The sequence below is a fragment of the Stomoxys calcitrans genome, chromosome 4 (genome assembly GCF_963082655.1).
Source record: "Stomoxys calcitrans chromosome 4, idStoCalc2.1, whole genome shotgun sequence".
NCBI lineage: Eukaryota > Metazoa > Arthropoda > Insecta > Diptera > Muscidae > Stomoxys > Stomoxys calcitrans.
Genome location: NC_081555.1, coordinates 20,765,118 through 20,970,429, shown reverse-complemented (window position 1 = coordinate 20,970,429; position 205,312 = coordinate 20,765,118). Strand labels below are relative to the sequence as shown.

Below are 205,312 nucleotides of genomic sequence, written 5' to 3'. Positions count from 1 at the left end.
TTTCTATAGAAAATATTTTCAAAATTTTATTTTTATAGAAAATATTTTCAAAATTTTATTTTTATACAAAATTTTATTTGACATTCTGATCCAAGCAGAGTATATCTCCCTAAGCCGAGGAACCAGTCTATCAGACACAGCTTGTAATTCAACCGGTGATAGTACCAAATTTCATCTATATTGGATATTGAAGCATTTAGAGACTCAAGAACTTAAACCCCGGGCTGTATCTTCTTATGCAACTGTCTAGACGAGATTGGGTTTGAGTGTTTTGAGGGCACCTTGGCGCATTGGTTAGCATGTTCGTCTATGACACCGAAGATTGAAATAAGTTTGTTGTTGTTGTTATAACCACATTTTCATGTCGAGGTAGCGATCCTTGTCAAGCTCCTGTAGGTGAGCAAACTCGTTCCGGTCCAAAGGATCCATCGCCGCGGGAACATGGTGGCCATTGGTTATTTAAAGGCGCCAATAACTCGCCTTGTCATATCGAGCATCATAGGTATTTGTGCAAGAGCCGGTGCCACCCCACCTCTCACTGAGACTCTCCACTATCCACAACCTGTGGACGCGCCCGGTAGCTCGCAGCTAAGCTTCTCGTGACAGCAATGAACACACAGATCGGAGCTCAATGTTCCAGCTTACATGGTGCCCACAGCTATCCCGTGCCGTGAACCAAGGTGTTATTCGTTTCAAAAAAAAATTTCAAGTGGATATCTTTATTCGTTCGACCGCTATTGTGATATCGAAAGATGGACGGGCAAACGTGGCTGGAACGACTAGGAATGTCAAGTGGCTCAAAAATAATATAAGGCCACATATTTGGATTTGGGGCAAGCTTATTTTTAGGGAGCAAGATCCTTCCCGTACATAGACCCTACCACTGGGGGAACCCGTAGCTTAGTATATGTGAATGATTACATTTTATGGCGCTTCTTGCAGATTGATGTTTGTTGTCTCACACGTCTGGTCCACTTCGTTTCATTAGATGCTGGGTCATAAAGCCTGCTCTTAGATTTTGTTTGTCACGTGCGTGGTGCGACTTTGATTAACGGCAATCCTCCCTTCCTTTACCACGATGCTAGACCGTCGCATGACCAAAGAGAAATCTTTCTTAGCCTCCCCTTTTTTTCTAACCACAATGCCCAGAGGCCCAGAGGTGCAGCATTAAATTAAGTGCATGCCACCATAGAGCAATATTGCATTGTTTCTACAAAAAAAAAAAGAAAGCCCAATGCGTGTAGAAGCTTGGGAAATTATAGACTTGGCAACGTTTATAAAAGCATTTGAGTAAAAATGACCCTCATTACATGCACTTGTCATGTATAACACTTAGTTATAGTGCAATACTCATTTGATTCTATATTCTCGGACCTTTAGCGATCCTAGTGAACATTTTGGCGGGACATGCATTTCTTTGCACATGCCAACGACAATTTTCGCCCAAATCCCGATTTTTACAAAATATTGTTATAACACTTATGACAACGCCTTCTATGCCCATAGTAAATATCCCAACTCTACAATGAAAAAAAAAAACACTAAAAATAATACATGTATAAAACAAGTTTTAAACTAACGAAATACTGCTTTTTATAATCGTTATATACATTGTAACAAATCGAATTATTCAGTGTTTTACAAAAACCATTATTATTATGAGTTTAATCTTATTAGATTGGATTTAAAACTTAATTGGAAACTATGACTTTCGAATGCGAATGCAAATGCAAAAAACAAACAGAAATTTAGTGCAAAAACAAAAAAACCAAGTATTTGCTTCATTATTTTTAATGTGAAAACTTGAAAATAAATGTGGATATACATTCTCTATAAACAAAAAATAAAATGTAATTCGTTTAATTTAATGTTGTATATTTATGTCGGAGAAAACATAAAACACTACCTATATAAAAAAAATATATAAATAAAAAAATTGAAAGGATGCAAACCTATAGAGAGTACAATAGTGAAAATAAATGACTTATGAGAATTGAGATAGACACGTTGCATTAGTTTTTTATTAAAAAAAAAATATAAACAGGTTTGTAGAGTATCGAAGGTAAGATTAAATGTAAATAAATACTAAAAAAAAGAAAATTCGTACTTACTTTTGGGTGGCCCAGATCGAAGATCGAATAACTGCTTGGTTTCAATGATGAAAGCTGCTTCAAGCTCTTCTTACGGCTTCTAAAAACACCAAAATTCTTCCGAATTCTCACACAAAATTTTGGGAGGTCCATGACAGAAACTGTTATTTCGAAGACTTATGTAGAAATATATCCTACATTTAATTTTTGTGCACCACTTTAATTTCTTCTTCTACTTGTCAAACTTCCAATTGCGGACGTGACCTTTAATAACTTTTAACGTATGAGGAACGTAAATTTTGTAATCGTTAAACGGAGATAGTTATGGGTTTGTTTTTCTTCAGTATTTTCAGGGATCTTGCGTAGTGTGAATTTATAATGGTTCAAAGTCCCGGGCAGTTCTAACTTTAGATTGATCTCAATCTATTGCAAAATTCGCACGATATTATTCATTTACTTATTGCACTCATACTGTGTACACTCTGGTACTTCCGCAGTTCCTTTCTTTTGTTAACATTTTTCCACACAATTTTACCACTTTTTACTTATCTTTCTTTTTCTAATAGACAATAATTATACATTTACTATTTTTATCACAGTTTCTTTCAAGAAATCAAATGGCAAAAGAAAGAACTACTAAATTGCTAACGGTAAAAACTATGCAAGCGTCTATTGGACGATTCGATAGAAATTTATCGATAACCGAGGAATAATTCACGATTGTGGCAAGTCGATTATGCATGCAGGAATTATGCGGAGTTTACACAGCACAGCAGGATGCGTTATCATTATAAATGTGACAGTGGTAATATATATGGATGTATAAAAGAGGCCACCGAAGCGCACATGGCGAAACAATTAAAGTTGGTCTCATTTGTAAAACAACCACAAATCACATGGTGCAATCCGCCATGTTGTCATCATGCTGATCGACGTTTTACCAACACACACAAAGAAATTTGTGTAAAAATTGCCTAAAATAACTATTTCACGTATGGCAACACAGAATGAAGCTCGATTTCAGACGCTAAAGTTGAAAATTCTAAAAACTTGAATCTGACAGCACTCATGGATATGCGAGAAGTTTGTCCCTGTATCTTAGTGGAACGTTCATGTACAAATTTGCATTGCATTTGCAATTAATTGAAGCGAATGGGGTGATCCGGATCGTGAAAATACGAGTCTATAACTGAATTAAGAAGGAGTCAGTATAGCTTTCGGTGTCATAACGGGACACATAGGACTACCAGCTCACTTATGTAAAATCGGTGCGCCATGTTACTTTCTAGTTTTAAGAACGCACAACAAGCCGATTACTGACTTATGGCTGGTACTATGTTCATTTTTCGCAACATTTTTTCGTGATTACTTATTTTAAGATAATAGATTTTGAAAAGTATTATGTTTCAAAAAAGTAACCGTGAAAAATATGTGTTTTCAACTGTGAAAAACAAATATAGTACCAGACTTTAGGTGTATGTCTATAATGGCATGGGCGGATTAATATCTGCACCCTCTTTTCAACCTAACCTAATTGAAGCGATTTGTATTGGCGCAGCGACATGTAGCTTCTATTTTGCTCATAGAACTCCATACTACTTCTACGAAAAGTGTTAGCATTTTCTTCGTCACTATTTTTTTAAATACGATTTGACTGTTGTTTGGGCGAAAAGTCGAAGTCAGTTCAGGCTTCAGCGTATATAAGAGTTCTTTTTTCAAAAAATTTTCATTTTAATTTTTTTATATGGATTTTGACAGTTGTTCACGTGAAAAGACAAATTGAGTACCAACCTTTTAGCCGCCGATGCCGAACAAGATATTTGCCAAGCTGCCATCGCCGACGAAAAGGCTTCGGCTTTGTTCACTAACTTTGACAATAGAATATTTAACATCGGTGCAGAGTAAGAACCACGAATTTAATTTGTTAATTAATTTGTCAATGATCTGGCAAGAAACGACAACAAATCATCTGCAGAAAACATAAAACGTAAACATAACGTGCGGCGGGTTCACACACAAGAAAAACAAACCGCAAGAAAATATTAAGATCTTACGCTAAAGTCGTAATAAAAGTATCGGAAATGGTGTTGTGTGGCAAATAAGCAGAAAAATAAGATAATAAATAAATACCAATCGTGTAAAAGCATAGATATATAGCAATCTTTGCTTCAAAAAAACCCAAAAAATTCCAACTTCCTGAAAGAGTTATAAAAACACAATAGTCATCATATCAGTTGTTGGTCGGTTAGTTCGGGGCGAAAAAAAAAAAAGAATAACGAAAAGAAGCAACCAAGATATAATCGTTGTAAGTGTCTGTGTTAAAAAAATAAGTGATTTCTTTTGAAACGTAATTAAGGGTGAAAATTTTCTATAGATCTTCAGTGTTTCAAAGATAACCAACAAAATGGTAAGTTTTTCTTCGTAAGAAACTTGAATTTTTGCAAAACATTTTTACGTAAATAAATACACTAGATTCTTCCTCCACCATGTCGGAGAGGTCTACATCAATTACGCACACAGCCTCAACCTATAGTTTCTTTTTTTTCATTTGTTTGTTCAGGCATTTTGTCATTGTTTAGCTCATTATGAAAGCTCTTTACACTGTAGGTTTGGTGTAATTAATTTATTGTTAAGTTTAAAATTTCATCAAGTTATTAAATGTTTTTATAATTTGCAATAATTTTTTTTGTTCTGTCCATGCTGCTGCTGTCAAACTTAACGATGTTCAATTGTCAAAAAATTGTTGCTGTATATTGTTTTTGTTTTTATTGTAGTTGTGTGTGTTGCTATAGCCATCTCTTTCTGGCAAGTGGAGGTTGTATTTAGCGCAAATAGTGCGTAAAATTCACAGCTGGTTTTTGTGATGGCACAGTGGGTTAGCGACGACTAACGCCAATGACCATGTGAAACCGCAGCAAAAACATGTGTTTTTGATTACAACGTGCTTTTATTAAAAATTGCTTGATTATGCTTTCGTTTGTTTTCGTTGTTGTTATTATTGTTTATATTAAACCAATAGTTTTGTTTAAATGTTGGTTTTTCATTGGAGGCATATACATATTAATGAGAGAATTAGTGGGTGTCTCTTCAATGTTTTTTGGCTTTTGGTGGGCAAACATTGTTCGTCTAGTTGCGTGGAGGTCAAATGATGTTTTATTTCTTTGCAGTTGGAACTATTACAGAATTATATTTTATCTTTGAAATAGGTTAATAGTAAAAACTGTGTTTTGGAATTTTATTTGGCCACTTGACTTGTGTACACTTTAAATTGAAAAATTGACTAAATTTCCCGTCCCTTTTTAGTACAGGAGACAATAAGAGCTCTTAGGTGGTTTTTTGTTTGTTATTTCTTTAGGCATCACTTTGCGACACGTTGTTTGAACTTGGATATAAAAAGGGGGTGGCTTTTCAGTGTGCTACAATCGGACAGCACTTTTGCCCTAACACAAACATGTAGTCTTTTTGGTATGATGTAAGAACACAATTCAGAACAAACATTACAATCATCATGTTAAGTTTGTCACCTACCATTTGGCTATGACCGGAAGTCTATTTAACTATGATGTTGAACCAGAGGTTTTATTTTTGTTCTTCGGTAGCGGACTTATTACCTGTAAGCAGATCAGTGAAATCAGCGATCCATAGATTTTATGCTTCAAATGGAGTTTGCTAATTGGGCAATATGGATCCTCCCATCTATTGTCCAATTGCCTGGTTGCAGTTGTTGTTGTAGCAGTTTGTTGTGTTCTATCTTTCATTTGCTTGATTCTGTTAAGTGTCAAGACCCAGAACTCTGCGACTAAGATGGGGTGCGTCCAGAGGGATCTTGGGAGTCGAGTGGCTCTGGCTGGGCAGTTAAAAAGGTGACGTTTATCGGGTGGTTCCTGGTCACATATGGGACATAAATCTTGCAGGTCGGCATCAATTCTTGCTCTGTGGGAGTTGAGGCGGCTGCATCTGACGGAACGTTAATGAGCCAGAACTACTCTGGTTTGCCGGGGGAGGTCAATTTATTCAGGTGCAACGGGAGGCGGTCGTTCTCCAAGGACTGCTACCGTGTCTGCATGAAAGCTGTCTAGACCCGCTTGGTATACAGGTTCTCTCTTGTAGCGCTGAGCCTCATGCTCTAGATCATGTAGATCTACCTTAAGGCTTCTGGATGATGGATACCTATTCACATGATGGTGATTTGGATGGTCTCTGCGACAACCGCCCAAAAGGTATTGCTTAGACACCATGTAGTTATGTCTTCGCACTGGTAGGATCTTTGTCTCCTGATGAAGGTGGTCCACATGAGAACTGAAGAGATGGCCCGCCGCAGTTCGAAGGGCGGCATTCTGACAGATCTGAATATTGTTTCAGAGTTGACGAGACCACACCAGACCGTCCAATTGCTTTGTACGCGATCAACAAGGTTTCTTTGTCAGCATCCCAAGTGCTATCGGCAAGTGACTTGAGGACCTTGTTTCTACTTTTGACTTAATTGCAAATAGCTGTGGCATATGGGGAGAAAGTGTAAGCGCTGTGAGTGAGGTGGAATGGAGGATAGGTAGAAGTTAATAGTGCCGAAGATATAACCCCGCCTTGGGGACCTCCCTGTTTCATTCTACGGTGAACCTGAATTCTACAAATGACTGGCGACCACACATATAATTCGCGACCTAGCGTTTCAGTCCTGACTGGAGGGAGGTTTTGGCGGTGTTCTCAAATAGTTTGGCATGGCTGACCGTGTCGAATGCCTTCGACAGGTCCAGTGCCACGAGAACCATCTTATCGTATGGCCTGGGCTGATTGAAGCCACGGCCAAAGTGTGCGATGGCATGCAAACTAATTTTTGTGCTATGTAGCCTTCGAAATCCATGCTGATGCTCGGCGTATGGAAATTCTCCTACGAGGCTGGGGAGGAGTAATGCCTCAAGCATCTTGGCTACTGGTGAGGGAAGGGAGAACGGTCTGTACGACTCCCACTTACTGATGCTGTTACCGTTGTTGTTGTAGCCACATTTGCATGTGGAGGTGGGGATCCTCGTCAAGCTCTTATAGGCGAGCAAGCTTGTTCCGGTCTATACGACCGATCGCCCTGGGAACATGATGGCCAATGGTTATTTAAAGGCGCCAATGGTTATTTAAAAGTATCATAGGCACTCAGTATTTAAGCAACAGCCGGTGCCACCCATCCTCTTACTAAGACTCTCCACTTGATACCGCTGATTGTCTGCGACAGCAGTTGCAACCACTCCATATGGAGCATTCCACTATCTGCAACCTGAGGACCCGGTAGCTCTCAGCTAAGCTTCTCATGACAAAAAAAGAACACCACACAGATTGGAGCTCAAACTTCCAGCCTTTGTGATGCTCGTTGTTGTTGTTGTAGCAGTGTGTTGTATACTGAGGTGACAGCCCTTGCCGATGAAGCACTTCATCGGGTCAATCCGGTACGTACAACCGGCTGCCTTGGGATTGTGTGATGCTCGTAGTTATTCCGTGCCGCGATATCGTCTTTAGATCTAGCTCTAAGAATCTGGTCGCTTCATTTAGAGTGGTGTCTTAAGTGTTTTGGCTCTGGTGAGAGAGGGGAAATCGGTGTGTACGAATCTCCTTATTTGAGTTCTTCCCTAACTTCAGCAGTGGGATCACTCTACCCATTTTCCTGGCGTCGGAAACTATGAGATTGCTGAGAGACAGGTTGAGGACTTGGACCAGATACAAGATCCCCGGTATATTCAGTTGCTTCATCATCAGAGACTTGGCGCTGCCGATGACATTCGAAATTTCGTCCGCGTTAATTTGTGATTCTCGTCTGCTCGAAGACCACAGATGTGACGAATGATACCCTCCTCGACCTCTTTGTCTTATGGGGTCTTGTGTAGCAGTGCAGAGATTAGGGTGCCATTCAATTAAATCCATATAAGTTAAGTCTACTACACCATTCAGCTCTCATTTATGCTAAATATAATATTTGTTTGTTGTAGTTGTAGCAGTGATTTGTACACTGAAGCGACATCGGGTCTATCCGGTAAGTAAAACCGGCTGCCATTGGATTGATATGAGGTAGTGGATTTAGTAACACCATTCTTTTGGATATTCTGCAGGTCTGTGCTGTGTGACCTGTTTATATGTGAATCGGTTAGGTATTGTTGTACTCAAAATACACAAAATTCTTCTTTATCATGTCTAGGGAGGTGCCAGCTCAATGAGTTAAGAGAGAAGCCAACAATATTCCTTATTCTTCCAGGTAGTGAAAAGAGTGACTCAGTGCATATTTTCGGATATTAGGTCCAGAAAATTCCGCCAATAAATAAATAAATAAATAAATGCCTATCTTCTCATCTCATCAATTCTCTAGTTCTTTGTCAATTAGACATTCTCATGCTATCTCCAAACCATTAGAAGGTTTTTTTTGTAATAAAAGGTTAATTTTCATTTTAAATAATATAGTTTTCATCAAACTCAAAGCCAATGTCCAATTGTCCATTTCACAATCCTCCAGTCAGCTCAGAGTTCATACCATTGGTAATAAATTTATGTGACTTTATTTTAATAACTTTAATGGTCGTCGAAAACTTACTTCGAAACTTTTTCATATTATAAACATCTGTGCCCCTTTTTGCAAGCATTGTATTACTATTTCCACGTTCAAGCAACCTTGCCTCCACACTGCTATGAGTTGTATGGGGCTGTTTCATATTATCAAAGCTCATCCTTTTATTTTTGTTCCTTGACATGCTCTTGCGTATATTAAAGCAACAGTGTATCCTCTTATTATGGCTTCAGATTCCATAAAATGGTTTTGGAAATCATGCCACAACTTAAATAATTAATTGTGTACAAATTTCTCTAAGAGTTGGTATACAAATGCAAGTTTGTGGATTTAACAGGGAAGTATCCTTATATACATTGGTCAAATGAGAAATCAAGTTGCCATATTCGAGAAAGCTTTTTTTTGCCTAACAAAATTTTATATATAAAAGATTTGTGCATATTTCCAATTAAAATGTTGTCAACAAAAGTTTTCTAAAAAAAATTGCCTTGTTAAAAAATTTTTTCTTATTATATTTTTTTAATTGTTATATTTTTGGTTTTTTATTTTTTTTTAATGTAATTTAAAATTTTTTTTTTATAATTTATTACCATAATTTTTTTTTAATTTTTAAATTTTTTTTTTTTTTAATTTTATTGACATTTTATTTTTCATACAATTGGATTTTGTCCCGCTGCAGCGCATAGGGTAATCTATTTCTATTACAAATTGAAAACAAAACAAGTAAGAGCGTGCTAAGTTCGGCCGGGCCGAATCTTATATACCCTCCACCATGGATCGCAATTGTCCAGTTCTTTGCGCGATATCTCTTTTTAGGCAAACAGGGAATAAAAGATAATGATTGTTATGCTGTTGGACATATATCAAGTAATAATTCGATTCGGACCATAAGTGAATTTAATGTTCAAGAACATAGAAGTAGTCATTGGGTAATATTTCAGTCCATTCGGATAAGAAATGCACCTTGTAGGGGCTCAAGAAGCATAATCGGAAGATCGGTTTATATGGGAGCTGTATCACGCTATAGACCGATTAAGGCCATATTGGACATGTATGTTGAAGGTCATAGGAGAAGCAGTTGTACAAAATTTCAGCAAAATCGCATAAGAATTGCGGCCGCTAGAGGCTTAAGAAGTCAAGATCCCAGATCGGTTAATATGGCAGCTATATCAGGCTATGAAATGTTTTAATCCATACTAGGCACAGTGATATGAAAGTGATACCAAAACACAAAGTGCATATTTTCAACCAAATCGGATAAGAATGGCGCTTTCTAGATGCTCAAGATGTCAAGACCCCAGATCGGTTTATATGGCAGCTCTATCAGGTTATGAACCGCTTTAAACCATACTTAGCACAGTTATTTGAAATGATACCAAAACACAACGTGCAAATTTTCTGCCAAATCGTATAAGAATTGCGCCTTCTAGATGCTCAAGAAATCAAGACTCCAGATCGGTTTATATGGCAGCTATATCAAAACATGGACCGATTTGGCCCATTTACAATGCCAACTTACCTACATTAATAAGATATATTTGTGCAAAATTTCAATCGTCTAGCTTTACTCCTTTGAAAGTTAGCGTTCTTTGGACAGACGGACGGACATGGCGAGCGACTTAGAATGTTATAACGATCAAGAATATATATACTTAATGGGGTCTTAGACGCATATTTCGGGGTATTGCAAACGGAATGACGAAATTTGTATAACCCTCTTCCTATGGTGGAGGGTATGAAAAAACTTTTTTAATAAATAGGCAGAAAAATGTGTTTTTTTTTGCTTTGCAAAAGCATTTGGGTGGTTTCCTAGATTGCGATTTCTTTTGGCACCACCCAAACTCGTAAGTAAAAATTTAAAAATTTTATTTCTGCAGGAAATTTTTTAAAATTTTTTATTCCTATAGGAAATTATTTCAAAAATTTAATTCTATGGAAAATTCTGTTAAATTATTGTATTAAATCTTCAATATGGCATCACTTTTATTCTGTAACCCGTCTCAATCCCTGCTCTCTTCAACTGATTCTTTAAATTAAATATGACTTTGATTAAAGTGTTCAACAACTCTCTTTTTCTATTTCATCACGCTTCTTCTCCCGCCAATTCGTTTGAAACCCCCCAACTTTTGGTATATAAACAATGCGCAGTTGCAGTGTGGTGGGCAGGTGGGTGGGATTTTTCGTTGTCATTTGCCAAAAACCAAACTTTGCAGATATTCTAACTCATATACCAACCCTCACTGCTACTAAAAATGCAGAACATAATCAAATAACGGTACATGCTGTACTGCACTCAGGATTCCATGAGTAGGACAAGGATAAAAGAGAGAGTGTTTTTTCTAAACACGTTGTTGGGTTTTCAATGAAATGCACATTGAAAAAAGCATGCATTTTGCGTTTGCTCTTTCTCTGTCGCTCTTGCTCTCTGGAGATTGTTGGCGTTGGCAGCAGAATTAGAGAGCATATAAAATAATGTAGTTGAGCAATGGGTGGATGGGTGGCTTGGTAGTGTTTGTTTGAATGTATGAGGAAGCAAAGTCTTGTGGTGTTTTAAAAGTGGGGAGGGGTGGTGGGGGGTTTAAATGTCTGTGCCTGTTAACAACAATTGTGCGATGCAAAGTTTGGGGTTCCGAAGAAAACTTTTCCCATTTGATTTTGTTTTTGTTGAGGACATGTTCCTTGGCTCTCTTTTGGTTTTGATATTATTTTGTTTTTATTTGTAATTCCAAATTCTGCAAAAAAGAATGTGTAAGGAATTAGAAACCGAAGCATATGAGAAATTCTAAGCAACTTGCTTAGCTTAAAGAAAGTACTGGTATTTCTTAACTTTTTCTCTGGTTCTCTCACATTTTCTCTTTACTAACTTCCTAACCAGGGGGAAGTTTCTGCTGTTTTTCTATTATTTTGCGGTTATTTGCCTTAAAGTTTATAGCTTTGACTTGGAAAACCATACATACACATGTTTCCTCTTTTGAATTTGGTTTACCAGGACATAATGTAACAACAACAAATATGTTTGTATAAGATATGTGTATGCAAGTATTTATGTAAATACATATGAGCGCTTTTGGATGTCTTCCATTCTCTTTCGTCATTGGAATGTATTTATTTTGTGTGTAAAATATGCGTGTGTGTGTGTGTACGATTGTTGCCATTTTTTTCCTCTTTCTTGCTCTTTGGCAAGGACTCTGCATTTTTTTCTCAACATATATTTTGTATTACAAGGTCATTTGTATTGCTTTTATTACTATTCCATGTCAATGGCACTATGGCAGCTTTCACATAGGTATTTTTTTTTCTCTCAACGTCTTTGCAGTCATCGTCTCATTCTTCTTCTTTTCAATTGTCTGGGAAATAAACTAAGAAAACAGCTGAGACATGGTTTTTGTTTTGTAGTAGGAGGAAGTAATGAAGATAAGACTTTAATGTTTTGATACAATTTTTTTAAAGTATTTAAAAAGGTTGAAATTTATGAAAGCTTTAAAAACTTCTTTTGGATTTTAAATTTATTTAGAAATGGTTTCTACCATTTTAGTTTCCTTTCGAATTTAGTCTTGCGAAATGGGTGTGGCTTTTTAGTAAAACTTTGTTTGGTCCTCTTGCCTATCCTACTGCTTCCTGTCCATACAAAATCTCCTCAGGAATTTTTAATTCCCCAAAGTGTTGTTGCTTTTGTTGTTAAGTAGTAGTAGTAGTAGTTGTTTGTACTTTTGTTGAAAAATTTCGTTTACAAAATATGTAAGACTTTGATATGTCCTTAATATTGCTGCTCCTTCTGGGCCACATCGCCATCGGTTCTGTTCTATTATGTGCGTAGAGTACAATGAATGGTATTAGGTTTGCACTATGCCATGGTATTTGTAGTGCATTTGTATAAGTTCTATAGGTTGTGTTAAAAAATGAAGCAGAGTCGTAGCTTAGTGGGTAGGGGAAAATTCAAATGAAATAAATTAAAACCAAAAAAAAAAAAAAATACTAAAAAGAGGGAATTAGATTTAGAAAAATTATGTTTTTTCTAAGCAAATTTTTATAAATTTGTTATACAATAAATTATTGAAAAAATTTTCTATAGAAAAAATCGATGACAAAATTTTCTATAGAAAATAATGCTTATATCTACTTTCTTTTGGAAGAAAGTTTCTAAAGAAAAAAATTTTTGTAGACATACATAAATTTTTCAGTTGAAATAAAATTTAGACCCACTTTTCTATAGAAATAAAATTTTGACCAAATTTTCTTAAATATCAAATTTTAACAAAATTTTCTATAAAAATAAAATGTTGACAAAATTTTCTTTAAAAGCAAAATGTTGATAAATTCTTCTCAAAAAATAAAATGTTGACAATTTTTTTTCTAAAACAAATTTTGAAAAAATATTTCTATAGAAATAAAATTTTGGCAAATTTTTCTATAAAAGCAGGATTCGAAACTGGGCACACGGAGCAACAGCGAAAGCCATTGCCGTTGTCTTAGCTTTCGAAGCGATCAATACAACTTCCAACAGATGAACAAAATCATGTGTAGTACGGAAGAAGTGTAATTTGTTACAAATAGAATGTCTGTCATTACACAAAAATACATGCATTGGGAAAAGTACAGCTAATAAGCAAGGTTGTCGAGCTTGGTTAATGTGGTAATTTTATCAAATATGCTTTTTCGCTTTTAATATGATTCAAATACAACATACTTACGCACGGCCCTTGAAGCCTTTACACCTAATATGGTTGAAAAGTCTTCTAATCGAAGACAAAACGCTACCAATAGTGGTTGGTGTGTGTTGCTATCTTTGGCTTTTCTTTTCCATTTGCATCTCCGATCATTGAGCTCTTCTCAAAAGAGAAACAAAAAAAATTGTAAAATTTAATGATCTTGTCCTAACACGCAAAAAATTTGAAAAATTAAAAGCAAAATGTTTAAACATTTTTCTTTAAATATAAAATTTTGACAACATTTTTTCCTAATTAAAATTTTGACAAAATTTTCCATAAAAATAAACTTTTGACAAATTTTTCTATAAAAATAAAATGTTCACCAAATTTTCTCTAAAAATAAAATTGTGACAAAATTTCTTATAAAAATAAAATATTGACAAAATTTTCTATAAAAATAAAATATAGACGAAACTTCTGTCAAAACAGCAAAAAATAAAGCTTCTACGAACAGAATAAGGATGGTCGAGAGATCGGTTTACATGGGAGCTATATAAGGTTATAGACTGATTTTGGCCATATTTGACAAAGATGTTGAAAGTCGTAACAAAACATCGCATGCAAATTTTCAGCCTAATCGGACAAAAATTGCGGCTTGTAAGGACTCAAGAAGACAAATCGGGAGACCGGTTTATATGGGAGCTATACTAGGTTATAGGCCTATTTTGACCGTATTTGACATAAAACAATAATGTGCCAAATATAGTTCAAATCAGTGTATAACCTGGTATAGCTTCCATGTAAACCAGTCTCTCGATCATCCCAAAAGCTTTAATTTTTGCTGGTTTTGCAGAAATTTGGTATGTGGAATAAAATTATGCCCTTAAACTAAATTTATTTTGTATAAATTTTTAACAGAATCCATTGTGGTGGGTTCCCAAGATTCGGCGCGGCCGAACTTAGTACACTGTTACTTGTTAAAAGTTAAGGCTAAAGTGGTTTGCTATGAATGTTTTGGGCAGACTACGGAGATTGCGATTTCGAAGCTGACCAAAGCTTCATCATCAGTCCGATAAGCTCCAAAAAATATTACATGCTTTCATCTACTCACTCATAATTTGGCACCACACCAATCTTATCGGTAGGATCTGTCAAACTGGACATATGCCTTGTTCTTATCTGTGAATCGCAGAATAAGGCATGTACTCTTAAGAATTTTCCTTTTTAGCATAGCAAGAAAGGAAAACAAGCTCTACCTTATGTATTAAAGATTGTTTTTTGTTTTGTTTTTCTATTGTATGAAATTTACCATAAAACGAATAAAAATTTTGCCAAAAAAAAATCTATTGAAATAGAATTTTACAAAATTTGTCTGCCTCTTTAACTCCTTCATTTAATACCGCCACTGGCGATTTCCATACCACAACCTTTTTAGTATGGCTAAAAAATTTTCACACCACCCCTAACGCTAAACAATCTATTTTCAAACCCACACCGCCTTTTGTTGTTGGTGTTGGCTTAGCTGGTATGGGAAAACTCAGCAGAAACCAGACACATTCATTAGATTCTAAATTACTTTGGAAATTTTCAAAGTAAAAATGTCCTGCAAATTCTAAAGTAAAGATTTATATTAATTTTATTGGTGTGAGTATGATGGGGCAAGTTTTGCTTTGACGCAGACCATTCGCCACTGTACGTGCGCCGAAGATAATGCCGATGAGATGTTGGTAGGTTTGTGGTACTGGTGGAGGGCACTCCAAATATGAATGTAACAACTGGGAAATATCCTCTTAGAAGGATGAAATTCTTGAAAATTGTTTTAGGATAAAATTGTGGTTAGTTCTAGGACAAATGGAATTTCAATATGCAACTATGATTGAAACGTTAATCGCGAGAATGGGCGGGGAGGAGTAGAGTGGATGCTGATCAAAGAAAATGATTGGCTTATGGCTATGTAAGAAGTTTGTGTTTAGTTTTTTTTGTAATGCCACATGAAACAAATTTTTCTTTAATTGAAAAAATAAGTTTTCTTAGAAATAAAATGATGGCTAACTTTTTGGAGGAGTTGATTTTATAACATCGAAATCAAATGGAGAAGATAGCTTCTTTCTTAATTTGAAGGAATCTGGTGTAAACAGCTCAGAAAAATAGTAACAATATTTCAATTTTCAAAAATCGTTTAATATTTTGAAAAAAAAAAACGAAGTATTTATATTTCCCACCAGACAAGCTCTCGGCTTCAAGTCTGTAGTATTTCCGTGGCAGTATTTCTTATTTCTAGACACAAAGTTGTTTTAGTTGTTGCGCGTAGTTCAACTAAATTTCAATGCATTTGTACGCTGTTTGGATGACGATAATGTCCCTGTTTTGTAGTAAAATTGCTATTGGTTTTGTCATTCAAATGCTATGTGGTCGAGAAGATGATATTACCTTCAATGTTTATGCCTCAAATGACGACAAATCATCATAAATTGTTTATGGCAGAAAGATTAAAGTAACTTTGCAGTGGTTACCAGAAGTTTGAAATTTAAAATTCCCCTAAATGTTTGTATTTGTTGAGTGGATGGAGCGGGAGAAGCAACATAAAGGATGATTTTTTAAGAGCTATAGGAAAGTTAAAAAAGCAAATAAAATTTATTAAAATGCATGAAATCTTAATTTGAATCGATAGTACGGGCCATATAATCTAATGCTTGAAGATTGTTTCATGCAAATGTTGACCGTGACTGCGCCTCAAATGGTGCATCCGCTTAGTCAAATTTTGGCATACTCTTTCCAACATTTCGGTCGGTATCTCACAAATAAATGCTTCAATGTTGTCTTCCAATGCTTCAATTGAAGCGGGCATATCGTTATAGACATGAGCTTTAATAGAGCCCCACAAAAATAGTCTAAAGGCGTTAGATCGCACGATCTAGGGGGCTAATTGACCGGTCCCAAACGTGAAATAAAATGTTCACCGAACTCGCCTCTCAATAAGTCCATTTTTACGCGTACTGTGTGGCATGTGGCATCGTCTTGAAATGTCATGCAAGCCAAGCTCTTGCATTTTGGGCAAAAAAAGGTAGCGCTCACCTTTCAGAGTTACGTTACGATTCACATCATCTTTGAAGAAGTACGGTCCAATGATGCCACCAGCCCATAAACCGCACGAAACTGTGACTTGTTCTGGATACATTGGTAGCTCTTGCAATGCTTCTGGTTGATCCTCACTCCAAAATCGACAATTCTCCTTACTTACGTACCCATTGGGTCAAAAATGAGCTTCGTCCATAAAATGGAAGAAGCGCGCGATGAACTTTTTTTACAGAGCACGCATTTCGATAGTAAAATTCAATGATTTGCAAGCGTTGTCCATTTGTAAGACGATTCATGGTTAAATTATAAACCAAACTGAAGATGTTTGACAGTGAAACATAACACGAAACGTGCGTGTTGCCGAAAAGATAAAGCTAAACAAGTAATAGCGTGCTAAGTTCTGCGCGTTATCTTTTTTGAGGATCTCTTTTGAGGAAAACAGGTAATAAGGAATAAATTGTTATGCTATTGGAGATATATCAAAAATTAGTCTGATTCGGACCATAAACGAATTGAATGTTGAAGACCATAATAGCAGTCATTTGCTAATATTTCAGTCCATTTGGATAAGAAATGCACCTTGTAGGGGCTCAATAAGCTTAATCGGGAGATCGGTTCATATGGGAGCTGTATCAGGCTATAGATCAATTGAGACCATATTGGACATATATGTTGAAGGTCACGGAAGAAGCTGTTGTACAAAATTTCAGCAAAATCGCATTAGAATTGCGCTCTCTAGTGGCTCAAGAAGTCAAGATCCTAGATCGGTATATATGGCAGCTATATCAGGTTATGAACCAATTTAGACCATACTTAAAACAGTTATTGGAAGTGACGTGCAAATTCGATATTCTGATCAAGGAAGGTGCAGGTTGCATTTGTTGTTCGATTATCGTAAAATTTTGCGTAAGTCACTTTTTTGGTCCAAGGATTGATTTTGAATAAAATCGGTTCAGATTTAGATATAGTTCCCATATATATCATTCATTCGATATGGCCTCGATATGTAGTACACATAATTTTGGTCCGATCTTTACAAAATTTTGAACAAGACGTTCTATTTATTGTTTCAACATGTGTGCATAATTTTATCAAAATTGGACAAATATTGCGGCTTCCAAGAAGTCAAATCGTGAGATCGTTTTATGTAGGGGCCTTCATCATTAAGAATTATCTGTGCACGTTCGACCGCGTGATTTCGACAGATTGACGGACGAACGGACTTGGCTAGATCGACTTAGAATGTCGAGACGATCACGAATTTATAAACTTTATACGGTCTTATGTCAATATTTCAATATTTCGAAATGTCTAAATTAGTATATCCCCATTCTATGGTGGTGGGTATAAACAAATTTAAGTCGAGTCGACAGCTGATAACTGACAGAAGAAAGAATGGAATTACAGATTCACAAGCTGTGAAAAAATTTGTCAACGCCGACTATATGAAAAATCCGCAATTACTTTTTGGGCAACCATAGTTTACGTTTCTGCTATACGATTTTTCTGTTTTTTTTTTCATCCATACAAATCAACCCGGCCTACTTTGCACATTATCAATGACCAGTACAGCTCATGAAAATTTGTTAGTATATTTAAGTATTATATTGAAAATGCTGTGGACGCCAGGCAAACGATTTAAGAGTCATGAATCTGCACCTGGAAAACCCTATATCTATGTCGGAAATCTGGAAACGCAACAGACCTCCACTTTAGAATTCATGTTACGATCAGAAGTTCTGAAATGCTACTGAAACAATAAATGTGGCATACATAGCAATATTGGAGTGAGTACAAAGCGCCAGGAGAAGAGAAGGGAGAAACTTTTTTTCCGCAAGAAATGATAAATATAAAGAAGTGAATGTGAGCAAATCGAAATGTTTGGGAGTCAGAATAAGCAGGAACTACGAACAAAAAGACTTGTCGAAAAAAATACTGCTTAATTGTATGCACAAAGTTATAATGCAATTATAAAAATGTTTTACAACAATGAAAAATGCCAAATATGTTTATCCAGCTGACCCTGAACATCTGATGATTATCATTCACAATAGTGTTTGAGCTATGTTTTTTACACATATCACATATGGTTTGATGTAAGTTCTTCTCTTCTTTATTTTTTTGTACATAGCAGGATAAGTTCAAAGACGGGCTATATCAGACTATATCTTGACTATATCTTTGTACAGATTCTTTTTTTTTGTACATACTCAGGTTAAGTTCGAAAACGGGCTATATCAGACTATATCTTGATATAGCCCCCATATAACCACATTTATTATCCGATTTTGCTGAAGTTTGGGATAGTGAGTTGTGTTAGGCCACTCGGCATCCTTCTTCAAATTGGCCCCGATCGGTCTAGATTTGAATATAGCTGCCATATAGACCGAATTTCTCAATTTAAGGCCTTGGGCCCATTATTGACACAGTGACTTATGTTAGGCTATTCGACATCCGTGTTGTATCGGTCTATATTCGGATATAGCTACCAAAAAAACCAATATTTTGTTTTACAAAACTGAACAGTCACTTGCATTTATTAGACCACTGAATGTCCGTGCCGAATTTGGCCCAAATTCGAACCATATTTCGACATAGTTGCTATGGGTGCATAAATTATTCATTTTACATCGAATTATGACGAAAGGTGGTTTACATATATATCCGAGGCGATGGGTATCCGTGCATTTTTACTTTTACATCCTTTGATCAACCTCATTATTCCAAGGTTTTGAGTAAAAAGGACGTAAGGCTTATAGGTCTGTAGGACTTTGGTGTCGCAAAAATTGCTTCACCGGGCTTGGGTATAAATACCCATACCCTTGCCACCTGCCAGGCTTTCGGAGTCTGTGTAAGTCCTAAGCACGCTTTGAAACTAGTGACCAACTCCTTCGATAGTAACGCCTGAAATATTCCATCAGATCCGGGTGACTTAAATGGTTGGAATGCCTCAATGCTTCCGTAACCATAAATTCTATAATGATAAGCCTTCGATCAACCATATTATCAACCTTCCACGGAGCCACCGGTATTGGTGAGTCCCGTTGTATCCTGTGGATACAACCAAAAACCTCAACATGTTCTCCGCCATCTCTGCTCTCACTCACATGTCGTCTACTAACTTTTCATTTTGGACATGGGTTTTTTGGAGAAAATTTTTCGTTTGGCGACTTGATCGCAGAATAGCTTCCAAGAGTCAAGTTTTGCCGCTCTGATCATATTATTGTATTCCTTATGCCATGTGTAACACACAAACCAATAAATTGCCGCTTTTTACGACGTCCTCTGTTATAAAGTCAGCGAATCTCTTTCTTGCGAGTCTCCCCGTTTATCCAGGGTTTCTCTTGGGCTGTTTTCTTTTCTCGAAGAGGATTACATTCTTCGAAATACCGTAATATAGCAGTTGTAATCCTGTTGACATTGTCGTCAATGTCTTCTATTCTTGGACAATCTAAACTATCTTGCTCAAGTTTACTTCTGAGTAGTCTTCCGAATATTGTCCAGTAGGTTGTCCACTTATTAAGGAACCTTAACGTATTCGGCGCAATCCGTGCAATTCTATACCTAATGTAGCGATGATTAGAGAATAAATGCTCCATGGAGACCCTACAATCCTGAACATCATCGATTAGATTTTTCGAACAAATTATCAAATTTTAAATCTCCTCCCTTAACAAAGGCATTACTAGTTTGCATTGCACGTTTGCTTTGAGCATGCATTCACTTAACTACTTAATTCACTCTCTCCTTCTATGTCACTCGACTATATTTTATTACAAAACTATATGTAATGGGTTAGATAACTAACATGTAAAGATTGTTGTGATTACCAACTTTTGTTGCATATTCGAACCCTACAAACATTTTTCATAATTTTGGAAAAGCGTTCGTCCCTGCGAAAAAAAAACAATCTTCAATATGACGAGTAATACAAACATTGGACAATCCATTGCGTGTGCGGAAGTTGTAGCAAATCTTCGCGAAGATAATCTTTCAGAATAGCGTTATAATCGTCCAGAAGATTTGTTTTTAAATCGCCTCAGTAAACTTTTCGCTATTGCCTGGCGCATTCAGAAATTGTTTGAATTAAGTCATTCGATTTTTTGTTTTGAGAGGACAACTTCCATAACATCAAACAGAATTCTCACTTGACCTATATGACGATTAGTACTTAGTATAGCCAATATGACGAGTAATACAAACATTTTTTTTAGAGATTTTTCGTAGTTGTCACCTTCATGATGAAGAACTAATCTTCATATGCATTTTTACATCTTCCAAACGAAAAACGCGCAACTCTATTAGGAAACTATTTAATAAATATTCCAAAACACTTATTTTATACTCGCCCAGGCGAGTAATGCGCAACTCTTCTAGAAGAGCATTTTATAAATCTTCCAAAAGACTCATTTGTTGCTCTTCCAAACGATTATTAAGCGATTCTAAGATCTTCCAAGACTCCTCTGTCTTACTCTTTAGCAACTCATTTGGAAGATTCAGGGAACACTCTCCCAGAAGATTCGTCTTCAGGAAACAACTCCTCACGATGGGGAAATCGTCTACTACCCTTCGACAAGCTTGTCCGCGATCATAACCTTCATATAGAAGATTCGCGGCCGATTGTTTGGCCATCGAAAATGTTTGCAGGGTATGATCATATAAAAATCATTACTCCAGACAACTGTTTAAGCATCTTACCGTGAAAATGAAACCAGCATTGTTAAAACTTTGGGAGGGCGCTTCTAGGAGCCGCACTATGAACATTTTGTCAATGGGCCCATCTTTAGCAAGTAGTTTGGCAAAGCCCCAGAGGCAGTCTTGCCTAGGCATTCATATTTGTCCATTGCGTTCCATTGGTTTGTGTTAGGCATTCATAATTTTGTTTAAATTTCTGCAATAGGCAAAGTGAAAACTTTTAATAAATGCTTTGCAGCTATCATTGGCATCATAGGCAACATGCGATAAAGTGGATGTCAATGGTGAACTCTAGGGGTAGTGATATTCTTCTGTTGCCGATGTTATTGCTCTTTAAAGCTTTTGTTTGTTCACATTTTCATCCAATATCGTGTATGTGTGTGTGTGTGTTTCTGTAAGAGTATGTGTAAATTTCCAACCTTTCGTCTATATGTCCTGTTGCCCAAAGTAAAGTGAAAGGGTTGCTTGTTTGTTAGACTGTCTACTTGCTGCCCGTTCGTCGTCCTTCTGTTTGTTTATGCCAGTTCAAATGCCCGCCAGTTTTCCCAAGCAGCCCCAAATTTTCTCACACTGCAATTGTTGGGGGAGTGGGGGAGGTAATGTTTGTTGCTCTCCCACATAGACCATTTGTATAAATCCTGTTAGAGTTGATTTTGGTTCCCATACAGCCAAACGCACCACACTCACATAAACGCACACACAGTGCATAACCCCACAATACCCAACATGTATGTATAGCCAGTCACATGTAGTCGTAGTTATCCTAACGCTGGCCCTCTCTGCTTCTAAAAGATGATGCCAAGCAAACAGTGTCTCTTTCCTTTCATCCTTCCTTTTCGTCCTGATTTGTGTTACATCCTTTTTGTTGTTGTCTTTGCTGTTGCCTTCATCACCTATGCCAGCTACTATTGCTCTCTTGGTCGTTGTTCTGCTACTGCCACTGCCTCAACATCGACATCATTCCGTGCAGCTCAGTTCAGTTCAATCCACAGCTTGGAGTTTTCACATCAGTGTTGTTGGCATTCCTGCTGAAATATTTGTAAACTTTATTTGGAAGAGTTTAACAACCAGCCGATTAGTTCAAAAGTACTGTAGGTGTTGCAAAGACATTCCCAAAACCAAGTGTTCCGTGATTTCTATACAGTAAAGTAAAAAAAAAAAAATATTAAAACAAAAATATATATTGTGAAAAACTGAAAATTGGCAGTATATCAAAAGATTAATTCTGGTAATACAATATATCCTTTTTTTTTAATTGACAGACACAAGATTTTTAAGAAAAAATGTTGAAATTATACAAAAAAAAATCAAATTCAAAGCTTTAAAACTTAAAAAAAATTAAAACAATAAACTATTACAGAAATTAAAGGATACATTCTTATAGAGGACTGAAAAAAGCAAACTCTTTACAGATAATTTAAGCAGTTTTTTATGGATGACTGTAATAAGTGTTCTTTTTGATTGAAGAATGTAGTCTTCGTATAGACGACTGAAAGGAAGGCTGGACTGAAAAATGTAATGCGTGTATTAACGACCAAACAGTATTTTATTGATGACTGTAAGAATTAGTTCGATCAAGAGGTGAGATCAAAATCTATAAATAAAAGAAGTAAAAGCGTTCTAAGTTCGGCCGGGCCGAATCTTGCGAACCCACCACCATGGATTCTGCTACAATATGGGAGCTATATTTGATTATAGACCGATTTTGACCGTACTTGGCATAAAAGAACACGACACACAAAATTCAGCCAAATTCAGCGGCTTGTAAGGGCTGAGGAAGTCAAATCGGGAGATCGGTTTATAAAGGAGCTAAATCATGTTCTTGACCGATTTAGACCGTACTTGGCCCAATCAGAAAAAATTGCAGGGGCTCAAGAAGTCAAATTGGGAGTGGACAAAATGGGGGCTTCCTGTTAAACGTGGAGTGGGGGTTGAGAGATCGCTTGTGGTTGTGGAGGTGAGAGGCGATGACGACGTCACGAAGGGAATTCCCTGTGGATGCTGAGTGGACTGTAATTTAGCGGGTGGTTTAACTTATTCTTCCTCGTACCCGAAAGAATAATAAGTCAAATGAGAAAATGAAGTATCCCAAAACGAGAAGAAGAAATAAAAGACGGTTAGTGTCGGTACACGAGTAGGGAGATTTATTGGGAAAAAGAGAAGGGTAGGATGTGTGGGTTGCTCACCTTACTGTGGTTGTAGAAGAAGTGAGGTTTTATACTTTACAGAAAAGGCAAGTGACATGTCGTACTAAAATGCTTGTAACTAACAATTCACAATGGTCTTGCAATCCAGATTAGTACGAATGCAAATGAGAAAATATCTTACACAGTATACAATTCATAGTAATTCACAATATAATCCAATGACTTACAACTTATTCTACGATATATTCTTAATAATTTTCTGTTTTATTTTTCTTAATTTACCTTTATATGGGGCTATATCAGGTTAAAGACCGATTTAAACCGTTCTTGGCACAGTTATTGGAAGTCACAACAAAAGACTTCGTGCAAAATGTCAGCCAAATCGGATAAAAATTGTGGCTTCCAGGAACTAAAGAAGTCAAATCGGGTGATCGGTTTATATGGGAGCAATATCTAAATCTGAACCGATATGGCCCATTTGCAATCCCCAACGACATACATCAATATTAAGTATCTGTGCAAAATTTCAAACTGCTAGCTCTAAGCTTTCCACCGCTATCGAGATTTCTACAGACGGACGGACGGACATGGTTAGATCGACTCAGAATATCGAGACGATCAAGAATATTCGAGGGCGGTTCGTAAACTTCTTAGCCTATCAATGTAAGAGAATAGTTTGTTTTTCAAAAATATTTTTATTTTTCAATATAATCTCCTGAAACTTCAATACACTTAGTCCAACGCTTATCTAGCAATTCTATCCCTTGATTAAAATAGTTTACTTCAAGGTCTTCAAAACAGTGGTTTACAACTGTAATTGCATATTCATTTGAGGCAAAACGCTTGCCAGCAAGGATTTTTTTTAGATTTGGGAACTGGTAAAAGTCACTGGGAGCTAAATCAGGAGAATAAGATGGGTGGTCAAGTAACTCTTACTTCAATTCATTGATTTCAGCCATAGTTAAAACACTCTTGTGCGCTGGTGCGTTGTCTTGATGAAAAATTATTTTTTTGTTTTGTAAGCCAGGACATTTAATTGTTCCAAAAGGTTGCAATAGTACTCTGAATTTATTGTTTTACCCTGTTGCAGATAGTCAACCAATGAAATACCTTTGAAGTCCCAAAAAACCTTTGCCATAACCTAACCAGCCGATTGATTTGTTTTTGCCTTCTTTGGGGCACTTCCTCCAGCTTCAGTCCATTGTTTGGATTGTTCTTTTGTCGCTGGATTATAGTGGTGGATCCATGTCTTATCAACAGTTATGAAACGACGCTTAAAATTCATTTTATTTTTTTGCTTAAAACGATCCAAACAAACTTGAGAAATGTTAAATCTTATGCGTTTTTGGTCGATTGTTAACAAATGCGGCACCCATCTTGCGGAAAGCTTTTTCATCTGAAGTTCTTCATGCAAAATTAAATGGACTCGATCATTTGAGATTTTAAGTCTTAAGTCAAAATTTGCGGCATTTATTACCAGATTTCGATGAAATTGGGAACGGTGAGTTTCACTATGCCTACCGATGTCCGAACCGAATGTGGTACAAATCGGACTATATTTTGATATAGCTGCCATATAGAGACTGCCGATACCTTTTTCAGTTGTTCATAGTAATTTATCAATATTTTCACGAAAAATGTGCACTTTCAGAAGGCCAAAACTGCCTGAAGGAACGTCCCAATGCTTTTGCGATGTAATAGAGATTTCTTAACTATTGTCTAGGCTACAATTTTGTTTTAGTATTGGATCAAAAATCTCAATAATTTGGCTGTTATAGGCCAAAAATACAAAAAGCGTGACAAAAGAGTGACAAAAAAAGAGATATTTAAATTTGGAGTCTCGATTTTCACCGTAGACATGTGGTCTAGTGAACTTTTTGCTCAGTACAATCCCAAAAAACATCAACGCGAAGGGCCCCTTAAGATTTTTTCCTTCCATAGGAGTCGCCCCACCCTAGTATGTATACAAAAAAATAGAAAACTGACAAAATACACAGAGGTCTCTCTAGTATTCTCGATTTTCACCGTAGACATATGGTCTAGTGGACTTTTTGCTCAGTACAATCCCAAAAAACAGCAACGCGAAGGGCCCCTTAAGATGTTTTCCTTCCATACGAGTCGCCCCACCCTAGTATCTATTTAAAAAAATAGAAAACTGACAAAACACACAGAGGTCTCTCTAGTATTTTGGTTTCAACTTGAAAGGTTGCATAAAGCTACAGCTAAAATTTTGCATGTATCATCTAAAGAGCACCAATGACATTGGTGTAAAATATCAATGGGAAGTTCAAGGGGGAACATAACTGAAAACCTTCTCGAAGCTTTACTATAATGGCGAGATAATATTACAAAACATACAACTAAAACACCAATTTTGAATAACCTCTACAACAATTTAACATACACAAAACAGCATAAAACTCAAGTTAAAACCTTTCTTTCCAATATCCATCATAAATTTTCTCAACATAAATTTGATTTTTTTTCTATTACTATACTGTTTTCACTTCACTTTTGCACTTAACTTACGTCTGAAACCATCTAATGACATCTTCTCTCTTTTGGTGCTATTCTTCAAGAGTACCGTTAGAATGAGTCAATCACATCGAAATGCTTAACCTCTAAAGAGTTAATATATGCATATAAGGGACCAAATATTAGACTTTAATTTATTGTAACGCTTCTCCTAATCCATCGTACTTCTTGTAGGGCTATAAAGTTAATTAGTTCCAAATCATGGATCTTTACAAGTTTGGGGGGGTTGCCAACATTAGAGGGGCCAGTTTATCTGTACCTTTGTCTCTTCGATTTCTTGTATCAGCATTTCTATGCATAGAGAGAGAGAGAGAGCATATAATATCAAACTTTATTCTGTTCAACAAAAAACATTTATTCTTATAGAACAAACTAGCATATGATTTTTGTCATTCACAATACAACACAAACACTATTGTGAATTACAAATTCACAACAGTATAGAGTTGCATGCTCATTCGTAAGAAACTGGTAAAAGAAATTAGCGTAAATATGAAAGGCATAAGTGCATGTAAGAGGGAAGAATTAAGCTAATAAAAACGAAAAAATAATAAAAAAAGTCTAAAAGAAGAAATGTAAATAGAAAGTTCATTAAGATGTTGTTGGAGGTGATTAATAAAAAGTGTTTTTTAACGCCTCTCCTAATCAATTGTACTTCCAGTAAGGTCAGTAAGTCCCAAATCATGGATCTTCACAAGTTTGCGGGGGCTGTCAACATAAGAGGGTTCAGTTTTTCTGTTCCTTTGTCTCTTCAATTTCTTCTATCAGCATCTCCAGAGAGATCTCTAGAGAGAGAGAGAGAGAAGGGGGATATAAAATCAAGTTTTATTTTCTCATATCTTATCTCATATCGAACAAACTGGCATATGATTTTTGTCATTCAAAAAACAACACAAACACTATTGTGAATGAACACAAATTCATAACAGTATAGAGTTGCATTGGAGATGATTAATAAAAAGTGCAAAAAAATAGAAACACAGTTTTTTTAAAAAGCCCATTTAGTAGAATTTGTTTTTGTTCCTAAAATTGAAAGAAATAATCGAAAATATGTCTGAAGGAAATAAGACGAGGACGTATGGTATAAATATATTTAAGGCAGGTGAGGAAAGAAGACGAAGACATTAAAGATGTTTTGCAAATTTATTTTTCCAAAATTTTAATATTTTTATTTTTATAATATTAATAGATTTATTTGCAGTCTTGCAACTCACTTAAATTTCGTATATTTGATATAATTTTTTGCAAGATGTTTGATTAATATTTGTTGACATTCAATGGCACTGTGTTCACTAATCAAAATTTTGGCATTTATTTGGGTTCACACGCCTCGAAAATCTTCTTTTTGTAGAAAAAATCAGCCGCAATTTTCAATGCATTGTTATATAGGACAAATGAGTAATTTGTTCCAAACAGTTTCAGTCTGAAGGACATTAAAGTTTAAATTGTTTTTAATTTTTGTTTCGTCTCTTTGTTTATTTTCAGACTTCAACTAAACGTTCATTCGATTTTGATGATGCCATCGATGAGGATTCTGGATCTGATTTTGATGAAGATGAAGATCCAGATAAAATAGAAGTTCCAGGTAAGTCCAATTTCACTTAACGAGTTTACAGATTAACTACTAAAACGTCAAAATACGCAAAGGATTGACCACATCAACCACAACCCAAACAGCCTAACATCAACCCTTTATAAAGCCTTGCTAAAGAAATTTTTCTGATTTATAATAACAACGGCATGGGACAGTAAATTGTACAATGCTCCCCTTTTACCATTCAACTCAATTAGAAAACTCTGGTGTTTGAAGTAAAAAATTTACCCATTCCCTTACCTTTTTTTTTGGGGATATACACAAAAAAGGGTTTAAGGCCCATACAATCAGATTTACACTTATTCTCTGTACATCCTTTCTGCCTGCTGTACAAGCATCTACCCTTCCTTATGTAAGGATTTCAAGCTACCATCACCAAACCAGCTTAACCAATTTTAAACAAATTTGAAAATTTTAAAATATTTGTTAAATGACAGAAGGACAGCAGAAGCTAGCCATAGGTAGAAAGATAGGTAGTTGGTTGGTGGGTAGATATTAGTTATTCTGCTATTCACAGATACTCGTACTACTCTCCAACTTTGCATGGCATTGTCGTCTTTGTGTTAGAGTCTTCTTTAGTTTATGTGAACAGTTAAAATAATTGTGTGGTTGGGGACAGGGCTGAATCTCGAATGGCAAACATAATTTTTACAATGGGGTGCTAGGCTAGAAAATCTACCCCCTCTTCTTTCATACAGTAAAACTTTCTGGCGCCTTTTTTACCCCTTCCCCTCACGGGCAACTCTTAACAATTAAATGAATTGAACATTCAACGTCAGGGTTTTGACCAGATAACATTTGTCCCAAATTTGTATTTATTGAAAAGTTTTACTTACTCCAGGGTTGTACTAAATTTTGCATAAAAGGATACTGTTGTAAGTTTTGGAAGCCGTTTTTTTACCTCGGAAAACCCAGAGAGTAGGGTTCAATTGGCAAAACATGCCAGTTGCTTCATATGTAGAAAATATCTAAGGGGTTTGCATTAAGGTGGGCCATATTTGGTTGTCAAAATGGTTTTCAAAGATGAATTCTAAGAAAATTTTTACGTAACAGTTGAGCGTTGAACATTAGATACATTTTTAATGTACCGTCCGCCAGACTACTATAGGTGGGACAGCTGCAGTATATGGTTTGCATCTTTAACGATTAACAAGGGCTAATAATTTTTGACCATACTTTGATTATAACAAAGCGTTGATCATAAGGTGGATTTTTAATGTGACGTCCCTCAGACTACAATACCATATACAATACCTTTACTTAAACATGGGACAATTGCAGTATACAATTTGCATCCTTAACGATTAACAAGAGTTAATCCATTTTGACCTTTTCAGAATGTTGGATTTGAAGATGCATTTACTTACCAGGAAATCTCTCAGGATTTTAGTACTTTCAGTAGACGTAACTTCCTTTCTATAACATTTTTTGGATTTTCTTTTTTATTTTTTTTTAATTTTTTTCAATTTTTTATATATTTTTATATATAGGTTATATTTTTATTTTTTATATGGAGCACTGGTATGGTGGGCCGCCGTATGAAGACTGTCCTGCGTCGGGATCACAGGGGCGCTGAGATCCGCACTGCAGGAAGGCCTGGAGGCGATGCTAGATATGCAGCCCATTGGGGCCTATATTTGGAACTGCGCGCCAGGGTCGCGCTTAGGCTGAGAGAGCTCGGCATGCTTGAGGAGGATGGTTGCGGCTACAGTTCGATTCTGGGTGTTGTGGATACGTAGGGTAGACTGAGGAGGATCTCCAACTACCTGGCACCAGTGTCGACTGGAGTTAGGGCATTCGCGATTCGTTTTTCTGAAAGGGACGAATGGAGGGCGGATGGTATACTTGAGAAGGATGAGACCTCGATCTACACAGAGGGACTGAATTAAGGACTGAATTGGGGGTCTACTCTGATGCACTCAATATCTGTGTGTCTCTGAGACTGCCGGACGAGTGTATGGTTTGTCAGGCAGAGATCTGTGCCATTGCAGTACCCGCAAGAGAAATTTTGGCAAGGAGCTTACCGACCTCGAAACTCAGAATCTATGTGGACAGTATGGCGGCCCTCAAGGCCTTGGGATCGACGATGGTGAGGTCGAGATATGTTGCGGACTGTTTGAAATCCCTGGATAGGCTCCGGCCCCACGATGTGACGCTGACATGAGTTCCTGAGCATGAGGGGATTCCAGATAATGAGAGGGCGGACGAGTGCGACAGGAGGGGTTCGTCTGAGCCGGGCGGACCAGTAATCGGTCTTGCCTACGTGCCATTTGTCGACCAACGAACACAATAGAGGGGATGGCCAGGGCGGCGTCGGTGGCGAGGTGGGACACGGTAGGTGGTTGCCGGACTGCGAAAGCGCTATGGCCGGTCATCGACCGGAAGAGGACGAGGGAGTAGCTGGCGTTTGATAAGAAGTCGATGAGTACTTTGACAGGGGTCATAACCGGACACTGTGCCATAGGCCGGATGGAGATACCGCCCAATGACTTCTGTAGGAGTTGCCTTGATGAGGATGAGGAGGAGACTATTGGGCACTTGCTTTGTTCCTGTCCGGGTCTGCAGAGACGAAGGCTCTCCTTGCTGGGGAGCCGTTTCTTCTGTGATCTGGGTGAACTTGCGAACGTACCTCTGGTATTTCTCCTGAGGTTTGTTGAGGGAACAGGATGGTTCCGACGATGGGGGTGACACAGGCTCCGGTGTAGGTAGGTCCGTGCTTGCGTAGTGAAGGGCGGTTCTTCACCTCCCGCTGGGGTTTCTCCACTCCTTTCTTTTTCCTTTTTATTCGTGTATAACCTCTCGTACGAGGTCTCACATTTTCCTTTTTCTTCCCTTCTCTCTCAAGGGTACCACAATGGGCCAAACTGGCCTCCGAGTGAACTCACCTTTAGGCGACCCATTCAACCTAACCTAACCCTATTTTTTATATTTGTCGATATTCCATATTGTCCTGCTATAAACCATTTTGCTCAAAGCTTTTTTTTTCTATATTTTTAGTATTTTTTTATACAATTATTTTATTTTTTTTATATATTTATTTATTTTTTTTATATTTTTATATTCACCACCATAGAATGGGAGTATATTGAATGACTTTCAATAGCCGTGTCAAGTATGGTCCAAATCGATAAATAACCTGACATAGCTCCCATATAATCCGATCTCCAGATTTGACTTCTTGAGCTCCTAGAAGCCGCAATTGTCCAATTGAGCTGAAGTGTTCAGTTACGACTTCCAACAATTGTGCTAAGTATGGTCCGAATCGTATACTATAAACTTATATACATAGGTCCCATAAAAACTGATGTTCCGATTTGATAACTTGAGCCTCTAGAAACCGCAGTTGTTATCCGATTGGGTTGAAATTTTGCACGTAGCGTTCTGTTATGACTCCCAACAATCGTGTCACGTATGGTGCGAATCGATCTATAACTCATGTAAACTGATCTAACTATTTGACTTCTTAAGCCCCTATATCGTCTAAATCGGTTTATAATTAAAATTTTTGCAGATTTGGTAAATATTTGGTATGTAGAAATTTTTAGCAGAATGTATGGTGGTGGGTTGTCAAGATACGGCCCGGTCGAACTTAGCAAGTTTTTACTTATTTATATTATTTTTTTTTTATTTTTATTTGTTATATTTAATTTTTTTTTTTACAAATTTCTTCTAAATATGAAGAAATTTTAAGAATATTTTAAAATGTTATTAATATATTATATCTTCGCATAAATTTGTTTGCTTTTCTGCCAAACTTCTGACTGCATCAGCATGACATGACAATAAATTTTGTCTTTCCTCCTTCAAGAGTTTGTATATTAGAATTTCCAATAAAATCATAATTATGCAAATGTAATTACAAAAGACACATGTAGTAGACATGCATGTTAGCATGTGTGTTTTTGTATAAATATTTATCAACATATGTATACTCAAATCTCCTGTTCGTATATACTCGTATGTATGTATGTATGTATTTATATATATGTACAAGTTAGGATAATTAGGATCCCAGGTTGCTCTACTTGTATTTAAAACAAAAGTATCATTTTACAAATGCTCATCATCACATCCTCATACTTGATTGCATTGAAGTCAAAGTTGGCATCCGACAAAGGTTATAAATTGAGGACATCTCAGTGCATTTTAGAACCAAACCTTGAGGTACTCGAAATTAATGATAGGATACGCGTATGCCAAGCTAAGGAATGAGGTAAGAGTAATATTGGGGAGGAACGAATACATACTGGTTTACTAAGCAAAATTTGGTTTGGGAATTTATTGGGGTTCACACCTTAAATATCACGTTATAGGGTTAAACGAATCATTTAGGGCTTTTTAAAGGAAAAACGTGTCGTTTTCTATTTATTGCCTCCAACGCGCTTTGTTTTGAAAGCGTTATTATACAAAGTTTTTAAAATACGCATATACCTAAACATTATTGTGAATGATAATTATGTGAAATGTGGCTTTTGTTTGCATATACAACGCTAAGTGATGACGCCAAGAAACTGTTATCTGATATTTAACTCCTTAACACCATTATGAATATAACATGAACACTATTGTGAATTGTCGGTTTGTTTTTGACAGCAGCTTGAAAGGTTAATTGTGTTTCGGTGTACTCTTCGATTTTTTACTATTCGAAAAAATGGATCAAAGAAACTGTATTAAGTTCTGTGTAACTAAAAAGCTTGTTTCAGAAGTGTTTCGAGGATTGGAAAAAATATCTGAGAAGGATTACTTTGAAGGTGGCAAGATAGTTATTGATGAATAAAAATATACTTTTGAAAAAAATTAAAATAACGTTTATTTTGTGATGAAACCTCTTTGATGTCCTTTATTTATAATTCAATATATTATGTAAAGTACAGGATAAAGTAGTTCTGGATAAATTAACAGTGCAGGCTTATGTAGCACTTCTGCTATCAGGATTGTCATCATGTTTTCCACAAATAAGTTGTGTCCACTTGCTGAAATAATATCTCTATTGTGAATGGTAAAATTAAATTAAATCAAAACCAATAATTTATACAATTGGCTGCAGAAATCTTTTATTTAATTTAATTTATTATATTATTAATACATATTTTGCAAATTTTAGTTATAAATTTTACAAATATTTGCACTTTTCCTCGTACTGTTTTGACAGGTTGGCAAACGGCGTTACCACTTCAAAGCAAACAGACTTGCACTGAAAACTTATTTTCGGTTTTATTTTTTATTTTTTTTTATTTTTTTTATTTTTTGTTTTGTTTTTGCCCTTCACGGCTTGTCTATCCAGTACTAAAATAACACACATCATAAGATTATAAAAATCTGCCTATTGTGAATGATGACATATGTCAGTACAAATTTTTTTCTCTGCCAAAATGCAGCATACTGCACGTTTTTATACACCTTTTATTTCACTTTGAAATATTTATTTATTCAGTTTGAATTTGAATGTGAGCAAAGGCACTTTGCAAAGAAGAAGAAGAAAACATGTGCAAAATTTTTTAAAGATTGGACCAAAATTGTGGCTTATACATCCTTAAAAAGCCATATTAGATGAAAGATATATATGGGAACTGCATCTAAATCTAAACCGATTTTGATAAAACTATGCACACATGTTGGAAAATTAAATAGAACGTCTTGTGCAATATTTTGTAAAGATCGGATAAAAATGTCGGCTACTACATCCTTAAAATGCCATATCGGATGAAAGATATATATATGGGAGCTATATGTTAATCTTAACCGATTTTGTTCAAAATCAATAGCGTTCGTCCTTGGGCCAAAAAAGTGGCTTGTGAAAAATTTTACTATAATCGAATAATAAATGCGACCTGTAACTTGATCACAAGAATATCAAATTTCGAAAGAACAGGAAAAAAGTCGAGGGGTGCGGATTAGGATTTTGTTTAAGATACATGGTTTCTTCGGAGAATCTTTTTAGAATTGTATGTAGATTACGTTTTGCTATACAATTTGAAAAAAATCGACTCGCCATACACTGGTGTATGAAAAATTACGAGTCAGTCCTTTGCCTACAGCAGAACAGGCGGCACAAAGGGGATGTCTTAAAAACTGCTTCAATCGCCCATAATTTTCGTGTGGCATAGTAGCTAACCATGCAAAATGCAAGTTCATCAATCTGCTCTGTCAAGGCTATGCCTCTCGTTTTCCTTTAAGTGAGAATGCTATTAAACAGCATTTACAAGTATTGTGCATACAAAACACTGCTCTGCTATGTTACATATAACATACTATTGTGAATGATCACGATCTCATAGTCAAATGGCAACGACAACCCTGACTTGCATTCTTCATAGTAATGCTCATAAAAAGTGAGATAACAATTTGTAATTGTATTTTTTTTTTCAAGATTCATGGTGATAGGTTTCCCGGCCGAATTAAGTGTGTTTTTAATTATTTTATCTTTCCAATTTTGTAGTTTTTCCTTAACGCATATGGCTTGCTAGAGTCCTTAAACGCAAGTTACATTTAACTCAATTCCAATCACAATCAAAAATAGACAGAACATGTGCGGATTTTGTCAAAATGTCTTGTGGGAATGCAATAATAGCCATAACTTCCTTGGACATGCATAAACCAAATGTCATAATACTCGAATATGAGACTAGGTGACAGCACCAAGATCTAAGACAGGGGGATCCATTCAATTGACAACGCATGGCTTGATAGATGAATACTAAAATGCCAAAGGCAATGAAGGTAGTCAAGATAAAGGATTTTAAAGGCACTAAAGAATACACCTAGTGTTTGACTTTGGCTTAGGGTAGTGTGTGTTAGTCCTGCCTACATGAAGGCAAACAGATTTATTAATAAAATGGACCTTTGGAGCTTCAGCACAACAGCCATCAGGACATTAGTTAAGTAGATGGTAGTAGCTGGTATCTTGTCACTATTCCACAATGGCTACGAGTGTGTGTGTGTTTAGATGGTTGGGGTTAGAAATTTGAATGGGGGAGGGAGGAGGTGGGCAGAAGCGAATTCATTATGTACAAAGTTCGACAATATGTTCTAGGTATAGACAATGGCAAGTGTTGCTACATAATACCTATACATTTATACATATATATATACCACCTTATACATAATAAGCTTGTTTATGTATGTATGTACAAATGTGCGTTTATAAATATCCTTTAACATGACTACTTACATAATTATGATAATTTCGCGTTGTATATGCTGCTGTCGCTGCTGCTGCAGCTTGCGATTTTGCTTTAACTTTAGCTGTAGTTATATTTCGTTAAGGTCCTGTGGTATACCAAGTCAACGAGTATAAAGTAGACGAGATGGGGAGGACGCATTGGTAGCTATTCCCCATAAATTGCTGGTTCTACTTATACTCTACATTTATCTAAAGCAATTCTTATGGGCGTTGTTTTAAAGTTTACTCCTTATGATGGCATTCTTTAGCATAGTAGTTGTGTTGTTGAGTATTAAGTTGTTCAGCTGCTGATGCCAATACCAATGCCTGCTCAGATGTCGTCGTAGTCATCGTCATTTCTCTAAAGATATCCGCATAATTAGTTGAATACAAAACTTAAAAAGTTTGCCTTAAGATTTCTTGCCTTCTCCAAAGGCATCCAAATTGCCAAGCATAGAAAACCAACTCCTCCTCTCCAAGGATGGAAAAGTAAATAATTAAACTATAGCTTAACACACCATCCACCCACTATACTACTGCTTACATAGTCTTCTTCGGCACATAGTGTCCGTTTTTATATAGCAAACTATTTGGCGTTACACAGCACGATAAACTAATTATAGGAATTAAATCGATTTTAAGTGATTTTCGCCATTAATTCATTTAAGACCCAAGATGATATTGATGTGGAAGTATGAGATGGTACTTTAACAACTAATCGAATGTTTTTTAATTATAAACTACTGCAGCAGATAACTTATAAGAAGTTCAGAAAACCCCTGTTTTAAGTAAACGTCTTGTTTTCCCTTTATAAGGCCGTTCAAAATTATAAGCGCAAAACGGCTCGCTCTGCACAAAAACGATCTCATTAAGGCATGAACCCAAATAAATGCCAAAAATGTGATAAATGGATACAGCGTCAATGGCAATGTTTTTCCAGCTAACTTTAATAACATTGGAAAATCTTTCCAGTGGACTGTACTTTTATTTCTATCGTCCATATTATTATATTAAAATTACGCTTCCTGGAAAGGGTAGCGAAAATAGAAAAAACACTTTATGTTATATTTGCTTTTATTGCTTACATGAACTGTATGTTGACATATGATGCTTTGTCCAGCTGTTCATTCACAATAGTTAATGTGCTGCAAAGTAATTGATATCTGGGAGCTGTGTTTTCTATGCATATTCAAAGCAACAGTTGTTTAAGTCAAACACGCATCAACATAACTTATTAGATAAATGAGTTTACTAGTTCAGTTAGTTGTTGTTTTTCGTTCATTTGTCAGTCTTTTAACATTTTATCAAAAGTTGCCTTTTAAATTAAAAGAGAAAGGTGGATTTCTTTCCACATGAAAAAGTGTTTCTTAAGAAATGTGAAACCAAATAAATACCAAAATTGTGATTAATAAGCACATGCTTTAGCCTATTTTGTTGTACTATGTCGTTCATTTGAGTGACAGCTCTCTTCAGCTGACTTAATTTTTTCGATTAGTAGCCCATACAACTGAGTACCAAATCTTTGGAATGTGTTCCCATTATCTTCGGCTCCATATTCTTATAGTGCTTTTGATAGATGTTCGGGCGAAAAGTTGAACTCAGTACTTGCCTCAATGGCGAAACTCCTCGTATAATGGGTGGTTCATATCCTTTGTCTTTTCTATTGCAGGATAATCTTTGATCATTAAGTTCAACTAGAAATTGAGCTAAATAATAATTGCTTTGTTTTATTTTAGTACTGTATACATGCCATGAAGGCCTAAAATAAAACGCAAAAAATGTATCCAGTGCAAGTCTCGTTGTTGGACTTGAGTTTTGTCAACCTATCAAAACTATAAGACAAAAAAGTGAAAATATTAGCAAAATTTATAAAAAAAATTTAATGCGTTAGAGGGTCAAAGTCAAATAAGGTTTGTTAATATTTGTGCTCGTAATTTTAAACATATCTGGTTTACATTTAATACTGCCATTCACAATAGAGGTATTTCTGCAGGTGGCCACACTTAATTGTGACTGGGGATGAATAATGGCATACGTTAATGAGTAAAATCGTTCGAAATCTCTCCATTGTGAATTATGTATCTCTTTATTGAAAGGACCTTTTTTTTAAATTTTAGAACGCGAACGTTTAAATCGATCATTATTTTTAAGACTTTGACATAAACATTTATATACAAGTGGTATAACATCCGTTAAATACGATATGAAATTTCATTCGATACGAATGAGGTATTTCGGTTTCTGCACTTGTACGTGAACATCAGAAAAATTTTCAGCGGTGCTTATCCCCCCACTAATGCTAGCGTGAACATCAGAAACATGTTCAACGGTTCTTATCCCCTTTCTAATGTTGGGTTCATTAGTAAGGTATCCTGCCATGTTAAAACTTCTCTACCAAGTGGGGTCGCTATGCGACACGCATTTCGGGCTCGGCATAAAAAAGGAAGCCCCATATCATTGAGCTGAAACTTTAGTTGGATTGCACTCATTGATATCAGAGAAGTATCCCCTGCTCCTAATTGGAATTTTCATGGGAAATTTAGTAGTTAGTAATACTTGTAGTGAGATGCTTGAGAATTTTCACAAATGGAGCACTTCTGGTATGGATCAAAAGTTCAGTAGAATCAGAAAATCATTTCCTCGGCCCACATTTCTACATTGCATAGATACTTAAAAAAGAGGCTCTTATCATTATTCTCCATTTATTTTGAAAAAAAAAACTTATTTCTAATCATTTCCGTTGAACAGCGAATTGTTTATTTTAATTTGGCAAACAACAATTATTAATTTATATTTTTTTTATATTCTATGAAGCATTATAGATCAATGTTTGCTTTTAATTTCTATTTGTTATTAAGTTTATTTAAATAGTTTTTCTTGCCTACCATAACTGTTATGGGAGAACATTCTTCTCATCTCCTCTATATAAGGCTAAAGAAATCTCATTAAAATTCCCGTTTTTTAAGAAACTTTGCAAATTTCATAATAATTACATTAAGTGTTCGTTTACGTAAAGACAAACATACATACGTACAAGCATATAAATTCCTTAGAAAAGGTTACTTTCCATGAGTGAGGAAAAGAAAAGGGTTATCCGAAAGAAGATTTGTAGACATACCAAGTGCTTTTCCTATAGTAGTTTGAGAGAGATATGGGCAAGATGTTCATTTCTTGTCACTGAATAATGACAATGGCTTGCCCCAAAGTTTGCTTTAAGAAAAGCCAAACAACAAGGTAAGAAGAATATGATGAAAAGGATAAGGGCAAGAATATGTTCTATCCCAAAAGTTATTACCGAAAGGAAATTAATTAATCTTCAAATTTTTTGGGCATGTCAGCAAAATATTCATTAGTGGCCATTATAATGAAAGGTCTTTGAAAAATAATTTGGTTTAAGAATATACGTATCTACATCCCGTTGTCGATAATAGGAAGATGGATGGGGGACATTTTTTACGATTTTAAGATACAAAATTATACATGTAGTAAAAATGCCGATAATCCTTTGGGGAATGATTATGGTTATGTTCATAGAATTTATTTATAAGCTAGTGGAGGTTAAGTCTTCAAGCCGCCAACTTTGCCCTGATCGTATTAAACATACATACAAATATGTGTATTGGTAGGGTAAGGTTAGGTTGGCTTCTTAAGGGCTGTGGGTTTTTTATGTCTTGCCCCTACAAGGGTTGTTCTACCGTATCTCCTTCTAAGTATTGGAACCTTTTAGCTGTAAAATCTTTCTTAATCTGTGTAAAAAATGGTCTAGCGTTACTACGCTTTCTGAGTACGTAAAAAATTGTCCTGCCTTGACGACACATGACGACACAGCTGCCATATAGACCGATCTGTCTAACTAGGGTCTTGATAACATAAAAAGTCCATTTATAACCAGATTTTGTTGAAATTTGATCAAGTGAGTTGCGCTAGGCCACCCGATATACAAACCGAGTGTGGGCCACATTAGACCTTGTTTTTGTTCTAGCAGTGTGTTGTACACTGAGGCGGTAGCCCTTGCCGATGAAAGACTTACGGGCCAATCCGTTACGTACAACCGGTTGTCATGGGATTGACCTTCTTTGGATATAGCTGCCATTTAGTTCGATCTGACGAATAAATTTACTAAGACCAATAAAAGCCTAATTTATTAACCGATGACTATGACATTTTAAACTATAACCAAATTTGATCCATATCGACCCATATTATACCATAACTACTAGTAAATTTCCCAAGAACATTCCATTGTGGAACAGGGGATACTTCTCTCATAGCAATAAACGGCGTGCCGCATAGCGACACTATTTAGTAGAGAAGAATGTAGCCAGCATTAGTAAGGGGATAACAACCGTTGATGATGTTCACGCCGAGATTGGAACTCAGGCGTTCGGCGTCATAGGCGGACATGCTAACCTCTGCTCCCATATTATATCCTCCATACTAATTTTCATGGGCAAAATTTGCATTTTTACTAACTTTTTCATTCCGTTTGTAACACGTCGAATGTTCGCGATGAAATTTTTAGTTGGTCTAGCCATGTCCGTCTGTCTGTCCTCTGTCCATTCGTCTGTCCTCTGTGCATTCGTCTGTTTGTCTGCCAAAAGCACGCAAACTTTCGAAGTAGTAAAGCTAGGCATTAAAAATTTTGCAAATATTCTGCTATAAATTGCAATTAGAATTTTAATTGAAAATAAAATTGTTTTTAATTAAAAAATTAATTGATTCTATATATTTTTTTAATTTTCAAATATTTCGCTAACTAAATTTAACTAAAGGCTATTTTGTCCCCTACAATATAAAGGGAAGGAGATTTCAAATACCCATACGTCCCATATTTCGACAAATCTATAGCAATACCATGACAGCTAGTTCTACTACCGATGAAATCCTTCATTAGCCAAGGTCTGTCACCTCAGTGCACAACACATTGCTACGAAGCTCGAATTTTTTGGGAAATTCACGCGTGGGTGTTTTTTTATACGGATGCCCACGGAACTTTGCCCAAACAACTCACTTCAAGTTCATGTTTCAGCAGGTAAAAATATGTGTACCAAATATAGAAATTATTTGAAATTTTCAGAAAATTTCAATCATTTTTCAAAATGGATCACCTAAAAAATTAATTGAAAATTTCAAAATTTTCAATTGTTTTTTAATTGAATATGTAATTTTTTAAAATGAAAATTTCAAAATTTTCGATTTTTTTAATTGACTGCAGTTTTTTATTTAAAAATGTTTTCAACTTCTTTTTCAAACAGTTGATTGGTATAATTATTTTCGTGTTTGAAGCTGTTTCAGTTAAAAAATTAATTACGATTTTTATTTTTTTCTGTGTATTTTAATTTTTGGGCTCCTAGAAGGTGCAATTCGTATCCGATTTGGCTGAAATTTTGCACAGTGACTTCTGCTGTATGGTCTCCAACATCTAAACCAAGTATGACCCAAACCGATTCATAACAAGATATAACTCCGATATCAATCAATTCTTATCCATTATCCTTTGTTTGCCTATAAAGAGATATAGGGCAAAGAACGTTTTTACTTGGTTTCATATTTTTGGCATTTTTATTTTTTTTTTTAATATTTTTTTCAATGATTATAAATTTTTTTTATTTTATTTTTGTGTTACATATTAGTTGTGTTCTATTTCAGTACTCTATAGTGCAGTGCGATGAAATTTTTATGAAAATGGCTTCTATCCAGGACAACGAAGTTCTGGATAAATTACCAATGCAGGCTTATGTAGAACATCTGTCGTCAGGATTGCCATGATATGTTTTCATAAATAAGTATGGCAACCCGCAGATATTTTCTTTGTGAATGGTAAAATAAAATGAAAACCAATTATTTATAAATTTGCCTTCACAAATCTTAATTCAATTTATTTGACTTCTATGCCCACACGTGTTTTGCAAACTTTATTTATAAATTTTACAAATATTTTCACTTTTTTCCTCATATTGTTTTAACAGATTGGCAAATGCCGTTACCAGCTCATGGCAAAAAAACAAAAAGGGGCCGAATTACCGCATACGTGAACGAGTAAAATCGTTCAAAATCTCTCTATTGTGAATAATGTATCTCTTTATTGAAAGGGAATTTTTGAAATTTAAAAACGTGAATGTTTAAATCTAGTTTTCTTTATAAAAACTTGGACATATAAATTTATATACAAGTGTATAAGACCCATTAAATACGGGATGAAATTTCATTCGATACGAAATCACATTCAATCACGTATGCGGTAATTCGGTCCCAGGCTTGCACTGGAAACTTTTTTTGAGTTTTATTTCTGCCTTTCACCGCTTTTCTATCCAATTCTAAAATAAAACACAGAAATTATGGCAGTCTTCTATAATGGTACAAAATTTTGACATACATATATTGGCCCTTATTATGTATGTCGAATTTGAATATTCGACTAGGACTGCCGAAAATTCGCGGTTTTATTTTGTCGGTATTATAAACAAAATCGAGCTGATTGCTTTCTTGATAGATGAGCTACTTGCAAGCACATTTATTAAATTTTTTGAATCTTCTTTAAAATAGATTTTTTTTTAATTTAAAATTTTTCATTTTAAACATTTATTTTTATACATTTCACTTTCTATATATTTTTTAATTTAACGTTTAATATTGAACTTTAACCTATTTATTTGTTTATTTTGTTTATTATTTTATTTAATAATTCACGCTATTACTTGCCAAAAACGTCTATATTTCTTAAAATTCTATTAAAGAGGGCGTTTTGTCCTCTAGTCATATGTCAGACGGTAAGCATGCCATCAAAACACGTTTTTGAAGCAATCACTTTCAATTATTTTTTTGCCTATCTTAATAAAGCGTGATATATTGTTCATACTACCTACATACATATGTATATATGTACATAAATAGGTATTTGATGATTAGCGTTATCTCAGCACAAGCCTAAGAGGGTTTTTTGTTTGTCTATATACATACATACAGCGGTCAAAAAAAGTATTCATCATTAGCAAAATTGATAATAAATTCACTTATTTTGGGTAATTGAAGAAAATTTAAAGTAAACAAATAATGCAGTTTTATGCAATAGTTTATTTTGCGTAATATGTTTTAAAATAAATTCAAAAAATAAATTTAATTAGCGCAAAAAATGCAATTTTATATAATAACACCAAAAACAGAACAAAAAAAGTATTCATCATTGATGTGCTATCATCAAAGTCAAATTCAAATATTATTTGGGAATCCCCCTTTTCTGTTTTATTTAGTAAAGGAGGCTTTGCCCTTGACAGCAAATATTTAATTTCATTGAAAATATAGTTTTTGTCAAAATGGGTCGTAAGCAAAACGAGGTTTCTGATGAGGTAAAAGTTTTGATAATAAAACACCACAGGAATGGTTTAACTCAAAAAACTATCAGTGAAATATTAAATAGACCACGATCTACTATACAATCCATCATCAGAAAGTGGACAGAAACGAAAACTGTTGACAATAAACCAAGATCTGGTCGACCAAAAGCACTTTCAGTTGGAGATGTGCGTTGGCTAGTGCGGCAAGTTCAGAAAACTCCGAAGACAAATGCGACCATTCTTCGTAAAAACACTATGGAATATTTAGGGAAGGAAGTTACTACACAAACAATTCGAAATACACTCAAAAGGCATAGTTACAGAGGAAGAACTGCACGTAAGAAGCCCTTTATAAATAAAATAAACCGAGTGAAAAGGCTAAACTTCGCAAAAATGTATGTAAAACAGCCCGAATCATTTTGGAAAACAGTCATTTTTGCAGACGAGAGCAAGTTTAATCTTTTTGGGTGCGATGGAAAGGTCATAGTGTACAGAAAACCAAATACAGAGCTTGAAGACCGAAACACAGTTGCTACTGTAAAACATGGTGGAGGTGGTTTAATGGTTTGGGGGTGTATGGCGGCTTCAGGAGCGGGAAATCTTGAAATTATTAATGGAGTAATGGATCATAAGTATTACATTGACATTTTAAAGAGGAGTTTAAAAGATAGTGCTGTAAAACTTGGGCTTGGTAATAACTTTCAATATTATCAAGATAATGACCCCAAACATTCTGCTTTAAATACCAAGATGTGGATGCTGTATAACTGCCCCAAAGTCATTAAAACTCCTCCTCAAAGTCCCGACTTGAACCCAATTGAACATCTTTGGGAACATCTCGAACGCAAATTGAGAACGCGCAATTTTTCGAGCAAGAGTCAAATGCAACAGGTGATAATGGAGGAATGGACTAATATAGACCAAAATATAACCGCTAAATTAGTCCAATCGATGTCAAACCGTTTAAAAGAAGTTATAAGACGCGGTGGTCGAATAACAAAGTATTAATTTTTTTAAATTATGTTATTTATTTTTTTGTTTTTTTGCAATGATGAATACTTTTTTTGTTTAATTTTTTGTGTTCAGCTGTAAAATGGCCCTTTTTGTTCCAATAAATACTATTTTTTTCTTTAAAAACAATGAAATTGTGTACATATATATCACACAAGCACTACTGCATCATTAGTTTAATATGTTTTTATTCCAATTGTCTTTTGTAGACTTATTAAAAAAAAAACATTGAATGATGAATACTTTTTTTGACCGCTGTATATATCTACTCCTATGTTATGCCGGTTACTAGCACAACCACGTGTTTTTCTAAGGGTATAAAAAAACATTTTCTTGCTTATTTGTTTTTTTTTTCTCCTTAAACAGTCTACCAGTTGTGGTTCATTCATAGAAATTTGTTAACTAACCTCTTACTCTTACTCCCCTCGCCCATGGCAAATTTCTTTTTATGTAAATGTATCTATCTCCTCTAACCTAAAACCAAACAATAAATGTAGTACAATTTTTTTTCTCAGCAAAAAAAAAACACAATTTTAGGGTATATATAGAAACACAAACCCAAAGGCAAGAGAAAAAAGTCACTACAGCTGATACTGAATCCTACTTTGGTTGTTAAACGTCATCAGAGCACTATGTCGTCGTCTACTTTCAGAGAGAGAATAAAAAAAATATAAAACCATTAACTACCGCAACAACAACTAACACTCCCCACTTAAAGTGCCTACATAACATAAATAACCCTTCAACAAGAAAGAGAGAGAGAGAGAGAGGTAGAGAGAAAAAAATAAAATGTATTTTAACCACCTTCATCGAACTTCACCAGTGCTGCTGCTGTAATAAAGAAACATTTTATGAATATTAATATATATATATACTTTTAAAAAAAAAATTCACTCGCTTATACTGCATGATAGACTTGTTGGATGACCACGTGCTTTTTATTTATTTTTGTTTGGGTTTTTAATCACGAAAAAAATAAATAAAATGAAAAAAATTACCAGCCGCTATCAAATACACACAGAGCAAAGGGAAATAACAATTGCCTCTCACCTCACATTGAGTCACCACCACCCTATCACCATAAAATCAGATTTTTTTCACTTGACTCTCTTTTGTAAACAAACCATTGGCATTTGATGAGGAAAAAACGCCGACATTTCTGTGCAGAAAAAAAAACACTCATTATAGAGGGAGAAAAATTTGTATTATTTTTCCTTGCTCAGTGAGAGTGCTTTTATTTGTCTTATAATATCTGTGAGATTGATTTTGTTTTTTCTTATTTCGCCAGACATTGTGTGTGTTTTGCAATAGTGAGGTAAACTAACAGACGTAGGAAAGCTGATTTTTTTTGCTTTATTTTTGTGTGTTTTTCTATTCGCATTATGATGATGATGATGATGATGCTTGACAAGTGTGCTCTTGCGGTAGCTTTATGCCGACACGGCTTCTTCTTAACATTATGATTTGTATTGGCATGGTGGTGATGACGATTACAGTTGTCTTTTTTTCTTGACTCTCCGTGTCTCTATGCGTGGCGTTGACTTTGTAGCTATTGCTCTTGTTGGTTTTACTTAATTTACAATGTCAAGGTGGCCTTTAGGTTGATGACTTGCTTACTTTGGCTCTGCGATAATTTCATTGTTTTCCTTAATTACAATTTACATAAACACATACATGCATTTATGTATGCATATGTGTATATTCGGTATTATCTGCAAATACATAACGCATCTTTAGATAGAATCTTATTTAAATAATTTAAATTTCTTGCAGTTCACAACAATTAAATAGGTTATGTGAGATTACGACAGCTAGCGAAAGGAATAGTGTTTTTAGAAGAAAATTAGAACATTTTTTTTAAATCAAATTATTTATTGAAACAAAAGAAAAATTAAACAATTACAAGAATAGAATTATTATGAAAATCTAATGCCGATAGAAATGAAAAAGAAATCATATTTTTGAAGAAGCCCTGGAATAATATAAATAATGCTTTAACGTTTTTTCGAGGTCAACGTATCGTATTGAGAACATCAGAAAAAATTTGTCAGCGGTGATTTCCTCTCTTAATGCTTTTGACATTTGCGAGATACTATGCTATGTGAAAACTTCTCCCAAGAAGCTATCGCACTGCGGCACGCCGTTTTGACTTGGCTATTAAAAGTTGTCCATTATCATTGAGCTAAAACTTGAATCGGACAGCTTTAAAGCGATCTCACGATTTAAGGGTTTGTGCCCAGAAATGCGCTTTTACTAGCCATTTTCGCCTTTACGGTGAGTACGGACCAGATCTGATCATATTTGTTTGCAGCTGCTTTATAGGCCTGATTTTCTATGAAAGCATTGCACGCACAAAGCCGCATTTCTTACCCAGAAATTACTTAATTTGAAGGAGATTCCTTAACGCTCGTACCAGTTTTAGCCAATATAACATCTTATGCGCTTTTTCCTGAAATTTAAAGCAGAGAGACCCCTTGTAACAGTATTTGGGCCCTCGACATCCGTGATTTAATCCTGCACTCTTCACAAAAACACAGAAACGACAAAAGGTGAAGTAAATTTGAGTTATCTCCGGGGATTTTTTTCAGTTATTAATTTGGTATTTACATGTTGGGAAAACCTACCAAAAATTGAGGACAATTTTGGTATGAACCTACCAAAAACGACAACACTGGACGTATGAGTTTAACCGCAATTATAACGCATACACAATGTGTGTAAAGTAGAAGCGCATAACAGATCAGAGTCTAAGAAAAGTTCAAACTATTCCAAGTTTCTAAATGTTAATGCATAGAGAAATTCAAAGCGATCAATAAAAATATTCTCTCATATATATATAAAAAAAAGAACATATTACTGCAGCCAGATCAGCCATGGATCTATAAAAAGTTGGGTTGAGTTAGTAGGGTTAGTAGCCCATCATTTGAAAAGACGACAAATTCCTTTTAAAAAACAAAGAAGAAGGTTTATTCTATTTTTACATATGCCTACATTTTTAAGACACTCTACAACGTAGGTAAGAAAACTTTCATATATTTTCAGCTTTTTACAGACAAAGGAAAGTGTACGACCTTCGTTCAGGTATTATAGGTCCCGCCTGGTGAATGAATTTTATTGACATATGTATTTACATACATGTATTAATAATAATGGCGTATTCGCTACTCTTAATTAGAAACTAACGCAACCTATTTATTCCCTAAAGAAATATGAAACGTTCGCCACCTTTCAATTGTTATTGTAACCCACTTTTGTGTTTGGGGTGAATATGCTATCTGTAATGGCAAACAATTGTGAATTATAGTAAGCACAAGTTATCAGCTGTAATAATTGCGAATTAACTATTACAACAATGCACAGAGCAGAGGTATACTAAGACATCGTTCTCACACAAAATAGGCCTTATGTAATACTTTTTACAATGACTTAAAAATTTTTCGTAGTTTGAGGCTCCCACATTTTATAAAAAAGTTTTTAACGCTTATTGGAAAATTTGTTGTATACAGAGCGAAAACCACAAGTTACTATGCTTTCGAGTCAGAACTTGAATCGTACAGCGAGAAAAGCCCCCCCCCCATTGTTGTGGCAAACATTTTTTGCGAGTAAAGTGTACTACCTAGCTTGTGACTGTTTTTTTTATCCAAGTTTTTGCAATTGATAATTCACAATAACATACATAATTAATGTGAATTATAAGTTGCTGTATTTTATTTTAGTACTGGATACACAAGCCGTAAAGGACAAAATTAAACACAAAAAATATATTCAGTGCAAGTCTGTGGGCTTGAATTACCGCATACGTGAACGAGAGTTCGAAATCTCTCTATTGTGAATTATGGATTTCTTAACTGAAAGAGATATAATTTGTTTATAATAGCATCTTAAAATTGTTTCCTTTTTTATTAACTTCCAGGTGGCGGAAGAGATTTACAAACCGCTGTTACATACGCCAAGAACAGTACAATTAAAAAACAAGGCCACCTCAATAATAATTCCCTATTAATTTCAAATCAAACGGGAGGAGCAACATCTGCATTTAATAGAAACCACACTATGCCGAAAAAGATACAAAGTTCACCCTCGGGTAAGTTTCTTTAAATTTAAAAAAAAAAATACAAATAAGAAACACTGTTAAAACTATAGCTAATTTTTCCTAAAACATTTACTCATTTCTTTAATGCATTCGGACAAAATTGTCAAAAAAATATGTTTTACTGTTCTCTAAAAATTCAATGCAATAAATGGAAACTGGTACACTGCCAACGAAAACTGTTATGCTTTTGTTAATAAATACCGTAAAATATTATACTACCGTTAAATGTTATATATCCGTTAAATGTTATGCTACCATAAAATGCTACATATATATTAAATGATATACTACCGTAAACTGTTGCATTGCCGTTAACTGTAATACTACCGTTAACTCTTATACTACCATTAACTTTTATACTACTGTAAACTGTTACACCATTACCTGTTATACTATCATGAACTGTTATCCTACCGCATACCATCGCTAACTGCTACACTACCATTAACTGTAATACTACCATGAACTTTTATACTACCGCTAACTGATATACAACCGGTGACTGTTATACTACCGGTAACTGTTATGCTACCGTTAACTGTTATACTATCGTTAACTGTTATACTATCGTTAACTGTTATACTATCGTTAACTGTTATACTATCGTTAACTGTTATACTATCGTTAACTGTTATACTACCGCTAACTGTTATACTACCACTAACTATTATACAAACTTTAACTATTATACAACTTTTGAAACCTTTTTTACTCCGTTGGTTTTTAATATGAAATTGCTAAAGTCGGTATGCCCACAAGTAGTTCAAATGCTGGCGGAAATCCCGAATCGGCAGGTGGTATGCCATCATTTAATACCTCACAATTAATGGGCATGGCTGCTTTAGCTGCAGCCATGTTCAATGCAACCAGTGAAACCAAATCCCCTACAAATTCTGGAAACATGAACTTAAATATAGGAGCTATTGGTGGTATGGGAAGCATGAGTGGAGGCCTTCAAGCTTCAACATCAGCCACTGCTGCTTCAAGACAAAACTCTACAGCAACCTCTATTAGTTATCAGGCAAATTCTGGTCTTAATAAAGCCGCCTCTTTGTTGGCGCAGAGTAAGTGGAGTAATGTTGGTAACAAACAGATTTTATTATGCGCCTTTGTTTCGGTTTTTTTCTAATTTTTATTTTCAATAAAATGTGCCGAAAACATGACCAGAATTAAGAAAGATCAATTTATTTATTTTTAGTGGTAGTTTTTAAAATACACATGGATACACACTATGTCCATTTACTCAAATTTAAAATTTTCTAAACGTTCCGAAACCTATTTGTGATTTTTAGAAATATTTTCTGCTTTGTTGTTGTTTTTTTGCGTTTAAACATGTTTCTCACAATAGTGATATAATTTCTTTTTTGGCATTTACGCTCATATACGTTTGAATGTTTTTTGTTGTATTGGTTGATGTTTTTAAGGCTATTTTTGACAACTTGAATTTTGTATGGCAAACTATAAATCTTTGACAATATTTGTCAAATCTAAAACATTATGCGCCAAGGAAAGCTAAAAACAAAACAATATAATAATTTGCATTCATTTGAATAGTAATTCACATCATATGACCATATTTTGTTATAAAATAATGATTACACCGTAGAACAATAAATTTCAAAATTTTCTCAAAACTGGAGTACTACAAAAAATTTTGGCCAAAAACTGTTTTTTGTGTAGAAAGTTTTGTTTTTAGAGAAAATTTTGTCCAAAATTTATTAAAAATGATATTGCTATAAAAAAATGTTATTTTTAGAGAAAATTTTTGCATTTTTTTTAAAATAGAAAATTTCGTAAAAATTTTTTTCCTGTGAATTTTTTTCTCAAATTTCGTTTCTAAAAAAAAATTGTAAACATTTATTTCTATAGAAAGTTTTGTTAAAACTTTATTTTTGGGAAAAAAAATTATTTTTAGAAAAATATGTTTCAAAATTTAATTTCTATAGAAAATTTTTATAAAACCTTATTTTTAGAGAAAATTTTGTAGAATTTTTTCTTTCTATAGAAAAGTTTTTCAATTGTATATCAATCTTTTCGTCGATTACCCATTATTCGTTGATTTTTCTTAGAATTTCAGTTTCTAATTTCTCAACCCAAATATTTGCATTCCAAAGTGCCTTGGGATCCCTTTCTACTAAGTTAATTTCCTTGGTTTCGAGTTTCCTCTTCCAAAGAATTTTTATTTCGTCCCTTTTTTCCTCTTTTTTTTTAATTTAGAAAACATTTTTATTTCATATTCATTATGGGTTTCCTCTGAATATATTCTTCTCTTATTTTTTTTCGTGCCTCCCAAAACTAATCCTTATTTTTATTTTTTTTTCCTCTAATTTTCAAGTGACCATGGGTTTGGGTAACTTTGAACCGGCACCTGCCCCTGTCGCCTCAACAGCAAACAATACCGGCCTTTCATCACAATCCAAAATGAATGCCATAGTTTTGCAAAAGATTCAAGCTTTAGTCGCGGCAAATCCACAATTCCTAACAAGTGGTATACCAAATCAATTATTGCAACAGTTGCTAATGCAGCCCATGAAGGTAAGCTTGAAATGCGTGGAATACACTATGCGAACTGAACAATTACCCCTTTTTAATATTAGACTATTCAAAAGCAGGTTACCAATACCCCAACAACTGTAGTACAACACGAAGAAGATGAGGCGGATTATGAGGAAATGGGGGTGGCAGAAACCTATGCGGAATATTGGCCAGCAAAGTGTATGTCAAATGTTAAGTCTTAATTCCAAGTGAGTTTTGTCTAACTTTGTCACAAATGTATTTTAGTAAAACTGGGCAAGAAACATCCTGATCCCGTGGTGGAGACTGCCTCCCTGTCTTCGGTAGAACCCTGTGATGTTTACTACAAACTTTCCATACCTCTCGATACCATACAAAGTGGCCAATTAAGTGCTTTGCAATTGGAATCCATAACCTATGCTTCTCAGGCGCATGATCATCTTTTACCCGATGGCAGTCGTGCTGGTTTTCTCATTGGTGATGGTGCTGGTGTGGGCAAAGGTCGTACAATTGCTGGTATTATCTATGAAAACTATATGAAGGGGCGTAAAAAGGCTTTATGGATATCAGTATCGAATGATTTGAAATATGATGCCGAAAGGGATTTAAATGATATTGGAGCGGCTAAAATTGAGGTGTATGCTTTGAATAAGGTAAGTTCTTGAAAGGGAATAAAGGCCCTTAAAAATCGGATGTAAAGCCTCCTCAATATTTTATTGTAGTTAAAAAAGTGTTAGAACAAAAGGGTATTTGTTTGTAAGTTTAGGCCGCTCTAATCGATTCTAATCTCTGCATCACAGAGGCTTCGTTTAAGCTATTTATTTTAGTTAGCTTAAAATAATGTAGCAATGCAAATCTACTCTCTTCTTACCAATGAATGTGATATAACGTGATTCACAATGGTGTATATATATATACTATTGTGAATCAAAATTTCTTGTTATCGGCTGTTATAGCATATGCCAACAGCCAGCGTTATGGTTTTTAAAAAGTGGCAATAAGGTGGCATTCTTTAGAAATAGTGGCACTAATATTTGAAAAAGGTGTTACAAATAGTGGCACATTTAATATAGGGGTAAAGTTCCGTTAAGCCGAATTCTATACATCTTTCACCTTGTAAATGCAAAATTTTCTATGTACATCCCATTAAGGAACATTGGGTTTCTGTACGATTCAAGTACAGCTGAACGACGTATTTTCGGAAAGAAGTTTTATATTGTTGAGGGCCTTCCTTCAGCCAGCGTCAAATAGCCAGTAGCCAGCATTAACCAGTGCGGGGATCATGGGTTCGCCTCCCACCAGAGGCATGATTTGTCGCAGCTGTGGTATAACAATGAACTAAAATTGTAAAGTGAGTCCATTAAATAAAAGACTGCCACTCTAACCAAAACTAATGAACGTAGATGTTCAGTGCCATAAGTACACAAATGCGGCCTGGGATAGCTGTGAGCACCACACAAGCTGGAACATTGACGTTCGATCTGTGTGGTGTTCATTGCTGTAAACACCACCTGCGTCTGAAGGTTGCAGATCGTGGAATGCTCCATCCGGAGTAGCTGTAACTGCAGTCGCAGACACTCAGCGGTATCGCGGAGAGTCTCAGTGAAAGTTCGGGTGGCACCGGCTCTTGTACAAATACTGAGTGCCTACGATGCTCAATATGACATGGCGAGTTATTGGTGCCTTTAAATAACCAATGGTCACCCTGCTCCCGCGGCAATCGGTCCTTTGGACCGTAACGAGCTTGCTCACCTACAGGAGCTTGACAAGGATCGCCACCTCCACATGAAAATGTGGTTACAACAACACCAACAACAACGTTCTTGCGGCAATCGGTCCTATGGACTGGAACAAGCTTGCTCACCTAATAGCTTGCGAGGATCACTATCTCCACATACGGAAATCTGGCTACAACAACAACAAAGGTTACTTAAGGGCAAATACATGGTTAATAGTGACTCAATGAAATAGTGAGACACAAGTAGCATCGTCAAAAGTGTCAAATTTAATACTAAAGTGGCACACTACTTCAACCGCATAAGGTTTCGCCTGATGATGCGAAAATTATATTTTCTTAACAAAATTGTAAAAAACACGAAAAATCTATCAATAGATAGTTCAAAGATTCTGAAATCTAGTCTTCATTGATATCAATGCGATAAACCAGGTAAGATTTGAACGAAGTTTATGCACCTCTACTCTCTTGTTAACTATGAAAGTAATTTTACCTTGGTACTACTGTGAATGCCGCACGCCGTTTGGACTCGGCTATAAAAAGGAGGCGCCTCATCATTGAGCTTAAACTTGAATCGGACTGCACTCATTGATATGTGAGAAGTTTGCCCCTGTTCCCTAGTGGAATGTTCATGGGCAAAATTTGCAAATAGGCTAATTTTACTATTGTGAATGATAACAATTTGTTGGCAGCTGTTGTTTGTATACGTTTTTTCTATTTTCTTACTACTTTTTCAAAATACTTTATAATGCACTAAATGAAAGTAATAAATAGTGCTGCAGTGTAAGGTAGGGTCCGATGCGCTAATCCGGTACAGGTATGGGCCACTATTCCAAGTTTATTATACTTAGAGATAAATGTAAAACACTGAATTACCACTCTCTCATGTTGTTGAGGGGTCTAGTCTACACGAAACTTCTTGCGAAATTACACATGTGCACATTATTTCTAAGCCCATGGACTTATTAATGCTCTTGTGTACATGCACAATAGTTTGCAATTAGTTATGTTAGGTTATGTTGAAAAGAGGCTGCAGAAATCAATCTGCTCCATGTCACTATAGTCATACACCTAAGCCAGAAATCGACTTGTAGAGCGCTATAAATACTAAAAAGTAAACTCGAAAAAATAAAATCATTCCGGAATTTCGTGCTGCACACAAAATCGTTTTCCATTCTATGCCCCTAAGTTGGTTCAAATGTGGTATCGCCGCGAATGCCGAGCACTGACATTAGAAATGCTATAGTTGAGGTATTTACCTATAGCTAATATAGATTACCATATTAAACACTCAGGAGTCGTAGCTACAACTATTACAAGTAAAACTATTACTATTCGCGGTGTATAACACGAGAGGTTTTTCACTCAACTATGGGAAAGTCTCGCCTTTTGGCCCGCTTTTTTCCTTTATGATTTATATTTGTTTCTAATGCATATTTTGTGTGTATTCTCTTCTCTTTAGTTTAAATATGCCAAAATCAATTCCGAGGTTAACAACAATGTAAAGAAAGGTGTCATCTTTAGCACCTACTCCGCATTAATCGGTGAATCGAATAACAAGACTGGTAAATATAAATCAAGACTTAAACAATTACTTCAATGGTGCGGCGAGGATTTCGATGGCCTGATAATTTTCGATGAGTGTCACAAGGCCAAAAATTTGTGTCCCGTGGGTTCAGGAAAGCCTACAAAAACCGGTCAAACCGTATTGGAATTGCAGAATAAATTACCCAGAGCTCGTGTAGTATATGCTTCGGCAACTGGTGCTTCAGAACCCAAAAACATGGCGTATATGGTGCGTTTAGGTTTATGGGGTCAGGGTACGGCTTTTCCCACATTTAATGATTTCATAGCGGCTGTTGAGAAAAGGTTTGTATTACAGGCATAACCAAAGAGAAAGTGTGATAAATCTTTTTTTCCCCTAAAACAGAGGTGTTGGAGCCATGGAAATTGTGGCCATGGACATGAAATTGCGAGGCATGTATATAGCTCGCCAGCTAAGTTTTCATGGAGTAACTTTCAAAATCGAAGAAGTAACTTTGTCCAAAGATTTTCGCCGCATCTATGATGAGTCGGTACAATTGGTAATGTTATTTAAAATCTTTAATTTTCTTCTCCCAATTTAACTGTTTTTTTTTTTTTTTTGTTTTCAGTGGGTAGAAGCCATGCACAAATTCATTGAGGCTGCTGATCTAATCGATGCCGAGAGTCGCATGAAAAAAACCATGTGGGGTCAATTTTGGTCGTCACATCAACGTTTTTTCAAATATTTGTGTATAGCTGCCAAAGTTAATCATGTCGTGCACATAGCTCGAGAAGCCATTAAATATGGCAAATGTGTAGTCATAGGTCTACAATCGACGGGTGAAGCACGTACTCTGGAACAACTGGAACGAGAAGATGGAGAACTTACAGATTTTGTATCAACAGCAAAGTAAGTAAAACCTCGATATTATAGGCCAGTCTCCATGAAAAACCAATATTTACATTTGACGATATGTTAAAATCCATTAACTTTGTGGAAGGGAAAACTTGAGTAACTCCAATAAATTTTTGTAGGCTTGGTTGTTGTATTGGTTAAACACCTTTAACTCCCTTTTAATTTAATTGATGATTATTCTCTACTTTTTCATTTTTCTTTTCTTCTTTTCTAGGGGCGTTTTTCAATCTCTAGTCGAAAAGCATTTTCCAGCTCCCGATCGCAACCGCATTAATCGCATATTAGGTCTCTCTGAACCAGAGAATCACAAATCCACCATACAATCAATTATTGCCGAAGTTAAGGCAGCCAATAGATATAAAGATGATCCCTCCTCTTCGTCCACCAATAACAGTAGCAACAAACGAAAATCTTCACGTTCTGAGATGCGCAACAATAAGAAATCGCGCAATGATTCTTGGAATGATTCCGATGATGATGATAAGGATTCCGATAATGAATCCAATAATGATTCAGATTTTAAAAATTCCGAATCAGAAGAATCGGATGCCGGCAATCGTAGTGACAGCTACGAATCATCCGATTTTAATCCATTTGGGGCAAGTGGCTCAGACTCAGATACTGATCCTTGGTTGGCCCGTGCCAAAAAGAAGAAGAAAAAGAAGACGAAAACCAAGGACGCATCCTCCGCAACAGCAGCTACATCATTGGGACAAGGCTCCATGAATAACAACAACAATAGCAGTAATTTCTTAACGCTGAGTAATGTTTCACCACCGAAAAAGAAGGCTCCCGTCTCTACACAAGACAAAATTCAAGATTTACTACAGAAGAAACAAGAACTCAAGGGAACAGTGACACCCATAGGAGTGCACGGGGTCAAAATGAATTATGGTCCACCGCCCAAGGATGCCATTGAGAGAGCCTGCTCCATGAAAGAGGAACTTTTGCGTAAAATCGAATTACTGGGCGAACGTTTGCCACCCAACACTTTGGATCAGCTAATCGATGAACTTGGCGGGCCGGACAATGTAGCCGAAATGACAGGCCGCAAAGGACGTGTGGTCCAATCCGATGATGGTTCTATACAGTACGAATCAAGATCGGAACAAGATGTTCCTCTGGAAACCTTAAACATTACCGAAAAACAGCGCTTTATGGATGGCACCAAAGATGTGGCCATTATCTCGGAGGCCGCCTCAAGTGGTATTTCGCTGCAAAGTGATCGTCGTGTGCGCAATCAGAGACGACGTGTCCATATCACCCTCGAATTGCCGTGGTCTGCAGATCGCGCCATCCAACAGTTCGGTCGTACACATCGTTCCAATCAAGTCAATGCACCCGAATACATATTCCTCATCTCCGATTTGGCGGGTGAACGACGTTTCGCCTCCACCGTGGCCAAGCGTTTAGAATCATTGGGTGCCTTAACGCATGGCGATCGTAGAGCTACTGAGACGCGCGACTTGTCGCAATTCAATATTGACAACAAATATGGCCGTACGGCTTTAGAAACTGTGATGAAAGCTATCATGGGCTATGAACAGCCCTTGGTGCCACCACCCACCGATTATCACGGCGAATTCTTTAAGGATATTGCCAATGCCCTGCTAGGTGTGGGTATTATAGTTAATAGTGAAACCACACCGGGTTTGTTGAGCTTGGACAAAGACTACAATAATATATCGAAATTTTTGAATAGAATTTTGGGTATGCCAGTAGATTTGCAAAATCGTCTATTCAAATATTTCACTGATACCCTGGCGGCCATTATCAATCAGGCTCGCAAGGGAGGACGTTTTGATTTGGGTATTTTAGGTAAGTGTTTTAAAGCAACAATGAAAAACTGAAACTGACTCCTTTATATGTTTGCTTATATTTTACAGATTTGGGAGCGGCTGGCGAGAATGTAACTCGAGTCAAACTGGTGCGATTTATACGTAAACATGCCACTGGCAAAGCTCCCGCCGAATTACATACTGTGCGTGTGGAGCGAGGCATGATATGGCAAGAGGCTATTGAGAAGTGCGTAGTAGTAACGTATTAGAGTACATCTAACTCTTGTTTTTACAGAATAGTTTAACTTTAATTTTTCTACAAATCTCCTAAAGTGAAAAAATAGATAAAAACAATAATTTATACTCTTTACAGATATGCCGACTTAATTTCTGAAAATGAAGGCTTTTATCTTTCACATCAGGTGCGAAATAACAAACGTACTGCTATTTTGGCTGTCGAATTGGAAAATCAACCTCAAAATGCTTTGCAAAGCGGCAAGAAGAAGGATGGTAAGCCCAGTAAAAAAGAGATCATGTTCCAGATTTACCGTCCCAATACCGGTCTTCAAGTACGTCATGAGTCGTTAGCTGAAATCGAAAAGAAATACAAAAAAGTAACCATGTCAGATGCCGAAAAGCATTGGACCGAACAATATGATGCTTCGGTTAATACCTGCTCACATGCTTATTGGAATGGTAATTGCCGTAATGTCAGCGTGGGTGCAGAATGTGAGGTAAGATAGACTTTTATTCGAATATTATCTTTGATGAGTTGTTGATAATTGGTGTAAGCTAAAATGAGTTGAGAAAAAAATTAAACTCAGAATAGCTGACGCGAATTATTACCAATTCAAACTACAACTTTTTTTTATACATTCTTGAGCTTTATATGACGATACCAAGAATACGACCAAAATGTTTGCAGCTTCCAAAATATTTTCCCTATAGTAATATGAAGGCATTTACTTGTAAACACTATAAAGAACTATAAAAAACGAATGTAATATAGCTGTAGTTTGACAGATATACCAGTGTCAAGTTGTTAACAATTCGTATCAGCTGCCCTGTAGTGTAGCAGTCATTTTAGTGGTGGGAATGGTGGAATGGCTAAGATATAACGTCATTACGACGATTGGCATAAAAATCTACTCAGACAGCCAGGAAGATATTAAATCCCTGGGGAACGTATTTCTGAACACAAAAACCGCCCCGGACTGTCACAGTTCTCTCAACGAGATGGCTGAACAGTTCAAAATTCACCTGTTCTGGGTGCCGGGCCGCACAGATATCCCAGGGAATTATAAAGCGAATGAGCTTGCGAGACTAGGAACTACCCTACACATTCCAGGGATACTGGAATCTGTGGGTATGCCTCTAGCGACATGTAAGTAAAGTTTTCAGGACCAGACTCGAGGACAACGAATGATAGATGGTCATAAAGAGGGGGCTGTGAGCATTCCAAAGCTATGTAGCCTAATCTAGACTTGAAGAGGGCTACTGCTTTGCTGTCATTGGCTAGAACAGACCGGTTATGTAAACAAACAACACGCTTTACTCTCTATCGCACGCACTCTGCCACATTATAGCGAAAACATAAAGTGGATAGGCCCTTTAAACATCATTAAGATTGTCAAAATCTGCCTATTGTGAATGTCAACAAAAGTCAGTAAAAATTGTTTTTCTTTGACAAAATGCAGTATATTGTAGAATTTTGTTTTTATTTCACATCTTTTTAAAATACTGGTTGAAATATTTAAATTTTGCATACTTCATTCATACAATTTGATTTGAATGTAAACCACATAGCCAACAAGTAAGAAAAACGAAAATTGAAACAATTTTATGTTGGCTGATTGCTTGACGCAACCTTGTTAAGTGAATCTTGCGTTTTGCTATGAAATGGCAAGTGGTGAATTGTGAATAATTTTGGTGGGTTATATGAGGTGAATGTGAACCACATAGCCAACAAGTAAGAGAAACGAAAATTCAAACAATTTTATGTCGGCTGATTGCTTGACGCAACCTTGTTAAGTGAATCTTGCGTTTTGCTATGAAATGGCAAGTGGTGAATTGTGAATAATTTTGGTGGGTTATATGAAGTCATGTTTTATTCGCATAGGTGAAAGTTGTGTTTATCGTTTGCCACTGCAGAATAAGATCTACTGTATTTGTGTTTATTTCAGGCCAATTTATTTACCATTTGAGAACAATAACTTTGAGTCAATGCCCATAGATACTATGTAAGAGTAGTGTGTTCGTCTAATACTAGCAGTAAGGATCGGAAAAATTGTTAGATGTATCAATTGCTGTAGCAAACACTAAGAATATCACTAACCGTAAAAAAAATGCAAATACTGTGGCTTTGCAGAGGGAAAGGGTTAAACATAACACCTGGACATAAAGGACACTCGAATCTCGAGTGCTGGGATATACTAATATATTTTTAAAAATCGCTGACTTTTTTATTACTATAACTTTGTTCTCTTTTTTTCACTTTAGGTTGGTCTACGACAACGTTTGTATAGCGTTTTGGCTGGCTCTGTTCTATCGGTGTGGTCGCGAGTGGAACAAATCTTGGCCATGCGTAATGCCAATAATAAGATGCAAGTTATACGCATGAAAACCACAGAAGGTGAAAAAATTGTAGGCACTCTCATACCGAAATCATGTCATGATCTATTAGTACAGGATCTTAAGTCTGATGCCGAAAGGGTGGAAGAAGTCAACTTCTAAAAATACAAAAGCAAACTTTTAAGTTACCCTAAACTAACCAAGGTTACTTTTTATAAAAAGTACCATACAACTGGTTAAGAAACACACATATTTTATTTTTCATAATTCTTATTAAGAATATTTTTTGAAAAATATTCTAAAATAACAACAAATAAACACTTGAGTTGTAGTATTAAATAGCTACAACTGTGAAAGAAAAAGAAAACCAACAAACCAAAACGACGCTTAATTTATGGACTTTATTTTTCATTTAAGTTTATTTCCTTTTTTACATAATTGATAAATAAAAACAAAAATATTATTCTTAAATATTACAAAAACAGAAACAAACAATCCAAAATAATAAAAACAAAACACAGAAAAATTTAAATGAAACCATATACGACTTTTATAATTATAAACTAAACTATACAAAAATTAATTATAATTAATATTTAATTATAATAACAATAATGCTTAATGATTATACAAAAAAAAAGAAAACCACATTTGAGAAATTATCATAACTATAGTCAATAACTCTTAAACAAACCGGAACACACACACACACACACAAATTTTAAATTATAAACCTCAAAAAACAAATACAAGACATCTTAAATGGATATAATATGGTTAACCCAAAATAGCATACATGGGCGGAAAGTGATTGTAACGACAAAGAATTCCCTCAAAAAAAAAAAAAAACTCTTGCTGTATAGTTTCCCTTATTAATTTAAACAGGAAATGTTTATTTTTCTTCTACATTTCAGTTTAATTTCTTGTTTCTTGCTTAATCAGCTATAGGACTTTAGTTATTATTTTTGATATTCTAACAACAAATTCAATTACAATTGAAATTAATCCAATTAATTCCAAAAAAAAACTCTTAACATTATCATAATGTTGATATTGAATTAAATTTATAATTTATTGGGAGAAAACAAAAACAAAATTTTATTTCGTTATCGTTTCCATGTTTTTCAAAAACAAAAATATAGAAAACTGAAAATTTGATTTTGACTTTTTTTTTGTACACCAAACAGAGCAAACTCAGTAAAAACACAAATTAAGTTTCGTTATTTTATTTTCTTTACGGAGATCATAGTTTATTTATTATTCTTAATGCTATTCTTACTATTATTTTAAATATTCATTTTACAAAATTATTTTCTAAAACCTAATTTTTAAGAAAATTTCTAGTTTGTATGTAGTTTCGTAGAAATGAAAACCAACAACAAAAACAAAAAAAAATGGAAAAAATCCAAAAAAAAAAATAAATAAAATTCTATTTTATGTTTGATGTATATGTACATTAATGAGAACTACAAACAGCAACAAACAAAAATAAATGAATGAATATTGAAATAAAAATTGAAAAATTCTAAAATACAAATGATTTTTTCCTATATTTTTAGATTTCAGATTTTACCAAGCAGCTATAGCGAATACATTATAATCTAAACTCTGGACGGTTGGGGGTAGAAGTTGGATAAAGAGCTGGAAAAAAAAGAAATTTAAACCAAAAGTTAGTTACAAAGCAAAAACAAGAGTAGTTCATACCACATAGAGATGAAATAAGAGTTCTTCGCTTGAGAAAATTTGAAATCGGCCCTCTCGAACACTGAGCCGTGCAAGTAGCATGCTGTCAGACCTGGGGCCGAATTACCGCATACGTGAACGAGTAAAATCGTTCAAATTCCCTCTATTGTGAATTATGCATTTGCTTATTGAAACACAATTTTTGAAATTTAGGAACGCCAAATGTGTTTAAATGGTTTATAATTTAAAAAAAAATTAAATTGAAATGTGTATAAACGTGGTATTACATCCATTAAATACGAGATAAAATTCCATTCGATACGAAAGCGCACTCGATCACGTATGCGGTAATTCGGCCCCTGTTAAGTCTGCGACATTAATTCAGTTGATATGTCGCCGTGTTAACCTTGAAGAAAAAAAAGACGAAAATAGCCCTAGAATTATCACTCTCAGAACACCAAGGTTATCAATCCCATGGCAGCCGATTGTATGTACCGGATTGACCCGATGGAGTTCTTCATCGGCAAGCGCCTCAGTGTATAACACACTGCTACAACAACAACAACAAAACAACCAAGGTTATCAGTGCAGACCAATGTCTTGCCCCCATGGCTCGCAGCGAGACCCAGAGCAATCGAAACCGCCCCAATCAGGTAGTCTCGATTCCCTTTGAGGCTTAAAATTAAACGACGAATACTTTATTTTTTGTCTATTGTGTTGCCCAAAAAGTAATTGCGGATTTTTTAAAAGAAAGTAAATGCATTTTTAGTAAACCTTAGAATGAACTTTAATCAAATATACTTTTTTTACACTTTTTTTCTAAAGCAAGCTAAAAGTAATAGTTGATAACTGAAAGAAGAATGAATGCAATTACAGAGTCACAAGCTGTGAAAAAATTTGTCAACGCCGACTATATGAAAAATCCGCAATTACTTTTTGGGCAACCCAATATTTTCAAGAAACTAGGCTAGAAATAAGTAAGAGCGTGCTAAGTTCGGCGGTGCCGAATGGATCGCATTTGTTGAGTTCTTTGCGCGGTATCTCTTTTTAGACAAACAAAGAATAATGGAAAACAATTGTTATGCTATTGGAGATATATCAAGTTAAAGTCCGATTCGGACCATAAGTAAATTGAATGTTGAAGACCATAGTAGAAGTCATTGGCTAATATTTCAGTCCATTATGTCCATGTGAAAGCTGTATCAGGCTATAGATCGATTAAGACCATATAAGACACGTATGTTGAAGGTCATGGAAGAATCCGTTGTACAAAATGTCAGCAAAATCCGATAAGAATTGCACTCTCTAGAGGCTCAAGAAGTCAAGATTCCAGATCAGTTTATATGATAGCTATATCAGGTTATGTATCGAATTGAACCATATTTATCGCGGTTGTGGGAAGTCATAACAAAATACTCCATACTGAATTTCAGCCAAATCGGATATGAATTGCGCCCTCTAGTGGTTCAAGAAATCAAGATCGAAGATCGGTTTATATGGCAGCTATATCAGGTTATGGACCGATTTGAACCATACTTAGCACCGTTGTTGGAAGTTGCAATAAAACACGTCATGCTAAATTTCAGCCATATCGGAAGAATTGCGCCCTCTAGTGGCTCAAGAAGTCAAGATGCACGATCGGTTAATATAGCAGCTATACCAGTTTATGGACCGATTTGTACCATACCTAGCACAGTTGTTGGAAGTCATAACAAAACACATCATGCAAAATTTCAGCCAAATCGGATAAAAATTGCGCCCTCTAGAGGCTCAAGACGTCAAGATCGCAGATCGGTTTATATGGCACCTATATCAGTTTTTAGACCGATTTGAGCCATACTAAGCACAGTAATTGGAAGTTATAGCGAAACACGCCCCGTAAAATTTCAGCCAAATCGGATAAAATTTGCGCCCTTTAGAGGCTAAAGACGTCACGATCCCAGATTGGTTTATATGGCAGCTATATCAGTATTTAGACCGATTTGAGCCATACTAAGCACAGTAGTTGGAAGTTATAGCGAAGCACCCCATGCAACATTTCAGCCAAATCGGTTATAGACCGATTTGAACCAAACTTAGCACAGTTGTTGGAAGTCATAACAAAACACATCATGCAAAATTTCAGCCAAATCGGATAAAAATTGCGCCCTCTAGAGGCTCAAGACTCCAAGATCCCAGATCGGTTTATATGGCAGCTTTATCAGTTTTTAGACCGATTTGAGCCATACGAAGCACAGTAATTGGAAGTTACAGCGAAACAAGGCCTGTAAATTTTCAGCCAAATCGGATAAAAATTGCGCCCTTCAGAGGCTCAAGACGTCAAGATCCCTGATCGGTTTATATGGCAGCTATATCAGTTTTTAGACCGATTTGAGCCATACGAAGCACAGTAGTTGGAAGTTATAGCGAAACACGCCTTGTAAAATTTCAACCAAATCGGATAAAAATTGCACCCTTTAGAGGCTCAAGACGTCAAGATCCCAGATCGGTTTATGTGGCAGCTATATCAGTTTTTAGACTAATTTGTGCCACACTAAGCACAGTAGTTGGAAGTTATAGCGAAACACGCCCTGTAAAATTTCAGCCAAATCGGTTATAGACCGATTTGAACCAAATTTAGCACAGTTGTTGGAAGTTATAATAAAACACTTCATGCTAAATTTCAGCCAAATCGGTTAAGAATTGCGCCCTCTGATGGTTCAAGAAGTCAAGATCGAAGATCGGTTTATAGGGCAGCTATATCAGGTTATAGACCGATTTGATCTATATGTGGCGCAGTTGTTGGTAGTCATAACAAAACACGTCATGAAAAATTTCAGCCAAATCGAATAAGAATTGCGGCCTCTAGTGGTTCAAGAAGTCAAGATCGAAGATCGGTTTATTAGCAGCTGTATTAGGTTAAGATCCGATTTAAACCGTAGTTACTTGTTGGAAGTGATACCAAAACACCACGTGCAAAATTTCAGTCAAATCGGACGATAATTGCGCCCTCTAGAGACTCAAGAAGTCAAGATCCCAGATCGGTTTATATGACAGCTATATCAAAACATGGACCGATATAGTCCATTTACAATCCCAACTGACCTACACTAATAAGAAATAATTGTGCAAAATTTCAAGGGGCTAGCTTCACTCCTTCGAAAGTGGCGTGCTTTCGGCAAACCGTCATGACATTTTGAGTCGATCTAGCCATGTCCATGTCCGTCATGACGGTCAAGAATATATGTACTTTATGGGGTCTTAGACGAATATTTCGAGGAGTTACAAACAGAATGACGAAATTAGTATATCCCCAACCTAAATATGATGAAGGGTATAATAAACTATAAATGCCTTCAGTATGTTCATATCGTGCATAAAGCCCACAGTTGCTTTGTTTCGATACTTAGCGGTATCCAAACTTTGCATTGATAAATTTTGGAAGTCCTACTAAGTAAATTTTTGGACGTTGGCAACTCCGCTGAAGTAGCTTCAGTTAACGGCTGTAACACCGTGGTATGGCGGTTATGTATTCTTAACTATCTATGTTACAAACGGTATGACGAAAAAATGGTTGGCTATGTGCAAACAATTGTCATATCACTACTCTCTCTGTCTTTCTCTCTCGTTCTCGTTGAGTTGCTTTAGTTAACGGTTCTTTTTTTAGCATATGCGCTGCAATAACCATAAATTTAAAATAATGTTACATATATGCCCATATTCAAAAAACTTATTGCAGCTTTAACGTAGGTTTATTTGGCAGATTTTGTTTATATTGGGTTGCCCAAAAAGTAAAACTTAGAATGAACTTTAATCAAATATACTTTTTTACACTTTTTTTCTAAAGCAAGCTAAAAGTAACAGCTGATAACTGACAGAAGAAAGAATGCAATTACAGCCAATAGTACTGTCATATAAATCTACCTTAAAGCTGCCATAAGTTTTGTGAATATGTGGAATAGTTTCTATCCTTTTTCTATCCCTATTGTATTCTTAATACATTTAATATCGCCATGGGAAATCTCCAAACTGTACTAATTATACTATTCAAATATTTACCCCTTAGATTTGTTTGAAATCTTGTCACTCTCTGGCAAAAAAACATTTTTGGGTTTTCTTCTTCTTCGTCTTCTGTGTCTGAGTTTTCAGCAGCCGCTGGGTGGTCATCATTTATATTCCTTTTTTTCATTTCGTATGTTTGATGTTGAAATCTCTTCATAATACGACCATATTGTAAATTATTGTTTAATAAATTTAATTGTAAAATTCTGGTGAAATGCATTTTGATGCGTTGTGAACCACTAGACAACCGCTTGTGTTGAAAATCTGCAACTATCTGTGGAAATATATAAGCGAGACTTTAAGTTGTCGGCTAGGAATGTGGCTAGAGGCACTCTACACTAAAAACGGTATTATGCGCTCATGAGATTTAATTTGCAAAAATACACTAGACAAGAAGGATTTGAGTAAATCAGGGTTTGTTTGTGGGCTCGTTTCACTAGGTCCTTAGCTGGCTGAAGGCCCTATTCACAACGTCGTGTCTTAGTGAGTTTGTGTTTTCGCCTGAACTTTACTTTTTCTCTTTTTTGCAGAACTTATTTATGGTTTTCTTCTTAACGATAATGAAGATAGTAATGCGATTTGTTTATCGAAATGCTTAAACTTTCCTTTAAGGAACAATGGGGAGACGGCTCTCATATCATCGACAGCTCTCCTATTCAGATGTCTGCTTATTGATATGGGATTTCCTTTTTATAGCCAATTTCTGATGGCATGCTGCTGAGCGACCACAATCGTATCAAAGCGTTCACTGCCGTTGGGGGACATGCTTAACCATGCGCCTCGGTGTTTTCGAAGAATTCATTTAACAACTTACAAAAATTTAATATTTATTGGGTTGCCCAAAATGTAATTGCGGATTTTTCATATAGTCGGCGTTGACAAATTTTTTCACAGCTTGTGACTCTGTAATTGCATTCTTTCTTCTGTCAGTTATCAGCTGTTACTTTTAGCTTGCTTTAGAAAAAAGTGTAAAAAAAGTATATTTGATTAAAGTTCATTCTAAGTTTTATTAAAAATGCATTTACATTCTTTTAAAAAATCCGCAATTACTTTTTGGGCAACCCAATAATATTTAGTTGTTGTTGTTGTACCCACATTTCCCTGTGGAGGTGACGATCCACGTCAAGCTCCTGTAGGTGAGCAAACTCGTTCCGGTACAAAAGACCGATCACCGCGGGAACAAGATGGCCTTTGGTTAGCCAAAGGCGCCAATAACTAATATTTAGTATTCCCACCCATGTATAAATCACAGGTGTTTTTTATTCGTATAAGACCCTATCTTTTAATAAACAAAGGTAAATAAACAATGCCTTAAGTGTGCACTGATAAGCCGAGAAGAGCCACAAACACCTAATTGACCGGGTTTAGTATTTTTAGTGCGCATTTTTAAAATAGTTTGTCTCTATCGCCCCCCATGGGTTTCACCTGAATACATTCCATTCTCTTGGCACTCATTATCATCAGTATTGGAAGTCGTAATTTAACCTTTAAAGGCCACGCCTTTTCTACACAATACTTGGAAACAAAGGGGTCATTCTGAAATACAAATATGTCTTATCGCCTGCTCACATGAGTATAAATCGACCTATTTATAAAAAAAATAGTTATAATTGGGCTTAGCAACATTTATTGGAGCAAGATGTAAAATGATTGAACAAAAAATTCTTCACATACTGGATACACAAGCCCCGAAGGACAAAAACTAAAGAGCTAAGTTCGGCTGGACCGAATCTTATATACCCTCCACCATGGACCGCATTTGTCGAGTTCTTTGCGCGGTATCTCTCTCTAGGCAAACAACGAATAATGAATAAGAACTGTTATGCTATTGTATCTTGATCAAGTTGTAGTCCGATTCGGATCATAAATGAATTGAATGCTGAACATTGTAGAAGTCATTATATAATATTTCAGTCCATTCGGATAAGAATTTCACCTTGTAGGGGCTCAAGAAGCAAAATCGGGAGATCGGTTTATATGGGAGCCGCATCAAGCTATATATCGATTCAGACCATATTGGACACGTATATTGGAGATCATGGGAGAAGCCGTGGTACAACATTTTTGCCAAGTCGGATGAGAATTGCGCCCTCTAGAGGCTCAAGAAGTCAAGATCCCAGATCGGTTTATATAGCAGCTACATGAGGTTATCTACCGATTTGCGCCATGCGCCCAGTTGTTGAAAGTCACAACAAAACACCTCGAGCAAAATTTCAGCCAAATCGAATAAGAATTGCGCCCTCTAGAGGCTCAAGAAGTCAAGATCCAAGATTGGTTTATATGGCAGCTATACCAAGTTGTAGACCGATTTCGATCATACATAACACAGTTGTTGGAAGTGATACCAAAACACCACGTGCAAAATTACAGCCAAATCGGATAAGAATTGCTCCCTCTAAAAGATCAAGAAGTCAAGACCCAATATCGGTTTATATGGCAGCTATATCAGGTTATGGACCGATTGAACCACACTTAATACAGTTGTTGGAAATCATAACAAAACACCTCATGCAAAATTTCAGCCAAATGGGATGAGAATTGCGCTGTTTAATGACTCAAGAAGTCAAAATCCAAGATCGGTTATATCAAAACATGGACCGACATGGCCCATTTACAATCGCAATTGACCGACACTAATAAGAAGTATGCTTTCGACAGACAGGCGGACGGACGGACATGGCTACATCGACTTAAAATGACATGACGATCAAGAACATATATATTGGGTTGCCCAAAAAGTAATTGCGGATTTTTCATATAGTCGGCGTTGACAAATTTTTTCACAGCTTGTGACTCTGTAATTGCATTCTTTCTTCTGTCAGTTATCAGCTGTTACTTTTAGCTTGCTTTAGAAAAAAAGTGTAAAAAAAATATATTTGATTAAAATTCATTCTAAGTTTTATTAAAAATGCATTTACTTTCCTTTAAAAAATCCGCAATTACTTTTTGGGCAACCCAATACTTTATGGGGTCTCAGAGGAATATTTCAAGAAGTTACAAACTGAATGACGAAATGGAATTGCAAAATGGCTTAGTCTTCGGTGACAAGTAAAAAACCATATATCGCATTTTTGGCTTGTAGAATATTCGGTAGGTTTTGGTCGAGTTTGGTAGGATGTTTTTTGTTTTTTAAATTTTGTTAGGAAATAATTTTCTTGTGTAGCAACACTGCTTAAGATCAATGTTGGCAGCCAAGAAAATTACTTCCTACCAAATTTTAAGAAAAATCCTACCAAAACCTACCAAATGTTCTACAAGCCATAAATGTCATACGAGTAATGTTTTTATACTCACCACCGAAGATTTGGCCATTTTGCCATTCCATTTGAAACACATCAAACTATACATTTTCAACCCTACAAAGTATGCACACTAGATCGTCGTTATATTCATAGACAATGTGAACATGTTCGTCCGTCTGTGTGTGGAAATCATTCTGCAGCTTAAAGTTCAAATATGGCCTATATTTTTATATAGCACCATTTATACCGACCTGCCGATAAAAAATTTTAAGTTCATGAAAGTCGTATTCTCACACCGATTCAATTCAACAAAAGTGCCGATTTAAAAGTATGAGCCAAAAATTAGATTTTTTTACCCATTTAAGCGATGGTAGGGAGTTGCATGGACCCCTGAACGTCTGGGTATTGACCAGATCTGACCATATTTGTATGCAGCTGTCATATAGCCCAGTTTTCCGATTGAAGGCATTGAACGCACAAAAGCCGCATTTGTTACCTAGAATTTACGTAATTTGTACCAGTTAAGTCAATATCAGTGCTTACGCCCTTTTCCTGAAGTTTGGAGCAGTGGGACCTCTTGTAACAATATTTGGCTCCTCGACATCCATGGTTTTATTCTGCACTCTAATGAATACACAGAAACGACAAGAAGTGAAATAATTTTGAGTTATCCCCGGCCAAAAATTGAGGTCAGCCTACCAACCTATTAAGAGCCTACCATAAAAACCTACCAATTTTGGTAGGAACCTACCACAAACGGCAGCACTGCTCATGATTTGGCGAGAACCTCTGACACAGCACCAACCAATTCTGAATTAAATTTATTGGACATGGGCGCGTATGTTTACTTTTCGATTATTGTACCTGAATATGGCATACGTCATACGCCACCTTGTTCAGTCATTTCCTCGGCTATTGTAGAGAAGAAGACAACAGGGATTTTTTTATTTACCCATTAAGTGGATTTTCTCGCTTAGTTTTAATGGCGAAAAATGCTATCCGCGTTTAGGCTGTAATAAACCAATTTGTTTATTACAGTTTGTTTATTATAAGTGTAAATTGGGCGATACATATACATGGGAGCCATAGCCAAATCTGAACCGATTTTGATAAAATCTTGCAAGTATGTTAAAGTCAGTAACAAAACAATTCATGCCAATTTTTGTGCAAATTGGTTGAAAATTGTAGTAACTACGGTCATTTAAGTGCAAATAGGGCGATACATATATATGGGAGCTATATCTAAATCTGAACCGATTTTGATGAAATCTCGCATATATGTTAAGATCAGTAACAGAACAATTCGTGTCAAATTTTGTGCAGATCCATTGAAAATTGTAGTTACTACGGCCATTTAAGTGCAAATCGGGCGATACATATATATGGGAGCTATATCTAAATCTTAACCGATTTTGATGAAATTTTTCAAATATGTTAAAATCAGTGACAAAACAATTCGTGCCAAATTTTGTGCAGGTTGGTTGAAAATTGTAGCTACTACAGCCATTTAAGTGCAAATCGGACGATACATATATATGGGAGCTATATCTAAATTTTAACCGATTTTGATGAAATTTTCCAAATATGTTAAAATCAGTGACAAAACAATTCGTGCCACATTTTGTGCAGATCGGTTGAAAATTGTAGTCACTACGGCCATTTAAGTGCAAATCGGGCGATACATATATATGGAAGATACATCTAAATCTGATCCGATATTTACCAAAATCGATAGCTATCGTTATTGGTCCAAAAAAGTTATATGTGCAAAATTTCGTGATTGCATAGGACCACAAATATGACTCGCACTTTGATTACCTTATTGATCACAGACGGACATGGCTAAATCGAATCAGAACGTGATTCTGAGTCGATCGGTATACTAATCAATGGGTCTAGCTCTTCTCTTTCTTAGCGTTGCACACAAAAATGCACAAACTTATAATACCCTGTTCCACAGTGGTGGTGTAGGGTATACAAATTTTATGTAAAATACAACGATGCGTCGAAGTTGCGACAAAGTTGCTTTCATTGTAAGTGTTCGTATGCCCGCGGGCGTAGGAATTTATGCGCGTCTGTGTGCTATTGCCAATCTCTGTCTTAAAGCTCGTAGTTCTTGTGATTTGGCGAGCAACTCTGGCACAGCACCAATCATTTCTAAAATAAATTTATTGGACATGGTTGCGTATGTTTTATTTTCGATAATAATGTCATGCATCATACGTCACATTGTTCACCTATTCTCCGTGTGAAAATACTTGGCATTTCAACTCAAATCGTCAAATCATGGGTGCTAAGGACTAAAGTGTTTTTTTTTTTCAACTGGAACATAACCTAAGACTTACTTACTTTAATTGGCTATGGCAGAATATTTGTTCTATTAGCCGAACTTAGAATAGCGTTCCAAGCGCCTTGCCTTCAAAAGACTTCTTTGCTGGACCTTTTTCATTCATTCTGACAACATGACCTAGCCAACGCAACCGTTGTATTTTGATCCGTTTAACTATGCTAAAGTCGTCATACAGCTCATACAGTTCATGGTTCATATGACGTTCATATACTCAAAATCTCGCTACAGTCTTTAAAAATAGAGATATGTTTTGCCCATATGCAGGCTCAAAGATGGGCTATTTCGGACAATATCTTGATCGAGCCCCCATATAGACCGATCTGCCCATTCAAACCACATTTATGAACCGATTTCGCTGAAATTTGGCATAGTGAGTGAAATTTCGGCACGAATGTCGGAAATTGGCTGCCATATATACCAATTTCCACATTCAAGGCCTAGTTGCCATAAAAAGGCCATTTACTACTCGATATTTTGATTATTCCACTAAGGAACAAGGGCAAACTTAAACTCACATATCAATGAGTGCAGTCCGATTCAAGTTTAAGCTCAATGATAAGGGGCCTCCTTTTTATAGCCGAGTCCGATCGGCGCGCCGCAGTGCGACACTTCTTTGGAGAGAAGTTTTACAAGACATAGTACCTCACAAATGTTGCCAGCAATAGGAGGGGAAAACCACTGCTGAATATTTTTTCTGATGGTCTCGCCAGGATTCGAACCCAGGCGTTCAGCGTCGTAGACGGACATGCTAACCTCTGCGCCTACGGAGGCCTGTTAGACCCTTTAATTATCGTACCAAGTATGGACTAAAATGGACTTTATTTGGACCCAACTCTTTGGCCGTTAAAAGGCAAATTTTTATACCCAATTTCAATTCAATTTGGAGCAGCGAGATGTGCTAGGCCCTTCGACAACCGTACCGGATATAGTCCTGATTGATCTATATTTTGATATAGCTGCCATATATACCGATGTCCCGATTTAAGGTCTTGGCCCATAAAAAACGCATTTGTTATTAGATTTTGCCAAAAATTGAGCACAGTGAGCTATGTTAAGCCCTTCGCCACCCGCTCGCAATAAGGCACAGATGGGACTACATTTGGATATATTAGCTGTCATATATAGCGATCCCCCAATTTAAGGTCCAGGGACCATTAAAGGCACATTTATTACCTGATTCCCCTGAAATTCGGCACAGAGAGTAGTGTTAGGCTCCTCGACATGCTTGTCGAGTAGGGTTCAGATCGGACTTTATTTTGATTAAACTGCTATGGATTCATAAATTATCCATTCAAACCAAGTTGGTGAATATTCAGAGTACAGCCCAGGCTACCTAAATGCCTTTTTAAAAATCTTTATCTATTTCCCTAGAAGCTCGAAAACAAGATGTATTCGAGAAATTTTTTTGCAGGATTTCGGAATTAATACCCCAATTTTGAGAATACTCAAAGGAAACAGCCAATTTTTTTTTTCATTTTGCTGACCAGTGTAATAGCATTAAGTTTTATTTTTTCTTTCATATAGGCCACCATATCATCTTAGACCCCTTAACTTGAATCCCGTATGGATGCTAACAACACCGAAATTTATGTTCTCATAATGGACCATCTCAAATCCAGCCTCTTGAATCATTAATTTAAAGGTTTCCTGATTGGGGAAGTTGCGTATGCTTGTACTCAAATAGTTGGCCTGTTCCAAACTGCCGGACATCAAAAGGAATAAACCTGGAATCACTTTATCCGTATATTGATTGAATGCAAATTGCATGGGATAATTATTGAGATGACTAAATTCTAAACACAAGAAACGGCCACCTGGCTGCAGCACACGATAGGCTTCTTGCAACACCTGCGGAGAAAATGCATGGTTCACAAAGGTAAACGAGATTAGGTCAAGGTAAAAATGTTGTATATACCCGTTCCATATTGGTGACATTTCTAACACCAAATGATGTAGTATAAGCATTAAAACTATTATCGGTATATGGTAAGTTTTCTGCATCCGCACACTTCCATTCCACGGTCACATGGGGCAAGCTACGGTCCGTTAGACCCAGGTTTCGGGCTCTTTGTTCTCCCACATTCAACATGTTCTGATTGATATCCAATACGGTGAGAGCACTTTTAATGCCCTTGGGATTCGATTGCATGGACAAATGTTTTAAAACTCTAATTGGTATGTCACCTGTGCCACCAGCCATATCCAAGAGGCATATACCAGGTTGAGGTGCCAACTTATTCACTAGCATATCCTTCCACACACGATGCATACCCAAAGACATGACATCGAGAAGGCGATCATAAGAGTCTGCCATATCCGTAAACATTTTATTGACTATGAAAAGTAAGACAAAAGAATAGAAAATTTGCAAACACAGACTCATATGGTCAATACCTACCCTTTTGGTTTCTTTCTCCTGGGGTAACTTGTTCCGAACCAAAGAACTTCGTTCGCTTTTCGGAGGATTTGTGTGTTTCAGAGACCCTGTCATTGTAAGCTTCCATTTTGGCTGTTTGTTGGTATGAGTTACTTTGGTTTCTTTGCAATAAAACTTCATGTTGGCAAAGATTGCTCAATGATTTCCAATGAAAAACTCTCCTAGAATTCATTGTGACCTGATAAAGTTCCTTTAGCAACACTTGTTGAACTAGCTAAACTGAAAATAATGTAATTTTCAACTTTACAATTTCTTAGGTTAGATTAGGTTGAAAAGAGAATGCGGATATTAATCCGCCCCATGCCATTATGGACTAAGCCAGTAACCGGCTTGTTGTTCGCATTAAATACTTAAAAGTAACCTCGAAAAAGAAAATCTAAGTCAGGAATTCCAAACTACTTACAAAATTCCTAACTGTTTTCAATACCACGCTCCACTCTCCAAAGAGATGCCACTCAGTGGGATAGGATCGAAAAAATCTGGTAAAAAATATGCCGTGTAAGAACGGGTATAGATATTTCTGAAGCGTTAGCGAGATCGTGTGCAAAATTCAAGGCTCTGGGTAGTCCAGGCGCCTTTTGGCAGGCTAAAGCTTTGTTCGGTAATTCGAAAATTTGTTGGGGCTGCCAAATCTTTGTTTGTGGTCCGAATTCCATAAAGGGAAAAAAGGGAAAATTTGAAACTTTGATAGCAGTTTTTGTAATTTGTGAAAATTTCAGGCTGAAATTCTCGATCTGAAAATTTAGAAAATTTGATCAAATTTGATTGAAAATCGTCTGCTTGCTAATTATTAGATAAAAAGGTTAATATATTGGGTTGCCCAAAAAGTAATTGCGGATTTTTCATATAGTCGGCGTTGACAAATTTTTTCACAGCTTGTGACTCTTCTTTCTTCTGTCAGTTATCAGCTGTTACTTTTAGCTTGCTATAGAAAAAGAGTGTAAAAAAAGTATATTTGACTAAAGTTCATTCTAAGTTTTATTAAAAATTTACTTTATTTATTTTCTTTTAAAAAATCCGCAATTACTTTTTGGGCAACCCAATACGTTGAAGAATCAAGACGAGTGATTCCATTATGAAAAGAAATTTTCTTCACCAATCCATTGATGTAATCTAATTTGCGAAATTCGAAAAATTGAAGAAGTTGTTAATGACATAAGAAATGCTCCAACGTCTCATCACCTTTCCCACATACCCTACACATGCTATCACTTGCCACACATATTTTGCATAAGTGAGCTCGTAGTTCTATGTCTCTCGTTATGATACCGAAAGCTTAGCTGACCTCCTTCTTATTTCCTTTCAGTAAAAGCCTCGTCTTCTCTTTATCCGAATCTACCTCAAGGATTTTCGTCGTCCTACCGACCGTTTCCTTGTACCACAGCGTTAACTCGGACTGCTTCGAAAAGAAAGGTTTCGAGTTAAACAAGTCCTAGTCCAAGTCCTCTACCATTACAATTTCTTAAAAAAAAAGATAAAATATAGAAAACTGAACAGAAACCGCAGGGTGATTTTCATTCATAAATAGACTGAAGTTTTTTTGCAAAAGAATATAATAAAATAACTTTTCCTATAAAGGCCTGTCATTAAAACAATATACTCGTATGATGACCACTCTTCGTATTAGGTGAGTTACACAAAACGAAATCAATTCACTTTCCCTTACAGAGCGAACAATTGTTCGTTGGTCTGAAGTCAAAAAAAAATCGGTTAAAAACATGCTCTTAAATATTTCTAATTTACAATAAACGAAAAAAAATGTAAGTACGAAAAAAAAAAATCGGGCGATGCCGACCTTTTGATACCCTACGCCACATTGGATATGTATAGAGATGGGCGATGGGTAAATTACCCAAAAGGTATTTACCCTGTAAATTGGGTAAATACCCGGGTATTTACCCATTTATACCCAAAAGCTGGGTATTTATAATTTTGCAGGCATCTTGGGTACAAAAACAGTTTGCAAAAAATTTTTGATGATTTCTGGTAGACCCCTTCTCGTTTCTGTGAAGTATGACTCAGATCGGACTATATATGGATATAGCTGCCTTATAGACCTACCGCCCGATCTCCCGATATAGGGTATGGAGGCCATATAAGATCCATTTATTACCTGAATTCGATGAAATTTGGCACAGTGTGTTATGGTAAACCCCTACCCATTCCTGTCAAATATCGTCGAGATCGGACCATATTTGAATATAGCTGTCATATAGACCGAGCATTTTTCATCCTATTTCGATTAAATTTAGCACATCGAGTTTTGGTACCCCTTTAAATCCATTTGTTGAATATCGTCCAGATCGGACCATATTTGGATATAGCTGCCCTATAGACCGATCTCCCGATATAGAGTATTGAGCCCATAAAAGGAGCATTTTTCATCCGAATTTGATGAAATTTGAAACAGTGCGCTGTGCAGAATAGGATGAAAAATGCTTGTTTTATAGGCTCATTACACTATATCGGGAGATCGGTCTATAGGGCAGCTATATCCAAATATGATCCGATATAAACCACACTTCACAGAAATGAGTAGGGGTCTACCAGAATTCACTGTGCCAAATTTCATCGAAATCGGATGAAAAATTACCAATTTATTGCCTCAAGTCTGGAGATCGGTCTATATAGCGGCTATTTATAACTAAAAACCCATTTTATGAGATCAGAAGATCAGGTTTATATACAAAGAATAGGAAATCATCAAAAATTATTTGCAAAATGTTTTTATACCCAAGATATCTGCAAAATTATAAATAACCAAATAAATACCCAAAAAAGGTATTTATTGGGTATTTACCCAATAAATGGGACCTATATCTAAATCTGAACCGATTTCTATCAAATTCATTCATCATACTGGGAGTCATAAGGGAATCCTTTGTGCCAATTTTAGTGTGAATCGGTTAACAAATGACCAAACTATTGCAATACTAGTCCAAATTGGACAAACATATATATGGAAGCTATATCTAAATCTGAGCCGATTTCTTTGAAATTCGCTAATAATTACGAGACTTATAAGAGAATCAGTCCTTCAAAATTTCGTGGGAATTCGTTTACAAATGACGATATAATTACAATTTTAGTTCAAATTGGACGAACATATATATGGGAGCTATATCCAAATCAGAATCGATTTTTGTCCAATTTCAATAGGCTTCGTCTGTGGGCCCAAGAAAATGCTTGCGCTAAATTTGAAGACGATCGGATGAAAATTGCTACCTATACTTTGTACACAAATTAACATGGACAGACGAACAGACAGACAGACGGACATAGCTAAATCGAATCAGGAAGTGATTCTGTGTCGATCGGTGTACTTATCAATGTATCTATCTCTATATAATACCGTGTTTTTGTTGTTGTTGTAGCCACATTTTCATGTGGAGATGAGCAAGATCGTTCCGGTCCAAAGGACCGATCGCCACGGGAACAGGGTTGCCATTGGTTATTTAAAGGTGCCAATAACCCGCCTTGTCATATCGAGCATCACAGACACTCAGTATTTGTGCAAGGGTCGGTGCCACCCGCCATCTCACTGAGACTCTCCGCTCGATCTTTGTCAATCTCCTGTAGGTGAGCAAGATCGTTCCGGTCCAAAGGACCGATCGCCACGGGAACAAGGTTGCCATTGGTTATTTAAAGGTGCCAATAACCCGCCTTGTCATATCGAGCATCATAGACACTCAGTATTTGTGCAAGAGTCGGTGGCACGCATCTCATGAGACTCTCCGCTCGATACCGCTGATTGTCCTGAAGCATTCCACCATCCGCAACCTGTAGACGCGCCCGGTAGCTCGCAGTTAAGCTTCCTGTGACGGCAATAAACACCACATGGATCGGACCTCAATGTTTCAGCTTGTGTGGTGCTCACAGCTATGCCGTGTCGGGGTTATAAAACCCTGTATTATACCCTACACCACCAATAGTGGTGTAGCGTATAATAATATTTTATTTTTTTTTTTTTTGGTTATGAAACCAGTTTTTTGTTCAAAATGAAAATGTTAATGCACATAATGAATTAATTAACGGCCTTCAAAAATAAATAAATATTTTGAATGAAGTTAATTAAAAAACTGCATGTGAGGCTTGCTAATCAAGTTAACATAAGCTGTTGCTATTGTGTTTTAAAGGGAAACGATTATTCAAGAAAAAAACGGGTTTCATATGAAAATAACCACATCCACCAAAGCAGTGGATACCAAGCCAAAGACAAAGCATTGTTGTTGCAATCAATGCAACTGCAATGCAACAACAGCTGTGTTTTATTTAATACTATACAGTACAATGAAATTTGTATGAAATTTACATCTATCCAGGACAACGAAGTTCTGGGGTCGAATTACCGCATACGTGAACGAGGGCGCTATTGTATCGAATGAAATTAAATCTCGTATTTAATTAATATTATACCAGTTTTATACATATTTCAATGTAATGGTTAGGTTAGGACAAGGAGAGAGTGACAGTCCATTACAGACTCACTTAGACAATTTTAAGTCCATTGTGATACCACAGTAGCGACAGACCAAGGCTTCTGGCGGGAATCGAACCCACGACCCCTGCACTGGTAATCCAAGAACGCCACCAACTCGGCTACCGGGGCGCCCTTTTTCAATGTAATATTTTTTATAAATCATGATCGACTTAAACATTTGAGTCCTTAGATATAAAAAGTTCTCTTTCAATAAAGAAATACATAATTCACAATAGAGAGATTTCGAAAGATTTTACTCGTTCACGTATGCTGTAATTCGGCCCCTGAATCAATTACCAGTGCAGGCATGGCGAAACAATTAAAGGTGGCCTCACTTCTACAACAACTACAAATCATATGATGCAATCCGCCATTTTGCCATCAAGCTGATCGACATTTTGCCAACACACAAATTTGTGTGCGTGTGAAAAAAGAATGCAAACAAAAATCTGATATTTTATTACGGTCAAACAAGGCCGGCTGTTAACAGCTGTTCGCGTGAGCCCACCTTGTTAAGGCCTTGCAGTGCAGGCTTATATAGAACATCTGTTGTCAGGATTGCCATTATATTTTTTTCACATATAAATTTGGCCACTAGCAGGAATCCTCTATTGTGAATGGCGAAATAAAATATAACTCAATTATTCATACAAATGCGTGCACAAATCTTAATAAATTTTATTTGACTGCTGTGTCCACACATGTTTTGCATATTTTTTTGTTGCAAATTTTACAGTTATTTGCATTTTTTCTTCGAGTTGTTTTGACTGGTTGCAAATGGCATAGAAACAGGCTTGCACTGGAAACGTTTTATGCGTTTTATTTTTCACCTTCAGGGCTTATCCATTCAGTACCAAAATAAAACACAGCAAATGTTAAATAAATACCACAAAAATGAGCTACATAGCTGGGATGGCTGTTATGTCTTTCAATTTCTTTTTAATAAATTTTCAATAATCAAATCTTCTTTCTTAACATAATTCTCATGGTCATTAGCTCGACTCTCTTTGGATAAAACTAAAATAACCAAAAACAATAAAGTCTAGTTTTAAATTTTATTCTAATTTTTTTACAACAACAAAGAAATTTTTAAAAATTATTTTTTGGTCACTTTAGAAATTCTTTCGAAAAATCCACCATGTCTTCGTTGATATATGTTAAATAGTTTATAAACAGCTAATATTAAACTTGTCTAGAAACATTTTTAGAGTTTCTCCGAATCATCACTAATTTTATAGCACCATTTTTTTTTTTTTTTGAAAAATTTTTTAATTTTTTTTTTAATTTAAAAACTCTAGTTTTCCATACCCAATGAAAACAGATTTTGTTGTGTGCCAATGAATAAGCGCGTTGAAAGACTAATTGAAGCAAAATATTTTGTATTTTAACATTACTACGGGTTTTTAAAACGAGATTCTAAAGATATTCATGCTTGTGTAGTAGATATGCTTTAAATATGTAAATTATGTAAATCAAAATACTTGTTGGCTTACAAATAACACCAATATTAACATAGCATAGTTTAAAACAACTTACTTGCCTACTTCTTAACTACAATCAACCAAGTTTGCTACCCAGAAAAGCAAAAAAGTCTTTAGAAATAAAAGATGTCGTCTGCTGAAAAAGTAAATATGATAGTGTGTTAGCAAATCATTTATGTCCTAAATTTCAATATAAACATAAATAAATAACTCATTTTAAAGTTTTTTGCCTGTTAAGGCGGACAAACAAAAATTGTAAAATTTTATGATTGAGCTTTCGAGTACTTATACCGAATTCATTGCGAAAACACCTCTATGATATAAATACCACATTAACCACGCTTGGCAACCCTGTCCTTAGCTGTACTTTTCCCAATGCATGTATTTTTGTGTAATGACAGATTTTTTGTCTACACAAATTACACTACTCCCATGGTATACACATGATTCTGCGCATCTGTTGGAAGTTGTATTGATGGCTTTGAACGATAGACACGCTGTCACTCCGTGTGTCCAGGTTCGAATCCCGACCGGGCTCTGCCGAATTTTTCATTTTAAATTTTTTTCCTGTTAGGGCGAAGATCATTAAATTTTCCAATTTCTGTTTGTTTCTCTTTCGAGACGAGCTCAATGATTGGAGATTTTTACTTTACAAATAGAAAAGGAACACACCTCAACCACTATGGAACGCGTTTCGTAATTTGGTTTAGTATTGCTCATCAACCGCCCCGGTGGACGAGTTGGTAGCGTGCATGGGTTACCCGTGCAGGGGTCATGGGTTCGATTCCCTGCCTTGGTCTGTCGCTACTGTGGTATCACAATGGGCTTAAAATTGTCTAAGTCTAAAAATAAGTCTGTAAAGGACTGCCACTCTTATCTAACCTAGCCTAACCTTCTCATCAGCCATATTAGGTGTGAAGGCTTCAGGGGCCGAACGTTGGTATGTTGTACTTATACCGAATTTATTATCACAAGTGTCTACAGCTACCACGGCTAAAAATTTATTCTCATATTCTCGCCAGGATTTGAACCCAGGCATTTAGCGTCGAAAACAAACTGAAGACAGTCAATCGGATATTTTTCGTTTCGTCTTTCTCTATTGTTTTTGGATGTTGATGTTACAGTTCGTTGTGTGTTCATGCTTAATTTGCTTGCTGATCTAGGAACTCTCCCACTTAGATGCGTTACATCCAGCACGATCTGGTAGTTAGTCAAGTAGATTTGGCTGGGTATATGAACAGGTAATGTGTGTCGTATGGTCGCAAGTTAACTAAAAAGTTATCTGCTCTACCAGAGAGCCTAGAGGCGGCATTTTGTAGCCATAAACCTCTTTATAAGAAAAAAATTTTCATCGCTGGTTTCCCTACCCAATGGAGGGGCGACATTTGTAAGGTACTATGCCATGCATATAAGCCATGTAATAACTTCTCCCCAAACTCGTGTCACACTGCTGCACGCCGTTCGGACTCGGCTATAAAAAGGAGGTCGCTTAACATTGAGCTTAAACTTGAATCGGACAGCACTCATTGATATTTGAGAAGTTTGCCCTTGTTCCTTAACGAAATGTTTATGGGTAAATTTGCATTTGCAAGCCTCTGCTTTCCTAACTGGCAGCACTGGGCTATTAGATGGCCATCTAAAAGATGACAGACCGGCCAAATGTTTTAAGTGTAGTCAACAAGGTTTCTTAATCAGTACTCTATTACTATGTGGCGGTAGCAATTCTCGTCAAACTCTAACAAGTAAACAAGCTCGTTCCGGTCCATAGCACCGATTGCCGCGGGAACGTGATGGCAATGGGTTATTTAAAGGCAAGAGCCTTTAAGCAAGAGCCGGTGCCGCCCAGCTCCTCACTCAGACTCTTCACTCGATACGGCTGATTGTCTCTGACTGTGAGTATAGTTTCCGCTACTCCACTTGGAGCATTCCACTACCCGCAACATGTGGATGCGTGCCGTAGCTTCCAGATGAGCTGTTCATGATAACGATGAACACCAGTAAGGTCGGAATTATCCCGGGCCAGGAGTACTCTAAGTACTACCAAGTAACTTGAGAACCCTGTTTCTAAATCTGACTTTGTCACAAATTGCAGTAACATGTGCATATTACCTGTAATGGGGGTCCAATGTAACACCAGGTATTTTGGTGTGCGGAATCTTTAGCCATGAACCCCCAAATTCAGCTACCGATGTCGAAAGTCAGCCCTTTCTGTAAAGCAACTCGTTACCGTATGACTGATGTATGATATACTATACATATATACTGTTTTCCCTTTTCAGATTTTCTGTTGTGGCAATTTTACAGTCTTTAATAACAAAATTACTCTAAGTGTAGCTTTTCATTTAAATATTCTTAGCTATGGCAATGTGTTGCGTATAACTCATACATTTTATGAAGCATATGAATGATTTCTTTCTCGAATATCACAAGCACTGGTTTCAACAAGTTTCGTAAGTACCCATACTGGCGTTCCATTGAAGAGCATAGGTGGGCTTGTGCAGCATAATTTTTCTGTGAGAGAGATTGCATAGTTCTCGTTGTTGTTGTAGCTGCCACATATTTATTGTGTTGTCGTAGCAGTGTTGTACAGCCTTTGGCGGCAGCCTTTGCCGATGAATCACTCCATCGGGTCAATGTGGTACGTACAACCGGCTGCTATGTTTGCAAGTTGAGATAGCGGTCCTCGACCGATCGCCGGAGAAACGTTATAGGCATTGGTTGTTTAAAGGCATCAACAACTCGCCATGTCATAGCGAGTATTATAGGCACTCAGCATGATTGTAGCGCTGGTAAGCTATTGTTATAGTGATTTAATTACACTGACACATCCATATACAAACATGTAATTTTCCATTTCCTTGTTTATTATAATATGATATTTATAACACTTTCTATTTGTTATAACTTAAAACCAGAATGTATGCTAACAACTCCAAAAGTTAGGTTTTCGTAGCGCACCAAATCAAAGCCAGCCTCTTGAATCATCTCCTTAAAATCCTCTTGTTTGGGAAATTTTCGTATACTTTCTACCAAATATTGATAAGGCTGCCACTGACCTGCTAAAATTTGGCCCATAGGGGGAATAACATTAAAGGAATATTGATCGTACAACCATTGCATTGTTTGACTATTTAAATGGCTGAATTCAAGGCACATGAAACGTCCACCAGGTTGCAAAACACGATAAGCCTCACGAAGTACCTTATAAATTCAGAAAAATAATATATCAAATATATCACTTTTAATCACTCGCTTTTACCTGGTCTACATGGGTACAATTCCTAATACCGAAGGCAATGGTGTAGGAATTATATGAATTATCTTCAAAAGGTAGTTTTTCGGCATCAGCAACTTTCCATTCAATTGTCATATTGGATAGTTTTTCCTCGGTCAGTCCAAGTTTTTTGGCCCTTTCTTCACCCACATCTAACATGTGTTGGTTTATATCGGATACTGTCACATGGCTTTTAAGTCCCTTGGGATTTGGTTGTCCTTGTAGATACTTTAAAAATCTAAAAGATATATCCCCGGTGCCACCTGCCATGTCTAAATGTCGAGTACCGTGCTGTGGTCCCAGGCGTTCAATGAAAATATCCTTCCATACACGATGTATTCCCATGGACATGGCATCATTCATTATATCATATGACTTGGCCACATCTTCAAAGACTTTATGGACTGCAAGAGAAATAAGTTTAAGTTATGTTTAGTTTTCCATTTATGTTTCCCAAGTTACCCACCCTTTTGTTCCTTTTCACTCTCCTTCACTGTTTGAAACCCAAAATGGGTGGTGCCCTCTTCGCTAGTTGTGGCATGAGAGGTTTGATTATTTCGTATAAGGAACAAACGATATCCACAAGGGTAGTGACTTTTAATTAGTTTTAAGGAAGCAAGAAGATTCCGTGACACATTCATTTTGCTCCTTAAAGAGTTATTTTTTTTTTTTTTTTTTTGGACTTTAATTGAAATGGCAGAGTACGACTCTATATGCCAGGTTGTACTTCCAAAGTTGGTGTCCCCACCAACTGTATATAAAAACACGTGTAATAAAATTACAAAATTAAAAACAATGTACAGTTATAACTGTACTGAGTATAACGATGACTATGCACCGAATCCCGAAGCGTCCACTTCAGACGAATTCTAAATGCAAAGTGCTTAAAGAGTTATATAAAATCAATTAAAACGAATAGAAAATATCAAACTTCTAAAAACTAAAAACAGATGTTAGACTCATTAACAAAGCAAGAAGAAGAATTTGGTGCCGGTAAATAGAACAGCCTTAGCCTCTTACTTCAGGTTTATGATATAAACGGTATTACTTCATTTAACTAAAATTTGCAATTTTTATTTATAAACCGTATTTTTTAATTCAGAAGTTTATCAATTTATTAATTTAATAATATTGAACAGCTGTTTCTTGTCACACCTTCCTTGGCGATGAATGCTATATATAACAAGAAGAAGCATCTTATATTGTTTGTCGGTAAAACTGTTTTCATTTGTCATTTTTGTTGATTGATACCCACTAAAGAGAAATAGAAAAATTAAATTAAAAATTAAAAAAAATATATGCAAAATAGACAAAAAATGACGTCTTCAAGAAATTAATCGTTTTCCCCGAAAGCCGCTCTCAGCATAATGTTTCTAAATAATATAACTACTAATTGTCGGACTTGCTTGAGAAGGGATGGTGAAATGTTACAACTATCAGACTATGCTGAGGGTGATGAGGATCATACTATTTCCGAAATGTTGGATGGAATTGTGCCACAAATTCAAATAAAAGTGGAAAGCCAATTTTCCCAACTAATTTGCCAGGCTTGTTTAGCTAAGTTGCTTACAGGTTATAAATTTCAACAATTATGCATTGATAGCAATCAAAAGCTACATGCATGGCTACCTGAAGTAGTCACTTCCAAGGAGGAGCAACAAGATGGGGATTTGCATTTGGAAAATATTTTGGATCCTTTGACTGGAGGGGATTGTTTTAAGATGAAAGAAGAGTCGGAAGAACATGAAAAATTTGAGTGTGAAATAAATCCAGAAGAGGTGGAATTAAATATAAAGTCGGACGGCGAATGGGAAGGCGCTAGTCTAGATGGCGAAAGGGATTACGCAGAAAGAGTAGCTAGTGATTCAGATTCAAGGTTTAGTAATATAGCATAAGGAACAATTATATTTTATAAAATTTTACCAATTTTTTGTCTACATTTCAGCAACGAGATGCTATCTGTTTTGAAAGAAAGAAAGCTCAAGAAGTCTTCAAAGATGCAGGCATCTGACAAGTATTTATTTTATTAAACATTTTGAAAAAAATATATTTTAAACTGCTTTTATACAGATCGCCAAGAAAGTCTAGACATAACTCCGCCTGTACTGTGTTTCCTTGCCCAGAGTGTGGCAAAGTGTTTGATCGTTTGTATCGCCTAAAAAGACATAGCACAGTGCACTCGAAGAAAAGAGCTTTTCCTTGTGAGATTTGTAAATATAGTTTTGCTGCTGAGAAAACCTATCTCGCCCACATGCAAATACATGAAATAGATGGAACTGATGGCACTAACAACCGCGAATTCCAATGTTCAGACTGCCCAAAGAGCTTTGAGAAAAAAGCCGCACTCGTACAACACAGTCAGATACACAATAAGAAGAAGCCTAAATCCAAAATTCGAAAATTGAGCAAAGATAAAGAGGATGATTTGGAAAAGAAAGAGACTAAGTGTGAGGGAGAGAACGAATTCATAAAAGACCAGATTGAAGATTGCCCTCAGGTGCAACCTAATGAGGAAAAGGAGAATGCCCATCAAATTATAAGCGATGATATAGTAAAACACGAATTTGAAATAACACCAAACATCTTTGAAGAACCTTTGGATGTATATGACGATGATAATGGTGAATGGTACGATGATGACTACGAAGATTCAGAGTAAGTTCTAGGGATATAATAAGACAGAGGGCAATAATCACAAGTATATATTTTCTTACTACTATTGCAGGAATGAGGATGAGAGCTTGGGAAAAGACCGAACACATAAAACCAGGAATGTGCAGAATACAGATTTTGTTGATACGGGAATAGGAGAAATTGAAAAGTGAGTATATTATTGTAAGCAGGATTTTCAGTGCACAATCTTTTTCAAATTTCGCTACGTTATTTGTTTGAAATGTATTTGGTTTTTAAAGAAACGCGAACGAACCTAATTATGGCTGAATAGTTTTGAAATTAAAAAGTAGGTAGTAATATTCTAAGTTGGTTTAGAATATAATTTATATTTCAGCATGCTGCACTAAATATCTGTATATCTTCTGCAGATTCAAACTGATTGTGCCCTTTGTGGAAATTAATAAACTTAAAAAAGTTTTTTTATCTATTATTTCAAAAACATATATATTGTAAATTTGTTTTTTTTTTTTGTTTTAATTCAGACCTAATACCCGTAACCGCAGGAATGGAACTTTTCCCTGTGAAGTTTGTAAAAAGATATTTGACCGGCCTTATCGTTTAAAGCGTCACACATCGGTACACTCCCTCGAAAGACCTTATGTTTGTGAAGTTTGCAAATATCGTTTTGCTACACCTAATCTCTTAAAGATCCACATGATTCAACATGAAAATGAAGCAGGCAGTAATTTTTCTTCTCGACCCCGACCCGATGGTTTCAAATGCCCCGATTGTCCAAGGCGTTTTGAAAAACAGGCATCACTCTCAGCCCATCGTCAAATACATACGCGGAACGCTTCGGAAACAAACTACCCCTGCACTGTATGTCAACGTAATTTTATGTCCATTAGGTCACTTACGGAGCATATAACCAATAAACATCCCGAAGCGGAGAAACATAAGTGTAATCAATGTGATAAGACTTTTGTTTTACACGCCCATCTGGTGGAACATTTGAACCGACACAAGGGCAATAAAAACTTTGTCTGCCTTATATGTGAAAAAGAATTTGGTTATACTAATACACTGAAGGAACATATGCGAACACATAGCGGAGAAAGTCCATACCTATGCCCTCAGTGTGGAAAAACATTTAGAAGTGCAAGTAATTTAAGACAACATATGGAAAGACACTTTGGTCTTAAGAAATACCAGTGCCCAGAATGCCCCAGCCGCTTTAATTGTCGTTCAGACCTATGCAAACATACATCAACGCACACAAAAGCCAAGCCACATGTATGCGATGTATGTGGATCGCGCTTTACCCGATCGTATTCACTGCAAAAACACAAACTCTTGCATTCTGGTGAACGACCTTACAAATGTGACCAGTGTAGTATGACGTAAGTATATAAATTAACCATACATTTTGGAGATATATTGTTTTATTTAATCATACATTTTTTCTTTCTAAAGTTTTGTTATCGTATATCATTTGAGGCGTCACATGAGAACGCACACAGGAGAAAAACCTTATAAATGCAAATTCTGTGATCGGGCATATGCGGAAAGTGGAGATTTGACCAAGCATTTACGAACCCATGTTGGAGAAAATACTTACATGTGTACTGAATGCCCCATGGCATTTAAATATCAAACGGAGTTGCGTGAACATCTCTCAGAACATTATAAAATGTCACAGCAACTGAAAAAAAACGATGAGACACAACAAGCAGAAGAACCCCAACAACAACAACTACTACAACAACATGAACTATTGGATCCCCAAACACAACAGCATGAACTACTAGAAACCCAAGAACATATGCTTCAACATCAACAACCTCATATTCAAGAAGTACATGAAAATGATTCTCCAACACTCAGCCATGTGGCCATAATAAATTCAAATCAACCACCAGTAATACTTGACATACCCATTTCAAATATAAACAATCCACCACCACCAAACACTTCACTGAATCTAGTAGATGGTTGTTGATTTCTCAATATTGATATAACTATCCATATTTAACGTTAAATATTATAAGCAGCAAACTTTTTGATTGATTATAAGGCCGGACTCTAACTCTTGTTAATTTTAACACGAACTTTTCAAAAGTATTGCTATTGGGTTAATATAATTTTTTGTATAGAATAAACTATATATAAAGGAAATTTCAATTATTTTAACAAATTGAATTGACTAAATTGGCGGTGCGAAGTTTAAAACATAACGCGTCAAAACTAAACTAAATCCAAAACACCCGTATATGTAACTAGTTTTCACCCAATCCAATGGCAGCCGGTTTTACTTACCTTATTGACCCGATGGAGTGCTTCATCGGCAAGGGCTGCCGCCTCAATGTGCAACACACTGCTACTACAATTAGTTTTCACTTAAACTAACGTGTCATTTAATATTGGAGATTAATCTGTGAAATTTATTAAATTTACAATGGAGAACACGCGGAACACAATCGACGGTATCTAGCGGAGTCTCTGTGAGAGGCCCTGCGGCACCGGCTCTGGCATAAATATTGAGTGCTTAAGATGCTCGATATGACAAGGCAAATTTTTGGACCAACGGCCATCATGTTTCAGCAGCGATCCTGTGGACCGGAATGAGCTTGATGAGCACCGATACCACCACCATTTCCTAGCCTTATATATAGATGGTTGAGTTTATACTTTAATGAAAATTAACATAAAGTGCGGAGAACGCAAATGACTCTGTTACCTTAAAACTCTTCGGCTTGCAAAAAAAACAGATGTTCAACTTTACCTTTGCCTAGTTGTGTTTTGTTCTTGTAGCCGCAGATATCCGTCCCATGTTTTATGTGGTGCCGAAGTATACATGGAATCAAATCGTGCTAATATCACCTGATTGCAATCTTGTTTTCACGGCATTCTCCAGTTTGTTTATGGGAAAATCCTTCATTTTACCAAGGAATTTCTCGGTTGTACTTTTTGAACAGTTTTTGGGCACTTGAGGTCTCTTTTTCTTTTTTAACGTTATCATTTTTTAAATACCACTAGAAACTCTCAACTTCTTGTGGAGCATTTTACCCACAATATTTTCGAAAAAGCTTTCGTAATTCGCATTGCAGGGCTCTGGAATAGTCTACCTGCTAATATAAAATATTTTTCCGTATGTTCTAGCACATTTAAAAAATTATTGATTTCGAACTTTCAAATTAACTAACAATTAAATAATTAACCTAATTAAAGAATCTAATTTTATTCATTCATTGATAATTACCACATCACCTTTACGTTTCATAAACTTAAATTTTATTTTTTTAAAAGGTCGTGCGTTAGGATCTTAGGGTTTAAGGTTTAATTTAATTTTGTTGTTTTTATTTCAATTGTTTAGGGTCTTAGATCTTAATTTTTCATTTCTTTTTGTTTCATTAAAATTTTATACTAAATATTAAAATTGTTTAATATATATATATAAGTATCATGTAAAAATGTATTAATCCCTATTTTGCTTAAATTTCTACCAACATATAACCCACTTGGATTCGGATTGATTAAATACAGATATAAATAAAAGTCCCTTGACAGGAATGATCCTAGATCGATAACAGTACGTAAACTTGACGGTAGTGTATATTATAGTTCTGTGTTTTTATTTTTTGTAATTATTAGCTTTGTTTTTTAATTATTATTAATATTAAATATGAAATATCAATATTAAAATAGTATATTTAGTACAAATACAAACAAATTTTCCCCATGAACATTCCACTAAGGAACAGGGGCAAACTACAATATTATATAGTACTCCGTGGAAACGGTCTTTAATAGTAATCAATTGTCGATAACATAGTTCACGTAATGTAGTTGCCGATAATATGGTTTCCATCATATGGCATTAACTTGTTTTGTTTATAAACGAAAACTTTTAAATTATTAAATTTGTGAAAACAAATAAAATGGCCGAGGAAATAACGTCAAAATGTCGGACTTGCATGAACCAACTTTTCAATTTTTATCAAATTTACGACTACGTAGATGAGAGCAATCGAATTGTGGACATGCTGGATGTGGTTGTGCCTCAAATTCGCATTAAAGAGGCTGGAAATTCATTTTCACATTTAATGTGCCAGATGTGTGTTGATAAATTAATCACAGGCTATAAATTTCAAAGATTGTGCATAGAAACGGATAATCATTTGCGTTGTCAGTTAGGTGTGGCCCCACTTGCAGCTTACATGAAGTCGGATGCTTTGATCGATACCATCAATACGTGTGAACTGCGTCCTGCAACAGATAGTGGCAATAATGTAAAGAAGGCAGAGCGTGTAACAGAAATTAGGTAATTATAAGGAGTGAAGGGAAAGATCATAATGTTACCATTTACAAATCTAATAACATCTGTTAGTCTTATAGGACAAGACCAACATATGCTTTTGTCGGCATTATAAGTGATATGCCTACCCACATCATTAAACATGTTGACATTGCTAACAACTTCCTAAAGCCTACTTATATATTTTCAGCAATACCAATACAAAGTTTGAATGCAGCGATTGTGGAAAAGTGTTTGATTGCATGTCACGATTAAAAGGACACAGTACACTTCATCGCAACAAGAAAGAAAAAGAAAAAGCTCTCAAAGATCAACAAAATAAGGAACAAGACGAAGCGAACGGGGAAAAAGATATAAATACGGTGGAAAATATCGTGGTAGCTCCTCAAATATATGAAAAATCAAGCGAGTATGTTTTAAATACCGAAGCGTTGATGGCGAACAAAATTAATACCACAGAAGAAAGGTAAATAAAGATGGGTTTCCAAAGTTATTGTTTGTAATACAATTTTCTTTTATGAAAGCAATGAAAAGAATAAAACGGACGAAGACGTGTCAAGCCCCAGTAAAATTAAGAAACGTAAAAGAAAAGAGGAAACTTGGAAGAAGAATGTGCTAAAAACTGCTCGGAATTCAGGAAAATCATACGTATCACATACACCAGAGAAAAAAGTACGAAGTGAAAGGAAAGTAAAACCACCATGCTTGGACAGTTGTAAACTTAAGTGCACCACAAAATTAAACGAAAATGAAAGGAACACAATTTTTTCAAATTTCTGGAAATTGGCTAATTTGGAAAAACAACGGCAGTACATAGCCAACAACACCGAACCCATTACACCCAAATATCGCTATGTGCGTGGAGATGGAAGTCGAAAACCCAGAATTATGAACAATGCCTTCTATTTTCGTTTGGGTGAAAAGAAAATAAGAGTCTGTAAACTCTTTTTTAAAAATACCTTAGACATAAACGATCGCAACATAACAACTGTGCTATTAAAAAAGCACAAAGTGGCAGATACTATATTGGAAGAGGACAAAAGAGGCAAACATGGTAACCATCCGCGATTAGATGAAAGCATAAGGGATGGAGTTCGAAATTATATATCAAACATGCTAAAGACTGAAAGCATATCATACCGGCCGTATAAAACAAAACATTTCATTGATGGTACCAAATCAATTTCTGGTTTCTATAAAGATTATCTACAAAGTTGTGAACAAAAGAATGTTGCCAGCACCAACTATACATTATTTTACAGAATATTCAAGGAGGAATTCAATATAACATTTTTGCAGAAAGAAACAAAGAAAAAGGCTACATCTCATTCTAAGAGTACTACTAAGGTTGAAGGAGATGACAAAACACATACTACTGAGAAATATGATCAAAATATAATTATGAATTTGCTATATAATAATTAAATAGAAAATAAAATAAATGTTTTTAGAACGCTGGCTCGTTTCGCAGTTTGTTTGTTTCAATTAAAGAACTTTATTATTATTATTTCATATAAACCTTATATAAATTTCCAAAATTTGAAACGAAAAAACAAATATAATTAAAATTCTCATAAATTGCAAAAATAGTATAAACCAGGTACTTCGATGGACGAGGCTGAGTAGTCAATCGGGAGAAGGGTTTATATGGCGTATATTTACAACTCCATTTATTCTAAATTGATTGTACTATTTGGGGTAGGGCGTTCCCCTAAGTACTTGATACCAAATTTAAGAATCTAATTTGAATTTTTGGAGTAATATTAAGGTAAAAAAACCTTTTAAATCGTTCTACCCATTTCTGATATATCGCAAAATAAGAGACCTTTAGGTTTAGGAGGTCCCTAATCATTGAGCTTAAACTTAAATCGGACAGCACTCATTGGTATGTGAGAAGTTTGCCCTTGGTTCTTAATGGAATCCTCAAGGGTAAATTTTACTACAAATACTAACACCGATATTCACAAAACATAAAACAATTTTATAGTAGGTTTGTTTGACTTTAAGAAGCTCGAGACGTTCAATTGGGAAATCGTTCTATATGGGAGTTTATTTTTTTTTGTAGACCTAACCAAATCGTATTTTTTATGGATGTGAAATGTGCGAGACGTAAAAAATTTCAGCCAATTAAAACAACAATGATGGGTATTAAAGATATTCTAGTTCAATATATATCTTTGTTTTAGAATTGTCAGAATGGGAAAATGCTTAACGCATGTGACGAGTACGTCGCCTTATGCCGAACTCCGTTATCAACGATACCGGCTAAAAACCCACCCTATGTCATCCTGGAGATTAATTCCACCTCGGAACCGCTTTCGCATTTCTTCGAGGTGGGCCCCATATCCATATCATCGTCATTGTGTCTGCATTCAGACCTCCGCATTCATACTCTACGTCGCTGCGTTCAGGTCTACCATTTTTCAGTGCAGTACTTGTTCGGCTTATCTCATTACCACCTCCCACTTCCTCTCGTCTTCTAGCATAATCTGTACTATTGTCTCAGGGGAAACTTCACCAATCGATGTTTCCAATTTCCTGCGTCATTCGTCCCAGCGCTAGCAGTAGAAGAATGTGTGTTCCACATCGTCTACAACTTCTAACCCCTCATAAATGCACCTGCTTGAGGAGCGTTTTCTATGCAGGAATTTCCGGAAGTAACCACAGCTGTGTGAGGTAGTAGTTAACGTCGCCGTGCTTCCTATCTATCCACATCCGTATATCGGATACCATTAGTTAGTAGCTCCTTTTAATTTTATTTTGCTCATTTATTAGTCGTTAGACCATTTATGACTAAAACACTACAAAATTAACAATTCATAAAAGTTTTCCTAAAAATAAATACGGAATTAAATACTACTCAAAAATAGTTAATCTAATAAATTTAACTAATATTACTAATAATAATTTATAGTATATATAATAAAAGTTAACATTAAAATGTTTCTTAGAAAATAAATCAGGAATTTAATACAAACATTTCCGGTGTCGGTATGCCGTGCCAGGGCGTAAGAAGAAGAATTGCCGATAATAACGTACTCGGTGTCTATTGATAAATGTCACTGCTATTTTTGTAGTATTTTTGTTGATGTTCTGAAAAGAAATACTTTTGCAAAATAAAATATCGAAATATGTCTTTGAGAACTATAAGCAAATGTCGAACGTGTTTGGAAGCGGTAGGCAAGTATCAGCTATCGGAATACATCGAAGAGGAGAACAACATTTTAGAAATGTTAAATGAAGTTGTACCTCAAATTCACATAAAAGAGGAGAATCAGTTTTCTGCCTACATATGTCAGACATGTCTGGAAAAATTATTAACAGGCTACAAATTTCAAAGGCTTTGTATTGAGACTCATAAACAACTAGAAAAAATGCAATGCGATTTAAGTCCAAATCAATCACAAATTCCTGATCCTCTGATGGAGGAGGAACAATCCCTAGATATTAAGGACGAACTAATAGCAAATGAAAGCTCCAATGATTGTGAAGTGAATACCTGCAATGTGGAAGTGATATATAAGTCGGATGCTGATTCAGAAGTAGCCAGTGGTGGTGATACAGATTCCAGGTAAAACAAATGTCATAGCATTCATAAAATATCCCTTAAAAAACGTTGGTTTTCCTAATTTCGTAAAGAAAAACGAATTTGAATGTTATTGATTTGGTTTATTAATTTTTTTCAATATTACAGCAATGAAAAGCTAAGCGTTTTAAAGGAAAGAAAATTGGGAAAATGTTTGAAAACCAAAAAAGTGACCAGGTAAAGTTGTATTTTAAAGTTTGGTGTGCTTATTCGAAAATTCTTTTGTTTGCAGTAAACAAAACTCAAAAGACATTTACCCATGTCAAATATGTGGCAAACAATATCATTGCTTTAGTCGTCTAAAGGTCCACATCGCTTTACATGAAGCTAAAAAAATTGGCATTGCTCAAGAAAAAGGTAGCAAAAAGCCTCAAAAAACTTCAGAGAATCAAGAGGATCAACAAGTTATACCAAAGATTTTAGAGAACCCAGCAGAGGATAATAATAAAAGCTTGGATATAGGGTATGTAGAATGTAATAAGGAATAAATACATAAATTCGTATATTATCTAGATTTTTAATTTCTTTCCATTCCAGAGAACAAAAAATGTTGTCGCCTGAAACTTTAAAGGTGGCTGATAACAACGAGCCATTAGATAAAGATGAAGACCAAAATAAAATGTAATACAATCGTGTGTGTTCTGGGTTTCACTTTTTACCTTTTCCCTTAAATGAACTGCTTATTATCACGTTTATAAAGTTTAAAAATTTCCCAAATTTTCATCGTAAGATTTCTTAGACCAAAAAAGGATCTTACAACAAAAAGTGAAAGTGAATCACAGAACACACCAGCATAGGTTTCACTTACTCTCGTGCCAATGATTTTTAAAATAATTATTTACTCTCCACTTTTATTGAAGGCCAAATAACAATGACAGTAAATATACCTGTGATAACTGTGACATGGTCTTTGATCGTCCATTTAGGCTAAAACGTCACCAACGCCAGCATTCAAGCGACAAACATCCATACGGATGTACACTTTGTAGACGAGACTTTTTTTCTGCCAAACCCCTTATCAAGCATATAAGAAAGGAACATCCAGAGGCAGAAAAATTCAACTGCGACCAGTGTGAAGAAACATTTATTCTGCACAATCATCTAATAAAGCACCTGAAGAAACGTCACAAGAGTGGCCGAATTCTATTCTGTGATATATGCGATAAAGATTTCAAATATAAAAGTTCTCTCGAAAAACACATGCGTAGCCATAACGGAGAAAGACCCTATTTATGCGCCCAATGTGGCAAAACATTTAGAAGCTCAAGTAATCTAAGCGAACATGTGACTAGGCATTCAGGGCTACCTACGTTTGCATGCCCCGAATGCCCCAGACGTTTTAAGTGCGGATCAGACCTCAGAAAGCATACTGCAACACACACCAATTTGAAGCCACATGTTTGTGATATCTGCGGCTTTCGTTTTACAAGAGCCTATTCTTTGTTGGAACACAAACGTTTGCATACTGGGGAGAGGCCTTTTAAATGTGATCAGTGCGACAAACGATTCGCTATTGTTTATCACCTTAAACGGCACATGCGAACGCATACAGGAGAGAAACCATACAGATGTAAGTATTGCGAGCGAGCTTATGCTGTGGGAGGGGATCTAACCAAACATTTGAGAATTCATTTGGGCGAGAAAACATATCTGTGCACCGAATGTCCCATGGCGTTTAAATATAATTCGGAATTACGCAAACATCTTATAGAACACTATAAAATGAGCCAAAATGAGCTCAATAATGGCAAAGGAAAAGGACATGAACTGAAGGAAGATAATAAGGAAAAACAACAAGATGAAATATAATCGATACAAATCGATAAGAATTTCTGGAGGCTTATAACTGAAAATGAATCATAACTAACGGAAGACATAAGTAAATAAATGTAAAATATTATTAAAATAATATTTAATTTATAAATTTTAATAACAAGTAAAAGCAGTGTTACGTTCGGCAGCGACTATTTAGTTTTTATTTCGGTAGCTACAAATCAGGAAAATGGTATATATGGACTCAAACAAAATTATACCCAACTTAAACAATATTAGAACGGTTGGTTTATGGGGCAACTATATTTCAAACTTCATTGAAATTGGATGAAAAATGCTCCTTCTGTGCCATCCATGAAGAAGTTAAATCGAGGAATCCCTTTTGTATAAAGGCTATATGTGTACCATTATTGGCAATGTATTTATGGCAAGAATGTCATCCATAGAATTATATATAGAATTATATGGAAATCTTTTAAGGAAATTTGTAAATGGGTAAGAGAATGCAAATATATTCTTGCCATATCATACCTTAGCTGTAGGGCCACGCGTTCAAAAAATCTACCATAAGTTCAATTTCTGTCTACCTTACTGGTATTTCCACCAGCTTCGCTGCAGGTTCGAACAGCATTGATGAGGAGACGATAACAGAGGCGGTAAGTAGCTTTGCATTATTGCCATTGGTAAGCGAGGGGTAAATACCCAAAAGGTATTTATCTGTACCACATGTGACAGGAATGGGTAGGTGTCTACCAGAACACACTGTGCCAAATTTCATCGAATTCGGGTAATAAATGGCCTCAATACCCTATATCGGGAGATCGGGTGGTCGGGTGGTCGGTCTAAGGGCAGCTATATCCAAATATAGTCCGATCTGAACCGCATTTCACAGAAATGAATAGGTCTCTACCTGAATTCTCTGTGTCAAATTTCATCGCAATCGAATTAAAAATTACCAATTTATTGCCTCAAGACTTTAAGTCTGGAGATCGGTCTATACATAACTAAAATCCGACCTTATGAGATCAAAAGGTCAGGTTTATATACAAAGAATCCGAAATCATCAAAAATTGTTTGGAAAATTTTTTTTATACCCAACATATCTGCAAAATTATAAATACCCAAAAAAGGTATTTATTGTATATTTACCCCATAAATTCCCAAGCGTTGGGTATTTACCCGGTTGAAACCCATATCTAGCCATTGGCTATTTAAAGTCGCAAAAACTTGCCTTATCACTTGCCTTTCTTCTGTCACTTATCAGCTGTTACTTTTAGTTTGCTTTAGAAAAAAAGTGTAAAAAAGTATATTTGATTAAAGTTCATTCTAAGTTTTATTAAAAATGCATTTACTTTCTTTTAAAAAATCCGCAATTACTTTTTGGGCAACCCAATATAATAACATCAAGGTTGACAATTTATTTTTTTCATAAAAAAGTACAATTGATTTTCATGTTTAGTGATCTTTGCATATTGAAAACCAAGGTATGTTAATATCAAAAATCATGTAGCTAAATTTTTATTTCTAAAAATACATTTGAAATGGCTAACATTTTCATCTTTTTTTGATATAATTTGCTCATTGGTAATTTTTTAGAACTCAACTCATCGTCATCGAAAAGTGTATCTGCACGGAGGGTCATGTACATCTCAATACATTTAAAAACTGGAGCAATCAATCATGCAGCTCATTACATTATGTTGGATTTTTCAAGATGTATAACTGATTGAATTAAGCTTTAGATCTTTATAAGTTTTTTTTAATTCTCCCAAATTCAAACCGTTTTAATTAACTTTATCCATTTTAAGATCACTGACATCAGCCCTGATGGCAATTTATGTACATATCAACTTTCGGTGGCGTCTCAGATGGTATCTTTTGGTAAATCTAATGCCACATTTGCAACATTTGAAAGGCTTGTCGTTAAGATGAAGCTTTTTGTGAGCATTTACATCTTCTCGGCACTTAAATTTACGTTCGCAAAAGGGACATTCAAATATCAGCTGATCGCTATGACGTGCTATATGTTTTCGCAAACTGCTGCTGTATTTAAATCCTTTGCCACACTTTGGACATAGGTATGGATTTTCACCAGTGTGAATATACATGTGTTCTTTCACAGCAAGTTCTGAGGTAAACTCCTTTTCACATATCGAACAATAGAGTTCAACTTTCCTGTGCGAATGCATGTGTCGAGATAGTTGCTCCTTAAGCGGAAATTTTCTGTCACACTGCTTGCAAGGGAAAGTTTTATTTGGATGCGTTCTTTTAATGTGGTCACATAATGTCCTGAGTGTCATATATTTACGTTTACAGATTTTGCAGACGAATTTGCAATTTGAAGCGTGTGTCAAACGGTGAGCGGCCAATTCATTTTTACTGGTAAAACGTTTCGAACAGTATGGGCATTTAAGGCCTTCTCCAGTATCATCATCCTCTTTTTTAAAGTGAACCTTTTGATGCCTTCTCAAGGAGTCTTGGCTGGCACATCCCCTTAGGCAAATGTTACAAATATGTGGCTTATCCGTGGAATGCACCGATGCCTCATGCCGCTGCAAGCGTGTATAACCGTCGAATACTTTTCCACAAATTTCACACGGAAAATGGCGATTACTACCAAAAGATGTTCTGTGAAAAAACAAAAACATTAAGTGGTGTAAATTTTACAACGATTTTAGAAGAAAATACCTTTTAGTTTTGTATGGCGATTCTGTGTAATTTTCAATATTCGTCTCATTCAATTTGCTTTCGACGTACCTAATGTACAATTTGACGTCCTTAAGACTGAATTTGTGTTTTTTGTTCATATGTTGTTCTACTCGTGAAATACGATCGTATATTTTTTCACATTCCGTGCACGTGAATCTTTTATATTCACTAAAAATATCATTAATTTATTTATTAAAATGCATTTAGGTATCACTGTTTAGAAATCTTACTGAATTTTGATGATTTGAAAGGGTATCGACAATTTGCTGGCCTTTTCCTCTAGTATTTCCTGTTCAGTTCTGAAATTGAAAAAGAAAAAATTTTAAATAACAAAGAACTTTTCTTCAACATGGATATTACTTAGTTTCTGGCGGCTTTAATGAATCTTTTGCCTCTTTCTCATCATTAGTCATTTCAGGCAATAGATTCTCCTCCTCCTCCTCCCCATCGGAATCCTTCCAGTCTTCATCTTCTTCCTGTATATAGTTTTCCTCGCCACTACTTAAATAAGATATCAATTAAATCTTATTTATTTTGTTTTCTTTATAAATTAACAGAGCTCGACATGATTGGCACGCATAATCGATAAATACTTGTTCAATTTCGTGTGTATTTTCCAAAACATTATCTGGGTTACTTCTGATTTACATATTTACCTAATGTCATTCCTTTCTTCATCTTCTCCAAATTCTTCACCGTCGATTTCGGCTATTCTATCCTCATCAAAATCGTAATTTTCGTAATCATAGTCATCATCATCTACTTCATCGTCGTCGCATTCATTTTTTATTTCGATTTCGATATGTTCCTGGAGGCTTTCCTCTTCCAACAAAGGCTCATCACAATCGCTTTGTTGTTCAACGACCACCTCTTCAACGGGGTGTAACAGCATTTGGCGCAAACGGGAATCGGTGTCTATGCATAGACGTTGAAACATAAAGCTTGTTACCAATTTGTCCACACATGTTTCACATATCAATGAAGAAAACTCTATTCCAGACTCGTCTTTTATTTTAATTTGGGGTAAGACTTCATGTAGCATTTCCAATATTGTGTGGTGCTCGTCCACATAATCCTCCAGCTGGTAATATCTGCTGTCCTCATCCAAGCAAGTTCGGCACGTTGATGCCAGTTCCAACGACATCTTAACAACTGCAACAACCAAGCAAAACTTAGCAAAAACAAACAATAAACTGAAAATAAACGTTTTTATCGGCATAAGCCCAGCTGCTATTCCATCGGTGTTTCATAACATATGTCGCAAAGATGGCATAATGGCCTAAAAACGCCAATTCTATCGAGTGGGTGGTAGTAGTGTAGGCTTTTGAGAGAGCTATCAGAAGTCGGTGCTCCGGTTGTTTGTTAAATTAGCCCTTACAATGCAGAACAATTAGACATTACCTTGCTGCATTTCAAATCAATGGAAGTTAAAACAAACCGCAACGTATTAACTGATTACATATATTCATTCAGTAGTAATATATATTTTTCAACGAATGCGGCTTCTTTGAGTTTTTCTTATGTTGACACCACTGATATCGATAAGACCGGCTATGAAACGTCAAAAATATTAACATATGATTATTGTTTCGAAAAACTTGGAAATAAACAATTAAAAATACAAAAAAATTTAAAAAAAATAATCGATTGTGCAGGATGTCGGAGGAATTAATGACATCATGTCGTACCTGCATGGACGAGCAGAGCAGATATTACCAAATCTATGATTATGTAGATGAGAACTATACCATTGTAGAAATGTTAGATGCTATTGTGCCACAGATTAATGTCAAAGAGGAGGATGGCGTCGAATTTTCTTCACTTATATGCGAGTCGTGTGTGGACAAATTGGTCACAAGTTTTACTTTCCAACTCTTGGCGATAGACAGCGACAAACGACTTCGCCAAATCATAGAGTCTCCGGTGGAACCAGTTGAAGAGTTTGTTGTACAACAAGTGGATGATTTAAAGGATGGGATCGAGGATGAAGCTAACGAATTGAAAATTGAATTAGAAGAATCTCAGATAAAGGAGGACGAAACATTAACAAACGACAATAGCAATATATATTCCAGGTAATTTAAATTTAGTTAGTGAATAGTAACAAAAAAACTCCCTTAAATTGTTTCTAAGAACTACTTTTTTATTGCAATATATATTTCATTTTGTTTTAGCAATGACGATGTTAGCGAACAGGAGGAGAGACAAGACATAAATAATATACCATTTAAAATAATAAAAATCAAGTAAGTATTAAGTTCATTTTCATTTCAGTAACGACATTAACTAAGGTTGATTTCAGCACAAGGAAAAGGTTTACTTGCACGGACTGTGGAAATATATACGATAGAGTGGGACGTATCGAACAGCATTTATACAAAAGGCATGGATTTAATCCAAGTGATATTAAAGATTTTATCAAACAGGCCGAAAGCTTAGAGGAGGAAGCTCAAAAAAATGATTGGGATGCATACCTTTCGGACAAAATTCAGATAACCGAAACTGCTGATGATTCAATTCAAACTGATGGGTGGGCATTTGTGCAGTCTTTTAATTGCCACATTAGTAGAACACATAAACTAAAAAAAAAAATTTCCTTGCAGAAAGAAACAACCAGTAAATCGTCAGTATTCGTGCAAAGCCTGTGGAAAAACATTCAATTGCCTTTCCCGTTTGAAACGTCATGTGCCAGTACATTCCATGGATAAGCCGTATACCTGTGAAATATGTCTTCGTGGTTGTTCTACAGTGAATGCGTTCAAACGACACCAATTGTTGCATACTATGGACAATGTAGAAAAAGATGGTCAAAAAGAGACAGCAAATAGTTTTCAATGTCCCTACTGTCCCAAAAGTTTCGCCACAAAAAATTCATTATCTGCCCATCGCATATCGCATTCACATATAAATGCCTCATACCCTTGTGATTTTTGCGAACGTAGGTACATGACAATGAGAACTTTGGGAGAGCACATTATAAGAAGCCATCCTGACACCACTTATCGTTGTGATCAATGTGGCAAAAAATTTGCTCAGAAGGAACAATTGCAAAAGCATATGTATTCGCATAGAGAAATACAATTATCTTGTGACATATGTGAAAGATCATTTACTTCGGAGTTTGCTGTAAAAGAACACATGTATATACACACTGGGGAAAATCCTTACCTATGTCCAACTTGCGGTAAATCATTCAAGTATAGCAGCAGCTTACGAAAACATATGGAACGTCATACTGACGAAAAGAAATTCCAATGTCCTCAATGTCCGAGGACCTTTAAGTGTGCTGTAGATGTTAAAAGACACATAAAAACGCACCTTGGGCTTAGACCTTATAAATGCAACATATGTGGTTTCCGTTGCACCCGATCGTCACATTTAAAGCGTCACAAAGAGTTGCATGAAAAAAAGAGTTTTCACAAATGTATTGATTGCAATCATATGTAAGTGTAGTATAAATATCATTTATAACAATTATTTGTATTAATATTGACTTTTTTTAATACAGGTTCCCTTCTTTACAATCATTGCGACGCCATATATGTTCTATCACTACTGATGAGGAAAACACTATGCATATCGAATAAATGTCGTAGGGTTTTGTAACAGCTTTACTTTGGTATAAGACACACATTAAAAAAATGTTTCATTAAAAGATCATTTTATTTTTGCAGTCACATTACAAAAAGTGCACAATTTCAGAATTCATATTTTTCTAGGAAAGATAGCTCGAACTCTGCGTAATGATTTCTTTAAATGCTTAATTTAATCTAATGGTATTAAAGATATGAATAACATTTGATGTATACGTTCTTTAATAATATTATTCCAATCTAAAGCCTGTTACATACTATTATTATGTCGGGTATAATATATGCCAATACAATTACCAAATAATTCCTAAGTATTGTAAATTTATTTTACTAGCAAAATTATATTTGTTTTCTTTCTACGGTAATAAGACGTCTTTATTGAGTATTTCTTAAGGTTACGACATTTTGTATATATAATCTTTCTAAAACATGGAAACTAACTTTCACGTTCTCCTGTCGACATATAATAACCCTATTTGTGTCCAACTTCGTTTGTTATTCATGGTAAGTATTTACTAAACAAAATAAATAATCCTAAGAACTATATATAAAAATTTTCATTGTTCGATTATTGTTCTTGTTGGTAAGGATTTTAATTTTAACATTAAACCTATAGAAAACTTCCCTCCTTTCAAGACATATTAAATGAATATATCTTGCCTCCTTTATACAATATTTTTAAATGCTCAGTTGAATTTAGCAACGGCGACCAAGGTAATGTACAGCGACGGCGGGGCGTCGCATTAGACGCCTCGGCTCTAATGTCTGCTAATATCGATAAAACCGTCTCCCATGTTTTATTTAGTGGTTGAATTAAGAAGTTTGGGTCCTTGCGCAACAACAAGGAAATCAACGACACAACCCTTTGGTTAAGGTTGCGCAAATTCCTGGACACTTCCTATATGACATTCTACTTTTTATTTGCATATCATGTGTAGCAGCCACAAAATCAAAAGATTATGATTATAAACGTATAAACTATAAATTAAAACAATTAAAATGTGAAAAAATGCTAAAATCCAAGCCTAGCATTTGCCGTTCTAGTGGGATTTGGATACAACTCTGGAATTGAACAATTACATCAGCTGGGCAAATGACCTTACCTTCTTTAGTGAACCCTAGTTTTATTTTGTTATTGTAGGGCTGTGTTTACAAACGTTGAAAGGTTTTAAGGAATTACATTTATGGATTTATGAAACTAATAATGGAACTAGCAGCATCCTGTCGCACCTGCATGGAAGAGAATCGCAGATATTATGAAATACATGATTCTGTAGACGAAACTCATACAATTGTAGAAATGTTAAGTGAACTTGTGCCACAGATCAACATCAGGGAAGAGGATGACATTGAATTTTCATCTTTAATATGTGAGACGTGTGTTGATCAATTGATCGCAAGTTTTGCGTTCCATCGGTTATGCATTGAAACAGATACTCGCCTTCGTGAGTTGATTATAAAGCCCGTAGAACAGATGGTGGTTGAACAACAAAATGACGGCGAATCTTCGATGGAAGAGTTCGAGGAAAACTCTGAAGTAAAAATTGAATATGTTGACGAATTTCATATGCGGGACGATGAAGTTAGTGACGCAACAGATAGTGATTTCAGGTAAAAAACCATTTCTTTTCAGGATATGGAGAATATAGGAATGTTAGCTAGCATATATTCTATATGTATGTATATTTTTATAAATTTTGGATGTTTGCCCCTGTTCCTTAGTGGAATGTTCATGGGTAAAATTTGCAATTTGCAGTCCCAATTTAATGTAGATATTGGAATATGTAAACACCTTGCAGATAAAGTGTAGTAAAACACCTTGGCCATATTATTTATGTTGTTGTTATAGCCACATTTTCGTGTGGAGGTGGCGATCCTCGTCAAGCTCCTGCAGGTGAGCAAGCTCTTTCCGGTCTAAAAGAAGGATCGCCGTGGGTACAGGGTGGCCATTGGTTATTTAAAGGCGCCAATACCTCGTCTTGTCATATCGAACATCATATGCACTCAGTATTAGCGCAGGAGCCGGTGCTGCCCGCTCTCACTGAGACTCTCCGGTTGATACCGTTGAGTGTCCGCGACTGCCTTTGCAGCTACTCCCTATGGAGCATTGAGCAAAGAATTGGAAATGCGCTATGGGTAGGTTGCTCCAGGCATGAGTCATTGTATGTATGCTATACAACCATAATAAGACCAAAAGTGACAAATGCGTTATGAGGATTCTCAAAAATCTAACCCAAATGGAAATAAAAGGTTTGCTGAGATTTACAACAATAGCTGGATATGAAATTATGCTGAATATAAGGCCCTTCCTCAAATACATTGAAATGACGCGCTTACAGGAGACACTATAACTTATTCATACTTTCTTCTTTCCCTATGCTCTCTAAATATTCTTCCCTTCAATGCTAATGACATTTTTGTTTCGCTAGTATTTGGACACCATAATTTTTCGCATTCGACGAACGTAACAAATGGTATATTATAAATATTTCACTCCATAATGTGGTAATAAAGTTAAGGTATTTATAATTGGGCTTAACTGCTTATTAAGGAGGCCACCGTTGCGCACAGGTTAGCATGTCCGCCTATGACGCTGAATGCCTGGGTTCGAATCCTGGCGAGAACATCAGAAATAAATTTTCAGCGTTGGTTATCCCCTGGCGATATTTGTAAAATACTTTACCATATAAAAACTTCTCCCCAAAGTGGTGGCGCTCTGCGGCACGCCGTTCAGACTTGTCTATAAAAGGAGGTCTCTTATCATTGAGTTTAAACTTTAAACGGACAGGACTCATTGATATGTAAGAAGTTTACCACTCTTCCTTAATCGAATTTACATGGGCAAATTAACTTATTTCTTTAGTTCTTATTATAATTCATGTTTACCAACCATAAAGCGTCTTTCAATCATTATCAATAGCGAAGAAAGCAATCAAGCGCATTATGAAAGGGAGGAAAACAACCAGCCTGACCCAAATAGTGATGAAAATTTAATTACTAGAGAAACTGACGATGAAGATTTCAAAATAGCTATGCCACTCAAAATCATAAAAATTAAGTAAGAATCATTGTTTTTATTTATAAACTTTAATATTAACAATGAAAATTTAGTGAATTTAAAAGATTCTCCTGCACGGATTGTGGTAAAATATATGATCGTATATCAAGGATTCAACAACACTTGGAAAAAAAACACAAATATAATCTTGATGATATTAAAAAGTTTATACAATTTTGTGAAGATAACATAACTCATGAAACTAAGTTTGGGAGAAAAAATTTAACTTCCATGTCAGCTAAGGAAAGGCAAGTATTTTTTTAAGTTAGCTTAGCTTCTTAAGATGGACTTAACTTAATAGCTTTTTTTTTTTAGAAAAAAATACGTTGGCAGTCGGGAGTTTCCCTGTGAGGTTTGTGGAAAAATATTTGATTGTATATCCCGTCTGAAACGTCATGCACCTGTTCATTCCTCAGATAAACCGTATACTTGTGAAATTTGTATGCGTGGTTGCTCCAATTTGAATTCATTAAAACGGCACAAAATGTTGCACGCGAAAAAGGAAGAAGAGAAAAACACCAACCAAGATCCCCCAGAAGGTTATAAATGCCCGTATTGTCCAAAATGCTACCCAAGTAAAAATGCCCTGTCCTCGCATCGATTGGTTCATGCTGCTGAAAACGCTACATATTCATGCGAAGTGTGTAAACGCAAATATATGACAATGAGAACGTTATGCGAACACATAAAAAAAGCCCATCCTGACAGAACCTTTTCATGCAAAGAGTGCGACAAAAAATTCGTTTTAGAGGAACAACTGTCTAGACACTTGCATTCACACAGAACAATCGATCTTACATGTGCTATATGTGAAAAAGAGTTCACATCCGAACTAGCTGTTAAGGAACACATGTATATCCATACTGGCGAAAATCCCTATCTATGTCCAACATGTGGTAAAACATTCAAATATAGCAGCAGCCTTAGAAAACACATCGAGAGGCATACCGAAGAAAAAAAATATCAATGTTCTGAATGTTCTCGCTGTTTTAAGTGTCGTGTTGACTTATATACGCATAAAAAAGTACATTTGGGCATAAAACCTTTTAAATGCAATATTTGTGGCTATCGATTTACCAGGCCGTCCTATTTAAAACGTCACAAAGAGTTGCATTTTAGAAAAAATCCTCATAAGTGCTATGAATGCAAAATGATGTAAGCAATTCAGATGCAAGTTATTACAATATTATTTTTTAAACTGATGTCTTAACTACAGGTTTGCGTCAATAACAAGTTTGAAACGCCACCTGCGAATTCACAATAATGATGAAGGTGACACTAATTCAATAACTATGGAGCAACTAAATGAGGACAATTATGAAAAGTAACCACAGATTTACACCCGTGCAGTGACTGAATTACTAATAAATAGGCATGAATTAAAATAATGGCAGAATGTGTTATACATTTTTAAAAAGTTATTTAATTAGCTTATTATAATACGACTTCTCGAATATTAAAACACGTAGTGGCAAATATCACATATTTTAATTCCTTAAAGGTATCACTTAGCAAACTCAAAGTTCAGTATATGCAACGTGCAGAAGAAAAATACCAGTTCCAGATTTTTTATGTCTGTATCGTAAAAACTAAGGGAAAAGTATACTCACACAAAATGAGAAAGAAAGCTAAGAACAAACAAGCCTAGATGGTGCTTTAATCCGATTTCGCTATAATTTTGTACAACGGGCTATATTTGAATATGTGAAACGCATTTCCAAAGGGACAATATATGTGTTTATCTTGACATGAGGCTATAGAATGGTCGTTTTAAACCGATTTTGCAGAAATTTGCAAGTTTTTTTTTGCAATAGATCCCACAAAATTTCATGCTAATATAATTTTACTTCAATAATTTTTTGGAAATTGCTATTATACAAATGTTCATTGATTTCGAAACTGGAAAATCGTCAAAATTGAGAGAAAAAAAATCGTCAAATTTTTCTGTAAAAATGTTCACCCAAGAATTGACAAGCAAAATTTTAACCAAAAATTTTCTTACACAAGAATTTAATACAATTTGCTCTTTTTCTCATTTTTTACAATAAAACAAGTAAATGCGTGCTAAGTTCGGCCGGGCCGAATCTTTTATACCCCTCACAATGGATCACATTTGTCAAGTCGTTTGCCCGGTAACTTTTTTTGTAGGTAAACAAAGGATAATGAGTTAAAATTGCCATGCTATTGAAAAACAGTAAATAAATAAATTAAAATAATTATAAATAAATTTTGCATGTGGTGTTCCGTTATGACTTCCAACAACTATGTCAAGTACGGTCCAAACCGGTTTATAACCTAATATAGCTCTCATATAAATCGATCTCCCGATTTGACTTCTTGATCCCTTACAAGCCGCAATTTTTTTTTCTAATTTGGCTGAAATTTTGCATGTGGTGTTCCGTTATGACTTCCAACAACTATGTCAAGTACGGTATAAACCAGTCTATAACCTGATATAGGTCCCATGAAAGTCGGTCTCTCGATCATCTTTGTTCGTTTCCTAGAAGCTTTTATTTTAGTTTAGTTTATTTTGAGTTATCATGTGTTCATTATGGAGTTTTTACAAAATATGGATTGCTTAATAGGCCTAATGGCATTACATTATATTGGGTTGCCCAAAAAGTAATTGCGGATTTTTCATATAGTCGGCGTTGACAAATTTTTTCACAGCTTGTGACTCTGTAATTGCATTCTTTCTTCTGTCAGTTATCAGCTGTTACTTTTAGCTTGCTTTAGAAAAAAAGTGTAAAAAAAGTATATTTGATTAAAGTTCATTCTAAGTTTTATTAAAAATGCATTTACTTTCTTTTAAAAAATCCGCAATTACTTTTTGGGCAACCCAATATGTTTTGAAATAAATGAAAGCTTTCATTGAAAAGTTCTTTAAAAAATTGCATTAAAATTTTGTTTAAAAAAAAAAACGACATTGAAGTTTTGTATTTAGAATCCGAACATATCGTATTTTAGAAGTCATAGAGGAAATAATTGTGCAAAATCGTGCAAAAATCGGGCGATACATATGCATTGAAATTGTTCCAAATCTGAACCGATTTCTTCCAATATCAAAAAAAAAAGACAGGCGGACGGACGGACAGACAGGCGGGAATAGCTAAATCGAGTCAGAAAGTGAATCGGAGTCCATCGGTATGATTGTTAATGAGTGTATCTTACTTCCTTATACGACAGTTATGTTGTAGGGTTTACAAATATTAAATATTAATGTACTCCGAAACGTAGAACGAAACAATTTTTAATTATTTTAAAATTTTTTTGTATTATAATATAAAATCTGGACCAAATGACCCATTTGCAACGGCCAATGACCTGCATCAATAAGAAGTATCTATGGAAAACATCATGCAGATAGCTTTATTCGTTCGAACGACATCGTGATTTCGGCTATCTATTGATCGGATGGACGAATATGAGTAGACTGACTTAACCCATTATCGACGAATGGGTAGAAAAATACCCAAGAATAGAACTGTCTTAGAAAATTCTAGCTCTAGTTAGGAAAGAGAGAAGCTAATGAAACTTGAATTGGTGTAAAGTGGATGAACGGGTTAGGTTTTGGTGTAAATTGGGTTGGTCGAAAATCGACAATTTTTTATAGCTCAAAAAATCAAACAAAAAATTTTCACAAAATTCTTAATAATCAGATATCTGGAAACCGTGTTGTTGCATTTGATGGCTTCTATATTAAAAAAAAAAATAATAAATTAATGGCGATAAGCCTTTTAAATCAAAGTGATTAATCCACTTTAGAGGCTTCGAAAAAAAAATCATATATATTTAATTAAAAAAAATTAATCATTTAATTGATTGGAGTCCACACCGGAACCATCGATATTGCAGGAACTGTTTGCCAGAAATCAACAGGTAGAAGACTACTGCTATTTATCGGAAAAATTGTTACCTGCACTAAAAGATTTCCCAAGTGAAGCCAACAAATTACCAGCGTAACAAAACTTTTAAAGGAGTAAAATCTTGTGTTAGAGAGCACTAACCTCGATTTTGGAAACTTTTACAAATATAATCCCCATATTCCGGTTGGCGACGGCCTAGTCGAATGTTGAAATTTTTGCAAAATGGCATTATGGTTGTCGAAGACGAAAATTCGTTTACTTTTTTGGTATCGCATAAGTCGAATTCGACTGTCAAATTTGACGGAAACTGTCGATATATACGTTAATTGCATTCTAAACAACAACGCATGAAATGTAAAATTCGCCTTCGACAACGGGAATAAGGGTGAATATATACTTTTACATAATTTTAACAAAAAATATTTACGATCGTGTATAATAATTTAAATAGGTTTTGGAGTAGGCCAAAAATACCAAAAAATTAGTAAATAGTTCGACCATTGGGCTAAAACTTTAATAGGACTCCGTTTATTGATATAAGGGAAGTACCTGCGTGAACTAAAAAGCAACAAATGTAGAGCGAAAAGCACTTAGTAGGCATCCCTGCCTTATATCCCAGAAACACCGACAGATCTAAGTCCAGCTTACGTAACTCCCAAGGTCGTCATCCGACTTGTGAAGAAGGCGCACGTAAATGAACAAACCACGAAAAGGAAAACAAAGTAGGCCAGAAGCTAGCAGCCGGTGATCAAGCTGTCCGAGCTGTTGAAAAAAATAGCTTATTACCAAAGCGCTCAAATGATGCCGACAGATGGGAGATCTAGATCACACTATACAGCTACTGGTATGTTGCAAATGTCCGATCGGCCTATACATCTGCCAATTTATTTTCTGTATTTCAATAAAAGCCATCCATTCTAGGGATATTCATTCTCATGATCATACAGCTCGACTCTGCACTTTGGGAGATTAAATAATGTCAAAGAAACTAATTTCAATTACTCGTACTTTGCTTTATTGAAAACTTCCTATAAATAAAACAAATAGCTGCTTATATCTATTTGCGCTAAGCGAATTCAAAACTATTTGTAAAAAATATATTGATAGCTAATCTTTGTAATTATTGTAAATATGTACAAAATATTAGATTTCAAAAATTCTATATAACAAATAAAATGTTTTTTGTTGGTAGTTTTAGCAAAATTAAGTAGTTGATGAGATGCCCTCATCGAGGTGAGTTTTCATGTGACGCTTAAATTGAATAGTCGATATAAACCTATAAAGAAAAAAATGTTTATTGTAGCTAAACAAATGAAACTATTTAAAATCCAATCTTCGCTTACGTCATAGGGCAGTCTTCGCATTTCTGCCGTTTTTTACCCTTATGCAATAGTTTGTGCTGTTCCAAGTTCCAGGATCTGGTAAATCCAGTGCCACATATATCACATATATGCGATTTTATACCCAGATGATTTTTGATATGTTTGTTTAGATCAGTGCGGCATTTAAAACTTCTGGGACATTCCGGACAATGGTGTGGACTTATTCCAGAATGACGCTCCACATGTTTCCTTAAGCTACTGTGATATTTAAATGCCCTGCCGCATAATGAACACAGATAAGGATTTTCTCCTGTATGAATGTTCATGTGTTCTTTCAGTGTGGGCTCGGAAGTGAATGTCTTTTCACAAACATGACACGTTAGATCTTTGTGAGCATTTAAATGCCGTAAAAGTCTTTCACGCAGGATAAACGATTTGCCACATTCTTCACAAGTAAATTTTTTTGCATCGGGATGTTTATTTTTAATGTGATCGGTCAGTGTTTTTACGGTAACAAAAGCTCGTTGGCACATATCGCAAGTGAAATTAGCGACGGCTGAGTTGCGCGTATGTACTTGACGATGGGATGCTAATGCATTGCGATTTTTAAAGCGTTTTGGACAATCCGAACACTGTAGACCTTCTGGAGGTATCGATTCCGTTCGATTCTTTCTGATTTTATGTAAATTCTTATGTATCTTCAGATAATGTGATGTGGAAAAACGACGTTTACATATTTCGCAAGAGTATGGCTTATCCAGAGAATGAACTGGGCTATGACGTTTCAGGCGGGAAGGACAATTAAATATCTTGCCGCAAACCTCACAGGGATATGATGGCCTGAGGGAGAAATTAAAGAATCCCTATTTGTAATGTTTAAATGTAACTTATTATACTTACTTTTTGCCTGTCTGGGGTTTGTCTGTTTCTATCGCTTCGGCAGTAATTTTGTATTCCGGAATCTCAGCACTAAAAAGGAAGTTATGCATTGAGCGAATTTGCCATTATTAAAAGCAATTATAAGATAAAAATAACATGCATTTGTTGGTTTATTGCAAATTTTGCCCATGAACATTCCACTAAGGAACAGGGGCAAACATCTCACATATCAATGAGTGCTGTCCGATTCATGTTAAAGCTCAATGATAAGGGGCCTCCATTTTATAGCCAAGTCCGAACGGCGTGCCGCAGTGCGACAACTCTTTGGAGAGAAGTTTTACATGACATAGGACCTCACAAATGTTGCCAGCATTAGGAGGGGAAAACCACCGCTGAATATTTTTTCTGATGGTCTCGCTAGGATTCGAACCCAGGCGTTCAGCGACGTAGGCGGACATGCTAACCTTTGCGCTACGGTGGCCTCCTTAGTTGGTTTATATAAATCCAAATTTTCAATCGCCTTAAGAAATTGCGTAAAGGCTTCTTTCATAAACACACATTTACATATATATAAAACTTTTAAACTCTGGATTTATGTGAGTTGTTATGTGAGGTAACATAGAAAATTATAGAACCTTACTCTAAATTTAAAAATTGTTCTTCGCTATCGCACGATGCTGTGCTACCTTCCAAATGCTCATATTCCTCCGAGGATGTGGGATTGTTGTCCATCTCCTGTTCGTCTTCTCCTTCCTCTGCATGCTCCCTACCATCATGGTCTTCAATATATTCTTCTTCTTGATTTTCATAAATGTCTTCTGATATTCTTTCTGGATCGCAGCGATGTGATTCCAAATCGGAAAAATTATTAAAATTTCTTTCACATAGTGTACAAAATGGTTCTCTAAAATTTTTCATTTTAATGTTTAAAAAATCAATGTATAATTTTAAATTTATGGATGCTTGAACTTACTTATAAGTTTCCGATTCCATTGATGATCGAATTTTTATTTTATTTTCATCGCTGAAAAAAAAAGTTGCTATATTACTATATTTTTGAAATTTTTTTTTAGTTTTATATATATATACATATATATTAGATCCTTCCCTCAACTATCATAACCACGCACCTTGAGGATGGGAAGGTCAGTTTAAGCGAATTTTTTATGGTATATGTGGTTTCCCTAAGAAAACGCCACTTGCCACAAATCACCAGATATGACAAGCAACTTAAAATCAATCGAATTGACTACCAGACCCAAACCATTTGAGGTGGTTTAAATTGTTGTAGGAGCATACAAATTTCCTAAACATACCTTGTGTTTAAAAGTTGATCATCCCTATCTAGATCTGCACCGTCTTCGTTTTTAAATTCCTCCAGTGAAATTTCGATATCAATATTTTCTTCTATTTTGTTATCATCATTAGCATAATGGTGTTTAAGTGTGTGTTGTTCCAATCGGGATAATCGATCGTAAACTTTTTCACATTTGTTGCATGAAAACTTTTTTCTTGTACTTAAATTGTTTCTATCTGTTATTGTCAGCGACATATAGTCTTTGTTTTGGTTGTTGTTGCTTTCTTGGCTGAGATATAGAAATGAAAAGAAGAACATTTTTTAATTATAGAAATGCAACTTAAATTACATATGTATGGATTCCCATTTGGGTCATGTACATACATCTCGGGTTTGTTTACACCTATTGTCGCTTTAGAATCATTTTGCATTTCTCCATTAGCCTCGAAATCAAATATTTCGATTTTCATCTCTGTACATTCCTCTTCCAGGGAGGTAGCTTCAAACTCCTTTTCAACAGAATCCCGCAACAAGCGACGTAGTTGATTATAGGTCTCAATGCTTAATTTTTGAAACTTATAACTGGTCACCAATTTGTCGACACATTCCTCGCAGATTAAATTAGAGAACTCAATGTCATCCTCTTCCTTGACTTTGATTTGTGGCACAATTTTATGCAACATTTCCAAAATTCTCTGGCTTTCATCCACATAATCAAAGATTTGGTAATATTTTTTGTTTGCTGCCATGCATGTGCGACACATAGAGAATATATCCGTGGACATTATTCCATATTCCAAGGAGATGTCGGCAACTTTTTCCTCTGCATCCATTTAGTGCAGCTGTATATTTTCTTTTTCACTAAAAATTTAAATGAAATTCCGATTAAGGTTTAGGTTTGTGTTTGAGATGCCAAAAAATAACAAACTGCTTAGTCGATAGCTTGACGGTTCTACCGACAGCTATTTTGGGGTCTCTAATTATTGTGGCGTGATATGTACAATGAATGTCAATGTTTCTCACAAAAAACAACTACATGCCCTGTTATAGAGCCTTAAGAAATGTTTTGCATTCCAGAACGTTTAATCATTAAATAAATATGTTGCATTCTGTTCCTTTCATTTTGTCATACAGATTTAATGATAACACCACATGTTTTAATAAACGGGGATAGTAAGCGGCAACAAGATTAACCGGCATGTAGTTGTCTTATGACCTGTCAAATTTAGCACATGTTGAGTTGTACATGTCATGTGACACAAACAAAACTGACATATGAACTTCTCTTTTCAAAATAGCACATGCAATTTTTTTCGATTAGAGCGTGATCTATTCCACCATAAAAAATCAGCTGATTTTGTTGTCAGTCGAATGAAAGCAACCCTAAATTAAATTGTTTTTACCACAAATTTTTGTTTAAGCTGAGTATTCTATTCAGTTTTTCGAGCGGAATGCTGTCAAACTCCATATATTTAAAAAACGACGGCGAAACGTTGGCTGAAAATCAGCGGAAAAGTAGTACTGTGTTTGTATTGTGGAAAATGGCAAAAAACTTTTATAGTGGCAAAACTTGAAACTATTTTTACTTTGTTTCATTGGTTTCAATGGTTCGCATTTGATTATTTATTTAATAGTGATTTCGATTCTGAAAAAAAATGTTACACTAATGTTGCACTTATACGACACAACATTTTGGGAATGCTGCCTTATCCCTCTCATAGTTTTACACTTTTTACATTTTCAATCGAACATGTTAATATGCCCGTATATTGTAATTTCAACCAAATAATGCTGTAAAATGTAGCAATGCATCTAATATGCCGTTAGCTAAATAAAACGCGATTACTTTTTCCTTTTTTTATGTATTTCTTTTTAATATTTTGCCAAACATTCTACAAATTGTTTTCTTCTTCTTCTTTTCAACCAAAATTTGCTTGAACGGTGGCATGCACATGAGATGATAGCAGCTGATTTAAAGTGCGGCATTCTCCATCCTAGCCTAGCCACGGTGTAGAAAATGCAGCATTTTTTCACTTTCAGTGGGCAACACCATTACAAACGAACATTTACCCGGTGGTGGGGTTACACTTTTTTGGAAAATCGAACACAAAATTTCGATCTCAGTGCAACATGTCGAAAAAATGCTGCACTTTTTTTCACAATCGAAATCACCATAAGAAAAATGTATATAAAATAGAGAAAACAAAAAGTGCAGATTAAGAAACGTGTTTTGGTATGGAAACAACAACATTTGATTTCTGTCAAATTTCGTTCGCGAAACAATTACAATTCATAAAAATCAGATTTTGCTTAAATTTGTAGGTTATGTCATACGAAAATAACATACAGGTGTGATAATAAAAGCATCACATGTGAATACAAAAAGTGGCATGTCATAAGACATCTACATGTCGTGTAATAGCGCCTTGAGCCAAGCGAGAAAACCCGTTTGATGTGTAAATAAAACACCCCTTTCATAAGATTGAAACGGATTTTAACTTTTAAACGTATATCTGTGGAGGGAAAAAAACCTTGGCCAAAAATGATCCTGTTTAAAAAACAAAAACAAATAAAATAAATAAATATTGCTTTGTTGGTGAGTAGAGTGATGAATTAAGGACCTGGAGCAGTTCTCTTATAAAGGCGTCTGGTATTGCTCTCCCAAACTTTAATATTTCTACTCGTTATGGAGTCTTTTCGTTAAAGGTTTTTAATTTATTTATTTTCTGTAATCAATAACAACTTTTCTCTCCGATATATCTAATTTTCTGAAATGTCCAGACATCAGCTATGAATTCTTGCCTAGATGTATTGACTGGGCGAAGTCTTCCTCTTATAGGGGATTCAACTTTAAAAGACGAAAAATGAAAACCTTCATTTTATTGGTATTCATTCTCAATGTTAAAGAGAAAGGTCGTATGGAAGACACAAACATGAAGTTTATTAGTTTTCATACTATTTATTTTATATATACTTCCTGTTCAATATCATTAAGGGATTTTAGCTATTTGGAAATAAATGAGCTGAGGTTTGTGCCCCTAATGTGGAGAAATTCTGCACATGACAAATTCATAATACGGACATGTAGTATTTTTTGGAAAACGTTATAAGTTTTCCAATTTATTTGTGGTTTTATTTCAGCCTGAGCCTGAGTTTGAATGAAGAATCACCTAACTTGCCTTCTTTAATGAAACCCCGAGACGAGTGAGTTCAGAATGGTATGATATTCACGTATTTTATTCAGAGGATTGTATGGGATACAACTTACATTTTATGTAGATGATGGAAAGCTGCCGATGCTGTGGTAAAAAGAAGAGATCGAGACTTCTTCGTGGCAACACCAAGAAGCATCGACCTCGATCCAACACAACAACACACAATGAGGATGATTAACTTGTTGCCATATTATTATTTACAAATACTGCTTAAAAACTATTACATGGTAATTCAATGTAGGTGCGCATCTTAACTAATTTAGATAATAAATTCAAATATTTCAATCAGATCAGAGGAAAACAATTGTACTTTCAACATTTACCTATACAAAAGATATTGTTTTGAATTCTAGGCTGTAGAGGAAAAGATGTCTTCACATTCAATTGTTCCCAATTGAAAATCTTACCAAGTTTTCCTTGCTTAACCCAATGTAAATGAACCATAACCAAAAAATGTTTCATATTGAAAATGCTTTTTATTACATTAATAATTCAAATGAAGAATAAAAAAAAGTTTTTTTTTTTAAATACCAATTGATGATAATTGTCATTTTTTAGAGTTCAGTAATCGTAAGAACTTTGTCTTTGGCCACGGAAACCCGAGTTGCGGTCGGCATTTTCAACGGAAGCGACCAATTGCATGACTTGGCCAATAGCACGACCTAAACAAGATCTGTCCAATCCATTGCCGCTGGGAGTTTTGCAATTTTCCAATTTTTCATCAGCGACTTCGATAAGTCTTTGCTTATTCTGGGGATTATTATAGAAGGCAGGAGAGTTAGATAGACGTTGAATCACTTTCCTCTTGAAGAACTGAGCTTCGGGGAAGCGAGATGCTGAACTCTTGAATTCATAGTCTTCAGAGTTTGATGAAGAATAACGATTCATTTTGGTCCATGGTTCAATGTTGTCGAACTCCCGTTGATTCCGTTGGTCCTCGAAATCGTAAGAGCTTGAGTAGGCATAGCTCTGCAATGTGGGATAATATTAGAGATTGAAATTTGTTATTCATTTTGACTGAAATGTTACCTGGGCAATCAAAGCGAAAATCAAAACGGCGACTACTTTCATTTTTGCTGTTATACTATGCAAACACTTGAACAACTAGATGCTTGCCTCAACGTCATGTGCACTTTTATAGTCGTATTTTGTTAATGTGTTATCTTCTAAAAAATAAAAAAGCAAAGGTTGCAAATTTGTGATGCGCTAATTGGCATATAGTTGATATACGGCAAAATGGCTGACATTACAATCTTTTTTGTTTTTACTCCAAGCGTAATGAATTCGTACAACACAAAAAATTGCAATTCAGTCCGAACTTCTTTATAATATATTTTACGAATGCGGTTTTCTTTATTTTTGTAAAGGCAATTTATTTCGTTAACTTTCTACAAGTCATCAAAAAAAACGGTTCATGTATATTTATTATTATTGTCTTTAATGTGGCATCAGAATATCAAGTGCCTCTATAGAAACCATCTCTAATTAACCTTTTTATTAAAGAAAGAAATGGTTGGCAGAATTCCCTCCAAAAGTCCGGTAGATGTCTGAATCGAGTTAATTTGATCAGAAATCACCTCAAAATATCGAAAACTTATATAGAGAATTTCATAAAATTTCAATAATTCTTCTTCGAAATTCTTCAAATGTGATTTAAATCGAGGTACCTTTTATTTTATTTCCCTTTGTATTTTTTTTTTTTTATAAAAATTGGTTTTTGCATAAACATCCACATTATTACATTAGGTCATCATTATGAGTGTGTAAATGCCGTCGAAGATGAAAAGCTGAATCAAAACTAAAAGAAATTCTTATAAATTTTAATAACTTATTTTTATGTAAACTATTTACTCACGATATATCACACAGCTCACATTTATGAGATTTTCCTTCAAAATGTAATCTTTTATGTTGTACTAAATTATAAGCTCTGGTAAAACGCGATCCACATATATTACATTGATGTGTTTTCAAACCCTTATGGGTTGCTAAATGTTTGTTGACATTTGAACGACATTTGAAGCGCATAGTGCAGTGGGGGCATTGATATTTTTTAGTGGTGGAATGCCTTTCAAGATGCTGACGTAGGTTGCCACCAGTTTTAAATGTCTTGCCACATTCTGGGCACAAAAATGGACTTTCTCCGCTATGCACACGCATGTGTTCCTTTAAGAAACACTCAAAGGCGAATTCTTTGTGGCACACAGTACATACAAGTTCTTTATCTCTGTGCTTACTAGTGTGTTCCAATAGTTGTTCTTCCAGAACAAATTTTTTGTCACACTTATGACAAGCATATTTTTCAGCATCAGGATGCTGATTTCGTATATGATCCACTAAGGTTTTGGATGACAGAAATTTACGCTGGCAAATGTTGCATAAGAAATTTGGTAGTTTAGATTTATCTGTGTGCATTCTACGATGTCCTGACAAAGCATTTTTATTTTCAAAACGCCTTGGGCAATCAGGACATTTAAAACCCTCCACAGAGTTTTGGGAAGATTCGTCCACATCTTTTTTCGTATGCAACAACTGATGAGTCTTCAAATAGTGTATGGTAGAAAAACGTCGTTTACATATATCGCAGGCATAGGGTTTATGAAGTGCATGAACTCTACTGTGACGATTGTAACGGGATATGCGATCGAATACTTTTCCGCACACATCACAAGGATAGCTGCCGCTTCTAAGGTTTTTCTTATCCGTCCTTGAAAAGAAATTGAGTTCAACATTAAATGAGCTAAACGGTTTAGATATACCCACTTTTCAATTTCACCTATGTATAGCTCTTCGATTTTCGAGTCTTCTGTGGAAATTTTGTTTTCTGTAAATGAGTCTCTTTTAAAATGGTTTTTAATATTTGTTTTTGAACTTTATAAAGATTTTGTAACTTACTTAGCATTTATATAGGTATCTTTACCATCTAAAATCTCTCTATCACTATTCCATTCTTCTTCGTTTAAGTTTTCAATTTCAAAGCCATATAAATCATTAAAATCTTCATTTTCCTCGACAACTTGTGAGTCTATAACTTCAGAGATATTTTCTTTAATTTGGTCATCTATATTGTCCAATAGTTCGATAGAAGCCTCATTTGTTTTGTGTCCTTCCAAATGACTTTTGTATATATTCTCATTGTCAAAACTTTGCTTGCACATATCACATTTAAAAAAATATATTTCCGCAAACATGCAACAATGTGATTTTTGGTTGGACAACTGGTCGAAGTTTTTACCACAATCAGAGCAGGTCAACTCTGGGCTAAATTAAAAAAAAATAAAAATTTATTACATAAATTTTGCATAAGTAATTCAACTATTTGTCATTTAAAGCTAACTCACTTGAGAGGGCTATGTGATTGCTTTGTGTCTTTTTCTTCTTTATCAATGATGGCAGTAAAGTCTCTGAAATTCCAGATTGTAATTTAATTAAAAAGTTACTATGGAAAAACCAATTGGGAGTCCTTTCTTTTGGTGTATAGCTTCATTTATTCACCTGTATTCATTTCTTTCTAGTAGCCTCTCTTCATCTACGTCGCAATCTTCTATTGTTGTTTTGGACTCTTTATATTCGTCCACATTTAAGTTGTGCTCATTTGACAAAATTAATTGGCGAAGCTGGTTGTTCGACTCCAAGCACAAATTATGAAATTTATAGCAAATAATTAATTTCTCCACACAAGATTCACATATAAGAGGAGGAAATTCACATTCATCATTTTTAATTTGGAGTTGAGGTACAATTTCATCTAGCATTTCCATAATTATATGACATTCATCCACATAATCGGAGATTTGATAGTACTTCTTTTCAGCCTCCATGCAAGTGCGACATATTGATGATATATCGGGTAAAATCTCAAATTCTACAAGACCCTCTGTCTTTTCCATTTTATATATTTTTACCAAGGTAAATAAACAAACGACAAACATCGATAACAATGTGCACAACAACATGCACGCTCTTATCGACAGTATGGAGAAACTACCTAAATTGAATCTTAGTTCTTTGTGAAAGACAAATTTCGATACTCTTCTAAAGGCTGGTGCTATATTCGTTTTCCACAGTTGAAAGCACACAGTTTTTACGTTTTCTTTTGTGAAAAACGACAAAAATCTCAATGAAAATATAATACTTTTATGAAGGTTTTTTATAAGTAATGAGGGAATGTCCTACTGAATGAAATCAGTAAGTTATTTTTCTTTAAAATCTATTATCTTAAAAAAGTAATCACGAAAAAATGTTGCGAAAAACGAACATAGTAACAATCATAAGGGTGGATTAGGCTAACTCTAGCTTACAACGCGCAGCACTGATGCATGTTTAAGCAATCTAACGCGCCCAGCATGGTACAATTAGGAGATTTCGTCATTAGCACAACAAAAATGTACCCCCAACGAAACTATCTTGAGTGGCAAATGCCGAAAATTGAAATATCAAATTTGTTTTAGAAACTTCGGTTTACAACTTATCTTCTTCCATCTTTATAACACTCTTTTGTGGTTTATGTGTAGAATATTGGATCAAAGATAACCTCTTTTTAAGATTTTAGAAAAAAATCACAGCTGTGTTATTAAGCCTTTGACATTTAGATTTACAGCAAAGTCAAAGCAAAAATACAAAAAAAATTGTACTCAGCTGTTCGCATGACCTCACCTTATAAGTGCCTTTTGCTTCCCACGAATTTCTAAAAATCAGCTTGTGCAGATGAGCGCGTACAAAGAGAATGCAAACAAAAATATATCATCTTAATAACGTCAAACCTGGCAGACTGTTAACTTCTGCTCGCGTGAGACCACCTTATTAAATCCGCCTTGATGTCTTAGCTTCGTTTTTTTGATGTTCTAGTGACGCTACCTCCTAATTATACCATGATTATCTAAAGTCAATCGAACGACGTTCTTGAATGTCAAAAGTTCCATTACAGCTGGCCCTTTAACATATGTATGTATATGTTTAAACCAAAACAAATGAACAAAAACAAATGAACTAAATTAAAATTATTGCAAAAGTTGAAGTACGATATGTCCTCTTTACTGGGGCGCATTTGTCGCACCTGCCTCTTGGTATCACCCGAAATGTACAATTTCCAAGATATGAAGGATGGAAATCGAATAATAGATATGCTGAATCAAATTGTTACCATTGATGTATTCTGTGAAGATGACTTGGAAACATCATTGCCTAGAGAAATTTGCTTGGATTGCTGTGAAAAGTTGCATATATCACACAATTTTCAGCAGATGTGTATAGTCAATAATAAAAAAATACGAAGTCTCATTAGGAATCAAGAGGTGGAGAAACTATGCGATATAGAATCAAAGGAAAGTGCGAAAGATTTTGGAAAAAGCCGCTATGAAAACAAGGATCGCTTTAAATTGGAAGACAATATTAAAGGCAAATATGACAACATTGTAAATGTTCGTGGTGGATTGATTTGCTTAAAATTGCAGGTAAGTATGTAAGGATAAACTAGGAAGTGATTCACAGATTAATACAATAAGTTTATTTGCTAACTCATAGCCTAAAAACAGGCAAGAACAACAAGACATTAGCGTGAACAATTCAAGGACAGGAATGACTGACAACAATGTAGAAAGTGAAGAGGATGAGGACAATGTACCACTTAGTGTGCTTCGCAATCGCGAAGATGAAGGCAATAGCGAAATTGTTCATAGGCAAGTGTACAAATTAAAATCTACCATCATTTCATGAAAGTTTAGAACTATTATTTTCTTTATTTATTCTTTAGGTCTTTGGAAGACAAAAACATTTACATTTTACCCCTTTTTGTTTTTGCAGGACATCTGATTCTCATAATAAAGATAAACAAAAATTTATAAACAAATGCGATTTATGTGTGAAAGAGTTTTCTTCAAACAAATTGTTGCAAAAACATAAACGAAGTAAACATGTACAAAACCCAACTTCTGTCAAAGAAAAACATACAAATAATATTTCAACGAATAATGGACACATTCAGGAGTTCTTGGACAGCAATGACGATGACATGACTATTGTTTGCAATAGGTGAGATATAAGACAATAATAAATTTCTAAAATGTCACGCTGAAGTTTCTTATAGTCTAATTTTTAAATAATCTCTTTTCGGAAAATAGCGAGTTTGATGAAATGTCTGCTAGCGAAGAAGAGGACCACACTTTGGTTATAGAAAAAAATGCTGCTCTACCCCATAACTATCCTTGCACAGAATGCCAGGCATCATTTCGTTTTCAGAAGCAATTGGAAAGACATATTAAAAAGCATAATGAAGCTCATCGTTTTGTTTGTATAACCTGTAATGATCGCTTCAAATATCCCTTTATGCTAAAGAAGCACATCGAAACGCATCATCAATCTGAAAAGTCAAAATCAAAAATAACAAAACTGAAGAAAGATAATGTGGAAAAACCGCATGAATGCAAATATTGCCCTTCAGCGTATACAAATGTAGGGGGATTGGCACAACACATGAGCAAAAAGCACCCAGAAATAGTGCCATTTAAGTGTGACAGATGCGAGAAAACATTTGTAGTTGAAGAACACTTAAAAATTCACACCAATAGGCACATGGGTATCAAAAACTTTAAATGTGAGCTGTGTGAAAAATGTGAGTAGTAGCACTGCAGTGAATCAAAATTTAATTTAAATTTTACATTAATAATTTTAGCATTTTCATTTAAATTTGCTATGAAACAGCATATGAGAATCCATACGGGAGATTTAAATTACTTATGTACTTTATGCGGCAAAAAGTTCTATAGACCAAGTAATTTAAGGCAACACATGCAAAGGCATGGAGACGAGAAACCTTACACTTGTCCCAATTGTCCTAAACGTTTTAAATGTCCCTCTGATCGGTATATACATTTAATGACACATCAGGAGGGAAAAAATCATGTGTGCTCAACATGTGGTGCTAGATTTTCCAGAGTAGATACTTTGCAGCAACATCAAATACTACATACGGGGCAAAAACCATACAAATGCGATCAGTGTCCAATGGCGTAAGTAAAGCAGATACATCTTTAAGATATCGGTTATTTATTCTCATTATTTATCAATTTGTTCCAACTCCAGCTTTCCCCGCCTAATGAATCTTAATCGCCATTTACGCACACATACCGGAGAAAAACCGTACAAATGCAAGTACTGCAATAAATCCTATGCACAAAGTAATGATTTAAACAAGCATTTAAGGACTCATCTTGGTGAAAATACTTACATTTGTACACAATGTCCGGCGGCATTTAAATATCAGGCAGACTTAAAAACCCATGTTGGCGAACATTATCGTAAACAAAAGGAAGAGGAACAACGCAGTAACGCAGGAAACTCCTCCAATGAAACCACAATCAATAACACAGCAGAGTGCAATGAATAAATGTTCAATATTGGTAATTTACATTTTTTGAGTAGCACTTTTATGTAAGTGAAGTTGACCAGCTAACGCAATCTTAACCAAAAGAATCGATCGATTGATTTAATCGGTCATGAAGGTGTGTTGCGGATGCACCCTAATATAAACAATCAGACGATTCTACTTGCCCAAAGATTCGAAAGAAGACACAAATGCGAATCGATATGTTTTTTTTTATTGATGACTCATAAGGACAGAAGAAACGTATGATGAATAAAACAATGATCATGCAGGTAATGGACACGCAGTCATGGCCCCAGATATTTCCATAACGCACACTGGTCAACTGGTCTGGCAAAATGGGTATACATATTTTATTATTAGTATATTAGTACAGTGACAGTACAAGTGGCATACTGCCCTAATTATTTACGATGTTACACTATGTATAATTTGTACAATTGATGCCTGATGGCTTATGTGGGTTTGTCTTCTGCCCATCTGGTATGACAACTTATTTTTTTCCTCTGGTTGTCTGTTTTGCATTTATTGGCCTGCCGTGGGCAAAAAGGTGTTACCTTCAATATTATGTATGCGGCCGGATAGAAAGAGCAATGAAGTACGTTACTGTGTAGGTGAGCTCTGACCGGCTCGTTGATCATAATGCCACGACGGGAATGGTTGCCCATGACTTATAAGAAATTGTCTGCGCATTATTTGTTTCCTACTTTTTCCAGGCGATCTACATTGGTTCACTAACGTGCATTTCATCGAAAAGCCAAATGTAAAAGGGTATGATCAGGTTGTGTGCGTGTGTGTTTGCCGGCTGGGATATATTTTTGGCAAATTTAGTTTTTTTATATCCTCTGGTCAATGAGTCATTTGTGTTGCATGCCAGAGTGTAGCGGGTATGATTTTATATAAATTACAAAGTGCTGTCGCTCCGAAAATCGGCTAAACAGGTCGTTAATCATTAAGCTAATCCATCTAATCGTTGATAGAATCCATTAAACGTATATATATTTACAAAGTTCTTTTTTGTAAATTGACGTTCAAACGCCCAACATTTGGCAGGTCTACCTATACAAGTTGGTAAACCAACTCCTTTATGAATGTGTTTCAAAAAAGTTAGACGTCGAATACGAATAGAGCGCGCTCTTATCGGCATGTGTATGGTACTTTGTTTTATAGACATATATCACATATATGTCCGATGAAATGAAAGTTTGACTTAATTGCAAAAGTTGCATATTTATTCCAATATCCACTTGTCATATTAAATAACATATAACATGTATTATCGTCTAATGGCAGCTTTAGATATAAATTGTAATAAATATAAACACTACCAAAGTTTTGCATAAAAACATCTTCGTCGTTTGTAATAGATTAATGGGGCCTAAAGATGAGGCCGAGCCAATAGACAGCGCCTGTACTACTGTACTGCATTTCCCCACTGTTCATTTGAAGCCAAGCCGACTTCAAATATATGACGCCGGCAACAATTTGTTATCGGCTTGTAGCATCAGCTTAGCAGCTGATGTTTGTTTATATCTTCTAGAAACAAAATTAAATTAAAAAATAAATATGTCCTGTCTGATGGGACGTATTTGTCGAACCTGTCTATTGGAGTCACCCACAATGCACAAGTTATTGGATGTGAAAGATGATAAATTAATAGAAGATGTGCTAAATAAGACAATTCCTAACAATATGTTCTTCGAAAATGAACAGGAGCTATCATTGCCAGTAGAAATTTGTAGCGATTGCTTGGAAAAATTATACATTGCTTACGATTTTCAACAAATGTGTATGGCCAATAATGAGAAGTTGCGAACTCTCATAAAGCTTCAAGAGACGGAAGATATATTAGTTCCAGAGACAGGCGGCGAAAGCGACCAAGATATCCTGCAATATGGCACGGAGGAACTGAATGATAATTGTGATATGCAATCTATGAAATCTGAGCTTGAAGATGAATTCTGCTCCAGCGAAGTTCAAAATGCTTTTGATATATTGGTGGATTCATCCAAGGAGGATGTAGACATTCTTGAAGAACAACAAATCGACGAGGTTAAAATAGAAATTGAGGCCATGGACAACCTGGAAAATGAATTTCTCGAAGCGGAAAATAAAATTGGGGACGAAACCAATCATGACGAGGATGAATATTGGCCAAATGATTTGGATAATAACGGCAACGCTAAAGCGTAAGTACAAAAAGATTAAAGAATTTGAACCTTTAAAAGATATTGACGTTTTTTGAAACAGCATGGTGACAAAGAATCGCAAAACGAAATTAAACAGAAAATATGTCAAGCGCATCTCCTCTAAAGCGACCAACAACAACAAAACCTGTCTCCAATGCAATAAGACTTTTAACAAGCGCGCTTTTCTAACACGCCACATGTCTGTTCACAATGAGGAAAATACATTTGTCTGCCATATATGCGACTATCGATTTTCTACGGAAAAACTATTAAAAGTTCATATTTCTTATAAGCACAACCGCGGTGTAGCCATAAGTTTAGCTGGTGGTCCCTATCAGTGTCCCGATTGCCCAATGGTATTTGAAGAAACTAGAGCTTTGTCCGCTCACAGAGTAATGCATTCGGAAAGGGATTTTAAATGTAAGGTATGTGGTGTAAACCTAAAGACCCTATCTGCGGTAACACGACATATGAACCAAAAGCATCCTGGAGTTCTACCGTACAAATGTGAAATGTGTGAAAAGGCATTTCCAGTAGAGACACACTACAACGACCATTTAAATATGCACAAGGGCTACAAGAAACATAAATGTGAAATGTGTGATAAAAGTAAGTACCTATTTCCATATCAATTGAAAAATGCTAGTTATATTTTTGGTTTTAAGGTTTCCCCAACAGCACTGCCCTCAAAGACCATATGCGTTCCCACACTGGAGAGTCGCCCTACTTGTGTTCCCACTGCGGCAAATCTTTTAAGACATCGAATATACTACGTCAACATTTACAAAGACACGGAGAGAAGAATTTTCAATGTCCCGAGTGCCCTATGCGTTTCTATGCCAAGGTCAATCTTCAAAAGCACATGTGTACTCATTCCAAAGAGAAACCTTTCGTTTGTGATATTTGTGGTTCATCCTTTACAAGAGGAGACTCCCTGAAAGCTCATCGCTTTAAGCATACTGGAGAGCGACCCTTCAAGTGCGAAGAGTGTAATATGAGGTAATTTGAATTTAATATTTCTTAATCAATTTTAGACAAATATTTTTATTAAATTTACAGTTTTGTTTTTAAACGCCATTGGATGAGGCATAAGATAACACATACTGGAGAAAAACCTCATATGTGTACCTACTGTGACAGGAGTTATGCAGCCAGCGGAGATTTAGTCAAACATTTGAGAACGCATTTGGGGGAAAATACATACTTTTGTGATGAGTGTCCTCTTACCTTTAAATATCAACACGATTTGAGAGATCATAAAAATCAGCATTACAAAGAGAAAGCTGTCAATTTAGAGACTGTGGATAAAGATGTGTCCTAGTATGGCCAATTTTCCATATACATGTATATAAATAACATTTGTAATATTTTTATTTTATTTCCAAATTATGTAATTCAGTGATAATATATGTGTATATCTATTTATTTTTAGTTTTTCATTTTCCTAATTGAAGAGATAGTTAAGATACGGAGGGAGTGAAACATAAAACACACCAAATTAAGTTGTCTCAAGGGCAGAACAGGAATAAAACATAGAACATATAGTGATAAGAAGAAAAAGACTTCGTATGATACATGGACCAGTTTGCGTTAATGGAGAATATAGACGTCGCATGAACCACGAGCCGCATGACGACGATAGCATAGTTAAACGCATCAAAATACAACGGTTGTGTAGGCTAGGTCATGTTGTGGGAAAGTATGAAGAAGCCCCAGCAAATAAGTCTTTTGAAAGCGATCAGGGTGAAAAGATCAAGTGCAGAGAGACATATCGAATCTGACACCAAGTCAGAGATTTTAGAAGGAGCGCATTAGATCAAGGGGCTTGGAACGCTATTCTGCAATCCTATGGCACCCGGTTGTACGTACCGGATTGATCCGATGGAGTTCTTCATCGGCAAGGGCTGCCGCCTCAGTGCTACAACTACAACAACGCTATTCTACTTTCGGCTAATAGGACGAATGTTTTGTTATAGCCAACTTATGTAAGTACACTTATTAAAAATGCCGAACATTGCCAACTGGATTGGTTCGTTACTATTACCGTATGGTAGCGGTAAGTATACGTTTGGGATCTTTTTTGTTATCGGGGTAGAGGTTTTTTTCTTTTAGTTTCATGGAACAACGCATTTAAAGGTGCATTCATCCGCCTAGACGATGGGGACACATTGCATTTTCGTAAAAGCCAACCTATAATTAGTTGAGCATCTTGTATAATCAATATTGTTGTTAATTGCCGTTCGCTGGGTGTATGTTAAGAATCGGAGAAAAATCACATTCCGGTCCTTACGACATACGACCGATCGCCGCGGGAATATTATGTTCATGGAAATGAAGGCCATTGATAAGTTTTGAAAACTTATTGACACCCTTCAAATAAATTTTGAAATAGAAGCACACCATGTTTATATCGCCTACAATCTATTGTGAGTGGTTATATTGTGATTGATGCAATTACCAGATGAATTTTCATCATTCCATTGTGAATGTAACATATGATGGTTCTATTGTTAATTGTTTTATACGTGTAAAAATAAGGTCTCACCAAAATAAACCCAAGCCCACGAACATTGGAACCAATGATTCCAATGAGCAAAGACTCAAGTGTGTAACGATCCAGTAACCCACTAATTAATTGAAATCATGGCGGCAACATTGCGTTATCGTGGCAACAAGAATAACCTTGTGGAAATTGCTAAGACTCTCGATGCCTTCAAGAAGGTGCCGGAGAAATACACCGAGACCACAGAAATAGGAGGAACATGTAAGTTTTAGGATTATCAATACCATGTCCTTCTGGAAGCTCCAAGATGTGAGTAACTCGTTCAGGTATATAGGAACGACCATTGCGGGAACAAAGTGGCTATTCCTTATTTAAAGGCGCCAATAATTTTCCTTGCCATATCGAATATCCCAGGCACTCTGCTTAAGCAAGAGCAGGTAACGCCAAGAATTTCACTGAGACTATCCAACTCAATACCGCTGATTGCCCGCGACTGCTACAGAAAATTCCACTATCTCCAACCTAACCTGTGGACGCGTTCGACAATTCTTGTTGTTTGTTGTTGTTTTTGTAGCCATATTTCCAAATGGAGGTGGCTGTCCTGTAGGTGAGTAAGCTCGTTCCAGTTCCAAGACCTATTGCCGCGTAACTAGCTTTGTTATATTGAGGATTATTCATCTATCAGGAACATCCTACTAACCAACAAAGTAATATTCTCCTCGTAGCGGAGTGTGACTGAAAGATATCTAACCATATGAAGAACAACATGCCTTAATGGCGCAAATGATAACCACCAGTTTGAATTCGATCCCCTCTGCAGTGTTTTACGTGCCTGGACAAAGACTGCCACCCATTCACAATTCTGTGGCTACAACAACAACCACAAGCAGTTAAAATTGTTCCTTTTAACAAATTTCCCTTCCTTATCGATGCCATAATTAATTTCTCTTATTTTCTTATCCTCCTTTAAGTATCGCTGATAAGCCGCTTGCTGATCATATATTTAATATATAGAGAGATACAATACTATCAGGATGCAAAACTTAAATATCAATTTGAACCCGATACCGAAACGGAGAAGGTACAAATGCACGTCGATATAACAGTAGCTATGCCTTGTAGTTCTCTATCAGGTGTAGACCTCATGGATGAAACTCAACAAGATGTCTTTGCCTATGGTACTTTACAGCGTGAGGATGTGTGGTGGAAATTGGAACCTGAAGAACGTGAGGAATTTGAACGGCAACAACACCTAAATCATTTTCTGCGTGAACAGTATCATTCTGTGGCTGATGTACTTTTTAAGGATATCATTAAGACAAGTGAACTTAATCATCCCCAAAAAGAGTCTAAGCGTCCCTCATCGCCACATGAAAAGTATGATGCATGTCGATTGCATGGCACATTGGGTATACACAAAGTAGCGGGTGTTTTACATATGGTTGGTGGAGCTCAACCCGTAGTGGATATGATTGGCGATCATTTGATGATAGGATTTCGTCGTTTGCCTTCGAATTTTACCCACCGTATTAATCGCTTGAGTTTTGGCCAATATGCCAAACGTATAATTCAACCTCTAGAGGGTGATGAGACACTGGTCCCAAATGAGCAGACTAGAGTTCAGTATTTTTTGAATATAGTACCCACTGAGATACACAACACATTCTCGACCATAAATACATATCAATATTCTGTGACGGAAAATATACGTGTATTGGGTAGGTTAAAAATAAATTAAAAAACTACAAAAAAACTTGAAACATTTATTTTTGGGTCCTTTTTTTTGTACCTTAGATGGCGATGGCAGCTCATATGGATCGCCTGGCATTTACTTCAAATACGACTGGTCTGCTTTGAAGATCGTTGTGCGCACTGATCGGGAGAATTTAATCAATTTTACAATTCGATTGTGCTCCATTATATCGGGCATAATTGTTATATCGGGTAAGTAACAAACATGTATTCTAAACATTTGTAATATTGTTATCTTTTCTAATTTAAGGTATATTAAACTTTATCTTGGTTTCTGTACAAAAAACACTCCTGAGAATTTTTGCTCCTCAGCTATTGAAAAAGAGATTGAAGGAATCTCCGGAAAGTACACCTTCGGCTAAGCCAAATAACGTAAATGATTCTACGCCAACACCTCAGCTAATAGTTAATAGTAATAATTTGATCTATACGGCAAATACCATGTCTACCCAAGTGACACCACTTATCCCAACAACACAAAATGAAAAAAATAATGGTTGAATTTATTTAAATTAGAAAAAAAAAAAAAAAAACATTCCAAAGAATCTCCTGTTAAATATCTTAATAAAAACATTTGTACTTTTATACCATATACAATACATTTCTTAACTAACATCGATGATAAAGTAAAAGTTTTTTCATTAAAGCTACCGAAAATTGAAGACAATATGTGATTAACAAATGCTTGAAGAGCAAAAGTAAGGTTAATTCGTGACCCCTAACAATTGTGATCAAAATCGGTCAAAAAATAATTCTTACCCTTCCAACATTTAAAAAATGGTCATATCTCCTTCACTAAGCCTCGTAGAGCAAAAGTAAAGTTAATTCAGGATCACTTCCTGTTAGTTAACTCTGGATCACCTGTAACGTTAATTCAGGATCACTTTGGAAAATTTGTTGAAATCCGTTCAAAATATGTAATGTCTCCTTAACGAAGAGCAAAAACATGATTAACTGGTGAACCATTACCAAATTTTCAAAATATTAACTTCAAATAGCTGTAACTTCTTAAATTTGTCGAATTACTTTACATCAATAGATTGGTAAAGGAAATCTCTTTTCATAATGGTATCACACGTTTTGATACTCAAGTATATTCTATCCTTTTTTATCTAATAACTAGCAAGCGGACGATTTTCAGCTTTTATCATAGGGTACCCCCTTATCAAATTTTCAAAATTTTTACATCGAAATTTTTTTTCGATTTTCAGCCTGAAATGAATTTTTATGCATTCGTTATGCGTTCTTAATCCAAAATTATTTGGTTTCCCAAGTCAAAAGTCGAAAATCGAGCAAATTTCCACAAGTTACTAAAAATGCTATCAAAATTTTCCCTGCCCTGCCCAAATGAACTTCAAATATCTGTAACTTCTTCAATTTTTCGAATTTCTCAAATTACATTACATCGATGGATTGGTGAAGGAAATCTCTTTTCATAATGGTATCACACGTTTTGATACTCACACATATTTTATCCTTTTTTATCTAATAACTAACAAGCGGAAGTGCGCTTTGAGAGGCAGTGGACGATGTTCAAAGAAGCTCTTAAAGAAACTGAAGAGAGATTGAACGCGTCCATGAATAAGAGATTTGAAGAAGTGGAACTGAAGCTGTTAAATTATGTAGATACACACATACAACGAATTGAGGCAAAGTCAAACGAAATAAATGAACGACTACTGAAAGCTGAAACTGAATGTGCAGAAATAGTTAGCATGAGAGAAGATATAAAAAAACTTCGAGCCCATCTAGCAAAACAAGAAAACTTGGCGGTATCATGCGATCTTCGTGTTAATGGCATTCCTTGTTACCCGTCGGAGAATTTAGATCATATTTTTGACTGTATATGTAAGGCACTGAATGTAGCAACACCTCCATATAAGTCAATATATCGATTGAAAGGTAAAAGAGGAAACAATAGCCCTGATACTACTATAATTGTTCAACTTTTAACGCCATTCGTGAAAAACTATATCTTAAAGATGCTGGCACAGTTCAGAAAAAAATTTAATGGTCAATTATGTTTACATCACATTGGTTTTGATTCCAATCAATGTGTATACATCAATGAAAATCTTACTTCGACGAATTTTAAAATCTTGCAAACGGGTATTAAATTGAAAAGACAGAAAAAAATCACCTCGATCTACTCTTTTCGCGGCTTAATATATGCCAAGACTGCCCCCAACACTGAGCCAATTCATATTGCAAACGAGGTAGATTTTGACCAGTTTTTTCGTCATGCTATTGATACTGTTTAATGTCTTTCCAAACTATATTTTTTTCGAACCAATCTTTTGCATATTTTTTAATTTTTTTATTAGCGAAAATAGTAATACATATTTTAACGAATTCATTACAAAATTCTCCTTCATTTCAAATTCTCAAATTGAAAGCGTTGCCACTTCTAATAAATGTCTTTAACCAATAGTACTTTGGGTTCCAATAACGGATCATATTACATGATTAAAGTACTCTGTAGACAGAAAACTGGCCTGAATATCTGTCATATTAATGCACAAAGCCTGAAAAGGAAAATAGATGAATTTCGGCACAATTTCGAAATGTCCGGAGTTGACATAATATGTGTGAGCGAAACCTGGTTTAATTCTTCTATTACTGACAGCATAATAAGTGTTGAAGGATATAATGTATATAGAAATGATCGAAGCTCCCTTGGAGGTGGTGTGGCGTTATATGTAAAGAATAACTTACCCTGCAAAGTAATTTTTAAATCTGAACAAAATGAGAAAATTGAATCAATCTTTGTCGAGCTTGTTATTAATACCCGTAAAATTCTATTGGGTTGTGCATATAGACCAAATTGTCATATACCGTATGAATGTATTTTCGACACTATCCTTGATATTTCTGTGCACTACGATGATGTTATAATAGCCGGCGATCTCAATTCTAACCTTTTAAAGGAAAAAACACTTATTGAGTCGTTTAACTCCATGGGATTGTATGGGGTAAATACTACAATACCAACTCACTATACAACAACTTCGAACAGCCTGATTGACATATTTCTTGTTTCAAAATCTGATAATGTTCTACTATACGATCAGCTTAGTATGCCCTGTTTTTCTAAGCATGATCTCATATTTCTGACATATGATGCTGTGCACACACCAGAACAAAAACAGACAAGTTATTTTAACTTTAATAAAATAAATTATGATACACTTGCTTCTGAAATACACAACATTGATTGGAGTAAGATATATGACATCTATTCTACTGATGATCAGTTAACGTTTCTTAGTGAAAATCTATTGTATCTTCTTGACTGCACCGTACCTATTTGCACACCACGTCCTCGAAAAGCTCAGAACTGTTGGTTTAGTGAGTCAATTAAAAAATTAATTGACAAGAGAGATTTGGCTTACAGACGATGGAAACGTTTTAAATGCCCAATGCTCCATGAAGAATACCGAGCACTCAGAACTGATGTAAATAAAACAATTAATCGCGCAAAAGCTGGCTATTACGCCAACAAATTCCGCCAGGCTACTGATTCCAAAAAAAAATGGAAAACAATACGAGAAATTGGTGTCGGGTCCACTCCTATAGTTGAAATTGATGCAAATCCTGATGAACTGAACGCATCTTTCCTAAACAGCACAACATATCTTGAAGATAATAATATAGAAACAAACCCAATAAATGTCATATCAAACACACCAGCATTTCCTGACTTTACAACTTTTGAATTTGCATGTATTCGGCCTATTGATGTTTATGAGGGTTGCATGAGTATAAAATCAAATGCAGTTGGTTTGGATAACCTACACCCAAAATTCATAAAATCCACCTTACCATACACACTGTCGTATATCACATACTTCTTCAACACAATTCTAACAACTGGCATATATCCGACCACATGGAAACATTCAAAAGTTATACCTGTGCCAAAATCGAAAAATGGAAATGAATATCGTCCCATATCAATTCTGCCTTTCTTCTCAAAAGCTTTTGAAAAGATAATTCACAAGCAAATAAGCGCATACTTAAACGAGCATCGCCTCTTATCCAGCAAACAGTCTGGCTTTAGGCCAAGACACAGCTGTGTTACTGCTTTAATCGATGTTACCGAAGATATTAGGTCAAATATTGATGATGGACTGGCTACTTGCCTAGTACTGTTGGATCACTCAAAAGCTTTTGACTGTGTTAACCATGAGCTGTTGTGCTTGAAACTGAAGCACTATTTTAATTTTTCTGCATCTGCTGTGTTGTTAGTTAAAAACTATCTCTGCCAAAGAACTCAGTCGGTTGTAATCAAGGATATAATGTCCAAATCTCTTCAATTGAATAAGGGTGTACCGCAGGGTTCGATTTTGGGACCACTGCTTTTCTCGATGTACATAAATGACCTACCACCACGGCTCAGATACTCCTCTATACATATATACGCTGATGATGTCCAGCTCTATCTGAGTTTTGCTAAACCTGAAATACGTCAAGGTTTTTTAAAAATAAATGAAGATTTGGGCATTATTTCCAACTGGGCTCATGCCAACTATCTTAACATAAACCCTAAAAAATCAAACTGCATCTTAATTTCAAATCGCAACCATAATATTATTACTGAAGAACATATATTAATTGGTGAGCAACACATACAGCTAGTCGAAAAGGCTAAAAATCTTGGTATAACTTTCAATAACTCACTGACATGGACCGATCACATAGTTGCGACTACTGGAAAAATATACTGTAAAAAAATACTGTACCAAACACAATCGTTTACGCCAAAACACATTCGCCTCCTTTTGGCTAAAACGTACTTACTGCCTGTGCTCTGCTATGGAAGTGAACTGTTTAGTAAATGTGACTCTAGGAGCACTAGACGACTGGAGACATCTCACAATGCAATAATAAGATATGTCCATAGCCTAAATCGATACGAGAGCTGTTCACCCTATGAAAAAAGCATATGCAATATGAAATTTGGCGTTTTTCTAGATATAAAAAATCTGTTACTATTGCATAAAATCATTTATGAAAAATGTCCAGAATACCTGTACCAAAAGCTGCAGTTTGGGAGAACAAACAGAAGGATACTATTGGTGATGCCTCGATATCGTCTTTTGATATCACAATGGCAATATCTAACAAATGCGATCCGCCTATGGAACTCACTACCCTTGTCAATACAATCTATTTGCAACGCAAATTCATTTAAAAAAGCTTTACAGAAAAATCTTTAAATAATCTTAATATTGATAATGTCTTAATTAAATAATGTTTATATTGTCAAAATTATTTGTTAATTAATTATATATTACAAATGTTACTTTATATACTACTAATCTCTGTTGAACTGTGTTAAATGTCATTGATATCTCACATACAGTAATTATAAGATCATTGTTATCTTGTTGTATGTGAAAACGAACAAATAAATCTAAATCTAAATCTAAGCGGACAATTTCCAGCTTTTATCATGGGGTACCCCCTTAACAAATTTTCAAAATTTTTACATCGAAATTTTTTTTCGAATTTCAGCCTGAAATGGATTTTTATGCATTCGTTATGCGTTCTTAATCCAAAATGATTTGGTCTCCCCAGTCAAAAGTCGAAAATCGAGCAAATTTTCACAAATTACTAAAAATGCTATCAAAATTTCAAAATTTTCCCTGCCCTGCCCAAATGAACTTCAAATAGCTGTTCAAATTCTTGAATTTCGATATTCGAAAAAGTGAAGAAGTTACAATAACTTGAATTTTATTTGGGCGAGGAAAGGAAATATATGACATTTTTTTAAATAGGGGCAGACCCCTTGATAAATCTGGAAACCGGTCGATTGCTATGGTATTGACAGCATGTTTGTCATCTGTTACAGTTGACTTGTTGTGTTATTATTTATGACTGCACAAATTAAGATCAAACATAGTTTTTATGTATCAAAAATTTTATTTATTTCTTTAAGAGGCTACCATCTACATGATCATGATTTCCGCTGCGACGATGACCACCACAGGCACTCTTTAAAATGTCCAAAACGGCAGATAATGTTATTTCAACATCGGTCTGGGATCCTAAACTAGGATTTACTTCCACCATATCCACGCCCTCTACACGTTTAGTCTCACTTAAGGTTTCAACAATGTAAATTCCTTCGCGTAGTGTAAGACCACCGTTAACCGCAGTGCCGGTACTTGGAGCAATGCGACTGTCCAGAGCATCAATATCGAAACTTATGTGAATTTTGTTGTTCTTATCCAAAGCATCCAGAGTCATTTCCATTATTTTGGCAATTCCATATTTATCAACAGACTGAAAAGTAAAAAAAAGCGAAAATTAAATGGAAAAAATTAAAAATATTTTGAAATTTAAGAAATTTTAAAATTTAGATATAGAAATTGTGATGATGGTCTACAAAACTCTAAACCACTTGGTAATCCCTGTAGCTACCATCATACTAAGCTTACTAGATCGTTATTAGCTATACATCGCCCTCATAAATCCAATTAGAGCTATCATATCCCTGGGAATAAAAGGAAGTAGAATGGCTAAAGACTGGATGATCATGTGGGCTTTGAAGTATACTCCAAAGAAGAGGAACTCGGTGCTGTAATGTAATAATCTAACAATCTAAACTTGATGAGGTAGACCGCATTGCTGTCGTTGGCCAAAACAGAAGTCTCACTCACGGTGTCTATCATGACAGGAAACAGTCAGATTGGAAACAAGTAAAAGGGTGATAAGTTCGGCCGGACCAAATCTTATATACCCTCCATTATGTCATCAAATTTGTCAAGTTCTTTGTCCGGTATCTCTTTATAGGCAAACCAAGGATAATGGATCAGTGGATAATTGGTTATAAACCGATTCAAACCATATTTGGTGGCACGTATGTTGAAGATCATAGCAGAAGTCGTTGTGCAAAATTTCAGCAATATCGCATTAAAAGTACGCCCTCTAGACGCTAAAGAAGTAAAATCAGGAGATTGCTATCTTTGGGAGCTAACTCAGCTTATAGACCGATTCAGACTATATTTGACAAGTATTTCAATGGTCTTAGAATTTGTCACTGTGCAAAATTTCAATCAAAACGAGCGGTTAATGCCCTTTCTAGAGGCTCAAGATGTCAAATCGGGAGATCGGTTTATATAGCAGCTATATCAGGTTTATATCGGAGCTGTATCAGGTTATAGACCGATTTGGACGGTACTCGACGCGGTCGTTGAAAGTCATAACAGAACAGCGCGGACAAAATTTCAGCCAAATCGGACAAAAAATGCGGCTTCCAGGGGCTCAAGAAGTCAAATCGGGACATAGGTTTATATGGGAGCTATATCAGCTTATATACCGATTTAGACCATACTTGGCACAATTATTGGAAGTTATAACAGAACACTATGTACAAAGTTCAGCCAAATCGGAGGCTTCCAGGGGCTCAAGAAGTCAAATCGGGAGATCGGTTTATATGGGAGCTATATCAGCTTATATACCGATTTAGATCTTACTTGGCACAATTAGTGGAAGTTATAACAGAACACTATGTGCAAAATTTCTACCAAATCGGATGAAAATTGTGGCTTCCAGGGACTCAAGAAGTCAAATCGGCAGATCGGTTTTTATGGGAGCTATATCAGGTTATATACCGATTTAGACCGTACTTAGCACAGTTTTTGGAAAATATGTGCAAAATTTCAGCCAAATCTGACAAAAATTGAGGTCAAAAGTTAAATCGGGAGATTGGTTTATATGGGAGATCAGGTTACAGACCGATTTGGACGGTACTCGGCACGGTTGTTGGAAGTTATAACAGAACGCCGCGTACAAAGTTTCAGCCAAATCGGATTAGAAATGCGAATTCCAGGGGCTACAAAAGTCAAATCGGGAGATCCGGCTAGCTCTACGCGTTTGACCGCTATCGAGTTATCGACAGACGGACGGACGGACATGGCTAGATCGGCTCAGGATGCCGAGATGATCAAGAATATATATACTTTATGTGGTCCTAGATCGATTTTTTGAGGTTTTACAAACGGTATGACCAGATTAGTATACCCCCATCCTATGGTGGTGGGTATAAAAAAAAACATCAAAAAAATTTTGATAAAAATGTTTATCATGAATTTTTATCAAATATTGATAAAATATTTTTTTATTTATTTATTTGCCCAATTTCGTAATTTTAAGCCGCACGGCCCATTTATAAAATTATAATAGAACTAGACATTTATATTAGATATTTTAATATTGCTACACAGTAACAAACAATTTTATTAAAACTTGATATTGATAAAATATTACTACAATTCCTTGAAACATTTTATCAAACATTTACAAAAAGTGACAAAAATTTTGATCAACTTTTGTCAATATAATTTTTTTTATGACCAAAAAATCGATAAAAATTTTATTGAATTTTTGAAAAGTTTTACCAAATGGCAATAATTTTTTCCTGTGTATATACTTTATGAGGTCATAGACGAATATTTCGAGGTGTTACAAACGGAATGAAGAAATCAGTATAACCACCTCCTACAGTGGATGTTATAATAATAAAAGATGAGGAAGAGAATGGAATGTTTACAGAACATATGCTGTGCGCCTGTCTAAAACTGTACAATGCTAGTGGACATGTCTGAATTAATTGATGTTAATATTGGCAAACTAATGGGATTTTAAAAGCGATCTTGCTGGTTCAACGCTAGGAACTATAATGCATCGATCTAACTTCTCCTATACCTGTGGTACCACAATGGACTAAAAGGTCTAAGCAAGTCTGATTGCAGACTGCCACTAAACCCGAACTCAACTTATGCCTCCCCTAAATGCTAGAGTTCATATTTACGATTCTCAAGGGAATTTTGTAAAAATTGTAACGATATTTTTTCGAACTTATTTATATCCCCTGATTCTGCAAATAATTTTTCAACATTGCATTTTTAATGTGACAGTAACAAAATACTGATCGTAATTTATGCTAAACAGAAAAAAATAATGAAAATCCCCACTACCAGACACAAACCGGATAAATTATAATGAACCATGTCCTATCCCACCGCCAACAAACAAACACACGTACACATCAAATAGGACGATATCAAATGCACATTTAAAAAAACAGAATCCTGGTAAATGCAAAGGACTTGCCCAACCATAAACATGAATTGAAACAACCCCCGATTCCACTCCCCTAGCAAAGAGAAAAAAGGACATATGCGGAATGTTCGTTCATTCCATATGTGTGTGTAACTGAAAGTTACAGATGTTGTAAACGATCGCTAAGGATCGTTAAAATCTAAAAAAAACAACAACAACAATCGAAATCGTCCATAAAGCAAGCCAGCTCTAGCAGTCCTATGCAACAACACTAGCACTAGCCACCAGGCACAAGGGTGGTTTGGTGTCTCTCCTTTGCTTTGCCAACGCCTAGTTCAAAGATCGTGTGCGTATATGTAAGCCACCAGGTTTCTTGTGTGTCCTTTAATTGTTAAGCAGCAAAAAAAAAATGAAATTAGTAGAAAAACCTGAATCAGAATGCATAGTAAATTTTGATCTTTACAGCAGTTACAAATATTCGCTGCTGCTTTAGATGAACATTTGGCCTTAAATTCCCTGTTTTGGGCAAACAATCAGCCAAGGATACTAGAATGCGAACAGTCACAAACACATGTACACATACATGGCATACTTACATCCATGGCATATGCGCGTATTCCCAACTTTTTGAGTATGTAGGCCTCGTAAGGGTCAACGTCCCTTAGGCCAATGAAAACCAACTGATCGGCACGCAAGCTGTAACGAAAAGAACAAGCCGATGTGTATTAAAACAATAGCTGTAAATAGGAATTATTGATGCATACAATGTATTTTGATATGAAAAAGGATAATAGGGAATTACACATTGTGGAATAGTTGGTCAGGGATTTATAGGGCAGGACCTACAGATCTACACAAAAAATTGTCTACAAAGGAGGAAAACAAAAAAATTGCAAGAGAGCAAATTTGTCAAATGGTGCAAAAATGAAATTTACTTTAAGCCTGGGTTAAAATCGCAACGATAGCCTGTAAAATTGCAAATTTGCCCATGAACATTCCTTTTTTCGTCATGGGAGAAGCACTTCCCGGAGTACCTTCTCCATACGCTTCTGGTCCATGCCGAGGTTGGAAAGAACCCTGGTTATGTTCGGTTTGCCAGAACTGCCACCGTCGTCGGTTGGAGATGGTGAGGTGTAACCGTTGCATGGAGTGGGTGCATTTCCGATCTTGCTCTTGCCTTACGTCACTACGGGAGTATAGTCGCACTGAATATGTTGCAAGATACTGTAAGAACATAAACAGTAGTGGGTCACAAGCGTCCTCGTCGGACTATGTGACCCCTCCGACCTCTCCTGTGTGGCAATATACCCAGCTACAGTACCCCCGCCCCAATATTGACGGGCCAGTGCCAGGAGTGTATCTTGCAATTGAATTACAATGGTCTCCGAAGCAAAATCGACGAGATAGTAGATTTTATGATACGGAAGAACAAATTGGTTGCAGCGATCCGGAAGACAAAGCTGACCAACACCTGCAGTCTGCACAGTTGTCTCGGATAAAAAGTGCTACGTAAGAACCGCTTAAGAAATGGAGGTAGAGCATTGACCTGCGTGATACACCATTCCGTGCAGCATAGACCAATCTCGCGCGCGCCTTGTGCTAGTGACCCATACATGTAATGTATGGGGATAGCAGTCAAATCAGGTACTGCCGAGATAGAGCTATACAACATGTACATACCGCCGGCTGGTAGTTGTGACCTAGTTGTTAGGCCAGACAGTAGACTCGACAATAGTGGTCTACTGTCTGGCTATAAACGCTTTAATGCACATCCTTTTTATGGCTTTGGCAGAACAGATCAAAGGCTTCATGTAAATAAGGAAACCCTCACAAGAATTACACGGAGGTGCAGCAGCTCGCCAGACATTTCCATTGCATCTCATGACTTCCGGAGTAACATATCCTGGCAAGCCGTCATTTTGGGATCAGACCACCTCCCCTTATTACTCAAAAGGAATCGGTCCATATGGCAGCTATATAGTCTGATCTGGGTCATATTTGGGTCGGATGTCGGGAGGCTTAAAACAACTTACTAATTAAAATTTCAGCTAAATCGGTTAATAAATAAAGCTTTTATGGGCTTCAGACCCTTTATCGGCCGATCGGTCTATATGGCAGCTATAACTAAATATAGTCCGATCCGAACCATATTAGGGATGCTTAAAACAACTCACTGTATCCAATTTCAGCGAAATTGGGTAATAAATAAAGCTTTTATGGTCTTTAGACCCTTTCTCGTCCGATCGGTCTATATGGCAGCTTTATCTAAATATAGTCCGATCTGAACCATATATGGATCGGATATCGGGAGACTTTCAACAACTCACTGCTTCAAATTTCAGACAAATCGGCTAATAAATAAAGTTTTTATGGGTTCCAGACCCTATAGCAGTTATATCCAAAGTTTTTTTCAGGGGATGTCCCCTATGAATCCAGTACAGTAGTGTTGGCATTGGCATTTGTCTTAAATCACTGGATGTCAAAGTGTTTGGGAAAAAACATTGGCCGTATGTCGATTCCACACACGAACGGTTCGGGCGAAATAAGAATTCTATCTATAATGCATTGTGCGGTCCGCTGGCCAATCAATTACAAACGGGTGTGAGTTCCTGGAATGTCTAGTATCCCTGACAAACATCCTTACATCAGCGATAAGAAGACGAACATCAGATAACCCACATTGATCTCCTCTGTACATGGTCCAGTAGCTCCAGGGATGATTTTGAAGATCCACCCCATATATGTGAGTTGTACTCACTTTTCGGCCTTATGAAAGTGGTGTAGGTGTAAAGAAGATCAGACGGAGTAAGGTAATTCTTACATCGTTTAAGGAAGCCTAAACACTAGAATGCTTCTTTCGACACTTCGAATACATGTTTAGCCCAAAGGACATCACTTTGTATCTTCATGCCCAGAACATCAAGAGCTTCTGATTGCTTAATATCTATCGTAATGGATCGTTTGTGTGACAACAAGCAGCACTGAGTCTTCCGTGCATTAAAATCTACTCGATTAATTCGACCCCACTCGGAAATGGTCAGCAAATCCTGGCAGAATCCCCGCCTCTTTTCAATAATCTCTCGGAGACTCGGCCTATGGTCCAATGAGTAAGAATGACGGAGATTACTATCATCCGCAAATGATACACTCTGCCAGCTAATCCTGGCAGAGTGTATCATCCATAACTCGCCTCTTGTTCTCAATTTATCGAAGAATCGGCCTATGGTCGAACGAGTACGAATGACAGAGATTACTGTCATCCCCAAATGAGTAGATCGGATTCAACGTCAACAGATCGTTGATGAAATTAAGAAAATAGAAGGAGAAAGAGAAAGAACAGAGCCCTGGGTACACCTGCGGCCAATTTATGTTCATTGGTTGAGAACCCATCTATAACGACTCGAATTGTGCGATCTCTGAGAAAGATCGAAATAAATCAAACGAAGATATAGCCACACACCAAATGCGACAAGCTTTGATAATAGTGCACCGTGCTAGACCCTATCAAATGCCTTGGAGATATACAGAGCCACAACCTTGCTCTCACCAAATTGGTGGTTTGAGCGACTCCAACGTTCCGACAGAAGTGCTATGAGGTCACCCGTAGAGCGATTTCAGCTAAACCCATACTGTTGGTCGCTATGAAGGCCATTAGACTCTAAATAGCTCACAAGGTTGTGATTAACCATGCTCTCCATAAACTTGGAGATAGCGGAGCATATCGCAATTGGCCGATAATTCGCAGGGTTCTTTGCCTCATTCTTCTTGGGTATTGGCTGAACGTTCGCAACCTTCCAATGCGCCGGGAAGACTCCCGCGCGGTAGGCAAGCTTGAAAAGGTTGCGTAATGGGCGAGCAAGCGTCGAAGAACACATGCGCAAGACAAGTGTTGATATGCCATACGGACCCGGGGACTTATTAACGTCTAGATTCTCAAGAACCCTTTTAACTCCACGAGCTTGAAAAAATATCTGGGGAATGACGCCAGATACATTTTCGATTGAGGGTAGTGGTTGATTGCTTTACGGCAGGGAAGAGTTCCCTGCAAATATATCAGCCAACAGGTTAGTCTTATCAAACGGGTGAGTGAACGTTTGGTCATCCTTAACAAGAGTTGGAATAGATAAAGAACTACCCTTTTCACGAATGACCAAAAACTCTTACTTCCTTGTGCAGAAGCAAGAACCTTAGTACGAAGGCGTTGTTCGTAAAGAAAATTTTCGCGCCTAAGCACATTGGCACACGAAGATCTTGCCTGCTTGTACAGCAGTTCGGTATTGGCATTTTTATCCAAGCGCTAGTTCCTGAATGCCACCTCTTTCGATCTGACAGCAACTCTGCATGTCTGGTTAAACCAACTTTTGTCATCTGATTTAGCCGTTATAGTCTTAGCTGGAATAAATGTCCCCATTCCATTTAAAATTATCTTCTCCATCATTTCAGCAGTAGCATTTATATCGTCATCTAGAGAACATAGTTGAGCTCAGCCCAACAATATTGACCGCTTCGGGACTGGGGAGGTCCGATTTGGCCCGTTCTCTTGAACCTAACCTGCGTTCAGCAAAACGACGTATCTGTGCCAATTTTCTGATCAATATCTCAATTTTTGAAGGCTGTAGAGTGAATATACCCCCTATCCTATGGTAGTAGGTATAAAAATTATAGAAATTTAAAAAAAAAAATTCTGAAAACAAAGTTTTTCGCAAAAAATATTTTTAGAACTTTAATCTTCATGATATTTTTGCTTGTAAAATTTGTTCAGTGCACACCAAATGTTACAAAATTTCCCATAAATTTTGTTTTGTTGCTTGTAACGAGTCCACTCACTACCCTTTTCCTAGCTAGAATGCCTTAGGTGATCATGGGCTATTGTGTACAACATGCCCATAAATTTTCCTCTTATCCTGATCTAGAGACAGTTTTCACGTTGTTCCACTTTTCGTACAGGGGTTGCGTTAACAAAAACAAAAAAGTTCAAAATTAGAAATTTAAAATTTCTCCATAAGGACACGTGTGCCGAGTGGTTGAAATGTGTCGTGTTTCCTGTTTTACCATACTACCTTATCTTTAAAAAAATAAAATGGTTGCACGCAACAAGACTTGCGGCTTGTCTAAGCCTTAACCAGCCATTACTTTCTTTTATAGATAAAACAGAGTCTTCGGTATAGTGTCCAATAAAAAAGTTGTGGATAGACTTTGGTTAACCAATGCGGGGTTCAGGGGGTATGAATGTGTTTCGATATAAGTTTTCTTTTCTAATTAGCGTCCATAATGCTCCTAAAATGATCTCCTGGTACGAACGCAGTCCATTAACAAATGCTTTAATTTCATAGACAGCAAATTGGGCGCCATATTTGTATAAGTTGCATTGATATTGGGAAGTTAGATAACCAGTTGGGATAAATACGCACAAGGAAAGACCATCTGACATAGATTCCCACCTAACTCCCACTAGAGCCAATAGGAAATGAAACAAGTAGGTCTCACTTAACTAAAATGTTGTGACCTCATGCATACATGACATTTGTATAACAATATGGCGCCCAACGTGAATATATTTAAAGAAAGGATTTGGTAATTTGAATCAAATCTACAGAGTAAGGTTTTATGTAAAACGGCTTCAAATTACGACACTTGCTACTAGTGCTACTGCAACATACAAAAAATTTAGCGCCCAACGTGGGGCATATGAAAATAAATTTTACTGTAAGCCGATAGCTTTTGTCGCTATTGCTTAATTTTTTAATGTTTACTGTAATTTTTAATTATAATAAATAAAAAAAATTATTGGGTGAGAATATATGCAGATTAAAGTAACAACTTTACAGAGGATATTGTATTGGGTTGCCCAAAAAGTAATTGCGGATTTTTCATATAGTCGGCGTTTACAAATTTTTTCACAGCTTGTGACTCTGTAATTGCTACTTTCTTCTGTCAGATGACAAATTTTTTCACAGCTCCCAAAACGTACAGGTAACGAAATGGAGAAAATTGGGAACCACAACTTTGGGTTGCCCAAAAAGTAATTGCGGATTTTTCATATAGTCGGCGTTGACAAATTTTTTCAACGGCTTGTGACTCTGTAATTGCATTCTTTCTTCTGTCAGTTATCAGCTGTTACTTTTAGCTTGCTTTAGAAAAAAAGTGTAAAAAAGTATATTTGATTAAAGTTCATTCTAAGTTTTATTAAAAATGCATTTACTTTCTTTTAAAAAATCCGCAATTACTTTTTGGGCAACCCCATATAACGCCCAACGTGGGGCATATAAAAAAAATTCACTGAGTGAGGTTTTATGCAGAATGGGCATTTGCTCTTTTTATGCCAGTGGGACATGTAACAAAAATGCTTTGGTAATCGGGATATATTTTATAGATTGAGGTTTCAAGCAAAACGGCATTGTATTTAGGGATTTTAAGGTTTAGTTTAAGTTTGGGCAGTTTGAAAACCCTTTTTTGAGATCCTATCTAGTAATTATTTACAAATTGAATATGGTCTTACATATGGACCATGCATGGACCTTTAGTCCTCACCCTCGTTATCAACCCTCCCCCTTGGACATATGCCCTACATTGTTACAAAAGGTGATTTATTTTCGGCTTCGTACACTGATGTTGAAAACGAACGATGTCGAGCTCAAAGTTTTGCGCCATGACATCATGTAATAATTTATAATTATTATTATTTTTTGTTTTTATAGGCCATGGCAGTCGGTTGGACTACAACAAACGCATGCCAAACAAAAAATTATTCACCGGCACACACCATAGCAACCCCACGCCATGTCAATAAAAGCCGGCAATTGTTTTCAAAGCAGATTGCGAGTAAATTTGTAATGTCTGCGAGCTGGCGTTGTTGTTTTATGTTCATGGAAACCAGCCAATCTGGCAGATTTTTCCCTAGTGTTGTTGGCCGTCGCCAACCCTGTGCGGCGATTTCTCCCTCGTTCATATGGTGGCTTGAACTATAGGGAATATCAAAAGTAAATCATGTTTCAACCACCAACGGTGCCATCACCACCACCACCACCACCGCCACCTTTCCTTGTACTCGTATCTTGGCGCAGAAAAAAGGGAACACAACAAATTCAGACACAAATCCCAGACAAACTGGCACCGTATTGCAAACAACAACAACCACATAACTTGGATGAGTAGTAGAGTAGTATGTAGTTTATGTGCCATTGACACTGGGCTATGGCAACAATTACTGCCGGGAACTTGTGTCGGTGGACTCCGAAAATATTTGCTACTAACAACGGCTGGCATATCTTGCATTTGCAGATGTGCGAATCCATATGGCCATTGATCTGAATTCCATTGTTTTCGATTCAGTGCTAATTGGTCTTATTTTTAAAATTAAAACAAGCATATCGGATGTTCCATGAAAAGAAAAGTGACAATATTTTCTATAAAGGAAAAGATTGGGACTGGATTCCTAGATCTCGATTTCGTTTGGTACAACAAACATCATCAGTAGGATTTTTCAAAAACATATGTCTTCTACGTTGAAACTATGCTCTTAAGAGTATTTTCCCTTTCTAGCGCAGCAAGAAAGAAAATTTTGACAAAATTTTATATTTTATAAAATTTCGAAAACATTTTCCATAGAAATAAAATTGTGACAAAATTTTCTATAAAATTTTAAATATTAAAAAAAGTATTTAAATTTTGAAAATGTTTTTTAAAGTAATAAAATATTGGAAAAAATATCTACTATTACTAATTTTCCACGAACATTCCTTCTTCTACTTCTCTCATATCAACGACTTTAGTCCGATTAAATTTTAAGCTCAATTTCAACATATTTGGAAATAAAATTTAGACAACATTTTTGAAAAAAAAATTTTTACAAAATTTTCAAAATTAGAACTTTGAAACAATTTTCAAAAATAAAACTGAAATTATAATAATAAAATTTAAATAAATTTTTCCAGAAAAATACAACATTTTTGGAAATATGTAGCCAGCTTTATTAAGGGAATAACTACTACCGCTGAAAAATTTTCTGATGTTCACGCCGGGATTTGAACCCAAGTGTTCGGCGTCATAGGCGGACATGATAACCTCTGCACCACGGTGGCCTACGAAAACAAATGTGTTCAAAACGTTTTGTTATGTAGCTCCTCAAGAATATTCTGTAACTCGTATAGGTATAGGTATTTACCCGGTTAATTGGGTAAATGTCTATATCGGGAGATCGGTCTATATGGCAGCTATATCCAAATATTATCCGATCTGGACGATGTTCGACACAAAGTTGTAGAGGTCTATCAAAACGCACTTTTTCAAATTTCATTAAAATCGGATAAAAAATGGTCCTTTTATGGGCCCAATACTTTATATCGGGAGATCGGTCTATATGGCAGCTATATCCAAATATTGTCCGATCTGAACGATGTTCGACACAAAGGTGTAGAGGTCTATCAAAACGCACTTTTTTCAAATTTCATCAAAATCGGATAAAAAATGGTCCTTTTATAGGCTCAATACTTTATATCGGGAGATCGGTCTATATGGCAGCTATATCCAAATATGGTCCGATCTGGACGATATTCAACAAAGGGGTTTAGAGGGGTACCGAAACTCGCTGTGCTGAATTTCATCGAAATAGGACGAAAAATACTCCTTTTATTGGCTCATTACACTATATCGGGAGATCGATCTATATGGCATCTATATCCAAATATGGTCCGAACTGGACCACATTTGACAGTAATCTATCAGAACACATTGTGCAAAAATTCATCGAATTCGGGTAATAAATGGATCTTTTATGGCCTCAAAACCCAATATCAAGAGATCGGGCGGTCGGTCTATAGGGCAACCATATCCAAATATAGTCCGATCTGAACCACACTTCACAGAAATGGGTACGGGTCTACCAGAACTCACTGTGCCAAATTTCATCGAAATCGGAAGAAAAATCACCAATTTATTGCCTCAAGACTTAAAGTCGGCAGATTGGCCTATATAGCGGCTATATATAATTAAAATCCGATATTATGAGATTACAAGATCAGGCTTAAATACAAAGAATACGAAATCATCAAAAATTGTTTGCAAAATATTTTTATACCCAAGATATCTGCAAAATTATAAATACCCAAATGAATACCCAAAAAAGGTATTTACCCAATAAATACCCAAGCGTTTGGTATTTACCCGGTAGAAACCCATCTCTAGTAACGAGTAGTTATTTTTCGAAAAAATGTCAAGTCAGTCAAGAAGAACGTATTTCTGAATTCAAAAACCGCCCTCGATTGTCACATATCTCTCAACGAGAGGGCTAAACAGTTCAAAATTTAATTATTCTTGATGCCGGGCCACAGAGATATCACAGGGAATTTTAGATCAATCGAGCTTGGGAAACTAGGAACCAACATACACATTTCGGGGGATCTGGAATCTGTGAGTATAGCTTTAGCGACATATAAGCTAAGTCTTCAGGATCAGGGCCGAAGGGAAAAGCATGATAGATGGTCACAAAGCGAAGGTTGTGAGCATTACAAAATTATGGAGCCTAATCTAGACTTGAAAACGTCTACGGCTTTGCTGATGCTGGCTAGAACAGACGTCTCTGTCATTGTGTCCGTCTTGACAGTTCACTGTCTGATCGGAAAACATGCTGACGGACTGAAGGTTGCCAGTAGTGCTTTTTGCAGACGCTGTGCGGACGTCGAGGAAGAAGAGACTATAGAATCTCTGCTGGGTGTGTGTACCGCATTAGCATTTAAAAGGAGTTCCACTTTAGGTTCTCCTTTCTTTGAGAACTTGTCTGATTTAGCGGATGTGAATTTGCATTTGCAAGTAGTTGGACTTTTAAAAGCCATCTGAATGATTCAACGTTAGGTACTAAACAAAATCTTCCTACTCCCGTAAGTCTGATGGTAAACTCACACTTAAACCTAATCTACATTTAAAAATAAAAAATCTATAGTACTTAAACTTTGAAAAAAAAAAGTTTTAAGGAAAAAGTTTTTGAAAAATTAAAGAAAAAATTTGATTTTGTTAAATATTTTATCCAAAAATATTAAATTCTAATTATATTAGATTTTATAACCAAATTTTTAAGTGTTCTAAGGCTACCTTTAAGGTGTTCTACAGATTATTTAGAAGTTTATAAAAGGCCAAAGACCCTTTGTCGTTTTTTGTTTTTGTTTTTTTGCTTAGAATTGGAAGGCATTCCATGCCAATAAGTATACTATCGTCTCAACAGTCTGAACCAAAGCATTCCAAGGATGGTTCGCATACATCATGTCCTGGCACGGGAAAGCATAAGAGCGAGCATACAAACGTAAGAATACATATGTGTGAAAGAAGGTGGTGAGTTTTTTCATTCATATTAAAATGGAAGGAAAGCAACTGATTTGATATTTAAGCATAGCGCTTGCGCCTTGGAAGCCCGGGTCACAATGCGACTATGGCCTGTAACTCATTTAAGGGTGACTGACATTGCAATTTTAATAATAGCCGGTGCTTTAGTCGTGTTCCTTGGAACAAGTGACTTGGCATTGGAAGGTTGCATCTCTTTAAACTTTTTTGGATTTTTTCATGTTTGCACATTCCAAATTGGAAACGTCCTTTAGGCATTGGAAATATTTTTACGATCCACAAAAGATAAGGAATGTGATTTTTGCCATAACAACAAAAGGGAAGCATGGAGGAATCATACAAAATGGTTCCCCAAAAATAAAAATTTACCTCTTTCCACCATAGGTATACTAACTTCACCATACCATTTGATTCTGACGTTTGACTATCGCTTTCGAAGATTCCCATCGGATCATAGATACTATATAATACTTCAATCTTAGTTTTAATCTCAGGTAACGATCCACTCTATGAGAAGCACAGAATCACAAACTAAAATCTATACACCGAGTTTTGCAACTTCAAGCTGCAGGCCTATAGCACCACAAGGGATTGTCTATTAATGAGTCAATTGAAGTTGGCTTGTCTCTATAGGCATGAGATTTAACATATCCCCACAAAAAATAGTCTATAAATCGCACGTTCTAGGCGGTCAATTGACAGGTCCCGAATGTGACGATTGCATCATTTTTGAAGAAGTACGGTCCAATGAAGCCATCAGCTATTAATCGCACCAAACTGTGAGATTTTCTGGATGCTTTGGTAGCTTTTGCAATGCTACTGGCTGATCTTCACGCCAATATCAATAATTCTGCTTATTTACGTACCCATTGGGACAAAAAATGAGCTTCGTCGCTCAATGGAAGAAGCGCGACATGAACGTGTTTGATCTATTTAAACGAAATTGCAAAATGCAAATTTTGGCCATGAAATTTTTTCTGATGGTCTCGCCAGGATTCGAACCCTGGCGTTCAGCGTCATAGGCGGATATACTAACCTCTGCGCTAGATGGTGTCCTTTTAAATCAGTGTTGCCAAAAATATAATAAAATCACCTTTTATTATTTCTTCGTCTTCTTATTCTCTTCTACATTTCTCGAACCTCTAACCGAGGTTGCCAGTCGCGTACCCTTGAATCTAATCCAACCGAAACCTACTGTTAAGAAATCATAGGAATCAGTGAAACCAAACCTATGCTTCTTGGTTGGAGGGAAGCTTTGCAAAGGGTGATTTTTTTGAGGTTAGGATTTTCATGCATTAGTATTTGACAGATCACGTGGGATTTCAGACATGGTGTCAAAGAGAAAGATGCTCAGTATACTTTGACATTTCATCATGAATAGACTTACTAACGAGCAACGCTTGCAAATCATTGAATTTTATTACCAAAATCAGTGTTCGGTTCGAAATGTGTTCAAATTTTGACAAATTTTGTTCAGCGATGAGGCTCATTTCTGGTTGAATGGCTACGTAAATAAGCAAAATTGCCGCATTTGGAGTGAAGAGCAACCAGAAGCCGTTCAAGAACTGCCCATGCATCCCGAAAAATGCACTGTTTGGTGTGGTTTGTACGCTGGTGGAATCATTGGACCGTATTTTTTCAAAGATGCTGTTGGACGCAACGTTACGGTGAATGAACACATTTCGAACCGAACACTGATTTTGGTAATAAAATTCAATGATTTGCAAGCGTTGCTCGTTAGTAAGTCTATTCATGATGAAATGTCAAAGCATACTGAGCATCTTTCTCTTTGATACCATGTCTGAAATCCCACGTGATCTGTCAAATACTAATGCATGAAAATCCTAAACTCAAAAAAATCACCCTTTACAACGTTTACGCAAAAAGAGAGTGGACTGATGTATGGGTCGATTTCTCATGGAGTTTAAAGCCATCTGTATTCAACTTAAAAGAATCTTTGAATATAAAGAATCGAGGTTGGTAACATTGTATTTTTTTTCGTTGTAATTGGGTAATTGTAATTATTAACATAAATTATCGAAATAAAATAAAAATTCGTTCATAAGGCTGGTAGCTAACTGTTCAAATCATATTCATCCATTCCATGTCGTATTGCTTTGATACCATACGGTGTTGCTTTACTTTCAATACCGCATGGTATTGAAATGAGCACGTTTGGTATCAATTTTTCTCTGGGTGGAAGTACTGGAAGGTATCTTGGCTGTCCATTGCGATGTTAGGTCTTTGACGCCTCGCTGGTCAGTTGTAGAGGTGATTGTTGCAGGGATTGTGGATGTAAGAAGGATTTAAAGATGGTCGAGCATGTATTGTGCCAATATCATGAGCAAATGGTATAATGGATGGACGCCAATTTTCGGGATTCTCTTCAAACACATAGTGGCTTAAGGAGCCTAGGAGAACTTCTTTTAACTTTTAACATAGCTTTAACCGTTCAGACTCTATCGAGATAATCAAGTCTACATCCCCTTAAATTGTCAAGACAAGAAAATTCAAAATGTCTGACGATATTTGTTTCTTTCCCATCATATGGTGGTGGGTATATTCACAAACGGCAATAGCGCTTAAAACTTTCATTTCTGTTATTTTCAGCCCTCCTTGACATAGTAGTCAATCCTTGAGGCATAGCAAAAACAAGGACATCCGTTTCTATAGATTCGTTCCAAAGAGTGTTAATATGCATTGTATTCCAATAAAACCGCACCCATGCCAATTTGCAGACTTCCGTTTTTTAACATCTCTCGTCTTTGGTCTATCTTTTGCTCTCTTCCTCTGCCTTGCTCTCACAGGATGTCCTTTCTACATGGTATGTATGGTGAGTTTGCAATATGATACAGCATACGTTACATGGCTTTACAAATCCCAGATGCACAAACGCCACGCTGCCGTACGTGCGGTCTTACATTTCCAACTTCCGTTTGCTTTTATCGTTCATTACAATTTTAAACTGAATGCTTTGATTCGCATGCATGTGCCAGTGAGTATATATATATGTGTGTGTGTGTGTGTGTGTGAAGCTGTAAACTTGTCTAAGGGATGAATGGTTGGTTGTAAGTAAGCGTTACAAGAAAATATTGTAAATGAGCACTAAAGTTGTAAGCAAAGTTGCATACCTGTTTTGCATGCAAATATTTTTTTATTATGCAACTTAATACCGGGGGTTGCTTGGCTATTTTGGCATTTGGATTGCTCTTCCTGCTGCTGTTGATACCTTACATATCAACAGAACTGTAAACAAAATCCCCCTTTTCAAGTTTCCAGATTTACACCCTTTCACCGCAGTGTGTTGGGGGTGTTTTTACGTTCGCTTCCTCAGGGGGATGTTTTTTAAGCACTCAACACTGATATTCGTTGTAGTGGAAGTGGAAGTAACCTGTTTTTGGAAAAGCTTTTACCACGCAATGAGCAAAGAAAGAAGAAGAATGCTTAGAAACTTCGAGGTGTTATAGACATAGCGGTCTAGGAAATAGATGTAGTACCTCGTAACGCTGTGGCAGTTATATGCCTAAATGGTTTAATGCAAACTGTACCCCAGTCCACTCAAGTGGGCTCAGCCTTAAAGCAGGCAATCAGATCTTCTAACTAGCAATATCCGAAAGTCCTTTCACAGTCTTTTTTAAATTTTACCTACACAGTGCCACATGCGCGCTCGTCGCCCACGCATTTAACTCGGAAGTCTTCTCTTCCACCATCCTCCGGCCCTTACAGGCAAAACGTACGCCCTCTCATGACCCCTTACTCTGCTATGGCCCGGTACCTAGATGATCAGATTGTGCCATAATCAGACAAGGCGTCAATCTCCTATATACACTTCAAGACCGTCCATGAACTCAACGTCCTGGTTGTTATAGCCCTTTTGGCCGATTTACTAACCATAAATTTATTCACACTCGACGAACTCGCGTTAAGACCGCACCATCTCATACATTCCGTCATTACCTTGTAATGATCTGTCAGTCTCTGGGACCCCAATGATGACGCCCAGAATTATATAAGAATTGCGCCCTCTAGAGACTTAAGAAGCGTATTCGGGAGATCGATTTATATGAGAGGTATATCATGGCATGAACCGATTTAATCCATACTTATCATAGTTGTTGCCAAACAAAACAAAACATTCTGTGCAAAACTTCAGCTAAATTAGATAAGAATTGCTCCCTCTAATGGATCAAGAATTCAAGATCCAAGATCGGGTTATATGGCAGCTATATAAGCTAGCCACTTGAAATTTTGCATATATTCTTTTTGTTGATTTACGTTATTGGAGATTGAAAATGGACCATGTGGTTTCAGATATGGGTATAGCCCATGTTGAGTTGTACATGCTGTGTACATGCCGTGTGATACAAACGAAACTAACGTATGAAAATGATTTTTCAAAATAGCGCATGTAAAACATAAAGAAATCAGCAGTTCTTATTGTCAGTCGAATGAAAACAACCCCAAATTAAATTGTTTTGATGTTTATGATTTAATCAGCTTTCTCACAACTTTAACAATTATTACACATAAAAAAACTTAGCTTTTGTTAAAATTTTTAGATAATTTCATGCGAAAATAAATACAGGTGTGATAGCAAAAATGATGAATCTTATGTAAGTTGATAATTTTGACATGTGACTTCATAAAGCGGCATGTAATGAGACATCTACATGCCGTGTAATAGCGCCTTTAGTATGCACCCGCTGAAACATATGTTGGGTTTGACAGCTTACAGCTGTTCTACTGGACCGAATCAATCAATTTATGACAATTTTAACATGTGAATACATAAAGCGACGTGTCATAAGACATATACATGCCGTGTAATAGTGCCTTTAGTATACACCCGCTGAAACATATGTTGGATTTGACAACTTACAGCTGTTCTACTGGACCAAAGCAATCAATGTAGAATCTATTTCTTTGATCAGTAGAATGTTTGTGATCGATTGGTGTACAATCATGCCGATTTTAAACAGGTTGAAATTGGTTTTTGCGGCCTTAAATCGGCCATTTTGCCCATAATGCTATGTGGTATCAAACATCTTTGAGCTTTCTCAGTACGAACCAGGATTCACTGAATAAGGTTAAGCCAAGCGATCAGCCGATATACTTTTTTTTTAATATTTGGCAGTACTTGGCATTGAGGATGTCAACTTGTTCTCTTTTTACATTCATTCTTTGTTTACGTTTTCTCCTATATGATGACATTTTCAATCGTCAGATTTGACATCCTTAATAATGTTTATGGGGCCTATCCACTTTGTGTTTTTGCATGTGACCTAACCTTCTATTAGTGAATCCTGAGTACGAACCTGCATTTGACATTTTTAATACAGTTTCCCGTACAAGATCACTGCCAAGTATTTTACCTTTTCGGATATTAAAATCGATCTGTTGAGGAAACGTGTGGGTTTTATTTGGCCCACCTTGAACATCCTCATGATTTCAGTCTTGTATGAGTCACAGTTCAGACCCCTAGGTCTAACCCGGTCGTACGCCATCTTCAAGATCCTTCCGACCTTTCTGCACAGCTGAACCTCCTTAGTCAGTATTCGTAGTAGGCTGTGTATGGTTGTTGTTGTAGCGATTTTTTGTGTTCTATCTTTCGTCTGCTTGATTCTGTTGAGTGTCAAGATCCAGCTCTGTAGGAGTTGAGGCGGCTGCAACTGCCAGAACGTAATTGAGCCAGAACTACTCTGGTTTGTCGGGGGAGGTCTATTTCTTCAGGTGCAATGGGAGACGGTCGTTCTCCAAGGACAAAATTCACCCGGTAGCTATTTACCGCATTTTCTGCCATGTCTGCATGAATGTTGTCTAGACCCGCTTGATCTAGAGGTTCTCTCTTGTAGCGCAGAATATAATGTAGATATACCTTAAGGCTTCTGGGCGGTGGTCCGCAAGATGATGATTTGGATGGTCTCTGCGATAACAGCCCAAAAGGTATATAGTTATTTCTTCGCACGGGTAGGATCTTTGTTTCCTGATGGAGACAAAGATCCTTAACTCGAAAAATTTTTTCGCATCAAAAATTGAAAAATTTCATAAGGGGTTAGCCTTTGCTAAAAAAATGAAAAAAAAAAATAAAATGTCAAATTTCACGTAATTTTGTTTATTGTTCGAATCGTTTTTGAATTTCGAACTGCGGAATGCTGGAAAACGATCGAAATTCGAAAAAATGAAGGAGTTACAGCGTTATTGACCTTGAATTTTTACGCCAAAATAGATTTGGTTTTTGCGATGTTTTTCATAGAAAACTTTACACTATTCCTTCATCCAGCACCACTACGGAAAGAGATTTTTCCCACGAATCCAACGGTGTGAAGTTTGCAAAACTAAGGAAGTTACAGCAATTGCAAACTCACGTTGGTTTTTTTGAATTTTTTGGATATTAATTATGCGATTTTGAAGCAACACTCTAAAGTTTTCAAGGAAATAAAGAGTATTGCTTCGTCCAGCACCATTACAGAAAGGGATTTTCCTGACGAATCCAACGGTGTCCTCAGAATTTTGAAATTCGCAAAACTAACAATGTTACAGCAATCTCAAACTCACCTCGATTTTTTTTACCATTTTTCCAATATTAATTATGCGATTTTGAGCTTGTTTTTTTAAGAAAAAACATGGGACTTGCACTAATCCGATTATTTTGCAATAATCTTCAATACTGTATACTCAACTCGAAAAATTTGTTCGCATCAAAAATTGCTAAAAAAGATGCAAAAAAATAAAATGTGAAATTTCACGTAATTTTGTTTATTGTTCGAATCGTTTTCGTATTTCGAAATGCGGAATGCTGGAAAATGATCGAAATTCGAAAAAATGAAGGAGTTACAGCGTTATTGATCTTGAAAATGACCTTGAATTTTTACGCCAAAATAGTTTTGGTTTTTGCGATGTTTTTCAGAGAAAACTTTACACTATTCCTTCATCCAGCACCACTACGGAAAGAGATTTTCCCCACGAATCCAACGGTGTCTGAAAAATTGTGAAGATTGCAAAACTAAGGAAGTTACAGCAATTGTAAACTCACGTTGGTTTTTTTGGATATTAATTATGCGATTTTGAAGCCCATCGCAGTTCGAAGAGCGGCATTCTGACAGATCTGAATATTATTCCACTGCGTATCACAGATCTGACGAGACCATACTGGCGCTGCATAGTTTACCACAGGCCAATTACTTTTTACGTGGTCAACAAGGGGTTTTTGTCTGCACTCCAAGTGTTGCCGGCAAGTGACTTGAGGACCTTGAAGTCACTTGCCGGCTGTTTATGGTGGTCACCCTTAGGAGTGGCGATAAAATGCTCCCATTGGCTTTCCCGGTGCCAACTTATCCACCTATTCCTTAGAATATGACTTATTACATATGAAAAGCCCATTTGAAACTCGTGGAGGGCGTTCTTAACCGTTCTTCCCTTCATGTTGGCATTAAAAAATAAATCCCTAAAGGCTATGTTCTCTATCACACGGCAATTATTACAGCCAACTGTATGAAAGTTGTTGTTTAAAAGACTGAATTGGAGGTACAAAGAGGATATGCTCTTCTGACTCGGTTATAACTAGCAGCGTTGAGCTTAAACTTATAAATTGATAGGAGACTAATCTCTCTACAAACCCTTATGGGATTTTGGTGAAAAATTTTCAAGATCAGCTTAATTCTTTGGTGTAACTCTATGCCAAAAGCTTATATGCACTTGTCTTGTCAAGCGGTCCCACATGTTCAAAGCTTGAGGAGTTTGTTTGTTTCGCAAATTCGTAAACCACAATAGGACCAATGTTTATATGTGAAACTGAAAATTACTAAATTACCAGAACATAGTCTATAACAATATAACCGAAGTTATAGGGAATATAAAATAAGTTACACCTTCCCCTTCGTACCATACAACCTTACATATTTGCGCAGTTTTTGAATAATCGTAATCTTTAGAGAGGGTTGTGAAATCACCCCTTCGCAATACAGCATGAGTGAAAGAGATAAATATAGCAGTGTAGAAGGCAAAATAACACAACAGTGATGGGACAACTCAACTTACACAAGCCTGGCAATCAGTGCACAAAGAAACGGGTACTTTTTTATTGTAATTTGGTTGACAAAAATTTCATTTCATTGTACTAATGATATTTGGGAGTATTATATAAGTAATCACGTTTAAGCCATTTTAATATCCACATCCATTGGACAGAACTATAATAATTTAGTCCTTCCGTTTGTTACACTTGGAAATATGAATATGCTACACTATAATTATTTTATATGTAGATGCCGGATGCCGTCATTCTTATAATGCCTCAATTTTTAACCGATTGGGCCAAAAGTCATTTTCTAGCTCAGAATAAAATGTTTTTATATGTTACTAGTACAGATTGAAATTCCTTTATGATAACCTTACACCACGCCAAAAGTTAAGAATCTTTCTAAACTGAGAATAAAAATTTCGTTCAAGGATTAAATAATTTAAAAATTTATATGAAGCACTATCTATAGCTATACGAGCCTTTAATTTTTGTAATGTTGGTATTTTCCTAATTGTAAACAAATTCACAAGAAATATTTGATTTCAGGTATTTGATGTGAAGGTTTAAACGTTAGGTAAAATAGATATGGTTTTATGGCTGTCAGGTGTGTATTTGGCTGGCTTAAAGACAAAGGTTTGTGTGAAATTTGAAAACATGTGCATTGACAAATAAAGATTTCAAATACCTAATACAATAAAATTTTGTAGAACACGACATGATATATTTGTGACCCAAAAATTAAATTTTATGTTTTATTTTTTTATTAAACCTATTAGGCCGAAGATAATTTGTTCATGATTTCTATAAATCTCTTTCGAGGCGATCCAAAAAAGAAAGGCCAAAGAATACCACACACAAACCACAGTGCGACGCGTTTCGCTCTTGTTAGGGCCAAAACAGAATGACCTCGTTGAGCTTTGTATTTGAGCATCGCGTTGCAAAAATGCTACTCTGCATACAAATCCCACAAAATCAACACAGAAAAGTCAAAAAATGTCAACTTTGACGCTTGAAAGCGAGCGTCATTCATGCCTTTAAGCTTCCTCTTTTAGTTTTATCATCAAATCGAATGATGACACCATATCTTTCAATAAACGGGGATAACATTTTTCTCCATACAAAGTAAGCGAGAAAATCCGCTAAATGGGTAAGTAAAACACCTCTAATATAAATATCGCTTCAATAATATGCAAATGTAATTAAATCCTGGGTCAAAAACAAACTGCTTCAATGTAGTTGATTGAACTGGTAAATTATCGTTATCACCGATAACAGATAATAAGAAACGAATAATCTTAATTTGCAAACAAGAAATCAGGAGGAGAAAATGGACTTGATTGGGTAGATACTACGCTGACCGCGCGATGATATAGCGAGGAATGTCTTAGACTGCAAAGACAGCAAAAGAGGGGATGTCCGATACATGAATCTGCCGTACGAAAAGAGAGTTGGAGTCAACCCTAAAATCGTGGAAGCCAGCCAATGCTTTGACCAACGATAGAGCTGATGGAAAAAGTTTGTTTACACATGACCCTATGTTCACGCTGAACTCTTTACTATTGATCATATATTTTTGTACTATATAAAATGTATTTCTATTGTAGAGGGCCTATATATGTATATATAATCGCGATTTGCACTATATAGTACTAAAATAAAACCCAGCAATTCTCTATAAACTGAAATTTCCATGTTTTTATTATATTTTTATATTTGAAAGATTTTAATATTTTCTATCTGCATTCCTCTAGTTTACACATGGACTTTAACAGGTACCTAAACACGTACCTTTGTTTTATCATCACTGACGAACAGCTTCGGCGAATACCGTGTGTTTATGTGTAAAAAGTATCTACGTGTGTTTGTGTGTAAAAAGTATCTTTCATGACGCTGACGCCTTCCGTCGGCGTCGACATTTCTCTCTGTCCCATTCTCCCATTCTCATCTGTTATCCCATTATCCCTTTTTTCGCGGATTCGCATTCCCGAATTCCATATTTCCAATATTCCATATTCCATTCCATTATTACATTCCAACTGTCATCAGACAAAACAAACATCAACCAAGAACAAAATAATAACAACTAACAACCAACTAACACTAATATGTAAAAAGTATCTACGTGTGTTTGTGTGTAAAAAGTATCTTTCATGACGCTGACGCCTTCCGTCAGCGTCGTCAAGCGAACACACTTCCACTTCGTGCATCATTTCAAAATCAACTTTCGAGCGGAATTGACGTACATTTTACATTTTCCCCGCCGTCTGACGCTGACGCCTTGGTCTCAATTTCATTAAGTGAAATAATAAATAAATAAAGAATAATAGAATAAATAAAAATTTTGAAGAAAGCCCAAGCTTTGAAAGCGTTTTAAATTTGCAAACGCAAAAAATACATAATTAAAAAAGTAAGTGTGCTGCAGCAGTAACAACAAAAAGACAAAAAAGTGAAATATATATATGGAAAATGTACAAAATGAAAGAACTAATGAGAAATGTGTGCGTGTGTTTGTGTGTAAAAAGTATCTGAAAGTGTGTTAACAAGCACTAAAAAGAGTATCTGTATCTAATATAAAGCTGGACGTTAACCGAAAGAAAAAAATCAATGGCATTTGCGAGGAATTTTCAAGGAAAACTGTTTTCTATCATAAATATTGTGTAACAATTTTGAAAAACGTTTCATGAAAATTTGTGGAATACATGATACATACAAATACATGTATCTACATACATACGCTGTCGTGCAAAGAGAAGAAGCGAAACAAAAGTAAAAAGTTGCACATTCATACATACATACATAAATGTACGTGTGCATATACTACATAAGCAACATAAAAAGCCACTGCTGTCATAGCCAGCGACGACGACGTCGACAAAATATTTCACTCACGCGAAAAATACCTTTTGTTTAATTAACTGAAATCCAACAAACAAAAAAAAAGAAAATCTCCCTTTCTCAGAAACCCCCTAAAACAAAACAAAATCGATTTATTGATTTTTTTCTTTTCTTTTTAATTTTTTCATTTATTTTTATTTCGTTATACCACCAAAAGAACGCACGCTCTCATCCCCTCCACAAGCCGAAAGCTGCCGTCTTGCTTGCCGTTCGTTTGTCGTGCATTTAGTGTTATAAATAGAGGAAGCATTCATACCGACAAAAACATACACACACACGGTGAGCCACATACTAAATGTACATGTAGGAGAGAACAATAATAGTCAACACCTCATTCATCGACTACGACTGCGACGACGACCCTACATCATAGTATACACACCAAACAACGCCAAATAATTTTTTGTTGCCGTTTTGGATCTCTAACACAAAAAATTAGACATCCTCAACCTCCCTACCTAGCATACAAAGACTCAAATCCAACCCAAAGCGGAAAGAACTTACTTCAGCGCACGATTTGCTGGCGTTCATTTTCCAACATATTACAACAAATCTAACGCTAGCTTATACCCCTACCTAGCTAGCATCTAACATACATACACACACGTACTAACTCCCAAACGTAACTACATAAAGTGAGTATTGCTTATGGGGTCGGTTGGCGTTGATCTCTTTATCATTTGCACTTTGCTTCTAATTCTTTCTCTATGTAAGTAAGTCTGCCTGCTGCTGTTTGGCTGTCTGTCATATCGTGCGTTTAGTTTATTCACCTAAATATGTATCAACTTATGTACTTTTGGCTGGATATGGATGGATTTTAGGGTAGAGTGAGAACATTGTAGCGTGTAAATTTGCTTGCGCGAGGGGGTTCAAAATCCCCGTAAGGTACTTTGTGCCATAACAACACTACTCGTGCGTGTGTGTGTGTGTGTGCGCAATGTGCTGTGTAATTAAATGGCATTGTCGGTATGGTAAAGAAGAAGAGAAAGAGAGGGAGTAAATAAAGCGGTCGGTCGGTCGTTCATACACACCCATACTAGCAGGCATTTGCGCATTACTACAAAAAGAACAAAAAAAAAAAACACAACTACGAAAAGTGTTGCCAAATGTACTGTAAACAATTTCCGGTAAAATCCAAAGTGGCTTGTGCTAATATAAGCCGGCAAACACTCTACTGTTCCATTCCATTCCATTTCATGGTATTTAAAAGTTGATTTTTGAGATAGAATAATTATTATTGTTTATTAAAAATCACTTATGACTTCGTTTATATTTTAATTGTTTGTTTATAATTTTCATTTACCAATTTGTTTAAGAGATTAAAGAGAAGTGTTTCCTTGTATCTAAATGAAATGTTTGGGGATTAAAGTGAAACAAATTGGAAAGTGAATAACTACATAGAAATCCTATTTGGATTGGGATCTATGGCAATGTCGTGAAGTGAAACCCATTTCATGAAAAAAAAAAAAACAAAAAGATATGGCAAATATGGTAATTTTTCTTGAAATATAACAAATGATCCTTATTTCCCCTTAAAGAAAAATTGTGGATTAAGGGCGTTATGCATCTCAAACAAACTTTCGTCGCCATAAGAAATGGATTGAGATATCCTAAGCGAAACTTTCGGTTTGCAATGTTTTACATGTTGACATTGAAAGCATTGGATATTGTTTTATAGTTTCAGTGCAAGAAAACTAAAAATTTATTGCACTGCGTAATGGATTTATGTCTACCAAATAACGTTTAATTTTGATAAATTCGTACTTCATCAAAAAAATGTGTGGCAGATTGGCCAAATGAGTGCATTGTTTTTTTTTTACCATGTGTTTGGTACAGAAAAATTCGCTTGAGTAGCATACTGGGCCTTAAACCCTAGTACTGACTTCATTCGCAGCTAAAATGCCTATTAAATTATTGCGAAATGCAACTATTCCTAGGGAGTACTCAAACAAGAACACACAATAAAGACAACAGCATTGAAGCAGACTTGATTAGTGCAATTTTCGTGAGCGTTTAATGACATTTGTAATTAATTGAACAAAACTTATACTGACCTAGCGATATGTCGCCACTATTTTGCTCATAAAACTCAGCACTACTTAACGGAATGTGTTCGCATTTTCTTCGTGTCATATTTTTATATGGTTTTTGACAGTTGTTTGGTCGATTCGGCTTTTCACGTGAACTTGACAGTTGTTCTATTAAAAAAAAACGTATAAGCTAAAAACATGTGCATTTTTTAGCTAATGGCCTAAAAGTAGCATTTAAAAACAATTACAACTTGTTTCACTAACTTTTTGTCATTGAAAATAAGCGACTACAGTTCTCCCTTGTGTCAAAACCAGCTGATTTCATAAAGCAAAAACAGATGTTGAAGTGAGTAACTCGACTCACTTGAGTAAAAAAAAGTTTGTGAAACAAGCAGTTAATCCTAGTGTAATATGAATGTTAGATTGAGTTAGTACAAAAAAACTTTATGTATTTATGTTAAACAACCCACTTATCCGGGTGCCGATGGCGTAGTCGAATGTCGAAATTTTACAAAATGGTATTATGGTTGTCGAAGACGAAAATTCGTTTACATATTTGGTATTACGTAAGTCGAAATTGACTGTCAAATTTGACGAAAACGATCGATATATAAGTAAATGACAATTTAACCTACATCTCGCCTGTTGAAGGAGTAACCTAATCTTATGATTTTTTATTTATCACAATATTTTTCTATTATCAAACTGTCGAAGGCGAATAAGTGACCGAATACCAGGGTAATTATGATATTCTGCTTAAGTTTTTCACAACGATTCTTAAAAATGAGCATGCTGCTCTGCTTTCCCCTCCTATTGCTGGCGACATTTGTGAGGTACAATGCTATGTAAAAACTTCTCAAAAGATGTGTCGCACTCGGCACGCCGTTCGGACTCGGCTATAAAAAGGAGGTCCCTTATCAATGAGCTTAAACTTGAATCGGACTGCACTCATTGATATATGAGAAGTTTGCCTCTATTTCTTAATGGAATCTTCATGGGCAAAATTTGCTCGCAAAAATTGCAACCATTTTTGGCTTTGACGGCTAAAAAACTGCTTCAATGTAGCAACACCGAATCACGCTCTGTTCCAAGCGTTAAAATTGACAATTTTTTAACTCTTCCCGAATGCTTTTGTGGAATTTTTATTCAGAGTTGTATTTTTGCAACGCGACGCTCAAAATCAAAGCTTAACGCACTTTGGCCTTTAAACATTGCGTTTTGTGGAAAGGCGTTAAGGATATTTATGCCGCCATGGTAGCACTAGAACTTGCATTAGAAACTGGGTCAACTAAATTGGCTATTGTAAGATCAACCTCGACCTCTTATATACCAGAATTTTTAAAAGCCAATAATAATTCGCAGGTAAATCTTAGTAGCTTTCTTCACACGAAGAATTAAAGGAAAGAGAAAGCCTAGTTTTTGACAATCCCACTTCTACATGCAAAACTCAAATAAAGTCATAAAAAGTCGGAATTCTGAAATTGTTTCCAGCGCGAGGAGCTTAGGTGTTGTATTTAACAGGACATTATGTTGGTCTGATCATGTGAATGTCATGTCGGCCAAATATATACGAAGCCGCGTGCACTAAGGGCCACACATTTCTTCAATCCAAATCATATCCAAGCCCTTTAAGCGGAAACCTATTCCTGCATTAGATAATTGTAAAATGAAAACAAAAGAGGGAGAATGTTAATTCCCTTTAAACAATGTAGCCTGTTATCTGAGTGGCAGTTTTATATCTTTTATATAAGGGTAGCATCTTAAACTAAAACTTAAAGATTTAAAGACGCTCCATTTGTAAAAAGCTTTACAAATGGAGCGTCTTTATATGATTAAGTCTTTAACTACGGTTCACTGTGGTCTTGTCCCAAGTCCAACTTCCTAACTTTCAAGTATATTTTGACCTTCATTTTAGATTTTTGTCATTAATTACAAGACGCTAAGTTAAGGATTCATCAAAAATCTTTAATATAAAGTTAAATATTTTTTACCAAGGATATGTTTCCTTAAAAAGCTGGGAAATTAGTCATCTTAAGTTTGCTAATCTGTGGTTCGATTCTTTACAATTAGGACAAACATTTTTTCAGTGCTTTTACAATTGTACTTTTAGTAATTTTCTTTGCACCAGCTTTCTCTTTGGCTGTCCTGTGTTGAGTAAAACTCACCAAAGTGTTGAATTGATAATATAAATGGGAATGGGTTTTTGATTCTCCCTTAACGTAGATAAGGGCGACGACTTTTATTCACCCTTGTTTTGTTAAACATCATCATCATCATCATCAATATCGTCATCCCCTTTAAAATACCATGCGCATACATACACATATGCATCATTAAAATTTCGTCTACCCCCGCCGAAATATAAGCATTTTCCAAATTCATTACTGGAAATCTATTTCTCTCTCTCTCTTTCTCTTCCAATTTTCCAAAAAGAGAGAGTTTTGTTAAATTTGCATGCTAGGGGTGAGTTTGTGTCATGAAGATTTACTTCCAACAGCAGACAAAATTCTATTCCACGTTCCACATTTTCCAAGTTTTAGACCTTTATGCATATTTCTCTTGCCCGGAAGTCATAGTTGTGCAGGAGTTCAAACGATTAACAACAAGACAAAATTAAAAAATAAATCTCCGCAAAACAAATAATCGCAAAATTAAAATAAAAAATTAAAAATAAATTTAAAAAAAGGTTTTCCGGGAATTAGTAAAGCAGCAAATTTTCTTTAACTTAAAGCAAAAGCTGCCCCCTGCCCATAGTTTAGGCTTCTTTACATAGATTTTCAGATTTAAGTAAAGGCAAAGGTTTGTGTACGATTTTCTCGCAAATATTTTACCTACATTCTTATAACAAAGTGGCGGATACATACACAATTTCTTGAATGAAAAAAAAAAAATCTGTTAACTTTTGTATGACCACACAAACACACGCCATCTATTGGAATTGTTGAGAATTTTTCCTGATGGATTAAAAAAAATTTTAATCTCTTTTTAATCTCCTTTTTTGTGTATTTGTTTTTGCAGTGGACTTTATGATGGCTAATCCCGGAGCTGCTGCAGTTGATAATCAATCAGCAATATTGCCTGGCACAAATCCAGCTGTCGCTGCTGCGGCCGCTTTATCAGCCGCCGCCGTATCACCAGCCGCCGCTGCGCAATTGCAACAACAACAGCAGCAGGTCCAGCAGGCCATTTTGCAAGTGCAACAACAGCAAACACAACAAGCTGTGGCCGCTGCAGCAGCCGCTGTTGCTCAACAATTGCAAAATCAAACTAATGGCAACACAACAAATGGCACCGGCACCAATGGCAGCAGCGAAACTCGCACCAATCTGATTGTAAACTATTTGCCCCAAACCATGAGTGAGGATGAGATCCGTTCGCTGTTCTCCAGTGTGGGCGAAATAGAATCGGTTAAACTGATCAGAGACAAGGGACAACCCTTTCTGGATCCCTTGAATCCCCAGGCTACAAAGGGTCAAAGTTTGGGCTATGGTTTTGTCAACTATGTACGGCCTCAAGATGCTGAGCAGGCTGTGAATGTTTTAAATGGTTTGCGTTTGCAGAACAAGACAATTAAAGTTTCATTCGCTCGTCCCTCATCCGAAGCCATTAAGGGTGCCAATCTGTATGTATCGGGCCTGCCCAAGACCATGACTCAACAAGATTTGGAGGCAATTTTCGCACCTTTCGGACAGATCATCACCTCACGTATTTTGCAGAATGCCGGCAATGATAGCCAGACCAAAGGTGTGGGCTTCATACGCTTTGACAAACGTGAAGAGGCCACCAGAGCTATAATCGCCTTGAATGGCACCACCCCCGCCAATTGCACAGATCCCATTGTGGTCAAGTTCTCAAATACACCCGGAAGCACAAGCAAAATCATACAACCACAATTGCCCACTTTCTTGAATCCCCAGTTGGTCAGACGTATTGGTGGGGCCATGCACACTCCCGTGAATAAGGGTTTGGCCCGATTCTCGCCCATGGCTGGTGATATGCTCGATGTGATGTTACCCAACGGTTTGGGAGCTGCAGCGGCAGCTGCCACCTCATTGGCCAGTGGACCCGGCGGTGCTTATCCTATTTTCATCTACAATTTGGCTCCTGAAACCGAAGAGTCATCCTTGTGGCAGCTATTCGGCCCCTTCGGTGCAGTGCAATCGGTTAAAATCGTCAAAGACTCGTCAACAAATCAATGCAAAGGTTATGGTTTCGTGTCCATGACCAACTACGATGAAGCAGCTATGGCCATACGGGCTCTCAACGGCTACACCTTGGGTAATCGTGTACTACAAGTCAGTTTTAAAACCAACAAAAAGTAAATGTCACTTTTGTATTAACAACAACAACAGCAACAACAACATACACCCACATATAATTCTTAAAAAATAACAACAACAAAAACAGTAAAGATGAAAACCCCCCATAAAAATTAGTAGATACTAAGAAAAGTTAGGACAGAAACATAAAAAACACATGAATACACACAAACACACACACACACAATAGTTGTGGAAAAAAGGAAAATGTGAGAATTTGTTGTGCAAAGGGCGCATGAGGTGTAACCTAGAAAACAAACAAAAAAAAATATTTCTACTCTCTTTTTGCTCTCTCTCTTTTAAATTTAAGAGGATAAAAGAAACAAACGAAACACACACACACATACACACATTTGCATTGTACAACAATAAGCCCCGTTTAGCCCCACTCACTTTCTCACATACATTCACGTACACACAAACACACATTCAAACGCAGCCATACTGGAAATAAGTAATGCATGTCATTTTGAAGTGTTGCATTTGTCCTTTTAAAGGAACAAGACAAGAACTTCGGTTCCACGGTTTGTTGCCACACGGGCACAGCTGCCAGCGCCAAACCCAGTGGTGGAAAAACCAAGTAGTTCCCTCACTTCTTACGGTTTGCCGGACAGCGCTTGCCCCCAGAAACCGCCCGGCCTAATGTTGGCTGGAATTTGATTAGAATTTGTTTCTTGTTTAAAGAAATCAACAAAAGAAATGTGGGTTGCAATATGTAAAAACAATAAATCCCCCAATTCCCGCCCCCAGGAAAAAAACAACAATTTTAACATAGGATAAATTAAAACAAACTAAAAGTGAAAGTAAATCTTCCAAAAAACGCATAAATTTAATTAAATGAAAAACCAATTTCAACACTCGCCAGTGAAATGGGAAAATTTAAAACATTTTTTTAAGAAAACAAAATAATATATGTATAGAGATTTTTTCTATATACGTAGGAAAACAAACCCAGAAACCCATAGCTAAGAAGAGGCTTTTACAGTATTAATGAAAAGAGAAGAAATTCGAGTTCGATGATGAGAAAGCATCATATACTGGTGACTGTTAGGAAAAAAACCAAAAAACAAAAACTAAAACTACTTAATCTCCCTTTCTTAAGAAAACAAAAAAGCATAAGAATCTTAATAATAATACTAGTTAAAAACGAAAAAACTCAAAGTTATTTATAAAATTTTATGTAGCAAAAAATTTTGAAAAACCAAAAACCCCAACAAATGACGAAACCTCACTCATTCACTCTCGAACACACACAAACACACAATGAGTTCGCCAACATGTGGACTTTGATTTCAAAGGCTGCTGGCTTTCAAGCCGTTAAGAGGGAATATTGAATGTCTGTCTATCTATACTATATATAAGGATATTATTTGAGTTTCTTACTTCTTTTATTTCTCTCCCATTGCTGCCATGCCTTAGTGGCTTTGGGTGGGCTAGCATTTCATATTGAAGGTGTTAGGCTTAATTTTTATTTTAGCATTCTCCATCCCTCTGGGCATTTATGTAGGTTGTTTTTGGGTATAAACATATATATATATATATATAGACATACATATATTAGGCGAAAAAGTCATCATTTACAAAATGAAACGTAAAATGAAGCACAAAGTTTTTTTTTATACAACTACAAGTTAAAAGAAATAAAGGCAATCTCTCATGGAAAAAAGTCATCAGTCAGACAAAAAAATACAATACTAATTAATTAATGTTTTCTTTCAAAATCATTTGTTGTTCATAGTATATAGACATACATATATTAATTTTCTTACTGTCTTGAAATTGTTTTCAACCAGCAAATCTATTAGTTTTTTCTTTGGAGATTTCATATACAATAGATATATATGTATGCTTTGAGTTTTTGGTTAAGTATTTTCTTTTTGTTGTACTATTATGTACCTCAGTCTACCTTCCCAAAAACCTGCCTGACCCGACCCGACCTGACCTGATCTTAACTTAACCCCTTTTTTTTGAAATATATTTTCAATTTCAATTTACGATTTATCGTTTCTTTCTTTTCTTTTTCTTGAAAAACTGCAGTAGAGGTGTGTTGTGGTACATCAAAAATCCTTGAATTGCGTTTTTGGTTTGTTTTCTTTTGATAATCTTTGACTCTTTGTTGTTATTGTTGTTTTTTAGCTTAATTTCTTTTGTTGATTCCTTTAAGTTGTGTATACTTCTCAGCAAAAAGAAAAAATGTTTATTTACAAAACACCGATATACATACAAACTATACATAAAAAATATTTATTTATTCATAGTCTTTTTTTTTTTTGAAACATACATACGTATATAATTTCTTTTCCTATTACTTCCTTCAAAGGCAGCATTATTTATTTGTTTGTACAATTAATTTTAATTTTTTTTATATATAGATATGCCGTAGGTTAGGTTTAGAAACTAAGAAAATTCCAATTGTAAATTTTAAATACAACATCATTCTCAGACGTTAGGCAATTTAGTCCATAGTGATGCCAAAATAACAAGAGAAGAAAGCATTGAACGCCCTAAAGTCTTTAAAGAAATGATAATCACGTATTCAACACATTATTGTGTACCTGCACGAGACCATAAGCCCGTGGGCTTGGAACAAGTGTGCACTTGTGTTGGTGCGCCCACCACTGATCAAAACTCTTTAACTCTTTTTGATTGCCAGATTACCAGGGCACTCACTGGACAAGTGTTTTATAGTTTTTTCGCCCATACGGTGACCTGTGAGTAAGACTTCTAGTCTAGCCAACAACAGCATGTTTCCAATCGGAGAGAGAGAGAGAGACCTGTTAATGAGATTTCTATGCCATCCAAACATCTTAACTTGGACCGTTTTTGCCCATCTACAATCCCAACGGATCTACATTAATAAGTAATAAAATGAGTGCAGAATTTCAAATGGCTAGCTTTGCTCCTTCGAAAGTTGTCGTGCTTTCGACAGACGGACGGATATGGCTAAATCGACTTAAAGTCTGTCAGTCTAGAATATATATACCTTATGTGTCCATAGGCCGGAGGCGACCACAGAGGTTATCATGTCCGCCGAGCGCCTGGGTTCAAATACCGGCGCGAACATTAGAAAAAATTTTCAGCTATGGTTATCCCCTGGCTAATGCTGGCTACATTTGTATGAGGTATCCTTCCATGTTGAAACTTCTTCACCAAGTGGAACAGAAGACCACTTGTGCTTTAACTGCTAACATTGACAGGTACTTGGAATTTTAAGAAGTCTAAATTTTTGTTAAATTTTGTTTTCTAAACTTTGCAGTTTTTTATTATGTTATATTTGCTATTATATGGAATTTTTTTTAGTCTAAAGCCGCCTGCTCATCCCTCATTAAAAATTTTCTCCAATAAACACATCAGTTTTTTGTTTAATTAAAAACAATTACCTTCATCCTCAAATGCATTATTTAAACATCATTTGAAGAAAACAAGAGTAACAAAAAAACCCGAAAATAGTTATAAAAAACTTCTTATATTTATGAATTGATTATATACATGTATGCAATTTAGTAATTTTATTTTACACACACATATATATACCTACATAATTTTTTTCTTTAAAAATTTAGTTTTTAAGAAGAACAAACAAAAAAAAAGAATTATTATATACACATACACACACACATAACCATAGCCTAGGCAAGGTTGAAACAAAAGAAAAATATAGTTTTAGTATTTAAAAAAAAAGAATCTAAAAAAGAATGAACCCCCTCCCAGATGAATGATGAAAAGAAATGAAACAAAGAAAAGGAAAGGAAAAATATTCCATGATGAGAATAAGAAGAAGCAAGTTAAAAATAAATTATTTTAAAAGAAAACGGAACAAGTAACAAACAAAGATCTAGTCAGTGAAAATATATATTTTTTAAATTAAGTTTAAATACAAAACAAAACAAACAAGAAGCATATATACAAAGCTCTGAGAGAGAAACATCCTAATATCCTTAATAACGATGTTTCCCTGCCCCTATAAAAAAAACTAGCTAAACTTTTTTTTTAATATTTTAATTTCTTTTCAAACATATATTTTTGGTTTTTAAAGTTGTATCTCGTCTCTTTAAAGAAAAAAAAAAAAAAGATAATATATAAGGTTTTTCAGTTCTGTTTTTACTAATTTATGAAGAAACAAAAAAAAAACACTTATTCCTTTTTGTTATTTTGAAAAGAAAAGTAAGGAAAGCAACCTATATAATCCAAAGATTAAAATATTTAGTAAAATTCTATATAAAGAGAAGAAAAAAAATAAGAAAGAAAGAAACTACCCTAAAGAAACACAGATTGTACACAGATTTTTCAAGAAAAGAAGAGAAAACTTTTTAATTAAAATTTTTAAAAATTTAAAACAAGATTTTTAAGGCTAAGTGCATGCTTAAAAGCAGTGTACACTTAGAGAAGGCAAAGTCAGCTGCCCAGTTGAATAAATTTATATACAACATATTGACTTTAATTGATTTATTTTAATAGATTTCCCCAGAAATCTATGCTATGCATTAAGAGCTGTTAATAATGACATAAAACAGTTCTCTCTGTCTACTGAGAGCTTTGACATCCCTGTGTTTGTCTGCATTACCATTAGCTGCACTGTTTTATCATCGGCTTATGTTTTTGCACTTGGACAGCTTCACTTTTTTATCATCGTCTTATGTTTTTGCATTTGGTCAGCTGCACTGTTTTATCGTCGGTTTTTGGCAGCTTACTTTGCCTTCTTTAAAACTGCTTTGCAGTTTGAAATAATAGTGAGAAGATAACACACAATTTTTTGTGCAATAGCTAAGAAGAAGCAGATGATGAAGAGAAACAAGAGAGAATGAAGGAAGCATGTAAGAAGGGCTTAAGATTTTTTTTAAAAGCCCTCAAAATTAGGTATCTCATTTTATACAATGGAAAAATCTTATGTACATAAAAAATATCTATATAATTCATTAATTTTATTATTTATATATTTTACACTATTATACATAACATGAGAGGGAGAAAGAAGAAAGCAAAGCAGGAAAGATTTATAGGAAAAACAAAAATTTAGTGAACATTCTTAACACAATTGTCGTTTATAAAAGTTATACTAAAAACATACAGTGGTAGTCAAAAAAATTTAAACACCCTACCGCAGGATGTTCCGTACAAAGGAATATACCTTATAGTAAACTCAAAAACATACAGTGGTAGTCAAAAGTATTTTTACATGGTACATACTGATACACACTTAGGATTTTTGTCTCCGGTAGACGGTAAAGTCTGTTTTATTTATATAGTTATTCAATCCTTTGCAATATCAAATAGTACTGAGTTCATTTGCAGCTAAAATGCCTATTACTATATTGCAAAATCTGACGGATACTATTCGACATCAAAACAGAAACAAAAGTCAAATAACAACACACACCAAAGTCACCATCATTTGCTGTGTTTTAATTTAGATCTATCCAGTGCAAGTCAGATGTTCTGGATAAAACATCAGTGCAAAGTTGTACTGGTAAGTTATCGATAACATACAATAACAGATAATAAGAAACGATTAATCGTGATATACATGATTAAATAAAACAAGGCAATTGAAGCGGATTGGTTGATTGGTGCCCATTTCCTTAGAAATTAATACATGTATAATTATTTCAAGTGAAATCGTTTATGGTGCAGCGACATGTGGCTGCTTCTTTACTCTTGGAACTTAGTACTACTTATGCGAAATGTGTTCGCACTATCTTTGAAATGTGTTCGCACATTTTTTGATAGTTGTTTTAGCGAAAAGACGAACTCAGTACTATCTATCTATCTACACGGCTATAACAACAAAAACAACATGAAAGAATGGCTTCTCCTAGCGTTAAATTCTCAAAATCCTCCTTTGTTGTAGCCACATACTTGCATGTGGGAGGTAGGGATCATTTAAAGGGAGCAAGATTTATTGTTCCGTTGCATACACCCGATCGCTAGGCGAAACCAGAATCGTCGATAGTTTCTACCGTTGAATCCTTCAGACTAACCATTTTAGAGAAATGACAACCCAGTGGGATGTTGTTTTTATATCGACTTTTGTTTTTCATCATTTCCTTTTGTTTCTCTCTCTCTCTCTCTCACACACACACACATACATTTTTTCTAATATTATTACTTATTTATTTTTTTTCTTATTTTTTTAAATAGGGAAATTCAAAACCCTTTTACATACAAAAATAAAAATCACATTTTTATTAAAAAGGAAATAGAACTTGATCTGGCATTAAAGTTCAACAATTCATAAATCATTAAAAAGTTTTTCGTTTCCTTTCCCCTATATGAAGAAAACAAAAACTTAACATTTTATAAGTTATATAAATATTTAAATTAAAAAAAAAAGAAAATATTTAACAACAGCATATATTTAGTTCATTTCCCCTTCATATACATACATGCATAATTTTATTATTTTAATTTAATTTTAATTTTTTGTTCCGTTCAGTTCCGTTTTGTTTGGTTTATTTTTAATTATTTTTTTTTTTGTAATGTGGGTTTTAGGTTTTTTTGTATTTGATTTTTTTACATTACGGTTTTTGGTTCATTTATTTTTTTCTTCATTTATAAACATATATATTTTTTTTAGGTTGTAATTTGAATTTGTCTTTAGTTTGATTTTATTTTCCCCTTATATAATACATAACAAATACTTTTATTTTAGTTTTATTATATTTTAATTTATTTTTTTTTTAATAAATGTAAAAAACCAACCCTGGGTTCAAAGATATCGTACCCACTAAAACAGACAACAAAAAAAAGTTTTGTTATGCTTGTAAGAAAACGAAAAAGGTTAAAATGCGAAAGGAGCAAAGAATACATTTTTAAAAACTAGATTTTTTGGGAAAAATTTTGAGGAGAAAGTGAAAAAATCAAGTATTGTTAAACCTAATTAAAGAATTTTGTTTTACTTGATAAATTTTTTTTTTTTACTTTATTAAAGTATTTTTTTACTTTCTTTAAGTATTTTTTACTTGATTAAAAATTTTTTACTCAGTATAATAACTTGTTAAAAATTTTTTAAATTAATTGTTAAAATTAAATATTTTTAAACAATATAATTTTTTTAAATATTTGTCTCTCATATGATGTTAGACTGAAAATTAAAAACTTGAATATATAAATTCATTTGAGTATAGTGTTTATACCCAGAACATCTGCAAATTTCAGAATTTTTATTGAATTTTTTATTCAAAGAGTTTTTTACTCAAATAAAAATTTTTTTTTTTCAATTAAAGAATTTTTAAAATATTAAAATTTTTTTACTACTTCAAAGTAGTTTTTCTTTCAATTTAATGACTTTTTTTACTAAAGTATATTTTTTACTTAATAAAGATTTTTTTTTTTACTAAACTTTTTCCTTTTCCAATTTTCCCATTTGTATTCTATTTTTTGCTCTTTCCCAACCTTTATACATATGTTACTTTTACCTATTGTCATGTCATATCACATGTGTGTGTTGGTTTATAATTTATAATTTTTGTTTTGTAAACATAATTTTATTATTATTTTAATACTTATCAGTTTATAATTTTTCGCAACTTTTTCAATAACATACGATTTTTTTTATTTTAATTGATTTTTGTTTTATAATTTATTTACAAAAATTGTGTATGCATAAAACAACTACAACAAAAATTTTCAATTAATAAACAATTTTTATTTTTTTGGCAAAAAAAAAAAAACAAACAAAAAAACTTTTTTTTATTTCTTTTGGTTTTTAGTTTAGTTTCGAATTTATGATTTCTTGTTTTAGTTTTCTTTGACACCAGTTACCAGAGGCTCTCTCTAATAACCAAACAATCATCAAACAACTACTACAACAACATGAACCAAGAAAAACAAATTGTAGTGAGTTTTGTTTTACAATAATCATAATAAAATCAATGTTTTGGTGTTCTGTTTTAATTTATTTTATTATTTTTTTAACCTTTTCATTTCATTTGTTTTGTAGTTTCGTTTTTGTTTGGCAATAAAACCACCCACAGCCCCCCCTACGCCCCTGTATAATGAAACTGACTGTTGCTAAAAGACAGATAAACAACTCTAGTCACAAACAAACATTATGATCTCAACATATTAAAAAAAAAAGAAAAAAGGTAACATTCCATATTTCTATTGTTTCGCATTTAAATACATACCAAACTCAACCAAAAAACAAAAAACAAAAAAAAAAAAAAACAATACCTAAACAAATGCTAGTCAAAATTTGTTATAAAAAATAATCAATCAAATTCCTATAAAACAAAAAACCTTCTCTCTTAAAAAACCTTAAAATTTTCCACAAAATAAAAAATATTAGCTTAGTAAGTCATAAAATTAATAACTTGTAACCCCAAAAAGAAAAAAAAGCGTAGTTAAACAACCTCCCACATTCCATGCAGATGTTTTATAAACAAAACAAAAAAGAAAAAACAAACAAAAATTGTGCAAGTGTTTCATAAGGTAAACAAACAAGACAAAATATTTAAAATAAGCAGACTATTTTGAAACCTTTTAAGTTTTCAAATTTTTTTCTTTACGAAAAAAACTTTACAAAAAAAATTTTCACTTATACTTTTATTTTTTAAAAGAAAAAAAAGCAAAACAAAGTTTATAAAAATAATACTCATATAAGTTTTTTGTTTAAAATGTAATGTATGTATGCCACTCTATATATTTATTTATTAAAGCATTTTTTGTTCTCTCTCTCTCTCTATCTGGATATTTCAGTTTGATTAATTCAATTGTGTGTAATTGTAATTTGTACTTAAAGCATATATATGTATATACATATATATTTATTTAATTTGTTTAACCTACCAAACACAATGATTTGTTTTTTTACAAAATGATATTATTATTATTAATTACCAAAACAAGCAAATTATTAATTATTACCATTTATGATTATCATTATGACTTCTTCTAATCTTATTAATTACTCTTATATTTATTATCATTAAACAAAAAAAACAAAACGAAAAAAAAACCAAAACAACTCATCTTGAAAGCAAAAAAAAACCAAATAATATTATAAATGTATTAAAAATTTACAAATTATGAGTTTTTCATTTTGAATTTTTTCGAAATATTGCAAACTACATAGGTTGATTTATTTTTTGTGTTAAATTAAATTAATTTTTTTTGGTTGAATTCCAAAACTTGGGTTTTACAAAAATTAAGTTCATTGTACTTTAGTTTGAATTTTTGTGTTACAAAAAAAAAATCATCTTAGTTTGAGGTAGAAAAGAAAAACAAACAATTTTTTTAAACGGTTATATTTCATTATAACTGTTATAACCATACTTCCATTCTTCCCAAAGTGCTTAAATGTAAAAACAGGAATATTGTCAGTTATATTTTCAAATTATTATAGTTCTAATAACTGTTATAATTTATTATAGCAATAACAAACATATTGCCATTTCCGGGAAAGCATTAAAAAGGCTAGTACAATGAAAAATTAAAATTTTTAATAGTATTTTGAAACTGTTATATTTTTTTATAACTGTTATAATCTTATTGCCAAATGCTAAAATGCAACATTTTTTATCAATAGAGTCAAAATGGCAAGCCCAATGAAAAAATCGGAACTTTCTGTTATATTTTTAAACTGTTATACATTTTTATAACTGTTATATTCCATTAAAACAGTAATGCTAAAATGCAACATTTTTTATCAATACAGTCAAAATGGCAAGCCCAATGAAAAAATTGGAACTTTCAGTTATATTTTTAAACTGTTATACTTTTTTATAACTGTTATATTCCATTAAAACAGTTATAATCATATTATCGTTATTCTAAAAGTTCCTGAAAGGCCATCATAATGAGAAAGTCACAATTTTTAGTAATATTTTCGAGCTCCTACATTTTGTTATAACTGTTATAATAGTTTATAACTGTTATTATCTTAGTTACATATGGTAAAAAGCAAAGTTTTTCGTAATATTGTATTTTCTTTCAAAAGAGTTAAAATGAATAACTCAATGAAAAACAAAATTTTCAGTGGTATTTTTAAACTGTTATACTCTTTTATAACAGTTATATTCCACTAAAACAGCTATAAAAATACTTTCATTTTCTAAAAGTACCGAAAAGGCCATCATAATGAGAAAAATTCACAATTTTGAGTGATATTTTTGAGCTCTTGTAATAATTTATAACTGTTATAATAGTTTATAACTGATATTATCATAGTACCATATGGAAAAAACAAAGTTTTGCATAATATTTTCTTTCAAAAGAGTCAAAAAGACTAGGCTTATGGAAGAAATACAATTTTCAGTCATATTTTCCAACTGTTATACTATTTTACAACTGTTATATTCCATGAAAAGAGCTATACTAATACTCATTATTCTAAAAGTGCCGAAAAGGTCATCATAATAAGAAAAATTCACAATTTTTAGTAATATTTTCAAAGTGTTATACTTTGTTTCAACTGTCATCACAGTTTATAACTATTATTTTCATAGTTCCATAGGGAAAAATGCAATATTATCCATAATATTTTCTTTCAAAAGAGTTAAAATGACTAGTATAAAAAAACGCAATTTTAATTTAAATTTTAAAACTGTTATACATTATTATAACAGATATAAACATATTTTCATATTTGAAAAAGTGCTGAAAATGCTGGTATATTGAAAGATATACAGTTGCTAGTAATATTTTTAAATTGTTATAGTTTGTTATAACAGTTATACATTTCTTTATAACTGTTATAATTATATTTCCAAATGTTAAAATGCAATATTTTCTGCCAAGAGTCAAAATGGCTAGCCTAATGGAAAAATATATAATTTTCTGTTATGTTTTCAAACTGTTATACTTTTTATAACTGTCATATTCCATCAAAAAACAGTTATAATCATAATAGCATTGTTCAAAAAGTGCCGGAAAGGCCATCATTATGAGAAAGTCAAAATTTTTAGCAATATTTTCGAGCTCTTATATTTTGTTATAACTGTTATAATAGTTTGTAACAGTTATTATCATAGTTCCATATGGAAAAAGCAAACTTTTACATAATATTTTCTTTCAAAAGAGTTAAAATGAATAGCTAAATGAAAAAAGCAAAATTTTTAGTGATATTTTCAAACTGTTATACTTTGTTTTAACTGTTATATATTATTATAACACTTATAAACATATTTCCATTTTTGTAAAAGTGCTGAAAAGGCTAATATATTTAAAGATTTACAGTTGTTAGTAAATTTTCCAAATGTCAACATTTTGTTATAACTGTTATATATTGTTTAAAACTGTTATAATCGTATTGCCAAATACTCCAAAGCTAAATTTTCAGCAGTACTTTCTTTCAAAAGAGTTGAAATTGTTACCGTAATAAAAAATTTAGAATTTGCAGTTATATTTTCAAAATGTTATATTTTGTCGTAACTGTTGTATTATTACATTATAGCAGTTATATTTTTTTATAACTACTACAATAGTTTATTGCTGTAATTATTATAATAACATATAGTAAAAAGCTCAATTTTCCACAATATCTTCTTTTAAGCGCGTGAAAATGGCTAGTAACAGCTTTCAGTTATATTTTCAGACGATTATAATCTGTTATAACAATTATATTTCATTATAACAGTTATAATGATATTGGTTTGTTTGCAGAAGTGCTGAAAAGGCTATCATATTAAAAAAAATCAAATTTTTTTAGGTAATATTTAAATGCTTTAAGTATTTTGTTAAAACTGTTATAATTTTTTTAAAACTGTTATAACCACACTGTCAAATACTATAAATCGAAGTTTTCGGCAATGTTTTCCTTCAAAAGAGTCGAAATTGCTATCCCCATGAGAAATTTGGAATTTGCAATTATATTTTCAAATTGTTATACTCTACTATAACAGTTGCTGTTATTTTCACAAGTCTTTGAACTTTAAAATGCCGAATGCCTCACTGGATGAGTGAGGTGAAGCTCTTTCCGTAGTAGTGCTGAACGAAGCAATACTTCAAAGTTTTCCTTGAAAAAAAAATTATTTTATTTTTGGCCTAAAGTTTTCAACATATTTATAAGTTCAAAAACGCTGTAACTCCTTTATATTTTCGAATTTATAAAATTTTATAGCATTCCGCAGTTCGAAATTCGTAGGCATTTGCCAAAATAAACAAAACATCTTAAAATTTCACATTTTATTTTTTTACATTTTTTTTAGCAAAGGCTACCCCCTCTGCAAAATTTTAGATTTTTGATGCGAAAAAATTTTTCGAGTTGAGCACAGAGTATTGAAATTTATACCAAAAAATACGGTTTTATGCAACTCCAGTGTTTATTCTTAAAAAACTCATGCTCAAAATAGCATAATTGATATCCGAAAATGTAAAAAAAAATTGTTATGGGTTTGAAATTTTTGTAACTTAGCTTTTCGAACTTTAAAGACACCATTGGATATAACTGTTATAATTCATTATAACAGTTATAAACACAAAATAAACAAATATCAATATAGAATAAACAGTTATAAAGATATTGACATAATATCAATAGTTCAAAAAAATTTTCAGAAAAATTTTGAAACTGTTATACTTTTGTATAACTGTTATATATTTTTTATAACTATAATATTCAGTTTTAATTGCAACAATCATGTTGTTATAGACGAGCAGGATGTTTGAAGTATTAAACACTGCTTAATGCGAGTATAACAGTTATATTTTTAACTGTTATACTTTATTATAATGAAACCGCTGTTATATTTTCAACGTTGTTGCAGGTCAATAACCATTGCCTTTATGAATATAACAGTTATATTGAAAACTTTTATAAATTTAAAAGAAATTAAGCTTTGAAACTGTTATACCAAGTTGTTACTAGTATTTTTTTCTAATAGGAAGTATGGATATATGAATTAAAACAAAATTAACAAACTAAGATGTTTCTTCAATTTCCTTTAAGTTGTTTTATAACAATAATTTCCTTATGTCTTATTTGAAATTTGTTTTTTTTTATATTATTTTTGTTGTTTGTGTTATTTTCAAAAATTCAGTTTCTAGTTTGGCTTTGGTTTCCTCTTTAGGCTGCATATTTTTTTTAAAAAAATATGTTGTGTTGGTTGTTTCTTTTCAGTTTGGTAACATAGGTTGTTTCGCTAGGTCTAATTTCCCACTTCCAAAACCCTCACAACCCACCCCACGTACCCACCTACCACCAACCACCCACCACTCAATCAAGAACATTTCAATACTGTATGTTTTGTGCGCGTTGTGGGCTACATCTTCGACGTGTATATTGTTTTTGTGGTATATTTTTGTTCAGTTGGTTGGCTTCTTGGTTTAGTTTTGCGCGAGCCCTTAAAGAATATCACTTACATAAGGCAAAAAATGAAAAATATCAATCCGATTGGCATCATTTAAAAACAAAATAACAAAATTTTGTGATCATTAATCTAGAGATGAATTTTCCTACTTCTTTGGTTTAACTTCAAAATTTTGCCTTGCTGTCAGGGGTTTCATAAAGGACATATTTGATTGAAAGTTTTTTTTTTTATAATTTTGCACTCGCATTGGAATAGTGTCGAAAATATGGATTGTCTTCTTCATTTCTTATATTTGATTTCGAAAATAGACCGCTTTTGAGTTACACCATTGCCATACCAGCATTAATCAAGAAATATAAGATTTTGGGAGCTCAGTAAAAATTAATAACGCTATGCAAATCGATTTGTATAAATGATAATCTGAGATATGATCAGCTGAGTCGAAAGTGTTGATCGCTTTTCTCTATGGCCTTTTAGTGGAGTAGACCACGTACTATATTTTTCTTTCAATAAATAAAAAATTTACAATTTTCTATAGAAAAATTGTAACAAAATATTTGTAATTTTTTTTTTGTTTTTTTGCGGGGATTTTGTTGTCTTTTAGCGTTTATCGTTTCGGTTTTTGGTCATCGTTTACGATTTTCTGCTTTGTTTTTTTCCCAAAATGTCGGTTGACTTCATCAAACCATTTTCAAGGCTTTTTAAACATGAAATTGATTTTAAGAGTCCTTGAAGACAGTTATATACCAAGCTACATGTTTTTTTTTTTTTTAATTTTTGTAAAACCACTTTGAATAGCAATAACATTGGCAAATTTGGTCGAAAACAATTTTGTTTTTAAAATTCTAGGCCCTCCCCTCAGAGGCCTTTCTACGCTTATGCCCACCTCCTAAACATCCCCCAAACTGGATATATTTGCTAAGGCAATAAGAGGCTCAAGGTGTTTGAAAGAAGAGCACGAATCTGATAACCGTTTCAGAGGCAAGTGTTTGAGGGACGCCTAAACTCTAAACCAAACTTTTATACCGACCATAGCAATATGAAGTTCAAATTTAAGTTATTTCGGAGAAGATTACGAATCTGTTTTCCACTTTCCGGACAAGGGACGGTCCACCCCAAATCACCACCAAAACCAAACCAGACATATTTAACGACCATGTGGCTCAAATGAAAAGTATTTGGGAGTAGAAAATGAATTTTATATCCATGGCAAATTTTCTAGAAAAAATTATTTGAAAATTTTTGGAAAAATTTTCTATAAAAGTAAAATTTTTTTACAAATTTTTTATTGAAAACTTTTCCAAATATATATAGATTTAGGGTAGGTTAAAAGGAGGGTGCGATCCGTCCCATGCCACAAAGCCAGTAATCGGCTTGTTGTGCGCTCTAAATATTAAAAAGTAACATCCAAGAAGAAAATTTAAGTCAGGAATTCCATGCTGATTACAAAATCCCTAATTGTGTTCCATACCACGCCCCTTGCTTATTGTGGTATTGTGTGCCCACCTAACTTCCGGTGTCTGTTAGCCGCGAAAGCCGGGCAATGATATAGGGAATGCTGCAATGTCTCATCATCTTCTCCACATACTATTAACTTGGCACACCGATTTTGAATAAGTGAGTTCGTAATCCTATGTATCCCGTTGTGATACCGAAAGCTTTACTGACCTCCTGACTTCCTGACCTTCTCGGTACGCTCCTGAATATGACACTTCAAATTCAGTTTCCTGTCCAAGGTAACTCCAAAGTATATAGATTAAAAAAATTTTCTATAGAAATAAATTTTTGTACAATTTTTTTTAGAGAAATAGTTGTTTGTCTTTATACGCTCTTCTATTTTGATCTGTAAAATCTTAAAATCTATAGAAAGGAAAAATTTTCTATAGAAAAATTTTTGGAAAATTTTTCTCCTGTTTTTGCGCTACTTTTTCTAAAGAACAATTTTTGGAAACATTTTGTAAAGAAAATTTTTTGGAAAAATTTTCTATAACAAAATTTTAGGAAAAATTTTCTGTAGAAAAAGTTTTGGAAAAATGTTCACTGTTTTTACGCTACTTCTTCTATAAACAATTTTGGGAAAATATTCTATAGCAAAATTTTCTGTAGAAAAATTTTTGAGAAAATTTTCTACAGAAAAATTTTTGATAAAATTTTCTATAGAAAAATTGTTGGGAAAATTTTCTAGAAAATTGGTGGGAAATTGTTCTATAGAAATTTTTTGAAAACAAATTCTATAGAAAACATTTGGGAAAACTTTTCTTTACAAAAATTTTTGGAAATGTTTTCCATAGAAAATTTTTGAATAAATTTTCTCCTTTTTTGGAAAAATTTTCTCTAGAACAATTTTTAGAAAAATTTACTCCTATTTTTGAGCTAAAAATTTTTGGAAAAATTTTCTCCTAATTTTGAGCTAAAAAATTTTTGAAAAAATTTTTATATAGAAAAACTCTTGAAAAATTTTTCTATAAAACAATTTTTGAAAAAATCTTCTATAGAACAATTTTTGGAAAAAAATTTTAGAAAATTTTTTTTTAGAAAATTTTTTTATAGAAATATTTTTGGAAAAATTTTTTATAGAAAAATTTTTGGAAAAATTTTTTATAGAAAAGTTTTCTACATGCAAATTTTTGGAAAAATTTTCTATAGAAAACTTTTGGAAACATTTTCTATAGAAAAACTTTTGGAAACATTTTCTATAGAAAAACTTTTGGGAAAAATTTCTATATAAAAATTCTTGAAAAATTTCTCTATAAAAAATTTTTGCAAAATTTTTCTTTAAAAAATTTTTTGAAAAATTTTCTATAAAAAATGTTTGGAAAATTTTTCTATAGAAAAATTTTTGGTCAAGTTTCTCACAGAAAAATTTTTTAATGAATTTTCTATATATAATGTTTGGAAAATTTTTCTATATATATATTTGCGCTACTTTTTCTGGAAAAATTTTCTATAAAAAATTTTTGAAAAAAATTTCTATAAAAAATTTTTGAGAAAATGTTCTATAAAAAATTTTGTGGAAAAATTCTCTGTAAAAAATTTTTTGGAAAAATTTTTCTATAGAAAAATTTTTGGAAATTTTTTCTGTAAAAAAATTTTTGGAAAAATTTTCTATAGAAAATTTTTTGAATAAATTTTCTATGAAAATGTTTTTGAAAAATTTTGCTATAGAAAGTGTTGGAAAAATGTTCTCCTGTTTTTGTTCTATTTTTTCTATAGAAAAATTTTCCAAAAATGTTTCACTTTTTTGCGCATTTTCTATAGAAAAAATTTCGAAAAATTTTCCCAGCAAACCTAATGGGAAAATACTTAATTTATTTTAGGTAATAAGAAAACGGCGCATTTTTTTCGACTGGTCACATTGGTATTGATAGGTAATAGAAAAACGGCATTATCCTTTTCGACTCGGCAAATTGAACTAAAGCCAACATTATGGTGTGTAACTAAAAATCCCAACTTGATGCTGGTATAGTTTATTGGGTTACACTTGGTGTCTAAAAAATAAAGGCTTTCTTTTTCTTTCGTTTTGACTTTGGACACACCACTGTTGTGTTGTTGTTATTTAATTTCTATGGGTTTTCCTCAGAGTATATTCTTAAGTTTTCCTTATGAAACACAACACCCCTCCCCAACAACTAATTCACTACTTTGCTAATTTCTCCCCTTAACAAGTGTTTCATTTGGTAAAGTGTTTTTCTTTCCCATTTTCGTTTATTGAAAAAAAAAGAACAAATTGTAAAGGCAACAAAAACCTGTTTTTCGAAATACTTCCTTGGTCTTTTGAGTTTCCAAAGACATCAGTACGCGGCGTAGTACTGCTCTGGCACGTTGTTGTTTTCAGTTTTTTTTTTCATATATATAATTTCCTACTTAGAGTGAGAATTTCTTGGTTGGTTTGATTTTCTTATAGAACATATAATACATACATACATATGTACATGTCCGTGGTTTCAATTTTCAGTTGATTGAGGATGAAAAAAAGTGCTGAATTTGAAAAAAAAAACATCATTGATTGGCGTTAGAAAAAAACAAATTCAAAATTTTTTATGGTTTTAATTTTTTTTTGTACAAAAGAAAAAAGGCTAAAATAACCCTTAAATAGGGATGCTAAATGCCTTGCTTATGATATCGTATCATTTGGTTTTGTTAACAAAAAAAGTATTTAAAATTTTTGGTAAGTAATTAAAAAGTTTGAAATTTTAATTTCCGCCCTAGAACCGGAAGTAAAAGCTCGTGGTTTTTTCCTTTTTTTTTTGTTTTAAACGCGTTGTATTTTAGAGAAAACAGTGATTTTTAGTGCAAAAAATTTAACATTTATTTTTATAAATATATATATATATATTTTTTTTTTTGAAAAAAAAGTGTTCAAATTATTTTTAAAATTTATAAAAAAGCTAACCTGTTATAACTGATATATGTTGCTGCTTTTCTTTTGGGCCAACAAAAATCACACAATTGTTTTCAGTTTTCTTTTTGTCCAAAGTAATTTTCTAAAAAACGTTTGTGTTGTTGTTTCCACCGTACAGAAAAATGAAAAAACATTACATCCTTGTCCATATTTGCAAAAACAAAACAAATTTATAAGTTTTTGGTAAGTAAATTAATTAATAATTTCATATTACTTTATGTTTCTAAGTTTATTATAACCTTTAGTGTAAATTGTCTTTTGAAAAAAAGAAAATGAAACAAAAGAAATCCAAATCGAATCTCAAAACAACAATCATGTCACTCTCTACCCAAGATGCTCGCTCGTCTCTTTTTGTTTTCTTAATTAACCGATAATGTCAAATATATATATTTTTTTTCTTTCAGTGTACAAAATTTGTTTATTTCTCACAGATAACAAGTTTATAGTTTCCATCGTTTATTTTTTTATTTGAGCTCAATCAATGGAAAAAACAAACAAATGAATTATTTCAGCAGCTTAGATGACACACGCCCACTGTAAATGTGCTAAATATACAGCTCTCACTGTGTAGTAATTAAGTTTTAAGTTTATAATTTAATAACAAATATATTTATATTTTATATATATTTATTTTTCATCTTGTACCCAGTTCATAGCAAAAAATACAAAATATTAAATTTATAATATTTTGAATTTTAATATTTTTTTTTTTAACTTTTTGTTCAACTCAAAATATTTGAATTCAATTGTTTTATTTTAAAAAGTATTTCATTAAAATTTTTATAAGAAATATTTGGATTTAAATATAATTTTTTTGTTTCAATACAGTTTTTAGTTAAACCTAAAATTAAGATTAAGAAGCAAAATTGTTAAATTAAGGTCCTTAAAAAAAGTTTACAGACTTTTTTCTCGAAAATATTTGGGTTTCAATCTTTTTTTTGTTTTAATAATTCTCCTTTTTTTTGCAAAATTAAATTAAAAATTATTTTTTTTTTTAATTTATTATTTTTAATTTGTACCTTAAAAGGTCCATTTCCCAGTAAGGCGTCAGATTTTAAACATGGCAGTAGTTTCAATATTGACTTCAAAGGTCCATCAGCTGCAGGTACTGTTTCCTGTTATTGAAGCCTTGTCATGCAGAGTGACTCTGCTGGGCTCTACTAGCTGACATTCATATGCAAAATCTTCTGACAAAGACTCCTGTCAGGGATTTAGGACAAGATCGCTTTGTTCTAACAAATGCTGTGTGTAGTTTGAGTATTATATTATGGAAACTTGGCGCAGTGGTTAGCGTGTTCGTCCATGACGCTGTATGCCTGGGTTCGAATCTTGGTGAGAGCATACGAAAAAAGTTTCTGCGGTGGTTATCCCCTTGAGGTACTGTGCCATTTGGAAAATGGTATAGCAGCTTAAAACTTCTCTCCCAAGAGGGGTCGCACTGTGGCATGCCGTTCCGATTCGGCTATAAAAAGAAGTTCCGTTACCATTGAGCTTAAAGCTTGAATCGAAGAGCACTCATTGATATGTGAGAAGTTTGCCGCCTGGAATGTACGTGGGTAAATTAGCTTTAGGTCTGTCTGCGTACTTTTCCAATAAAAAAATTGAAGGAGAGTAAGCAAAGCCTTTACTCTCTTTTGAATTATACAGCTGGTCTCCAATAACCAGCTGTTCGATGCTACAAATTTCTGTTAGGAAAAAAATCTCCAGCAGAATTTTGCAAGCTCTCATTTACCAAACTATCAAAAATTGTGCTCGCTCTTACGCACTCTCTCGCTCTCTTCTGCTGGCAAATAAAGTACGCGAACGACTTCCAGTAACAATTTGTGCAAATTTCTAAAAATTTTTGAAAACGCACATTATATAATGCAAATCAAGATTAATCGATTATTTGTATCTGTTATCGCATGATATCGGCAACAATCCAATACATCTTTACACTGATATTCTTCCAAACATCTGCCTTGCACTGGATAGGACTAAAATAAAACAGCAAAAGACTTCTAGTTAATGACAAGACTTAGCAACTGGATTACAAAAGTGTTTTTAGAAACGTCTCCTGGCTCAACGCTTAATGCCATGACCCATATAGCGAAATCTTCTGGTTTAGGTCTGCAACCCATCTGACCTATGCGTGCTGGTGATTTGCTAGCAGGGAATGAATCATATCAGGACCTGGCAACTGATGTGCAGACGTTTCTGACAGAGAGTCATGGCTCTTGGCTTGATGAGAGTATCCATCCCATCTAACGGAGATCAGGCTTGTTGACAAGACCGATCACGTTTAACGAAGATTCTTGGCTTCATGAACTTGACGGTAAGAGTCGGAGTCCTATTCGGGGTAAAACAACCTTGCTTCGACTTGAAATCGGCACCAACTCCGGCTAAACGCTCTGACTCCGAGGGTCAAAGTCGAGATTAGGTCTTATGAAGTACTTGGCTTGATAAGACGAGAATATTACGAGACATAACCACATCAATCTTGTGTGAAGCTTCAGATGTGCGCTAGCAAAATATAGAAGGTCTAAGCGTTATATACCGCAGATATCCAGCGCCGTTAAAAAAACTTTCTCCTAACTAGGCCTGGTGGTACCGGGAAATTATTTAGGATAAAATCCATGGAATCTTAAGTGGATAAAATATTTTCTGAGACTGACGAACTGAGGAAATGCAACGGTGGCGAAGAGTCCTAACCCAGATCATAGCTAGTGTAATTACATTGTGATGAAGCATCTTAAACCTGAGAATAGTTCTGGTCCTGCAAAAAGTACTTCGCCATCATGAAGCCCATGTGGCAGATTTTAAGTCCTTTTGGAGACAGAGGCTATAGACGTTGCTCTTATACAGAAAACGCGCGTGTCATTCTCAGAAAAGGAGATTAACACCTTCTCTGAGGATGTCGGGCCATAGCGGAGTAGGTTAGGTTGAAAAGAGGGTGTGGATATTAATCCACCCCATGGCATTATGGACATATACCTAAGCCAGTAATCGGCTTGTTGTGAGCTCCAAATACTTCAATAAAAAGTGGGCTCGAAAAGTTAGGAATTCCGTGCTACTTACAAAAAACAAGACTATTACTCAGAAGAAAAAAAGAAAGGAGGCCAGTAAGGACTAGGACCCAGCTTCTGCAGGAATAAAGATAAAATCTCAATATCTATACAGAACGAGTGCAAATGAAGGTATGCCTAGGACAGTATCTGTTGAAGACTCAGTAGGTGAAAACTCATCTCAAACTGCTCAATTGTTAAATTCGCGTTTCTGTTGAAAAATGAAAGAAAAGGTTGACATAGATATGCAATCGCCCAGGTTTATCCAGGAAAATGAGATTTAGTCAAGAATTATTTGGACAAGACAAGGACCCCATTTGCCCTTAACATCTGACGTTATGCCAATTAGCCAATGAACATTCCATTAAAACACAAGGGCAAACTTCTCACATATCAATTCAGGTTTTTAAGCTCAATGCTAAGCGGCCTCCTTTTTATAGCCGAGTCCGAACGATATAGTACCTCATAGTACCTCACAAATGATGCCAGCATTAGGAACAAAAAAAAATACTCATGAAAAATCATCATTGATTACAGTGGTATACAGTAGCAGTTTGGATCACAATGCTATGTATATGGTGTTGTAGTCTGGCGGACGAACCTATTTAATTACACCTACTTTTATATGTAAATTTGCCCATGAACATTCCATTAAGTAACAGGGGCAACTTCTCACATATCAATGAGTGCTGTCCGATTCAAGTTTTAAGCTCATTGATAAGGGACCTCCATTTTATAGCCGAGTCCGAACGGCATGTCGCAGTGCGACACCTCTTTGTGGAGTACTTTTAAAAACTCAATCGATTTTTAATTCACTGATTATAGTTCTACACCAGTAATGGGCCGACTAACCCATGGCCACACTATTTCCAAGGTCATGGGCTTATTTTCTTGTGCACGTACACAATAATGTGCTACAGTGTGTATGCATTGTCCCATCACTGTTCTACAATAAATGTCTGGACATTGTGACTAGCGATCGACAACATTGTATCCCAAAAGGAGCTTGCGAAAGATCCCTTTCTCCACCATGCAAGTTTGTGGCTGGTAAATTCTGCGACCACTGCCGTATGGAAGCTATTTTTTCTGATTTTTTTCCAGAGTTCATTGTTTTCAAAATTTTAAGCTAACAATTTTTTATTAGCTTTAATTTAAAAATTTAATTTTTTTTGATTTTTTACCAAAAACTTGTGAGTCAAAATTTTTTTTAGCCTCATAAATTTTTTTTATTTTTAATTTTTTTAATTATTACGCCGAAGCTTCATATTTAATTTTTTTGTGTTTAAAGTAATTTTTTATTTTTTTTATCATTTTTTTATATTTGTTGTTCACTTTAAAAATTTCTAGAAGTGTTTTGTAATTTTTTATTATTTTATTATTATTTTTTTAATTCTTTCAATTAAAAAAACATTTTTTGTTTTAATTTTGTATAAGCTACTAAATATTTTTAATTATATTTTAGTATTTTAGGTTTTTTTCTAATATTTATTTTTAATATATATTATTTTTATATATAATTATTATTGATTTTTAATGATTTACAATTTTTCAAAATTTTTTAAATTTTTTTTTTAATTTTTATTTCACATCAACATTTAAAGAATCACTTTTTTTAATTAAATTTTTTTTATTTTTTTATATTTTTTTTATATTTTTTTTATTTTTAATCTGTTTACTCCATTATAATTTTGGCATTATTTTTTCACTTATTTTACAATTTACGCTTTACAAATAAGGACTATATTTAAAAAAAAAGTGACAGGAACTAATAAATAGTTATAAAAAACACTTTAGTACAAATTTTTGCAAATATTACAAGACTGAAAAAATAAAATTTTAAATATTTTACAACCCAAAAAAAAAAAAAAAAAATATGCTGAAATAATCTCGCTGTGATATTTAACAAAGAAAAAGCGAAACTATTTTTAAAACTTAAAATAAAAAAAAAATCAAATAAATTTGCTTTTCAAAAAAAAAACAATATTTTTTTAGTTTTTTACCAATAAAATAAATGAAATACAAAAAATAAATAGCAAAACTTACCAATTGGGTGCTAATTCATCCAAATGTGCATGTTTCCAGAAATCTCTTAACTCCTGCAGCAATAATGAAACGGGCATGCCATGTATATTGCCCGAACCGCTGGTCGAGTGTAGATTTATATCAGCATGGGCATCCACCCAGACCAATGATAAATTGGGAGTATGCCTTAAATGTCCTGCTACGGAACCTAAACACTCATCATATGGGAAGAATATAACAAAAGTTATATTGAAGTGAGAAAAAAGGTCTTCTTAAACAAAGATAGAACTCACCAAAACCAATGGCATGGTCGCCTCCCAGGCATAAAAACTGATCTTGCTCCTTGAGTATTTGGGGAATTTTGTGTATTAACGCCGTGTTGCAGCTCATGAAAGATCCATAGTTTTTCATATTCCTATATTGGGCAGGTGTCTGGGCATCATCAACATGTTGAAAATCCAAATTGCCATAATCGGAAATTAATAAATTCCCTAAAAAAAATAAAGAAAACAAAAAATCATTGAATAATACAGTCTGTTTTATTTACCACAAAAGTTTTAAAGGTTAGTATTTGGAAAAAAAGCAAAAATAAAATATTAAAAAAAAAACAAGTAAAACCGTGCTAAGTTCAGCCGAGCCGAATCTTGGGAACGCACCACCATGGATTCTGCTCAAAATCTATAAAAACTTAATATAGATGAAGGGCATAATTTTATTCTAAAAACCAAACTTCTGGCAAACCAGCAAAAATTAAAGCTTCTAGAAACCGAACAAGGATAATTATATGGTATTTGGACCGTACTTGGCACAGCTGTTGGAAGTCACAACAGAACACCGCATGTAAAATTTTAACCAAATCGGCCAAAGATTGGGGCTTGTTAGGACTCAAAAAGTCAATTCGACAGATCGGTTTATATGGGACTGTACTTAGACTTTACTAAGTACAGTTGTTCAAAGTCATAACAGAAAACTACATGCAAAATTTCAACCAAATCGGACAACAGCTGCGGCTTCCTACGGCTCAAGAAGTCAAATCGGGAGATCGGTTCACATGGGAGCTTTATCAGATTCTTGACCGATTTGGACCGTACTTAGCACAGTTGTTGGGAGTCATAACAGAACACCATGAATAAAATTTCAGCCAAATGGGATGCAAATTGCGGATTCCAGGGGCTCAAGAAGTCAAATCGGGAGATCGGTTTATATGGGAGCTATATCAGGTTCTTGACCGATTTGGACCGTACTTAGCACAGTTGTTGGGAGTCATAACAGAACACCATGTATAAAATTTCAGCCAAATCTGACAAAAATCATGGTTTCCAGGGGCTGTCAAAAGTCAAATCGGGAGATCGAATTATATGGTTGCTATATCTGAATCAGAACCGATATGGCCCATTTGCAATTCCCAACGACCTACATCGATATTAGGCATCTGTGCAAAATTTTTTCGAGTTGAGTGTACAGTATTGAAGATTATTGCAAAAAAAATCGGATAAGTGCAACTCTCATGTTTTTTCTTCAAAAATTAAGCTCAAAATCGCGTAAATAATAATCGAAAAATGTAAAAAAATCGAGGTGAGTTTGAAATTGCTGTAACATCTTTAGTTTTGCAAACTTCAAAATTCTGAGGACACCGTTGGATTCGTGAAGAAAATCCCTTTCTGTAATGGTGCTGGACGAAGCAATGCTCTTTCCTATTTCCTTGTTTTCCCTTATGAAAATTTAAAATTTTTGATGCGAAAAAATTCGAGTTGAGTATACAGCATTGAAGATTATTGCACAATAATCGGATTAGTGCAACTCCCGTTGGATTTGTGGGGAAAATCTCCAGTTTCTAGTTTTTTATGAAAAAATCGCAAAATCCAAATCATTTTTGCGTAAAAATTCAAGGTCGTTTTCAAGGTCAAAAACGCTGTAACTCCTTCATTTTTTCGAATTTCGATCATTTTCCAGCATTCCGCAGTTCGAAATTCGAAGACGATTCGTACAATGAACAAAATTACGTCAAATTTCACATTTTATTTTTTCGCATTTTTTTTAGCAAAGGCTAACCCCTTATGAAAATTTTGCAATTTTTGATGCGAAAAAATTTTTCGAGTTGAGTATACAGTATTGAAGATTATTGCAAAAAATTCGGATTAGTGCAACTCCTGTGTGTTTTCTTCAAAAAACAAGCTCAAAATTGCAAAATTAATATCCGAAAAATGGTAAAAAAGTCGAGGAGAGTTTGAAATTGCTGTAAAGTCTTTAGTTTTGTGAATTTCAAAATTCTGGGGGCACCGTTGGATTTGTGAGGAAAATCTCTTTCCGTAGTGGTGCTAGAAGCAGCATTAATGTAAAGATTTCTATGAAAAAAAACGCAAAATCCAAATAATTTTTAGCATAAAAATTCAAGGTCGTTTTCAAGGTCAAAAACGCTGTAACTCCTTCATTTTTTCGAATTTCGATCATTTTCCAGCATTCCGCAGTTCGAAATTCGAAATTCGAAGACGATTCGTACAATGAACAAAATTACGTCAAATTTCACATTTTATTTTTTCGCATTTTTTTTAGCACAGGCTAAAAAAATTTGAAATTTTGCAATTTTTGATGCGAAAAAATTTTTCGAGTTGAGTATACAGTATTGAAGATTATTGCAAAAAATTCGGATTAGTGCAACTCCTGTGTGTTTTCTTCAAAAAACAAGCTCAAAATTGCAAAATTAATATCCGAAAAATGGTAAAAAAGTCGAGGTGAGTTTGAAATTGCTGTAAAGTCTTTAGTTTTGTGAATTTCAAAATTCTGAGGACACCGTTGGATTCGTGGGGAAAATCTCTTTCCGTAGTGGTGCTAGAAGCAGCAGTAATGTAAAGTTTTCTATGAAAAAAAAACGCAAAATCCAAATCATTTTTGCGTAAAAATTCAAGGTCAAAAACGCTGTAACTCCTTCATTTTTTCGAATTTCGATCATTTTCCAGCATTCCGCAGTTCGAAATTCGAAGACGATTCGTACAATGAACAAAATTACGTCAAATTTCACATTTTATTTTTTCGCATTTTTTTTAGCAAAGGCTAACCCCTTATGAAAATTTTGCAATTTTTGATGCGAAAAAATTTTTCGAGTTGAGTATACAGTATTGAAGATAATTGGAAAAAATTCGGATAAGTGCAACTCTCGTGTGTTTTCTTCGAAAAACAAGCTCAAAATTGCAAAATTAATATCCGAAAAATGGTAAAAAAGTCGAGGTGAGTTTGAAATTGCTGTAACGTCTTTAGTTTTGTGAATTTCAAAATTCTGAGGACACCGTTGAATTCGTGGGGAAAATCTCTTTCCGCAGTGGTGCTAGAAGCAGCAATAATGTAAAGTTTTCTATGAAAAAAATCGCAAAATCCAAATCTTTTTTGGCATAAAAATTCAAGGTCGTTTTCAAGGTCAAAAACGCTGTAACTCCTTCATTTTTTCGAATTTCGATCATTTTCCAGCATTCCGCAGTTCGAAATTCGAAGACGATTCGTACAATGAACAAAATTACGTCAAATTTCACATTTTATTTTTTCGCATTTTTTTTAGCAAAGGCTAACCCCTTATGAAAATTTTGCAATTTTTGATGCGAAAAAATTTTTCGAGTTGAGTATACAGTATTGAAGATAATTGGAAAAAATTCGGATAAGTGCAACTCTTGTGTGTTTTCTTCGAAAAACAAGCTCAAAATTGCAAAATTAATATCCGAAAAATGGTAAAAAAGTCGAGGTGAGTTTGAAATTGCTGTTACGTCTTTAGTTTTGTGAATTTCAAAATTCTGAGGACACCGTTGAATTCGTGGGGAAAATCTCTTTCCGCAGTGGTGCTAGAACCAACAATAATGTAAAGTTTTCTATGAAAAATCGCAAAATCCAAATCATTTTTGCGTAAAAATTCAAGGTCGTTTTCAAGGTCAAAAACGCTGTAACTCCTTCATTTTTTCGAATTTCGATCATTTTCCAGCATTCCGCAGTTCGAAATTCGAAGACGATTCGTACAATGAACAAAATTACGTCAAATTTCACATTTTATTTTTTCGCATTTTTTTTAGCAAAGGCTAACCCCTTATGAAAATTTTGCAATTTTTGATGCGAAAAAATTTTTCGAGTTGAGTATACAGTATTGAAGATAATAGCAAAAAATTCGGATTAGTGCAACTCCTGTGTGTTTTCTTCAAAAAACAAGCTCAAAATTGCAAAATTAATATCCGAAAAATGGTAAAAAAGTCGAGGTGAGTTTGAAATTGCTGTAAAGTCTTTAGTTTTGTGAATTTCAAAATTCTGAGGACACCGTTGGATTCGTGGGGAAAATCTCTTTCCGTAGTGGTGCTAGAAGCAGCAGTAATGTAAAGTTTTCTATGAAAAAAAAAAAACGCAAAATCCAAATCATTTTTGCGTAAAAATTCAAGGTCATTTTCAAGGTCAAAAACGCTGTAACTCCTTCATTTTTTCGAATTTCGATCATTTTCCAGCATTCCGCAGTTCGAAATTCGAAGACGATTCGTATAATGAACAAAATTACGTCAAATTTCACATTTTATTTTTTCGCATTTTTTTTAGCAAAGGCTAACCCCTTATGAAAATTTTGCAATTTTTGATGCGAAAAAATTTTTCGAGTTGAGTATACAGTATTGAAGATAATTGGAAAAAATTCGGATAAGTGCAACTCCTGTGTGTTTTCTTCAAAAAACAAGCTCAAAATTGCAAAATTAATATCCGAAAAATGGTAAAAAAGTCGAGGTGAGTTTGAAATTGCTGTAAAGTCTTTAGTTTTGTGAATTTCAAAATTCTGAGGACACCGTTGGATTCGTGGGGAAAATCTCTTTCCGTAGTGGTGCTAGAAGCAGCAATAATGTAAAGTTTTCTATGAAAAAAATCGCAAAATCCAAATCATTTTTGGCATAAAAATTCAAGGTCGTTTTCAAGGTCAAAAACGCTGTAACTCCTTCATTTTTTCGAATTTCGATCATTTTCCAGCATTCCGCAGTTCGAAATTCGAAGACGATTCGTATAATGAACAAAATTACGTCAAATTTCACATTTTATTTTTTCGCATTTTTTTTAGCAAAGGCTAACAGTTACAGGGCCACCCACGCTGTCCGCAGAATTTTAATTCATTATGACTATGGATTTTTGCAGCATTAGCAAAAATCCATGATCAACGAAATTGTCGCAAATGGATTTTGTATATACAAAATCCATTTACCCCAACCAGCCACAGAGAAACAGAGATCAATGCAAATATCATTTGACCACCCATAGCGAGCCATAATGAAAACATATACTATGAAGAATTCATCAGCTAATTGTAAACATTTATTTATTAAGCTAGCGTTAAGGAAAATTTGAAATAAAGATTCAGATAGACTTGAAACTTACACAAGAGAAGTTTGTATCTAAAACTGGCGCAGTCGGTAGGATCCTACAAGGTATCCACGACTCAACACCATCCAGGAAAAGGATGAAAACATAAATCCTCGAAAAGGATTTACTTTCGGAATCCAGGAAAAGGTTTTGTCCGGGCAACAGGAAAAACCATACGACGGATAAAGGAAGAAAAAGGATGAAAACATAAATCCTCGAAAAGGATTTACTTTCGGAATCCAGGAAAAGGTTTTGTCCGGGCAGCAGGAAAAACCATACGACGGATAAAGGAAGAAAGAGGGAGAAACATACCAGCTCTAATTTATGGTAACTAATAAGAAAATAATATTGAATATTAAGAAATTGTGAAAAAAAAAAATTGTGAAAAATTTACGCTAAAAAAAAATTGTTTCTGATAACTCTAATTTATGGTAACTAATAAGAAAATAATAGTGAATATTAAGAAATTGTGAAAAAAAAATTGTGAAAATTTTACGCTAAAAAAAAAATTGTTTCTGATAAAAAAAAAAATCAGCAAAGAAAAAAGTTTTAATTTAGACAAAAAAATTTAAATAATAGTAAAATGGCACTTAACGCAGTCACGGTTGACCCTATAAAGTATTTATCAAAATTACCGGTTTATAACGGTAGTTTTAGCGAACTCTACACCTTTATTGACTTAGTTGACAGAATTACGCAAATTTTAGAAACCTATGATGACTTGTCGAAGGGAATATTTTTAGACATAATTAAGTCAAAACTAAGTGGACCGGCTAAGGACATTTCCGAAATAAACAATCACCTTACAAGATGGACAGAGCTAAAAGAAACCCTTATTAACAACTTTGGCGATAGATTAACAGATGAACAGTTATATGATAAATTAAGATCAGTTAAATTTAAAACTAATGCAAAGAATTTTTATGACGAGATAATAACTTATCTCAGAAGACTTAACATGAAAACTCGATCATTACATCAAAACGAAGCGGGCTACAATGCTCTCATTGCAGCTAATAAAAGGGTAGCATTGGACGTATTTAAAAACAAATTAATTGAACCAATGCGTTCCATTATAATTTGTAGAAATCCAAATAATATCGAGAATGCGATGAAAATACTTTACGATACGAATTATGCTTTCTATAATCCTAATCCAATTCCAAATAAAAACGAAACAAATTCTACTCATGACAATAGAAATAAAAGCGTGAATCAAAATACGAACTTTAATAAAAATCAAAACTATAAATATCAAAATCAAAGACACAGACAAAATCAACATCAGAATCAAAATTATACCAGATATCAGGATCAATATCAAAATTATATTCCGAGACAGAATGATAGTAATAATCGAAACAACCCGTTTCAAAATAACACCGTTAGCAGTGATTCAACTAATCAGCCAATAAATGATAGTGATAGACCAACACCAATGGATATTGGAAATTTTTGTCAGACAGCTCCAATGAACTCACCTACATAGTAATTAACAAGTGCAAATTTTTGATTGATACAGGAGCCACAAACTCCTTAGTGAATCCAAATGTTTTTCATCAAAGTAAAATAGTACAATTAAAAGGACCAAAGGAAATGTTAGCTTTAAAAAATTCACATATAGTTACACATAAAGCCGTGGTGAAGGCTTTCAGGGAATTTAATTTGCCAAATCAAATGTTTGAATTTTATGTTTACAATTTTAATAATAATTTTGAAGGATTAATAGGCAACGACATTTTATTGAAAAATAAAGCGATTATAAATTACGAAGGGATGTATTTACTTCTAAATGGTTCAAAACTGCCATTACTTTCTGAGAAAATAACGACGAAAGTAAAGATAACTATTCCACCGGGAGAGCAAGATTGTAAAATATGTCTTCCTTTAGAAAATGGAGACGTATTAATTAATAATATTATGCAGGGTAATGGAATAATTCTCAATGAAGGTCTTTATAAATGTGAAAATGGAGAAGTGTGTGTAAAGATTAATAATAAATCAAATAAACCTATTGTTCTAGATACAGGAGTGATTTTGACGTATGAAGAAATTTCGGAAATTCATAATATTAATGATATTAGTGGAAAAATCAATAGCGAAATTATAGATGTTGATTCAGTTCTAAAGAAAATTAGAACCGAACACCTTAATTCTAAGGAGAGATTAGAATTGGAGAAACTAATTAGGGATTTTAAGGTTTTACTTTCTGATAATGGAAAATTGACTTTTACCCACGAAATTAAGCATACTATAGATACCACTGATGAAATACCAATAAGAAGTAAAATTTATCGGTACCCTTATATATACAAAGATGAAATCCAAAAACAGATTTTGGAAATGTTAAGTAATGGAATTATTGCACCGAGCAGTAGTCCATACAACAATCCTGTTTGGGTTGTACCAAAGAAATCAGATGCATCGGGCATGAAGAAATTTAGATTAGTCATTGACTATCGAAAATTAAATGATAAAACCATTGAGGATAATTATCCGATTCCAAATATAACAGATATATTAGACAAGTTAGGAAAATCGAATTATTTTTCTATTCTTGACCTCAAAAGCGGTTTTCACCAAATCGAAGTCCATGAAAAGGACAGACAAAAAACTGCATTTTCAGTAGATAACGGCCATTATGAATTTAATAGAATGCCATTCGGGTTGAAAAATGCACCGAGCACTTTTCAACGATTGGTAGATAATATTTTAAGGGAAAATGTTTCGAAAAGGGAGTGTATGGTTTATATGGATGATATTATTGTATTTTCCAATGGACTAGAAGAACATGTAAAAAATTTGAAATCAGTGCTTAACAAATTAAGAAATGCAAGGCTCAAAATTCAATTAGATAAATGTGAATTTTTCAGGAAAGAAGTCGAATTTTTGGGTCATACAGTAAATGAAGAAGGCGTGTCCCCGAACCAAGCTAAAATTGAAGTTATAAGAAAATTACAAATTCCTAGAACTGAAAAGGAAATAAAAAGATTCTTGGGAATGACGGGCTATTATAGAAGATTCATAAAAAATTATGCACACATTACTAAACCCATGACTAAATACTTGAAAAAGGACTCGATTTTAGATATAAAAGATATAAATTACATCGATGCATTTAACATTTTGAAAGAAAAGTTGGTTCATGCTCCAATATTAGTTTATCCCGACTTCAGTTTACCTTTTGAAATTACTACGGATGCGAGCAATGTTGCTATTGGAGGAGTTCTATCGCAGAACGATAAACCGATTGCATACGTATCTCGAACTTTGAATGAACACGAAATAAACTATTCCACCATTGAGAAAGAATGTCTTGGAATTGTATGGTGTTTAAAACAATTTAGGCCATATGTCTATGGCAGGAAAATTAAACTTTTTACTGACCACAAACCACTAATATGGTTAAATAACTTAAAAGAGCCAAATTCGAAATTAATGCGGTGGAGACTTCAAATAGGAGAGTATGATTATGAAATAAACTATAAAGAAGGACACCTAAATAAGGTGGCAGACTGTCTTAGTAGAATTGAAATTAATAATACCATATCATCAAATCAAAATTTTAACAATAATGAAAATCTAAATTCAATTAAGGAATTGCAAAAACCAATAAATATTTATGACAATCAAGTTATATTTCAAAAAATAATATCAGGCGCTGTATCAATTAGAAACTCAGTCATACATAACCACAAAAGAAAAGTAATAAAGGCAAAGGAATTTGACGATGATTTCCTGAAAACAATTATAGAAAATCATTTTGATCACGAAAAAACAAACGCACTATTTGTAGATGATGACATATTTAATAAATTAAAATCAATCTTATTTAAAGATTATAGTAATCTAAAAATTGTCAGATGTCTCAAGAAATTAATTGATATCCTCGACGAGGAGTATTTAGAAGAGATAATCTCTAATGAACATTTGAAAAATAACCATAGAGGATGCAATGAAAACTACAAAGAAATTAAAGATAAATATTATTACCCATATTTGTATAAGAAAGTATCGGAATTTATAAACAATTGTGAAGTTTGTATGCTGTCAAAATACGAAAGGAATCCAGATCTAGTTCCTTATAAAATATCTGAAACCCCTAGAAGACCACATGAAATTATCCATATGGATGTATTTTATTCCATAAATAAAAGTATATTTGTTACCATGATAGACAAATTTAGTAAAGTAGCACTTATAACTCGTGTTGCCAATAGATCAGACCCCGAATTTAGGAAATGCATCTTAAGATATTTAAGCTCTTATGGAAATATTGAAAAAATTGTAACAGATAACGAACTCGGAATGAAATCACATGGAATGATGGAGTTCTTAAAAGAAAAGAATATTGAAATTAACTTTACATCAAGTTTAAATCATAATAGCAATAGCGATATTGAAAGGCTACATAATACTATCAATGAACATTTAAGAATTCTCAAGCAAAGCAAAATTGACATTTCTATAGAAGAACAGATGATTCAAATAAATGGTTTCTACAACCATACTATACATAGTACAACAAATATAAAACCAATTGATTTTATTCAAGGGAAGATTAATGAATCTCAATACCCGGATATATATGATAGGATGCTAAAGAAAAAGGAACAAGTAATTAATAAACTGAATGAATCAAGGATAGGAGAAAAAATTCTAGAAGACGGCATCAATTATATCAAAGAGACTAGAGGAGGCAAAAATTATCAGAAATTCAGGAAAATAGAAGGAAGGAAAATTGACGACTCTCATTTAAAAGACCAAAATTCAAAACAAATTTATTATAAAACACATGTTAAAAAGAAAAAGAAATTCCAAAACGCACAGAACGTAAGATTCCCAGTGCAACAAACCACTAGAAGGGGTAATGCTGTTAAACGAAATAATTAGTAGCAACAATACAGGAGCATAAAATCGAATTTTAAAGATTACTGCATTAATTTTATACATATATATATATATATATATATCTAAATAACAAATAATTATTATAATTGTCTAAATTGGTCTTCCTTGATCTTATATTCTATTAGATCACAATGACAACTTTGTTGGTACTAATAATTTTGATATATGGAATTCATGCGGAGAATATCGAAATAATCGATTTGGACAACAACAATGGTTATTTACCAATCAAAGTGGATGAAGTGCGGCTTATTGAGTATAATATGAAAGTATTACACATAATTAATATAACAGAACTAGAAGTTGCTAGAAACCAAATAGAAGTTAATATTAAGATGTTAAATGAAACGCTACCAAGTGACACAAAAAATGACTATATACATAGGACGTTGCTTAGGAATTTTAGGGAACTGGATACAAAACTTAAAGCTTTAACACCAAAAATAAGAAATAAAAGAGGATTAATTGACTTATTAGGGAAAACATTAAAAGTTATTGCAGGAACCATGGACAGTGAGGATGAAAAAGCAATCTATAATGCATTACATAATTTAGATACAGAAAATACCGAACTTATTAATGAAAATAACAAACAAATTAAAATAAACAAGGAATTACAGGAACAGATAGAAATTCTAAACAAAAATATTTTGAATATTGAAAGATATATTTCCAGCCAAATAAAAAGTCTTGTATTAAATACTCAGATTAGGGAACATTATTACTATTTGAAAGTATGTTTTCAAATACACAATGACATTAATTCTTTACTTCATTTTATCGACACAATAGAGGACGTTATTTTGACCAGCCGATTAGGTATCCTCACAAGAAATATTTTGACAGACCAAGAAACAAAACTGATAGAATCTGACGAAGAATTTAAAAATATTGATTTAGTGTCATTACTATATAAGCATAATATTATTATATTTACTCTATTAATTCCTAAATACGGAAAAGAAAAATATGAAAAATATCGTCTTTTTGAAATTTTGGATGATAAAAATGAAACAATTAGTTTTAAGCACAAAGAAATATTGTTCAAAGACGGTATTGTTTACGAATTTAATGAGAAATCGGAAAAAGCAAGCAATCTTGTAAAATTAAATGATGAATGTATTATCGATATTTTTACAAAATCCATAATAAAAAATTGCATTAGAATTAAGAAAAAAGCAGAAGAAACAATAAAAATTATAACGCCAGGCTCTATTGTAATACAGAAATTTCATAAAACCAAAATGAAAACTACTTGTGGTCATAATATTTTTGTAGAAGGAACAAAATGGATTAAATACAAAAATTGTACTTTATATCTTAAAAATCAATCTTTTACAAATGTCGAAAACACTATTAAACACCATTATTTAAACCCTGAGTTTATTAAAGCTATACCATTTACAAATACAACCAAAGAAGAACTTACTATGGAAATATTGGACACAAAAAATGTCCAAAATAGAAACAAAATTGAAAAACATCAAAAAGTGTCAAATTACCATTATACATGTCTGTATTTGTTAATATCAATTATAATTATACTTATTTCATATCAAAGTGTAAAAAGATTTAAGTTAAATCTATCATCGACTCCGAGGACGGAGCCCGAAACAAGCGTTGGGGGAGTTACAGGGCCACCCACGCTGTCCGCAGAATTTTAATTCATTATGACTATGGATTTTTGCAGCATTAGCAAAAATCCATGATCAACGAAATTGTCGCAAATGGATTTTGTATATACAAAATCCATTTACCCCAACCAGCCACAGAGAAACAGAGATCAATGCAAATATCATTTGACCACCCATAGCGAGCCATAATGAAAACATATACTATGAAGAATTCATCAGCTAATTGTAAACATTTATTTATTAAGCTAGCGTTAAGGAAAATTTGAAATAAAGATTCAGATAGACTTGAAACTTACACAAGAGAAGTTTGTATCTAAAACTGCTAACCCCTTATGAAAATTTTGCAATTTTTGATGCGAAAAAATTTTTCGAGTTGAGTATACAGTATTGAAGATAATTGGAAAAAATTCGGATAAGTGCAACTCCTGTGTGTTTTCTTCAAAAAACAAGCTCAAAATTGCAAAATTAATATCCGAAAAATGGTAAAAAAGTCGAGGTGAGTTTGAAATTGCTGTAAAGTCTTTAGTTTTGTGAATTTCAAAATTCTGAGGACACCGTTGGATTCGTGGGGAAAATCTCTTTCCGTAGTGGTGCTAGAAGCAGCAATAATGTAAAGTTTTCTATGAAAAAAATCGCAAAATCCAAATCATTTTTGGCATAAAAATTCAAGGTCGTTTTCAAGGTCAAAAACGCTGTAACTCCTTCATTTTTTCGAATTTCGATCATTTTCCAGCATTCCGCAGTTCGAAATTCGAAGACGATTCGTACAATGAACAAAATTACGTCAAATTTCACATTTTATTTTTTCGCATTTTTTTTAGCAAAGGCTAACCCCTTATGAAAATTTTGCAATTTTTGATGCGAAAAATTTTTCGAGTTGAGTATACAGTATTGAAGATTATTGCAAAAAATTCGGATTAGTGCAACTCCTGTGTGTTTTCTTCAAAAAACAAGCTCAAAATTGCAAAATTAATATCCGAAAAATGGTAAAAAAGTCGAGGTGAGTTTGAAATTGCTGTAAAGTCTTTAGTTTTGTGAATTTCAAAATTCTGAGGACACCGTTGGATTCGTGGGGAAAATCTCTTTCCGTAGTGGTGCTAGAAGCAGCAATAATGTAAAGTTTTCTATGAAAAAAATCGCAAAATCCAAATCATTTTTGGCATAAAAATTCAAGGTCGTTTTCAAGGTCAAAAACGCTGTAACTCCTTCATTTTTTCGAATTTCGATCATTTTCCAGCATTCCGCAGTTCGAAATTCGAAGACGATTCGTACAATGAACAAAATTACGTCAAATTTCGCATTTTATTTTTTCGCATTTTTTTTAGCAAAGGCTAACCCCTTATGAAAATTTTGCAATTTTTGATGCGAAAAAATTTTTCGAGTTGAGTATACAGTATTGAAGATAATTGGAAAAAATTCGGATAAGTGCAACTCTTGTGTGTTTTCTTCGAAAAACAAGCTCAAAATTGCAAAATTAATATCCGAAAAATGGTAAAAAAGTCGAGGTGAGTTTGAAATTGCTGTAACGTCTTTAGTTTTGTGAATTTCAAAATTCTGAGGACACCGTTGAATTCGTGGGGAAAATCTCTTTCCGTAGTGGTGCTAGAACCAACAATAATGTAAAGTTTTCTATGAAAAATCGCAAAATCCAAATCATTTTTGCGTAAAAATTCAAGGTCGTTTTCAAGGTCAAAAACGCTGTAACTCCTTCATTTTTTCGAATTTCGATCATTTTCCAGCATTCCGCAGTTCGAAATTCGAAATTCGAAGACGATTCGTACAATGAACAAAATTACGTCAAATTTCACATTTTATTTTTTCGCATTTTTTTTAGCAAAGGCTAACCCCTTATGAAAATTTTGCAATTTTTGATGCGAAAAAATTTTTCGAGTTGAGTATACAGTATTGAAGATAATAGCAAAAAATTCGGATTAGTGCAACTCCTGTGTGTTTTCTTCAAAAAACAAGCTTAAAATTGCAAAATTAATATCCGAAAAATGGTAAAAAAGTCGAGGTGAGTTTGAAATTGCTGTAAAGTCTTTAGTTTTGTGAATTTCAAAATTCTGAGGACACCGTTGGATTCGTGGGGAAAATCTCTTTCCGTAGTGGTGCTAGAAGCAGCAATAATGTAAAGTTTTCTATGAAAAAAATCGCAAAATCCAAATCATTTTTGGCTTAAAAATTCAAGGTCATTTTCAAGGTCAAAAACGCTGTAACTCCTTCATTTTTTCGAATTTCGATCATTTTCCAGCATTCCGCAGTTCGAAATTCGAAGACGATTCGTACAATGAACAAAATTACGTAAAATTTCACATTTTATTTTTTCGCATTTTTTTTAGCAAAGGCTAACCCCTTATGAAAATTTTGCAATTTTTGATGCGAAAAATTTTTCGAGTTGAGTATACAGTATTGAAGATTATTGCAAAAAATTCGGATTAGTGCAACTCCTGTGTGTTTTCTTCAAAAAACAAGCTCAAAATTGCAAAATTAATATCCGAAAAATGGTAAAAAAGTCGAGGTGAGTTTGAAATTGCTGTAAAGTCTTTAGTTTTGTGAATTTCAAAATTCTGAGGACACCGTTGGATTCGTGGGGAAAATCTCTTTCCGTAGTGGTGCTAGAAGCAGCAATAATGTAAAGTTTTCTATGAAAAAAATCGCAAAATCCAAATCATTTTTGGCATAAAAATTCAAGGTCGTTTTCAAGGTCAAAAACGCTGTAACTCCTTCATTTTTTCGAATTTCGATCATTTTCCAGCATTCCGCAGTTCGAAATTCGAAATTCGAAGACGATTCGTACAATGAACAAAATTACGTCAAATTTCACATTTTATTTTTTCGCATTTTTTTAGCAAAGGCTAACCCTTATGAAAATTTTGCAATTATTGATGCGAAAAAATTTTTCGAGTTGAGTATACAGTATTGAAGATAATAGCAAAAAATTCGGATTAGTGCAACTCCTGTGTGTTTTCTTCTAAAAACAAGCTCAAAATCGCATAATTAACATTGGAAAATTGGTAAAAAAAAGTCCCTTTCTTTAATGGTGCTAGACAAAGCAATACTCTTTCCTATTTCCTTAAAAACTTTAGAGTATTGCTTCAAAACCGCATAATTAATATCCAAACGATCAAATATGTTGAAACTGTAATAACTACGGTTCACAAATGACAACATTATTGCAAATTAACCAACATTTGATAATGTGGTACACGTCGAGAAAAGCGTTGTGGAAAATTTTTCCAAGATTGGTCAAAAAATGTTTTTGCAGTGGCTCTAGAAGTGAAAACCTATATATATGACAGCTATATCTACATCTGAACCGATTTCTACGAAATTCATCTATAATGTCGAGAGTCAAGAGAAAATCCTTCCTACCATATTTCGAAAGAATAGATTAATAAATGACCATTTGATTGTAATATTACTGCAAATCGGACGAGAGTGTATATATGAGAGCTATGTCTAAATCTGAGCCGATTTCGAGCAAACTTTATTGACATTGTGGCGTCGTCGAATAAAGCGTTGTACAACATTTTGGGAAGCTTGGTCAATAAATGCGCTTGTAGTGGCTCTAGGAGTGAAAATCGGGTGATATATATATATATATATATATATATATATATATATATATATGTATATATATATATATATATATGTATATATATATATATATATGTATATATATATATATATATATGTATATATATATATATATATCTTCAAGAAGGATATCGAGAGGCCTTACACAACTCACTGTCCCAAATTTCAGCAAAATCGGACAATAAATGAGCCTTTTATGGGCCCAAAACCTTAAATCGAGAGATCGGTCTATATGGCAGCTATATCCAAGTCTGGACCGATCTTCGTCATATTGCAGAAGTATGTTGAAGGGCTTAACCTAACTCACTGTCCCAAATTTCGGCGACATCGGACAATAAACGCGCCTTTTATGGGCTCAAAACCTTAAATCGAGAGATCGGTCCATGTGGCAGCTATATCCAAATCTGAACCGATCTGTGTCATATTGCAGAAGTATGTTGAAGGGCTTAACCTAACTCACTGTCTCAAATTTCGGCGAAATCGGACAATAAATGCGCCTTTTATGGGTCCAAAACTTTAAATCGAGAGATCGGTCTTTATAGCAGCTATATCCAAATCAAAACCGATCTGATCCAAATTGAAGAAGGATATCGAAGGGCCTAATACAACTCACTGTCCTAAATTTCAGCAAAATCGGATAACAAATGTGGCTTTTATGGGCCCAACACCCTAAATCGGGAGACCGGTCTATATGGCAGCTATATCCAAATCAAAACCGATCTGATCCAAATTGAAGAAGGATATCGAAAGGCCTAATACAACTCACTGTCCCAAATTTCAGCAAAATCGGTTAATAAAAGTGGCTTTTAGGGGCCTAAACCCTAAATCGGGAGATCGGTCTATATGGCAGCTATATCCAAATCTGAACCGATCTGATCTAAATTGAAGAAGGATATCGAAGGGCCTAACGCAACTCACTGTCCCAAATTTAAGCAACATCGGATAATAAATGTGGCTTTTATGGGCCCAAGACCCTTAATCGGTGGATCGGTCTATATGGCAGCTATATCCAAATCCGGACCGATCTGAACCAAATTGTAGAAAGTTGTCGAAGATTCTAACATAACTCACTGTCCCGAATTTCAGCAAAATCGGATAACAAATGTGGCCTTTATGGGCCCAAGACCCTAAATCGGCGGATCGGTCTATATGGGGGCTATATCAAGATATAGTCCGATATAGCCCATCTTCGAACTTAACCTGCTTATGGACAAAAAAAGAATCTCTGTAAAGTTTCAGCTCAATATCTCTATTTTTAAAGACTGTAGCTTGATTTCAACAGACAGACGGACGGACATGGCTAGACCTTCTAGATTTTTACTCTGATCAAGAATATATATACAATACTTTATAGGGTCGGAAATGAATATTTCGATGTGTTGCAAACGGAAAGAAAAAATTAATATACCCCAATCCTTCGGTAGTGGATATAAAAAAGAAGTATGATGATAAAGGGAGCAACTAGCATCCATACTAAATTTGGTCGGGTCGAATCATATATACACTCCACTATGGATCACATTTGTCAAGTTCATCGCACTTTAAAGGCGGAAACTAAAAAAGGATGATAGCCAAACAAAAAATCCCTTGGATTTTTTTTTTATTTAGAAAAATTTGCTTTCTGTAGTTGCTCAAGGAGTCGTAACGAGAGATAGCTTTACATAGGAGCTCTATCAGGCTATGCTACATCTAAACCATTTTAGTTCGCTTGTACATTTCCGATTCCTAAAATGTTGTTCACATTTCGTTTTCCAATTTTTGAAAAAGTGAAGGTAAGTTATGGTCTATGTAGAGAATATTATGTACCCATTGAATATTCTTGCAGCATAGAGATCAAGCCATGTTGCCTCAACACATCAGCGGCTTGATCCACTCCTGGCTTTGGCTGACCCTTTGCAAAGGGAACACCCAAAATGCCAAGTTTATTGCGTAGACCTTTTGTAGATGGCGATGATACATTCTTGGTTGATGAATGGGAAGAAAACAAACGTATTGCACTTTTAAACATAGTTAAGCATAAACACTGATAGGCACTTTGTTTTAAACACTTTCACTTTTTTTTATTAAATAAAATTTTAATATTTTTTTTTTTGTTTCTTATGACAACTATAATGAGGAGTAAACTATTCTTGCTTAAAGTCTTCGAGTTTGCATTGCTGACTGACAGCCGGGCATATTTTTGTCGCAAGAAGAGCCAACATGCATGCTGGTCTTCTTTTCCTTTTAGTCTGCTGATAATGTCTCTCCTTGGTTTAAAGCGATAACCTTTGGGGTAGGGAAAACAAAGTCAAAACATTGATTGAAAATAGTCTGTGATGTGGTCTTGTGGCAGAGGAAAGAGAGCTAAACTATCCCTATTATCTTTATTGGATTTTAGTGTGAAACAAAATAATAATAAAAACATAGAAAATGTAATGACGTTCTTTCAGTTTCTAATCCAACGCAACGTCATTTAGTTCTGATGGAATAGTGAAGTGGATTTTGTAATAGGCAGCAGCATCATACGTCAATGAATAACGACAAACATTTTTTCCATGAATCATTTTTAGTAAAACAAAAAAAAAATAATTGGTAAATAATTAAGAAAATTTTCTTAAACAAAACAAGTTTTTCATTTATAGGATTGCGTATTGTTTGACCGGACGCTAGTGAGAGCGGTTGACGCCAGTTGGCCCCGTTTAAAGTGCAATACATTTGAATTGAAAACTTAAATTAAAATGATTGAATTACTATTGTGAATTAACTGTCCGTTTCAATGCAAAGATTAACATAGGAATTTATGAATTGTCATCTATTTATAAAACAAAGACTGTATCGTAAAACAAGTAGTAGCGGCTCAAGAAGTCAGATCGGTCGGGCCGAATCTTATATACCCTCCACCATGGATCGCATTTGTCGAGCTCTTGCCATTACTTTTGTGAATTACTAAATATTTACTCTTTTTAGGCAACAAAGGATAAAAGAAAAGAATTTCTATGTTATTGGAACAATATCAAGTTATGGTTCATTTCGGATCATAATTGAACTGAATATTGAAGACCATAGTAGAAGTCATTGTGTAAAATTTCAGCCAAATCTAGTAAGAATTGCGCACTTTAGGGGCTGAAGAAGTCAAATAGGGAGATCGATTTATAGGGGAGCTGTATTAGGTTATAAACCAGTTCATGCCATGTTCGGCACGTATGTTAAAGGTCATGAGAGAAGCCGTTGTACAAAATTTCATCCAAATCGGATAATAATTGCGTCCTCTAGACGCTCAAGAAGTCAAGACCCCAGATCGGTTTATATGGCAGCTATATCAGGTTATGAACCGATTTGAACTATTCTTAGCATAGTTGTTGGGAGTCATAATAAAACACCTCATGCAAAATTTTCAGCCTAATCGGATAAGAATTGTGCCCTCTAGCGGCTCAAGAAGTC

At 34.8% G+C, this 205,312-nt stretch overlaps 15 protein-coding genes and 2 long non-coding RNA genes across 26 annotated transcripts; 10 read left to right on the top strand and 7 right to left on the bottom strand.

Moving 5' to 3' along the window:
* Positions 1-3,974: 3,974 nt before the first annotated feature.
* LOC106085723 (protein strawberry notch) lies at positions 3,975-59,504 on the top strand. 6 transcript variants are annotated; one of them, XM_013250111.2, is made up of 15 exons: positions 3,975-4,395; positions 4,465-4,497; positions 27,221-27,320; positions 46,750-46,920; positions 47,673-47,993; positions 49,265-49,464; positions 49,527-49,644; positions 49,711-50,096; positions 52,641-53,047; positions 53,109-53,262; positions 53,332-53,612; positions 53,833-55,436; positions 55,505-55,643; positions 55,770-56,130; positions 57,896-59,504. In XM_013250111.2, exons 2-15 carry the CDS (start codon positions 4,495-4,497, stop codon positions 58,127-58,129), a joined length of 4,479 nt encoding a protein of 1,492 aa, XP_013105565.2. In that variant the 5' UTR covers positions 3,975-4,395; positions 4,465-4,494; the 3' UTR covers positions 58,130-59,504. The 6 variants fall into 6 exon arrangements, with proteins under 6 accessions (XP_013105565.2, XP_013105581.2, XP_013105573.2 ...); XM_013250127.2 differs by having other exon boundaries at positions 3,975-4,497; positions 49,542-49,644; XM_013250119.2 differs by having other exon boundaries at positions 3,975-4,497; positions 49,539-49,644.
* LOC106084973 (uncharacterized) lies at positions 59,395-64,891 on the bottom strand. The gene is made up of 2 exons (XR_001220891.2): positions 63,689-64,891; positions 59,395-59,608 (listed from the first exon to the last, which is right to left on the bottom strand). It is a non-coding gene; the product is annotated as an uncharacterized LOC106084973 (long non-coding RNA).
* A 5,862-nt stretch (positions 64,892-70,753) lies between these two features.
* LOC106085024 (2-methoxy-6-polyprenyl-1,4-benzoquinol methylase, mitochondrial-like) lies at positions 70,754-71,939 on the bottom strand. The gene is made up of 3 exons (XM_013249026.2): positions 71,682-71,939; positions 71,199-71,617; positions 70,754-71,131 (listed from the first exon to the last, which is right to left on the bottom strand). Exons 1-3 carry the CDS (start codon positions 71,890-71,892, stop codon positions 70,817-70,819), a joined length of 945 nt encoding a protein of 314 aa, XP_013104480.1. The 5' UTR covers positions 71,893-71,939; the 3' UTR covers positions 70,754-70,816.
* Positions 71,940-80,524: 8,585 nt separating this feature from the next.
* On the bottom strand, positions 80,525-82,068 carry LOC106084956 (2-methoxy-6-polyprenyl-1,4-benzoquinol methylase, mitochondrial). 2 transcript variants are annotated; one of them, XM_013248955.2, is made up of 4 exons: positions 81,976-82,068; positions 81,422-81,603; positions 80,941-81,359; positions 80,525-80,882 (listed from the first exon to the last, which is right to left on the bottom strand). In XM_013248955.2, exons 2-4 carry the CDS (start codon positions 81,594-81,596, stop codon positions 80,580-80,582), a joined length of 897 nt encoding a protein of 298 aa, XP_013104409.1. In that variant the 5' UTR covers positions 81,597-81,603; positions 81,976-82,068; the 3' UTR covers positions 80,525-80,579. The 2 variants fall into 2 exon arrangements, with proteins under 2 accessions (XP_013104409.1, XP_059223426.1); XM_059367443.1 differs by lacking the exon at positions 81,976-82,068 and adding an exon at positions 81,848-81,906 and having other exon boundaries at positions 81,422-81,611.
* A 135-nt stretch (positions 82,069-82,203) lies between these two features.
* On the top strand, positions 82,204-93,429 carry LOC106085384 (uncharacterized). Its single transcript, XM_059367059.1, has 14 exons — positions 82,204-82,831; positions 82,901-82,969; positions 83,026-83,610; positions 83,681-83,776; positions 84,111-84,968; positions 85,042-85,565; positions 87,586-87,889; positions 88,074-88,349; positions 88,408-88,937; positions 90,971-91,454; positions 91,578-91,646; positions 91,702-91,932; positions 92,007-92,090; positions 92,330-93,429. Exons 1-14 carry the CDS (start codon positions 82,323-82,325, stop codon positions 93,276-93,278), a joined length of 5,568 nt encoding a protein of 1,855 aa, XP_059223042.1. The 5' UTR covers positions 82,204-82,322; the 3' UTR covers positions 93,279-93,429.
* Positions 87,401-89,336, top strand: LOC106085419 (uncharacterized). Its single transcript, XM_013249658.2, has 3 exons — positions 87,401-87,889; positions 88,074-88,349; positions 88,408-89,336. Exons 1-3 carry the CDS (start codon positions 87,507-87,509, stop codon positions 89,306-89,308), a joined length of 1,560 nt encoding a protein of 519 aa, XP_013105112.2. The 5' UTR covers positions 87,401-87,506; the 3' UTR covers positions 89,309-89,336.
* Positions 93,430-94,731: 1,302 nt separating the features above from the next.
* On the bottom strand, positions 94,732-97,141 carry LOC106085392 (gastrula zinc finger protein XlCGF26.1). Its single transcript, XM_013249619.2, has 5 exons — positions 96,608-97,141; positions 96,312-96,449; positions 96,182-96,250; positions 95,931-96,119; positions 94,732-95,870 (listed from the first exon to the last, which is right to left on the bottom strand). Exons 1-5 carry the CDS (start codon positions 97,093-97,095, stop codon positions 95,078-95,080), a joined length of 1,677 nt encoding a protein of 558 aa, XP_013105073.2. The 5' UTR covers positions 97,096-97,141; the 3' UTR covers positions 94,732-95,077.
* Positions 97,142-97,522: 381 nt separating this feature from the next.
* Positions 97,523-100,014, top strand: LOC106084628 (zinc finger protein 883). Of its 2 annotated transcripts, XM_059367998.1 has the most exons (6): positions 97,523-98,026; positions 98,126-98,197; positions 98,254-98,481; positions 98,555-99,394; positions 99,460-99,570; positions 99,626-100,014. In XM_059367998.1, the coding sequence occupies exons 1-5, from the start codon at positions 97,608-97,610 to the stop codon at positions 99,536-99,538; spliced, it is 1,638 nt and encodes a 545-aa protein (XP_059223981.1). In that variant the 5' UTR covers positions 97,523-97,607; the 3' UTR covers positions 99,539-99,570; positions 99,626-100,014. The 2 variants fall into 2 exon arrangements, with proteins under 2 accessions (XP_059223981.1, XP_013103916.2); XM_013248462.2 differs by having other exon boundaries at positions 99,460-100,014.
* Positions 100,015-100,672: 658 nt separating this feature from the next.
* LOC106085404 (zinc finger protein 28) lies at positions 100,673-104,078 on the top strand. The gene is made up of 5 exons (XM_013249639.2): positions 100,673-101,155; positions 102,465-102,602; positions 102,656-102,850; positions 102,918-103,757; positions 103,819-104,078. Exons 1-5 carry the CDS (start codon positions 100,737-100,739, stop codon positions 103,928-103,930), a joined length of 1,704 nt encoding a protein of 567 aa, XP_013105093.2. The 5' UTR covers positions 100,673-100,736; the 3' UTR covers positions 103,931-104,078.
* A 3,441-nt stretch (positions 104,079-107,519) lies between these two features.
* Positions 107,520-117,098, bottom strand: LOC106085930 (zinc finger protein 845). The gene is made up of 14 exons (XM_013250420.2): positions 116,677-117,098; positions 116,523-116,585; positions 116,077-116,442; positions 115,945-116,019; positions 115,037-115,888; positions 114,211-114,265; positions 113,760-114,150; positions 110,351-110,801; positions 109,986-110,255; positions 109,643-109,693; positions 109,310-109,573; positions 108,691-108,759; positions 107,812-108,630; positions 107,520-107,744 (listed from the first exon to the last, which is right to left on the bottom strand). The coding sequence occupies exons 1-14, from the start codon at positions 117,069-117,071 to the stop codon at positions 107,672-107,674; spliced, it is 4,194 nt and encodes a 1,397-aa protein (XP_013105874.2). The 5' UTR covers positions 117,072-117,098; the 3' UTR covers positions 107,520-107,671.
* LOC106085903 (uncharacterized) lies at positions 112,845-113,649 on the top strand. The gene is made up of 3 exons (XR_001221049.2): positions 112,845-112,994; positions 113,108-113,184; positions 113,246-113,649. It is a non-coding gene; the product is annotated as an uncharacterized LOC106085903 (long non-coding RNA).
* LOC106085899 (uncharacterized) lies at positions 113,638-114,320 on the bottom strand. The gene is made up of 2 exons (XM_013250365.2): positions 114,211-114,320; positions 113,638-114,150 (listed from the first exon to the last, which is right to left on the bottom strand). The coding sequence occupies exons 1-2, from the start codon at positions 114,250-114,252 to the stop codon at positions 113,743-113,745; spliced, it is 450 nt and encodes a 149-aa protein (XP_013105819.2). The 5' UTR covers positions 114,253-114,320; the 3' UTR covers positions 113,638-113,742.
* A 1,000-nt stretch (positions 117,099-118,098) lies between the features above and the next one.
* Positions 118,099-120,586, top strand: LOC106084633 (zinc finger protein 260). The gene is made up of 6 exons (XM_059367995.1): positions 118,099-118,634; positions 118,705-118,859; positions 118,984-119,211; positions 119,301-119,791; positions 119,852-120,188; positions 120,262-120,586. Exons 1-6 carry the CDS (start codon positions 118,206-118,208, stop codon positions 120,563-120,565), a joined length of 1,944 nt encoding a protein of 647 aa, XP_059223978.1. The 5' UTR covers positions 118,099-118,205; the 3' UTR covers positions 120,566-120,586.
* LOC131997289 (gastrula zinc finger protein XlCGF57.1-like) lies at positions 120,511-124,176 on the top strand. 2 transcript variants are annotated; one of them, XM_059367997.1, is made up of 5 exons: positions 120,511-120,578; positions 122,103-122,751; positions 122,813-123,360; positions 123,417-123,750; positions 123,811-124,176. In XM_059367997.1, exons 2-5 carry the CDS (start codon positions 122,129-122,131, stop codon positions 124,070-124,072), a joined length of 1,767 nt encoding a protein of 588 aa, XP_059223980.1. In that variant the 5' UTR covers positions 120,511-120,578; positions 122,103-122,128; the 3' UTR covers positions 124,073-124,176. The 2 variants fall into 2 exon arrangements, with proteins under 2 accessions (XP_059223980.1, XP_059223979.1); XM_059367996.1 differs by lacking the exon at positions 120,511-120,578 and having other exon boundaries at positions 120,685-122,751.
* A 1,073-nt stretch (positions 124,177-125,249) lies between these two features.
* LOC106084896 (endoplasmic reticulum-Golgi intermediate compartment protein 2) lies at positions 125,250-127,619 on the top strand. The gene is made up of 4 exons (XM_013248856.2): positions 125,250-125,515; positions 126,226-126,972; positions 127,049-127,198; positions 127,257-127,619. Exons 1-4 carry the CDS (start codon positions 125,395-125,397, stop codon positions 127,505-127,507), a joined length of 1,269 nt encoding a protein of 422 aa, XP_013104310.2. The 5' UTR covers positions 125,250-125,394; the 3' UTR covers positions 127,508-127,619.
* A 5,275-nt stretch (positions 127,620-132,894) lies between these two features.
* Positions 132,895-204,043, bottom strand: LOC106085008 (arginase-1). The gene is made up of 5 exons (XM_059368177.1): positions 203,699-204,043; positions 186,680-186,877; positions 186,408-186,594; positions 136,672-136,771; positions 132,895-133,294 (listed from the first exon to the last, which is right to left on the bottom strand). Exons 1-5 carry the CDS (start codon positions 203,898-203,900, stop codon positions 132,935-132,937), a joined length of 1,047 nt encoding a protein of 348 aa, XP_059224160.1. The 5' UTR covers positions 203,901-204,043; the 3' UTR covers positions 132,895-132,934.
* LOC106085543 (protein elav) lies at positions 156,617-168,451 on the top strand. Of its 2 annotated transcripts, none has more exons than XM_013249850.2 (2): positions 156,617-156,834; positions 162,371-168,451. In XM_013249850.2, coding segments are annotated over exons 1-2 (1,305 nt in total). In that variant the 5' UTR covers positions 156,617-156,833; the 3' UTR covers positions 163,675-168,451. The 2 variants fall into 2 exon arrangements, with proteins under 2 accessions (XP_013105304.1, XP_013105311.1); XM_013249857.2 differs by lacking the exon at positions 156,617-156,834 and adding an exon at positions 157,612-157,957.
* Positions 204,044-205,312: the final 1,269 nt, after the last annotated feature.

Excerpts from the sequence above, each read along its gene's own strand:
- LOC106085384 (XM_059367059.1), top strand. The coding sequence starts at position 82,323 with ATGTTTCTAAATAATATAACTACTAATTGTCGGACTTGCTTGAGAAGG. Across the intron at positions 84,969-85,041 it reads TGTGACCAGTGTAGTATGAC|TTTTGTTATCGTATATCATT; the intron begins GTAAGTATATAA and ends TTCTTTCTAAAG. Across the intron at positions 88,350-88,407 it reads ATTAATACCACAGAAGAAAG|CAATGAAAAGAATAAAACGG; the intron begins GTAAATAAAGAT and ends CTTTTATGAAAG.
- LOC106085723 (XM_013250111.2), top strand. Across the intron at positions 49,465-49,526 it reads TGCTAATGCAGCCCATGAAG|ACTATTCAAAAGCAGGTTAC; the intron begins GTAAGCTTGAAA and ends TTTTAATATTAG. Across the intron at positions 49,645-49,710 it reads GGAATATTGGCCAGCAAAGT|TAAAACTGGGCAAGAAACAT; the intron begins GTATGTCAAATG and ends AATGTATTTTAG.
- LOC106084896 (XM_013248856.2), top strand. The coding sequence starts at position 125,395 with ATGGCGGCAACATTGCGTTATCGTGGCAACAAGAATAACCTTGTGGAA. Across the intron at positions 125,516-126,225 it reads CACAGAAATAGGAGGAACAT|TATCGCTGATAAGCCGCTTG; the intron begins GTAAGTTTTAGG and ends TCCTCCTTTAAG. Across the intron at positions 126,973-127,048 it reads GGAAAATATACGTGTATTGG|ATGGCGATGGCAGCTCATAT; the intron begins GTAGGTTAAAAA and ends TTTGTACCTTAG.
- LOC106084628 (XM_059367998.1), top strand. The coding sequence starts at position 97,608 with ATGTCGGAGGAATTAATGACATCATGTCGTACCTGCATGGACGAGCAG. Across the intron at positions 98,027-98,125 it reads AATAGCAATATATATTCCAG|CAATGACGATGTTAGCGAAC; the intron begins GTAATTTAAATT and ends ATTTTGTTTTAG. Across the intron at positions 98,482-98,554 it reads GATTCAATTCAAACTGATGG|AAAGAAACAACCAGTAAATC; the intron begins GTGGGCATTTGT and ends ATTTCCTTGCAG.
- LOC106085392 (XM_013249619.2), bottom strand. The coding sequence starts at position 97,095 with ATGTCGTTGGAACTGGCATCAACGTGCCGAACTTGCTTGGATGAGGAC. Across the intron at positions 96,251-96,311 it reads TTAAAGCCGCCAGAAACTAA|AACTGAACAGGAAATACTAG; the intron begins GTAATATCCATG and ends TTTCAATTTCAG. Across the intron at positions 95,871-95,930 it reads TCGCCATACAAAACTAAAAG|AACATCTTTTGGTAGTAATC; the intron begins GTATTTTCTTCT and ends GTTTTTTCACAG.
- LOC106085930 (XM_013250420.2), bottom strand. The coding sequence starts at position 117,071 with ATGGAAAAGACAGAGGGTCTTGTAGAATTTGAGATTTTACCCGATATA. Across the intron at positions 109,694-109,985 it reads GATCAACTTTTAAACACAAG|CGATGAAAATAAAATAAAAA; the intron begins GTATGTTTAGGA and ends TTTTTTTTTCAG. Across the intron at positions 107,745-107,811 it reads TGCGAAGACTGCCCTATGAC|GTTTATATCGACTATTCAAT; the intron begins GTAAGCGAAGAT and ends TTTTCTTTATAG.
- LOC106085008 (XM_059368177.1), bottom strand. The coding sequence starts at position 203,900 with ATGTTTAAAAGTGCAATACGTTTGTTTTCTTCCCATTCATCAACCAAG. Across the intron at positions 186,878-203,698 it reads GCTGCAAGAATATTCAATGG|GGAATTTATTAATTTCCGAT; the intron begins GTACATAATATT and ends TATTTTTTTTAG. Across the intron at positions 133,295-136,671 it reads TACGCGCATATGCCATGGAT|TCTGTTGATAAATATGGAAT; the intron begins GTAAGTATGCCA and ends TTTACTTTTCAG.
- LOC106084956 (XM_013248955.2), bottom strand. The coding sequence starts at position 81,596 with ATGAATGTGTCACGGAATCTTCTTGCTTCCTTAAAACTAATTAAAAGT. Across the intron at positions 81,360-81,421 it reads GAGTGAAAAGGAACAAAAGG|TCCATAAAGTCTTTGAAGAT; the intron begins GTGGGTAACTTG and ends TTTCTCTTGCAG. Across the intron at positions 80,883-80,940 it reads ATTGTACCCATGTAGACCAG|GTACTTCGTGAGGCTTATCG; the intron begins GTAAAAGCGAGT and ends TGAATTTATAAG.
- LOC106085419 (XM_013249658.2), top strand. The coding sequence starts at position 87,507 with ATGGCCGAGGAAATAACGTCAAAATGTCGGACTTGCATGAACCAACTT. Across the intron at positions 87,890-88,073 it reads GAGCGTGTAACAGAAATTAG|CAATACCAATACAAAGTTTG; the intron begins GTAATTATAAGG and ends ATATATTTTCAG. Across the intron at positions 88,350-88,407 it reads ATTAATACCACAGAAGAAAG|CAATGAAAAGAATAAAACGG; the intron begins GTAAATAAAGAT and ends CTTTTATGAAAG.
- LOC106085899 (XM_013250365.2), bottom strand. The coding sequence starts at position 114,252 with ATGAAAGTAGTCGCCGTTTTGATTTTCGCTTTGATTGCCCAG. Across the intron at positions 114,151-114,210 it reads TTTTCGCTTTGATTGCCCAG|AGCTATGCCTACTCAAGCTC; the intron begins GTAACATTTCAG and ends CCCACATTGCAG.
- LOC106084633 (XM_059367995.1), top strand. The coding sequence starts at position 118,206 with ATGTCCTCTTTACTGGGGCGCATTTGTCGCACCTGCCTCTTGGTATCA. Across the intron at positions 119,212-119,300 it reads ATGACTATTGTTTGCAATAG|CGAGTTTGATGAAATGTCTG; the intron begins GTGAGATATAAG and ends TTCGGAAAATAG. Across the intron at positions 120,189-120,261 it reads TGCGATCAGTGTCCAATGGC|CTTTCCCCGCCTAATGAATC; the intron begins GTAAGTAAAGCA and ends TTCCAACTCCAG.
- LOC106085024 (XM_013249026.2), bottom strand. The coding sequence starts at position 71,892 with ATGAATTCTAGGAGAGTTTTTCATTGGAAATCATTGAGCAATCTTTGC. Across the intron at positions 71,618-71,681 it reads AGGAGAAAGAAACCAAAAGG|TCAATAAAATGTTTACGGAT; the intron begins GTAGGTATTGAC and ends TACTTTTCATAG. Across the intron at positions 71,132-71,198 it reads ATGTCACCAATATGGAACGG|GTGTTGCAAGAAGCCTATCG; the intron begins GTATATACAACA and ends TTTTCTCCGCAG.
- LOC106085404 (XM_013249639.2), top strand. The coding sequence starts at position 100,737 with ATGAAACTAATAATGGAACTAGCAGCATCCTGTCGCACCTGCATGGAA. Across the intron at positions 101,156-102,464 it reads GCAACAGATAGTGATTTCAG|CGAAGAAAGCAATCAAGCGC; the intron begins GTAAAAAACCAT and ends CATTATCAATAG. Across the intron at positions 102,851-102,917 it reads TCCATGTCAGCTAAGGAAAG|AAAAAAATACGTTGGCAGTC; the intron begins GCAAGTATTTTT and ends TTTTTTTTTTAG.
- LOC131997289 (XM_059367997.1), top strand. The coding sequence starts at position 122,129 with ATGTCCTGTCTGATGGGACGTATTTGTCGAACCTGTCTATTGGAGTCA. Across the intron at positions 122,752-122,812 it reads AATAACGGCAACGCTAAAGC|CATGGTGACAAAGAATCGCA; the intron begins GTAAGTACAAAA and ends TTTTTGAAACAG. Across the intron at positions 123,751-123,810 it reads TGCGAAGAGTGTAATATGAG|TTTTGTTTTTAAACGCCATT; the intron begins GTAATTTGAATT and ends TTAAATTTACAG.